The sequence below is a fragment of the Grus americana genome, chromosome 1 (genome assembly GCF_028858705.1).
Source record: "Grus americana isolate bGruAme1 chromosome 1, bGruAme1.mat, whole genome shotgun sequence".
In the NCBI taxonomy this organism is placed as follows: domain Eukaryota; kingdom Metazoa; phylum Chordata; class Aves; order Gruiformes; family Gruidae; genus Grus; species Grus americana.
Window position 1 is genome coordinate 152,556,051 of NC_072852.1, and position 271,925 is coordinate 152,827,975.

General features: G+C 41.7%; 6 protein-coding genes across 23 annotated transcripts; 4 read left to right on the forward strand and 2 right to left on the reverse strand.

The window, feature by feature from the left end:
* The first annotated feature begins 24,700 nt into the window (after positions 1 to 24,700).
* Positions 24,701 to 30,953, forward strand: ATP4B (ATPase H+/K+ transporting subunit beta). Of its 2 annotated transcripts, none has more exons than XM_054805941.1 (7): positions 24,701 to 24,812; positions 26,170 to 26,298; positions 27,336 to 27,449; positions 28,248 to 28,447; positions 29,755 to 29,811; positions 30,335 to 30,427; positions 30,599 to 30,953. In XM_054805941.1, the coding sequence occupies exons 1-7, from the start codon at positions 24,701 to 24,703 to the stop codon at positions 30,758 to 30,760; spliced, it is 867 nt and encodes a 288-aa protein (XP_054661916.1). In that variant the 3' UTR covers positions 30,761 to 30,953. The 2 variants fall into 2 exon arrangements, with proteins under 2 accessions (XP_054661916.1, XP_054661925.1); XM_054805950.1 differs by having other exon boundaries at positions 29,755 to 29,808.
* A 7,817-nt stretch (positions 30,954 to 38,770) lies between these two features.
* Positions 38,771 to 96,017, reverse strand: TFDP1 (transcription factor Dp-1). 4 transcript variants are annotated; one of them, XM_054838898.1, is made up of 12 exons: positions 95,868 to 96,017; positions 94,185 to 94,269; positions 81,165 to 81,231; positions 59,890 to 59,996; positions 54,384 to 54,505; positions 52,903 to 53,068; positions 52,561 to 52,707; positions 46,685 to 46,753; positions 44,661 to 44,812; positions 43,709 to 43,875; positions 43,041 to 43,122; positions 38,771 to 40,107 (listed from the first exon to the last, which is right to left on the reverse strand). In XM_054838898.1, the coding sequence occupies exons 2-12, from the start codon at positions 94,194 to 94,196 to the stop codon at positions 39,960 to 39,962; spliced, it is 1,239 nt and encodes a 412-aa protein (XP_054694873.1). In that variant the 5' UTR covers positions 94,197 to 94,269; positions 95,868 to 96,017; the 3' UTR covers positions 38,771 to 39,959. The 4 variants fall into 4 exon arrangements, with proteins under 4 accessions (XP_054694873.1, XP_054694870.1, XP_054694892.1 ...); XM_054838895.1 differs by lacking the exon at positions 95,868 to 96,017 and adding an exon at positions 95,177 to 95,330; XM_054838917.1 differs by lacking the exon at positions 95,868 to 96,017 and adding an exon at positions 95,177 to 95,321 and having other exon boundaries at positions 52,561 to 52,704.
* A 5,936-nt stretch (positions 96,018 to 101,953) lies between these two features.
* Positions 101,954 to 136,648, reverse strand: TMCO3 (transmembrane and coiled-coil domains 3). 3 transcript variants are annotated; one of them, XM_054801776.1, is made up of 14 exons: positions 136,484 to 136,648; positions 136,063 to 136,152; positions 133,184 to 133,726; positions 128,364 to 128,543; positions 124,458 to 124,649; positions 123,528 to 123,656; positions 121,602 to 121,694; positions 120,229 to 120,415; positions 119,170 to 119,287; positions 118,449 to 118,644; positions 111,959 to 112,109; positions 105,726 to 105,805; positions 105,102 to 105,251; positions 101,954 to 103,491 (listed from the first exon to the last, which is right to left on the reverse strand). In XM_054801776.1, the coding sequence occupies exons 3-14, from the start codon at positions 133,628 to 133,630 to the stop codon at positions 103,378 to 103,380; spliced, it is 2,037 nt and encodes a 678-aa protein (XP_054657751.1). In that variant the 5' UTR covers positions 133,631 to 133,726; positions 136,063 to 136,152; positions 136,484 to 136,648; the 3' UTR covers positions 101,954 to 103,377. The 3 variants fall into 3 exon arrangements, 2 of the variants coding, with proteins under 2 accessions (XP_054657751.1, XP_054657759.1); XR_008573926.1 differs by lacking the exons at positions 101,954 to 103,491; positions 111,959 to 112,109; positions 136,063 to 136,152; positions 136,484 to 136,648 and having other exon boundaries at positions 105,114 to 105,251; positions 133,184 to 134,680; XM_054801784.1 differs by lacking the exons at positions 101,954 to 103,491; positions 105,102 to 105,251; positions 105,726 to 105,805; positions 136,063 to 136,152; positions 136,484 to 136,648 and adding an exon at positions 105,812 to 109,072 and having other exon boundaries at positions 133,184 to 134,680.
* Positions 136,649 to 136,925: 277 nt separating this feature from the next.
* On the forward strand, positions 136,926 to 169,274 carry DCUN1D2 (defective in cullin neddylation 1 domain containing 2). Of its 6 annotated transcripts, none has more exons than XM_054801908.1 (7): positions 136,926 to 137,069; positions 139,721 to 139,937; positions 143,030 to 143,198; positions 145,845 to 145,975; positions 160,677 to 160,759; positions 163,183 to 163,279; positions 164,020 to 169,274. In XM_054801908.1, exons 1-7 carry the CDS (start codon positions 137,067 to 137,069, stop codon positions 164,097 to 164,099), a joined length of 780 nt encoding a protein of 259 aa, XP_054657883.1. In that variant the 5' UTR covers positions 136,926 to 137,066; the 3' UTR covers positions 164,100 to 169,274. The 6 variants fall into 6 exon arrangements, with proteins under 6 accessions (XP_054657883.1, XP_054657907.1, XP_054657899.1 ...); XM_054801932.1 differs by having other exon boundaries at positions 136,948 to 137,069; positions 139,541 to 139,937; XM_054801924.1 differs by having other exon boundaries at positions 137,011 to 137,069; positions 138,530 to 139,937.
* A 2,220-nt stretch (positions 169,275 to 171,494) lies between these two features.
* ADPRHL1 (ADP-ribosylhydrolase like 1) lies at positions 171,495 to 210,711 on the forward strand. 4 transcript variants are annotated; one of them, XM_054801700.1, is made up of 9 exons: positions 171,495 to 172,011; positions 175,782 to 175,946; positions 182,243 to 182,368; positions 185,107 to 185,247; positions 188,624 to 188,751; positions 192,276 to 192,408; positions 193,250 to 193,403; positions 199,356 to 199,557; positions 208,784 to 210,711. In XM_054801700.1, exons 1-9 carry the CDS (start codon positions 171,798 to 171,800, stop codon positions 208,865 to 208,867), a joined length of 1,347 nt encoding a protein of 448 aa, XP_054657675.1. In that variant the 5' UTR covers positions 171,495 to 171,797; the 3' UTR covers positions 208,868 to 210,711. The 4 variants fall into 4 exon arrangements, with proteins under 4 accessions (XP_054657675.1, XP_054657661.1, XP_054657683.1 ...); XM_054801686.1 differs by having other exon boundaries at positions 199,356 to 210,711; XM_054801708.1 differs by lacking the exons at positions 199,356 to 199,557; positions 208,784 to 210,711 and having other exon boundaries at positions 171,497 to 172,011; positions 193,250 to 193,684.
* Positions 210,712 to 230,194: 19,483 nt separating this feature from the next.
* Positions 230,195 to 270,441, forward strand: GRTP1 (growth hormone regulated TBC protein 1). Of its 4 annotated transcripts, XR_008573930.1 has the most exons (9): positions 230,195 to 230,391; positions 232,206 to 232,357; positions 238,591 to 238,749; positions 246,862 to 246,986; positions 250,130 to 250,226; positions 267,345 to 267,517; positions 267,640 to 267,825; positions 269,715 to 269,798; positions 269,924 to 270,019. XR_008573930.1 is itself a non-coding variant. In XM_054801874.1 (8 exons), the coding sequence occupies exons 1-8, from the start codon at positions 230,354 to 230,356 to the stop codon at positions 270,011 to 270,013; spliced, it is 1,020 nt and encodes a 339-aa protein (XP_054657849.1). In that variant the 5' UTR covers positions 230,195 to 230,353; the 3' UTR covers positions 270,014 to 270,441. The 4 variants fall into 4 exon arrangements, 3 of the variants coding, with proteins under 3 accessions (XP_054657849.1, XP_054657862.1, XP_054657871.1); XM_054801874.1 differs by lacking the exon at positions 269,715 to 269,798 and having other exon boundaries at positions 269,924 to 270,441; XM_054801896.1 differs by lacking the exons at positions 230,195 to 230,391; positions 269,715 to 269,798 and adding an exon at positions 231,414 to 231,475 and having other exon boundaries at positions 269,924 to 270,441.
* Positions 270,442 to 271,925: the final 1,484 nt, after the last annotated feature.

The window sequence follows — 271,925 nt, forward strand, 5'->3', positions numbered from 1 at the left end:
AAAATGTTTGGCAGTGGTTGCCGTGGTGGCTGAGAGGCGGTGCTTTCTGTGCTGTCCCCAGAAGGCTCTTTCTTACCCTTTCCACAATGTTCCATACTGCTGCTGGAGGCCAGAGAAAGTCCTCCTCGTTGCTCCTGCTCCTCGCTATACAAGACATGCCATGAAATTCAACCCAGTCTTTGCTACAATGATCTCCTACCTTACAGTTTCAGAAGTTATTTACAATTGATCTGAAAATCTGTGGATGAAGTTCCCAAGAAGGGCATAAGAACATAAAATGTTGATATTTGATACTTCACACCTAGCTCCAGAGAAATTTAATTTTCCCAACTTCCAGCCAGTAAAGTCCCTTAAGTATCAGTAAAAACAGCTTCAATGGAAAATGAACCTTACTTTAGAATATAGAAGTTTTTCCATTAATCATGTCCTTTCTGCAAGGTGACCAATAATGTACGGTCAAACACAGCAGTACCAAAAAGCTCTGCCTTTTTGCTTTCTGCTCTGTGCTAAGGAGATTTGTACAGCTATGTTCTTGCTCTCAGAAGCAGGTCTGATTTTGCTGGAGGGCCCTCCCACTGCAGCTATTACTCCCATGTTCAGTCAATGCCCTGACATGTTTCTCCATCTGCTGCTCTTCACGCTGAATCGTTGCACCCATGATGCTGTTCTGGAAATACAGTACCAGACTACAATCTGTCATCTCATTGTCGTGTTTTAACCCCAGCCGGGCAGCTAAGCCCCACACAGCTGCTCGCTCACACTCCCCAGTGGGATGGGGGAGAGAATCAGAAGGGTAAAGTGAGAAAACTCATGGGCTGAGATAAAGACAGCTTAATAGGTAAAACAAAAGCCGCACACACAAGCAAAGCAAGACAAGGAATTCATTCACCACTTCCCATGGGCAGGCAGGGGTTCAGCCATCTCCAGGAAAGCAGGGCTCCATCACAGGTAACCGTTACTTGAGAAAACAAATGCCATCACTCCGAATGTCCCTTCCTTCCTTCTTCTTCCCCCAACTCTATAGGCTGAGCATGACGCCATAAGGTATGGGATATCCCTTTGGTCAGTTGGGGTCAGCTGTCCCAGCTGTGTCCCCTCCCAACTCCTTGTGCACCCCCAGCCCACTCGCTGGTGGGGTGGTGTGAGGAGCAGTGAAGGCCTTGGCTCTGTGTAAGCACTGCTCAGCAGTAACCAAAACATTCCTGTATCACCAGCACTGTTTTCAGCACAAATCCAAAACACAGCCCCATACCAGCTACTGTGAAGAAAATTAACTCTATCCCAGCCAAAACCAGCACACTTGTCTATTCTCACTGTCTAGAAGGAAGGCATGTATTGAGCAAATTAGGCCTTAATCCTTCAGATCAGTGCAATTGCACATATGCATCCTTAAAATGTGTAGCTTGAAAGGCAACTTCTAACAGCTAGCACACACACTCAGCTTTTCACTGCATATTGTGCATGTAAGAGAAGGGGATCATAGAGTCATAGAATCATAGAAAGGTTTGGGTTGGAAGGGACCTCAAAGATCATCTAGTTCCAACCCCCCTGCCATGGGGCAGGGACACCCTCCACTAGACCAGGTTGCCCAAAGCCCCATCCAGCCTGGCCTTGAACACTTCCAGGGAGGGGGCATCCACAGCTTCTCTGGGAAACCTGTGCCAGTGCCTCACCACCCTCACAGTGAAGAATTCTTTCCTTATACTTAATCTAAATCTACCATCTTTTAGTTTAAAGCCATTACCCCTTGTCCTGTCACTCCATGCCCTTGTAAACAGTCCCTCTCCAGCTTTCCTGTAGGCCCCTTCAGGTACTGGAAGGCTGCTATAAGGTCTCCCCAGAGCCTTCTCGTCTCCAGGCTGAACGATCCCAACTCTCTCAGCTTGTCTTCATAGGAGAGGTGCTCCAGCCCTCTGGACTTGCTCCAACAGCTCCATGTCCTTCTTGTACTGGGCACCCCAGAGCTGGACGCAGTACTCCAGGTGGGTTCTCGTGACAGCAGAGTAGAGGGGCAGGATCACCTCCCTCAACCTGCTGGTCACACCTCTTTTGATGCAGCCCAGGACACGGTTGGCTTTCTGGGCTGCAAGCACACATTGCCACCTCATGTTGAACCTCCCATCAACCAATACCCCCAAGTCCTTCTCCTCAGGGCTGCTTTCAATCCATTCCTCGCCCATCCTGTAGTTGTGCTTGGGATTGCCCCAACCCACGTGCAGGACCTTGCACTTGGCCTTGTTGAACTTCATGCGGTTCACACGGGCCCACCTCTCCAGCCTGTCAAGGTCCCTCTGGATGGCATCCCTTCCCTCCAGTGTGTCGACTGCACCACACAGCTTGGTGTCATCAGCAAACTTGCTGAGGGTGCACTCGATCCCAATGTCCATGTCGCTGACAAAGATGTTAAACAGTGCCCGTCCCAGTACTGACCCCTGAGGAACACCACTTGTCACTGTTCTCCACTTGGACATCGAGCCATTGACCACAACTCTTTGAGTACGACCAGCCAGCCAATTCCTTATCCACCGCGTGGTCCATCCATCGAATCCGTGTCTCTCCAATTTAGAGACAAGGATGTAATGCGGGACAGTGTCAAATGCTTTGCACAAGTCCAGGTAGATGATGTCAGTTGCCCTTCCCTTATCTACCATCACTGTAACCCCATCATAGAAGGCCACCAGATGTGTCAGGCACGATTTGCCCTTACTGAAGCCATGTTGGCTGTCACCAGTCCCCTCCTTATTTTCCATGTGCCTGAGCATAGTTTCCAAGAGAATCTGCTCCATGATCTTGCCAGGCATGGAGGTGAGACTGAGTGGTGTGTTGTTCCTCGGGTCTTCCTTTTTACCCTTTTTAACAGGGGGTTATGTTTCCCTTTTTTTAGTCAGTGGGAACTTCGCCGGACTGCCATGACTTCTCAAATATGATGAATAGTGGCTTAGCAACTTCACCCACCAGTTTCCTCAGGACCTGTGGATGCATCTCATCAGGTCCCATGGACTTGTGCACCTTCAGGTTCAGTAGATGGTCTCAAACCTGAGCTTCTCCTACAGTGGGGCAGTTCTTCATCCTCACAGTCCTTGCCTTTGCCTTCTGTGACTCAGGCAGTGTGGCTAGTGAAGACTGAGGCAAAAAAGTTGTTGAATACCTCAGCCTTCTCCAAATCCTGAGTAACCAGGTCTCCTGTTTGCTTCTGGAGAGGACCCACATTTTTCCTGGTCTTTCTTTTATCACTGATGCACCTATAGAAGCTTCTCTTCTGTATATCAGTGCTGTATAGTGCACTGAGTGCTGGTGATTATTGATTCTCTTGACTGTCTGGCTGAAATTACATCAATTTATAAATATATTTGCAGAAATGCTTAGGAAGGAGCAGACACATGCACATGTATTCCTCATGGACACAAATATGGTGAGAAGTGCTGTCAGCCTATATCCACACTTCCTCTTGGACACCCCCAGCAGTATAGGATTCAAACAACTAGACCTTATGTGTTTCAATAGAATGAGACCACATATGAGTCATTGATGAGAGTATATTTATACACACCACTACCCCATTTCTGTCCAGTGTGTCTTTGAGGAGTGGAAGCTCTGGGTGAGTGTTGGTATCTGCTAACAAGTCCTGCAATAAACTGGTGGACATGTGTCCTGGTTTCGGCTGAGACAGAGTTAATTTTGTTCCTAGCAGCTGGTATAGTGCTGTGTTTTGGATTTAGGATGAGAATAATGTTGATAACACACTGATGTTTTTAATGGTTGCCAAGCAGTGAAGGATTTTTCAGCTTCTCACACTGCCCTGCCAACGAGAAGGCGGGGGGGGGGGGGGGCCGGGGCAGGGCAGGGAGGCAAGAAGGTGGAAGGGGACACAGCCAGGACAGCTGACTCGAATTGGCCAAAGGGACATTCCATACAACGTCATGTTCAGTATATAACTGAGGTGTTGGCCAGGAAGCAGCCCAGCTTGGGAACTAGCTGAGCATCGGCTTCAGGTGGTGAGCAATTGTGCTGTGCATCACTTGGTTTGTATATCTATCATCATCATCATTATCATCATCATCATCATCTTCCTTTTCTATCCTATTAAACTGTCTTCATCTCAACCCATCAACCCATGAGTTTTACCTTTTTTTTTCTCTTTTTGATTCTCTCTCTCATCCCACTGAGGGGGGGAGAGTGAGCAAATGGCTGTGTGTTGTTTTAGCTGCCTGCCGAGTTAAATCATGACAAGACGTAAATAGGAAATCAACTAGGAACACTCTGGACATTTACAAAAATTATTTTAGATTACTTCCTAAATAAGACAGTTTTAGCAAGCCCACACTTTTTCAGGCACTTAGTAGACAGCAAACACTTTTCAGCATATGCTTTGCCAACGAGCATGAGCATTTGCCCCTTACTGAGCACAAGCGCATCCTCTTTGCAGAGCTTTTGGCTGGCAACTTTCGGGGACTACTGCCTATGGAGCACAGGTAATGCACTTTGCCCTGTGATCTGGGCCCCAACAACCCCTCAAGCAGTTACAATAGATGGAAACCCCCAAGACCAGCAACTTTAGTACGATCTGTGACATGCAGACAGCTGCCCTTTCCAGGAACAAGGTCAGATAGCCCCCCTGCCAGAAGCATCACATAGGCAGCAGTACAAGACAGACAAAGCTGGAGGGAGGCAAACAGCAGCAGCAGCAGTGGTGGGAGAGGAAACTGGGTGAGCAGCAGGATCTCAGAGCAGCTGGAAAAGCAGAAGGGAGAAGCAAGGAAGCAGAAGATGAAATGCAGGAGAGAAACAGAGCAGCAGATGAAGGAGGAGGAGGAAGGAGAAAGTGTCAGTATCCTCAACAGGGAGCAAAACTGTGTCCTTTGCTATCCTCAAGGTGCATCAAAAGCTTTCCTTTCTCTTCCAAAGAGAGCTTCATCAGCTTCATCCAGGGCTCAGTGCCAGAGCTCTGGATCCCTGAGGATGCATTCTGGTGTTGGGACATGATGCAGTCAGAAATTATCCACATTTCCCCCAATTTTTGGCCATGCGGGTGCAGGTGCTTGCTGTAACCAAGGTGGCTCTTGCTGCGGGAAGTGCCGCTGTGGCTCTGTACAGCGCCTGAAGGACGAGGTTGGAGAGATAAGGGGATGTGAAGAAATGCTGTGAGAGCCAAAGTACGGGGCCTCAGGGCAGCTGTGGCCCCCACCTCTGCCCCCAAAGCTGCAGCCAGGACCGCAGGCCAGGTTGCTGCTCCAAAATGTCAGTGGAGCACCGTGTCCACCCACTCAGCAATGGCCAGATACTGCCTCCCCGCCTCCGATCCACTAGCAGGAATGCATCTGTGGAAAGGACCCCAGGTTGGAAAAACCTGGTAATTAAGGGCGTTGAGGTAAACTGGGTCATTGGGACACAACAGGGCTTGGAAACGGTCTCAGGTGCAGTAGTGCTGGCTGACTGGAGGGGGGCAGCAAAACATTGGGGAACTCCGGACCCCAGCTCAGCGCAGCCTGTGCCTGGCCCCAGCCGCAGTTCCCAGGAGTAGCCATCAGCCTTCGTACCCACCCAAGTGCCCCCCAGGCCCAGCTCCAGAACCCAGCATGTGTCCACACAGGCCACGAAGTGATAAGAGTCCCTGAGAGCACCTTGGCATCAGATCAGGTCTTGTAACCTCCTGCTGAAAGTCTCCGTATGCTGTTGTTACCCATCCTCAGAGCTGCCCACTAATAGTTCATTTGTCGATAATGGCATTTTGCTATATTGGCACTTAAAGCAACTTTACTGAGTCAAGAAAAAGAAGCTGCTTAGAGGAGCACAGTCACAAAACAAGCAGAAAGCAAAGATCATTGGAGAGCCTTTCTGCCCCACATCCCCACCGAAGAGGGTGCTGCTGTCCTGGGGCCGCAGGAAGGAACAGCCCACTCAGCTCTGTTGTCCTCCCACACTGAATAATGCTATTGTGGTTGCAGCTGAAGAAGGGAGACTTTGGGCTTGGATTCTAGGACATTTTGGTGCTACACACATAACGGAGATCATGATTGCCATATGACCAACTGGAGCAGCCATTCATATGGTCAGGGACTTGGTAGTGAGGGACTAGTGAGGTAGTGAAGTTCCTCCTCTGCCACCTGTGTGACCTTGGGCACAATGCTGAGCCTGTTTTTGCCCTCACTTCCAATGTGAAAATGGCTATCACAACCTACACCATCCATGCTCATAAGAGTATTGCAAGGTGGTAAGATGCCACAGCGGTGGGACCCACATACATAGCTGCAGTGCAGAGTCTTGGCAGTGAGAAATGGGATTTCTTGTGGATCTACAAATCTTTGGAGTCCAGCAGTAGGGCAGCAGTTCAGACCAAACTCATGATGTGGCTCCACAAAGGATGGGTACGAACTTTAAGGGGTTTTCATCTAAATCTATATTTAGCTTGAAGGAGTGTGTCAGCCCCTAGATCTGAATTTTGCAGATTGCTTTTCCTTAGTTAAAAGCATGCACTACTGCATGCCTGAGGGATCTGGCCTGTCCAGGGTCCAGCTGGAGCCTACTGCTTCCCTCCTCTAGTCTCCACACTGCTGTTTTTATGCTCTGTCAAACAGGGAGACAAAAGGAAGGTGTGCGTGGATCCCACCTTGATGTGAATCAGGTTGAGTCTGGGCTTGCTTCCCAGTGTGGGAACTTGGAAACTTCCAAATCTGACTAAGGAAACCTATGAATAAAGCTACTGATCATCCCTCGCATGCCTGCCCAGGCACCACAATAACGTTGGTATTCACTGTGGGGCCACTCTGTGTGCAGACACACAACTCCTGCCCCAGCAAACCCTGAGCGAGCAGAGCGGCAGGGCCAGGATTCAACCGAGATGGCCTCCATCCAGCCTCAGGAATTCAGAAATGATTGCAAATAAGTAATTCTTACTCAGCTTCAGAGAAGCTATATTGTGTGTTGTTTCACCGCTGACTCTGCAGGGAGCCCTGGCTGGTCACCTAGGCACTCCATCCCTGTGCCAGCTGCGAGGCAGCATGAACGCCTTCCCTAGCCATCCACATTTTATGCGCTTGCAGCAACGCACAGGCACCTACGTACCTAAGGTCCAGATCCCCCAAGATATCTAAGTCCCTAAGTTTCACTGAAGCGCTGTGGAGTGTATTCACAGCAAGAGCAGGATACAAAAAAACCCATGACAAAATAACAGCAGAGTCTGTGCGAGACCATTTGGAGGTCTGCTTATCTACTGCATGAGCAAGAAGAGCCAAGGATATCACACAGGAAACTAAGAGAAAGCACTACTAACTACTGCTCGGCAGCCTGACTTCCCCATGAGCCATACCCCGGTCTCTCTTCTCCATCAATCTGCAGTGGAGCACTTGGAGAAATTTTGTAATCCTCTCTGCTGTCCTACAGCAGGCTTATGAAAAAGCACACACACACCCCTCATGTCCTTATTAAGATGTTTCTGCACTTTACTGATTGAAGTAAGGATAATTTTTTATCAAATTTCTGAGTATAAATGGCTACCCTTAGGACGAGCCTTAATAACTTTCTAAACTGAAAGAAATTCTTCAGCTAATTCCCTGGCTTTTTAATTGGAAAGCATCTTGCTGCCTGTCATAGGTATTAGTCATTGTGTCCTCTCTTCTTGCGCCTGTTTCCCCCTGCTTCTGCTGTGCGTCATTCCACTCGCTCTGTTTTTAGCTAAACGCTATTACATGAGACACTTTCCAAGTGATCTATTATTACCAAGCTGCATTTCAAGTGTGAAGTCAGACTTCACTGGTAACAGTTTCACAGCGGTGGATTGCAAACTGGAGTAAGAAGGGCAGGAGGAAAAACATGAATTGTTAAATGCAAATGGGAAAAACAACAACAAAGGACACCATCTGCAGATATGGCAGTGATTTGGGGTGATCAGACCAAAGACCCCGTGCCGTTACTCCTCTGGACAACAACTTATGGAACTGCTGAAATCAGTTATTTAGAAGACATTTCCTACTCAGTTTTCTTCATGCCCCATCTGACTCACTGCCACATTGCAGCCTGAGGTCTTCATCACAGTTTTGTATCTGAAAGATATTTTTTTCATCTGGGTGTGTCCTGGAATAGAAAGTATAAATAGCCATGTAAACAGAATAACCTGAAAAAATGTTATGTCTACCTGCTGAGACTCACTGAGCAAATAAATGTGCTTTTACAATGTCATCAAAAGCCCTGAAATTATCATTCTAAACTTGAAAGATAAATTTATGATTCATTTTCATGTCCAGCTGAAAATCTGGCCAGGGAGGAAAATAAAAATACTAGATAAAAATCTATTTCTGGACATGTGTGTTTCAGGGCTGGAAAAAGCCTGTCTAGAATTAGCAAATGTTTTTTGACAAGAGTCATGAATGTCCCCTGTCTCCGTGTCCCCCTCTGTAAGCACACTAGAAGGGTGCTGGCCCTCCTTTTTGGAATGCTTTAGGGTCCTGAGTAAGTGGATCTCTGCTGCTGTGTATGAAGCAGTGCTGCTACTCGTTAAGAGGACACAGAGCACTAGGGCTAAGGAAGGAAGCTTCATTAACCAAAGAGGTCAAATCATGCTCCACAGGTTTATGAAGGCAATGGGGGGCTTTGTCGTGGGACCAAAAGCAGCCGGCTGACATGGTGTGACCCCACGCTCGTAAGCTCATAGTTTATCTAATGCCTGTGAAATGCAAACACTGCCTCCCTCCCCTAAGCACGTACACATCCTCCCTTCTGGCAGCGCAAGCCGTGGGTACCATGCGAGGGTTCCAGTGTAGGAAGCAAACTGGACCCCCGGGTGCCCTCCTCCGGTCACCAAAATGCCTGATTTGCCGGGGAACCCAGCAGGAGGACCCAGTGCAGGCTCTTTCACCATCGGGTGCTGCCGTGCCACCGGTGCCTGCCGCGCGTTGCCGCAGGTGGGAGCGCAGCCCACGACGCCCAGCTGGAGAGACCCTGCCAGGGCACAGGCAGCACACACCGCAGAGGACACGGGACTTGTGGAAAGATGCTACATGACCCTGGAACATACCAGGCCATCCTGTGACTGTGATTGATCTGCAATTTGCATAAACTACGTAAAAAGATAAATTTGTTCATGTCCTTTATTTAAAAGATGCCAATGAACAATTCTGTGATCTCTTAATTTCCCTCCTATATCCCTCCATTCTAATTTTTTCCCCTGATAGCAGCAGTTTTCTGAGGACTATCATTATACAAGCATCTCTCACTGATTAATGTAGAGATAAGATCTCTTCTCAAACACTGCCCCAATTATCGGCAGTAGATACACTCCTACATAAAGGGAGGTGATTCTGCCCCTCTACTCGGCTCTTGTGAGACCCCACCTGGAGTACTGCGTCCAGCTCTGGGGGCCCCAGTACAAGACAGACATCGAGCTGTTGGAGCGAGTCCAGGGGAGGGCCATGAAGCTGATCAGAGGGCTGGAGCACCTCTCCTATGAGGACAGGCTGAGAGAGTTGGGATTGTTCAGCCTGGAGAAGAGAAGGCTCCAGGGAGATCTAATTGCAGCCTTCCAGTACCTGAAGGGGCCTACAGGAAAGCTGGAGAGGGACTGTTTATCAGGGAGTGCAGTGACAGGACAAGGGGTAATGGGTTTAAGCTGAAGGAGGGTTGACTTACATCAGATATAAGGAAGAAATTCTTCACTGTGAGGGTGGTGAGGCACTGGAACAGGTTGCCCAGAGAATCATAGGGTAGGATCATAGGATCATAGGATATCCTGAGTTGGAAGGGACCCATAAGGACCATCGAGTCCAACTCCTGGCTCCACACAGGACCAGCTGAATCAGAGCATATGACTGAGAGCATTAAATTATCTTTTTTTTACAAGGGGTAATGGGTTTAAGCTGAAGGAGGGTAGATTTAGATTAGATGTTAGAAAGAAATTCTTCACTGTGAGGGTGGTGAGGCACTGGCACAGGTTGCCCAGAGAGGTTGTGGATGCCCCATCCCTGGAAGTGTTCAAGGCCAGGTTGGATGGGGCTTTGGGCAACCTGGTCTAGTGGAGGGTGTCCCTGCCCATGGCAGGGGGGTTGGAACTAGATGATCTTTGAGGTCCCTTCCAACCCAAACCATTCCATGATTCTACGATTCTACGATTCTACGATTCTACGATTCTACGATTCTACGATTCTACGATTCTATTCTATTCTATTCTATTCTATTCTATTCTATTCTATTCTATACTGAACTACCCAGCACTGGTTTCTGAAGGGCCTTACTGAATCTATTGCATATTTCCTTATGAATAGCATAAATAAAAGGCATCAAAACCTCCTTGCTTATTCGGATGATGTTTTGATTTGTTGTTTCTTCAGTAAAAGAAACCCACTGAAATGCGACTCTGGCAGCTGAGAAGCTGGACCTGCCACAGGCTCACCATGGCTCACTTCACCGAATACCCTCTGCAAGAAAAGCCCTGCCCAGCAGGGAGGGAGAATTTTTATTGAAATCTGTATCACAACTCTTAAATAAGGTATTTTGGGTCATTGGGTTAAATTAAAGATCTGTTGTTTTCTGTCTCTTCATTTGATGGTTCAGGTTTACAAGTTTGGCTTTCTGGCAATGCTGTAAAAATCAGGCTCACTGTGTTCCAGGGTGGCCAGCGATCTTTGCCGTGGAGCCTGCCAAGTCTGCCAATCTTAATACTTATTTCTAGGAAGGAATAAATCTAGCTACAGGCACAAGGCAATTGATAAATGCAACAAATACATCTTTGAGCTAGTCTTTTAGTTTAGGAACAGAACAAGTTCTTTATAGCAACTGGGATATATTTTGAGAGCCAGGCCTGGTATTCACAAGTATCTCCACAACTTCTGCTTATACCAATAGTTAATTCCAAATACCGGGACTTTGTAACAGTGCTTTGAGATCACAAGCTTCATTATCCATTATGGATGTTGATCCCAGGCACTCAGATCAATATAAAGATGCACTGATACTTAAATTCTAATGCACAGCCATATTCTGAAATGTTCCCATCTCAGCAGGATGACAGCTAAACATAAAAGTGCCATAAATGCTCCTAACCCATTTTAGTGAAACACTCAGTTTTAGAATAATTTTTCTTAGTCTGGCTTTCCCCTGAAATGTTGACCCCACCAGCATTTGTCTTAATGGTATCTCCATTAGAACTGTTCACCTTATCTTGCTGAAGACAATTTTCTAAGTCTTGTAGCCTAGTAAGCCAAAAGAGGAACTGTTTCATCCGTAGCCATGTGCCTGTTTAATGCCAGGTTGCTAAATATAAGATTGTATCAAAAGACAGTGTAGCTTAGACGAGTGCTTTAATAGTTCCACAAGTAGGCACACAGAGGTAATTTGATACTAAAGTCTGCTTGTGCTCAGCCCTTGTCATCAGATTTCTCTCACCTCATCTTTTCTTGAGGATCCTTCCTTAGCACTTACAGTCACGCTACCAGGAAAAATCTCATTGTCTTTTCCCAGTTACCAACATTTACTGGAACAAAAGAAATATTTCTGCATCTGGATAAAGACTGAATGCATCATTTTTGCCATTTCCTCAAACATTTAGGCATCATTTTAAAATGCCTCTCAGCATGCACAGTTCAGGAGGCAGGCAAACAGTTTTGTAGTGGTTTCCAGAGCCGTGCAATCATGCACAGCTCACTATGGATGACCCTGGGGGCTGTCATCCCCCACACACACACCACATCCTCTTGGGCAGCCCTGGAGGGATGCTGGAGTGGCTGCCTGTGCCAGCACCCTGCTGCTGCTGCTGCTGCTGCTGCTGCTGCGCGTGTGGATGCAGGATGGCAGCAACGCAGCCCCACCATCACCCTACTGCCTCAAGAGGAGGCGAGAGCTACCTCTTTGAGAAACAACCTGGCCTGAGTTTGGGATCCTGTATAGCATAGGACCATTGCATCATGCTTTTCGATAGCTCAGAATACTTTATTCAACACAAACAAGCATCTCGTTATGCAGCAACAGGAGTCACATCAATTAAAAGAGCATCGGTCTGTTGTTATAAGAAGGCCAGGAGGACAGCTGAGCAGCTCCAGAGGGGCGGGGAGTGTAAAAGGACATCTGCATGCTAAAGTGAGCTCATTAACTGCCACCGTGCTTGTACTGGAAGATAATTCTACACTTTCTAGCTGGCCTCATTTCCTTGTATCAGCCTGGAAAAAAAAGCTTTTCTATATAGATATATATATTTTTAGTATACATGCACACATATATATAAGTGTATGCATATATATCTCTCTCTCTCTCTATCATTGGCACCAGTAGGGGAAATAAGGCCTATGGGGATTTAGCTCTTAACAAATATGGTATTACTCAGACTGACAACAAAGGAGGAGTCAGCCATCCATACTTGAGGGAAATTTTCAATGAGTATGAGGGTCATCTGTAAAAGCCTTTTTTCCCAAGGGTATTTTAACACCCGCAGCTTGAGATGCTGCTTTCCACTTGTTATTGGTTCCTCACCCAGCTGAAGCTGACCTTTCCCTGCCCAGTCTGATGCAGAGTTAATGTCCCAAACAGCACACTCAAAGGCTGTGTAAACCCACTGGGTGCAGGCAAACCCCGATGCCTCCAGGCAATTGCAACTGGCAGGTCCTTGCCTCAGTTGCGCTCTTGGTGGCGTTGGGCAGGGCAGGGGCTTTCAGTGCCTGCTGAGGACCTGGCTCTGAAGATGTGATAAAGAAACCAATTATAGAATCATCATAGAACCACAGAATGGTTTGGGTTGGAAGGGACCTCAAAGACCGTCTAGTTCCAACCCCCCTGCCATGGGCAGGGACACCCTCCACTAGACCAGGTTGCCCAAAGCCCCATCCAACCTGGCCTTGAACACGTCCAGGGATGTGGCTGCCACAACCTCTCTGGGCAACTTGTTCCATGATCTTGGCACCTGGCTCTGGCAGGGCCCCGCTATGGGCAGGGGGAATCCAGTTTTGGTTGATGTCCTGGTTTCAACTGAGAGGGTTAATTTTCTTCATAGCAGCTAGTACGGGGCTGTGTTTTGGATTTGTGCTGGAAACAGTGTTGATAATACAGAGATATTTTTGTTATATAGAGATGTTTTTGTTGTTGTTGAGTAGTGCTTACACAGAGCCAAGGTCTTTTCTGCTTCTCACCCCACCCCACCAGCGAGGAGGCTGGGGGTGCACAAGGAGTTGGGAGGGGACACGGCCAGGACAGCCAACCCCAACTGACCAAAGGGATATTCCATACCTTATGGCATCATGCTCAGCATATAAGGTGCTTGGGGAAGAGGAAGGAAGGAGGTGGCAGCATTCAGAGTGATGGCGCTTGTCTTCCCAAGTAACCATTATGGGTGATGGACCCCACGTTATGTCCTTCATCTGCTTTGGCTGGGAGGAAAGGGGAAACTGTACCTTGATTTGCCCATTACCTGGGTGAAGTTCATGTAGCAGTCGGCAGACAGCAGCAGCCCAGTATCATACAAATCCAAGACTAGGTGCAGACCAGAAAAAAAGGCGATTAGGTTAAAGAACAAGTAGATGCACAAGCATTTTCCAGCTGGCCAAGAGCAGAGCAATTCAGCAATGAGCCAAAGCAATCTCTGAAAATCTTGCTGAGGACCAGCCTCCTTCCCAGGAGCCCAAAGACAGGTAAATACACCACCTTCATTTAAAAACAGAGAAAGGAAGGACCTGTGGAAGTCAGTCAGTCCCACTTCAATGCAGAAGAGGCGGCTTAGAAAAGGAATTACACAGTTTATAAATACCACAGGGTGATTTAAGCCATGCTGAAAATGCCAGACCAGTCTCATTTCTTGCTTTGCTTAGGATGGCAGGTGGTAAACTTGGCATATCTTAGTTTAGGTAAGGTTTTTAATTGTTTCACATAGCATTTCTCCAAGCAAACTTTGATAATGTTATCTAGGTGAAATAACCATTAGTGAGTTTACAAGCATTTGAAAACCTGTTCCCAAAGAGGAGTTTCAACAATTATCTGTACTTATCCATGCTTTCCTGTAAACTGGGAGAGTGTTTTTGCATGAAGGAGGTTAATGTGCTACCTGAGTTAGTGATGGATTTATCACATAGTGTTATTAATGATCTAGCAGAAGCTGGGTAAAGAGTGCAGTCATGAATTCAAAGGGTATCACTTGTAGTACAGAGACCTGCTGCATCAGAGCGAGGGAGTGATGCAGCAGCGCGATGACAGGTGTTCTTCAGTGGTGTTATATACAGTTTTCACAATATCTCGTCCCCCGATATCTTGTCCCTAGAATGTAAGCAAATGTTGAGTCTTGGGAAGAAATACTTTGAAGTTTCTTGCCTTTGCTCTGCTGGATGCCAAGTTCATTTCTGAAAACCAGGCACAGGAGTTGAGCTGGGTCTCTTTTAAAAATGAGGTCCAGGATCAGTCCAAACATCTAAACTAAACAAGGTACACTAAAATTAAGACACAGACTCTGCGCTGCTACTTCTTCATCTTGATTAAAAACTAATCTGAAAATCAACACACATCTGCTACTGATGCAAGAGAGATGATCAGCCTGACTGTGGGGGACTTTGACAACAGAAATGGAACAAGAGCACAGGGAGGTCTGGCAGGATTAGAAACTTGGGCAGAAAACAAGATGGATTTCAGTGTGGCAAAGTACAAGATACAAAGCCAGAGGGCAAATATGTGAATGGCTAAAATTTGATTGGAGGAAGGACTGTGAGAAGAAGCAGCACTCAGAAATGTTTGGGGAATTTGCTGAATAGTTAAGTACACGCAAATTTGCAATTTGATAGGGCTATGTAAAAAAAAACCAAAAAAACCCCCAAACAAAAAAACCCCTAAGGCATTTTGAGTGGTTCATGCTGAGACATCATGTTACCAAGCCGAAAAGCATTATTCTCCACTTTGGGCCAGATCCCAAAGTAAATTTAAGCCAATGGGCATGTTGCCATTGATTTTAGTGGGTTTGTGGTTGGTGAGGCCACATTTTGAACAGCATTCAATTTTGGGCACCTTATTACCCCCAAGACATTGACAAACTGGGAGAAGTTCAAAGGAAAAAGGCAGTAACAGAGTGTAGCAGAACCGGCTTAGGAAGTGAGATTGAAGAGTTATTAAATGATTAATAGCATGGGCAGGTAATATCTCAACAGTCTTTGAAGCAGGGAGGCGTAAAGGAAGGAGAGGAAGGTGAAGGGAGGCAATACCTCGCAACGTGGCGGTGCCGCTACAGCCGTGGTGAGGCCAGAGCTGGGAAGAAACCTGGCCTGGCACACATGGACAGGTTTCAGGGCTGAACCCACCGTAACTTCAACGTGATGGCATTTCCCTCCAGCCAAGGGATGCCTCCGGATGCCTCCGCCACCCACAACACCCCCCCCACCCCAGCCACACGCCGCAGTCCCCAAGGGGTGCCTGCTCTGCCCAGGGCTGTGGGGGTGACCCGGTACAGGGTGTGTGGAGTCTGGGCTTCTCTGTTTTACTTGGTTTAGTTGTAGCAGCAGCTTTTCTAGTAGACCAGGTGTCCTTGGCATGTTTGTTTTACTTCTTTTTTATGTGATAGAGCCATAGTTTCCTACATATAGTCCCACCGGCTGTCAACAGCTCATGGAGGGGCAAGTGAGGACACGTGGGCTGGAGCTGGGCAGAAGGAGCTTCAGGACTTGGGATGAGAGCAGAGAAACCAGACCTAACAGGCGTAGTAACTGGTAACAAAATAGACAGTACACACCGTGCATAGCAAATTCGGATGCAACAAGAAGCTGCAGACCAGTGAGGAAAGAACAAGGTGCAAAAGCGTGTTTGCAAACATAAAAATGACCCCATGTGGCTCCTCGTGTGAGGCCAAAGAAGCCGTCAACGCAGACATCACTTTGTTCCTGGCATGGGACTGCAGACGGGACTCACCATAGCCCCCACCAGCAGGACATCACTGACATCAGGACCCCAGGGAGCAGCGGAATGGGGAACATAACATCAGGGAAAGGAGTAGAGGCTACAACGTGCATGTACTGGTCTAGCTGCATCATTATTCTTTCCTGTAACAGTTAGATTTGGAGTAATAATGATTAGACTTCAATTATACTAACAATAAATTCTTGGCTTTACTTGATGAGCATCCCTTTTGTCCATGAACAAGATTTTGAGTGTAACGAGAGCCAGGGTGCAGCTTTGCAGATGGGCGTTTGGCTGGGCGCGTGGCTTATTTCCTTGCAACGCCACATGAAACTCCATGGCCTGTGGTAGTCTGTGCAGATGAAGAGATCCCTTTGGTGAAAGTTGATGAAGCCAGAACTGCTGGAGATGTTTCATGGGATATTTAACGTTCCCAAGGACCCCATTACTCTCCATCATCTGAAAGACACTGCGAGCAACAGTATGTTGCCCGCACAACAGCAGGCGCTGGCGTTCAACCATGTCTGAAAGGAACATCACTGAGTTTTGCTAGGTTTATTTTTGCATTCAGTTTAGCAGCTTTTGGTAGCAATAATTTCCTTTAGAGTCTCAGGAGGCGGAGGGGGTGTGGAGGGAGCTGGCTGGGCTCATGGTGGGGTCAGCAGCCCTTGGACAAACAGGAGCAGGACAGAAAAGCGGAGATCAGCCAAGCTCCTTCTGGAAAACCGGGGTGAGCGGTAGGTCAGCCCTGGAGAGAGGCTGCTTTGCCTTTTCCACAGCCCCGATCATGCTGTGCTGTCATAAGCCCAGCACTGCGTTTTTGCCAACCCCCCTCCTTGCTCTTATCACTTGCCCCGAGGCTGGAAACAGTGGGAACACCAGTTCAGTTCAGCTCCAAGATGTTTTCACTGTTTTCTTCCCCTGAATTGCTCAGGCTGCAGATCTGATGTCTTTATTCTCAGATGCAGAATAACCGTGTTCCCCAGGTCTGAAAACTGCCAGCACATTTTCTCTTGTCAATCTGCGAAACGCAGGAGAGAAGCAAATCAGAGGGATTGCTACTGAAACACACAATCCAGCTAAAAAACAAAACCAAAACAAAATTAAAAAAAAAATTCATAAACAAAATACAATGCTGTACATGAAAAGCATCCCTTCACCATGCTCCACTGTCTGAGGCGCTGGCAATGATTTCTGCTGTGGAGCCTCTGGAAATGTGCAGGCTGGTCCCCGGCACGGCGCTGGCCGTGCTCCAGCAAGGCAGCAGGCAGCAACCTCTCCCACCTGGTATTCCCTCCGCCACAGCCGCCGCGGGAGGGAGGAATCGGTGCCGTTATCATGAGTGAATGAAGTTAATGTTTTATTAACATTGACACCGAGCTGCCATTCGGCACTGGGCAAACCTGCTCAAGCAGGTACGGCTTGTAGGGAGCTCTGGGTAGAGCGAGCCTTGCCTCCGCCGGCATCCGTGTCTGCTCTGGGCAACATCACCAGGGGGTAACACCTCAGCCTGGATCTAGCCTTTGAAACATGGTGCTCTAGAAGAGGCCTTCAAGCTTATAACTCAAGCTTGCTAATTGTGCAAACCACGGGGAGAGGAAGGGGCTTTACCTCCCTCTTTGTATGCACACATTCAGCTGCAGCAGCATGGCTCTCCCAAACACATTTTCCACTACTTTTTTGGAGAGTCTGGGACTCCCTGAGGCCACGCTTTGCTCTGCTCACGCCTGGGTCAGCAAGAAAGGGAAAACGCATAGAGCCTGCCTAGCCCTGCCCGCCATCACCCCGGGCTGGGTGGGAGAGCGTGTCCTGGGCTCCCCTCTAAACTGGTGCTGCCCACACTGGTGGGGGAAGCCAGGCCATGGTCTCACCTCCAGCCTTGTGCCACCCACACACTCCTGCGTGACCTTCCCCCTCGGCCGTCCTTCCCTTCAGCGGCCAGCCCAAGGTCAGCGATGCAGGCATTAAATACCAGCCGAGGAAAGCAAACAGCAGTCCCCGTTCGAGCAGCTCTGGGTACATTTAACGTGACAAAAGACTCCAGGCTGAGGGGCTGGCACAGCAAAGGGACCAGGGCTGGCTGCAACAGCCACGTGGCCGGGGCATCGGGGCAGAGCGCTGGATGCTGACGGGCAGCCCTGCACGGTTGGATGAGGAAAGCGGGCACTGACTGAATCCTGATGGACTATACAGCAAGAAGGCGCTTAGACCAGCAACCCTCCTGTGGGGCCGTGAAGAGTTGTCCACCGGTCGGTAACAAGTGTCCTGACAAATGACTGCCGTGGCCAGGAGCCCTTCAGCAGAGCCCATAGAGTAGCCATCTCTCTGTCCTACCTCGATAAACCTCTTCAGACAGGCCGTGCTCATTTTCACTCACACGCACAAACTTTCCACGAGGATCTATATTTGTCACAGCTGCACATGGGTCGTGCACGTGGCTCAGCCGTCCCATGCAGCCGGCGTGTCATGGGAGCTCTGATTTCAGCTCCGTGCACCAATGCTCCCCCTCCCTCTTCCAGCAGGTTTCTCATGTGCGCTTGTCCCCGGCGTTCGCTGCACCCCCCCCCCCACGCAGGTGTCAGTGCCCTCTGCTCACAGCTTTCCAGCTCCGGCATTTCGTCCACCTGACAAAGCAGGAGACAAGAAAAGAGAGGTTCTGAGGTCCCCTGTGCAATTCAGTGAGTAAATAAAGGTATCAAGGCCTTTTGTCAGCTTGGTGCAGCCAGATATCACTCTGTTCAGAAAAAAAACAGGGGAAAATCTGTCATTACAAATATTTGCTCCTTTCATCCCAAACTTTTCCTCCAGCCTCTAGGGGAAACACCAGGTTCTGAGAATTTGTTTACAGGGACATGGAAAATCCCCAAGTTCCCGATGGGAATTTCTACACTCCGTACTCATGCACATAAGAAGGTGCGGCTCTTGATGGCCCTTCTCTTCTCATGGTCTCTGCTGCTGTGACGCAGAAGAGGGCAGGGGGATGAGCCCATGACAGCGACGTGGCTGTGCCTGGTTCGGGAGCAGGCTGCCCGCATCCGTGGCATGCAGCACGTTGCCCTCGGTCCCCTCCGGGCCCCTTGTGGTGCCTCTTTGGCTCCACCAAAGACATAATCAATATTTTTTCATGCTTTTCCAGGTCTAGGTCTTGGAACAGGGGAGGGCTGTTGCATACTCAGGGATGGGGCTGAGCCACGTGGGTGATTGGGCTTATTGCCGCTTTTCTTCAGCAGTGGTTGCACTCCTGGAGTCTTGTTGTCTGATTCTACCTTTATCATGTGAATTACACACACTGTTGTTTGTTGGGTTTTTTTAAGGCAAGTTATTTCATAGAATCATAGACCCATAGAATGGTTTGGGTGGGAAGGGACCTCAAAGATCACCTAGTTCCAACCCCCCTGCCATGGGCAGGGACACCCTCCACTAGACCAGGTTGCCCAAAGCCCCATCCAGCCTGGCCTTGAACACTTCCATCCACAGCTTCTCTGGACTCTGAGGTTCAGAGCCCTAGAACAATCTGTTACACCAGTTGCCAGGTTCTCTAACCAAGTGATTTCTTTCAGGATATTTTTCTTGTCTAAAAGACAAAATGTAGCAAAATTTTCCCAGAGGTAAATAATTTTCTCCGATTTTCTCAGACCGCCCACCAATAATGTGCAGTGAAAAGACTGCTGTTGCGATGTTTAGAGTTTAAACATGCTGCCCTGGGACGAGGAAATAAACATAGACCTGCAAAATGTGTACTTTTCAATTTCGAAGTCAAGCTGCCACAGAAAGAAGGTATGACTTCCTTCTACCAGGGCACGACTTCCTTCTACCAGGGCACCCCCTGCCTGAAAATAGTTTTGAGTCTTGCCCTCGCCCACAACTCAAGCAGTAAGAGAAGCTTTACAAAAGCAGTGCTACTTTTCAGAAGAATGCTTTAAAACGCATTTAAATTCATGCAAAGTCTGCATCAGAGTCTCCTGATTCAGTGAATCACTGTGGGTACGGAAGAAGAGCTGTCATTGCAAATGACTGTCACGTGCCTGCACGTACAGGAGGCAAGAGGACACGTGCAGGGTCGCCCCGATGGGTTCACCTCCCAGAAGTACCAAACCCACCTGCTGAGGCAGGAGGAGCTGCGAGCGGGGCAAGAAGATGGAGAGGATGGAGAGGGAGGGCAGGAGGGGAAGCGTGGCTCCCGTGGCAGCAGCAATGGGGAGACCGAGAGGCGGTTTGCAGCCTTTAACCAGACCTGACAGCAGGAGACCTTGGAATGTCAAAATATCCAAAGGATAAAAAAAAACCTCCTGAGGTTTTAAAAGGTTCCATTTTGGGTCAGTTCGGCGACAGGCTGGGTTAGCCTCTGCTGTCACGTCGCCTGGGGGTTTAAGCTTGAGCACCTCTTGTGCCCTGGCCAGGGTAAGGGGACAGGATCCCTGGCTGGGCAATGCGGTGTCTGCCGAGGAAACCCCCGTCCGTCCCCCCACGCAGCCCCACTGCTGTGTCGCGGGAGCCCCAGCACAGCCCTGCTCCCAGGGGCTGAGCGGGGGGACTCAGAAATGGGGGGATTGCTACCTCTGGGGGGGTCTCACAGGGCAAGCAGGTGCCAATTAATCTATCCTGAGCCAAAAGCAATTGATTTGTCCTGATTAGACATCAAACTGGAAAAAAAATAAATCTTCTCATTTGGATGAAGCAGCCTGGAATAAAATATTTAATTTTTGTATTCACAATTAGAACTGGCGAAGAAAAAAAAGTAACAACGGCAAAGTCAGCACTTACTGATTGACAAGTATGGCGCTTACAGGACTACAATAACATATGCTGTACTACGCTGAATTTTCTGAGTTCCCTCTCCCAAAGTGGTTGGAAAACGTTCACACAGAGACCTCAGGGGCCACAAAACATGGGTGTAAAACTGATCCTTCTCCACGGTCTGCCCACAGCTCTGCATGGGGAGGAAAGGAGAATGATGACGGCATGGGTTTTGGTGGTGGTGCCTGTGTGATGGCTGCGGTTCGATGGGCTTGATGCAGAGCAGCCACCAAGGGTTTGACAGCTGCTGCCACGTTGAGTTTGTGCGATTGGAGAACTTCTGGGGAGAGGAGCAGAGCTGCTCGGGGCTGTCACAGGGGTTCTCCGTCCTTTCCCACCAGGGCTGTAGACACTGAAGACAGTGCGGGGTACGCTCGTTTTCATTAATTCCAGCAACAAACATAGAAGTGACAAATACAGAAATGCGAAGTGTTGCCATATAACAACACTATTTCAGGTTTTCAGTGTTAGGTGTCCTTTTCTGGTTTGCATCCTGCTAATCAAAAATAGATTGGGATCGTAGAGGCACAGGATGGTCTGTGTGGGAAGGGACCTTTGTCGGTCACCTAGTCCAACCCCCTCCCCAGGCAGGGCCAGCCCCAAGGTCGAGCAGGTTGCACAGGGTTGCACCCCGCTGGGTTTTTAGTGTCTCTGAGGATGGAGACTGCATGGCCTCTCTGCCTTTGCCAACCAGCCCACTCGTCTCACGAGAGAAAAAAAACCAGGCTGGTGGGCACAGAGCATCCTTAGTAAATCCCAGCCACCGTCTTGTCTTTCATGTGCTTGCAAATAGCTTCTAAGAGGAGTTGCATACTTAATCAGTAGTTACTTATATTCTAACTAATCCCATTTCTTTAATTATATTTAGAAATCAGGCAAGTTGAATGCAGTTTTTAAGGAAAATTGTTTCTGCAGTTATCCATCCAGTGGTAAATAGAAAGTGCCTGTTCACAAGCACCGGGTGAGTGCCACAAGCACAAGCAAGTCTTGTCTCCAAGCTCAACGCCGCCTCACAACTCCTGGTGATGTCTTCAAGAAAATGCAGGTTTCTCAGCTCATATCTACTGATGTATCGCTCTCCAAATATCAGCGTCTTTCATTTTTCACTGACAAATGTCTGACACTTTCATTAATAATCTCCAGTACTGGAGGAGAAATCTAAGAGAGAAACCATCTTAATATAACCGCCTGCCGTTACATGACTTTGTTTTTCTTACTTCTGTTTTTTATGTAAACGCATTTCTGTAATTGATTGGTTTTAATATATTTATGTATTTAATTTCTGCATCAGTTGAAATGATGTACATACCTTATTATACAATAAGGATATAATAAAATTACACTAATTCTATTTACGCTTTTATATTAATGTGGTTAATGCATTTATCTAATTTGTATTTTTGGAGTTTCTAGTCAGAACAGATTTTCAGCTGTAATACCGTTCTGCTTTATTCTTACTTTTTTATTGTAGATGCTGCTGTTAACCTGGTGCATTTTCATATTCAGTTTTCACTGAACTTTACTAACTCCAGTTTAGAAATAAGGAAATTCAATTTAAATCACCCACTTTAAAATCATTTAGCTTCCTTACTCTTGCCTAATACAGCCGTCACTGTTGAATCTAGGCTAGCAGATTATGTACGACTGCAGGCCGCATTAAAAGCAGCCAGGCCCTCCTCCTCCAGTTGAAATCTGGCTTTCCTTTCCTTCAACCATCATTTTCCTGCCTGGCCCGTAACACGCAAATCGTGACCGATGTCACCGCTGGGATGAAAGCAGCCGACGGCGACCCTCTGCTGTTGCCCGCACGGTCCCTCCCAGCTGCCTGGTGCCTTTCTCGCCCTCCCACGCGTCGCTCTGCCCACCTGGGTTTTTTTGGTCTCCTCCACTCTACGCAGCCGCAGACAGGCGAGTGCTGCTGCGCTCGGCAGTTTTAGGTTCCCCAGCCAGCAACAGAGGGGAACGAAGGGGATGAACTGTAAGAGAGAAGAGCGCGTGAAGTCCTTGGCCTCAGCTTCGTTAGGGTACAAACTCCTGAGTTTCAGAGGCTCCTCGTCGCCCCCTGTGCAGACACTTCCACCCAGCTGATTCCTACATCATCTTCCTCGTGTGAAAACAGAAGAAACAACATTTTCCTTTTCAATATAATTAGGGATTTAATGTCATTATTAATAATTAATTTGTTGTTTAGATTTAGTTGCCTACTGAAGTCCGTGTACTGTTAAATTGTCGCCTTTCTGCAAGCGGTGCAGACCGTGCTCTTTCTTCATAAAGCTTCTAACTCCACATCCCAACCGAGCCCAGTTGCTCCCCTCCAGCAGACTGACCGCAAGGGCTGCTGTGCAGCACAGAAAGGGTTAAATCCCGCTGGAGACCTGCTACTTCCCTCCCTGCTTTCCCTCGAACTCCTTCACGCCTCTGTTCTCATTTCTGAAACCGCTACATGGGAGCCTCCGCAAGCCTTTTAACCTCTGGGCAGCTCTTTCGTTTCCATCGCCTTCAGGCCACTGCCCAATCTCCTTGTCTTATTTTAATTTTAAAAACAAATCTGCATTTGTCCTGAGTATCAGTCAGCTCCTGGTGTAATGACTGAAAGAACCTTTTGGTTCACCCTCCTCTCCTTTCTATGGGGCGTCCAAATTGGTCAAATGTCTGGAAATCTTATTTTTCCTTTACTTGGCCTGACTCCTATTTCATCACCTGAAAACAAGTCAAATCACCCCAAACTGGTGGCTATTACGCTAAACTATCATGCTGTCTGATCTCAGGCAGAAAAGCAAAATAAATCTCTCTCTGTGTCAGAAACTCAGCATAATTTAGCTGACACAATACCCCTGCCAAATTACTCCAGCAGACGGGCTCAGTTATAGCTGTCTCGATGTCCAAATAATCCAAAGTCTCTTCCTCAACCTTCTCATATGTGCCTCTTGTAAAGACTTGGCCCCCACCATGCGTCCTGTGGAGTGAAAGGCAGGGCACGGCAATAGTTAAATATAGTTCAAGGCGTCTGCCTCCAAACACGCCACAGCATTCGGTTTAGAGCAGATGGAGAAGGCAGTTAAATGCTAAATGGTCTCCGCTCTGCCTCATCGTTCACCGATGTGGCAAAACTTTTATTATACAATATTTTTTCTTTTTTTGCTCTCCACCGTCTTTCTTCCTGGCTTTTCCAGTGGTGTGCTATGAGGGAGGCAGACACAGGCAGCAAACAAGGTGGGGGAAACGCTCTGAAGCTTAATTAGCATCACCAGATCTCACCTAAAACATTCCCCACAGAAAGCAGGAAAATGTTGATCTTCATTTCCCCGGCTGCGCAACATGGCAAACACTCCGGGAAACGGTGCTTTTCCCCCACTCACTCCCGCTGCGACCCCCTGTATCCCAACGGATGCCTGCAGGTTGTAGTGGGAGAATTATATCCACTATTTGCAGGTTACTTGGAATCAAAGGAAAGGAAAGGAAAGGAAAGGAAAGGAAAGGAGAAGAGAAGAGAAGAGAAGAGAAGAGAAGAGAAGAGAAGAGAAGAGAAGAGAAGAGAAGAGAAGAGAAGAGAAGAGAAGAGAAGAGAAAGAAAAGAAAAGAAAAGAAAAGAAAAGAAAAGAAAAGAAAAGAAAAGAAAAGAAAAGAAAAGAAAAGAAAAGAAAAGAAAAGAAAAGAAAAGAAAAGACCTAGAGAGAACCAAGTTCTCCTTCGCTTTATCTGCTCTGATAACAGCTATCGCACCGAGTCTATCGCAAGCCCTACGGGCACTCGCCAAAATGCATAACTCCACCAACCTGCTAAGGTGGTCAAGAGAAAGGAGAAGGGCGTTTGATAGGAACTAACTTTTCTTTGCCAGCCTCAGCACCGAGCACTATCAGCACCCTTTATAAAGAATTGTATCTGCTGCGGGTTGATAATGGTGAGCAGGGGCTTTCATTGGTATAGGAAGTAATCTCGTTGACCTTCAGCGGAGAATAAGGTATAAAAACCAAAGTGATTTTCTTGGGCGACTGTTTGGGCACCGGTTGAATTTCTTAGTTTCTGAGGAGGCCGTGTTTTGGGGAAATTTTGTGAGAAAATGGCAACTTTAAACGAAAAAAAGACCTGCAGCGAGCGGATGGAAAATTTCCGTCGTTTTGTCTGGAATCCAGAAACAAAGCTCTTTATGGGAAGGACCTTAATTAACTGGGGTAGGTTTTCACACACGAGAGTCTTCTCTTCCTTCTGATATACTTAAAAATCTTGGGGGTGGTGGGGCATCCTAACGAATGGGACGTGATGTGGTGGCAGATGTGCTGTAATTGTTGAAGACATCAGTTCTCATAGGTGCTCCTGGGCCCCTTTTAGGGCGGCCCTGTACGCTGAGTCAGTATTAGATCCAAACTTTGATCCAAGTAGTTCCTGCAAATATAAGAAGCCTTTAAACTGATTTTGGACCAAATATATCAAAAGGCCAAAACATTAACACATTAACAATTAACTTATGACTCGCTAAGGGGGGTGGTTACAGTGTGATTCTGACACTGCTGGCTATAGGGGGTTCTGGTATGCGGAGAATTTTGTTTAGTCAGTGGGTTTTGTCCAATTCTCTGGCAACACATTTTGCTTCTCCAAAATTCCTCTCTAAATTATTGTCTGCTCAGTAGATCTTCTTTTTTTATCACCGCGTGCTAATGCAAACTTGTGTCTACGATGACGATGTGTTCGTTCTGGGAAGGGCAGCCCTGGCCATTGCAAGGAACGTCCCTGCTCTTCCCGGTAGCCGCAAGTTTCCGGATGATTTTTTTTTTCTGCCGTGAAGCCTGTGGGTGTAGCTTATTAGCCATTCTTAAAACCATGATTTTACAGAAAATCAAACCGAAATGTGAACCTTTTCACTTTGGAGAGAAGAAGGTGCTATGAGGCGCTGATGATTATAGTGAGCGGTTTCTGACGGCACCCCCAAAATTCTCACCGGCTGCTTGTAGGGCACCGGCCGCCTGTAAGACACATTCTGTGCACGCAGACAGCAACACAGCATCGTTCTACCTCTCACACCAGAATAACATTGTGAGATGACACATTTTGCTGAAGGTGATTTCAGATGTAAAAGGCAGTGAGGCGATAACAGGTCTGAAATCAACACACCTGAAATGCTGGCATCTGTCATCCAAATAACACAGGGAGCAACTTGGTTTTGTCGAAGAAATACCTCGGCTGTGCTGCTTAGTCCGTGTGTAATGACCAGACAAATTGTCTTAATATGTGAAGTGACTTCAAGAAGCCACACAATCTTTTAAGCTTTAAATAATTTGAGCTCAGCACCAACTACTTCAAAAATCCTTGTAAAACTGAACAAATTTACAGCCAAATTTTTCTAGAAGAATATTCTTTCGAGTGTAGAGAAAAAGATCCAAAAAACCCAAGTCCCTTTGCAGGGAAAAACCTCCCTGGGGCCAAGGGCAGAAAGGAGATGGCCGCTGCTGCTGGGACGGTCCTGGCTGCGGAGGGATCAGTGCACTGCCTTGCTCGAAAAATGAGATTTTTGCCCTCATTTTTTTTCCACAGTGTGGATCAGCCTGTACTACCTGGCTTTCTACGTGGTGATGTCGGGGCTGTTCGCGCTCTCCATTTATTCTTTAATGAAGACAGTGAATCCGTACGAGCCGGATTACCAGGACCAGCTGAAATCCCCAGGTACCGCCAGGGCCCCCCTGCTGCTGCCCCGGGGGGAGTTAAACCCCCCCAGACCCCCACAGCAGCTGCGTGGGGCTGGGCTGGGCTGAGAGGCATCAGCACAGCCTCTCACTTTTATATATGTATATATTTTTATATATGAAGATATACCTCCTCTCCCCACAGGCAGGGGTCAGCCCCTGGGGAAACCCTGGTTTTTGCTTCAGCCCCCCCAGCACCCCAGAGGATTTTGGGGTGCCTGGCATGATGGAGAGGTGCTGGGGCGAGCAGCCTGGGGTGGGTATTTCCACGCCGGCCAGCAGCATGGAAAGTCCCTGGGAGAGCAGGAATCCCTCCCCCTGGGATATGTTGTGCCAGCGGCCAAGCAAGTAAAAATAAAACAAAGAGATTTGGGATTAGAAATAAAGATTTGTGGGACACTAAGTGAGACGGGAGGGACAAGACAGCATCAGCGAGAGATGATCAGTACATACTGCTAAAACTTCACCCCCCCCAATGGCTTGTTTTTACAAGCAGTGGGAAAGAAAAAGGGACTTTTTCAAAGCTGTAGTCCTAAAAATTATTCTGTCTGACCATTGCTGAATTTTGAAGTTTTGTTTCCCAATATTCAGTAAGCTTGATGTTTGCTGGCAAAATTATTCCTGTAAAATATTAAGCGTGGCTTTGTCAAAAGCTGTTTCTCACGCTGCAGCACAATCTGTTTCTTTAACCTGACACAACCATTATAACTGTTATTTTTAACAAGTCCTGGGGAAATCCAGTGCAATTGCTGGAATGATTTTGCAAGCTGCTCTGATAACAGCACAAATATACATGAAGAGTTTAGCAGTAGCAGAGGCTTCAGGTTTTTTGGTTGAACAACTCAGAGCTGAGACGGTTTCCATACGTGGTTAAATCCTCCCCAGCAAAGCCTGGGGATCTCCCACACCTACATAATGAATCTTGATGCAACATAATCGCTATTGTCAATTTAAATTAAAAAATCTGTGCCTGGCACCTCTCCTCTGCTTTGCCTTCCCTTTTCTTCCCCCACGAAGGTGTAACATTACGACCCGACGTTTATGGGGATAGAGGACTACAAATTTATTACAACGTATCCGACAACAAAACCTGGGAAGGTTTAGTGACAACTCTTCGGACTTTTCTGACAGGTAAAAATGAGGTTTCCTGCATAATATTGAAGGAACGTGCTGTCGCTTCTCCCTTACTGGGTCCGAGGACCTTAAGTCAGTGTTTCCATTTCTATGTGTCCTTCTGAAATCAGAGATTTTGAGTGGAAAATGCATCTTCTGAAAGGGACGAGCAAATCACCCCATGAATCTATAAATCCAGCACACGTAAATGTGTCTATTAAAGCAGAGCCCTGCTTCAGAGCTTTTAGGGTTTGTTTTTTTTAATACTGAATAGCCTTAATAAAATAGGTTAATAAAAATTTGAAGGAAGAGGGTAAAAAGGGTCTTCAAAACTAGTCTCATCTAAACTAATCTAATACTGTCCGTGACCATAAATTTCAGTGTCATAGTAAGTCTTGTGAAGCTGTTGCATAGTGTCATCGGAGAGTATAGTCCCAGTAGGTTAGGTGCTCCATTTGCCTGTTCATATCCGAATACATTTATATTCCTTGCAAGACTTAATATCATAGTTCTGTGTTTCTCGTACATGTTGAGAAAAATTATATTTGAAATGGACTTTCTATGGAGGTATCAACCCAAATTGCCAGCCTTAACTGAATTTGATCTCATTTTTTGCTTTGCCTGGGTATTCTAAAAAAAAAACCAACCCACCACCAAGCCCACCCAAACAATTTAAGCTTTCCTCGTTCCATCTAATTGCCACTTCACTTGCAGTACAGTTTCCCATGGTGTAACCTCCAGCCTGATATCAGGATGTATAATTTATATCTGAAAAACTTCAGCGGGGAATTTTTCTTTCTTCCTTCACACATCTAGCATATACGCCAGCTGCTCAGCGCCCGAACATCAACTGCACCAGCGACACATACTTCATCCAGGACACCTTTGATGGCCCAAATAAAACAAAACTATCCTGCAAATTTACCTCAGATATGCTTCAAAACTGCTCCGGCATCACAGATCCTACCTTTGGATTTCCAGAAGGAAAACCTTGTTTTATTATAAAAATGAACAGGGTAAGTACAAGCTCAGGGTGCTGAGCAGGAAAGAATTCACCGAGAAACCCCCAGTCGCTGGAGTCTCTGTTGGGCAGCTGCTCTGTCGTCCGCTGCCACGGGCTCTAATCTCTGCTTTCTACTGGGAAGACAAATTCGTGTGCTTTTCCTCAGAGACCTCCAGAGTCACCAGAGAAATAGTGAGACTTGGTCACCACCCCGAAGGACGTAACGTAGGGTAAAGCGATCTCTAAACCGACTCTCTAAAGCTCTGGGGTTTGCTGAGTTTTGTCAGCGTCTCTGTAGCGCTCTTGTCTGACGAACCAGTACGTAGACCAGTTTCTCTTCTGCCACACTGCGATCCTGTGCCTTCAGCTAAGGCGTTAAGATGTGACAGTAACTGAAGTGATTTCAGAGAGGTGATACTTGCACACCTTATTTCTCCAGGCTGCAAAGAAAACCTTTAGCAGAACCTGTAAAAACAAAATTCAAACCTGATGGATACAACTTTTTTTTTTTTTTTTGAGAGGAAAAAGGGCATCTTCCATGCTTCCTTTAATTTTTTCAGGACATAGACAAAGGCATAGGCATTTTATTTTTGTTTTCAGGTAAGATTCTGAGCCTTCTAGTTCAATTTTAGTACAAAGGGAAGAGCTCATATTCTCCACTGGTTCCTGACAAACAAAATCACTTCATTTTTGGTTGGGCTTGCACCCTAGACTTGGGCAATGAACGTTTTTAAGAATCTGTGCAAGGTCCAGCTGTGAGAGGAGAGTTGTGCCCCTGATTTTGGCAGGTGAAACACAGGTTTTTTTCCCCATAAAGTCTTTGCCTCCATCAGCAAGGCTGCACGCCAGCCCCACAGGGGAAAGGTGCACGGGTAGTGCTTGGGGGGCTTCACCTCCTTCCACCTTTGCTGCTACAGAAAGTGACCCCACTATTTTTGTAGGATCAGACAGGTCCAAGAGTTTCTGCCAAAGGTTTTGTACCAAGGCATTTGATGAAAAGCACAGGGATTCAGGTTTTCCTTTATTTTCACGCCACTAGCTGTTTTAAGAGACTCCCGGCTGAGAGCAGGCGGTACAGGCAGGCAAATGAGCCGGGCTTGCCAGGAGGTGCCTGCCTGCTGTGCCCACGCCGGGCAGCACGGAGTCCTGTTTCTTAAATACCCAGCCACGACACCTTTTCACCCAGGTACATGAGATGAGGTGATCCGTTTGCCTCACACGGAAACACATTTAAGCAGCATCTGAAGCTCCGTTCATCATTTGCTTGGTTTTATCTCAAAACAATTCCCAAGATGACCAAATATGTGTTTTCTATTTCAGATTATCAAATTTTTCCCTGGCAACGGCACCGCACCAAGAGTGGACTGCACATATGTAGTAAGTGTATGAGGTCCGAGTCTCAAAAACTTCAAGCGCTGCAGTTCCTCTAGCACGTGACGTGCGGTTACAACCAGAAAGATTACCCTGCAGCTCTGGAAACCAGATCATTCTGGCCAAATACTGGGAATATTCTCAGTTCTGTGCAATTTCTTGCACCAGCAGATATCCTGAGAACAACAAAAAAAAGTTTACTTTCTTTTAAAACCCCTGAAAAAATTACTTTTCAGTGCTGCAGAGAACATTTGCTCCCGCTAGTCAAGCTGACACATCAGAGCAGCTCCTTCAGGCGCTCTGCACGTTCCAGCACGTCCCCATTCACTGAACTCACAACTGCTAGAAAAGAACACTTGCCCATTTTTCTTGGCAATAGTAACAGCAGGAGATTTCCACTTTTATTTGAAAACTAAAAATAAGGCCAGCGCTAACCAGACTGCTGAATTTGAGTTTTAATACAGACCGCACAGCTTTTAGCAGCAGTGAAACACTTGCCAACAGAGCTGCTTTCTTGCTTTACAAACAGGGTGACGAGACTCGCCCGCTGGAGGTGGACTACTACCCCGTGAACGGCACCTTCAACCTGCACTACTTCCCCTACTACGGAAAAAAGTCACAGGTGGGTGGCTGCTCATGTATTTCAATATCATTTTTCTTCTTTATCTTTGTACCAGGTGAAACGGATGGGGCATCTCTGCAATCCTGAGAGAACTGTAGAGAAGGCTAATTTTAAGACTTTATTTTTAAAGGGGTAGTGTAAAATTAAAGTACTTTTCTTCTTCCCTCCTAGCCCAGCTACAGCAATCCTTTGGTAGCTGTGAAATTTCTCAACATTACGAGGAATGTAGAACTTAAAATTGTGTGCAAAATCATTGCAGCTGGAATTACCTTTGATAATGTTCATGATCCGTATGAAGGAAAAGTGGAATTTAAACTGAAAATAGAAGACTGAGCGGCAACGGAGACACTTCTGAAATACACGTGTGAAGAGTGACTTACCTATTATCACATTCATCTGTATTTATTTTCTATGATTTCCATACAAATTTATGCAAATTGCAGCACAAAGAGACATTTTCTACTGACAGATGACCCACACAGCTAAAAATCAAGATACCACTCTCAGTGCGTGAAGGAGAAGAGGACTATCTCGATGTACATAGCTTACTATTCCGAGGTGACTGTATGCTGCTGCTGTCGTGCAAGTCTTTGTAAAAACCAAATTTCCTCCCAACTGTGCAGCTGCGGCTTCAAAGAAAATAAGCATAGGATCAAAATGTCATTTTCAGTCACTTTCCACACGAGAACCAATAATTGATGTATGATACTAAATCTTGGATCTTGAGAAACAGATAGTTAGAAAAAGAAACCAATTTCAAACAATACTTTGAAATACTAGCAAGCAATGTAATTCTCAATCTCTCTTCTGTGAGATGTATAAATTATAAAAGTATATTAAAATTATCTGTATCAGTGTGTCGGGTTTTTGTACTAGTCAGCCAAGTCAGATTTTTTTAGTTGATGAATCACTGACTGCAAAAGAAGTGAACGTGAAATCTGTCCTCTAGCTTACAGACTTTATTGTACCACTTACAACTTCTGTATGTGTATAACTTAATAAAAATGACCAGTAAGACTGTAACATCCAGTTACATTCAGGAGAACTGTGTTCATTTAGCTATTAGTTTTTCGGGTTTTTTCCCCAGTAGAATAGCCCTATATTGCAATGATGAGTTTTGGGTTACTTCGAATGATCTGGAAGATGCTGAAGTAACACTAAATCCTTAAGTGAATTTGAAATTTGAGAAGTTTAACTCTACCACATACAATACAAATAGACAGGATTGCTCTGTCTGTATAGTATGTTTACATTAGATGAAGTCCAGGATGCTTCAGCCAGAGAATAAACATTGCACAGAAAAAAGATATTCAAGAGAAGAAATCATTTTACATCTTCACTGTCTGGACATTTTAGGAAGTGGAAAGAGGTAACAGGTCAACCTCCTTTACTACAGTGACACTCAGCCAGCTTGCAGAAAGAAATCAGTTGGAGGGGAGTATTTCCCCTTCGAAACCACAAATGGAATTTGAGCCTTTCTTAGAAAAACTGGGCATTCTGCATTTCAGAAACAATAAGAAAATGCATCCTCATACAAGAATTTATCCCCCCCCAGCCTTTCCTATTTCAATTTTTACAGTGGGACTTTGCCTCTCTTCTAAGAGACTGAACAAAAATCAATTTTATATCCTTATTGGAACAAAGGTCTCCCCCGGGCATCTTTCCAAAATAATATGGAAAACAATGAAATAATAAAATAGTTTTGATAACAAGATAGTAATTCATGCTCAAAAGTAACTTAAGGTTGTCTATAAACACAACGTTTAAATATTGCCAAGAAAACCAAGAACTCTTCCCTTAGTGTCTCTAACATAGGCAGGTTCTCCGCTTGGCTGTATTTGATTTAGCGTCTATGGTTTGCATGTTTGAATCGGGCAATGCAGTATTACAGGCTCATATTTTAGTCAGCACTATGGCGCAACACAGGAAGATGCTGACATTTCCCACGGGCTGGGTACCTGCACAGCCGCAGCGTAGGATGATGGCCTAGACTGACCTTACAAAAAGACCTTTGATAGGATAAATACCTTGAAAGGAAAGATCGAAGTGTCCCCGTGTTGACCAAAGGATGATGCGCTCTGAGGTTAAAAAAAAGGGTATGCAGGTCCACCACATCTGATTCTTTTAAGTACAAAGATTCACCCTGAATTTAGATTTCTCTGTAACTTTTAGCCATCTGAGATTAATCTCTTTCTTTACTGGAATTACAAATAATAATATTAATACAGAGCAAGGTTTATGGCTAGTGTAGCCAAAGCAGAAAAGCGCTGTGAAAGCTCTGAGTGTATTAACCTGGGTATAGTTAGTATTAGCTTGCCTGGAACCCAAATATAAGCACATTTAAATAGCAGCACCACCAGCATGCAAGTATTTTGTAATACTGTGATGGCACAGCCCAACACGATATACGAGCATTTCATGTCATGAGCGACGTAACCATCATAGCAGCAAAGACAGGCTTGCACAGTTGCACTTTGGAGACATCCAAGCGACAGAAGTTACAAGATAAAAAGCAGAATTAGCAGAGGGGAAGGAAAACAGGCAGGGCATCCTGCCCAAGGCATAAGAGGGGTGACTGGCAAAAGCAAAACCAAGTTAAGGAGCAGCTGAAAGCCCCCTTTAGCTGGTGTGCATGTGTGTGGTGTTAAATGAGTTCAGTAGTTTTGTTTTCAGGTTTAAAACTCCAGTTCCTTGAGAGAGAGACATACACACACATGCAAGAACATATATATAATATACATAAATTCAGTTGCAACATTCGAGACATTTGATTAGACCGAACAATATAACCGGGAAAAAGTTGTCAGGCTACATGGGTTTTTGGTTAGGGAGCTGAAGCAGCATATTTAAGAACTAAATACAAGTAAAACCAAATTCCTGAGTTTAATGAGATGTTGATGAACTCAGACATGTCAGAGAAAGCAGGTAGCCCCCGTCTCTGGAGCAGAGGAGCGGGCAGCAGGCATTTCCAGAGGAGACAACTGGGTGGCTGTCAGCGCCAGACTCTGCCATGGAGAGGTTAGCCAGAAGAGGCGTAGGGAAGGTAATAACATGCCATGAAACTAGTCTCATTGACGCCACGATTTTTTATATCCAATAAATTTTAGTTTCCAGACTTATCCCTTCGAGGTGTTAAATAAAACCCCTGGAGATCAGCGCTGAGAGAACAGAAACATGGCAGTTGCTTTGAGATGTATCTTCCCCTCGGCACCTCCACCTATTCTTATGACTACGTGTACGACTGGTAAAGCCAGCAATTTAAGTGCAAAGTCCTAATGTCTATTATTAAAAACAATGAAGAAAAATTAACAGAGTGCAGAAAAATACTGAACGCAAGCTCCTTGGTGCCTAAAGGATTTTTTGTGCTACGACTGAGACTACAGCAAGTTCAAAACGTTTGCCCTCTACCTTTCAAAATCGCTAAATACTACATATTAATAATTAAGTCTTCGCTTGGTCTCACATGATGTCATTGCTATTGCACTTGGGAATTCCTCTCATCATTTCATATAACTGGTTTTAATCTCTCTTACCTGTGATAAAAGTCAGGCAGTGATTGATTCTGCAGCAAATAAAGCTGTCCAACCATGTGCTGCTTTCCATAACTGGATGTAAAGTAACAGCTGTATCAGTAATACTTGCAGAAAATATTTGATGCTTTGCACGTATACTCCCTTCACAAGCTTCATCTTTCAGATACAAAAGTTCAAGCTCAAACAAGATTATCTTGCTTAACACAATGTAAAAATGCACGTGAAGGAACAGGTGTCCCTTTCCTCAATTTCATTTGAAAAACTCTCTCACTGGGGAGAAATACTTTTCACTTTTGTTCTCTCTCAATTCCTTGATACCAGCGTGAGAACAACAGATGCACAGCACTTCTCGTTAAACGTAGAAACTGGGCTGAGAATTCCCTTTTTAGGCTCCCACTTGCTCTAAAATGAGAAGGAACTGAATTCCGGAAACACTTGGGACAACGTGCTTCATCATTAATGTCTGTACTTATGTGAAGTCCTACTATTACCAATGTGGGAATTCTATCATTTCAATCAAAATACATTCCAGAGGTTTATCAACATCTTTATCAACTGCATAACTAATTTTAATTATTCTGATTTCAAGTCCTTGAATATCATGCCACTTTTCTCTCCTACATAGATAAGCCTTTTAAAATGTTATCTTTTTGTGTGACCTGACATAAATCCAGTACTTCCTCTTCTTTCTTATAAAGCAAAATACGAGTTCCCTTAGATCTCTTACTAAAAGATCTTGACATTAGGTATCAAATATCCAGGGGAAGAGCTTTTTTCTGAGTCTCTCCCCATTTTTCCAACACCCTTTTTAAATGACAGTGCTGCAAATTATTGGCCTGGCTGTATGTATTCAGATGTAAAATCACTTTCCAATCCGTTATTAGTTTTACCTATATATCCAACATCAGAGTAGCTAGCTCCTTAAAACACCACGTACGAGACTCACATGCAGTTCTTGCCCACCTCAACACCCAGATCATTTTTAGCATTTCACCACATTTTCAGCACAATCTTACCTCCTACAAGTGTAGCTGGAATTCTTTGTTCAAATCATGTAGTTTAATGACAACTTTTTTTGGCCATGTCCTGCTTTCCAAGCAACCCCCACTAATCTGTCCTTTTCACTGTTTAGTTCTTTTCTAACCAGTATCACAATTTTTAAAAATTTTATTTTCCTCTGGGTTGGGTTAAAGAAAACATTAAACATAAGTACAATCTTACTTGATGCAGCCGTTCAGTCAGTGATAATGCCACAAGACCTATTTTTGATTCAGTATTTAACAGCGCATAACCCTTTAACATACAATATGATGATATTGTAAAACATGCGTTTAAAAATCAGAACACAATGAAACACAGAAGGCTTGAAGATGCTGAAATACACCCAATCATTTCCCTAATCAGCTAAAAAGTTGCAATCTGCTACCACCCTCATTTGATAAGACCTATTCTGTACTTTATCATTAATTTTATAATTAACTTTCCAGATTTTTAATTGTCTTTTAGCTGTTTCCTTAATCAGTTTTTCTAATAAGAGGTTCAGGGCTGATCTTAAACTGTCTAGACCACATTTAGACGGGACTTCCTCACATCACTTTGAAAACTGGCACTCTAGCATTTATTTTAGTTTACAAGAATTTACTCACAATTTCAAGGTTCATTAAAGATCACCATCAGAAATGCAGAGATCCACTCTCTACCTAGCATAAAGTACCTGGGTTGCCTGTTGTAAGAGTGAAGCTTTAAGTATGTACCATTGCATTTAACAAATTCTCTCAAGTTTACCTAATAAAAGAACAGGAACCTTGCCCAAAGCCTGCAACTCTGCTGTCTTTTAACATGCTACAATGCAGCAGAAACTTTCCATTCCGCTCTGACCAGCCCTCCAGACAGCTTAAGGCTGGCATCACTGCAATATTTACAGTGATGTACCATGATGTGTACACAGTGACATGTTACAAAAGAAGATCAAATCTTTGAGCCTAGGTTTGGATTTCAACCTCTTCAAAACATGCAAAAATTTAACAAGCAAAAGATGTGTTCACAGAACAAAGCAAAGCACTTGTAAAGAGATCATGCTGGTGGGTTTTGATCTCTTCCCTCTGCCCCATCAGGACATTCTGCCTTTATCACAGCGAAACTGTGAATCAATAATCATGATTTCCTCTGGTTAATGTTTCACTGCTTAGTGCTGACACACTTTGAGTATCTCTCTGGGGACAGCAGCTCTCCTACTATGAGAGAGGCAGGCGCAGCTAGGTGACAGCCATCACCATCCCAGATGAGAATTACCAGTGTAGGCAGATGTTGAAAGTAGGAAATGCCTGGTCATGTCTGTTGTTGCCCTTCTTTAGTCTGGTCTCAGCACCACCTGTACGGGCTATCTGGGAAAAATAGTTTATTATACTCTCTTTTCTACTGATGATCATTCCAGTAGTAATACATCAATGTTATTTTTTCCCCTCTTTCATTTTTTTTTTATATTAAAGTAACATCCAATTTTCAGATTTCCCATTAATGTGAAAATTTCACAACCCGTGTATTTGCTGATAAAGAAATGAAGAGATTTATCTTGTGACAGTCACCTCCTTCCATGAACAATTTACTAAATTATCATCTTCAAGGGCTGGTACCCTATCAGCCCCATTTATTTTTTCTTCTCTGCAATAGTTGCCTTTTGTTGAAGGGTTTAAAAAAAAAAAATTCCAAAGTCATAATTGCTTTTCTTTAGTTAAGACAAGCAAATTCCTACAAGACAAGCAAACCAGCTTACTTTTGAAACAAACAACTCAACAAATCCTTCTTAACTTGTTAGACACATCAAAATAGAGAGACAGCCTTTCAAAGCTCAGTATCACTTTAGAAAAACAGTAAAAGATGCACACTGTTCCCAGGGTTTATCTGCAGGACCATTTCAGAGATATACACACACACACACTTTACAACTTTTCCTCTTCTTCAGATCACAAAAAAGTGCTGACAATGAAAGGAGTAACAACACATCTCTTCCCCGTCATTTTTCCCCAAACTGAGCCCTTACTACCATTCTCATTACCTTTACCATCATTTCATCTTTCTTAAACTGAAATCTACTATCTCCTTAGAGTATTTTCTATTTCCACAGATTTACTCAACAATTTCCTGTCCATGATTTCCTCTTCCATCCTGTTTCTGCTTTTGATCTTTCTTTCCACCCATACATGTGGTACCACCCTTTTCAGACATCAGAACCATAAAGTTTTAAGTTATCTCCCACCTTCCAGTTCCTTTCATGCCATGCTTGACATTATCATGTTCTACATATTTTTCTGCTTTTTTTTAAATAAAGTTTCTACTAATAGTCCTCTTGTCTTCTCATTACCTTCTTCCCAACTTAGACCTTCTCTTTTTATGCCCCTCTGTTGAACCTAAGTTTCAATCTGTTCCTTCTCTTTTTTTTCCCTTCCCCTCCTCCTTCTCCTAAAGACTACGGCCAGGTAACTGCCTGAAATCCAGCAAGTAATTAACAAATCAATAGACTTTCTCTTGTTATTGATTGTTGCCTTTACTAGAAAGCTCTCTGGAAACAAAGGTAATATAGATTCATTCCCCCAAAGCACTCCAATGCTGCTTGTTTTAAACTCTCAAATTCCATTTCCGAGATTCATCAGCTATCAAAAGCAAAGTACCCTCTTTTGAAATGTATGTTTTGCCACACCTTCACTCACACCTTGACCTTGTCCGATCTCAGGTCTACTTCACTGTTAAGAACCAGAAGGAAACTGTCAGATGCATTCAGCCTTCCCTACCCAACATCCCTGTATTCACTCTTTGCAGCTAAATCCTGGATCATACACTGGAGATTCAGAACATAAGGGAAAACTGGAATAACCCCCATGGACTGTCAAAAGGTCCTTGATAACTACTGTTGGGCTCTGCAGATAACACTGCTGCTCAACATCAAAGATAATTTGAATCAGCTGTCTCAAATGCGACATTAGCACAGCAAAGAATGACATCTTCAGTGAGAAGTAAAGCGTTCAATTAGCCTGCCCAAAATGGTTTTCCCAGCCCACAAAATTAAGTAATGTGCTTGGTTCACTCGTATTACAAGGTTTGATACAATTAGAAAACATTCAGTGAGTATCAACTGCTCTGTAGTAAGCACCCCCACCCCCTTACCACAAAAGATTTGTCAAGACATAATCTCTCAGAGAAAAAAAACCAAACACGTAACACACTTCATATTTACCACAGGGTTTAAGTGCCTGCAGGAGCCCTTACCACAGACAGAACAGTTATTAGACTGTAAGTTGTCTTTGCAACAACTCCCTGGAGTTTGTGGAAGCAACAAATCCTGACTCTGATTGCAGCCTGCAGAGTGACTGAGCCAGTTCAGTAACCTGCGCCTTCAGGGGAGAGCAGAGGATGTCATCTAACAAAAGGTTTAAGGTGGAAATAGATGAAGACCTGTTTTGAGGACATGGGAATGTATGATGGAAAGCCAGGATTGAGGAATACGGGATGAAAAGTTAGGACAGTAAGCGTGGGATTTTTAACAGAGAAGCTTGATTGAAGTACTAAGATTGGCCTGACATGCTGAGGACCAATGTGACTGAAATAAGACAACGTGAAAGAAGAGAGTATAAAGGGTATTGGTTTTTGCATTGTAAGTTACTGAGAGCTATAAGGACAAATTACTAAATCAAAGCAAAAAATCTGGGCCCTCTATAGTGTAGATGCAGTATCCTGAGACAGTTAATTCCAGGTCTTGTGATGAGAGGAAGTGAAATGTTCTAAAATAAGCCTAAAATTAGAAAAACCACAGAGCTTGTTAAAAATGCCCATGCGCGTTTTATTAATAAAAACTAACAGTGCCAAGGTTAAACAAGTCAAACAATTATAGTCTCTTTATATTCCATAAAATATTACAGAAAAGTTTATTTGTGTTTCAATAAAAAGACTACTGTCTTAGAATAGGCAGCTGACAGTATTTGTGCAGTTAATTGTTTGTGAATAAATTTAAAAAGACTACCACCTGCCCTGAAATTCCTTTTATAAAAATGAACTATTAAAAATGATTGACAAATTTTGAGTTAAAAAACTTAAAACATTCTCTATATTTAATTTCAACTTTATAATAGATTACAGGAAGATGCTTATGAAACAAATACAAACATTTGTTTCAGTACATGTCTTTATATGATAGACTTATAAGTATGTAAACAACTATATAATAAAAAGTTTCCAAAGTCTGCCTGTAAGAAATCAGGCAAATTTTACCATAAGCAATAAATCATTCCAAACCTTCAAGACATTTTATATAGCTGCACCAACTGGCAGTAAACATTTGCCAAAAACTTTGTAATTCATATGTCCCAACATACAGTGAAAAGTATATAAACTTGATGGAATCATAATGTTAGATATAATTTAAGGGAAAATAAGTTCACAACAACATTTCTGGAATTTAACATGTAAAAAAGTAGGACGTATCTTTCTTGTTTGGTTCTTTGGACACTGCGTGATTAACAAAAAACACTACTACATTAGCTCACTATCCCTCAAAAAGTGGCATAATCAAAATACACTCCAAATAAATTGCCATTCAGTGTATTAATTTTCCACAGAAGGACAGCATTTTATTTCTCAATGATGTGTCTACATTTTCTTTAGCAAACTTTGCAAGAACATTTGGGGCAAAATCCATTTTCCTTCAAGTAAAAAAAAAAACCAAACAAAAAACAACCAACAAACCAAAAACCCCTAAAACAAGAGTAAATAAAGGCTCTGCATTAACACACTGGTATCAAAAACACACATCCACACCACATTTAAAAATATCCTACATAAAACAATCCTTGTTTGCTTATCAGAGGTGCAATTTCTAAACTCAGAACTGCTTACCAATATTCTCCTTGAGGGATGGGGCAAAGTAATTTGAGACACTTCTCCCTAGAACAATTTATTCCTGAAGCTTGCTGAATTTTAACAAAAAAATAGTCTACAAGCAAAGGGCATCAGTCGTCATCATCATTTTCATTAAAATCATCATCGTCGTCATCGTCATCCCCAACATAAGAAACTGGTGTTTCAACTCTGGAGCCACTGTACTGAGATCCATTGGAACTTGTAGCCAACATCCCATCTCCACCATTGGAAAAATCACTGGGGGGAAAAAAAAGGAGGCCAGTTGGCATTGCTTAATGATTTTTCCCAGTTTACTGTGCTCTTAAATACAATCATATATCTATTCCATTCCTTTAACAAATCTGCCACTGCTACTTTATAAACTGTCTTTAATATACGCCTAAGTTGTTTCTCAAAAGCAGAAACAGTTGAAGCAATTTTGAAATGATTCTTAGTATGTTTCTTCCTTTAGGTTTAATATAAAGATTAAATCCTTTCACAGGCACCTTGAAGTATGCTTTCCAGGTTTCTTCTAAAGTACATTTAGTGTTAAGGCTACATAGCTATCTAAGCCCTTTAATATTTTTATGTAGCACTGGACACTTGCATCGCAAGTGAATCATGTCTTTCCAAAGCACTAATCTTGATTCAAAGATGTGGAAAATCAAGGAATTAATAGCTTCTCCTTAATTCTCTGTTATTACATGGTAAACTATCACTGCTACATGTGCTGCATTTTAAACTTGAAATTGTTTTCTTCTCATGATGCTTTTCTTTTCTAATTAAACAAAACAAAAAAAACCCCGAACAAAGAAAAATCAAACAATGTCTTCAGCATCTCATATTTGTCCCTCTGTGAGAGTATCCCTACACTGAAAATCTACCTCCTGGATCAGCAGGTAGATTTAGAGAGTATCCACTTTCTTACTTGAATGTGTTCTTTTTCCACCAAAATATTCACGCCCATTGTAGATATGGTCTGAAATGTCTTGTTCCTATCCAGAAGCATTTTCTTTTAATAAAGCCAGAACATTCCCGCTTCCATTATTACTTGCTATTTTGCCAACTTTTTTATTGTTTAGTTTCTCAATAGTTTGATAAACAAACTTGGTCACAAATTCTTGACAAATTTTTTTTCAGAAAAAGTATCTCCAACTTGAAAGATGTTCATCATTAAAAAATTGCTTTCAAAAATGTGTTTGCTAGTCATTTTTTAATCCAGCTGATGCACATCATCAATCATGACACTGTTGTTGTATGGAACGAATTCAACAGTCTATCATCACATAGAATGAAATTACAGGGGCATACTCTAGAAGCTCACAAGGACAACATATCCACTAAGATTCTTTCAAGAGCGTCCGCTGTTCTGTACACCTATTCAAAAGGAAGATACTAAGACATCTGTCTAGCTGTAGTCAGATGGCTTCTAACAGGTTCTCCATAATTATCTGCAGAAGCAGTTTCAAAAACAAAGAAAAAAAAATATTATTGTGTTCCTGTGAACTTTGAAAGTATGAACCCAAAAACTTGTCTCCCCTCTTTTTGATAAAAATAGAACTGGATTTCATAACCTGAGTATCCTAGTAAGACAAAGAAACTGGGATGAAGGCAATGGTAGCAGCATCTTCAGTCTTCTGCAGACTTTCTTTAGAGGAGCTTGCTAAATAAATTTACAGCTTTTATTTGCCTTGGCAGAAATTTTCAGTACCAGAAAAGCTACACATCTTGTAGTTGCCTGTTGCCATGAATATTTATATATGTACTATAATTAAACATACTTTGTCAGTCCCCTTTTCCAACTTCCTAAGAAACACAAGTAGTAGTAGTTCTTGTGCTTCTCACCAAGATAATGAACCACAGTCACCTCTGGTCTTCCACTGGCCTCTGGCTAGTAGCAGCCTATTCAAATGTCAGTCTTAAAAATACATGGGCTCTTTTTCACTAACACCATGCTCATCATCACAGAAGGAACCTTAGTGAAAACAGGCGATTTTATGTACCGTCCAAGTTCTGCTTCTCTAAAGATATTTTGGCAGTATTCTCACCCAAGCTTCAGTTCCCTAGTACAAAACAGGCAGAATTCCCCACAGTTTTTTGGGTAGCGGGAATGGGCTGGAGCATAAACCACGCTCCTCACCATTGACAGTCCCACACATTCCTGAGCTTAACTTTTTCCCTTGCCAGTTAGAATCACAGAATCATAGAATGGTTTGGGTTGGAAGGGACCCTAAAGATCATCTAGTTCCAACCCCCCCTGCTGCGGGCAGGGACACCCTCCACTAGACCACGTTGTCCCCTCCCTGGAAGTGTTCAAGGCCAGGTTGGATGGGGCTTTGGGCAACCTGATCTAGTGGAAGATGTCCCTGCCCACGGCAGGGGGTGTGGACTAGATGATCTTTGAAGATCCATTCCAACCCAAACCATTCTGTGATTCTAAAACTGCCCAGATTGGATTAGTTGCGTGACATGTACAACAGAAATTTAACTGACTTTTCAGATAAGGCTAAGTTTCTGGACATAACAGAAACAACTGGTAAAAAATGAACACTCTGCAGATAATTTGTTCAGCTTATCAGCTTGCTCCATTCAAATATATGTTAACAATGTTAAACATTTCAATGATATTTGACAGATTTTACAACTTAGTAGAGCTCACCGAAGCACATCTCTTTGATTAATGCAACAGCAAAAACCTAGTGAGTAGTGACTACATAAGGAAAAGTGTCTTATATAGCAAGACAAAAATAATAGTTCAGAAATTACATATGTCCATACAAAGTTAAAGAAACATTATGGTTTATCACTCTACCAGCTTCTGATGCTGTTTAAAACCCAAAGACCAAAATCGTTTTTAAAGTAAGACACTTAGGACCAAGGGAGAATCTTGCCCAAATCTTATCTTTTGGGAAGTATCTGTTTTCTTGTCACAAACTCTAAACTAAACAAAAATAATACATTCAAGATTAAGACCAGTCTAATCAATTTCTTTTCCACTATGTAGGAGAAGATTTCTTTAATGACACTGGTAAGAACCACCACTACTCAAGTAAAACCAATGTCTGAGAATAATTTAAACACATATCCATACCACATTTAATCAGAACAGATCATGTTTCATGAAGTATTTAATCTCTGATTAAGTTTCATTGATCACAGATTTTAAAAACTAATTGATAATTTCATCTCACCTGGCTGAAAATCTTGTGCCATTTGATGCAGAACCTGATGAAGATGTGACATATACACTGCTGATTGATCCCTGAGCCATTTCTGTAAAATGAACAACATGTATTTCAAGAATACTTCAAAACACACTCATCTAGTTCGGTGCTTAATGCTAATGCTTAATCCTTTTAAAGTCCAGAAAAGGAGTCCTGAAACCAAAGCAACCATATTGATGTACTATATCCAAAACAGCACAATTAAAAACCAAGAGGCTAGTGCAACAGCAAAATTTCAAAATATTTTGAAGTAAGCAAGTCAGATGTCTTCAGTATTCTTATATAATGAAAATGATAAACCAATATAAAATGAAGGCATGACCATGTTTGCACTTAATACCTTTTGCCTTTGCAGGTAAATCAACTATAAATAGTCCTCTTAAAAAATTACACACTGCAACAATCTACTTATGTGGTATAATGCAAAATGTGGTTCTATGAAGAGCAACAGCCCATTCTCTATGAATCTCTATGTTATTTGCTCCCTAAGTTACACTAAAAAGCATATATATTTGAGAAATTGTTAGAAATCTTCACCACAAACTGGTGGAAATTAACTGATCTTAGATATTTTCATGTTTTTTCCTTGAGTCTTGTATTAAAGAGGAAAACAAACTCTTACTGGAGTAACTCACCTGTCACATATGGTTCCAGAGCTTTAGGAACCAAACTCCTTGCAATTTTTAGGTCCTCTGCTGAACAGCTTCCAGATTCTAGCCCACAAGCCATTCCCATTCGTTTTAGTACTTCTATATCATCATGAATTTCAAAAGTATTGTCAAAATTAAATAGATATTCAAACCTGGAGAGGGAAAATGTCTCCATTAGCTTCAATTACTTTAACTACCTTTCCAGTTTCAGGAATTGCAGCATTTTAAAAACTTAACACATAATGTTAGTGACACATTACATTAAGCAATCAAATTTTTCAAAATTTATGTACTTGATAGCAAGCAACAAAACCTGCAATTATACACACTATATAAATCATTAACAGGTTTAACAGATACAGAGTTTTAATTAAACATTTTGCATGTTTGATATTTTTTTTCTTTAATCCCATTCCTCCATGGCTACTGTGTAATTTTTTAAATGTTTTTAAGCTTTTCTAATAAGTCAATAGTGCAAACAGAAACTTCTGCTACATTCAGCTTTTGTTTAGCAGATGAAAACCCTAGCTTTTTGAACCAAAAGCAGAGAACAGCAGTTCTGAAAGCAAAATCCATTTTTAATTCTGCTGGGTACATTTCATCATGTTAAAGCCAAAGGAAAACACTACTTGGTAAAGTACGATATCAAACTTCAGCAGAGCTGCATTACTTTGCTTCTAACATCTCTAGACAGTAAGTCTTAAAGATGTTATTAAATGTGAACACAATTACTCTGTTTATTAGAAAGCTCTATAAAACTCTGCTTCTATTCAACATGAGTAAGTTTTACCTGTCTGAAGTGCATGTTCTCAATCTACAAAAGGCACAAGTAAATTTATTTGTATTTCATTTTTAACGAATCCAGATGAACACTTTAGGATGGACATAAAAACGCCTATTTGTACCAAAAGCCAGATAGAAAACTTTGTTAACTCACTTGTCATTTGAAATACTGCAGTCAATCACTGTCTTCTTGCTGGTGTTCACAATGATAAATGGCAAATGGATGACAGAATTGGAAGGTGGTGGTCGATTTGCCTGTTGTTCCGCTTGACGATTTCGCTGAACGAGGTTCTTGAAGGCAATTTGCTAGAAAAAGCAATAGTGATATGAAAGTATGAATTAAACCTTCAAGACACTGTTAATGAAAAAATCCCTCAGATAAAGAATTCCAGCAATGGCTGCGGCAAGTAAATGCAGAAAAGGACAGAGAGTGTTCACCACATTCCTGCATATTAAGATGCAAGAGGAGATACAAATGGTAGTATGGAAAATACAACACAGTAAAACTTCACTGAGGAAGAAAAATGCACGTTCTAATAACTACATCAGGACAGATCCTTGACAGAATGAAGAGTTAGCAATGACTGGAAAAATTAATTTTCATATAGCATTCTACTTCCACTCTGTTTACTATTCCCTGCTAGCTACTGCACTCAACAAGAACAGCTGAATGACTAATACCGTATTTTTGCTGAAATTATATGCTAAAAACCAGTGAACATTTGGGATTTGAATGTCTGACATTAAGTTTCAGAATTCCTCAACTAAGATTAGGGACTTTTCTCTCATATCTTACCTTAAAACTGCTTTTCAGAATGGAATGTTCATATTTTAAAGATTACCAATTGTAAGAACTAAAAACTCAAGTTAACTATTAAAACTCAAGTTGTAAATCTTACAGTAGGGCAACAAACTAAGAAGAAGTATTTTTCTGGTCATGGAATCAAATTAAATAAGCAGGAATTAAAAAAATCCAAAGCCAACAGAGGCTGATAAAAATCAGACAGCTGTTGAGATTGCTGTCCCACAGCTGTCTGTACTTTCTTTCTGTGTGCTCTCCCTGAGGTTCTCATTCCCACTGCGTAGGTAATGCAACTACTAAGGGATACATTCGGGTGAACCAGCAGCCCAGTGACTTAAGGGACAGAGTACTGCTTCCCCCAGTATAGCAGGGGAAATCTGGGAAGTTCAGCGACTGTTTCACAGCAGTTAAGCCACTTACATAGCAGGGGCAGCAACGTCCAAGAAAGACAAGACAAAGAGCATTATGAGAGATGACCTCCGTAGTCACATAATTATCTATGGACTCTAACACAGGAAAACATTCTAGATACAAGAACTTAATTGGAACATTCAGAGGGGACAGTATGAATTACAGTTCCTGTCAACATAAATCCTATTTAAACATAGTTGAAACTGCAAAAGAGTTCATCATAACTCATGGAACATTGCTGGCTTCCCCAATAGCAATGGTCCCAGCTAAACTACAGTGCTAAATTAAAACTATACACCTTATCCTGAAATTCACCTCTAGTCTTCTGTCCTGGTTTCAGCAGGGACAGAGTTAACTTTTTTCCTAGCAGCTGGTATAGTGCTGTGTTTTGGATTTAGGATGAGAATAATGTTGATAACACACTGATGTTTTTAGTTGTTGCCAAGCAGTCAAGGACTTTTCAGCTTATCATACTGCCCTGCCAAGGAGAAGGTGGGGGGTGCCCGAGAAACTGGGAGGGGACCCAGCCAGGACAGCTGACCCAAACTGGCAAAAGGGATATTCCATACCATGTGGCATCATGCTCCGTATATAACTGGGGATGACCAGGAGGCAGGGCAGTGTGGGAACTAGCTGAGCATCAACTTCAGATAGTGAGCAACTGTGCTGTGCATTGCTTGTTTTGTATATTCCTTTATCATCATTATTATTATCATCATCTTCCCCTTCTGTCCTAAAAAACTGCCTTTATCTCAACCCATGAGTCCTACTTTATTTTTTCTTTCTGATTCTCTCCTCAATCCCACTGCAATGGGAAGAGCGAGCAAATGGCTGCGTGGTTGTTCTAGCTGCCGGTCAGGTTAAACCACAACATCTTATAAGTTTCCCATCCCTCACTGGGATAAAACAACAGGAATATACGTATAAGTTACCTTGCCCTATAGACAAGAGTACCTTGACTGTACCTGTAGAATGAGTTCTTGTAGTTGAGACTGTTTTTGCTTTATTCTTTCAAGTCTTCTCTGTTTCTCCACCTTAAGACAGAAAAAGGATTGGTTAGTTTGTTGTTTATATCAACATTTTCTCTCCTTAAAATCATTTCAATACCAGAAAACTGGAGCTAGGATGTATCATGTCAATCATTAAGGTTCTGCAGATAATTTAGAGATCTAACTATCAAGACTCACATCAGTAGTACTGACGGAAACTGTAACAAAGAGCAGAATTAGAACACTGGGAAATAAAGTACAATGTATCAGACAGAGGGTAAAAACATCTTTGCAAACAGAAGTTATGCCTCAAAGAATTATCCAAATTCTCTCAAGGAGGCAAAGAACATGTAGACCAGAAGGATCCACTTGATGTCGTCTACTGATATTGGAGGTATAGGAGAAGATCCATCAAAGATGCATAAAGAAATGAAGCTCCTATGGAACCAAAGGTTAAGTCTCTACAGTATTAAATACACACTAAATAATAACATAAAAGATAGGAGACACAATGGTAAGAAATAAACTGCTTTCCCAGTGGAGGAAGCTCACCAGCAGATTACCACAAGGACTAAATTTACAGACTGTTATTCAAATTATAGAGGATCAGAATAAGGGGATGAACAGCAAGGTGACAGAATCTGCTGACAACACCAGGCTACCTGGCACAGTAAAAAAAGAACTCGTCACAAAGCACACTCCAAGTGTCTCGTAGCATGAATTTTGACATCATCAAAATTAATTTTGGTTGAAATAAAATGACATTCAGTAGAGATCTTAAATTACAGTATCTACAAAAACATCAACTCAGTACACCACAGCAGCCAAAAATTTGAATTATCAGGAAAGGAACAGAAAACAAAACAGAAATTATCACTACATCAGTGTATGAACCCAGAATCTTTAAATGTTGAATTCCATAGGTCTAGTGTTAGTATTTCAAACAGACCATACAAAAGAGCAATCAGGATAAGTAATGGTACGGAACAGATTCCATACAAGGGAATAGTAAATAAAATAGGACTCTACAGAAAGAACAATGAAATAATGAGGGAGAACATGGGAGATATCTATAAAACCATGAATAAGATGGAGGAAGTGATAAGGAATGACTAGGTCACCATCACTTCCAATGGGGAAAAAAAAAATCAGAGGATATCAACTAAATATATATAGTATATTCAAAAACAAACAAAAGGTATTTCATAAGAAGCTCCTAATGCACCTGAAACTCACTGCCACAAAAGACTCAGTGTTAAAAGCAAACTTTATACGAAGTCAAAATTTGTGGAAGAAAAATTAATTGAGGGCTATCAAACAGAAGGATACTCTATCTGCCTCAGGTTATGCCTGAACCACATGTTACAGGAGGAAACACCACTAAATATTTTCTCTAATCTTATACTACTTCCAAGGTAACTGCTACTGTTAGGCAAGATACTGGATAGACAGACCACTGGCCCAAACATCAACTTAGGTCCTTAAAACATACAACTAACAAGAAAATGACCGGAGATAAAAATTCACATGAATGCAGTTTTCTGTTCAGTTTTGGTGGAAAAACCCCAGATGTATACACAGTTGAAAAATCTGCAAAAAGGCATGGTATTATATTAAAAAAAAAAAAAAGAAAGTAAGTAGAACCAGGTCTTATAATTTAGCATTAGAAAATAAGACAAATAACCCCCTCCCCCCAAAAAACTTACCACAACTCACTGTGGGATGATAAATATTTAAATCAAACTCAGATTTACTAGATACCCTAGACTTTCTTCATCTAGATAGCAATTACAGTACTAACTGAAAAATCAATTATCAGTATCAAAAATCTCCAAGTCCACCACTAAACCATGTCCCTAAGCACCACATCTACGCGTCTTTTAAATACCTCCGGGGATGGTGACTCAGTCACTTCCCTGGGCAGCCTGTTCCAGTGCTTGACAACCCTTGTCGGTGAAGCCATTTCTCCGAATATCCAATCTAAACCTCCCCTGGCCCAACTTGAGGCCATTTCCTCTTGTCCTAGCACTTGTTACTTGGGAGAAGAGACCAACCCCCACGTGGCTACAGCCTCCTTTCAGGCAGTTGTAGAGAGCAATAAGGTCTCCCCTCAGCCTCCTTTTCCCCAGGCTAAACAACCCCAGTTCCCTCAGCTGCTCCTCACAGGACTTGTGCTCTAGACCCTTCTCCAGCTTTGTTGCCCTTCTCTGGACACGCTCCAGCACCTCAATGTCCTTCTTGTAGTGAGGGGCCCAAAACTGAACATAGTACTCAAGGTGCTGCCTCACTAGTGCCAAGTACAGGGGGATGATCCCTGCTCCTGCTGGCCACACTATTTCTGACACAAGCCAGGATGCTGTTGGCCTTCTTGGCCACCTGGGCACACTGCTGGCTCATATGCAGCTGGCTGTTGACCAACATCCCCAGGTCTTTTTCTGCCAGGCAGCTTTCCAGCCACTCTTCCCCAAGCCTCTAGTGTTGGATGGGGTTGTTGTGACCCAAGTGCAGGACCCAGCACTGAGCCTTGTTGAACCTCATAAAACTGGCTTCGACCCATTGATCCAGCCTGTCCAGATCCCTCTGTAGAGCCTTCCTGCCCTCAAGCAGATCAACACTCCTGCACAATTTAGTGTCATCTGCGAACTTACTGGGGGTGCACTCGATCCCCTTGTCCAGATCATCAATAAAGATTTTAGAGAGAACTGCCCCAGTACTGAGCCCTGGGGAACACCACTTGTGACCAACTGGATTTAACTCCATTCACAACAACTCTTTGGGCGCAGTCATCCAGCCAGTTTTTCTCCCAGCAAAGCATAAGCCCATCCAAGCCATGAGCAGCCAGCCTCTCCAGGAGAATGCTGTGGGAAGTTGTGTCAAAGACTTTACTGAAGTCTAGGTAGACAACATCCACAGCCTTTCCCTCATCCACTAATCAGGTCGCCTTGTCATAGAAGATCAGGTTAGTCAAGCAGAACCTACCTGTCATGAACCCATGATGACTGGGCCTGATCACCTGGTTGTCCTGTATGTGCCACATGATGGCACTCAAGATGATCTGTTCCATGACCTTCCCCGGCACCGAGGTCAGACTGACAGGCCTGTTGTTCCCTGGATCCTCTTTCCAGCCCTTCTTGTAGGTGGATGTCACATTTGCTAAACTCCAGTCAACTGGGACCTCCCCAGTTAGCCAGGACTGCTGATAAATGATGGAAAGTGGCTTGGTAAACACTTCCGCCAGCTCCCCAGCACCCTTGGGTGGATCCCATCTGGCCCCATAGACTTGTGTGTGTCTAAAGTGGTGTAACAGGTTGCTAATCATTTCCCCTCGGATTATGGGGGCTTCATTCTGCTCCCTGTCCCTGTCTTCCAGCGCAGGGGGCTGGGTATGTTGCTGGGTAAATAACTGGTCTTACTGCTAAAGACTGAGGCAAAGAAGGCATTAAGTACCTCAGTCTTTTCCTCATCCTTTTTCACTATGTTTTCTCCTACATCCAATAAAGGATGGAGATTCTCCTTAGCCCTCCTTTTGTTTTTAATGTATTTATAGAAACATTTTTTATTGTCTTTAACAGCAGTAGCCAGATTAAGTCCTAGCTGGGTTTTGTCCCTTCTAATTTTCTCCCTGCATAGCCTAATGACATCTTTGTAGTCCCCCTGAGTTGCCTGCCTCTTCTTCCCAAGGCCATAAACTCTCCTTTTTTTCCCCAAGTTCCAGCCAAAGCTCTCTGTTCAGCCAGGCCAGTCTTCCTCCTCGCCAGCTTGTCTTCAGGCACATGCTCCTGCACCTTTAAGATTTCCTTCTTGAAGAGTGTCTAGCCTTCCTGGACTCCTTTGCCCTTCAGGACTGCCTCCCAAGGGACTCTGTACACCAGTCTCCTAAACAGGCCAAAGTCTCCCCTCTGGAAGTCCAAGGTAGCAGTTCTGCTGATCCCCCTCCTTACTCCTCCAAGAATCAAAAATTCTCATTCCATGATCACTATGCCCAAGATGGCCTCACATCATCACATCACCCACAAGCCCTTCTCTGCTCGCAAGCAACAGGTCCAGCGGTCGCCTTCCCTAGTTGGCTCACTCACCAGCTGTGTCAGGAAGTTACCTTCCACACACTCCAGGAACCTCCTAGACTGCTTCCTCTCTGCTGTACTGTATTTCCAGTAGACATCTATTAAGTTGAAATCCCACACGAGAACAAAGGCTAGCAATCATGAGACTTCTCCCAGCTGCTTATAGAATATTTTTTCTGCCTCCTCATCCTGGTTGGATGGTCTATAATAGACTCCCACCATATCTGCCTTGTTGGCCTTCCCCCTGATTCTTACCATAAACACTCAACCCTATTGTCATCATCATTAAGCTCTAAACAATCAAAACATTTCCTAACATACAGGGCTACCCCACCACCTTTCCTTCCTTGCCTATCCCTTCTGAAGAGCTTGTAGCCATCCAATGCAGCACTCCAGCTGTGCGAGTCATCCCACCATGTTTCCATGATGGCAACTGTATCAGTTTTCCTGCTGCACAATGGCTTCCAGCTCCTCCTGTTTGTTGCCTGTGCTGCATGCGTGGCTGTAGATGCACTTGAGTCGAGCTACTGATCCCGCCATCTTTTTAAGGGGAGAAGCCCTAATTCCTACCTGACCTTCCATGGTTTCTAACCCATCAATAACCTTTGTGTCTTTGCTGTTGCGTGTCTCCATCTCCTACCTTCACTGAGATGCAGACTGAAGGACTTCACTAGCACACATTGGCATGCTGCCCCCAGGCTTATCTTTGGCAAGCCTGCTTTTATCCCCTTCCCCCTTCGAAACTAGTTTAAAGCTCTTCTGATGAGCCCTGCTAATTCCTGTGCAAAAATCCTTTTCCCCCTTTGAGACAGGTATACCCCATCTGTTGCCAGAAGGCCTGGTATCATGTAGACCAACCCATGATCAAAAAAACCCAAAATCCTGCCAGTGACACCAGGCTCGGAGCCAAGTGTTGATATGCTGGCTCTTCCTGTTTCTCCCCTCACAATTCCCTGCAACTAGAGGGATAGAGGAGAACACTACTTGTGCTCCTTTTCCCTTAACCAGTTGTCCCAAGGCCCTAAAGTCTCTCTTGATCGGCCTTGAACTTCTTGCTGCAACTTTATCGCTGCCTACCTGAAAAATCAACAATGGATAATAATTGCATAATAAGATAAATAATCTTATTTATTAAGAATAAATACAAAGTCTCATTCTATTCTGATAAAGTGAATTGACTTCAGCAAACCTCAGTAACTTCATTATCCTGTAAATCTCAGTATACTCAACAAAAAATCCTGCCAGAACGTATGAATGCCTTTCAGTATAAAACATTTTACTTCTTATCCAAGATATGCAGTAAAGAAGTCCAACATGTTCATGTAAGACAAATGTCAGAATTACATATGACCTGCAGCAACAAAGAAGGAGCAACGCTTATATAAACTTGTCTACATGCAACATCTATCATCGCAGATGTACTATTTGGAGAACATCTGGAGAAAACAATCTTCTTGACTCTTAAGCACCACTATTGCAATGTTGGAAATACTCATTAATCTTTCAGTTTGATTAACTTCCACTCAGAATCATTTCACGTATACTGTAAAAGCTGTGACAGAGCTGTATTTTTGACATAGAATTAGAAAAAAATATATTTAAGCAATCTGGAAGTTTAAATGTGTGTTCTGTAAATACAAATAAAATTTTTAAAGAAAGAGTCAAAAGGGACCATACTATTCCACTTTGCTATCCCAGAAATCACATGCACATGTTGGATCAGAACATATTAAAGCTGTAAACATTTACTCAAACACAAATCCATTGTGAATTTCCTAAAACATATACCTCTAAATTCTGACATTCCTGAGCCGAGTTAGTAGGTAGACCAATCCATTTGATTTCTTTCTTCTCTTTAGAGATAATGTTCATGGCCATAAGGACATTTAAGGCATCATAGACACGTCGTCTAATATTCTTCTGGTCATAAGCCTGCTGTAGACATAGTGCATTAATCAAAAACATACCTGTGACAAAAATATTTTAAAATAAGTATATTACAGTAAATGGATAAAGTGGGGTAATGTCTGAACTGTTTCATTTAGCAGTAGGAAAAGAAATACAAAAGTCTCAAAAGAAATTTCTCTTCCCCCATTCAGTTCACATGTAATTGACCTCCCATATACTTACTGATTCATTTGGTGAAATGTGATTATCAGTGGTACTGAATTCTGCAACCAACTCGTCTGCCACCTCATTGTATGAGGTGGTTCCTTTTCTTTGTACCTTCTCACAAACCTTCATAGAGAAATGACGTAAACCCTTGCCATTCTTCTCTCCTTTTTTGTTCCGCTTCCTAAATATACGTATAATATATATTTTAAGAAGATTTGAACTTTGGAATATTTAATGTCTCTTTTTCAAATACAGGCACACTGCTGCAAAAACCAAGCCTTCCCTTTTGTTCTGCTTCTTACCCCTTCCCAACATTTTTTCCTGTAATTTTTCCACCACAATTTACAATAATTAACAATTCTAATGTCTTGATGCTGAAACACAGTACAAATTCATCCTTTTGGCAACTCTGCTATCTCTAGTAGCAGATAGTAAGTTAACAATAGGGATATTCCTTGAAGAAGTCAGTAAATAAAACCTTCTAATCTTCAAGACAAGAAGGGGTAGGGGAATAAATGCTAAACTTTGAAAAGCAAATTACAGCAGATAACGTTTGGGGGGTGTGGTGTGGGTGTTGTTGCTATTTTTTTTCTTTTTTTAATTTAAATAGCTCCTGTAGTTTGACCACAAACAATTAGATTAATTGAATATTGTTCTGCATAAATCAAATAATCACTGAACAGAGAAAGTCTGATACTGGTTGAACTCACTAAACATTACACTATTACTAAAACACAGATTTGAAGTTATACAGTATGTGAAGTTCTTACAAAAGCTTCAAAGTTACAACAGATGCAAGAAGTATAGCAAAATTTTCCACGTGTCTTTTGAATAGAAAGTTCTGTGTAACTTGAGGAAAAATATAAGTATCAACAAAATTAATATCAGCAATGGAACCTCTCAATTCTCTACATCTCATTTCACTGTATAATTCCAAAGTAGAAATCTATTTATGTGCAACAACACACTGATGATAAATTTAGTTTTAAATCAACTACATTTAACAAGAGACCCTTAAAAACAAGCTTGTATGAGAAAAGATACCAAAAGAATGCATTCATTGCATCTAATACTTTTTTTCCAGTAAGAACTACATTCTTATTTCAAATGATACTTCAGGATACATCTGTTCAATCTGAAATGGTTTTTATTTTTTGGAAATACACCAGAAAAATAGAAATGCCAAATTAAAAACTGAACCAAGTCAGATGAATTCCTGTGTGTCCTTTTAGGAGCTAAATTCTCTGAAGGCAAGTAACGTGAAAATAACCATCAGTGTTTACAGAAAATATTCTAGTTGATTTTATGACAAATGAGGGCGCATTCATTCTTGTGTGACTGTTCCTGGTTTTAGTACAGTATACTTTAATGTTGAAGTGTTCTTGATGGAAAGGTAAATAGACTGTCTCTCTTACACTGCTAGCCTGAAGAGTACATATACTATCACGGTGAACACTTAGAACAATTAATCCTTTGCAACTTTTTGTTTTGCTCACCCAGCAGACCATGGCGAAGAATCTGCAGTCTGGTTCTGTGATACAAAATGTGTGTTAGGTGTATGTGGACTTCCTACCAGGATAGTATTTGGCGCTGAAGGTCTCTGAGGTGTACCAATAACCTACAATAAAGATAAAATTATTTGGAAAATGATCATAAATAGTCAAAGATATTCAGATGCTGTCTTATTCAAATTATGCATTATCCAAACATGAATAATGCTTTTCTACCTACTTTATAAGATGCATTAAATTTATACATGCTAGCAAAAAACCCTTCAGACTACATATTATATAGTTAAACCACTCCCTAAGTAATGAGCATTTATGTTTTAGCCTTCTTAAATGAGCTTTTTGTGCTTGCTGGATTCCTTAATACTGTTCTACACTAACAAGCTCAAAGTGCACACACACACACTCCAAAACAGAAAAAAAAAAAAAAAGAAAAAGGGAAAGAAAGGGAAAAAAGGGAAAGAAAGCCCTACCAGACTATGTATAAAGATGTTGCAGTAAATTACAGTAAAAATACAAACATATAAAACAAGAAGATCTGAAAATCAGTACAAACAGAGAGAAAATGCACAGCTGTTGCAAGAAAGGCCAAATTCTCTCCTGCGGTCAGTCTCTATCGCTACAGAGTCACAACCAAATACAAGTATGTTAGAGGTGAGGAAGAGTAAGGGCCAAGTTTCTTCATCACTGCAGTGAGTGAGACCAATTTAGGCAAAACCATTCCATTCCAAACATGTTAGGAGCACGCACTCAGCTGATCACAGTGTTCCAGCTTACAGGTAAGTAGCCCTGAAGATGTGCTAATTTGATCATGAGTAATACATAGATCCATTCATTCATACACAGAGCCATGCTCTCCTGATCTGTGAAACTAGCTGAAGCGGAACTCGCACTTTTGCAGATGATGTTTTTTTATCTCTGAAATGTTATAAATGTAATTTCTAGAGAATATGTATTTAGGAAAACAAAATGATACTGTACAGATTTCTGTTTTGTAGAAAGATATGCCCACTTTTGGGGGCAACATTTATTTCCCAGTGGAAACAGTAGGTTGTATCCCTGACATCAGGTAAGTGAAACAAACATAGAATCATAGAATGGTTTGGGTTGGAAGGGACCTCAAAGATCATCTAGTTCCAACCCCCCCTGCTACGGGCAGGGACACCCTCCACTAGACCACGTTGCCCAAAGCCTCATGCAACCTGGTCTTAAACACTTCCAGGGATGGGGCATCCACAACTTCTCTGGGCAACCTGTTCCAGTGCCTCACCACCCTCACAGTAAAGAATTTCTTACTAACATCTAATCTAAATCTACCCTCCTTCAGCTTAAACCCATCAAACGAACCTAAACTCATTACCACCCACAAGCTTGCTGTATTTTCCTGCAGCCACATTCTGCCTCACCAACAAAACATTAAGTTTCTTCCTCAGGCTAGTTTCAATAGTTTTGTCTCAGTATGAATAAAATAGGAAAACTGAAAAACCAAAATGAAACATTTCATGTGTAAAAATTAAAATGAACCAAAATTTGAATAACCTTTAAATGTAGAATGCAAGAGGCAGTCTAGTGACTATTAGATGTCCATGATTTCAGCTGCCTGGAAGGACAAACAGTTGAGTTTCTTCCCAAATACTGTCTCCTAATATTATGCCACCTGAGTAGTTAACATACAAGTTTGTTACATCCACTTCCAACAGCTGGAAAATCTTAGGTCCTTCTCCCCTTCCCAGTAGCTTGCTTCTGTACTTAAAATGTTTCTAATTCTTATGGAAAAGTCAGCTAATCTCCCTTACTAATTTTCATAACCAAAAATTCTGATTGTGGGAAAACAGAATGAGGGTGGGGATGCTGAACAGGCACAAGACATATGTGAACCAGCTCACTTTCTCCCCATGAAAAAGATACTGGTGTTGACTGGTCTGGTTCACCAAATGTCTCAAAAGACTGCGAAAACCACCCGTGTCCTATTCAAGTAATGTAGACAATACAGAGAACAGAAGAAAGCTGTTAGCCAGTTTTTATTCCCTAGGATGCAGTTACAGAGGACTGGAAGAGATGATTCAACATCTTGCTTGCAGAGGCTAAAATTAGAGGGTCCCACTCTATTCCCTAGCTTCCCAACTCCACAAACAGCCCAACCATCACCCTGGTGCCACATCTAGAATTTGTATGACGGTGCAGTAAGATGAGAGCCAAGCCAGTACAGGAGAGGGGGCGGATTTACAGCTGGAGAAAAACATCTGGCAGCAGCAAGCCCTGGACATCTACTGTGCTCGGCTGTGTTTTGAGACACTCGACAGTACAAAGGAATAAATGGAAGGGTGTACAAATTCACAGGCTCATTTCTAGAGTGGAAAAGTGAAGTCTGTTTAGTACATTCAAAACCTGCTCTGCATTCTCATTCTAACAAAAGTCTGCAAACTAGCCAGAATTAGATGCTTTACTGCATCACTATTCAGGAAGACCCTACAGCCTAGAGTTTCCGAATCTTCTAAGGAATTACAGGCTCCTTAATAGAAATGTTAATGCCCCTAACTTTTACTCACAAGTTCATAAACAAGCATGACTTTCAATGAAAAGAGTATGAATGAAGAGTTAAGCAGTATCGAGCCACTGGAAACATCCTAAAATGAAAGCTTAAAGACAGAATTAGAGTGGATGATTTTACAGAAAAGAGAGGGGATGGTGGAGGGGGGGAAGCAAAAGTAGAAAAAGAAGTGTCTGCTGTTTCTCTGAAGTTTCCTCATTTTAAAAGAGAACGAGATTACAGTTCAGCTCCTTAAGAATGAGTAAGATCAGGACAACAGAGAAAAACAGCAAGACAACCCACAGAGTCCACTTCACTGGAGTCAACAGGAAAACTCATATGTGGACTGTATTAAAAAAAGAAATCAGACTACCTGAACATAGAACAGCAGCTCAGAAAATTAAGTACTTACGTATTAAAAAACTGTTTTTACTACTCAAAGGCTAGAAAGTTGAGCAGGATCACAAGCCAACTCCTCAACTCTGCTCCCAAAGAACATTTTGCTCACTGGCAGAAAATTTATCTGCTTTTAATTTTCAGGGTATTTTTTTTATAGTTCTTGCTATCCTTCAGAATTGTAAAGTCAACAGAAATTTATCCAAAATTTCCCTATCTATATATATATACACAAAATAAAAACTCCATCCCTTCTTTAGTGACATACAACTAAGCATCTAATTTTGTACTGGTAACAGCCAATACAAATATGCTGATATGGGCCCTTTATTTCACAAAAAAATCATTGGTAGAATGTTCAGAATAAGACTTGAAGTGCTGAAAAAATTACCATTACAAACTTGAATTTCCCACAGTAATCATACTAACAAAACCACAATTAAGAGTAGCTTATTTCAGAAACATATTTAGAATCATAGAGTCATTTAGGTTGGAAAACACCTTTAAGATCAAGTCCAACTGTTAACCTAGCACTGCCAAGTCCACCACTAAACCATGTCCCTAAGCACCACATCTACGCGTCTTTTAAACACCTCCGGGGATGGTGACTCAGTCACTTCCCTGGGCAGCCTGTTCCAGTGCTTGACAACCCTTGTCGGTGAAGCCATTTCTCCGAATATCCAATCTAAACCTCCCCTGGCCCAACTTGAGGCCATTTCCTCTTGTCCTAGCACTTGTTACTTGGGAGAAGAGACCAACCCCCACGTGGCTACAGCCTCCTTTCAGGCAGTTGTAGAGAGCAATAAGGTCTCCCCTCAGCCTCCTCTTCTCCAGGCTAAACAACCCCAGCTCCCCCAGCCGCTCCTCACAAGACTTGTGCTCTAGACCCTTCTCCAGCTTTGTTGCCCTTCTCTGGACACGCTCCAGCACCTCAATGTCCTTCTTGTAGTGAGGGGCTCAAAACTGAACACAGCACTCGAGGTGCGGCCTCACCAGTGCCGAGTACAGGGGGACAATCACTTCCCTAGTCCTGCTGGCCACAAGCCAGGATGCTGTTGGCCTTCTTGGCCACCTGGGCACACTGCTGGCTCATATTCAAATAACATTACCACATAAAATTAATCATAGATAATATAGATGAGGATTTGTCAATTTAAACTTGTGATGGAAGACACAACAATGTATTTTGTATGTATATAAACACTGTTCAAAGTTTAAAAAAGCATCAGATAATTTGTAATTTCATTATTATCCCCTAATTTTGGTATTGTAAGAAAAGATTTTGTAGGTTACCTAAAATAACATTTCATTTTCAATGTTAAACTTAAGTATGTACACAGTCTCGCAATAATGCCCAGAAGTGACCACCTCTGTGCCATTATGGCCCATGATCGTTAAAACGTTCTCCTCCTACTGCTGGTTACTGATTTTAGATTAAAAGAATGCCAAACTTGTCTGAATTTCCTTATTTGGAAATTTATTGATAAAACGCTTCCTTCTGAAGGAGGAACTTCATTCAGTTAAACTCATTTTGTTACACTAGCTTCCAAGTGGCTGCTGGAAGTAGTTAATTCACCACCACTGTTGGAAATACAGCACAGTGAATGATCTGCAATTAGACAGACATTTCATTCCTTGATGATCTTCAGTCTGTCTCAGTCTCCTCAAACGATGTGCAGACTTAAACATAGAGATACTGGATCTGCAGTTCAGTTTTGAACATGGGAGGATGTAGGAGTTTGAGGATTTACGTTTTGTTTCCCTCTTCAAACTGACAGTTACAGCAGAGCAGCTATCTGAGCATGGTAACAGCTTCAAAGTATAGTTAATATTGCAGAGAGACTAGACTGTTGCAAGATCTATACAGTTAAAGTAGAACAGTTTATAGATTCAGGTAGCCTCAGTTATAAAACACTCCTTAGAGCCAAGAGTTGGGAAAGGCAGATGGGAAGAAACCCAAACAGAAGACACATGCCATTTCAGATGTTTACGTGTTACAGTTGCTTTCCAGAAGATGAATTGAGACCAACTCTTTTCAGATCACCAAATTTTAATTTTGATCACTATCAAAGTGACTTCTTATAACCTACGTATTATCTATTGCATTATTAGACTCTTTGAAACCTCTGATTTCATTTACCTCCCACGAAGCTCACAGTAAGTGTTTAAGCAAAAGGATATCTAAATTAAGCACTAAGAAAAGTAGCTCTGTTTTAAATTTTGTTCCACCTAACTTTGATCTCAATAAAAATGTGCTAATGGACTTAATTTACATTTCCCTATGCCTGATTTCAAAGCATAATCTGAAAAAGCCATTGTTTTTAAGTGACAAGACTAACAAAAGATAAAGCCACCTGAATATTCAGGTATCTGCACATTGATTTGACAGTCATCTTTGCATTTCTTTAAGCAAAAGAACATTTATTTTAACATAAGTGTATTAAAATTAGACATAAGCTTAGACTATCTGCCCATGATAAGTAATACCTACCATCAAGCTACAAGTCAGATTTACAGTATGTGTAAGCAATAGTATAAGCAATAAAAAAACCCACAAAGTCTCCTTACCACTTGTTGTGCAATGTTGACATTAGACTGTCCGAATGTTTTTGGCAGGAGCTGTTTTCCAAGCGTATTTACTGTAGAAGGATGAACAGCCAATAGAGAAACAACCCCTAAAACAAATACAAGCTTCAGGTCAGCCACATTGTATTATTTTAGCAATTCCAGTTTCATCTATACTACCAATACTTATTAATAGAAACTAGCTCTGAACTGCATAGAGTCAATATACACGTAGCATTTACACATTTGAAGCTCAAAAAGAAATTAAGATTAATGATATGTTCTCTCAAACTTTCTTCTATGTAACCTCACAGGTCAATGATCTAGTATGAACAGGTTTTAATTCCTTGTATTCCAATTTTTCTTTCAAAACAGAGTAATAGAGGTAATGGGCATCTGACAGAAAGCATAATCCCCTCCTCTTCTACCCTTATCCTTTGTGGCTTTTGAAATCTTGTCCCACACCACCTGAAAAATATACCCAACACCCCAGCATATGACACATCCTTCTAAGGCATGCTGTCTACAAAATACAAAATTTGGTTATCACAGGCCTTTCCAAGAGAACACTTCCAACTTTCCTCTAAGTGTCCCCTCTGAGATGAAGGCAGGGAATTAAAGAACAAAAGTCTTCAAGAATCCATATCTGAGCAAAATACATGCAACATAGTAGACCAGCCTTGCAGGGAAAGCTGCTCTCTTCCTGTTCATAAGCCATCCACAATCAACATTGACAGGTAAGCAAGTCTTAAGCCATATAAAACAAAAAATTCAGCTACAAAAATACCAAGCCAGGTATCCTCTAGCAATTTGATGCTCCATGCCATAGTTTAAAAAAAACCCAAAACCACAAAACAAACCAAACAAACAAAGGCAACAAATACTGACTACAGAAAAACAGTAATGGGTCAAACAAGTCTTAAAATACCAGAGACATTTATTTTGCTGAAACATCTGTCATTTGGTTGTCAGGTAAGACGTTAAGCAGTTCTTTCCCTCAGATCACTTTTAAATGGGCCAGTGGGGGCAGAAGGACTCAGCACAACTCCCATTTCTCTTCGTTTTTCCCATTAGCCAATACAGAAGCAATAAGTAAGCATTTTTACAATGGTTGTATCAGGAAGGGCCCTAACGAGTCCTTGATGCTTACCATCCCTCTTATGCATTCAGGTAGTCTACAGAAAGTTGGGGGCAACTCAAATCTCGTTTAAGTCCTTGCTTTCCAAAAGGCTTGTACTTCCTAGCTGCTATTACTACACCATGTCAAATTGACAGCTTCATACAAGAACCTATTCTCAGTCACACAAATTTGAATAGGATGCAGTAGCTTGTCATTCTTTCATTATTAACCAACTTTCCAGTGACCTTTCAGAAAGCCAGCAGCTATCTAATTCGTAACATAAGTCTGTTACACCTTCCTGTTCCTTCAAGTACACCCATCATTATCACAGCCTGTTTTGTGTCTGTCCTTTCTCTCCACAGAATGAAGTAACACGATATAAATTACCCTGGCTATTAGTGCTTGTGTATCTTCTTTGCAGCTTCCTGGAGGTCAATGTCTTTTTTTAAATCTCCTCCTCATTGCTTTAAAAACAACAAAGCAATCTGAAGATTATGTTTCCAGTATAAAGAGTTGTAACTGCTTTCCAAAGTTAAGACACCTCATCTGTTTGATTGCCTTTCCTTACTTTTGACAGTTCTTGTTGCCCATACACTTTCTAGTTCTCCTACCCTTTATTTTTGCAGGGGGCAGGGATGGACACATTATTCATGACAAAGGAATGCCATATGTGTACATATGGCATATGCACATTTTCTATTTTATTCCCTGTCCCTTTCCAAATAATTATCAAAATTCAATTTGTTCGTTCCCACCAAATACTTATACCACATTTTCACATAATCTACAGTGACTTCAAGATCTTTCTTGAGTGCTAATAGCTCACTTGGGGTCCTTACTGTATCTAGTTTGGTTTTCACCAATTATTAACCCATGGGAGGACCCTGCCATTCTATGACACCTTAATTTCTTTAACAGGCTGATTAAAGACCTTGATAATCAAGGAGGTTTTGTTGTTATTTTTAAGAAATCCAAGGGCATCACACTGATTAGATAACCCTTATCCACATGGTTGTTGACTCTTTCAAGGTATGACTTTGAAAAGACGTAACTTCAAAACTTCCCTTTTCCCCTCCCTCTAGAAAAGCTATGTTAACTCCTGCCCATTATCACACTTATTCATATGTCTACTACTTCTCTGTTATGTACTCAACCGATGTGCCTAACAGAAATCAGACTTACTCATCTGCAGTTATCTGAACCCTTCAGAAATTGGTGCAGGGTATGTCGCTTTCTATCCTTCTGGTACTATATGAATTATATGTGCACTGAGTTAGCAGGACAGAAGTACCATTGCTAGGTCCTTTAAGAATTCACAGGTAGATAATTCTCTGTTCACAATGGTATCTAACCATTCACGTTATCCTAATTAATTTTTTATCTTAATTTTTTCCTAAGACAACAACTTCTAGCAATACTTCAGTAGGACAACTTCATGAAGAACAGTATTGCCATGACTCTCCTAATAATTTTGGTCATCTGTCTACTCTTTAGATGCACTCAGAGACCTTGTTCTTCTGGTATGTTTAAAGTAATTCGTTATGCTATTGTGCTGTTTCTTAATAATTTTTACGCAGTCAACAAAGACAAATGCAAAAATCTTGCACTTGTGACAGCGTAACTCCATGCAACAGCAGAGCTCAGGGATCAAGTGGTTAGAAAGCAGACGTGCAGAAAAGGACCTGGGGGTCCAGGTAGACAATAAGCTGAATGTGACCCAGAAATACACCCCTATGCTAATGAAGACTTAACCACATCCTAGGCTGCCTTTGGAACAGTACATCAATAAGGTATTATTCCCTTTTACTCCAACACTCTTTAAGCTGTGCCTGGGTTACTCTGTTCAGTTTTGGGGCTCACAGTGCAAGAGAGGCATTAACAAACAGGAGAGTGTCCAGCAGAAAGACACTAATGTGGCTAGGGTACTGGAGCATATGGTGTACAAGAAGCTGGTGTGTGCAGCCTGTGGAAGAGAAGATTAAGGTGGAGCGAGAGGTATTATTTGTGGGAATCTAATCACTGTCTTCAACTTCATCAAATGGAGAGTTACAGAGATGACAGAAGACACAACAAAAGGAAAAGAGGCAACAGTTGCTGCACAAGTTGCTGCACAGCAAATACCAACCAGACATGAGGAAAAAGAATCACAGTGAGAAAGGTAAAGCACAGCAACAGGTCATTTAGGAGGTTCCCTGGAGATACACAGAAAAATTCAACTACTGAAGGCTCTGTGCTTTGAAACTGGCCCCAGTTTGATTGTAAGGTCAGATTAGATGGCCTCCGGTATCAATATATTATTCATTTAATTCTATGAATGCAAACAGCTATCTTGCAACTAAAACATCTGTGTGAAGGGACGAGTACACACTATACTTCTTTAAAGTTTTTAATTACATTAACATTTCCTGTAGTGCTGTGCCAGAGTTGATTCATGCAACTGAACCAATCTGGATCTATACAGAAACTGCAAAGTACATGTGTTTCTATGGCACAAACTGATTGGCAAGGAAATGCAAATACTACTGGAAGAACAGTAACACACGCTTCATAGTTCAAAGCAAAGTCAAAGTCAACTTATAAAAGATATCATACTAAATAAGAAAGAGCACAATTGCTCAACAATGGAGGGGGAAGAAGGAAAAAAGGGGTTTTTTTTAAAAAAGGGTATTTTAAATTTTTCTCTGCCCAAGTTCATCCTACTATTTTCTCATTTACCTGTTGTGCAAACGTTTCTCATATCCACCATATCCATCAAAGGCTCATAATGCTCTGGTTTCATAGTGGTTTTGTGTGGGGGGGTTTTTTGTTTGTTTGTTAAGTATACAAGCAGAAATATAATTTTATTAACTTAGCTTTGCAAGTGATTGACTGCTTGCTTTCTCAAAGGAATTTTACTAATAATTTGTTAATTACTGTTACAGCAATCACTGCAATCCAAATAATCCTGTACTTTGTGGCCAACATATGGTGTGCATAGCAGCATGTAAAAATTAAATCGCAAGTTTGCAAACAGCTTCCCTGGCACCAACTCTTCTTCCTTTTCAAAACAAACACATTATTAATACTGCTAGTTCCTAACTTTTTTTTTCCCCTCCTTCTTCTGAACACTTCAAAAGCCATGAGAAAAGGCCATGTAAAGCAGAAAAAAACCCCACAGGACATAATTTCTACTTAAATTCTCAGTCTTCCAAGCATCGCTAGTTTGGAAGACTACTCTACTAACTTATAAGCAATCATTAAACCTAAAGGGAAGTAGAACTTCATCAATAAGAAGTTCCAGAATGCCTCCAAACCGAAGATAATGATACAGATGGGACCAAGGAGTAATGCTGTGTAAAACAGGCACAGCACAAGTAGCAGTACCCTTTAACAAAGCCTGTTATTTGTCTACAAACTGTTCCAGATAGGAGCTCTCTTCATACAGAGTACACGGTAAATAACCTTCTTTGGTTACTGATTGCGTTTAGGGGAGAATCTTGAACTGAACCTTCACTTGCATATGAAAACAAACTCAAGAATTTTACCAAAAAAGAAAGATTCTCTTGCAGAATTTTAGCAGTAAGACAGACTGGTAATACAGCCAATTATGAACATTTTAAATAACTTGAGATGCCACAGAAAAAGACACAGTACATCTAAAATTAGAGAAAGGAGCGCCCTCTGCAGACAAAGCAGTAGATCTATCTAAAAGCTGACTGCTCCAGTTCATGAAACCGTAGTGACTTTGACATTTCAGACTAAAGAGGTTGGGCTGAGGTACTCCTTGCCTCAGGAGCAGAAATCCCATGCATTCTAGGTGTTGTACCACTTTCTGATGCAATCTTTGTTTTCTTTACTTGTGTAAGAGAGAGCAACAGAAGTGATGCAACAACAGAAGTAAACAAAAAAACAAGTCAGTTTCCTGATAATGCAGTCTCAAACAAAGTAAGTCTTGTCAGCCTGCCTTCTAGCATAGAAGCAATATTGTACATGGTAGAACTGGATTTGCTAAGAAGGCAATTTTGCAAGCACTTTCTGAATTATTACAACCCAAAAGAAGAACACACAGTATGAGAAGAGAGTGTTTTGTCAGAATGTAAAGTAATTCCTACCATCTCCTGCAACAGTCCCAACCCAACTCCATCTAGCAGACTAGTTTGTAAGTAAATACGTGATCAAATGTTAGGAGTTAAGCAAAGGGTTCTTTTAAGAAAAGTCTAAAGAAAATTAACCTTGCAGATGACAGCTTGTGGTATGCTGCTTATAACCATTCTTATGAACTCTACAAACTTTGTCGTAATTACATAAGCTTTGAAATTGATTTTAACAGAGCAGTTGGAATCTAGCTTAACAACAGCTACACAACTCAAAGGCAGTAATATTATTAAGCCAGTCTCAATACAAGTCAAATATGACTTATGTTCTCAAAAAGGTAACATTAATATCCATAATCTGATAAAAGTCGTAACTAAGAGAGCTTCAGTTGAAGAGACCAATGGGTCTCTTTCGTGAGACCAAAAAAGACCAGTGAGACTTTCCATGAAGATTTTATGAAGTGACACGGACACTAGATTCCACTGTCACTTCTGAGAAGGCCAAGTGCCATCTGTAACATCACATTCCTTATTTCAAGAATTTTTAAAAAAAGTTAATAGGAATGGAATTTATACAAAGCCAGAGTACCTGTACTGCTTAAGATGCAAATGATTGATATAAGATTACATGAAAACTATGATAATTATCTGGAAAATGTTGTAGATTCAATTTTGGCAGTCTTCTGTATGTGGATTTTTTTTTTTTGTAACAAAATAGATAGGAGAAGCAGAGGAGGGAATTCCACATCAACATCACTAGTGAAATTCCATACTGCCACCAGTTTGTAAAGCAAATACAGACAAAGCTAATTCAGCTCCAAACCTGTCCATCAAACCAACTGCTTAGAATAAACAAAACCCTAAGTAACGAAATGCAAACTAGCCTTAAGTGCACAATCTGCCCTTCTCTTTCCAGTGTGTCACCCCCCAACCACAAGCTGGTCTCAGTAGAAAATTGTCGGAACAATTATCAAGTTTGGAATCAAAAAAACGAGCCAGGTCTCTCACAGGAATGTAAAGTCGCTTAAGTCCACCTCATTTTTTGCAAAGATTCTTTTTTCAATTGAAAAGCTCTGGGTTATCAGATGACAGATTTTTCTCAGGGTCTCGGCAAATCGTGGGCCTTATTACAGATAGTGCTACAGTGTTCTAGAAGACCTTACATTAGACTCATTGATCTTTAGTCATGGCCTCTACTTGTCTTCATATCATCTTCACCTAATTCTTATTTGCCACTATCCTACTCAAGAAAGTTGCATTTGGCTAGTTCAGCCATGTAGTTGACAGCTTGGTATGCTGTTAGTAGTACCTTCCTCCTGAGTAAAGTAAGAGCAAAGCATCTGCATCTCCTGTAAACAGAAAGTTTGAAATAATTCAGAACTGGAGGTTTAGAGAAGCTTTCCAACCCTTTTTTTTGGATTTTGTTCAATGCAATACATTTATTTCCAGTACCAAAAAACTATATATGTACAAGATGCAAGAATTAGAAAAAGATGAGCTACTTCTAAAACATCTGTCATTAATCAGAAGTACTGTTCTATCCAGTTTTTTGGGCTGCTGTCAATAAAACTGACAGCAATAGGCCTTAGAACATTTTATTCCGTGAGCTTGAAAGTTTCAGTTGCCCACTTTTACACGGCTTCTCTGCTACCACAGCTAATAGGAAATCAAATGCCAAGTAGATCCCTCAACGACTGTTTACAGTATTTTGTCTGCATTTCGCTTTACAAAATCTACCCTAAATCACTAAGCTTGAACCGCTGCTTTCTTCCAAGTGCAAGAGGAGTCTTGAAAACACAGCTAGGATAAAAACATTAGTTTAAAAGTGCCATTTAAAGTTCCTTTCATCCACTTGTCCTGGTTAAACCCCAGATGGTAACTAAGCACCACGCAACCTATCCTACAAGGGCATAGGGAGGAGAATGGGAAAAAACCCCAAACTCATGGGTTGAGATAAAGACAGTTTAATAGAGTAACAAAGGAAAATGATATTATTATCATTATTACTATTTTTGTTATTATTATTATAATAATAAACAAATGATGCACAAATGCAATTGCTCACCACATGCGGAAGGGGAAAAAAACCAACACCACGCCCAGTCTGTTTCTGAGCAGCAATCCTGCCTCCCAGGAGCTTCCCCAGTTACATACAGTGAATGACATTACATGGTAGGGAATATCCCTTTGGCCAGTCTGGGTCAGCTGTCCTGGCTGTGCTCTCCCAGCTTCTTGTGCACCTGGCACGGTGTGGGAAGCTGAAAAGTCCTTGACTTGGTGTAGACAGTACAACTACCTAGCAACAATTAAAACATGAGTGTGTTATCAACAATATTCTCACACTAAATCCAAAACACAGCACTGTAACGGCTACTAGCCGAAACCAGGAGAGTATCCACCCCTTATTCCATATGTCATGCCCAGGTCCTATACTTCTCAATACATTCCAATTAATCACCACCACTTTTCCTGTCTTTTTGATATGTACACACAGATATCATTCCAGCTCTGGGGGCCCCAGTACAGGAGAGACATGGAGCTGTTGGAGCGAGTCCAGAGGAGGGCCACGAAGCTGATCAGAGGGCTGGAGCACCTCTCCTGTGAGGACAGGCTGAGAGAGTTGGGGTTGTTCAGCCTGGAGAAGAGAAGGCTCCGGGGAGACCTTATAGCAGCCTTCCAGTACCTGAAGGGGCCTACAGGAAAGCTGGAGAGGGACTGTTTATCAGGGAGTGCAGTGACAGGACAAGGGGTAATGGGTTTAAGCTGAAGGAGGGTAGATTTAGATTAGATGTTAAGAAGAAATTCTTTACTGTGAGAGTGGTGAGGTACTGGCACAGGTTCCCCAGAGAGGTTGTGGATGCCCCATCCCTGGAAGTGTTTAAGACCAGGTTGCATGAGGCTTTGGGCAACCTGGTCTAGTGGAGGGTGTCCCTGCCCGTAGCAGGGGGGTTGGAACTAGACGATCTTTAAGGTCCCTTCCAACCCAAACCATTCTATGATTCTATGATTCCCTTAGTCTCTGGGCCATTCCTCTAAAAAGTCCACCAAGTTCATTTAGTCCATGACTCCATCTGTCATAACAGTCTTTCAGGACAGGGGAGATGGTGTGCTATATTCAACTGTTGCATGCTGCATCCAGAGCTTGTAGCTGATGTATCTGGCACAGCCCATGCCCATGGTCTGTGGGTTGAAGATGTCAATTTTGAGGATGTTGCTGGGCACTTGTTGCTGAAGCCAGTTCTGGCTTCATCACCTCTACACCTTGCTCAGTTTCATCAAAGTTCATTCTTCATTAGTCTGGGTGATTCTTACTGTAATACCATTGTTATGGCATACAGCAATCATAGTAGTGACAATATGCCATATTATGTAGCAATTAACCTCATACAATTTAAATCATTGACTATTCTCACCCAAAATCAAATCCCCTTGAGGTACACACTGGACTTCTCCATCCCCCTGCATCACCCACCAAGTGCACCCAGTTCCTTAAGCAAAAGCAATCCCACAGATGGGTTACTCCTCCTGAGGCAGGAGTAACCCAGACTGTCTTCCCCAACATATTCTTTATGTGCACTATGGGAACTTTACACCCTTCTACAGTACGTGGAAGTTTTGATTGGGCAGGACCAGCTCGATTGGTAGACCCTCTACTGTTGACTAACCAGGTGGCCTTTGCTAAATGTGCATCCCAATGTTTGAAGGTCTCACCACCCATTGCTCTCAGCGTAGTCTTTAACAGTCCATTGTATCATTCGATTTTCACAGAGGCTGGTGCATGATAGGGGATGTGATACACCCACTCAATGCCATGCTCTTTGGCACAGCTGTCTATGACATTGTTTCAGAAATTAGTCCCATTGTCTGATTAAAATTCTTTCTGGGGTGCCATGTCACCACAAGACTTGCTTTTCAAGGCCCAGGATAGTGTTCCAGGCAGTGGCATGGGGCACGGGACGTGTTTCCGGCCATCCAGTGGTTGCTTCCACCATTCTAAGTACACAGTGCTTGCCTTGGTGGATGGGTGGGAGTGTCATATAATCGATCTGCTATGCCTCCCCATATTTATATTTCAGCCATTATCCTCCATACCAGAGAGGCTTTAACTGCTTGGCTTGCTTGATTGCAGCCCATGTTTCACATTCATGGATAACCTGTGTGATAGTGTCCACGGTCAAGTCTACCCCTTGATCACGAGCCCATCTATATGTTCCATCTCTTCCTTGATAGCCTGAGGTGTCATGGGCCTAGCGAGCTATAAAGAACTCACACTTATGCTGTCAGTCCAAATCCACCTGAGCCACTTCAATCTGAGCAGCCTTATCCACCTGCAGGTTTGTTTTGATGTTCCTCAGTAGCCCGACTCTTGGGTACGTGAGCATCTACATGATGTACTTTCACATCCAGCTTCTCTAGCTGGGCAGCAATATCTTGCCACGCTGGGGCAGCCCAGATGGGTTTGCCTCTGCGCTGCCAGTTGCTCTGCTTCCACTGCTGTAACCACCCCCAGGGCACTGGCCACCACCCATGAGTCAGTACAGAGGTAGAGCACTGGCCACTTTTCTCTTTCAGCAATGTCTAAAGCCAGCTGGATGGCTTTCACCTCTGCCAACTGACTCGACTCACCTTCCTCTTCAGCAGCTTCTGCAACTTGTCGTGTAGTTCACCTCCAATGCTTCCCCACAATGTGACAGGACTCATCAGTGAACATGGCAGATGGCTTCTCATTTTCTGGCAATTTATTACATGGCAGGGACTCTTCAACACGCATAACCTCCTCCTCTGGCGATATTCCAAAATTCCTGCTGGCCAGTCCATGATCACTTCCAGAATTCCTGGGCAACTGGGGTTTCCTAATTGAGCCCATCAGTGCAACCCACTTACTCCACGCAGCATCAGTTGCATGGTGTGTAGAGACCCTCCCTTTGAACATCCTGGCAGTCAGGGTGCCAGGAGGAGCTGTGCTTCAGTACCAGCCACCTCCAAAGTGGTTCAAACCCCTTCATATACTGTCAATTTTCAGTTGGAGTGTAGCAGGCCTCGGATCCTTCTATCTCTGACTCCAAAATCCCACAGCTCAACCTCGAGTCTGCCCTGGTGCTTTCTGCCACAGACTCCAGGTAGGGCCATTCTCCCTGGCCGCAGTGCAGAGCACATTTTTTACGTCTGGTCCCTCCTGGACTGGCCCAAGGGCTACTGCATGAACTGTTTCTTGTTTCATTTGTTCAAAGGCTTGTTGTTGATCAGGGACCCATTTGAAATTGTTCTTCTTCTGGGTCATTTCATAAAGAGGGCTTGCAATCAGACTGTAATTTGGAAGACGCATTCTCCAGAAACCCACAATGCCTAAGAAAGCCTGTGTTTCCTTTTTGCTCGTTGGTGGAGACATAGCCGCCATTTTGTTGATTGCATCCACTGGGATCTGACAACACCCAACTTGCCAACTGTATGAGGTTCAACAAGGCTCAGTGCTGAGTCCTGCGCTTGGGTCACAACAACCCCATCCAACACTAGAGGCTTGGGGAAGAGTGGCTGGAAAGCTGCCTGGCAGAAAAAGACCTGGGGATGTTGGTCAACAGCCAGCTGCATATGAGCCAGCAGTGTGCCCAGGTGGCCAAGAAGGCCAACAGCATCCTGGCTTGTGTCAGAAATAGTGTGGCCAGCAGGAGCAGGGATCATCCCCCTGTACTTGGCACTAGTGAGGCAGCACCTTGAGTACTATGTTCAGTTTTGGGCCCCTCACTACAAGAAGGACATTGAGGTGCTGGAGCGTGTCCAGAGAAGGGCAACAAAGCTGGAGAAGGGTCTAGAGCACAAGTCTTGTGAGGAGCAGCTGAGGGAACTGGGGTTGTTTAGCCTGGGGAAAAGGAGGCTGAGGGGAGACCTTATTGCTCTCTACAACTGCCTGAAAGGAGGCTGTAGCCACGTGGGGGTTGGTCTCTTCTCCCAAGTAACAAGTGCTAGGACAAGAGGAAATGGCCTCAAGTTGGGCCAGGGGAGGTTTAGATTGGATATTCGGAGAAATGGCTTCACCGACAAGGGTTGTCAAGCACTGGAACAGGCTGCCCAGGGAAGTGACTGAGTCACCATCCCCGGAGGTATTTAAAAGACGCGTAGATGTGGTGCTTAGGGACATGGTTTAGTGGTGGACTTGGCAGTGCTAGGTTAACAGTTGGACTTGATCTTAAGGGTGTTTTCCAACCTAAACAATTCTATGATTCTATGATTTTAATCCCAAAAACTGGATCTCCTCTGCAGGTCCCTTGACCTTACTTTGTCTTATGGCAAAACCAGCTTTCAGAAGGGTTTGGACTATTTTCTTCCCTTTCTCAGAGACTGCTGTGTTGCCCCATACGATGATATTCTCAGTGTATTGCAGGTGCTGCAGAGCTTCACCCTGTTCCAGTGCAGTCTGGATCAGTCCATGGCAAATGGTGGGGCTGTGTTTCCACCCCTGGGGCAGTCAATTCCAGGTGTACTGGACAGTCTTCCAAGCAAAAGCAAACTGTGGCCTGCACTCTGCCACCAAAGGGATGGAGAAAAACACATTCGTGATATCAGCTGTGGCATACCACTTGGCTGCCTTTGACTCCAGTTCATACTGAAGTTTCAGCATGTCTGGCACAGCAGTACTCATGGACAGCGTGACTTCAATCAGACCACGATAGTCTACTGTCAGCCTCCACTCTCCATTACACTTTCACACTGGCCATATGGGTCTGTTAAAGGGTGAGCTGGTTCTGCTGATCACTCCCTGTCTCTCCAGTTGACAAATCAGCTTACGGATGGGAATCAGGGGGTCTTGGCTGGTGCAGTATCGCTGCTGGCACACCACTGTGGTAGCGATTGGCACCTGTTGTTCTCTGACCCTCAGCAACCCCACAACAGAAGGGTCCTCCGAGAGACTGGGCAAAGTAGACAGCTCTTTAATTTCCTCCGACTCCAAGGTAGCTATGCCAAAAGCCCATCGGTACCTTTTTAGGTCCTTGAAATACCCTCTCCTGAGGTAGTCTATGCCAAAGATGCACGGAGCCTTTGGGCCAGTCACAACGGGGTGCTTTTGCCACTCATTCCCCATTGGACTCACTTTGGCTTCCAATACAGTCAACTGTTGGGATCCCCCCATCACTCCAGAAATACAGATGGATTCTGCCCCTTTATAGCTTGATAGCATAGTCCAGTAAACCCGGTTGTCCCTCTCCTCCACCTGGCTGGAGGCAGGGCCCCTCTAGTCCTGGTCATAGTATTCATTACAGATGAATGGATTCATGTGGCACACGTGGGTTCGAATCTCATCCTTGTTACTCACTTATTGTAAATACAAATCAGAAGCTCCTTCCATAAGATCGGAAGTAAGATCAGTCTTCCTACTCTGGGGAACTGCCCACTGGAGACTGGAGCTGGAAGAACTCCCATGAGATTGTTTTTCCTTGCAATTCAGATACCCAAGCCTCTAGGGTCGAGGTCAGTTTTCCATCCCACTTCCTCATGTCCTCTCCGTGGTCACTCAGGTAAAACCACAGGTGCCTCATGGCGCGTACCTTCTATATCCTCTCCCTTCAGCAGAGGAACACTTACTCCTAATAGCTGAGATAGTGGTCCATACAAGCAGGGAACTGGACATATCCTCTTTAAGTTGCCAGACCTCCCAGGGCAGTTTCTCAAACATGTTTTTTGATTTTTTTGGACAGTCTTTCCACAGCTGAGACACAGGCCCATAGGGAGGAAGAGAGATTTTCTTTGTATCACCAGAGTTGGCCAGCCACTTCATTCACTGTTGGTGCCTCTTCATCTTTCCAGGCCAGTACTGCCAATGATTTTGTATACATTGCCTATGCGCTTTGTACAAACCTCCACCACATGGGTCGGGTACACTGGACTTCACCTGGATCTGTGGGTAACTGCATGTTGTCTGTGTCATAATAAACCATATCCCTCACAGCTAATTCCCTCAGGTACTGGATACCTCTCTCCATAGTGGTCCACTTGCCTGGATGACATAAAACATCTTCTTTGAAGGGATACCTTTCCCTCACACCTGACAAGAGTCGCATCCAGAGGCTGAGGGCTTGTGTCCCTTTTCCAATTGCCTTGTCAATGCCCCCTTCCTGGGACAGGGATCCCAGCTGCTTGGCCTCCCTACCCTCTAATTCCAGGCCACTGTCCCCGTCTTGTGGTTTAGTTCCAGCTGGCAGCTAAGCACCATGCAGCCACTCACTCACCCTTCCCCCACCAGGGAAGAAAAAGGTAAAACTCATGGGTTGGGATACGGACAGTTTACTTGAGAGGAAAATAACAACAACAGTACTTAGAATATACAAAGCAGGTGATACACAATGCAACTTGTTCACCTCCCTGGAGCCTGATGCCCAGGCCATCCCCCAGCAGCGACCCCTCCTCCCCCACCGCCCCCCTTTATATACTGAGCATGATGTCATATGGTATGGAATATCCCTTTGGCTAGTTTGGGTCAGCTGTCCTGGCTGTGTCCCCTCACAGCTTCTCGTGAAAATTAACTCTATCCAAGCCAAAAACCAGGACATCCAGCTATCCCAACATCCAAGCAGCCAGGTGACAAGTTGCTCAGCTGAAATCTTTTCGCATATCTCACAGCTCACTCAGGGATATGGAACAGGTGGTTATCTCTGGTTCTGTCTCTTCCTCCTGTTCCTGTGATGGCCCTGTTTCATCATCCTTCACTAAATAAGCTGACTTTGGTGTCCATTTCTTCTTAAGTATAGGGGCGACTGATACTAGTGTGGGTTGGTTCTCTGGTTCAGCTGCAGTGCCATCTGTCACCGGGGTTGATCTCTGATTCTTAAATAGTTGTTTAACCCTAAGCAAGAACTGAACCACATTCAGGAGAACTAGCAATAGAAGCATGCTCATCTGAACATCCCAAGGATATTTAACATTCTCAAGAGCTATTGTAATTAGCCTGGAGAAGAAGGGGAAGGTGAAGGAAGGTGTCTCTCCTACATATTGGCTCACCGAGGAGAAAAAGTAAAAAGTGTAATTACTAATAGCTTCTGACAGATGGCTCCCAAAGTACGGAGATGAAACCATTGCTGTCGCTCCACTGCCACTGAATACAAATACAAAACTGGTCTGACTATCAATGATTTTATCATACCATAAGCCAGTAGTACACCAAACAGCAGAGCTATAACCCTAATGCAACACCCAGAGGTGACAAACCACACATAAACACTGATAATCAGTATATATGGCAAGTAAGGTGTTACATAGCACAACTCTGAGAACAAATAAAACAAGATTGTAACCAGCAACGATTAAACTAATATAATAAATGCTTGTAACAAATTTGTTTTAACATGCTCTGGTCAGATCTGTCATTATCTTAACCCTTCATGCTCCACACTGGGAACCAGAAAAGGACTGTCGTGGTTTAACCCCAGATGGTAACTAAGCACCACGCAGCCACTTGCTCAATCCTCCCCCCCTCAAGGGATGGGGAGGAAAATGGAAAAAACAAACCAACAAAAAAACGCCACAACTCATGGGCTGAGATAAAGACAGTTTAATAGAATAACAAAGGAATAGAATAATAATAGTAGTAATAGTAATAACAACAACAACATTAAAGTATGTATTATATATAACAAGTGATGCACAAATGCAATTGCTCACCACATGCGGAAGGGGAAAAAAACCAACACCACGCCCAGTCTGTTTCTGAGCAGCAATCCTGCCTCCCAGGAGCTTCCCCAGTTACATACAGTGAATGACATTACATGGTAGGGAATATCCCTTTGGCCAGTCTGGGTCAGCTGTCCTGGCTGTGCTCTCCCAGCTTCTTGTGCACCTGGCATGGTGTGGGAAGCTGAAAAGTCCTTGACTTGGTATAGACACTACAACTACCTAGTCACAACTAAAAACATCAGTTATCAACATTATTCTCATCCTAAATCCAAAACACAGCACTACACCGGCTACTAGAAATAAAATTATCTCAGCCAAAACCAGGACACCAGTCCACATCACCTACAAAGAAAATTACTCCTTACCACAAAAGCATCAACTTGACTAGATTATTTAGATTACATATATACAGAATATGTATAAAGGGTGTACTTAGAAGATCTGTGAAAGAAGACAGAGGTGACGATTATATTCTAGGAGCCGATTCCTCAGATGTCACTCCTGTGAAGTTGCAGTTTGTAATGTATGTCTCACAACAGAAAACAACTCTTTTTGAGGTTATCAACCTACCATAAGCTTTGACAACACACAGATGACTATCTCTAAGTTGTGTGCCAAATCAAGTAACAATATCTCTGCTTATTGAACACGTCACACCATCCTCTTAAGACAACATGCTTACACAGCAATTCTAAGCACTTTTACAAAGACATTGATCTTTCCCAGTGTGTAGTACTACTACATGTCTAAGTAATATCTTACATCAACTCAGACTTCTAGGCGATTCTTATCACCCTTAGATATGACTAGTAATACTTTACTCTAGCTATTACAAACCAGTCTTTCCAAGTTTGTGTTGAAATAAACTGTGTGGTCTACCTTTAGACTTTTAAGTCTTTTTAGACTTTTCCAAATACCATTCCTATTTGTAGCAGTTTTATTTCCTGAGCTTGACTGTAGATAATAATAATTGTTTGGAATTACCTCAGCTGCAATAATACACGAGTATTTTATAACCAATGATCAGACATATGTCTGTTTTCTAAAGTATGAATCACTGCCAAAGTTTCTTGTCATATAAATGAAAAGAATCTTGCAGTTAGGCAACGTTGAAATGTAAGAGTCTAAATATACCGTAAAAATTTACGTTTGACTTTTTTTTTCAATTACCAAATCTGAAATGAAAACAAACCTGAAGTTCTTTATGCCCATAAAATGTGAAAACATATTTTAAAGTCTAAGAGTTGAAAGGAGGTAAGGTGATTTTTTACAAGTATTTTCTGGTTACATACCAATAATGCCACCTACTGGCATGACAGAAGATCCAAATTTTCTTTCTCAGTAATTTTAAAACTAATTTAAGAACTTTAATTTCAATACAACATTAAATATCATTTGTTACCTTTTCCCTTGCACTCATCTGAAGCAGGTAATTTCTTTCACTCAAATATCTTTACAAGCAAGGGGCATGATTATAATTGAACAGTGTTCTCTCTAATACTTAAATATCAACCCTAATTTGACTATAACAAGGACCAGAATGTAGCAGTTTTCCTCAAAATGCAACCTCCCTGAACACCAAAATTTCTAAGTCTCTCAAATTCATTGCCAAATAACTTTTAGAAGACACAAACTCGTGAGGAAGTTTTACTGGTTCAGTGCCCATTAAAAATTCTTTCCATCCCTCCAACCCATATGTATTTTCTAACTCTCAAAATTAATTCTCATTATAATTATCAAAGTCCATGTACAGGGTGAATTTTAGCAATTTCAGGAGAATAGAGCTAGACTCTCAAACATATTCCAAAACAAAGTTAGGAATTAAAAAAAATATTTTTTTAATCTCAGAATGGAAACAAACTAACAATTAAAATATCCAAATGAGATTATCCCTGCCTCATAACCAAGGTATGCAAGAGGCAAACAATTACCATCAAGTAAATTTGGAATTTTACTCCACAATTAAGCTGCTCTCTTATTCTGTCTTCAATAAAACAATTTATCCTTTTTATTATTGCCAAAAAAGGAACAGAGCTATAAGTCACAATTTGGGTGCCCTTAGAGCTGTTCTTCACTTAACCTTTGAAATTTTTATAAATATTGCTTCTGATTGTAATTTGAGGGCTTAGTAGGATTAATTTAGGCACAATTTCCACAAAACCCATTCCTGAAATCTAGGGTAACAAGCAATGGAAAGAGCCCTGTGTAATGATGTTCTCAGCAACTGAAACTTTAGGGAAAAAAATACCATTGGGTATTTTGGAATGAGCAAAGGAAACTTACACCTGCTTCCAATGGGATGTAGCATTCCTCCACAATGTCACAACTGAAGCTGACAGTGAATACAACAGCACAGGGCAAGCAGCAGATATCAAACTAAGTAGCTTTATAGAGAGTTCATGAGTGAGAGGACATCTGGATATACAGCTGGCTTTTGCTGTGCACGTTAACTCATTCACAAAGCTACATTTTAAAAGCTCCTGGCGTTGCTCAGGATTTCCTGAAACTAAAACCTCCCCTCTCACACTCTGCACGTTACATCGGTGCTTCTCTCCTGAACAAGTTTATGTAAGAAAACCATCTTCCTGGTTACCAGGTACATCAAACCTTTCACAGTCATATTTGTACCAAAACAAACCATTCTAGACGAAATCTGGGTATTTGTGCCACTTAAACCCTACCAGACCAAACTCAGCAGACCTTGCACTTAACAGGAAAGCTGCACTAGGACGTGAATGCCATACCTCCTGTCCTCCGAGGAGGTCAGAGCTTTTCAATAGCAGCCAAACATACTGAAAACCTGCCTTACCTAAGTTTCCTCATCCAAGGACTGGCAAATACTCAAACAGTAAACAAATTTATCCCACACATATGCATTTCCATCAAGAAACACTAATTAGATAGTACATTTTCTGAAACATTTATCAGATCTGGGAATCAATATGGCCTTAGATCAAAAAGGGGCTAATATAACTGGTATATTGCTCCACTGGGACTTTTCCAAGATTCAACTTTAAGAATTAGCTTTCTAGAGTAATTTCTCAGTGGTGAAGTAACAGAAGTAGGCAGAGAGAAAATCTTCCTCCAGTGAGCAGAGGTGTCATCTTAAAACGCAGGAACACTTGCACCTTGCTTGAGCAGCTCCATGGAACGCTGTTTTTTCAGGGCTAAATGGGTGCTACTCTCCAGTAATGGAAATACACAGGGGTATCAGAGAACACAGGAATTTACACACAACCTCTTCTGCAGGTTGCACAAGCACTGGAAGAAGCACAAGCTTCCAGCTCACTTCTACCACATAGAAATACTGATACCCTCTTATTCCAAACTACAGATGTTTTTGAAGACTTTTTTAGAGTATTTTTGAGAATGATATTTTATGTCCAAGACCAATTTACTCAAAATTACATGCATTATAAACAATTGTTTTGTTTTTTTACTATTTTCTCCTCTTAAAACAAATAAAGTCAGTCTCTGCATTAAAAACAAAAATCCTAATCTGAAGTTCATGGCTGAGACCAGTCTCTTCAAAATTAGACTGAAGCATGTCCTCACTAGTTGAAGTAAAAAAATCTGTCTAGGTTGGTAACCTGTTTCTGACAGTTGGTATTAGTGGACAATCAGGGAATGAATGTAAGGACAAGACTAGGACACAGAGATAATTCCCTAACGTACCCTCTCTCCCCCAGATTCTACAGCTTTAGCACTTTTTGAGCAAGAGGTTGTGCACCATAACTGTTCGGCATATCAAGATGAGCGATATCCCCTTTTCATCACGTATCTAAGAAAAAAAAAAAAAAAAGAAAACCCCCCACTTTTAATGATGATCACTAGAGAAAAATATAAAGATTCTTTCCTGACCTCCTTCAATTCATCCTAAGAAGTATACCAGATACACTTCTGCTGCCCTGTGGAAAGCTTACTCTTAGTTTTTTATCTATCGTTGTGGACTGAATCCTCTTCATTGTGAAATTAAGAGAAATTTTGCACAAACTTAGCAGAACAGGAAAGGATTGGACTTTTAGATAAAATGGCATGTAATGTAGACAGCTACTTTTAGAAAGCACAGTGCTATACACTTTTGTGTATAGACAGTACTTCTGTGTATAGTAGTTACGTTAAAAATTCCAATATTTAAAGACTACACCAAAAAAATCTAAAAATTATTTAAAAGTGGCAACAGAAAATAAGTACTACTATAGTGAATAAATTCTGATACCTATCTGAATACTTTAGTGACAAAATATTTGTTATTTTAATCTCTGATTCAGACTACAGAGCCTGCACAGACAAGGTAGAGGCAAGAAACATAAAATGATCAAGCCAAGAGAAACAGTTGTTTCTTCTCAATATTGAGAATTAGTCGCTGTCCATTAACTTTACAGAACTCCCCAAAAAGCAATGAGGTGCAAAAATTAACTGAGGATAGCTTAGTTTGCTAAGCTTCATGGTAGTATACATTGAGAATAGAGCTAGACTCTCAAACCGGAGGAGCTGCAAGCCTATAATAAACCATTTAATCACTTGAATTTTAAAAATTCTACAAGCAATGAAATGGCCTGTATTTTGCCCACTTTAAGAGCTACGTAATAATGGGAGATTCACATTTCCAATTCTTGCTGTCTAGACTGTACTGTCTGTTTTGACTAGCTCTCCACTGACTGTAATGGGGTCTAGACAGACGCCTACATGGATGTAAAACGTCCCCTCAAGTATCCAACCTGACAAAACCGCCAGATTTACTGCCCACAGGAGGGTAGGGAAAATGATAGCTGCTAAGGATCAGGTACTCTACCTGCACACTTTTTTTGTTCATGGGTGTGAGACTCTGTTTACAAATATACACGTGGACCAGTTAATAAGTGTCAGTTATTCAGCCCTTAGTGACTTCTCCATCAAAAGTAGATCATGGCAGATTAGTCCTACAGCCCCCTTTTGTAAAATGACGAATATTTTGGACAAGGGAATGTCAAAGAGTTAAATTGGTGGTGACAGAAATTAGAAGTTCTGCAAGTTGTGAAAATAAATGCTTAATGGCGGTTTCTTAGTTTATAAAAGACTAGAGCAATAATACCAATGGAGTTCACCTGAACTGGACTACAGGTTAATCAGAGTACTAGCATAATCCAACAATGCATACAGTCAATAGATTTGTCAACAGTAAGGTTTATGAGAGCATCAGACAAGAAGTAGGTGACTGTCCTAATAAATTTCACCCTACTTAGTACAGCCTATCAAAGCACCCCATCTGTCACACACAACAATAAACCAGACTATCATCATTTGGAAGCAACAAAGGAAAATGGCCATTTCACCAAAATCTATCGCGAGATGGCTGTGAACCAAACATGACGTTGCACAGAGAAATTACTGATACCTCCATACAAATATGTCTGATGCTTCACTTGGTGTCACATATACTATTTTGGTCACTTACATTCAAGAAAGTTGATGAAAGCAATCAAACAGGCTCAAAGAATGATGATAAGGAAAATCCAGAGGACAAAGAGCTCATCTGATGAGGAATTTAGGAAACAATCACTAGTTGGCCTGTCAAACTAAAGTCTGTTAAGATACACAATTGTTATTTTATAAAGAGTAGGTAAACACACTGGAGAAAACTATTAAGCTGAAAAATAACACTGCCACCAAAGTGCATAAACTGGCAAGAATACACCTAACTGGAAGTCAGAGAACAGTTCTACAGTCTCACCATGAAAACAGCCTTCCCCCAAGAATACAGGGGACAAAAATCTAATTTTCACATATAGCATAATCAGTTTACGGAAGAGGTTATATGACATAGCTGTCCAGAACCGCAGGTAACTGGAACGCAGTCATGCTTCTGTTTTTTCCCCCCCAACTATGTAAAGTGCAGCATAAAACTCCCCAAATGTTTAGGTACTCTTAATTTTTGAGCTTACATATTGAATTCATGTTTATAGTCTGTGTTTTATTAAATTGCTTGATTACCTTGCACTATTATATTTGCACAGCCATTATGTGCAAATCCAAAACAGTTCTGTTCAAAGTAGTATTTCAGATAGGCTTGCACTAGTGTGAATGCACTATCATAAAAACTGTCATAACCCATTTTAAACTGCTACACTCCTGCATTTTTCCCATTTGCTAAAACACAGTGCCCCAAAAGCTATTTTAGACCACCATGGCATTTATATTTGAGCACAAGCTACACTAATGAGAAGATCACATGTGAGATGACAAACCACCACTGAACTTGACACACAGTTTAAAGACAAGTATAAACCATGGAAAATCTACAGTTTGCTTGCTGATTATATAAGATATAACTTAAGAAAAGCTTTAGAAAAACTATGCTAAGAAAGCAGTTTAAAACCAGTAATAAGCATAACAACTGAAAAACAAGAAATGGAGACTCTTACTAAAAATTGTGTTCTTACCTTTTCCTGGACTTAGGTTTTGGTCTATAAACACCTTAAGCTCTCCATTGGCTTCAATTAGTCCAGCCTGTTAAAGAAAGTAACTTGTATCAAATTTACAAACACAGACAACTTTTTATTGTTAAAGATGGAAGACATCATACCATAAGTCTCTGCTGCTGCCACTCATATTTTGTCACAAATCTGCCACTATGTAATAGCATCATTTGTGATATAGTATTTGCCAAATCTTAAAATCTTGATTTTATAAATAACATTCTTAAAACACAACCACAAAATCCGTTTACCTTGTTATTTTGTGTCCTAACTAAGCTCTTATACCATACATGCACTGTTTTAACAGATAGCTGAACACCCTTCCAATTAGAACCACAGACACCTGTGACTACATCTTTATCTGTGTAGATACAATTTACCTACCACAGAAGTTAACAACATTATAGCAAAAACAGTAGAGGTGGTAGAGAGCACTTTAAGCCATTTTAATCAGAAAAAAGGCACTAAGCAGAAACACCTTGAGCTTTTAATTATTTTTTTTAAAGATCAGAATATAAAGCTCTTAAGTGAACATGATTATATACAAGTTTATAAAGTAATCACCATCCTTTGAGAAAGCTCACACTAGAAGTTATTTTAGAAAAATACTATTAATTTTTTTGACAGAAAACATTCCATGCTGTAATTCCTTGGTATCTCCAGACAAAACACTTTAAAAAAAAAAAAAAAAAAAGAACACAGGACACACAGACTGTTTCCATTTAGAAAGAACAGCAAGAAAGGAATGCTTGTACTTAACCATAATTTAGTATGCGGTGTTACAAAGGCTGAAAAGCCCCCAGCTACATTTTGTGCATCTCTGGTATTTGCAGGCTACTGCCCATCTTCAAGAGACAAGTGGTTTGCTGTCAGTCAGTAGCAAAGCTTTTCCCTACCTGAAGAGCTGTACTTATGATTTGCCAGAAGTTCAGCAAACCAAGTGAGCCACTAGAGGATGCTGTGGTGCTGCTATTATCCAGGTGTATAACACCAATGATTTCTTAAGAAAGACAGGGAACTTTACAAAACGGGAAACTTTCTCTCCTTAGTGAAAGGGGAGCTGGGAAAAGAAGATGATCAAGCATTGGAGACAGGCTGGGAAGTGAGCAGAAGAGAAATTTTGCTAAGGGAAGCATAAAGAGCAGTGGGCTGTAATGACGTGGCAGCAATGAGGACCTGATGGCACAAAGAAAATGTGAGGAGACAGTGGAACTTATGGGTCGAATGAAGAGCCTGTGACAGTTCTGTCCTCTGTTCTCCTAATTTTCCCCAAAACTGATATTTCATTACTTTTTAAGGACACTGCAACAACTTACAGTACACAAACACTGCCTGTTCTCCATCTTGCCCACAGCAGGGATCCAAAGGTCCACTTGAACAAATGACAGTTCAACTGCCCTGTTCCCAGACAGTAGAGCTTTTTATAAGCCTAACTCTTCACCACACTTAATACATAATGTGGGCAACCTGGTCTAGTGGAGGGTGTCCCTGCCCGTAGTAGGGGGGTTGGAAGTAGATGATCTTTAAGGTCCCTACCAACCCAAACCATTCTATGATTCTACAATTCAGAAGCACAACTGAATGTATCAGACAAGGTATACTCATCAATGTGACATCAGTATCACGTACAAAGATGTTCTTAGAGCTACAAAGATGTTACTAGAGCTACACTCTATGGCAATATGACACTCCAGAATGCTGGAACCCAGTATGTTATATGAAGATGAATTTTTTGGTGTTACATTATACTCCCATTCTACCTCAATTTCACAAGAGTGTTAAACCACACAGGAAGTGCAATCTCATTGTCATAATTTCTTTAAATGCAGTACTTCAGTTTCTATTCAAAAGCAGAAAGAGGAGGCTTGTACTTCAGGATTCCTGCAAATTCTCTTTTCTATGAGAATCAAAAAAGATATCAATAAGACATTTAATATATTGGTTTGTGATTCACGGACCACCAAGAAAATGGCCGTTTTAATCTGTAATGTCTTTCATTTCAGAAGCACATGAATTTAATTTTAATTATTCAATCCATTCATCAGTTTAATATGCAAAAGCAAACTTGCATCAAATTCATGTCAGTTAAAGAAATAATCCAAACGCAAATATTTAAGCTGTGATATTCAGCAAATTCAAGTATTAAATGCAAATCATTATTTCAGTAATTAGTAAATTAGGCAATTCAGTGATCAATTACTTATTGGTACCTTCCAATTTTTTTTAAAAAATAGAACGGTCTCCAATATAACCATTTCTATTAGTTCATTTTATCCTTCAGTATCCATCAACCACCATACCATAGTATCAAATAATCTCATAAGCTTCAAGCTTTCTTCTACATAACTAAAACATACAGTGAAAAACATTACCCAAAACAATATGCACCTCCAAAAAACACAATCTAACCTAGCGTTACAAAGGATCATGTTAGTGCTACATATCCTGGACCATGCTTTTGTGTGACTGAAATTACAGAAGTCACCGACAAACTGGAGAACATTTGGGGAAAACACTGCATTTAATCAACAAGAGAACAGTGTTTGGGAAAAATCAGAGAACAGCAATCACAGAACAACAAGAAGAATCCCCTCACAGGCCGCAACACTGATGAAGAGTACAGCTGTTACACTGGTGTAGAAAGGTGGTAGAACTGTCTTACTAAAAGTTCAGCTCTAGCAGTTAAAATGGGTGGTAAATACTCAACTCATTTGTAAGAGTATGAATCACAGAATCACAGAATGGTTTGGGTTGGAAGGGACCTCAAAGATCATCCAGTTCCAACCCCCCTGCCACAGGCAGGGACACCCTCCACTAGACCAGGTAGCCCAAAGCCTCATCCAACCTGCCCTAGGTATGCCTAGGAAAGACTCCAAGAAAACTACTTGGAAAGAATACTACCAAATCCCACAGCAAATAGTATCCCCAGCTGCTATTATTCATAATAAAAACTAATTTCTAGTGAAAATTACTCCAGCCTCAGCATGCTCTTCACGCTTCTGGATACACTATTTAATTCTACGGTTATCAAAATTTATCACTAATTTTGAGTCTCTTCAAAGTCACAGATACAAGCTTTTGGCAAGAGAGAACTGAAAACGCAGAACTTCCATCCCATATAAAATTCTGGTGTCTTTGTTCTAAAATGGAAATACTTGGGGAAAAAAAAAAATCTCAGTGTATTTCAAAGAAACTCCTGCTATTTTTCAAGCCAGGTTATTCTGGAAGAGAGACCAGGATTACTTCTCCATAACCTATCTAGCATAGTGCAGTGCCCAAAAGAAAGAAAGAAAATAGAGGAAAATGTGACCATAGCTCCCATTAGGTATATCATAGTCACACATTCACAGTGAACAAATAAATAAATAAAAACCCCACACCACACCAACACAAAAAAATACACCAGCAAGAAGTACCTGATTTTCCCCAATGGAAAACTAACCTTCTGCCAAGGAGGGTTTACACATCAAAGAAATTCTATTTTCTGATGGGAAAATACACACAGTTTTCAGGCCTTATCAAGCTGCTTTGGGTTTTATCTTTTTTCACCTGAAAATGTAAATTTTATTGCATTCCATGTTTTCTTCTTACCTTCTCATGATTCTGAACTTCAAGATGCGTTAGTTACTTCGATGATAACATCAGGGCTCCTTTAAATAACATCATGCTCTTAATATTGCACTCTGAAAGTTTTGTAAGTGTGTGCAACTTCACAATTTAGCACTGCTTTCCTCTTCAAAGAGACATCTTGACTATGTATACTTCTCTATGGCTACTTAAGGAAACTCCTAGTATCCTGAACAGGCAACAAATACAGATACACCCTTTATCCTTTTCACATTCCAACAAAATCAACAATGATTTTTAAAAATAGCTTTTGACACTCAACATAACGTCTAAACAGTAATAACTTAAGATCTCCTTTCCACGGATCAGAGGAAGAAGGTTAAAGACCACTGGACAAATTAGTAAATCTGGTAATTTTAACTGTGGAAGCTATGCTGGAGTGGAGACCCCAACCATCACCTAGACTTTGTCTCATCACATCATTAAAGAACTCCTAAGGAAAAGAAATCAACTGACAGGCTAAACCTATCAAAAATTCAACTTTAGTTAGCTTTGGCCTGCTATGAGATCATCATAGTCAAAAGGACTGGGAAGTCTATTTTTATTTTGTTTACAAGTAAAAGCTGAAAAGCACAAGTGCCTTCAGCCTGAAAGTCAGTAAACTGGGAAATACCTTGTTGTTGGGACTAAAGTCAATCTGAACCAAAATTTACTAAAAATGCAGAGAATTTCACTTATTAAAAAATCCCTTAGTGCAGACTACCACAGAATAATTTCGTATATTACTAACAAGCTCGTTATGCACTAGAAACTCATCTCCCTCACAACAAGTTATCAGTTCTTCCACAGCTTTCCAGACTTGCAACTCAATTTCTTAATAAAAACTGGCATAAAAATATTCACTAAACTTTTAAACTAAACAGAAAAGATTCAAGTTGAATTTGGACTGAGGGACAAGAAGTTTGACTAAAACGAGACTCAACAAGTACACGTGCTATGTCTATCAGGTTTAACCGGAGAGTAAGGTCCACCCAAGACTCTGAGATAAGTACGTATGGAGAACAGAAGGGTTCTTTTGTGCCATAGAAATATCTCTTGTATCTTGCTTCTAGGTAATGAGCCCATTTTAAGTATACTCCCTGAAAAAAAGCTAAATGAAGAGCAAAAAGAGTAGAGATAAATGGAAACAGAGGTATTTGCCAAAAGGTATTTCTCAGAATAGAAATTTTCAGTTGCTAACAGCAGATTAAGCCCACTAGATTGAGGCACAGGACTGGGTTTGACAACAAAAGAAGAGAAGTGGCTGCCAAATACACAACATTGGTTAAAGCATAGGAGTCAGAATGGGAGAGACAGAAAAACAAGCAGACAATTTGGGGACTGTCTGGGAAAGAGACAGAAAGGGAGTTCGAAAATCAGATGGAAGATGGCAGATTAAGAGTTGAGGTAGAGAAACTGGGACTCAGTGAAAAAGTACAGGCAACAGAACTGATGAGAACCTAAAAGAAAGCTTTAGCAGGACCAGGAGATCAGATCCCGTGAGGAGGAGGGAAGAACATGGGAACTGGGAAGGCAAATACAATTTATTCTAAACTATGACTGAAATGGTAAATAAGCTGGGACTCAGAATGGGAAGTTCAAAATAAATCACGGAAGAAGTGTAAAGACAGAACGAGAAAATGGAGAAATTGGGAAGGAAAAGTATTCCCGTTAAGAGTACATTTCCTTCCAGAGCTTGTCAAAGGAATCAGGAGGATGCCTCTGCTGTCTACAGGTATTTGCAAAGCCTACTAGCAAATGCCCACACATCTTGTGCAAACTGCACCTAACTTGATCCATACAGAATGACAATCCCTAGTTGCTTTACTGCTTAATAGTACGTAATAAATGTAAAGGCCCTATGCCTTGCAATTTTACTATGTGCCACTTCACTGACAATGTATGGGGTTTTTTTGGTCCTTATTTTAACACCAGGAAGGAACAAACAAACACAACAGAAAACTAGCACAGCTACAAAGTGGATAAAAGCTTATAATCAGAAATAACGCTGCTTAAACAACCTTAATTCTTCTTTCACCCCTATCCATACACAAATGTCATTTGTAACAAGATGATAATAGACCATTTTTCCCATTGGACTCATCTCATTCAGGGACCAGAGCAAATACGCTTTGGGAATGAATCACCATGTAAATGCAGGAGGCTACATTTATGGGACATCCAATTCATTTTTCACATAAATTAAAAGGCAATTAAGATATGAAGTAGAGGACTGCAGGAAAGGAAAGTTCTCAAATTTAAAAAATTTTAATTTCATTTTGCAAATGAAGTCAGTGAGAACTATTCCTTACTGTATAAAGCAATATAAAAGAACTTTTTAAGTCAGGCTATAGCAGTCTGATCCAGCAAAATTCTCAGACGTGTTATTTTACTGTGTCTCGGTAGCCTTCTGAAGCAGAGATCATACCACATCCTCAACTCATGGCAGCATCTTCAAGATGAATGTGTCTGTCAACCACTCTGCAATGAGCTATACCACAGAAATGAGCTTTACAAAAAGTAAATTGCATTATCATCACCTTAGCAAGGTATAGTCAAAGCACTAGATATTAAAGAACTGGATCACACAGAATTGTGAAGATAAAAACTAAATACTGGTTAGTAGCTTAGTTAAGCACTGTCGATCTTTGGTCTGAATATAGGCTCCACTGATACTGCACATACATTGGACACTGAGTATATACAGAATGAGACTTGAGGTCTCCTTATTGCTGAATATGTCAAGACCATTAGCCTGCTTGGCTGTTTTTTTCTCAACAGAGCAACACATCTAGACTTCAGCAAAAATCAAATTCTAGAATCACAGATGAAGAATTCATTTTGAAGATGAGTCAAACAGTGGTCCAGTCTAAGCAGCCAGGCACATCGAAAATACCACAGGAGTTAAAATCATTATACTGGGTTGTTTCTTACAATAATTCAATTGCCCAAGTGATACAATTCTTGCAAAATTTAAAGCTAACATCCACAAAACTAAGTGTGAAGCTATAAGGAGGAAGCAAAATTGAATTTGAGATTCCTAGGGTGAACAGGACTGAAGCACTGGTTTGCCACTTCTACCACATAATCAGAAAAAAAAATCGTTTGTGTCCTCCTGGACTAAATACTCATATACAGAGAGGTACCAGCAACAGCCACTTCCACAACTAGCTTCTGGTGCTGTTCTAGATTTGACCTAAATAGACTTTTGTTTTTCCAGCCAAATCAAATCTTTAGAGCAGTTTGTTCAACAGCATCTGAACCACAGCAGAAATCAACAAGTAATGTTAAACAGGAATCACTCCAAAACCATCTGTCTCACCAACCACCTTATCAGTGTATTTTAAGGCTACAGCAGCCCACAACATAATTTTCAAGTAAGCCTGTGCAACCATTAATGCAATACTGAGACGCTTAGGGAATGTAACGTAACACAAGACAAGTAGCCAGCAGCGTTTTTGGGGATATAGACCACTGCCAACCTTTAAAATCAAATTGTCCACTATCTGTCTGAGAACCACTTCCACACAGAGAATGTTTAGGAGAGATTGGCCCATTTTTCCTCCCACTTCTAATTAGCCACAATAAATCTCCATTAAGTGATATCCAGGCAAGCAAATACAAACACTAAAATAAGCGATCCCTAGTGTAACTTAACTTCTAAAAGCTGCATTTTTGTCTAGTGTGTTTAGTTGTCAGCATACAGTATTTACTCAGTAATACTACAAATATATATCTATATAAAGCCACTACCATTAACTGACACATACAATTAATAAAGAAGTTAAACACTTGAAGGCTAAATAAAATGCTTTATTTACACAAATAAACTGGTGAGGTGACAGGCAACTTCTGAGTTGCTATTTTCTGCATAGGGAAAAAAAAACCGGACTCTTATTGTGTATTTGCCATGTAAAAAGGAGAGCTTAAAGATCATTTTCCTTCTGCCTTCTTCTAAAAAAAAAAGATATTTAAAGAATGTTAACAACACTTGAAATCCCAGACTGAGATGCCTTTTTAGAAGGACCTAATTTCATATTATTTGATCTTCAGTTTGCAAACTTCTGAATACCTTAGAACTCACTAAAGGCAAATAGAAATAGATCAAGCTACTGAGAAGTCGCTGAACTAAAATGATATCAAAAAAGGTGCATGAACCACTTGAGATCCACTAAAGACTTCTTTAGTCTGCCTCACTGAAATTCCCAGTACGTAACCAAAAATAAACATAAAAGGAGAAACACATGCTGGTATTTTTAAAAAGTCTGAAAAACGTTTTGAAGACTTTTCAATACTTTTGAAACACTGAAAGTGCATCATGTAAAAAAAGATCCAAAATACACCTTTTTCCTAGATTCATTAGGCTTTTTTTTTTAATCCATCCCAAATGTAACCTTTTCAGACCACAAAGACTTGCTCAAGATTGATGTAGAAGCACCACATGAAAGCTATTAAAGAGTACACCTTTTGTGGTGTTCTGGTAAAATTACTACACAGAAGCACAGATCTACTTCTTTCCCCAAATCTAGCAGACCTATTGACCTGTCCAATAAAGTTGCTGTAAGAAATTAGTTTGCTGTGGGGTTTTCTTTAATAATTCTTTGAGCAAAATAGTTATCAATACTGTGAAATAAATTAATTGGATTAAACTACATACCTGAATGTACTCTGAATACTCAATTAAAATAAACCATCAACATTAATCCCTACATCTTTAGATCTCTTAAACAGTAATGTTGGATCAGGTGTTGAACTTTGTGCAGGCAGAATTTACACGGTGTCCTCAAATTTACACATGTGCACAGGGCTTCTTTTACAAAGTTAGATACATGGGTCATAGCTACTGCTCAATGAGATTAATAAAAGCACCATGCAATACTAAAGAGATACAATATGTTTTATGCAAACTAGAGATCAAGAGAAAAATCCTTCAAAGTAATTCAAGCAAAAGATGACAGTAGAATAAAACATAATTTAAAAAAAAATCTAGCTTTAGAACCAGTGGTTCCAAAGCCAATGGCACTGTCAGCAACCTACGAAACAGTAAAATGCATGAGTTTTCCACATGAACAGCTCTCAAGAAAGATATTTTAGTCTGTGAGAAATTCTGAAGACTAACAGTGGTATGTCAGTTTAAAAAGTTTGTGAAACACCAAATTAGTTTTCAACCACATGTCCTTCATGAACAATTATTATTTTTTTTTAATGACTGGAAACAGTCCATGCAATAATGGTGGACAACTGAAATAATCATAAGCAACTGCTACTATATAGCGTATTTCATTTATGTATTTCATGTATTTCAATATATGTAATTTTCAAGATCAGAAGGAATCTTGCTCATTCCTTTTGTCTAGCCCCTTTCCGCTCAGTACTTGCTCTAACACCATGCATTGGATTATCCCCTCTAATAGACCCAGCTCCTGCAAATGGCTCCTGCTTCTTCTTGTCTATTTAACAGTGGGCCTTAAAGAAAACAGCCACAAGCTTCTCTTTCTTTATGGCTGCCTGAGAGGCCTCAGCAGTTCATTGCAACAGAAGTAACCGAGAAGAGAACCAGGATCATATCACAACTTGGATCTTCAGCTATACTACAGAAACTGTTAATTTAGTGGTGGAAGGTATGTTAACCATTTATACTAAAAAGTATTTATCAACTTAATTTACAGATAATTCTAATATATAATGGAACATAGAAGTGGCCAGCAAGTAGTCCTCAGTCTCATATTGGGAATCAGAAGACAAAAAAAATTGTTACCAAATTTACTTTCTTGCTACAGTAGGTCCTGCTCCTTCCGATGCTGCATCCTGCTTAGTTTTAAGCATGCCAAGGATGGACAAGTTACTATTTCACTTAGGGAACTATGCTTTCGCTTAGGGACCTCAGTGCATATGTTTGGCTCCTCCAGCCCCTGCCTGGAAGGTGCCACATTTGTAAGCAGTGGAAGAGTTTACAGTAGACTCAGCAAAGTCTTAGAGAATGACACTGATATTAACCAGAAAGAGGAATACTGGCTAAGCTGGAGTTTCTGGAGATTCTCTGCATGCGATGACTATCTCTGTCTCAGACCAAGAAACTTCCCATAGAGTGCAAACATACATGTCAAACTGTACTCAGCTCTACTGACCTCAACTTAAGTTGTCATTCAGCCTCCAACAAGCAACAGAATGATCCCACTCACAAGGTACACAAGTCCTTGAGATACTGCAATTGGCATTCTCTTGTCCACACTTCTTTTTCATTGTTTCTTTAAATTACACAAAAAGTGATGTCTTTCTAGTAACTAAGATCTTCTGAATTGAAAGTGATATTCCATGACCAATCTGCCTGATTCTGTTAAAATTGCTTCTCTGCTCCACACAATGCTCACTTACATAAACCCAAAAATGGCTAAGCTTAGTACTATTACCAGATCACACTGGAAAATGAGTTTGTCCCTTTACTCCCCTTTATATTTATTGTATTCCAGATCCCATACCCTTTATATAACAGTTTTCAAAAAACTAAATTGATATATATACCCACAGATACTTCAACCTTCACAAGCTAGTATTTCTCTTTTTCCATTATTATTTTTCAACTTATCCAGCTATAACATTACTTGTGATTATGCTCTTAAACTCCACCTGCAGGCTCCTTATAAAGGTGCTACATATAAATGTATCTTTTTTTCCTCCTCATAGCTTCCTGACCACTGCCAATGAAATGAAAGTATTTTGTAAAAAAAAAAAAAATTTAAAAAATCAATCCTTTGTTGCTTATTTTCTCTTTACTGTACACTCTGAAAAGCATTAGAGAGATACATTTTAAAGTAATACCTAACAGAATTTAGGCTTGGGTCAAACTGTTCATAAGCATTATCTTGCCAGCTTACCTGATCAGTACTTTTGTAATTGTTTAATCCTTTATAAAAACATTTAATTGGGTTTGCTGGTAATCTCCATCATGCTCCCCATTTGTTCAATTATCCAGTAAAATCTCAAACTGCAAACTTTTACAAGTATTTGACTTTTCAAATTATAGTTTTTATAAAGAGGTATCAGAAGAGCTGGAAGTGAGCAAGAAAAGGCAAAGTGCTCTCCTGCGGCAGGTGGGGGGAGGAGGAGTTAAGCAGGAGCGTGTTATCTTGTGGTGCCCTGGCTCCTCCACACCTTCCTCTTCTGCAGGGCTGCCTGCTTCACCCTCAGCAGAAGCAGTGCTGGCCCAACAGCACAGAGTAAGAGCGGGACACACACTGAGCCTGCGCTCCCCGGCTGCTTCACTCTGAAATGTGCTTGGCCATGTAAATGCCACCTGAAGCCCAGACTTGGCACTGTAGCAGCACAGCACTTACCACAGTTTAGCCATCTCACCTCTGATGAGCAAAAGGGAAGGAAGGGGTGGGGGGCATTCATCAACTACGCCATCTTCTTCACCACTACATCGCACAGTCAGTTAATGCGCTTGATAGGTGACACGGCAGAACCACAGGCCATTAACCACAACAGTATTTCCATGTCGGAATGTTTAAATTTACAGCAGTGCAGGCCTTCATAGATTCAGTGCCCAGAAATTTACTGATACTGTCTCTATCATGATTAATTCCATTATTTCATTAGGAAAAGAACTTGGATTTTGGACAAAAAATATGGGAATCATTCTCTTCCCTTCTGAAAATAAAGTGTTATACCAATTAGCACCTCTATTTACTAGCATTAAATCAAACCTAACAGGGCCCTTAATCAGACCTGGAAATTTAAAATTTCCCAGCATTCACTACACGTTTTAGACATCATGTAATGGTGGATATGCAATAGTCTGCAAAAAGGTAAGCAGTTCATCGTTCTCCCCTGAGGCAGGACTAAGTATGTGTAGAGGTTTTTAAGAACAGGTTAGACAATCCTTCAGTTAAGATTTCATACCCTTTCCAGCTACCCTGTTCCGGTGCTCAAGTACACTTAAAATTTTACCTAAAACGTGACCTAGATTTTCATTTTTCCAAATTCAGCTTATTAATTCTTGTAATAAAGCTACCAAAAACAATTTCTTTTCCTATCTGTAGCATCACCTTCCATTTCTGAAGTTTACTATCATGTGTTATTCCTCCCTTAACTACTCCCTTTTCCAAAATAAGCTGTATCTTTCAAAAATGAAGTTCTTAAGAGTTTTATTCTCATTCTGCTCCCCTAGACCTTATAAGATATTCATCTGTATTTCCAGGTGCTAGCACTTCGTCACTTAGTTGTTCTCTCTCCCAAAGGTTATATTAAACAAATGTACTTTAGTATCTCGACTACTTTGAACTGTTTCAATTTCAACTCCTAGTCTAACATTCCTCTTTCATTTTCTTCCCGCTTATATGGCCTTTCATTCCCTGAACTCTGCTATCTTTAATGTACTTGGCCACCCTTATCTCTTCCAGGCAAGCTTTGAGTGACTATGTATTTCTGGTTGCTTCTCTGCACATTAAGATGTTTTTCAGTTGCTTCTAAACAACTAAAATTCTCCACAAGATTAATTTGTTAAACCAATCTCTATTTCATGGAAATTCTCACTATTTGAAAGCTCCAACAGACCACATTAGATTGTAACCTGCTGTTTAAGAATTTGAATTGTATCACTTTTCCTTAGCTTGTATGCTGTTGTTTTTTGGGGTTTTTTCTGAAGGGCACATACATTCAAATTTTCAAACAGAGTAGTATCTCATCTTATTTTCAGTAAGGGAACGTGAAAGCCTAATCATATTGGGTATTACAAATGAATTGCATCTTAAATGCAGAACCTGTTTAAATTTTGTTTTTTAGGAATACTGGAATTGGTAAAGAGTAAACATGATTCGAGAACCTTAACATCCATAGTAATAGAAGCCTATGATGAAAGTCCCCAAAGCCTGTTTTTACGGACACTAACTGGCATCTTTCAGTAGACAGAGACAAAACAATGAATAAATATGGAGACTGAACCGTCTTCACTCCCTTGAATATATGATGCCTCCTTGAACACGAGAAAGGCAATGCTAGTTGACAAGAGTAGTCAACGACAACTCCGTCATCTGAACAGTACTTGCTGGGTTTTTTTTTTAAATCCAATTCAAAACCAAGCTGGTTTAGTGTTCAGTGTGAATACACATAATGCCAATGGCCCAAGTGCTTTTATAAGCATAGTGAATTCTTAAGATTAATTACTCTGAAAAAATGGCTGCAGATCTAAAGCTGGTTTATGCTGTTACATCCACAGGAAAACATAACCTAGGCTTGATGTACAATGTAGATAAAGTACATTTCATATATTCATTAATGCCAGCTATTATAAAGCATGACCTGGTTTGCTTTTGTTAACAAAGCCAAGAATATTCTATGAGCAATGCTTCCACATATGAGGTACTACAAGATACTTACATCTTTTGCCATGTTACCAAAGACTAGAAATCAGTCCTCTTAAAATCTTGACAGCTGCAGGACACGGAGACAATGATGCTATTTTCTAGAAAGCAAGTAAATACAACATCAGCTATAAAAATGAAAGGAGGGAAAGTTTTTACAATTGAAATTACTGAATACCACCAAATACAATTTACTTTTTTAAAAAAACGTTTTTAAGAGGAAAAAGTTTTCTGTCATCACCAATTCATCCCCTAAGGGCCGCCCCCCCACCCCAACCCCACGCTCACGTGTGGGAAATGCTCCCTTTTCCGACAGCCGGGGTGAGCTCTCCCCTAGCAGGAGTGCCCTTCCCCCAGCACGTACCCTATCCCAGCGGGGCAGCAGGCAGCCCACGCTGGGCCGGTCCCTGTCCAGCTGCGCCCCTTGCAACACCGCAGAGCAGGGCGCGGGCAGAAGCGGCGGGGGAAGCGATCACTCCCTCGGCCTCCTCCTCCCTACCCCCATTTCCAGCAGCAGGCACAAGTAGGCCTCAGGGGCCAGCTCCCCCCGCCCCGGGCCTTGCAACCCCCCCCATTCCTCCTCCTCCTCGCAGGCGGACGGGCCCCGGCTGCACCAAGAGGCAGAGACTGGCAGCCGCCACCGCGCCTCGGGCACCCAGCGCCTGCCCGCCCGCCTCCCCCACCGCGCCCCCCGACCAGGGCCTCACCGCCCGGGCAAAGCCCTAAGCCCCGCGCCGCCTCCCCTCGGCAGCGAGGGGCCGCGCTAATCGCCTCACAGGCGGCGGGGGCACGAGGAAGGGGGGACGCGCCCGCGCGCCAGGCGGCACCGCCGGCGGCACGAGGGGGGGGGAGGGGGCGGCGGCGGGTGTGTGTGGGGGTCCACCCCGTCCCCAGCCTCCTCGCCCCGCCGGCGGCGGCAGCAGCACCCCGCGGGCCCCCCCATCCCATCCCATCTCGCCGCCGCTCCCCATCCTCCTCCCGCTGCAGGCCGACCCGGGCTGCCCGCACCTGAGCGGCCGAAGGCAGAGAGAGCCGGCTCCATCCCCCGCCGCCGCCCCCAGACAGGGACCCGGAGCGCGGAGCGGGAGCACCCCCCGCCCGCCGCCGCGCTGCTGCGGAGGCGCCCAACTGCACATGTGCGGCGGCGCGCGCGGGCCTGGCGAGCCCGGCGGGAGGGGGCAGGGGAGGAGGGAGCCGGCGCGGGGGGAGGCGGCGGGAGACCAACGGCCCTCAACGGCAGCTCGGGCGGGGTAGAGGGAGGGGAGGGGAGGGGGCCGGCAGGGACCGCCCCACTCCCCGCGCTCCGGGGCGGGGGGTGCGGGGGGGAACAGAGGAAAGGGGGGGGGGGGTGTCTCGCCCGGCGGGCTGTCACTTCCCAGCCCGCCTCTGTCCCCGCCGGTCGCCAGCCTGGCGGGCTCCCGGCCAGCCGCCCCCACCGGCCGGCCAGCGTGCCTCGCCCGCCCGCGGCCCCGCACACCTGCCCGCCGCCGTTGCCCCGGCCCGCGCCCCAACCGCCGAGGGGCTGCCCGCAGGTTGGGGGGGGGGGGGAGAGAGAAGGGGGCGGCGGGGGAGGGCGGGGGGGCGCGAGCGCAGCGGCCCCTCCCCGGGCCCCGCGAGCACGACCCCGCAGCTCTTTCCTCTCTTTTTTTTTTTTTTTTCCCCCCCGTTGGCAGGGGGGGGAAAAAAAATTGAAACTTACACTTTTGTGCGTCCCACCGGCGTGACGCTGCGCGCTGACGTCACGGGGGTGTAGCGTGCCTTGCACGGGCACACGCGGAGCGGCTAAGCCAACCGCCCGCCGCTCCATGGGCGGAGGGAGCATGCGCGGGATTTTCGCGCCTTCCGACTCCCCGCCCTGCGGCGCTCGCAGCGAGCGCGCGGGAAGCATCGGCGCGAGATTGCTCTTCGGCCCCGACCGCCGCCGCCGAGCACGTGGTCGCCGCCGCGCGCGCGTGCGCGAGCAGCCTCCCGCGCCGTGCCGCGAAGGGGCGGGAAGGCGCCGGGCTCCTCCGCGTCCTTATCGCTGCGGGACACGGCCCGCGCCTTGGCACCGCCGCCGCCGGGAGGGCCGGGCCAGGCAGGGCCGGGCCGCCTCGCTCAGGCTCCGCTGGCCAGCCCGCCTCACGGGCGAGGAGCGAGCCCGGGCCGTTACCGCCCTTGGTGCTGAGCGAGTTTCTGGGGGGCATGGGTGCTGTCTGTGAGAAGCGGGAGCCGGCGGGGCAGGGCGCTGTGGTGCGGTTAGTTGCGGCAACATCCTGCCGGTGCTTCCTCATACACGTTTTGTCTGGCCGTTACTTGAGCAAGTTCCCTTACGGCGGTCCGTGCTAAAGTTAGGATTTTATACTGCTCCAAGTGAAGGTTTTCCGTTAGGTTGCTGCTCTCAAGCTTGAATTAGGCCAGAGCTACACCAAAAACTGGAGCACTCACGGGTTCTGATGCCTGCAGACTGTGAAACCTCTGCATGCCCCATACGCTAGATGTGTGCAGCCACAGAAGTGGTGTATGTTAGCTGGGGTTGCGTGATGTAATTTATACAAGAATTATGTAATTCTTGGCAAAAACCTTTCAGCATGCATAGCGGGGGCTAGAAAGGCATAGCTATAATGGTGGCAACTGCAGCAAAATCAAAGCTTTAAACCTCAAAAGCTGCATTTCTTCTGGGAGTGGATATAAGACTAATTGATGGGAAGCTGCAAATGCTTTGTGCAATACTGAGCCTTTGTGGTACAAGGCTGTTTGTAACATGAAGAGGGGAGCAGGAAGTCGAAGGTTGGTTCTTTCTCTAAAACCATGCTGCTTCCTGATCATACCTGGGGGGAAAGACAACTAGTTGGGAACAGGAGACGTGACCAGCAGAACCACTATACAGAAATAGAGCAGAACGGTCTAGCACAGATGCTGGAGAAGACCATAGAATGGTTTGGGTTGGAAGGGACCTCAAAGACCATCCAGTTCCAACAGGGACACCCTCCACTAGACCAGGTTGCCCAAAGCCCCATCCAGCCTGGCCTTGAACACTTCCAGGGAGGGGGCATCCACAGCTTCTCTGGGCAACCTGTGCCAGTGCCTCATCACCCTCACAGGGAAGAATTTCCTCCTAACATCTAACCTAAATCGACCCTCCTTCAGCTTAAACCCATTACCCCTTGTCATGTCACTACACTCCCTGATAAACAGTCCCTCTCCAGCTTTCATCAACTGGTAACATTTCATTAGTTGACTAGACTCATATTTAGTTACTTTTTATACCTTATTGATTTTTAAATTTTTTTTATGACACTGGGGCGGTTGTGTTTTATAATAACGAGGAAACACTAGCTACCTTCATTTTCTTGATAAATAGCAATCTTTGAAGTTTTTCATTCACGTTAACCCCCTATTTGCTGCTCTGGGGTTCCATGGCTGCTCATGCAGTAGCCTGCTCTGACAACAACCATTTCTTCATTCTTCTTGACTAAACTTGATGGTAGTGGACATCAAAGAAAGAAGATGATACTGAAAATATGTTTATAACTTTCCAGAAAGAGGCAAGAGCTTCCACACACAAAACCCATGAAGCACCCCAAGCCAGCTGCAGAAAAAATGCTTCCTAAAAGACATCCTCCAGTTGATGGTGCTGCTCACTGTCATATATACTGTGCCTGTGGATTTAAACTGTTTCTATATCTCAGGTCCCTGCCTTCACCCCCACCCCCCCTTTTTACATTAATTCTTGAAGTAAAAACTGCTCCACTATCCCAACTGCCACGAGCTCCTGCAGTCTCCAGGAATGCACCCTCAACAGGGCACATCTGTCCCAAGGTGAAGAAGGGACTACAAAAAGAGCAAACATGCTTTTAAAAAGGTAGAATTACATGACTGCGCTAAGAGGCAAAGCATTTGCTCTGTTGTTTGTTTGGGTTTTGGTTTTTTTTTTCAAAATGGTCCTAGGACCATTTTGAAAAAGTCTCAAGTTGAAGAGAAACCTTCTACCTTCTCCAATACAAAGCAAAATTGACAGAAACTTATGAATAAAAAAAATACAAAAATAACTCATTAGCAACAGCGACATGTAGGGACTAAGATAACTACACTGGCTTTCAGAACGGAGGAGGAGCCACAATCAGAGGACAGACTACGAACCTCACACCACGACCTGCTTTTGCAAACTGCACAGCTTCTCTGCAGACATCAGAATTGATGCTTTCTTGACCCTAGTCAGTAAAGAAACAGTGACTGAAGATCACCTTTTCTAATTACTCCAATTCTTCTGTTTACACTTGTCACGTACTCTTGCTGTGTTGCTGGTGCTTCCCCGTAAGCCTCTCATTGCCCCAAGCTTCTGCGAGACAACTGAACAAGCAGATGCAAGAGGGGCTGTACTGGTTTGCTAGCATTTATTTTGCCATATTACAAACTGCCCAAGCATACCCACTCCCAGGTGGTTTTTAGGTTTTTTTCCTTTAGCAGAGGGTTATTCACAACTAATTTGAACTATTTGTACCCCTGGAAAAATCTTCAGCATTTCTCTAATCTCTGAGTTCACCTTTGGAGCTTTTAGGACTTTGTGTTTGTAGTGGTGAAAGGCTATTCCAGTTCCTGACTCTTCCGTGTGGCCTGCCTCCCCCTTTTAAGTGTGCTTGAAAAGGAGAACGGATCACAACTTTAAACAGCATCAGCGCGACAGAACTCTGTGACAGAGAAGGAAACTGTTTCAAGAAGTCATCTGGTCTCTAGACAGAAACCCATCACAGACGCCAGAGGAGATGCATGTGGACACATATAGACCTGCCTGCTTCAGAACTAGAAGCCATGCCATCTTAAGAGAGGGACCTGTGAGAGCTCCTCGCTTAAAGACAGACGTAATACCAGCTGACAAGCTTGTCAGCATCTGGCCTCCTTGGGAGGCAGCATCTCCCAATTCTAAAATTTCGCTCTATTTTAGGAAATAAAGAATACAGCTTGGTACCATAACCTTAAAAGTGTTGCCATTCCCTGATCTAGATTCTGTCCCCCAAGGCAGGATCAGTTGTCCCTAAGCCACTCCGCTCACACCATTGTCCAGTTTGTGGGAGAACCAAAGCAGCACAGCTCCTGGGCTACCAAGTGAAGCTGGTAGAGGCATGCCTTTCTCTTCTGCCTTTTTATTTCCTTTAGGGTGGGGTGGGCCACACATCTCCCAGCCCTTAGGACATCCTGCTGCTCTTCCTCCTCGCTTTGCTAGTTTTGCTGGCTCCCTCATCGTCAGGCCATCTCAATCGTGGACGTCTGGTACTTGCTGCTCCTTATAAGCTGTTGCTGTTTCCCACAAAGATGTTAACACTGTTAGCGTGGCTGGCCTCCCCATCACTCGGGGGTCCGGTTTCCTCCGCCTTTGGTGTTGCCTGCATGCTGGAGCGCTGCCAGGATCGCTTATGGAGCGGAACTACAGATTCCTTCCCGAGGCAAACCCCAGGAGTGCTTTTGTGGTCAGATTGTTCCTGGGTTCACTCCAACAGGCAGCAAGACCATGCAAGATTTCTCACACCCTCCATCAAGCATCATCATACAGCGCTATCCCGTCAGCCAGGCATCTTCACACGCGCCTCTGCCCACAAAGCGGTGTAATACAAGTAAAGTACAAGATATTGTGAGGATGCTTTCTCCTCGTATTTAAGGACTACAGGAAATATGAATTATTACAGCTTTTAAAAAGCTATGTAGCCCCACGGACTAGACCACGATGACACCATTCCTTGAGCCGTTCTAGAGCTATGTCAGTCAGAGTTGCAGGAACCTACCTCACAGCTCTCCCTAGAGATCCTCCTACTGAGGAACTGAAGCACAGTGTGCTCTATATGGAACGAGCCATAAGTAGGGTGGTGGTGGGTCCATGGATACCAGTCTGACCCTGGGAACAGGGAAATTACTCACAATCGTAGCCCACAGTACCAGCCTTTAAACTGTTTTGGGTCCTTCATCCTCGTAGGGAACAGTGACCAGGGTAACAATTAAGGGGTAACATGCAAGAACTCCAATTTTCAGAGAGAAAGCCGTACAAAACAAGCAACCAGTTACACCCACCTCTGAAACAAAGCAACAACAAAAAAAATCCAACCCAAAACAGGTATGCTGAATGAGTTGCTACTCAAGCATAGAGCAGACCCTTCCTTTCCACTCCCTTAAGCTCAGCTTCATCACAAAAATATCCTCTCATCACTTAGGAAGTTTCCACCCTGCACCAGCTTTTCTGTATTCAAATGATGCTGATGATTAGATAAATGAATGAGATAGAACCACTATCCAACAAGCTGAAAAAAAAATTTCCAGAAAAGACCACCTGTTCTTCAACAAATCAGTATAGGCTTTTGGATCTCTGCTCTGATTTTATCTGCTTCACTCAGAAGGAGAATATTCTGGAGTATGTGCATAAGCTGCAATTATACCTAAGTGGGCCAATTGTGAAATATTCTTCCCATTTTCCATACAGGCATGACTGATCTTTCAGGGCTAAGGTCTGTTGTTTCTATCCTAAGATTGTACCGTGAGACTACCACATTTAGACATGGAATTATGTATGGAGCCATTATTTGCATTTCAGGAAACATTTACAATATCTCAATATACCTCCAGATTTCTATGAGACAGACAATCTCAAACATCTGATTGTAAACAAACTTATCATATGTCCAATAAGATTAGTAATTTGAACTTACATCTAATATTCAAGCAGGCAATCCACGTCTATGTCGACAGAGACACAGAACATCGATAGTCAGATGAGGCTCCTATTTCTCTTTCCCTAGTTCTCCAAACGCCCAGCCAAGTCATAACTGAATAAAAAATTATTTGGGAAAGAAGTGACAGAGATGAGGCAGCCAGTAAGGTATCTAGATACTTGCTTTGGATTTTGGACATGGTACTAAAAGGACTCTTCACCCAACTCCTTTAAAAGGTCATCAGGAAAATATTTTCTTTCTTTCAAGACACACAAGCCATCAATATTTCCTACTCTCTTAACTGGAATTTTCCAGAGAACTACAACTAGCCACAGCAATTTATTTAGACAAAAGGTTTACTCATCACAGCTCTAATACTTTGTCTAATAGTTTGAAAAGACATAATGGAAACCATACAGAGGTCTCTACCATGGTCTTTCATGGGTCCTTTTTTTCCCCCTGAAACATAGGTGGTAAACTACATGTCAAATAAGCAGCTTTCAAAACCAAAATGAAGTATTCAGCAGAGAAGCTTATATTTCAAGCAGAAACTACGCACTAGGTCAGTGGATAGAGTAAGATTTCTCTCCCTAGTATAATTACAAAACAAAGTTAAATTATTTTAGTGAGGCACCTGAGAAAGAGTAAAAGGTTCAAGCTAGTAGATTGTTAAGCGATATCATAAAACTTCTGAATTACTTCTATAATTTGAATACAAAATATTGAAGTACAGCAACAAATGGGTTTCAAATGTCTTTTCTGTTACAGACTCACTTTATGATCAAACTATTTTATTTATAGGGCAGCTTTTTCCTCTGTATTTGCCACTGTTCCTCAATAACTTTTGAAACCATTCAAGGAGAAGTGGAATCACCATGCGTTCCTGCAACTTTTATGAAGCATCAGTGCCTGGAGAGAAAGCCCCAAATCCAGTGAGCTAGAACTCAAATATGATGAACCCTACCCTGTCCTAACACTACATACACACTCCAGATTAGCCCAAGCTGCATACTGACAAGCCCAGCTGATGTCAGAGAAAACGTGGGAGGAAACTGAGGCTACTGTAGAGAAAAGAGGTATAAAGCACACAAATCCATCCAGAGGTTGGTTTTGCTACTTGGAGGACAGCTTTCATTTTAATTGGCAATTTAAACCTACGTAACATGCATTTTTCTAATCATTCTGTGGGTATCAAAGTTATTTCAGATGACAGTGTAATACTGGCCTAAAGTGTTAATATATCTTTAATAGTATTGTTTTTAGCAGATAAACCTCAAGATGATTTTTAAATTGTCAGTCTAGATTACAGTCTATGAGTAAGCTTCCTCTATGACACTTAAAGAATGGATTTTTACAAGGCTCACCCTGCTACATACAACATTTTAAAGAACAAAACACTTAACATTTAAGATCACATTCAAAATACTGGATTATTGTTTTGGTTTGGTTTTTTTTTTTTTTAAATAACATGATATTTTAAAGAGACTAACAATTTATTCAATGTAAATGCAAAGTATAAAGTCGTGGAGTTCCAAATACATATCCAGTCTGCCATTTCTAGTTTTGTGCAAATCAATTTACTTAAAATAATTTCAAGTCTAGCATAGTGTCAATAACATCTGACCTCCAAAGTTACAGAGCTGATGTTTTACACATCTGCTTGAAATTAGACTTCCCAGTTTTACTAGATTTATTTTTGATTTAGAACAAAGAAAAAAAAACAAACTGTAAACAATTGTTGGAACAATTAGCAACAAGAATGGGTGACAAGTGTCAATCTTCAAATAGAACTTAAGTTACGCCCTTTCCTACCATCAAGTTTTAGTCAAATATGTATATAAATACAAGAACTAACAGAAATAAAAGTTACCACTATAAGAAAATACATTATATGCTGTAATTTGGAATAAAATATCATACAGTATTGGTTGCATCATTTGGAATACGTATTTGACTGTTTAAAACATTGTGATGCTAAACTGTTAAACCTTTTCTTTGCGTAGAGGACTGCACTTCTACTCACCATTAGAAATGTGGTTTGTGATTAATTTTATATAGTATATTAAACTCCTAAATGTGAAAATGACTCAAGTCATTTAGTAAAAGAAGATACCATAGGCACCATAATATTTTTTTTCTTTTTCAACAAAATCTGGTGATGAACCAGCAGTAACAAAATAGGATGAAAATTAAAAGGCACATTCAGGCAAAAAATAATCAACAGAGTTTGCATGATGCTATATGTAAAAAAAATAATTTATGCTCTGAATAATTGATTGGATCAGGAACAAAAATCCTAGCAGATTCTAATCTGTCAGAGAGCAAGTAAGTTTTGTAAGAGGTGTGCAATTCAAATTAGATAATTATTTTCTAATGTTGAATTTTGTTGTGTTTGTTAGTATAAGGCTTATAACCAAGTGCACGTTAAGAGGACTGACTACTCAAAACCTCTTGTTTTCTGAGTGCATAGAAATCGAATGAGCAATGAAGATATTCCTTGCAAGAAGATGTTTTCTTGTACATGTGCAAGTCTTAAGTGCTTGAGCGTCTTTCAGGTCTCGGAACACATTTCATAATCGCAGCTCTCCACAGGGCAGGGGCAAGTAAAAGGCTTAGAGTAGTCACACTCAGAATGAGAAGATAGACCTGAAAATGGGAAATAAAAGCCATTACTTCTCTTAGTTATATGGTAAACTAAGAAGTGACTAGAAGTTGAGGAGATCAGACTTTTCTGGACAATATTTTCAGGGCGACTTTACCTGTCTTCCCAACCAACTATGCATATTGTCACAATAGCAAACAAGTGCATGCACAAATCATCTAATTACCTGTTTACCTGGTTTGAAGATACAAGTACAAAACCAAAATTATGAGCTTACAGAAAAACAATTATTTACATGTATAGTTAAGAGATCAGATTTGAAAGCTCAACGTTTGCTAAAAGGTTAAAGGCCAAGTACTACTTTATTTAAAAAAAAAAAAACAACCCAAAATTATTCTGGCTTAATGATACAGTGTCAAAGTGCACTACTATTTTACACACTAAAAAAAGCAAACAAAAATCCCCTTATGTTGTACTGCACATCTTCTGAAATAAGACCTTAACTACATATTCTGAAGGAGTCTTATAAAACAGCAGTGAGAGGTAGTTTTGAAGTCTCAAACAGAAGACTGACTTTTGGAAATTTCAGAGCCGTATAAACCTATGCGGTAGGAAGTCACGTGAGAGCTGCCACAGGAAAAAAAAAATGAAAGCCTAAAGGCTTCCAAGCGCAGTGGGTGGGACCCTAAACAGGTTCTGTGATCACATATGGATCTCGAAACTCTATACAAACATACAATATTTATAACTCCTAATTATATACAGGAATGAATATGAAAATGAATCACCTTTACCTATACAAGTGAACAGCACTGTGTAAGGTTTTCACGTGTGCTTTCGAATTAGTTCCAGTGTTATCCAGCCCATGTGCTCACACAGTGAAAAACTTGGAGCACCAGCAGAATATTTTTGTGAGCAGAGATACAGAGGAGAAAGCAGCTAGCACTAGAAAGTGAGGTCAGTTGTATCCCTATAGCCATACTTTACTTAAAGTAATTTCTCAAAGCAGACTTCATCTTGGAAAAAAAAAAACCCAAACCATTCTGATAGTTTCAATATCAAACAGTTTAAGGTTTCTTTCCTAGATTTTTTTCTCTATTGAAAAAGCTGGCTGTTTCTTCTGCAGAGGATTTAAAATTAATAAGCTTTGCAGGTAAAGATTACACGTTTGCTTGCTTGTTTAAATATTAAGGCAATTTCCACTTAGTTCACCATATCTGCTCTCTGGTTCTTATTTACTGGTATTTCCTTAGTCAAACCTATACTCTCAGTTACCTCTTTCTACAGCTGTATCAGGATTATAAAAGCAAAGGCTTCTCAGTCTTACTGACCTGGGTTCTATATACAACTCACTGCTCAGTTAATAAGGAAGTTGCAAGTGAGAGCAGTTAAGGCAAAACATCTATAATTAAGCTATTTAAAAGTAAAACCTGCTATTTAAAATACTAAAGTACAATATGAAACAAGTAAAAAACAGAACTAAGAACCCTGTCAGGGACATTCACGTCTCCATTTGTATGGGTTGATTCTGTTAACAGTTGAGAGATGCCACAAAATTGGAGTGTATTGATTTTTCAAATACACTGTAATACAAAACCCCAGTAAGTTATTCAGGTGCAAAACAATTGAAGTTAATAACTATAGAACAGCTTACCTCCCGAGATATGATCCCTGCTCTGCGTGCTCTACTTCCCAGAACAAAAGAGAATTCACTGACTTGTGCCAGTCCTGCTGAGACAATCCACTTGATATACTGGCTGGTCTTTGGAAGAATCAGAGAAAGCACAAGCACTGCCAAGACAAACTTTAAAAATGTTTTGGGTTTTTTGGGGAGCTGTTGTGCGTTTGTTTTGATATTAAAAAAGTGCAATAGATGAGATAGTACAATATTTGTAAGATACATAGCATCAAATACAATAATTCTGGACATAAACTAAATGTGTCTTCTGTATTAATGTCAAGAGACAAGTGTACACAGTACAGTAAAAAGTAGTATCTTGTTTCCTATAATAAAAACAACTTTGCTGCAAATCCCAAGCTAAATAGACGTTTCTCCATGCGTAACTTATTTTTAACATTAAATAAAATCTTTTTAACATCCCAAGAATGTTGTATCAAAATGTGTCCTAGTCAGTAAGATTTCTCCAAATACACTTTTACAGTAAAGATGTAATATTCTCTATTTTATAGGATGTTCAGTTCTTGCACAGAATTTTCGTTAGGGCATGCAGCACAAAGATTATTTAGACTATTAAAAGATAAGAGAAAAAGAAAATACCTTCATTATGACCACGGATAATGTAAGGAATAATAAGACTGTGAGTTCATATATTACAAATGTGGGGAAAACATGAAGTCCTAGGAGGAAAGAAAACAGTATTTCAAAGTTTAAAGCCAATACCTTGCTATGACAATTTTCTAAGTTAACAATAGATTTAATTGCAAGACCGTATTCTCAAAAAACAAACACAAAAAAGCCCTAGCATACCTATGAACAGTATACCTACTTAATCACTAAAGCACTTCCTGCATTATCCAACCTTTTTTTCCTTCGGATGGGTTTAGCACAAACAGTATTCCCAATTGAGTTAAATTGTATCTGACCGATGCAGGAGCACTTCCAGTTATAAAGTTTTCTCTCTTGCACACCAGTCAGCAATCCAGAATCTAAACTGAAACACACCTCTAATGAAAGCTATAAAAATACTGCAGGAAAACAATTCCATTGTTCTGCACAGTGATTGTAACATATACTGCTAGCCGTTTAACATTTTTGTATGACATGGTAATGGACTATCACTGTGGGAGAACACGATATTCAGTATTTGCACAGATTGTAGAAACAGAAAATGTAACTGTTTTGATCCTGTGACGCTCACATGCAAAGTCTGAAAGTGTTTCCTGAACTGGAAAAGTCACTTAGACTGGAATCAGGTGAAGTTATAAACCCCTAAGCATGGTCTAACAATCAAGGAATCATATAAAACCCTATTGCTATGATGTTGGGGTTTTTTGGGGAGGAGGTTGCCTTTTTTGTCTGTGTCATTTTTATTTGGTAATTATAAAAATGAGAAAAGAAGAACCATAAAAAGCATAGCAATTTAAAGCTAAGTCCTGCTAATATTGAACAGAAGAAAAAGTAGCATTTGTTGGAGAAGTCCTGGAGTCACTGAGGAAGAATCTTACTCACAGCCGACTAGGTCCATTTTTTCCTCCTAAGGGTATGAGGAACTCGTGCAGGGAAACATAACTCTGTATCTTTAGAAGCTCATTCCTTTTTCATAAAAGCTCTTAAAAAGAGGAACCAAAATAGTGGTGGTGTTCCTGATAAATCCATAATAGTTGGCAGTTCTCCAACCCAGTTATTTCTGGTGAAGGACAACAGTTTAGCTTTCCAGCACGAGGCACATAAATTGATGCTGTAACTTCTCATTTTAACGCAAGACAAGTTTTCGCTAATTTTCCCTGCCCCATAAAGCTGTAGAGCCAGCAGCACTGTGGAGAACTAAGAGTCATCTATTCCTGACTGCACAAGAGGAGTTACTGTAAGTAACTTTGTGATGTTTTGTCCATATGCACATTCCATTGCGGATGAAAATGTACTTCAAATAAATCAGATTTTTGTACAAGTACTACCCAGTCAGCAGGCACACACCCTGTTTCATTTCTTAATTCCCTTCCAACTACTGAAGCACAAATGCAAAAGACTGTCAGAATAAGGGGAGAGATTGCAGAACGAGGGACGAACATCACACCAAAAAAAAGAAATCCTAATGCGTGCATGCATGCACATGGAGGGTCAAGTAGCTTCTGTTTTTTTGCTGTTTATCACATGCACATTTCTCATTCACTTTTAGGCCTGTCTCAGAACCATACACATGAAAAGCAACTCAAGAAATGCAGCCTGTAACAACGTCGTGTTTGACAAGATGGCCAGCTCTGCCACATCCGGAATTGAAGATTTCCAAGGGAGACTATAAATACAGCCTAGTGCTCTCATCACTACTAGTTGATCTACCTTCTCAGTTCTGGAGCAGACAGGCAGCCTGAAGTTCATTTGGAACAGCCTCCCAATGCGGAGATTATTACTATATTTGAAAGAGCTGAGGCACAAACTATCACAGATTTCTATACTAATCCTGTGATGGAATTGTCTGCAAGGTGAAGCAAGCCTAAACCTGTTACATACACTATTCCGAGCAAACAAACATCCCAGCACGCGGATGTGTTTTGGGGGAAATAAATCCCACCATAGTGGATTTTTCATGGTCATGACAGACCTTTGCCCCAGCCCTAGATGAAAACTTAGGATAAGGCCACAAGTTACATCATACTGCTACACAAGCATGTGAAGCCTTCCCGACAACATGAACGCCATCAAAGATTAACTTCATGGACAGAAGGTGCAAGAATATGGGCATTTATTTCAATGGTTTTAATCGGATTTTGTGACTAAGCTCAGGAGTCACTATGGACGGAAGAAAGGCTTCAATCAAATAATTCAAGAACTTCAGCACCGTCATCAGGTAGCGTGTGGCATGCTGGCCTGTCACCAATAGCTAGGATATCACTTAGGTACACTTTCACAGAGCTGAGCACAAGCCACCAGACTTCAATTCTAAGCAGGGTTCTGGAATAGCTGGCATGGAGGCCTTAGGGCAAGGGTGACCTTGCATCAATGTCAAGCCAAAAAGCAGAGTTCACTCGTATAAGTTGGTATGTGTTCTTCTACGGATGATTACAGGCAAGATTTTGCACATTCTTTTCATAAGTACTTTTTTCTTAACAGGTAAACTCCCCCTCCCCACTGATTAGACAGATTCCACCAGTCTGCTGCATGGCTGCTAAACAGCACGCAAAGATTCAAATACAGTCACGGCCACATGCTGGAAGATCCAACATCAAGAAAAGGAATCTTTGAGATCCTTGACGGCAAACAAGATTACAGAAACTAGAACTGTTGGTCAAACTGAAGCCAGTAGAATTAATTCTAATGCATCCTCAAGACAGGACATCACTCAGAAAAATCACATCAGTGATGCACTGGGATGCTGTATCTACTAAGAGTCTTAATGAACCTAAGATCACAGCTAGCAAATGCAATAAACGCCACAACCGTGGTTAAATTAAGTAGCAGAGGGCAAAACCATTTTCCTGCAAAGGGGAAAGTCCTCTGGATTCTAACGTCAGTTCTGAGAGCTTGAAACCTCCAAGTTACCTTGTGTTCCATGCAGGACAACAAAGCAGTAGAGCTGTATGGATAAGGGCAAGGTGATGTTGTCACCTAATGAATTCCAGTTGGGATCTTCCTTTGATTTCTCTCAAATTCAACAGAAATTTCGAGAGGCTCATTGTTCTGGATGGTGATACTGCTGACAGTGTCAGCATCGCCCATCTTCTGAAGAAAAAGACCACACTGATAAAGAGTTTTCAGCATCTTGCATTCAAGGTCTAACACTGACCACAAAATTTACCCAGAAGGGAATCACAGAGCCTGACCAGTGAGTACATCTGTACAGCACATTGAGGACACAGAGCTTTGTCAGTCAGAGGAAGTAATGTGCCTCCTCACCAGTGGCAGATATGGTCCTGATGCCCAATTTCAAACTCCATATGCCCTGTAGACTGACAAAAAATGGGATATTGGAGCCCTTAAAAAAAAAAAGCCAAAAAGCAATCAAAACAAAATCAAATGATGGAGAGGTGGAAAGGATCCAAGTACTAGGTACCAAAACAGAAATGAGAAAGTTAGTTCTCAAAATGTGGCTGTAAGGGATTGATCCAGATGTGCTCTCAAAAATCTTAGTGAGGACAAACAAGGAACTTTCTAACCTCAGCAGATAGCATAGAAAACCAGAAGACTTGAAAAACACACACAGGCCTAAATGAATGTACAGATGGAGAGTAACTCAAAGTACAGCTGTTAATGCCTAACTGCAAAGGTGTATTATTCCCACGAATGCATCCATGCGTGAATTTGAAAGCAGTAGCACTACACAGGTCAAGCTAAGGGCAGGACCACTGTTGTAGACAGTACACGAATAAGTACTATTCAGCTCAGCTTTTAGGCCCTAGAAGGATTTCTGTAGTGAGAACAGAAAAGCAGGCATTTAAGACAAGCAAAATAGGAACTAACTTTTCCAAATGACATATTTACAGTCACTTTTCAATTAAGTAAATTTTTTCTATTTATTCCTTTATTTGAAAAGAAACACAAATTATATTACTGCAGTACCACCCCACTTCAGGATCTCCAGTGTTTCTGCTCTCTGTACTAGGGTGCTCACTACATATAGCAATAAGCCTTCTCTTCAGGCAGGGGGGAGAATCCTTCCCTATAGCCTTTAGAGATTTACTATGTGAAAATATGTATATATTTATAGATAGATCATTTGCACGTGTAGATATATGTAAGTAGAGAGCAAGCAAGAAGTCTTTTCTTACTAGATTTCTTTTTTAGAAGTTTAAGGAATACTTTTTATCTTACTCAGGTTTTCTTTGCAAGATCAAATGACTCCTTTTTAAAACCCACCTCCTTGCCACCCCACAGAACTTCCTATTAACCACAAAATTTGAAAGTAATTGAAAGTAAAGGGGGAAGGATGGGATAATGTTTATTTGAGGGGGAGGGGGTTTTTGTAAGGAGGTTTTTTTTGTTTGTTGTGTGGGTTTTTTACAAGCAAGCGTTGTCACATTTTGTCAGAGGCCTGTAACAACTTATTTTTCTGATTTTTAGCTAACTTTCTTCTGAGGCAGGAATAACACCCATTTTCTGTAAAACTATACAAACTTGTTAGACAATTTTCTTTTCTTTCCCTTCTTGCAATTATAATGGCGGCAACAGTTTAAAATATTTGTTTTAAATTCTATAACAAAACTACCAAAATATTTTCCTTACAGTGTAACATAGACTATATGGAGTGCTGCCCACATGCCAACTGAGGTCTTGCTATTTTCTTGTACTGTACCAAAGTTTTATCTGTAGTCTCAATTTATGCAGTCGCAAAAGTGTAAGACAGTATGTTGTTCAGTCCCTTGTAAAATTAACTTTGGCTTATAATTCCTTGTCATGCTTTGTAACCCTGATAACACTATCCACTCCATCACCATCTTTACTAAAACACATATACAACTTGTGAGCATTTAGCAATTACTCATCCAACCTAGTCAGTTCTACAGGCCCAAGAGTTTTACCATAGCTCACCACTTTCCTCCCTTTATTAAAAAAATAAGTTATTCAAACAAACATGTCTATTACTAAGCAATCTGATTGATCAGCACAAGTTACTATCGTGGGCTGGGTAAAACAAAAATCAAGACTGGCAAGCATAACTATTTCCTTTTTATTTTGACAACCTCCAAAAACAGTTTCTGTTACGAAACAATGGGTATCAAACATGTATGTAAGGAAAGGCATTAAATATTATGCTGATAGGACTTCACTATTATTTGAATATATGGAGGTAAAAAGAACAATAGAAAACTTAAATAAAACCAGAAAAAAAACCCAAGGGTGGTCTTGGGGAAAAAAAACCCCAACAAACCACCAACAAAACACCAACAACAAACCAAACCCCAAGAATTTCTGAGTAAGCATGGGTTGAAGGAGGTTGGATTTGTGCAATGAGCCACATTCAAACCCCCTATTTTAGACCTTGCAATGCCCCCAAATAGGATATGCAATCTCCTATACAATCCATAGGGAGGGGCAGGTGCTTTCACAGGGCCTGTCTCCTCATTAGCTGCACTTAAGCACTTCAGGAACGCGTTTCTGTATTGGGGCACGCGGGGACAGCTAGAGAGAAAATGAAGCAGTTCAAAACGAAGCTACCGACTGACTATAATCTCAGAGTTAACTTGCTCTGGATAACAAGGATGATGAGTTACTCTCCTGGTCTTAGGCACCAATGCTGCATTTCAGTTGGCTTTCAGGTAGTCTCTGACATACATCCTGTTAAATTATTTTTTTTTCCCTGTGTTGAGAACACACAGATCACATTTTCCTAACTAAAGAAACAATATGTTATAAAAAAAAGATCTGTTGCCATTATCATATTCTGCTTCTAGAGAAAACCAGGCCATAAGGACCTTAAATCTACTTTATCAACTGACTCAAAATAGTAATACAATTTTAGTATAAAGTACAAATATATCCACTATGAAGACAGAAGAACATTTAAAAAAAGCAAAGAACCCAAACAAAAAAATCTTTCTACCTTAAAATTTCTAGTTACATGTTTTAAATAGCCCAGACAAATTCAGAATTAACAATGAAAAACTGACATTAATAAGAATTGAGAGTATAACATGGAAATTGCTTATGAAAATGAATGTTACATTTAAAAATATTAGCAAAGTCAAACCACTATTGTCGTCAGTTAGCATTTTAACAAAATAAAAAAAAAATCAAATCTATCTTCCCCCCTCCCCATTGTAGACACTTTTTTTTTTCCTCCTCCCCCACATTTGTAGGTTAACACTATTTTTTAAGTAAGTTTTCTTAGAAGTTACCTATGGATGCAAAGAAAATGATGGCAAGAAAGTCACGTATTGGTTCAATACAGGACATAATCTCCTCAGTAACCATGTGACCCTGAGAAGAGATCAGAGCTCCGGCTAAGAAGCATCCCAGCTCCATTGAAACATCCAACAGCTCTGTGATCTGTCAAGGAATAACAGAAAAGTCTATTGCTGTTCTCTAGCCCTGAGTGACTTTATATGCCATTTCACAGTGAAATAATAAAACTGTACAGTATACTGAATGCAGTAAATTACTACATCTTCATGCAAGTTCAACCACAAATAGAATTCAGCGTATTTATTTCAGTGTTCTGCAGTATTGTATTTATACAAAATACTCACAAAACCAGTTTCCCCTCCATGTCACCTCTCTCCCCACAAAAGCAAAAATAAATGTCTTAATCTACATTGCTTTGTGTCACTCCTAAGGATAGCATCTGATTTCACAAAAACGAGAAAGTCTATAACAGTTTTGGAGTCAGGATTGCATAATACATCGAGGCTATGAAATAAAGCAGTAAGAACTGCATGTTTTCCAGCTGTCAAACAAGGGGACAAAAATAAAAATGAAAGCTTGTAATTTGGGAGAATAGTCTCAATTTAGCACAAGTCCCAGGCATAAATTACATTTTATTATTGTAAATCGGACTTAAATGTGCCTGTCTGCTTTACCGAACAGGGATGCATATAAGCATGTGAAGTAAACTGCTAAAATGAAGCACGGTATCTGTTTGAAAGAATTCAGACTGCTCTTCATTCTTTTTTATTGTTTGAATACGGTACTAGAAGGAAAAGATGGAACACTTGGAAAGAGACTAAACTAAAAACAAAGAAACTGCTTAAGGCAACACTTGGAACATTAAAAAAAAAAAAAACAAAAACCAAGCAGTGTTTTTAGTCCGTGTAAAGTATATTTGAAGAGAATTACTTTAAAACCATGCTGCTGCAGATGACCATCTTACTGAGAAAGGGCAATGCTATTAATATTAATGGCACATTTAAATCTGAAGACTTATTTCCATACTAATTTAGATTAAGCATCAATACACTATAGTACATTTATGGACAACATTCATCATATCTTGATCGGTGTTGGACTGTAAGGTATGAAGTTAAAACTCAAGTGACTTGAAATTAATGGAGGAGAGCAAAAGACACAATAAACAAGTCTCCAAGCTATGCATAAAATGGCACCTAAAAATAAACTCCAAACTTTTGTGCATTGAAGTATTAACGTCTGAATGCTCATCACATATCTCCATTTGTGCTAACAGTCTGTAATTTATTGCAAGACATTTAAGAAAATGAATTGGTTCTGTCAACTAATGCAAATAGTTGCTGATCAGGCAAAACCAACAAAATAACACTATAATGTTACTCTCATTTAAAAAAAAAAAAGTACTTTCAGTACTTTTCACCACAATTTGAAATTGTAAGAGGGAAGAAGAGAATATATATAAAAAAGGCTTTAAAATCACCAAAAGATGAAGACAACAAAGGAAACAGTTATGAACAGGAAACATTTAAATTCTTCTCAATCATACGTTAGTAGTTTTAAAAGTCACAACCTCTTGAGTATGATTAAGATCCAATATAGCCTCTTCAAATAAAGTTGGAATTATTTTTACTATTCAGCTATAATCACACACCCCCATTTAAGTGTTATCAGCTATAACAGAGCTCCAGATCAAAACTTTTATAGCTAATATTTTAAGTATTCCCATGTACATGGTTACGTTACCATGTCAGAAGGGACATCTCTTTAGCATATCTTGTATCAGAATTGCACGATACTGTGTTCTTAGGAGAATCACTATTGAAGCAAGGAGCAATTGAAGCGTAAAAGAAACATGCTTGTTCAGAAAGCATCAGATACAACTGGAGCAAACTATATGTCTGTCTGGTTTTGCTCTCACCACATAAAAACTGAACTCCATTCCTTTGCTCTACGGCAAGCTAAGTATGAGCTCAAGGGCCTGGCAGATAAAAAGGCAAATGTTGCTATTTCTTGTCTACTGTCTTGGTACTACACAACTTCAGGTCTACAAAAATCTATAGGTCACTCTACACACAGAAAAACATCAAGTGGATGAGAGGGCAAGAAAGGAACCAAAAAATACATTATTTTCTTAACCCCATCCCTCTCCTCCAGTCTGTTCTTCAGATTTATATCTAGATTTATACAGACACTCCTTTTACTATTCCCATCCAGGTCTCTGGTTGTCCAATAATATTACCAATAAGTTGATACATTTCCTCACCTAAATCTGTAGCATCAGGGTTTATTATATATGATGTGTAGGCATGTGCGTGCACACACACACTGAAGAGGGTTTGTTTTCCTGGCAGAAAGGCATTCTCAGCAAAATTTCTTATATAAGAAAAACTTGGAAAGTATTTTGCATTTAATATTCTCTCTCTGCTGGCATCATTTTTAATGTTGTGCCTTTACCAAACAGGGCTCTCTAATTAGTAGAGCTAATAATCCCTGGGCTCTACACTGTCCTTTTCTCAACTCCTACATTACAGAAAGTTTTTTCAGTCAAAATTAAAGTTTTGTCAATTTGCATGTTTTTCCCAATACAATTTAGCTTTCAGTTGTTTTACAAGGTCCCATTTTACTCTAATTCAGAAAGGATTTCTTTGATTTTACTAGAATATTGGATTTTTATGTTCAAATGTTCTACCATAGTAAAAAAATAAAGAAATAAACATTAGTGCTATAACATGTTCCAGTTGAATTTCAACCATTTGTTCAGCAGTTGTTTTGCCTGTATTCTCTAATAATGTGTATCTTACTGATACTCTTTAATCATCATAGAAACCTAATGAATATGGTAAGCCAGTAAAATTAAAGAAATCCCTAATGAAAATAAATGTATTAGAATGTCAGGTTTCATAACTTAAATCTGCCCAAAAGTAAAGAGCTGAATTCTAAGCTTGCACTGTAAGGAAGTAAAGCCTTAATGGAAATAGAAACAATTTTTAATGAGCCTTGTAAAAGCTCCATCTCAACTGTATTTTATTAAATAATTAACTAGAGTATTTAAGATTAAAGTTCTTCCTTAATCTGCTCCTTTTAATTGATAGGAAAGGGTTCATGAGCAGGTTATGAGCCACTGAGAAGTACTCCAGGCAAACAAGGTATGACATTCCTAATATGCTGCAGGAAAAAGTATGTACATTTTCATATATAAAGTACTGCAATAACATAGCTATATTTTCTTTTCATCTTTTTGGTATATAAAGCAAGCTAGCAATTTCCCCTCCGTTTGCTGCCATCATCCCAGGTCAACCATAATGCAGTCAAACTGGAAGCTGCTCCCCCTCATGCATAAGCACAGTCCTATAAACATGTAAATGTAACTGCTATCCTTGTCAGGTCAGGTGGGTTTTGTTTTTTGTTTTTTTTTTCCCCAGTTCCTTAATAACATTCAGCAACTTAGTTTTAAAACATAGTAAGACTGACCACTGCTGTCCTGCAGATAGTTAATACAGCAATTCGTTATCAGGACAGTGTTTAAAACAATTTCGCTTATACCTACAGAACGTGAAAAAGCCACACTACACCAGTGAAGACTCTGGCTGACTTATAACGTGTTCTTCAGGGCATTGGTGTATATCTCTCGACCTACCTGTACCAGTTTGGCTATTGATCCTAAATGGTCATGTTTAAAACCATAAGCTAGATTTGCTCTTTATGTTGCAATTCAGGAGAACAGTTTCCTCAATTAAAAAAAAAACAAAACAAAACCAACCAACAAAACAAAACAACCCCCCAAAAAACCCAGTATCTGCATAACTCAAAGCTTGAAAAGGAGTTGCTGAAAGTGTAATAATGCTCTTCTGAACCTTTGTTACTGATGACAATGTACGTGATTGAAAGATGCACGACCGTGTCTCGAAGTCAGCTAGACTTTTATAGGACTGGCACTTGACACCACCTCCCCTGCCCCCAAGTCTGCCTAATTAGCTGAGAGGAAAAGGGAGGGGGAATTTCGGTTATTTCTGAGAATATCTGGGAACAGAAAGAGGTATCTTAAGCTCCAAATCTTGGTAAAATATCTCATTTTCAAGATTTATTGCATCTCTTTTACTCTAATTTAGTTTATCAAGAAGTGATGTATTTATTAGCTGTTTTGGATTTAATGAGTTGCAATGTTATCCAAGTGAGCCACACAGTTCAGAAATGCTCAAAAGTCACTTCCATACAGGAAGTTCCTCAACTGACGGGATAATCCCTTACATCAAAATTGCTTACTCACTTCTGTCCTATCCTCCCTCATTTTCCCAGACAGAATTTGCCCTTATTGGTAGAGAAATGGCAATTCTTCTTTAATTAGTCCTCTAAGGTTTTCAAACACAAGTAAAATAAATTAAGTTTCTATATAATGTGCATTACGCATGCTAGAGTTACAGATGAACCCCAATACAAGAGAAACTGAGGTGGACCCCAGAAATCCAGTCAACACTGAAGCACGTAACAAGTAACTGCATGAATGAAGCAGGAACATGGTATCATTCCTGCCCCATGTCATATATTGGAAAGGATGTGGCCTGCAGAGTTAACTCACAAGCTAGAGAGAGGGTTAAAATATTTTGTTTAAAAAGGTCTCTCGAGTTTTCTAAATGGAGCCACAGAGTCATCTTTGGTTAAGGCCACTAAAATATTTACTCTCTTATTCCTCCCTCTACAAATTCAAAAGCTTTTTTAGAATTATGCTAGTATGGAAAAAAATCTGTGTTTGCAGGTAATTATACAAACTCCATCAATATTTAGGCTTGGTTTTCAAAGGAGAAAGATCTTTGCAGGAACCATGACAGTTTGTTTTCCTACCTGGCACCCAAAAACCTTAATTTATCCTTTCCACACACATGCAACATTTTTTCAAATTAGAATGCCATCCTCCATCCCATGTTTTTATTCCTGACATAGTAAGGCATCTATACCAACTACGATTTGTTTTCCAGAAGATTGGTTTGTTGAACTGTTTAATTGGACAATCAAATACTTCTTTGCTTTGGTTTGGTTTTTTTCATTATTGGTTTTTTTAAGCCTTTGTGCTCAAAGCACAACTTGTAGTATTACTATAATGAATGTATCTGTGTCAGTGAATATCAAGCATCTCAACTGGTTTACTGAGGTTACATGCAGTATCCTTTGTACTGTTCCCTTTGATACATTATTTATCAACTTTAAAAGGAAAATTGCTTTCACTTAAAGTACACAAAATATTTGCTCCTTCACAAACACTTCCCATGCTGAAGAAGCATTCTGTTTTGCTGTATGAATCCAACACACTTAAACACATTCTCCCTCAGGTTTGTACACACACACATATTATGTAAAGTCACGTAGACAAACTCGTACATTTGTAAGGGATTTGGGCACAATATGCCAAATTCAGTCAGATCAATCTATGTAGGCCATGTTTTTAATGAAAGTAAGACTGCTTTAGATACCATAATATTTTATGCAGTTTTTATGGTTTGGTAGTTGTTATTTTTTTATTGAAGTTGTTCTACAAATGTTACCTCTGCTTGTTAGAAACTAAAAAGGAGAAACTACTTTTGTTCCTTCTCTTATTAGATGTTGCTCCTGTTTGGAATATGAATAGCTGTTTAGAGGGATGGCATTTTTAACCTATACAATAGAAATCTGCAAATGGTAAAGCTATGCTCTCACTAACTTCTTTCTTGACCTTCTTCCTGAAGGAAGTCAGCTTCCTCTGTTGAACCTCTAATAGTTAAGCAAATAGCCCTAGAAGAAAAAAGGCGCATGCACAGGATGCATGGGATAACTTTTCTCATAAAGTCTCAGAGGACATAACAATCAACACATCCAGGATAATGGAGTTTCAAACCCACAACATTATCAGTGACTGTCACATTCTGTTCTCCAGCAGAATAGTTTTTCAGAGGGCTGAAACATGAGATAGAAACAAATAGAAAGAAGATTCAGAGGAAAGTGAACCAAAGCCAAAAGGTATATTGAAACCTATGAACCTTAAGGCATTTCTCTACTTTCTCAACCTCACCCCAAGCTGTTTATCTCCCACAGAAAAAGAAAAGTACTTTATAATAAAAACCATGTTGAGAATTCACTATTGAAAAGAAACTTGTGAGCAAATGTCACAATCAGCCGTTATATTAGCAGTATCTCAAAACCCATCCTAAATTATTTTCAAATGCATGAAGTAGCCCAAAATTAAAACTGGAATCACGATTCTTTAACTGGCTGTATTAAAAGCAACCAGCAGAAGTTTAGCTGATCAACATTCAAATTGTATGTCTTCTTATTCATCTATGCTGTAATGCATTAATCATCTGTGTATTTGGGGTTTGTTTTAAAACATTTTAAAACTAAATAATTAACTAGACGTGCATGGATATAAAATAATAGTAAGTGCGATGGCTTTTGTGATACTGATGCAGTGAATTACCACACGTATCAAAATGTTTCATTAATTTAAAAGATTACCGTTAACATAAGGAAGATGAATGCAGTTATTCCTAGAATGAGGATTTCTTTATTCCCTTTGCTTTCTGCATGCAACTTGCGATAATATGGTCCTATGAGATAAGTCTTTGTAACAAGACATACAAGAAAAACAGCAGCCAGAGAAAAGAGAATTTGGCCAATCAGTATCAGTATTCTCAGTATTTCCTTGAAAATGCTGGAAGAGAAGAACAAACAAAACATTTCTTTCAAGTGCTCTCATGCCTCCCAACCAGTTCCCCTTAAGTGAAAAGATCTAATTCCACAGATGTTCAAAACTGAGTAGCTGCAGTAAGATATTTAGATACATTAGTAAACAAGATAAATACTACTTCTGCCGAGTGCCTAGCAATCTTTTACAGCCTAGAATTTACTTCCATGTTGATTCAAAAAGATTTTTGTTAGCTAATCCTCAAGGTAAGCCAAGCGGCTCAATAATACTATCGCATAGCCTTCAACAAAAATACATCTTGAAGGAATAAAGTAACTGAAGAAATGCACATGTTTTTTACAATAACAAACTTCTCACTACAAATTTTAAGTACTGGACAGGACTAAGGCAGCTAGAGCAGAAAGAATATCCTCATAAGTACAAATTTTCACAGAACTGACACTAACGGTAGCGCTCTCATATTCATATTTGCAATCTACGTACTAATTGGAAGGGGGTGAGGGGAAGATACATACAATATTTTTTTTTTACCTGGAATGTGTGCTCACTCCTGCTTGAATAAGTGTAGGCATGACAGCTATAAACAAACCAAGCTGCACATCCTGCATCACCAACATGCCAAGTAGTACGCTACTGTAGTCAATATCCCCTGTACACCAACAAAGCAGTCATGGAAACATTCATCAGAATCTATGAATGCTTGCAGTGCTGAGAAATCTAGAAATTGATTAATCAAATGGAGGCTAAATACAGTTCTCAATGGGGTGAGGTCATTGAAAGCATTCTGGGGGGTTTTTTGCCCCACCAGTAAGTCAATTAAAATATATATAAAGATTTATTAAAAATATAAATATTCATATGAAGCTTTCATTACACAATAAAGATATAGACTTTGCTTAGCAGTTAAGCACTAGTTATGCTTTTAATGGAACTCCTCTACTGAAAACATACAGTCTTTAGAATAACAGACATATGTAAGAGCCAGCATGTGTAATATACAGTCTTAATTTAGACATTAGAACATGAATATTCTAGGGAGTGGGGAGAACTTTAATGCATTATGTATGAGGGAGGTTTAAGTAGAAGAAAGCAGAATGGCAAAACTTTTGAAAGGCAACATTTAGAAGTCTTTGAGAAGCTAGCAATATGGCACTTGAGGTACTTATCTGAAGAGCTGTTACCTATGAAAGACTACCTGAGCTGGTCTTAGTCTGCTGAAGAAGGATGTGAATTATTTAAGTTAGCCTTTCTGCCCTGATGACAGACTGGTAGTAACAGTCTAACCTGGTAACCTCTTAAAAAAAGCACAAGGATTCCAGACCCTCAGTGAAGTCAGTTTTTAACATGGAGAGTGCTGATTGGGCAACATCGTCTTTCTCCAAACGGGACTGGCTATGTAAATAGCAGGTACACCTCATAATAAGAATATACACAACACTGGCCAGCATTAAAGGAGGATGATCACAGACTTATCAGTGGGTTTTGTTTTGTTTCATTTTTTAACTAGTTTCTCTCATAATATTACAAAGTCAACTTCTTTCAAATTTTATTGCAGATACTACAGTAGTACATATTTAAAATCATACTTACCTTCTTTATCTCCTCGAACACTACCTGCAAGAAATCTTGACACCAGTGGTGTGCTTGATAAAGATAAACAAGTGGAAATGAAGACACTTTGCGTTGGTCTAATTTGGAGCAAGTGTCCCCATAGTAAACCAAAGGCAATCATCAGAACCGTCATGTAGCAGGGTCCCTGCAGAGATATTTTCCATACCTTGAGAAGAAAACAAGTTCTTATGATAAAGTCTGATGACACTTTTCTCACTAATAAGTTCCAATGATTTTCAGCGTAAATAAGCAGTTAAAGATGCATGTTTTGGGGCTGCAGCGCTGGGCCACAGAAGTAACGGGCTGTCATCTTATACATACTAAAACTCTGAAGTTATTATGCCTAGTAGATAATATCCTATGACAGAAGGCTCATTTACCAAGAATTAGGTAAATTTCCCAGAGCTCACAGACAAATTAAGGGCCAAGGGGCTGTATGGGTTGAAATATATTAAAATCATCAAGTGGAAGATGAGTTAATTGATGTGATTCCAGGGTGGGGAAAAAATGGGACTGGCAAAGACCATCACCAATACCAGAACCCCGCTCCACACTAACATGCACACAATTCTGAAGTAACAATTTACATACTATGGTTTAGGAACCCTTAAATTACTGATTTTTATCTTTGACTTTAGATGGACTAGAAATAGCAGATTAAGCTGAATGCTCATGAATTTTAACACATTTCAATTGAAGTCTTACAAACTCACAACCATCAGTTAAGGAACAAATCACACAATGCAACCCTTTACATACACACAGTCCTTACATATTTTGCAGCAGTATTTTCCACTATTAAAATTCTAGCTGGTTTAGGAGATAACTTTTTTTTTCCTAATTAAGACCAAAAGAAACTTGCACCTTTTTGCTGAATCCTGATGGCCACAGCATGCAATATTCCAGATTGTGCTAACATACTTGCAGAATCAGTTTATTAGCCAGTACAGCATGTATCATCAATTCAGTATGCAGTACTTAAACTGATTTTTTTTTTTTATAACAGTACTGGCAAACATCACTGGACACTCCGTAACAGCAACTGCATGTTACTGCACGTTAAAATAAAGCAGAGATGGATTGCCATAAATTGTGTGAGATTTTTCTAGTAATCAAACTGTTTTACTAAAACGAAGAGTAATAGCAAAGGTTTTTTTGGAGACATCGAATAAATAATGCATTCTGTTCTTTTCAAAGTTAAAAAGAAGAAGCAAATGTAATATTTGTCTTTTCAAAAATGTACAAAAGTTACACCAGCATATTATAGGGAAAATGTAGAAGTCTGAAATAGAACTGATAACTTGAACATTACCAAGTAAATCTTGTAACGTAGAGGTATTATACAAAAATACCTTTCTTAATCTTTCAGGAGAAAATTCCAGACCAACTAGAAAGAGAGTGAAGAATACACCAAACTCTCCTAATGTCTCCACCTGTACAATAGACTTTAAAAAAAAATAAAAATCAGTGCATAGAAGTCTAATTTTAATACAAATTATAAGTCCACTTACAAAACAAATTGTTTCTCATTATGTTTCCATAGGTAGACAACTTGCTGGTCATATGACATCAGAAGTTGCCTCAGCATCTTTAGGGTTCAAACATTTTCCCCATTCACCTGGCTGCTACTAGATAGTTTGGTTGGATAGTGCTGGTCACCCAAAATGCACGTGTGCGTTGATCTAGGTAAGCTTGCTTGCTTATTTGTTGAAAATAAATAGGTTACATTCTATGCATATGCCATTAAACCCCCAAGGCTTGCATTCCAGAAGTTACTTCTGGATAGGTATTTTATTGGCCTATTGGTATAATCATTCTGCTAGACTGTAGTTGCTGTTCTGCTCTCCATCCTATAGACTCCACGGATCCATCTCTCAGACCAGTGCAACTACCAGCCTTTCCACTTCAGAAAGAAGGGTGTGACAACAGGAAAAGCAGTTGTCTTCCTTGTCACAACAGAAAAACGTAATATTTCTTTTCTGTGTATTACAGTCTAGAGAGGACAGAGTCTATCATCAATCATAGAGAAGTGAAGATGGAAACTATCTGCCTACCTCCTCAGTTTCTGCAACATTCAACTTTTTATGAAATACAGAAGCGACAAAAGAAGAGAGCACATACAAGAGACCCAGGCAACATGAACATTATCCAGATGAATAACAATCACAACTCCACAAGAAACAGGCAGCTCACTAAAAAAAAAAAAAACCAAACCTGTCCTAAAGAAACCTCCCTCATCTCTCTTCTGACCATGTCATCTTCCTCAGTACAGGTCTCTGAAAATTCACTGTTGAGTCTCCTTCTAATGCCAAGCTTACAAACTTGTTTCTCAGTTTAAGTGGTTAAGCTTTCCAGACCTTCTCAACCCAGAAGTTACGTACAACACAAAGGTATTATTTAATCTCAATTTTAGAATATGAAATTTTCAAAGTGTAGCATTTGTAGCCTTGTCTTCCAACACAAGATTGACAAAATCCTACAATTTCTACTCATTTCTACTTACTTTGAGCCCAAAAGTAATTTTCAACAAAAGTCCACACAAGAGCTGATGTTGCAAAGACAGTAAGTTCCAAGCAGTTACATGGATATCAGCGTAATAGCACACGTAACTTAATTGGACATTACCATGCAACACGCATTTTGCCTGCTAGCTCAACAATCTATTAATGCACACTAGACCACTAATCAAAATGTGTGCAATGTCTAGCACCCACAGCCCACGGTTTCACATTGAGCTAGTAATCAGGGTACACGTGATGGAGCTAAAAAGGTTCAAGAGACTTCAGGAATGTGGGCAGGGGACTGGAAAAGAACAAGGGCGACTGGGATGGATGAAAGAGCTACAGAGGTGCAAAATAACTCTCTAGGAAGCCAAGCTATGCTACTCAGAGAACTGCTTGTTTTAAACACTGCCTCCACTGCCAACACTGACTTTTTGCAAGTTTCTGAATATTTTATGTCATATAAATAATTTGGCTCTCAAACATGACGCTTTATGATTAAAGACAAAACGAAAAGGAAAACCAAACAAAACCCACACACACAACACACAACCTTCATCTTTCAACAATTGCTTATGTCATGATTATATAGGGAAAAATATTGAAAACAAAGTGATCCAAAGACATACAATTTTAAGGCGTCACTTTGCAAAGGTCCAAGTTTGGAGATTTTTATGTTTTTTAATACATTTGAGGTTGACAATACCATATTCTTTTAAAACTACTTCTAAAGATTTCAAAAAATGAAAGCAGTCAAGCAGCAACCTGCATGCTTACCTTGATACTATTCAGTCCTGATGGTCCTAAGAGTACTCCACAGATGATATACCCAAACATGGTCGGCAATCCTATTGTTGTGCACAGCCAGCCGCATGGCAAAGACAACATTCCTATTGTCACAATATCCTAAATATATAAGATTTACAAATGCGTTAACAGAAAGGACACACAAATTTGTGAGGAAATTAAAGACTATTATCTTTCAAAAGACAAATAGCATGGTAAAATTAAATGTAGACTTGTGCCTGTGAAAAGAAAACACAACTTCAGTAAACTAACCTGAACACTTTGTTGTAGGCGCAAGCAATGCGGTTTTGCAGATGAAGCAGATGAGGTACTGACCTTAAGTAACTAGTAGCTTTGGGGACTTTTGATCAATTTATGAAATGTATTTTACATACGTTATAGGAAGTAGACAGTTTCCTGTGGAATTGTGGGAGGAATTACACTTTGCATTAAAACAAAACGGTGAAATTGATTTGGGGTTTAGTTTGTTTGGTTTTTAATCCCAATCCAGTTATTCTTCATGTCACATCTATGTATTTTCCAGCATTCCTTTTTTGATCACAAGACATGAACAGATAAATTCTCTCTAATGACAATACGCAAGTGGCTTATCAGGCACAGCAGTAGCTCACTTTAACGCTGAGCAGTCTGAGACAAAGGATGCTGCTCCAAAGATGCAACAAGTTAAATCAAATAAAACCAGAGAGGATTGACACAGCATCGCAATTGGTCTTGTGAAGACTATACTAGCAGTAGGGAACACATTGGCCAGATCACCAGTAGGTGGGGAAATCATGAATGCTAGGCTATCTTTAGAGGGACAAATGCTGAAACTATTCAATCCAATCAAGCAGTACTGGCACGCAGGCTAGTGGGAGTAAATCTTACCAAAACAAATGACAAGAATGTCTCTAAAATTACCTTTATGAAATGATGATCAGCACGAGGAATGGTTGAATCTCTGGGCTTGGTAAGGATATACTGATTGTTCTGGGAATCAATGAGCATACTAAGACCTAAGTCATCTTCTACTTCTCTTTTTGAAGCATTTCTTTTGGAGTTGGCTTCATCTTCTTCCACCCTTAAAACTGCTTCAAAGTTTACACCTCTTACCTGTAAGAAAAAGAAAGCGAATAACAACAACAACAACTGGGGTCAAAGAAATATACAGGAAAGAGGAAAGACTATTAGCTGTGTTTGAAGTTGCTCCAGAATTTGTTGACACTGACTAAATATACTGCAGTTTCTCTTAGATAAGCCTTTCAGTCTCTTTATCAAAATTTGATGTCAATAACTGAAAAGGCTATAATTTGGTTTACATTTTAAAAATGAAGGGGTTTCCAGACCTCTTTAGCCAAGTTGCCCAACAAAAAAACAAATAGAGACAAGGTTTCAAAGCTGTAAAATTCCAATTCATTATTTGCAATTGCATCTAATCTGATTTTATTTTTTTATGTATATATACAAAGCTTTATTACATTTAGAATACAAAAGGCTGGATTGAAATGTAACATTTTATATCTTGGAACAAAACCAATTGGAGATTACAAAGTGATATTCAGTTCACAAAAATCTGAAATAACTGCATTCCAAGTCAAAAAAAAGTCACCGTCCTGTAAATATGAAAGCGATGGGAGAAGAACCATTTCTACCTAGCTCTGTCTTCAGTGCCTGTAATTACAAAGTGAAAGACACCAGGATGATTTCATTATTTGCTGTATTTTAAATAATGTAGATTTTGCCAATATTTAGAAACAGTTGTTACTTCTTTTTGAGTCCAGTAAAGAGAACAGGCTGTTGTCATTCCAATGACTGACTACAAAAGATTCAACTTTTCTAGACTGCCGTACTATGCCCAAACAACTCCCCAATTTAATGAAATGTATTCACATAAGCCAACTGTAAACCAGAGTCCTATTTTTCTTTGCTGATTCCCCAGCACATTTCCCCAAACTGTTCAGAAAAACATTAAATATTGAAAATGCAATATTTAACCCACAATTTTTATCCTTTCCTTCTACTCCTTACATTTGTGTGTATAATTAAATAAAAACTTCTATCGTGAGAATGACCTCTTCCCCCATTTTTGTACATCATGGAATATGATGGCCTCTGAATAATTGGAAATCACTAAGAATTGGATAGAGGGGGGAAAAAAGGAATTTGAAACAAATTATGAAGTTTGTAGAATTATTTAGAAGCATAAAATAGCTGCTTCAAACATCAGCATTTTTAGCTGTTGGAGTGAGAGGCTGATGACCATCTTCTTTTCATGCATTATGAAAGTTGTCTTTGCACCTTTTTTTGCCCCAAACCTGTCTTTTTATACATATTTTGCCTTACTTCCCTAAGCTTCCCACTTACCAGGCTATTTTGTATTCCAGAATGAGGCGTCCATTACCAAGTCTAAGAGACCAAACCATGTTTTCAGCTGACGGGAGAAAGCAGGAGCAGCTGCATGCCACGTACATGCAAACTATTCTCACAGTATTGGAGCAAGAAGAAAGGATTCCATACAGTCAGCAAACATGAAGAACTGTTTCTAGTCAGAAATCACAATAAGTGCCTGAGCTTACTGTTCTTTTGTCATCTTTGCTCCTGACCCGCTCTTCCACACCCTTGTTGCTACTCCAGGGATAACAGTGAGCTCTGTGCTCTATTTTGGTAAATGTTGGCTCTGAAATTTACTATTTACACTGACTTTCACACTGGAATTATTTCACTGTTCCATGCAGTGTCCTCATCTTGCAGATGACTATTACTTTCCCTAAAAACCAAAACAATAATAAGCCAACATCTGTTCTAGTATCTTCTTGGGAATTTAATGTTATGACAGCAGTGATAGTGTTCACTAAGCAAGATTATCTTATAAAATACATCAGCAGTGAAGAATCTACTTTGAAGCTTTGGAACTCCAAATTCATATAGAGTTTGTTATATGTTCCTTTGTACTTGGTAGCTTGTGTGTCTGGAACCTAACCAAACTTCTCTGCATCAAAATTAAAAATGTATCATGTATCAAAGATCACATAAAAATCAATGCAATTGGATAAATACAATCCTCATCTAGTGGAATGCACAGTCTAGGTCAGAAACAATATTAGGAAAAAAGGGAAGATGTTTCTAAGATTAAGATAATTATGAAAAAACATCTGTGTTTTCTGTATAATATATTAAAAAAATGATACATTGTGTGGATATTATGGTGCATTTTTACAAAAGAAAAGGGAACTGACAAAAGACAGACTATGCTAGAAGAGCAAGAGTAGATGGCACAGGTTCAGATGAGCTTTAAATACTAATAAATTTTAGGACATGATGAGAGAAAACAGTTATTTTCAGGATTTTATTTCCTAAAAGAGCAATTCCTGAAAATGGGTTGTACATAACAGAATACAGTGCATAAATACTCATCTTGCATTAAGTGGGTTAGCTCAGTTGGTTTTTTGGTTTTGTTTTGTTTGTTTTTACCTACTACAATTCTCTATTTCATTATATTTTAATAGAAGCTTTTCTATCTTTATCACATTACTGATGATTCTATTACAGCTTCTTTGTTCTGATATTCCAGTGTTCCAGCTTCAGAGAAAACATGCTAGATGTTACTTGTAAAGGATGGAGAAGTAAATAGCCCTCCAGGTTGCATTTCATGATTACTTTTCTTTTGTGAGGAGAGATTCAAGCAGAAAACCAAAGAGATACAGTGGGGAAAAAGGAGGCATTGGCATTTTGCTAATTGACAGGTGTAGCAGAAGAAATCTCATTCCTTGTCTCTTTAAAACGTGCCGTTATACCCCAGCGGAACAGAAGAGGGCACTCCAGCTAGCTCGTCCCTTTCTGCTGTTGGTCCTACTCGGCAGGATTCCCACTAGGTACAATTGCTGCGATCTGCTGTATCCAAAATAAAAAGCTGCTTTCGCTTTCTCACAATAGAGTACAATTACACACAAATGTCCTGGCTCTCTCCTACAGAGCAACTGTTTGTCCTCCTCAGCAGAATTCAAGAGCTATGTTTGCCTCAGAAGTCAACCTGCAAATCAACAAAAACTTTTCAAGAGCAAAAGCCAAATAAAATTGGAACCCGTGTTTATGCGAACAAGACCAATTATAGAGAGTCAGTCTCCAAGGATGGCACAATGGGACACTGGAATAAACTGACGTACTCCAGTTTCAAATACACACAGCCTTACCTGAGAGATACTGTCCATCATACAACATAGAAACAATGAACAGTGCTAACAGGTCAAGGTAGGAAAAGCAGAGTAAGTCAGAAGTGGAAGAAAGCAACACCACAAGCACATTTCGAGTCCTTACCTTGAACAGTGTATCTTTTCCCCAACTGTGAAAACTAACTGCAAGGATTCTTCTTCTCTCATAACTTTCTCAACAAAATGAAAAAGTGGAGACTATGCTTAACATGGTAACTCCATATCCTGCAAAGTCCAAATACTACAGTCCCCACCACCACCACTGAGATGTCATAACTCTCATGGGCTCTATCAGCAAGATGGACTATGCTTGTCACTGTCAAAGTGGCAGCTGCAGGGAGGACTTTCAAATCAAAAACACAAAAATCAGTAGCAAAAAGGAGTAATTATTCCCGTTTGCTCACTCCTAACAAGCAATCATTCTACCATTAAATACTGTTTTTTGATGAAACGGAAGCAAAAACAAATGTAGAGCCAAATGTTTTTTGGTTTTTGTTTTTAAACTAGTGACTAAAATCCTAACAAATATTTAACACAAGAGAAACACCCATACAGTACAAATATCAACTCAAAAGTAAATGCACACCACTGAAAAGACTGAGTCTAAAACATCACTTACAGATTTGTTGTCATCAAAGGCATGCTCTTCTATTTCCTCTTCCAATCTATCAGCTGCCTTCCTGACATCTTCTAGAATTTCATCAAGCATTGACAGGCTTTTGTTTTGATGCTGCATGCTCTTAAGGGCTTCAACCTGATGTTTTTCTGCTGCTAAGAGTTCAACGTATTCCATTTCTTCCTGTTGAATTTTACAACACACAGATAAAGCACTGGCCAGCCCTTCGAGCAGGAAAACATTTGACATAAATGTATGCTTATTTTGACACAAACCATCTTACGAGTGGAATTGCAAAAGCAATATAGACTTAATAATGGTATTTGAAGATTGCTTTCTCTTGTGCCAATTTTCATTGGGGGAAATGGGCAAGAAAACTAATAAGCAACCAAACAAAATATCCACCAATTGCCTTTTCTATTCCATTAAACAGTAGAGCTGCCCCAAGGTTATGATCCAGAAAATACAGGAAAGGAATTACTTTGAGGAACTCTAGGAAACATTTCAGAGCTAAGCAAAGTTTAGAGCTCAGTGCTTTAGCAGGGAAGCATAATAAACTTGGAAGTGTAGCTTTACTAGCTACAACAACCAAATTGGAAGGAAAACAATGAATCTTAATTTTATAAGCCGTTTTATAAACATGGGAAGAGGTCTGTGTGTGGTTTTCAAAAACTACAACTGTGGAAACAGCTACAAAAAAAATAAAAGCAGTTGGGAGAGTACAGATGAACAGTCAAGCACTCTAGCCGAGGTTCTTGTTTATGTTTCCCAAGAAGCATTTTTCCTACCAGAAGTAAAATACTTGACTTTGTCCATCTTTTCAGTTTGGGCCTCTTATGAACTTGCACTAATGACTTCTGAAATCCATTTCTAGGCTCAGAAGTAGGAAAAGAAAAAAAATGCTGATGTGGTTTGATATGGTGTAAAAATATTTCAGTAGCTTTCCTGATAAAGTTCTGATGTTTCATTTATCTTTGGATATTTCAGGTTCAAAAAAGAGAACTACAAAAGTTTTATCAAGATTGGACTTACCGCTGCCCCTTCTACATGGTTACCAAGATAATAACCAAACATAATATTTTGTGTAGTGGCAGATTATAATTTGAGTGTTTTTGGAAAAAAGATGCTTCACTTCACATGCCTGCATTCTTTTAAAGATGCACTGGTTGAGAGAGAGAACACCTAAGAATGAAGAAACATATGCAATGGCAGGCTGCTTCCTTTCACTTAGATGCAGGATGCTGAGAATATTTAGAAGAGAGACACTACATCTGTTCTTTAAGAGAGCCAACATTATTACCAAGGGAAAAAAACAGACCAGGCAAAAAATACAAGCAATACAGGTCAGACTGAATTCCCAGAAAACACAAGTTTCTGTCTCCATTTTAGATGCCCTGCCATACCCAGTCGGAAATCAGACAAAACACACAACCTAAGGGAGACCTGTATTCTATCTGCATACCCCCCACAAATATCTTAGATAACCTGGGCATCTAAAATGGTCCTAAAGTCCTATGTTTAAATAACTGCAGTGTCCCCTCCTTCACACACATTTGTGGATGGATATTTTCCCCCTTGAAACCTGCAAGAACATGCACATAATGTAATCAATTCCTTGATGCCAAAACAAGAGTATGTTCAGTACAGCCTGTAACTGTAGCTTAACCCTTTTAAAAACCTCAGAGTCAGATGAATACCTCTGGTTGCGATGAAACCACAGAATTGCTGGCTCTTCTCTGTTGGTGTTTAGAAATACCATAGTTACACCGGCATGATGAAAATTACCCGGTTCCCAAAATAACTGGAGTTGGGAAAAATGTAACTACTAATGTGTTTGTCCCAATCTCATCTGCTTTAGTTCTTATGCAACGGATAAGCAGGAAACACAGTCACTCTCATACAACCTCAAGGAAAAACATTTCCGATCTGTTGTTCTGTGCTAGCAGACATTGCTTGAAAAAAATGTAAAAAACAGCCCCCATATGAGCTGCAGATTCTTTCCTCAGTCAGCAACAACTTAGAACATGAGATGGAATTGATAAGGGTTAGATTCTTTACCCTCAAAAATGGAATGGGTTTTGGGTGGAAGGAGCTCATCAGTCCTTTCTGTCAGCTGAGACAAACTGGCTGAACAGAGTTAAACTGCTGAAAAGTAAATAAGGCTCTAATTTGCAAGAAGTTAACTTTCTCTGAAAAGCAAGGTAGAAGAGCTTTGAAAAACCTGAGTTTAAGTCCTTAATTAATTCCTTTAATTAACAAAGAGTTTTGTAGTCTATTAAAGTGGCATCTCTGTTTTCACGTACAGACCAGTGTCACGGCAGTAGAGCGGGACAATCACAGAGAATGGTGTCCACGAAAGAGACAAATTATCTCAGCCTGCCTCATGTGAAGCAGAAGCGCATCACAGTACTAACAGTGTTCTGCAACTCATGCTGGGAATGGAGACATCTGATCAGGTACATACCAAACAGTCTTTTAAGCAAGGTAATACAGATAAGGATTGTGCATTAAACAGGAGACTGGAACACCTAGAAACACATGAGCTAAATGAAGTAAGATTAAGTAAGACTTTGGGGAAATGCTGGTTAAGAATGCAGGGTTGCTGTCGCTCTCTACTGCTTGCTAAGGGATGAAAAAAGCACATTCAGAAGAGGATGCATCTTTGCACTACTTGAGAGTTGTTTTTTGCATCAATGTCTGAGTAGTAGGCACCAAGAAATTAGAAGCTGATAAAAAGTGGGTAAGATTTTGTTGCTTTTTCCCGAACCTCCACACAGGTTCCTGGAGAAAAGGAAGGCAGAACCTATCTTCAGCGCTTCTTCCTTCCTCCTCCCCCCACCATGAATGACTCCGCTATATCTTTTCCCAGCAGCAGAACCAGCAAGAAATGCAACAGACATGCATACATATCCCAACACTAAAGACTTCCAAATACTTCAAATCAATAGAAATAAAATGAAGGACAGAGTCCAACACCCTCTACAATAATTTGTATTTTCCATTCAATCACTGTCTAAAAAATGAAAAGGATGTCTTGTGAGTACACCAACAAAGTAATTGTTACAGTAAAATGAAACTGGAACAAAATTGGATCTAATGTGTGTCTTCTGAAGTAAGAACAAGAACAAAAAAATTTTCGTCTTTTTGGCATTCATCTCCTCACTATCCTTTGTTTCACTTTATATAACAATTGTAAGGTTAGAACAACAACTATTCTGTTTACCTAATCATGTGCATGACATAAGAAGGAAGGATGGAGAAGATTGCTCGTCCAAGTAAATATCTTGATAGATAATACAAAAAAAAGCCTACACAATCCACCTTTGTATAAGTAAAGTTTTGACAGGATGCACATCTAAAACACATCATTATAGATGCAGATATCCTTTTATAAGGAAAATGAAGCAGTACCATTCTTAGGTTCAAGGATAGATTACTTCAGTATTTTACAGTAATGTTGCCAAGAATTAGGTAAATGAGAAAGAAGATTCTGGACAGTTTCACTGCTGCTATTTCAAGAGCTCTGAGGGAAAAAAAAAAGAAAAAAGATGAAAAATCAAGTAATTTTCATGACAGTTGCTACCATTTCTATGCAGCAGAGGCTGGCACTACCATTAAGTGCCAGTATCAAAGTCACATTGAGCACTTCATTGGCACACACCTAGATCCAAGCTACTCCCTATCCAAATTTGTCATAATTGTCTTTGTTGTCACCGCACAGACCACTCCAGTCTCCCAGGTCTGCATCCTAACTGCTACTTCCACCAGCCTTTCTTGCCACAATTCACCACACACCTTTCTTGCACACAATCTCTTGCCGCCTTCACCTGTTAAGATCTGCACATCTCTCACACAAATGCCCTTTAGATATTCTCCCAGCTCAGATGCTATATCCAAATTACTTTTTTTTTCCCCTTCTCTTGTTTCCTTGCACAAGGGCAGCCTCTTCTTTCAGAAAGCAGAGAACAAAGATAATTCTTAATACTCCTCCAGTGGTTGAGGGGTAGAGCAAGGAAGAGAGCAATTTAAATACCAAATCAGTTACATGACATTTTCTCTCAATGGGAGACTTTCAGTACACAGTCTGAGCACTTTCAAGTCCAGTAGACAGCGGCAGATTGTGCACACCCTAACAGGTCTGCATTGACATGGGAACTCAAATCTTCCATGGCGTATTTGTGCTCAACTGTTACTCATCTGTGCTTTTCTTGGTAAAGTTATCTCAGCCAGCTCTTTCTTGGAAGCACTGTTGTTCAAACCTATGCTGTTGTTCAAACTTAGGCTAGGAGTGCTACACTGAGATTAAAAATCTAGTCATCTCATATTTTGCATGTCCATTTTACCCACATCTATATGAATATGGAAATAAAAGGCAAGAAGTCATTCTGTTTAAATTGTAGATTTTGGTTGAGTAATTATCATTTAAAGTGGAAAAAACAGTTAGCATTTGGCAATTTATGGCATTATTTCCCCTCTGATAATCCCACTGGTTTATCTAGTGCAACTGTGCAACGTGCACTGACTCACTTCTTGTATTCCTATCACTTTAACATAATATTTGCCATAGGTCTTATGATTAGGCTTAGCTTTGTTTTGAAATAAGAACTATTGACTGTCAGTAAGTTCTAAGCTCTACACTGGAACTACTTCTAATTGTACTAATGAGAACAAATACTCCATTCAAAATCCATTTTAAATGGTAAAACATTGCAAGTTTTATGTAGATCCACTTTTTTATTAAAACAGATTGAAACCATGCCATAATAAAATTAAAATCGCAAGAATAATATTAAAACTCTACTAATAAAGATAGGGGAACTAACCTTAATTGCAGCTTCTCTCAAGGCTTCCAGCCTTTGTCTACTGCTTTCTTTCATATTTACAACATCTTTGTAATCACCCTGTAGAGCTCTCTGGAGGCCATGGATTGCTTGAAAGACTGAGTTTTCACTTTCATTTAGCTCCTTTTGGAAAATTTCAAAGGTATGCACCTGAAAAAGTTTCTCTTCATCTGACAGTCCCACATCCTTCTCAACTGCTCTTATAGCATTTTTTAGTTTGTTGAGAACAACATTCTTTTGGCGAAGAAGACCAGACAGTTTTCTGCAGCTCTCCAACATCCACTGCTTTCTCTGAGTGATAACAGCTCCTTTCCCACGGTGCAGCTTTATGGCATGCTTTACTACATCTTCATGTTCTGCAGGATTTGCTAACCGGCCACAAGGCAGTGATACCAACGTCCATAGGTAAATAAATCCAGTCACCTTCATTTTTCGCTTTTTATTGCTGTTGGGAGAAACTGATAATCCACAACTGCTCAAAGCTTTCTGCTACATGGTTTCCACATCTCCAGTATGCATACTATGCTGCAAGATAGTACAGTACCAATCAGTTATCAAACATGATAATGTTGGGCCATTCCATCAAACAAATGTAGAAAACAAACCTAAGACTGCATCCTACATTATGTTAACAGAATGTATATGGTCTCCTTCAGCCAACTGTTATCAAAACCAAGAAACAGCCCAAGGTTATTGATAGATTTTTCTTCTCCCCTGGAGTATTTTCTATACATCATCTTGTTTTAAAAACACTGAATGGAAAATCTAGTCATATCACATGGTAGTCATCTGGGCTGCTTCTTAGAAGAGAGAAAAGCCGTTAAAAATATTAAGCTGCGATGCCATGGGCTGTACTTCAACCTAGTACCAGAATTCATTCTTCTTATCTATCAGTAAAGCGCTTGTATTGTTTCAAACTTTTCCTAAAAAAATTATCATAATCATGTTATTTATACAGCCTCAGAAGCATTAACACACTCAACTATACAAAATATAATGAAAAAAAGCTTAACTGAAACAGATTACATTATAAATCACACTTGTGAAAGAAACATTTATACAGTAAAGAAGTAACAGCAAAACTTCCTGGACTTCTGAGCAGTATTAGTTTGGATCAAAGATACTCACCCGAAAGGCTGCATGGCCTTGAGGTATTTTACTTCAAAGCTAATTACCGATCCTCATGATTTTAAAATAGGGTTATAAGAACACTAAAAGTAAAATCAATTCATTCATGAGTCCCTTTCCCAGAAGCTACTCGAAGATCTATATTTAAACTGCTGTATTTGCTTTTAAGACCAAGCAGGGTAGAATTTCAAAACTATGAACCAATTTCCTTCCCCCAGATCCTACAGGAAAATACTGACATTATTGTAAAATAATAAAGTTACATTTTCTTAATAAAAACCCCCACCAAACCCACAAAAACCCCCCACACACCACAAAGCTATAGATAACAATGCATAAATGTATGTACAAAACATACATTCATCACCGAAGCATGGCACTCCAAAAATGCACAGCACACACTACATGTTAGTAGATCATCAATAGAGCAGATATTTGCCTAAAACTTTAGCTGCAATCTTTACCTCTGGGCCAACGGACTTAATCAGGAACCAACATATGGACATAATCATCTGGAAGCACTCTGGCTAAGAGAGAATCTTCCTTCCCCATAATGCAGCAGCAGCCGCAACCACAAATATCCAAGCCAGCCATCGTCAATATATAGACCGGGAAGGGAAGATGGCAAGCACAGCCATGCACTACCTTCATTTTTAAAATGCACTCCAATTTCTGTTTCAGAGAACTGAGAAAATCTGTTTGTAGGTTGGTTGATTTCTTTTCAATGCATGAAATGCGAGCCAAAGTATTTAGCTATCATTAGTTGACTATAGGCTAGGGTTTAACAACATGAAGCGCTAAAACATTTAAAATTAAGACCCAAAAGTGCAATTGAAGTAGCAAAAGCATGTCTACATCACACTAATTTCAATAAAATAATAAAGTAGAAATATTTCAGAACTTTGATAAAGCTATGGGGTTTACTGTTTATATGAGATCAGGAAAAAAACAGCAATCCCCGCCACCTGGCAAAATTCTAGAGTGATATTTAAGGAAATATTTCTTCATGTATACCAAGTAATACTCTTTGTGTTTAACGTGTTTGGGGGAGAGACTTTGCTGAATATATTACAACCTATTCCTGCAAGAAAGAGGGAGAAGAAAACGCCTAGTGTATATTCAAGCTTCCGTTTGCAGGGAGGTGAGTAAACCACTCTATTGCATGTCTTATGTGGTACGTCAAACCACATAACTAAATTCTGAGCAGAGATTTATACTAGTAAGTTTGCCCATTGTCGCACTGTGTAAACTTACCACTGCAGTTCAGACACAGTATAGTTTCAGTGTTTTTTACTTGGCTAACAAAAACTATTTAGAAAAGTGGCACCTGCAGCAGTGCTCAAAAGCTCTTAAGGGAATGATGACCCCACATATAAAAATACATTATGTGCATCAGAGCACAAATGAAGAGGAAAAAAATCCCACACTCCTCTCCATGCACCAGTATTTACCAAATTAGAGGGAACTCCTGTCGTTTGGAGTCCCTTTTAAGCACAGTTTGTTATCTGATGGATTGCAGCTCATCTTCCCGGTTTTTCCTTCCCGAACACGATACCGTAGTACCGGATTACATCAAGCTGATCGCTTGCCTCCCATGCAAACCCGGATCCTCTCTTCCAAAACGCTTGCGGATCCTTCCACAAGCGCCTTCTCAGGATCCGCAGGGCAGCCGAGGCGGGGGAGCCGGCCTCTGCCGTGACTCCCCGGGCGCCTCTGCCCCGGCACGCACCCACCTGAGGGCGATGGCCGCCGGAGGGCAGCTCCCTGCGCCGACGCCTCTCTTCGCGGGCCGGCTTCCGGGCGGCGCCTGCCGGTACCTCTCCCTGGGGAAGGGGGGGGAAAGGGGGAGAGCAGAGAAAGATCAGGAGAGCGCGGGTGCGACCAGTTCCTTTCCCGCCTCCTCATGGCGGCGGAGGGAGGGAGAAAGGCAGGCGGCCGCCCCGCAGCCCGCCCGGCGCTCCCGGCAGCGGCACTCAACTTTCCGGCCCCGCGGCAATAGGATCAAACCCGCCGCCGCTTTCTCGCAGCCCCCACCTTGCCCCCCCCGCCGACAACCGCCCAGCGCCCACCCCAGTGCTGGTCTGGCCGCCGAGGGGAAGGAGACGGAGACAGCGGCCGGCCCCGGGCGCTGCTTCCTCCCTCCGCCTCGCTCACCTGCGGCAGGGAGGGAGGGGGACCGGCAGCGGCCAGGGGAGAGCGGGAAGGACGGGAATCGCAACACGGCGAGGACGGGGGGGGTAAGGGGGCGGCGGCCGCTGACGGAAGGCTCCGAGGAGCTCCGTCCTTGCCAACGGCCGCCCCCCTCACCCTGCGCCGGTTACCGAGCGCCGGTGCGGCACCTTTAAGCGCAGAGTCAGACGGGATCTGTAGTCCCGGCGCCTCCTCGCGGCGTGTGGTTGGGAAACGTAACAGCGGGTTCCCCCCAAACACACACACACACACACACGTTCCCCGCCATTCCGGCCGCTCTCCGGCGCGGTGCACGCCGGGAGGCGTAGTCACCGCTCCGCCGCGCCCCATCCCCGCGGACGTCGCCTCTCTCCGCGGGCAGCGGGGCGCAACGGGGCGGGGGGGGGAAGGGCACCGCGGCTGCACCGGCGCTGCGGGCGCGCACCTCGGCCCCGCGCCCCGCCTTTGCGCCTGGTCCCTCGAGCGCGGCCGGCGATAGGCGGGACGGTGCGCGCCTGCGCGAGAGGCGGCGCCGGGCGGTGAAGTTGGTCAAAGCGCCGGTGATAAAATGGTAGGTTGTTGGAGCGGGGGGGGGGAGAGGGGGCAGAGAAATTGGGGGAGGGGGGAAGCAAACCCCAAGCAGCCCCCAGCCACCCGGGCCAGCGAGCCGAGCGCACCCGCACACAGCCCGCAGTTTCCTGCTGCTCCCCTCCCTTAGCGCCGGGTCCCGCTCCCCTGCCCAGGGAGGGGACGGCGTTAGGCGGGAGGGGACGGGGGGGCGGCGGCGGCGCGGGCCGGGGGCGAGGGGACACACACCCCGTACGGAGTCGGCCTCCTGCCTCTGCTGGCGCCGGGAGCGGGGAAGGTCACTGGGGGCGGGGGGGGAGGGGAGGGGGCGGGGCGGGCAGCGCCGCGGGTATTTCGAGCGCCGTCCCCGGCAGCCGGCGCGGCGCGTACCTTTCCCTTTTTTGGGCTTCGGGCTTGCGGGGCAGGTTGCCGGAGTCCCGTGTCCCTTGCTCCCGCCGCCGCTCCGCCTTCCGGCACCGGGCGGGTCCCTCCCGCCGGCTTCCCCCCCCCCCCCCCGCAGCTTCTCGCCCCGGGACGCGGCAGGTGCAGCGGCGGCAGCCGGAGGCGGCGCTGGGAAAGGTGCGGTACAAATTGCCTTCCCGGGGCGGAGGGTGAGGGAAGGGGAGCGGGGGAAGGCGGCCGGGGCCGGCGGGACGAGCGGCGGGGTGGCGCCGGGAGCGGTCGGAGCTGTCGCGGCAAGGGTCGCACGGTGCCTCCGCCGCAGCCGGCGCGTTTTCAGCTTCAGCGCTTCCTTGGGGTTTGCAGCGTGGTTTGGGAAAACTGCCGGTTTGGGAGGGCTTCCAAGACGTGACTTAATCGTGTCTTGATGCCAGGTACACCCCCTTGTTTGGGTTCCGTTAGTGAGAAGTCACGCTAGAAACACGGCTTCCAAACCTTTCCCCCCTGCCCTGTAGAGGCTGTATAGGTGCCCCTGTCTTCCACACAGGGCGTTAAACACAAGTGGATGGTAGAAACTATACGGCGTGGCAGTGTAGTAGATTGGATAGTTAAACGTGTTTCTTATCTCTGATTTCTTCAAATAACTTGGCGTTTCATTTTGAACCTAGAACGTATCCCTAAACGTCTGGCGTAAGTAGGCTTGTAAGAGGGCGTGGGTTTTACTTTGGAATTGTTGTCAGAGACCTCTGTTTTGAAGTGATCATCACTAAGTTTGTTGCTTAAAAGAAGTTTATGTCACTGGGGAAGACCTTGGTGCAGAGAGACTCTCATAGTTAGACCTTAATGAAAATGGGGGAGAGGGGGTTTACACAGAGCTTGCAGTCAAAAGATTGTTTATTTTCTTACCAAAATATGTTGTAGTTATTTTTGCAGCTCTTTTCCCACTTTACATGTGTATTCTTGTATAAAAAGAAACTTTCATGTTTCTTCTTATGTAAAACTGGAAAATCTTGCAAGAAAGACCAAAGTTCTTATCTTGTTTACATGATGTGTTTCTTGTCTCAGGACCGTCTGTAGCCAAGATGTCACCATCCATATGTGTACAAGAGATAACAAGTAGACTGAAAGATGGTCCTACGCTTCCTGATTCAGAATTCAGTTTTTCCCCCCTGATATTTTAAGAGACCATCAAATTTTCTGTTATGCCTGATGATTTAAGCAGTAGTGACGAACTTAGACAAATTTCTCAGCTTAATTGTTGGCCCAGAACGTGTGTTAAGTATCATTTAACAAAATTGGAAAGTATCAGAATATAATAAAAACCGGTTTGATTTAAGCTATCTCCTTCTTCTTCCAATTTCATGTAAAGAATAATGTCGAACTATGTTAACAGCAATTTTTTTTCCTATAAAATCCTTATTCCCACCTCTTGGGTTTTCCAGAAGGTTAGGGATGTTGTGTAGATATGGGTGCTGCAATTAGCTGCCATTAAGAGAAACATCTCATTGACTCCTGTATACCACTATAATAAGCAGTTTTGTTGTTTAACGTATTAATAGTATAGACATATTTTTCAGAGGTAATTAAACTTTTAGAACACATTTACAGCAACTTTATAGTCTCACTGTAACAATCAGCAAATCTCTGACGTGTCTGCTTTATATGTTTTCTTTTTGTCTTATGTCTTCTGTTGGCAATGGTTTCTAACATAAAAATGCGAGAAATGCTTCTACCTTTTTCAGCTGATCACTTAAAATGATTAAACTTTGCATCGTTCATTGTTGCTAGGAAAATGTTAGGAAAACTGTTGAGCTGTTTTTCTCTGTGTATGGAGTACTTATACAGAATCTGAGAATCTATAAGTTGTGCCTTTGTAATTTCTGGTTTGTATAACCGCTAGGCATATTTTTCAGAAGATAACCATATTGTTGCATGACGAAACTTGTGTTTACTGCTGTTGCAGAACAGAAAAACTTATGCATATGTGAGCAATAAAGCAGAAATACAAATTTATTACTGCTAGAATACATGCTGCTAAAAATGTGTATATATAGATGCTGTCATTTCAATTTTCAGAAGAAAATGCTGTCTTTTTAACTGCAGAAGAACAAGGCTTTGTCTTCCTGTAATTCTGAAGTGAAAGTTGTCATCAACAAGAAAGCTAAAACCTTTTAAAGATAGGTATTAGTAGTAAAATGCTGAAACAAACTTCTGGATTAGCTTCATTGGCTTTCCTGCTTCTTTTGCATCCCAAAGCATAAGCTTAAATCGTCTCAGAAGGACAAGGTCCGCCAGTTTATGGCATTTACCCAGGCTGGTGAAAGGACTGCTATATACTGCTTAATGCAGAATGAATGGAAACTAGAAGTGGCAACAGACAACTACTTCCAGAACCCAGACTTGTACTACAAAGAATCCATGAAAAATTCAGTAGACAGGAAGAAATTAGAACAATTGTATAATCGATACAAAGGTAAGGCTTGCTTTTTTTGTTGTCATGGGTTTTGGGAGGGGTTTTCTAATTATTTTGTTTGGGTGGTATTTCTGCTTTTCTCTCTGCTGTTCTTAAGGACTTCTAAGGAAAGATTCCTAGCTTTTGCATCTCATTCTGTGTTTGCAGTAGTGAGATAAGAATGAAAAAGGTTTTAAATGGTCTTAATGTTCAGTACGCAACTTCTGTAGATATTCCTCTAGAGTTTACAGTAAATTCACAATAGAAAATTAAACCTATCATGAGGAAATAGTGTCAGTTACATACGGTGGAGAGTAGAGCTTATTAGGCAACTTACTTGATTTGTTGCCAGTGACTGCTATTATATAGATGTACAATGTGCTTTGTGTGTCAAAATAATATATGTGATCCTGATGCTAGCATTTGGGGGAGTTAAATACTACTATCTTTGAAAAAAATTCAAACAAAATTATTGAAATAAAAAACTGTTTCAGATAACTTTACAGCTAGGAGTCTGACAAAACAGTCAAATTAGAAAACTCAAAAACTAGTAATGGAAACTCCATCCTTAATTTATTCTTTCTACTGGCATATTACAGCAAAAATGCTGTGCATGTTGAGAGATACTTGGAGGAAGAAAACACAGGGAAGTGGATTAAAGGCAGAGTTGTTTTTTTCCCTTTATTTTTATTTTACAGCATTGTTAAAAAAAACAGAAAAAATAAAAGGAATAGTCATGTAAATATAAGAATGTATGTGATCCAGGTAACAGTGCTTTCTGAAATGTGGCCCTCTGACATGAATGCGGTGAAGAATGCACACATATTAGAGCAGAGCAGGCTGGAATCATTACCTATTGCTGCTGAGATCCATGCATCTTGTGTTTCAAAAAATGAGCTTGATTTTTATATACTTTTCTAATTGTAATATATAGGATGCTTTGTGTATACTTTATCCTGTTAGGATATTGTTCCCACCTTTTTTGTTACTTTTTATATAATTGTTCTATTTTAAGAATAGACTCTCTTCAATCTTTCATTATTATGTGGTAATTAATTGTATACGGACAAAGAGTCAGCAACGCTATAGCATTTCCTTTGTGAAAAAAATTAACTAGAGAACCACTTCTTTATTTGTTTTATATACATATATACACACACACCTAAATCATTTGCTTGATCCTTGCACGTCAATCTTAGAGATTGCTGGATCAAAAATATATACAATTCATAAATGCTACTTAAAATATCTAAAATGAAAAAAAAATCACAAATGTTATTTGTTACTCATAATTTTCTAGTGGTGGCAAACTGCACCACTTGGCTTCTGTGAATGAAATTCTAGTCAGTTTTATGTCCGTGTTTTGGTTAGCAGCGCACCTTTACAGTTCTAGCACTTCAACACTTCAGTTGTAAACTTGAACAAAACCTTCACCAGATTTGAGAGAAAGCAATCAAAGTTTTGGTTAAGCACCTTTCCTTTTTTTCCACATGTAGCTTAAACCTGAGTCATTGGCCTCGCAACGAGAAATTCCTTTGTCCTACAGCACCTATAGAATACTACATACGTTGCACTATATTTGAAGTCTGAGATGAGAAGTCTTTCATTTTCTGTCCTGTCTTGTGTGAGTCCTCTTATCTGTTTATCCAGCAACTCTATCAAAACAACAATTTCATTTTTGCTCCTAGTTACCTGGATGGCATGAAACACGATAAGGATGAAAGAATCCTTGTTGAAATCCATTAGAATTTTTCCACTGATTTCAACACTAGTGCACGTTTTGCCTTCAGTTCTTCAGTTACTCCCCAAATGTACAAGAAACACATTTTACATGTCTTGGAACTAGATCTGGCATATAGTAGAATAGATGTGTTTACTTGTTTTTTCTGCTCGAAGATCCCTGAATTATATCATGGGTGTAGTTCTTTGTTTAATGGGTATAAATCTTTGTTTGCTAAATTAACTTCCTCTCTACGTTTTAGCATTTCTTTCACTGTAGTATTGGCTGGAAAAGTGGAAGAAATCTTAGCTTAACATCCACCACCACCAAAAAAACCAAGAAAGCTTTCTTTAACTATTTTTATCAATTCATTGGATAAGGACTTTCAAAAATAGCATGATTGAAAATCTTACCAGTTTAAGGCATTAATCTTTAATTTACTCGAGGGATACTTTTCTACATAGCCCAACTTGCAATACTGAAATGGCTTCCTATCAAAAGCTGGGAAAGAGTTTTGTAGTTTGTAAACTGTCAAGCTTTGAAAACTAAAGGCATGGTTGGTTTTTTTTTTTGGTGGTGCTTTCCCCCTCCATTTATTTAAGTTTCAATGCAGGGGGGTCGTTTGTTTGTTTGGTGGTTTTTTTGAGAGAAAATTTTGTTACAGTTACGGAATTGTTACAATTACATCTACCTAGGTGTAGTTACTAAGTGTGGTTGGGACATTCAAAAAGGTAGTAAACTTAGGAAAGACTATGTTTCAGTAGTACTAAGTTGTATTGTTTAGCTTAAGACCCTGTTGTGCTAAGGCATTGTTTGTGCATTGTTTTGGTGATTTCCCTGACTTTGAGTTAAAAACCAAAAATGTTTGAGGTAATTGTGGTTTTTAAACAGTTATAGGGGATTCTCGTACGTCTCTATCGAGAAAAAAAATCTGTGGGCTCACTTGGTAGGTATATTTTTGTTGGTTTTGGTTTTTCATGGTTTGTTTTTGTTTTCTTTTAAAGTTTAATACATGCTAACCAATAAATACATTGCACACTTTCATGTACATGTTTACCAGTCTTACTGTTTTTTGATATAGTCAGGCATCTCCTCAGTTCATTCGGATCTTTCATAGAGCATTGTGGAGAGAAGACAAAACTATTTTGTTAATGTTAACTGATGAATTTAGGAAAAAGTTGCAAAGCAGTTCCTAGGGAAGTTTGCAGAATACTTAATCTGTTCACAGATACTCTTTGAGGTACTTCTAAAAGTAACTAGATTTCAAGTGAAGACATCGGTGAAGCTTATGAAAAACAAAGGCCTGTGTTATGCGGCATATCAAAGCTGTGCAGATGTTGGGGGTTTTTTTTGTAAATAATTACAGTTGTCCTCTTTGTATTTTGAACTGCAGACCCACAAGATGAAAATAAAATTGGCATTGACGGGATTCAACAGTTCTGTGATGATTTAAGCCTGGACCCTGCCAGTATCAGTGTTCTGGTTGTAGCGTGGAAGTTCAGGGCAGCTACTCAATGTGAATTCAGTAAAAAGGAATTTGTGGATGGCATGACAGAGTTGGGGTAAGTATCTGTTTCTGCGTAGTTCCTACTGTAAGGACTGAGCTCAGTTTCTGTTTAAAACATTTTTAATTGAATTATGTGTGAAGCTTCAAAAAATCTGGTAAGGCCGGTGCCAAGCTTAACAGGCGTTAAATGCCTGTAGTGTCCCATCTTCCTTAAACTGATGCTCTACTGCAAAGCCTTACCAATGACCGCAGCAAGGGTGAGGCAAAATATTTCCTACCTGTATGGCAAGGAAGACAGATATGCTGATCTTTTCATGCAATTCCTATAAACATAGGCATGGTTGTGTTAAGGTTTTGAGTTGGACCACGTGCTGTTAAAAGCTGAAAGTTACTGGAGAAGTATGAAGGAAAAAAAGTTGTTAGTGTTAAAGCAGAAAAGAACCTTCGATTCTTTCCCTTTACCTTATCACCACCAAATGCAACTTTTTTTCTTGTTACCAGTCTTACAAACAAGTTTTATTGCCTTGTGTACTAGATACTTCATATTTGTACAGAATATCTATAAGAAATTGAAATAAAAATGAGGATATTGGTAGTAGAAAAGGTTGTTTAGTCTGACTGTGATGTAACTGATAAATTATTTTTTTTTCTTCCTGGATTATGGAGCTGTTCTGGATAACAGACTTCAAGGTTAAACCATATTGCCTCTGTTTAGCAATGAAGTCAAGCATTTATCACCATAAAATAATATTTTGTGTATTACTTTTCCTTGGAAGAGACGCAGTATTTCTAATATATAGAGGTGTCAAAATGATATTTTTTTAAACAGATTGCATTAGATAGGTGGAGAATTATAGTTTGTTACTTGTGCATATTTTTTTGTAACTAAGTAATTTAATTTGATCTTAGAATGGCACCTTATCAATACCTTTCTACAATAGACCAACTTCTAGCAAATGTGGTGATTGTTTCTTGAGATGGGGTCCTAGCAGTCTGTTGTTACTGACCTCATCGGTTATTGACTTCTTTCTAAGCTTTCCTTTTTAGGTAAGGGTATTCAGAAACTGTGATGAAATAACTTTTGATACCACCTGCAGTCCACTGCTTTATTTTGTTCCTTTGGGTAGAGACTATAAGAATAAATATGATTTTCTAGCCATGGACAGCAATTATGTGCTCATGCCGTTATATCAAATAATGCTGGCAGCCTTTAATGTCACTGATTAAAAAGGTTTTGCTAGGCCACTTGTGGCTTCTGGCTTGGATTCTGTTTTGTAACTTTATTGTCACATTGCTCCTATGTCCTCATGACTGTCTCTGATACAGTTCCACAGAGGTCTGAGATGTTTATCTCTTTCTGCTCAACACACATGATAGCGTTCTTGGGTGCATAATCTCATCACACCTGCTTGCCACTGGTGTGCTGCACATTAAGAATTTGGAATGATTTTGTTACATACTGGAGGTGCAGTGTCTGTGGCTTTTAGCGTTGAACATAGGTGAAGATTTGAATGAAAAGAAATTCCCTGAGTCTTAATTCCTATAGCATCTTTAGGATACCTATGGGAAGGTATGATATTTGTCCCTATTGTTAACTGGATCAAGTCCCCGTGAAACTGAAGTTCTCAGTTGAAGACTGTTGGCAGAATTCTTTATCTTTTCTCCACCGGGTACTGCTGGAGGCCAGAAAGGTACTTATTTTTATCTGTACCATGCAAGACAGTTAAAACTGCAGCTGCATTTTATGGACTTTGCTGTAGTTATCCATCCTTTAATAAAATTATTCTTGAGTCTTTAGAATAAATACAAACATTTAGCTACTGAGAACTTTCAAATGCAAGATGGTAGTTATGATAGCTGCTTCTTTGAAACCTATTTCCTTCTCTTTGAGTTTCTAGGTACAATTCAAAATACTGGTAATATCCTATAAACCTTGAATATTCATTTGATTCCTTGTTGTGGGGAAAACTCTTTTTCTTTTAAAATTGCATCTTGTCAGTTCAGGTGCTTTCACTGAAAACACTCCACTTTTACGTTATTAAGGGATATGTTTCTGTTAGAATATCAGTAACTTGATTCTATCTTAGTTTACCTGTGCCATGCTGTTGAAAGGTTTGTTAGCCTTCAAGCTGTTGTTGAAGGCTTATCTTTTTCCTAGATTTTATCCACAAGTGCTCTATGGTGGGGAGAGCATGACTGCAAATAATAGTTCATTTTGTTGGAAAGTCCTCTAATGTTAACATTAACTGTAAATGTAGTATGCTCTTAATTTAGATAGGCATTACTTATCCCCCACTCTATCTAGATTAAAGCAAAAATGTATACTCTTGTGTTACAACAGCTATAAAAGGGGAAGTGATAGCAGGTTTCAGTGAGGTTTATGTGTTCTTTAAAAGAATAACATCTATTGCTTGAGTTCATAAACTCATGAAGAGACCAAGCAAAGAAGTTAAATCACTGCATCTTGTTTGGGTTGTGTATTTAATGGATCTCTATATATAATGTTCCACTTAAAATCATTTAGTAAAGGTATATGAATGTTTTTATTTTAAAAAATGCTATTTTGATATATACTGGGTTTTATCTTAACTACTGTTTTGTTTTGCTCTGAAACTTAAACCTCAATAAGTATAAAAACAAGAAGAAAAAAAGATAAAAGAAATCTTAAATATTTACAAACAATATAACCTCTTTTGAACAGGTGTGACACCACAGAAAAATTAAAAGCTTTATTGCCAAGACTGGAACAAGAGCTAAAGGATCCAACAAAGTTCAAAGATTTTTATCAGTTTACTTTTAACTTTGCTAAAAACCCTGGACAAAAAGGTCTAGGTAAGTAGAAAAAAAACAAGAAAATATCTACAGACAGTAAAGTTAATTCCAAATACTTCCAATAATACAGTTTTCTCATTGATGATTGTAATACTAAATTCATTGTTGATTTCTTTCACTGACTTCTACTCTTTCCCATCTTCTTTCTGTTAATCTATTCTTTAATGTCCCCTTGGTACAGATAATTTAATGATGTTTTCTGCTAGTATTGACGTTCTCTCTCCTCTTGCCGAAGGAAGTTCCTGCAGTTCTTAGAGACCTGTCATCATTGTTTTTAAAAAAAGCTGAGCTAGTATGCTCCTTGTGTTTTCAGTTTTGTTCAGAACAGAACTGAAACGAGATGTCCATATTGGCTTAACAAGAGGGAGAAAACTCTGGGCAAAAGTTATTGTCGTTCAAAGAATTTTTAGTTTTAGCTCACAGTTTTTATGTGAAGTTTAAAAAAAAGAATATCATGGAGTTGATTCAAAGCTAGTGAATAGAAATAGGCATACAGTTTATAAAGGATTAAATTCTCTATAAAGTTTGAAATTTGTCCCAATCCATGCTTTGTATTGCTGGAGTAAAATGGATACGTTACTTAAATTCCAGTGCTTTATTCTCTTCAAATAAAAAATATCTATAGTTTATGAGTAGATGAAAAAGAATTGTAACATGAAATCTGATATCCTTTCAAATTTATGTCCACTTTCAAAAGAGACTGTGTAGGAAGGAATTTAACTGTTTTGTGTGTAGAATAGCACTGTACCGTCATCACTGTTCTTTCTGTGCCGTGGGTAAGAGGAACTGGTTGGTTGGGGTTTTTTTTTAGCATAGCCACTTTAACTCTGTGTCTATGTTACTTGGCAAACACGTTAATACTTTTTCTCAAAAATTGTTGGAGGAGGAATAAGATGGAGGAGCAGAATATTGATTTAGAACTTCTCAACCAGACACGTCTGTTCCATAGTCTTTCTTGGTAATTACTTTGAATAATATCTCTTGTCTTTCCTAGTGTCTTTTTTCCCTTTTTTTTTTTAAAAAAAAAAACTGTGGGCAACTTTTAGCCAGTTTCCATTCTTCTTTATTTTTTTTGCAGCAATCTCATTTTTCATTACATGTGTCACTCTTTCATGGGTCTCATATCACCTTTCCAGACACAAAATAGTCTTGTGGTGTTTCTGTGAGGCTGGTTGGAAGTCAAATCCCTTAGCTAGCTGTTCATTTTCTTACCTCTCTTCATTAAAAAGCCTAGTACTTTCAGATTGCGGAAAAGGTCAGTCAGTCAGTTACAGCTGAGGTTGGAATTTGTGAGATACCTAAAGAAATATTACAGATGGCTTCCTGTTTTAATTGGCTCAGTCCCAACACGATACTCATGTACTTGGGAAATATGTCTCAAAAGCTTTTCACCTAAGCCTGTACAAAGAGGGAAGGAGGGAAGGCAGCCCAACCCAGATTATGGAACTGAATGTTCTGTTTATTTGACATGAGGAGGAAAAAGGAAACTTACTCACTTTCCATTACTTATGTTTATTTGGTATGGAAGCCTTTTCATTTTGTCTATCTTCTCTGTAGTGTAAGAATGGTACTTTTTGGCAATAGAACACCTAAGTGCCTTATTGCACTAAGAATTGAAGTATTAGCAGGAGAAGGTAAAAAGTACAAAAATAAAAGTTAAGCTTAAAATAAACTGTAGAAAGAATTGTCTGGAACTCTTACTGATTTCAGTTTTCAGGAATTTTAATAATTCTGGTAATACTGTTTCTTATTTTCAAGTAGTGCTTTGTTCTTACATGGCAGTATTTTGCTGATGTTTTTCATCAGACTTTTTCTGGTTTTGCTAAAATGATTCTAGATATTAAATAAATATAAGCAGATGCCACTGCTTTTATTTCAGTGGAAATACACCACATTTCTGTCTGGTGTAAACTTGGATCACTATAGCTTGAGTAGAAAAAGGGTGGTGAACAAGCATATTGACTAATACTATATTTTTGGGTGATTGAGGTCAGTGATAGCTTATCGAAATAAAAATTAACACCGTGTAGGTTTGGAGTTGGAATCTTTTCAGGGAATGCTGTTATATTCAGTAGAGCAGAGAGATGGAGGGGAAAAAAACAAGTTTACAGGTTGATGTTTACAATGTATTGCCTCCTGCTCCCCTTATTCTAAGAGTTATGTTTGTTCTCTTTCAGCAAGGAAGTGTACAGCAAGTAAAAAAATTCAGTCAGTTATCTTACAGGAGTGTCTGTATGAGCTAAGAGTTCTAGTTGCTTCAGCTACATTTAATCTAGGCTTAGGTGCTTCTTTATTTTACATCCTCTTCTCTGTATACACTATGTGTTTTCTCCTAGAATGAGAAATTGTCTGTCTTCCTCTCTCCACAGCTAATGCAGAGGTGTCTGGTGTTTGTGTCCCAATGACAATGTGCCCTGTTGTCAAGGAGATGCGGGACTTTATCGCATCCATGTCCAGTGTCTGTTTCTCTCCCATTAAGTTTGGACCCTTGGCTTAAGATGCTTTTGTGAATTCAGTCCAGATAGTTAAACAGAATATACCATTAGATTTGTTACCAAATGAGCTGATATAAATCTCTGTCTAGGTCATCTACAGGTGTTGACCTCCCCTTCCTCCCCACGTGCACGTTAGATGACATGCAGCGCTACCTAAGTATAGGATGCTGCTAAGCTACTGCCCTAGCTGCTTGCTTCTGGTGACGTGACGTGCTCCCACGATAGTGCTTGCCTACTCATTCCCATACTTTCACATTTGAATTATGACTTGGAAGACTAAGAGGTCAGTAAGTTTATGGAAAGTAGGGATAAAAGTGAATGGTTTTAATTAATGAAATTGAAATAATCACAGGAATTATTTTCTGACTTTCAAGTACAAAATATTTTAATGTGATTTCTTTCTGGGGTGTGAAGTATCCAGTGCTTCCTCTTATTATACTCAGAGCTGAAATCACCAAGTCTGGTAGCTGTTGCACTCATCATTTAGGGGGGTGATCTGTAGGCTAAAAGAATATTGCGTGATTCTTAGGTATACACATGACCTATGAATATGCCTATTTGAAAATAAGCAAATTTGACATAGTGCCAGTGACAAATGGGAAATTCTTATTCTTAGGATATTGTTAATAAAAACTTTTTATAAAAGAAGACATAATTAAAATGGTCCTTCTGTTGGATCCTTCAGGCTAAGTGCTAACTCATCTTTTTTAAACAGAAATAACATGAGACTAGAGCTCACCAGAAGAATGTCTGTGATAGGCAAAGATGACTCATTTATGCCATTATTTTTCATGTTTATTATCTTAACATATTGAAACAATAAGAAATTACTGAAGTACCTCTAAAATGTCCAAACACTGATGTTTTGGTTATGATCCGTGTTCATTGTTCTATCAGTATTTCAGTATGGTTTTGATTACTTTTTTTAATGTATTTCTGCTGTTTTAAGAAGTGATAAGCAGCAGTTATTACTTCTCTTATTTTTTGCTCCATTTCCCCTGAAGAACATCAGGAAATACAGTGATGCACAGGTTCCTTTTTATATGCCAGGTGGTCTTTCAATTTAAAAGATAGAGAAATGCCTATATAGCGTATTCCCTTGTGCCAGACAGGATTGACATCTACCAAAACCATTCCTTGCAGATGTTTTTCTAACCAAGTGTTCAGTGGTATGCTAGCAATATATACTAACCTGCTCCTGGAAAAACTCAAAGGGAAGAAGTAAGTTTACCAAATATGGAAAAAGGGAGTGGTCACTTGGGAGGAATATAGGGGTGTAGTTAGAGACTGTAGGAATGCAACAAGGAAGGCTAAGGCCCACTTGGAATTAAAACTGGCAGGGGATGTCAAGGACAGCAAGAAGGGCTTGTTCAAGTACATCAGCAGCAAAAGGAAGACTAGGGAAAATGTGGGCCCACTGCTGAATGAGGTGGGTGCCCTGGTGACAGAGGATACAGAGAAGGCAGAGTCACTGAATGCCGCCTTTGCTTCAGTCTGTACTGCTAAGGCTGGCCCTCAGGAAGGGCCATCATCATATTGATGAATATGTTGAGCAAGACCAGACCCAGCACTGACCCCTGGGGCACCCTGCCAGCTACAGGCCTCCAACTGGACTCTGCGCCGCTTATCACAACCCTCTGGGCCCTGCCATGCAGCCAGTTCTCAGCCCACCTCGCTGTCCACTCATCCAACCCACACGTCCTAAGCTTGCCTGTGAGGATGTTATGGGAGATGGTGTCAGAAGCCTTGCTGAAGTCAAGGGAGACAACATCCACTGCTCCTTCTTCATCCACCCAGCTGGTCAAGCCATCATGGAAGGCTATCAGATTGGTCAGGCATGATTTCCCCTTGGTGAATCCACATTGACCACTCCCAATAACCTTCTTCTCTTCCACATGCTTATTGATAACCCCCAGAATGAGTTGTTCCATCATCTTTCCTGGGATGGAGGTGAGGCTGACTAGTCTGTAGTTTTCTGGGTCCTCCTCCTTGCCCTTTTTGAAGACCGGAATGACACTGGCTTTCCTCCAGTCCTCAGGCACCTCTCCTGATCTCCGTGACCTTTCAAAGTTGATTGAGAGCAGCCTAGCAATAACATCTGCCAGCTCCCTGAGCACTTGTGGGTGCATCCCATCAGGGTCCATGGATTTGTGGATGTCAGGTTTGCCTAGAAGTTTTTTAACCCAATCCTCCTTGACCAAAGGAAAGTCCTCCTTTTGCAAGGCTTTCTCTCCTACTTCCAGGTAGGAGACGATACTAAGCTGGGAGGAGTGGCCGACACAGTGGAAGGCTGCCCTGGCATTCAGTGATATCTTGACAGACTAGACAGTTGGGCAAAGAGGAACCAAATGAAATTCAAGAAGGGCAAGTGTAGGGTCCTGCACCTAGGGAGGAATAACCCCAAGCACCAGTGCAGGTTAGGGGTTGACCTGCTGGGAAGCAGCGCTGCGGAGAAGGACCTGGGAGTCCTGGTGGACAACAGGCTCTCCATGAGCCAGCAGCGTGCCCTCATGGCCGAGAAGGCCAATGGTATCCTGGGGTGCATTCAGAAGAACGTGGCCAGCAGGTCGAGGGAGGTTATCCTCCCCCTCTGCTCTGCCCTGGTGAGGCCACATCTGGAGTCCTGTGTCCAGTTCTGGGCTCCCCAGTTCAAGAAAGATGGAACTAGAGAGAGTTCCCTGGGGAGTTCTGCTGGACTAGAGAAAGTCCAGCAGAGGGTTACAAAGATGATGAGGGGACTGGAGCATCTCTCGCATGAGGAAAGGCTGAGAGAGCTGGGTCTGCTTAGTCTGGAGAAGACTGAGAGGGGATCTGATCAATGCTTATAAATATCTAAAGGATGGGGCCAGACTCTTCTCAGTGGTGCCCAGTGACAGGACAAGGGGCAATGGGCACAAACTGGAACACAGGAAGTTCCATCTGAACATGAGAAAAAGCTCTGAGGATGACCGAGCACTGGAACAGGCTGCCCAGGGAGGCTGTGGAGTCTCCTTCCCTGGAGATATTCAGAACCCACCAGGATGCGATCCTGCGCAACCTGCTCTGGGTGATCCTGCTCTAGCAGGGAGGTTGGACTCAATCTCCAGAGGTCCCTTCCAACCCCTGCCACTCTATGAATCTGTGAACCTGCCTTTTCAGTTTCAGTAGTTATCAGCAAGATTTGAGATGTGATTGGCAGGGGTCATCTGGCTGAAAAGTTTGGGAGTCAGTGCCTTCACATAATATAATCTTAAATTTCTGATGGCGTGTCTCATACATCTATGTCCTGCTTGCTCAAACCTATTGTTAGATTTTTTCTTTCTCCTCTTTTTCTAGCACATAACTTAAATCTCTGTTCCTGAATTCTTCAGTTCAATACTTACCCATCCAGAGTAAATAAGTAGAATACAAGTTTCCTTAGAGTTAGTAACAACTTTTTACATATTTGGCAACAATGTACGTACCTTCCCTTAGTCTCTAGACTGAGTAAAACTGACTACCCTGACAAATTTTATCTTCCAACTCTCTGATATTGGGATCGTATCTTCCAACTCTCTTTTCCTTTGCAATCCAATTGATAGAACTTTCTCTTGTCTTGTAGTGCCTGAACAAGCTAGATATTTTCCATGTGCCTTAGATATTTTGTTCCTTGTCGTACATCCCATTGTTAAGTTTGCTTATATTTATAACACTATACTGTCTGCGGTTTGTGATCTGTTATATTATTGGGTTTCTGCAGAACTGCAATGCATCCATTTGTTTCTGATCTTATTTCTGCAGTCAATTATTCCCACTAGCTACATGACTTTGCACTTCTCTTTAATGAAATCTTTCTTATTTACTTCCAAGTGGTTTTTCAATTTGTCCAAATAGTTTTGAATTCTAATCCTGTCTTCTACCATGCTACACTCTTGTATAAGTTTTGTATAAGGCTTTGTGCAAGTTGCAAATTTAATAAAAGTTTTCTTTGTTGTATCATCTGAGTTACTTAAGTATTGGACAGTGTTAGGTATAGGACTGAACCCCATGGACAAGTTACTTTCTCCCAGTTTGGCAGAGAACCACTGAGGTTCTTCTAGAATGTCCATTGACCTCTATGAACTCTCAAAGATGGTAGGTAGCAGTTTGAAGTTGCTTCAGCATACTGAGATGAATTTCACCATGTCTAGCTTCACTTTAGGCACCAGTGCTTTCAGACTGAATTTCTAAATGTTGTTTCTGAGATTACTGTCAGTTTTCATTGAACCTTTTTGCCTGGAGCATATCTTGGAAGAAAAAAAAAAATCTCTATGTATCCCAAACATTTCTCTTTTGGGAGATGCCAGCAGGATGCATAACATCTTTCATGGCAGCAGCTGCCATTTATAAGGGAGGGAGTGGGATAGCACAGAAGCCCTTCTTAGAAGCTTTTTTGGTGAGAGAAGAATTTTGGTGATACTCAACAGTCATCTTTACAATGCAGTGGATTGTGCTCCAGGAAACCGATCTGGGGGCAGGTGTGTGTGCACAGTTTCCTGTTCTATGTATTTTTAGAACAGCCTGTCTTCCATTGCTCTTTAATTTCTTTTTATTCTACAGTTCCTCTCAAAACCAATGCAAGAAATTCTGCCTTTATGTAATTAGATGGGAAGAATCCTCTCCCATAAATTGAGTTACATCTATTCTGTCATGCCCCAAAAGAGGCACAGAGTTTGGTACACCAATATTCATTCCTAGAAATAGGACTGCCTTTTACAGGAGTCTCTTTTTCCAGTGATGATACTAGGGAATTTTTATTTCTCTTTATATCTGTAGGACTTCTGTCTCTGTGGTCTCATCCAACTTGAATGTTTCCATTTATTTTTATTAGCTTAATATTGTCAAGTAGTAAGCTTCAGTCTGGACCCATACTGTTTAAAGGAGTAAAAGTATTACCAGTCCCCCTAGGTGACAGTTCATTTAAGTAGTGAGATGCAGGAGGCAAAAGCATATCATGTAAGATCTACCATGATTTTATTTAAGCAGAAAATGATGTTCTGATCAATGCTGTTCAGGACCCAATGCTCAAGTGTCTTTCAAATATGTCTGAATAGATTTGATTAATATCTAAGAAACAGATGGATGCTTATGACTGTTAAGACTATTGCTTTCTGAGTGGTGGACAGAATTCAGGCAAAAAAGATAGCAAGGGTTCAACACAGCAGTGCCATCTTAATGGCTATGTATTGAACCTGGCATGTTTAATATTTAGATATATTAAACTTCATCTGAGTGGTTTGTATATATTCTGAAATAATGTAAAAGGTGCAGTTCATTAATGTCTGGTTCACCAGGAGACTTTTGCAAAGAATTATTATGGATAATTGTGATCCTGTCTGTTTAATCTGCTCTCTCATGTTCTCACTACTATATTTAGTACAGTAAATCTTAAAGTTTTGCATGGTGCAGATTTGGAGAGATTTATCTCACCTTCTACTCCCAAGTTTTAGCTTTTTCTACTGCAGCCCGAGTGAAATTTTGCATCCTAGCTCTTGGTTGACAAGTGTACTAAAGAATAGGATGATAGATCTTTTGCCATGTTGTATACAGAGCAGTTCAGATTTCTGAGGGCACTGTTCAAGCTCAAAACAAGGCTTTAGCTCCGTCTTCCTGTCTTTTTTGTCTTTTTTCTTTTTTTTTTTTTTTTTTTGAACCTGATACTTACTGTGAGTTTCTTAACGGATCTCCCTTTGAGCCCCAGCAAGACACGTTCAGGAGGTTTCTCATGCTCAGGAGTTTACTACAGTTTGTTTCAGCACAGAGGAGGAACTTAATACATTCTTTCATGGTCTTCAACTTTCAACACGGAAACAAAAAGCAGATTTCGTCCTTCATCACTCCTTTGTGGTCCCTTCGCCTGCTTGCTGGCTCAAAAGGTTGTGCTTCCTTCTCTCTGCCAGTTTCCTGGGATCAAGCAAGAGATGATACATGAGGAGGTCATTCAGAATTGAATCAAATATTACCTCAAGACCAGAAGAATGACTATCTTTGCATCCGGTATGTGGACTTCAAGGAGGTTGCATCTTCTATGAGCAGATGAGTATAATGTGCTCTTTTTAATTGAAGCGACATCAACTTTGGCTTTCATCATAGCAGTGTTTCAAGATTCTTTGAAGAGATGCTTAGACATTAGGGAAGGATATATTTTTCTTTTTTTTTTCCTACTTCCCCCCCCCCCACTAGTTAGCAAGATTTCCTCTGTTTGCAATGAAGAATTAGATTGATCCGTTTGTAGGATGTTTGTAGGAGTGAGTGGATGGACGAAGCTGAGGGAGTTTGATGAATGAATTTCATGTTTACTTTGGAAGAGATCTGTGAATGCTGTATTTCAGGTGTTTCAATGGCCTTGGTCTAGTGTATAGTCCTTGCTTTATTTTTGTTCACATTTTTCTTTCTGAAAATGCCAGCAATTTAAGAGAAGCTTAGTACAGAACAGGGTGCTCTGATGAAAAAAGGCTAATAGTAGCAGCAAAGGTGTGGCATAACTGGCAGTTCTAGTTACGCCTCGTTGATCCTTTTACTCATGTTTGCTCTTATTTGGGAAATGTATATCCAGTCAACTTTAAGTCATCTGTTGTAGTTTCTGTATTGTATGTGGAGAGATTTGCAGAGACGGAAGGATTTTGAAAGTGGCTACAATCAGGTTCATTAGGCTGGACTCAAATTGATGTTTAGATAGCTACCTTCTTCTAAGCCTAGCTCACATTCGGAAGCAGTTTATCTGATTTTGTGCAGTTGATGCTCAAGAAAATAAAGGTGAAAGGTTCTGCGTGGAATGAGCCCGTTTCAGCGTGGCAGGTGCTGAGACAGTTAATAAGCACAGTCAGACCCTGCCTGATTCCTGCAGGGAATTTCTTCTGAAATCCGCATGCTGTGTTTCACCTCTCTTCCCTGCCCTCCACAGAGACTTAACTCTGACGCTCTGCATTATACATCCCCTAACGTAGAGCACTGGGAAGCTCTTTGCTTACGGCTTCGAAGGGATCAATGGATCCAACTCAGCTGGATCCTGAGTTTAGCCACTTCCAGTATTTGTATCATAACCCTTATTTGGTTTTCCCCTTCTCTCTTCCTTCTGTGGGGGAGCTCCTAATTGCAGACAAGGGCTATTTTTCTCTAAACTTTTTGCAGTTTGGTGAAGCGTTTTTAGGTTGAATCCAGATGGTGTTTTCTTGTTATTTTGCTATGTGGACTTTGTTTGTAGAAGACGACAATGTTCTGATTAGGAAAGAAACTAATTATTGTATCCATGTTCTTAGTAATTTGGAAGCCGAAGATGACTGTTAAAGTCATTAACAGATGAGGAAACAAGGAATCAAGTAACTCACTGAATCTTGCAAATATTCATTTGATGTTTGTTGGTCAGGTAGTGTGACAGTCCAATTGTTGAGAGAGATTGGCACCAGTTTCCACTGTGCCAGTTTCTATCTGCACCAGTTTTGGCACGGTGTCCAGGAGTATTATTGAAACAAAATAATTTTGTGCAATGTAGTTTTTGGTTTAGCTTTACAGAGGTATCATCACAGAAAGAAGACAAGAGGAAAGAGATGAAAGAATATCAACCAAATGATACTTTAGGGCAAATGATGTGACTGAAGAAAACATCTAAAGCTCAGTCTCTTACAGAGGCTAACTATATTTTTACAAGGTGATTGAATGGTAAAATAGATTTCTGTGTCTTGCACCTGTCCAGATTAATTTTTTTATGCAGTGTTGGGAAGAGGAGATTTTGTTGGCTACTCTTTTGTTTTCAAAGCTATAGAGTAAATTTTGGTTAAAGCACTGGGGAGAGGAAGCCTCAAACAAAGGGGCTCTTGGCTCTGAAATTTTAATTTCCAAAACCTTTTTTTTTGTTTTTCATCTTTATTAACTGGTCTTAACCTTTTCCTTCTACAAGCTTTATTACATTCTTTACTAATTTGTTGGTTTGTGTCTGTAGATGGACTGGGTAAGGCTGATGCATCCTCCTATTTTGGAAAAAAAAAATGCTGCCTGTGTAGTTTGAGAGAGTACTCCTTGAATAAAACTTACTGGGCAGCTTGTTAAAAGCGTCCATGCTCACCAAAGTCTCTCATAGAGGTGATGTATAAAGTAGCAAAGCTTTACAATATTGGTAAGAAAATTAAACATCAGTAAAGGAAGAAAAAGGCAATACTGGGACAATCAGTTAATCTCAAATGATGAAATTAAAATAAATTATTTGTTTCTAAGCTCTAAAACGTGATAGACTCTACCACCATAATGTACAGAACCTAGTTAATATCCTGACTAATGCTTATGAGGCCAACAGTGGCTAACATTAAAGTATTCTTATAAACAACTTAAAGATTTTAAAACGTCATTAGGAGGCCAATGTAATACCTTTAGCCTTTTTTTCTTTTAAGTCGTATCAGTAATTTAGGTGAATTAGTTTTAATATTCTGACAGCTTCAAACATGACTGCATGAAGAGCCCTGTTGGTAGGGCAGTCTGGGAGCTGGAAAGCAGGACTGGCAGAGGGTGACAAGCGAGTGCTGCAGTCCCGGAGTGCTGTTTCGGCACAGCAGGTCTAAATGAACTTCATTTCATGTTCCTGATAAACCCTGCTCTCCGGCCAATTCCTTGCTATCTGCTGATTTATCTTTCTGTTTTCTCACTTCCTTGATTACTTGTGTGCAATGACTTCATTGCCCTTGTCCAAAATCATAGCAAATGGATGAGGAACTTAATTTGATTTTTTTAATTCGTGCAAGAATGTAATAATTTATTTTTTTGTTAACAAGCATTTGATCAAATCTTGAAAGTAATAATACTGATAATGTATTTCTCCTTCTGCATTAATTGTGCTAACTTGTTATCATTTCAAGCTTTCTGTTCCATCAGGGTAGAAGAGGCTGAAGGTTTTTTAAAAACAATTTTACAATGAGGCTTTTATGGTTCAGAATAGATCATACTGCATGCAAAATGCTTTACTTGTGATTCTGAAAAGCTGATTGTTTATAATAATTCAAAAGTGTAAAGACCTCCTTTTAAAACATATTAAGACATGTTTACTATAATAAATGTTATTTGGCAAAATAATGTTTAAAATAATTAAAACATTATTTTACTAACCTTTTCCTCCTTCTTGAACTTGTTTTACTTAGATATTGTATATATTTTAAATTTTTTCTATTAATTTTAGTTTTAATAATTTTGTAATGGTAATTGGTGCCACTTTTAGGTGATTCAGTTCTTAGGGTTTTACTACAGAAAGCTTTATAGATGCTGTATGTAGCCACACCTAGACGAGATATCCAGAAAGCCGAATATCTCAATATTGAAGTTTTGTTTCTGTGTATGCAAAAACTTCGGGCTATAAAGCCATTATACTGAAGGGGCTGCATGATGTACAACACTTGCTAGATACTGACACTGAAAATATTTTGGGGCGAAGGGAAAGCTCAAACTGTTGTATAATGTGCAGTATATGATGTAGTATTTTTATGATGTTCTTTAAACATTAACCGTTTAGCAATTTTATGTTTTGGTTATGAACATGGATGTTTGCAATGAAGTCTCTTATAAACTGGTCCTTCCTTAGGTGTTAGTTTCCAGAGATTCGTGCATCTGTCTTTCCCTTTCCATTTATAAAACTTGCACTATTAGTCTGTAATGTGGGAAGCATATTTTTGACTACAAAACCAGCATATTTTTATAATTGTTGTTTGATTTTATGTTATTTGTAATGATGACTTCATATCTATGCAGCATTGAAATAGGTATTCCTAAGACTGCCTAAGAAATCCGTGCCTTGCAAAAGAATCTTCCCATGGAGACGCAGAACTTCCATGACATAAGGCTTTTTTTTTTCCTTATACCTTTTAGTGCTATACTAATTGTAGCAGATTCACAAACTCCACGGCATTACTGTTTATTGATACTACTATCAGCATCCTAATGTAGAAATGGAACCCTGTGTGACTGTCTTCCCTTTACAGCAGAAAAATCCCCTTTTCTGTCCTCCAGTGCTGAGTTTTTCAACCTGCATAGGGATATGCCTTCAAGCAAAAGTGTAGCCATAATGCCTGAGAATGCAGCACACCTGAAAGCATAATTTTTTCAAATACTTTAAGATTCCATAAACTGGAACCACTACAAAAAGTGATAGTCCCATCTAGTGATTTTGTTCAAATATCTCTCGTGTTAGTTGGTGGGTTTATGTGATTGTAGTGAACCAGATGAGGAAGATTTACCTTTTTTTATCTTTTTTTTTTTCCCTTGAGCTAATTTTAACTAAGATCGGGACTTCCCTCCATGTGCTTAATAAGAGAGCAGCTCCAGCGTGGACCGGTTTCAGCTACTATAGAGTGGCGTCCTGAGCACGATGTGCTTTTATTGTACATTATAGCAAATCATTCCTGTATCTTTGTGGAGGAGAATCAATTTGCATACACATGTATCTCTCAAGTATCAACTTAAGATAGTATTTCACATGCATTGTGTTAAATACAATTTTGCAATAATCAAGTTCACCTTAACATAACATTAAATTTGACATATACACAAATAAACCAAGAGGCCAAGTGTGGCCTCTTCTTTCCCTTTTAACTTTTTTGTGGCACCTTTAGCCATCTTTGTTTCCTTGCCTGTACTGTACCTTCTTCCTTTTTCCAAGGAATATTTCATCAGTAGTATAAAAACTCTTCTGCTATTAAAGTGTCTTTCTTCAATGTGCATTTTGCTTAATGTTGTCACGTGATAGATTTGCAAGATAAACTTGGAAAGGTTGAGTCTTCATAATGAAGCCTGAGTGAATGGGATCAAAGCCAGTCACTTCACAGTGAAGTTTAGAAACCCTTAAGATTATTCAGGTTTCTCTCTTCCCATTTATTTTGTTTTCCATTTGGGATAACAGATATGAATGAATAATCTGCATATCTAAATAGCAAGTAAATGCTATTAGTTATTCTCTTCTACTTATTTTCTGTGAAAAGTGAGCATGGTGACAGACGGGAAGGACTGAAAGAAGTTTATTAGGGCACAAAGCAAGTTCTGTACTGAAAAGCACTCTGATCATAGCAGAACACATACTGGCAGCCCTGTGTCTATATAGCTAGGTATAGGTGTACTGCATTTCTCTACATCTTAACTATTGCACTTCGTTTGGGCCCCTGCCCTCTGTGATACAGACTCTAGGGAACTGGCTGTGTTAAAATCTGGAACGTGTCTTTCAGACTTGAAACTTGATTTCAGGTGTCAGAGTGTCCTTTGCTTTGTAATGTGATATGTATAATTTCAAATACATGCTCCTTTCTTGTAGGTGGAGGTCTAGCTTCCATTTTACCTGCTATGACAATATTTTCTATTAAGTTTCATATCTTGTTTATACTTAGTTTATGCTGAAAGCACAATTCTTTATGTGGTTTAAGAAAGGCTGTGCTTTATTTTGTGGTTGCACAGCAGTATGTATCCATTTAGTGCTGTTACCTGTGGGACCAAGCACAGAAGCCGTTAAGTATTGTGAGTTGCTGAGAATGAAAACAGGCCTTCAAGAAAACATCCTTTCTACTCCTATGCTGCATCAAATATTGCTCCTACTTTTCCACTTGAACTGCCGTGTGGCAGTGCTGCATCCTCCTGTTGGCACGTGTGAGCTGAGCTCTGCTCTCAGATCAATGGTCATGGTGCGGAATAAGGGATGCTTTCTTGGACTTCTGCTTTCAGTATTGGGTGTAGGTGTTTGTTGAATGATTCCAGAATAAGAGAATTATTGCTCTAAGGGGTGCTGTAGTATTATCATGCCCCAGACAGATCTTTTTTTTTTTTTATCCCCTCATATCCTTAAATTCCCCTTAATATCAAGTGTGTCTAAAATGCAGTAAATTAAGAGGAATTGGCACCTGCAGACTTAAACGTTTGTGTTTCTATCAATATTTGTTATGTTTGTGAGTATGTCTTTTTATTTGTCTCTGTAGTCTGAAAGTAGCTTTCATCTGGCACTGCTGGATGGTGACAAAGATTTTAGTCTTTATGACTGTGGTGTTCAATATGCAGTTTGTACCATTACTGCTTGTCTTCTGCCTTTTGGGTCAGTGAGAGTAGAAAACAGTTCCTTATTTTTGTAGTGATTTTAAAAGAATGTTACTCATTTGTGTCATAATACTGGATGTAGCATTAATTGTTTAACTGTAAGAGTTTTATTACATATAATGTGCTGTAATATTTACGTGTTGCTTTGTCTCTTGCAGATCTAGAAATGGCAATTGCATATTGGAATTTAGTCTTGTCAGGAAGGTTTAAATTTCTAGATCTTTGGAATAAATTTTTGTTGGTAAGTACGTCCTGCATTCCTACCTGTCTTCATCCACAGTAGTCTAGCTTGTAGGCTGTGTGCTTACAATAAAGAAAAGGACAGCATGTCTGTAATACTTGCTTCAAACTTTACCATTTTTGAAAAGTGATATAAAATAGTCTTAAATCAAGCCAAATTAAATCTTCTGTGTATGATTTTCCAATGGAAAAGAATGCAAAAAGATGTAGCAAAGCAATAGAGCAGTCTGCTTGCTTGATCCTGTATCCTCCTACTTATGAAAGCTTCTGCATGAAATGAAGCCATGATCGTAGATTGAACCTATGTTGTCTTTGTTCTCAAGCCAGCTGTGATTATTGTCAACCATGTATTTTACCATGCTCTGCCTGTTGTGGTATTAATGTATAAAGTCAGTCTTTTTTAAATGTCAGTTCTGTTATGACTGACTTAACCTGAGAGACTTTTTTTTTTAAGTGAAAGTTCTTGTCTGAGTAATTATTTTGACTCATTTTTTTAGATAATAGTTGTGAACTGATCTTGACAGTTTTCTATTACCAGTGCAATTCTGTGGGCAGTGGAGTAAAGATGCATAAATTAAACTTTAGAAATTGCAAAATATTCTTATTAAAGACCTGATTCATTCATCCATGTTTCTACATTTGCATTTCTATGTACTTCCAGAAAAAACCCTTATATAATGTTACATAATGTATAATTTATCTTGGGTTTTTTTTCCAATTTATCTTTTTATCTGTAGTTTAGGTAAATTAAGAAGTCTTCTTGCATTTTATGTCATAATCACCAATGCTTAATAGGGAAAGTGTAACTTTTTGCAATATTTTCTGAAGTTTCTTTCTGAATTTTTGGACAGTATATTTATTTTATTTACTGAATAATGTACCAGTTTCATCAAGAGAACTTGTGAAAACATTTCACGTTTTAACTGCCTTAATACACTTAACACATCCAAATTCAAATCTATAGATGTAACATTTTTTTTCCCCTACTTGGCTATGTGATCAAGTTTATTACAACAGACAGTTCTGCAGATCTCTACTTCAAGCAATAATCTAGATGATCTGGTATAAAGTGTCTTCCTTTGCTTACATATATCTAACCTGAATGTTTACTTCAGAAGAAATGTTTAGATTTTAAAAAAGAAAAAATCAACTTAAGAAGGAATCAAGTTAGGACTCTTTAAGATGCGGTGGGTTGTTTGTGTTTCATTTGTTTTAAGGAAGCTTTTCCAGAAGGTATGTTTGCTTGTCATATTTTTTGCAGTCAAGACATGACACTTGGCTTGAGTGAGTGAACATTTGCTGTTGTGTTGGACATCAACCTCATTTTGATCATAGTTCCACATTTTTTAAATGCCTTTTGTTCTTCTCAATACTTCAGAGTGATACTGCTTAAAAAAACCCCAACCAACCAAAGAAAAACCACCCCACAACACAAAACCAAAAACACAAACACAGAAAAACCCACAACCCTTCACCAAGCAAGACTTTTCATTCACTTGCAACTTTTTGCTGCAAATCAGAACTAGGTGTTGAAATTTAATTGCCTATGAAATTATCTTCAGGTAATATGACAGTATCAACAGATGAAGGGAGATGCGAATGGTCAGGCTTGATCCTACAGCTCACAACTGCTTAGTAGTTGAGTTTCCCCACACCCTCTCTCTTCTTGGGAGTGCTAACTTTAAAAGCTGAGAGAATGCTGTCTAGGACTGAAGATTTTTGGAGTGCTGCTCAAACTGGCCAGGATGGCAACTAGTACCTGTGGATAGGGTGATGCAGAAAGAATATACTTGAAATCAGACAAGGAGGTGGTAGTGGAGAATGGGACAGGCTGGGGAAAAAGGGCACTGGACAGAAGTGGAGCAAATGCAGGCAGTGCCTTACGGTGAAGGAGAGAATAGCTGAAGAGAGGCTGAGATGATGGATCCGGAAGGCAGTCTGGGAGTAAGTGGAAAGAGCGCAGGTGTGACTATAGCCAGGTGGAAAGTGAGACTGGGTAAGTGTAACTGAAAAGACATAAGAAAAAAAAGGACTCAAGTTGAAATGGCAGAATGCTACCCCATGGCCGCACAGTTTCAGAACGGATGGATGGATGCCATTAAGTAGAAGTATAAAGTGCATTTGGTTTATTCTTTTCCGTAACAAGTTAGGGACACATACCGTAAAAGCAGAACGGAAGAAATAACTTATCTCACACTTTTTTGCTTTCTTTAGTTGCAGTCTATTGTGTAGCTTTCTTTGGAAGCTCTAAACTTTATTTAAAGAAGAAAAAAAAAAAAAGAGAAGAAGAAACACTTGTAAAATGTGTATTTCTGTGTATGTCAATGCAAAATACTACTGTGGAATTTGAAAATAGTTTGGATTGACTACTGTGGAATTTGAAAATAGTTTGGATTGAACAGTATCGTTTTTCCTCCTTTATAGGAACATCATAAAAGATCAATTCCAAAAGATACTTGGAATCTTTTGTTAGATTTTGGAAATATGATTGCAGATGATATGTCCAACTATGATGAAGAAGGTAAGCAGTACTTGAATATCTTCAAAAATTGGTACAGCAGAATTTAAAAAATGTTGTAAACGAATGACAGCACATGCTGCTACCTTCTTCTTAATTTGTTTACCCTTAGAGATTTAACTGCAAATATAGTGTCATACTTGTTGCCAAAACAGTAATGATAAGAAAGTTAACTCGTTTGCTGTAATATGTAAATGGAAGTGAAGATACTGTCATACCATGATACAGCACGTGCTATTTGAACCTGTTATACTACAAGAGTCTCAGTGAAACTGTGGGGATTTGTATAAAAGTGCTGCTAACTGCAAGGATGTACATAATTTTCTACTTGCAAGAATGTCTACACGAGCAATTTTTTTACTAACCTAAAAGCAATTTAGACTCTGTCACTAATTCTGCAAACCCTCTTTTGGAATGACTGTGTACAGAAATATTTCCTAAGTTGTGAACAGCTCTAATAGAAATGCCATGGTTTTGCTACCGACTAATGTTTATAAATATCGTAGTGTGGATTATGCTTTAAATACTTTTTGTTCGTACTAAGAACTATTGCTCCAAGAAGAGACTCAAATGTTTAATTTATTAGTTACGTGCTTTTTCCAAGTGTTTATCATGTCATGCATGTTAAAGCTAGACTAGGCCAGAAATGTCAAAGTAAGCTTCAATCCTTTGTATTTAGAGACTACACCAATTTATTGCTGATAATGATACATTCATTTCTGAATTGCTTGACTTCTCTTTAGGAGCATGGCCTGTTCTTATAGATGATTTTGTGGAATACGCACGACCAGTAGTCACAGGAGGAAAACGTAAAACTTCCTAACCCCAGACTTGTCAATATGGACTAAACGTGCGCTCTGAACTGCATTAGGTAATGAAGATTTGGTGACTGATAACTGTGCACGTTGTTGCTGGTTTCAGTGGTTGTGATGAGATTCTGCAGACAAAACCGAAATTCTTCCTTTCTGTCCAAAGAAAATGATGGCTGACTTGTGGACACTTGAAGAACAAACTCAGAAGATAGTCCAGGCTGTTTGTAGGCTATTGGCTTCAATTATTGTACTGGTTGTATCATATAGGATGTAGATTTTTGCATGATTTTATACTTTGGAGAAGTTTAACTAGAGGCCATTTTATTAAAGTTTTGACAGCACAGCATGCCATTCAGTTCATGATCCGAAGTGAACACCAGCAGTTACATAAATAAAACTGTATTATATTGTACTTATATTAAAAGCAGTATTTGTGGTATATAAATTAAATCCCTAAATAAAACTTATTGCAGTATGTTGTATTTTTATAAAAGCTAGTTAAAAGTTCCGTGGATCTGTCCTGATATGGAATTGTAGCAAAACAAAAAACACTTATGCTTTTTTATTTTTACTTGTTGCTAAAATTTTCAATTTATATTTTTAAGTCCTAGATATATAGATTGATTGCATCCAGCCTTTTGTTTTCTCCCAGTGAGATTAACTTCCTCATTATTCTTCTTGAAGTGCTTGGCCATGTAACAGTAGTGTTGCTGAGGAAGGGCTGCTGCTCTATGCTGTGTTGCAACTCCAGCTTTTTTTTTAATTAACCATTTTAAAGTAGACATTAAATAACCAAAGATGCTTTTACAATTCATGTTTGAAGACTGACTGAATTATGCTACTCAATTATGTGTTTTACTGACTTTATTTTAAATAATGAACTGGTGGAATGTAAATTTTCTTTGTAGCTTGAAACATATCAAAAAAGCTAGCTAAATGCAACATGGATATAAATGCAATTCCTGGCCTGTCTCACAGAAAATGAATGTGAATAAGCCCAGAGACTTCACTAATTGGCTTCCACTTTAGAGAAATAGTGAGGGGTAAGAAGATTTTATATTGATGATGATAAGTATTCATGCCTCTGGATGTATTGTGCATTCAGTAACATTTATTTAAGGGAAAAAAGAGTAAATTAATGCAGTATCATTGATCTCAAAGCTAGTGGAATTGGACCAGTTTTCACCAAATCTGGATTTGGTTTAGTCATTTGCTTCTCCCCCTTCACTGGCCATTGATTATAAAGTGTGCAAGGGTCCGTCTCCTCTTTCTCAACAGTGTCTTCCAATGCCTAAGCACAAAAAAAGTTTTACTAGAAACTATCCAACACGTCTTCACATAGGGCTCTCTTAAACGCTACCTCATCAAAATTAGTTTGTCATAGCCACTGTAAAAGTTTGTTGAAGAGTACAGCTATGATTAATATATTTTCTGTAATTAGAGCTAAATATCTGCAAGAATTTTGGAGAAAATAGTGCATTAAGCTATGTAACATATCTCTTTGGATCACATGAGATAATGTAAGTATTGCATGACAGCATACTATTTTGTTTTGTAGTTGTGAGGGTATAAAAGCTTACAATATTCTCTTAAACTCTAATATTTAGAGTTCTGTACAAGCAGGCAGCTTTCACTTACGTCAGTGCAGCCTAGAAGAGCAAATGTACGTGCTGCGTACAGAGAGACTACCTTCATTCTTCCACTCAAGAGGATTTTAGTTGTGCATGATGTCTTAAAAAACAGGATTAGGACAAATTTGAACAAATTAGCAAATTTTCTGTTAATAAGAATATAGCAGGTGAGTTACAAATGCCCCATGGGTGATTTATTAGGAGTAGTTTGGTTTACCCTACGCAGTGTTTGTAAATGTCAGATCTTGCACGGCAGCCACTAGATGTCAGGGTCTCAGCCTTCAGCTGCCTCTCTCTTCTGCGTAGTGTTAGGGAGTAATGTTAAGCCAAATCATTACATTGTCACTACATCTTTTTAGAAAAGCATTTGTGTACATAAGTCCAGGTATTCCACAGAAGTGAACAGAGATGTAATAAACAGCCTTATGCTCTTTTTAATGCATTTGATTTAGCTACTCTTCCTTCCCCAAACTAGTTATCTATATAGAATATATAGATAGATATGTCTATATGAAGTCCTGTAGGCTTTGGGGAATGCATAACATCTCATAAAACCAAGTGCATTTATCCAGCCAAAAGCAGTGGAATGCTTGTTATTCACACAATTGCCACTTAAAATATATAGCTATCATATAACTGACCAGAAGTAGTTTAATCTGTTGGTATGTGATGTAATTGAATACTTCCATGGCGCTAAAGCTTGTGGATCATTTGTTTGTGCTGAGAACTCCCTCAAATCAACCTGATGACCCTTTTATCTTTTAAAATAAATAGAGTCTAAAAAAAATGCACGTGGGTTGAGGGTTTTTGCCTTGTTAGTCTGAGGAAGAAGGAAGGTGCTTAGCGCAGTATTAAATTCCTGTAAATACACACTTATGCACTTACTCTTAAGCCTCATTCCTGTGAAGATCCTTCATGGAAGACACCTCCAACAGAGGAAGACTAGGCAAAATACTGTCAAGATAAGAGTTGCTTCTTATCAGCCAGCTTCCTAGATGTAGTATGCTTTTTCTTCTTCTTTTGCTCTTCCTTGTCTTCTACCCATTCGATGCAATGTATGCATTTTACATTCCCCTAAGTCATAGTATATAGTAACATCTTCACACTTGAATGATCATAACAATAAATGCAAATAAACTGCTTTCACATGATAACTTCCTCGTGTATTTTAATAATTTGCTAGTCAACAGTTCCACTTTGCAGGGCGCTCTTGACTTGCTTTTTTAGGTGAACCGGTACAGTGGTAACACCTAGGCTGGTCAATTTATAATCATACACGGTACAGATGTCTTCAAGTTGTTCAGTGCATACAGTATTAGTTCCTAGATATGCTGTATGTATTTTTAAACTTAGTGCCAAGTTGTTTGGTTTTACATCCTAGAGTGTTTGAAACCGAGCCATAGGATTTATGCTTGCCAATTCTAAATTTAAATGTAATTTATCATGTATGTCATGCCAAGGAGAGCAAACCTGCAGGCATCTGCTCATTCAATGCACCTGAGAGATTTGCTGCTAAGTAAGCTGTACGTGTGTAAATTTTGTGGCAATGGAAAAAGGAATAAATGGTCTGTAAACATAAAGGATTGAAGTCGGTTATGTGAGATGTCTGTATGGTCTTTGTCCACTTTCTGCTTTGGAAGCCTTGGAGAGGCCAGGGGGGTTTGTTGGTTTTGGGTCAATTTATTAGGTTCTTGCATTATTATCGCATCAGTCAGAAGAGGGCAAGGATGTAACTCATGAATTTTTGAGCACTTATAATAAATGTCTGTTTCGCTCATCTGTGCCACCTTGAAGCTTTTAAGAAGCTCTCTGTGTTTAGCTGCAGTGCTGCATCCACTACACGTACCTGCTAGCCACCAAACTCTGCAATTCATGTCCTTAGTTTGTACTGGCAAGGAGAGGTGTAATTGCAGGGAAAGTCTTGCTCAGTCCTAAGCTCTGAGCTCTGTAGGAGAAGCAGCACGCTCAGAAGTCTCTGCAAAGCCCTTCGGAGGTATGTATTCAACTGTCCTTAATTCTCTTCTGGAAGTTTAAATCCAAATAAATGAGTTGTCCTCTGTACTCTCCCAGCTGGCATCGCTCTCCAGGGGTTTCACCAACCACTGGCCGCTTTGGTATCACACGAGTCCGTCTTCCTTCTCCTGTAAGAGCGAAACTGCTGATGCTGGTACTTGAACCATGGCAAGCGCTTTTCCTTTCCAGTGCCAGCACCAGTAGCTTCCCTCAGCTGATACCACCCAGCATCCGGCACACCAAAAGGCACAGCCCTTCTGAAAGGGAAAAAGTGTGATGTTTTACAACCCTGAGAACTTTTTTTAAAAAAAATAATTCAACAAAACATGTTTTCTGACCTTTGCGTTATGTACAGTGTGCTGGGTAGGACTAGGTGAGGGTGAGACACCTCTAAAATGGGCTTTTTTTGTTATCAACTGTTGACAGAAGGGTCTGCAACTGCAGCTGCCTCTACAACCACAGGCAGAAAATTCTGTATTTCAGACAAGTGGGTACAATGTTCACCTCTTAATGAGAAAGGCCTGGGGAAGCTTAAGGGCATTGATATTCTGATTGAGTATAATTATTGGGATACTCCCTCTTGTTGGTGCATATACTTGACAAATTCCCATGGGTGTTTTCTTGTGCCTCTTTCACAAGCAGTGAAATACTCTGTTGTTAGGCAAACCCTATAGGCTTCACGTCATGACATAGGCTTTCTGCCAAGAGCGTAAAGAATGCTGCGGCAGTGTTAAAGGCATATTTTTCCTTTAAGGCAGTAGCATAAAGCTGTATGAAAATGTTTCATCCCCACTATTAAAGAATTGAGTAAAACCAGTCTATTTTTTTCCTGGATCTCAATGGATGTGTTCTATAATCGTTCCTAAAGGAATGAGCCTGTTGCCACAGTGAAACCCTTCACTTCAGTAGTTGCAAAGATGCCGCTCTGACAGAAGTCTGACACCTTCCTGATTTCAACCCTTGTTTTCCAGGATATGGCTCTGCATCCTTGGCATGGGTGAACTTGGAATCAAGAGCATTTCTCTACTGACTCTGTTGGAATGGCAGAAGCATCGCTCGCTCACGGGTGAAGTGCTTGGGGTGTAGTCTTCCTCTTTTACTAAAAACGCTGAAGGGCTTGTGGTGACAGAGCAGTCTCAGCCCGTTTGCTGGTTCATTTATTGATAAAAGGCAACAGTGCCTGTATAGCCCAGGAGGCCTCTCCGGGGTGGTGGGGATCATTGATTTGCCTCCCCTTGGGTGGAGGAGGCAGGTGGAGCCCCATTTGCTGAAGGCATGCTCTCATGTTCTCACCTAAGGTTTCAAATGCAGTGGAGCTGAAACAACAGCGTGTTGCCATCAACACAAAGTCTTTTCTCCGTCCTGCCTTCCCGTTGCTTTTTGCCTGGATTCTCCCCATCTGAAAACAGTCACGTACGCTAATGAGAGGATGCCAGACCTGCTTTTTTATCTGATTTAACATTTACCACACATTTTTTGCCAGGTCTACTTGGTTTTGGGTTTTTTTCCTATTGTGAATATGTATGATAAGTGAACACTTACCCATATTAATGGAGTTACTGTATTTTGGCTGTGTTTAAGATATGCAAGTATGATATATTACAAATAATTGTCTCTTTTGGGGGAGTAGAGGAAGGTATCAGTGTGCCTAACCTAGCTCTGCCCAGAAAGCTCATAGTAGCTGAAATTACCACATAAAAAGGAGATCATGTGCAATTAACAAATTAAATAAAAGTTAAATTCTTTGTTGCATGTTTGGTTCTGCAGACTTGAAAAATAGAACTTCTCTGAAATTTTCTCTGGGATTTCATTATAGCCTTATTTCTGAAGTCAAAGATTTTATTCCTAATTTGGGCTGCGTTGCGAGCGGCCAAGTGTGAATGCAACAGGGTGAAGTCCACCCTGCAAAAGGGCAGCGCAACTGCCAGCCACCTTCAGAAGGAAGAGATAAATGGGAAACTAAGAATAGCTTTGCCCATTCTCAGGAAGGAACCTTTCATCTGATGAGGCCCTTACTAGCTCTCCGCGGTGCCTCAGCAGGTGATTTCTCCTGCCCTTGGTTTGCAAGTTCAACTTCCCATGTGCTTCCAAATTGTAACGCTCTGCGGGAATAGAGAATGCTGCAGGAGGGTGCATGGACCTGTAACGGAGACACCAACATCAGCGTGCCTGGTGTGTTTTTAAGCTGCCTTGACCTTAGTTTTCCCTTTTGATTGTTCACGTTCAGACACGCAGAACCTGAGGTAACGCCGACAGTGCAGGGGTGACACTAAGATTACCTCTACGTTGCTTAAACGCCCCGCTTGCGGGAGGTGGTGCCTGTTCCCACAGCCACGCAGGGCAGAGGGGCTGGCACCCTCTCTGCTCATGGCGGGCCATCTCTGGAGCAGGCTGGCCACGGCCCCACTGCATCTCCCCTGGTCCCTATATAGTGCCCCCGGTATCCTAAGCCATAATTGCCCTTTTTTTTTTTTTTTTTTGTGCTTTTTCAGTTCAGAGTTGTTCCTTCCTAGCAATGAAGACACACTCTCAGTGTCCTCTTCTTAATACTCGGCACTTCTGTTACCCAAGTCCTAATCTTTAAAAGAGCGGTGTACTAATGGAGGCTACTTGCACCACCTTGGCACCTTACTCCTCACAGTGTAGAACAGAGATGGCGATGCTTATCTGTGTTCTGCAACTGCATTAAGGTTTCCTGTGAAGTACAGTGATATTTCTACACACGTCAGTAACTCAGTCCGTGATTAGCTGCTTATCTCTCTGGGTGACAGGAGGACGCTGCTGGCCTTTTCCATCTGAATAGCAATCAGTACTGCTTTCTGAAAAAGATCAAAGAAAAACAAAGACCTTTCCCCAGCTATCCTTCATCAAAATTACAGTCGAGCCAATCAAAGCTTTCTTTTTATCTACCTAAGTTTATATTTACATTTGTATTTCTATCTGTAAAGTAGTAGTAATTTGTGTCTTTAGGACAGCACGGATGATGACTCGGAACCATGATGTGAGTCAGTCTCAGCAGACCCCTTTAAGGAAGATGTTGAGCCTACAGAGAGACGTGTTTGTGGGCAAAATACATTTAAAAAGCTGCAAGACTAGAGAGCCCCTTCACGCACTGCATGGCAGAAACACAGAAAAAAACTGCAGTAACAGAATGAAGCACATAATTTCACAAGTATCAAGTTTGAAAGGATGGTATTAATAAAGCACAGTTCTTATTAAATGAGATTTCTTCATGTGTGAACTTTCTTGGACTCAGAGGATGTCATTTAAATGCATCTTTCAAAATAGTTTCCTGCCAGAGTCCAAATGTGGGCTGCACCTGAGCTCGGCTTTAGGAAAAAGTCAGTCTTTGCCAGGGAGTAAGAGGCGTGGGATTAAAGTTGGTATTTTGCTCAGTGTTTATCCAGGGGTGCAGTGAATTAGCAAAACATTCTTGTAGTAGGTGGAACAGAGCAAGAAAGCTGTTGACAAAATATCGCCATAGGGCATAATTAGAAATGGGAGAGGTTGTCTGCGTTTGACTAGCTTTCTTACTGCCTAACCCTTATTCTAGTGGTTACAGAGTTTGGAAACTCCTTTTATCGCAGGCTTTCCTTCTGGCTGGTCCCTGAAAGGGAGGCTGACTCCAGCATATCAGAAAAGGGCAGGAAAATACATTAATTTACAAGTTATTAAATAAATAAACACCCCTGGGGAGGCATCTGTTTTTCTGGGTGTAGAGTTACTTACGCTGGGTAGGGCTAAGGATTTCCTGGCTTGCTTTACGCTGGGTTGCAGAAACGAGCCTTTTGCACTTCGCTTTGCGGGTCTGCCCTTGCAATTTCATTGAACAAAGCCCCTGCAAAATCCCTGGGTTATGAAATATTTCCTCTCCATCAGGTCCTGGACAAGAGATGGCATCTGCGGAGCCAGAAAAGGAAGTCCTTGCCTTATAGAGAGCGCTCTCGGTGTGACACAATGGCTGATATAAAGTGTCGGGAGAGCTGAGCCGAAGGCAAAGGAACAAAGGAAGATCAAGATTCGGTGGCTGTCTCGGACAAAAGGAAAGCGGAAAGTGTCTCGGGGATGGATAAATTTAAGGCTGCGCTTGTGCTGGCTGGGGTAGGGGATGCTCTTGGTTATCGCAATTTCTCCCGAGAAAACAATGCCTTAGGTGCAAAAATCCAGCAGGAGCTGAAGGAAATCGGAGGGCTTGAGAACCTGGTGCTCTCCCCCGACAAGTGGCCAGTAAGTGACAACACGCTCATGCACATGGCTACAGCAGAGGCTGTCATCACAGGTAGGTACGACGGGACTAGCGAACGCAGTCTGGAAAGGAACAAAGCTGTTGGGATGCTGCATTTCTTAAAATAAGCTTAAAGTGCTGAGGAAGACATGAGAAAACGTGTCAGAATGCTGCTTATGTGAATGATAATGTGCATTAGCTTGTCTCCTCCATGAGCATAATCTTGCGACCATCACACCAGCTGGGGAGTTTTGATTTCTCGAGTGTGGAGGGGCTCTCCCTATATTTTCCCTAGGTTTATACAGTTGGTTAAAGCTTAAGGATGCATGTCCAGCATAACAAAAATAATTGCTAAAAGTAGATTATCTGTACACTGGAATACATATAGCCACTAGAAATTCTTCTGTAAAAGATAAGAGCTCTTCTGAGTGCATGTTTGTGTCCACTGCTCCAGGCTGGGGTAGAGTCACCTTAATACCTCTTTCAGGCTAAAATCACTGGCGCTGTCTCCTCTTTGCTGCCCCTCGCACAAAGTGTTGCACCTTGCAAGGCCAGAAAAGGAACAATTTGCTTTATAAGGAGAGCTCCATGTCTTTAGTCCAAAATATATTCTAACATACTATGTTTATAATAAAGTTTATCAGGATAGTGGGAGCTATTAATATATGTCTTCTAAAATCAAAATAGTTTGAGAGAGAGCATTCGTTTTTTCTTAAGGTAGGAATAGTCTTCTGTAATCTGCGATGATACTTATGTCGACACCCTACCCATTGAACTAGAGCTTTCTGAGACTGTCAAGATCATCGTCGAAAGTACACCAGAAGACAGTGACCATTCAGTGACATTTTGCCTCTTTGGAACAAACCAAATCTTTTGTAAAAATATTCCTGATTTTTCTCAACACGCGTAATGCTTGATGAGTAGCAGTAGCAGAAGCTCGCAATGTAGCCAAGTATCCTTCACGTCAATGAAATTTCACTTGTGCTTCTGTTTCACCGCTTTATCTGCCTGCTTCCAATCTGCTCTAAATTTAGTACGTAGAGATCAGTTGAAGAGTGTGTTGGACACTTCATGCTTGGCTATTAGCTAACCAATGGTTTAAGGGGTAGCTAATACACTAAAGATAAGGGCAAGATGTCAGCCTATCAAGAAAAAAGATGACTAACATATTTCTGAATATAGGTTATGATTAAATACGTATCATATGTTCCTTGCTTACTGAACTCTTTAAAACCGTATCTTCTGGGCAGTCAAGCCAGTTAGACTAGCAACAAAATAATAAATCTTATTTCTTAAATATAGCAGGAGTACTGTGGCTCTAAAGAAAAAAAGTCTCAGCTGTGTTTGTCCTGCACTCTCATTTCTTTGACCTGATCAGACAAGCTTTTTAAAAAGGTGCTTTTATGGGCTGGTGAGAAAGCAACAAGCTGGTTTGGGGAATTTTAGTAAGAAATCTTCATTTCATAGTAACGCTGGTGAACAGGGCAAATCGCATCCTTCTCTCTGCTTCCCACAAGGGAAACAGAACTGCTCCTGCCTGCAGCAGTGACTCCTCCTGGCAAGGGGAACGCAAAAAAGCCACTGAGCTTGCTCATGGCCCAGCCAGTGTGCCAAATCACCCAAGTCAACTGAGTAAAGCTAAAGAAGGTGAAAAAGTCCATGAGGCTGAAGGTGGCTGCCACCGGCCCTGGGGACCTGCCTTCCGTGTGCAGCAGGGAGCCCTTGCTGCCATGGGGCTGAGATTTTAAAAAATATATTGGGTGTCTGGAACATTACCAGCCAAAAAAAAAAAAAAAAGAGGGTGAATAAGGAATAAAAATATTCCTGTCCCTCACTGCCGTGCTCCCTGCACGTTCCACTCGCCTGGCTGGCTGGCTGCCGGCCGCAGGCAGCATCCCCTGGGTGCATCCAGGTACACGCAGGATGCTTGCAGGCTGGGTCGGACATGCCCAGGGCTTGGGCTCACCGTGAAGTCCCGTGGCTGGGGCACTGCCCTCGGGGGAGCTCCCAGCCTGAGGCTGCGGCAGCAGCCAAGCGTGAGGTGGAGGTTTGTGTTAAGAACGAAGGCGGTTCTCACCCGGGGACGTGATTTTGGCCAGGGCTTTGCCAGCTGCGTGGAGGACATCCCAGGAGGGCCACAGCCAGAAGCAGCGGGGGTTGCGGGCACTGCTGCAGACTGAGCTGGCGCTCCCCAAATCCACCATGTGCGCAGATGGAAAGGTTGATCCCACCGTGAAGGATAAACAGAACGTCTGCTTCCAGTAGGAATCTGTCCCATAAGGGACAAACGAAAACAGCATCATCGAAAGCAGGGGAACTACCCGTGCAATGAGGAAAGCCTTTTCCTCTCTGACTTAAACACAGGTTTTAAAAAAAATAAGGGTTCATTCCTAAAGAAGAAACCCATCCTATCGACTTGACAGCTGAGACAGCAGCCTGGCTCCAGGAGTGGGAACCGTGGTGGGTTTGGGCATCCCAGAGCTGCTGGACCACAGGGACTCCGGCTCTGGGGACAAGGCCTCCGCAGAAGCTGCTGGGAGGTAAATCCCGCTCCTGGTTCCCATCTGGATAAGCTGACACCTGATTCCTAAATCTGGAAAGAGTCTGCAGCTAGAAAGTATCTTGTTCCTCTGGGATTGTATGTGGGATGGCCAGTGTAACTGGCCTTTATGTGAAAGGAGGGGAATCTTGGTTTTACCCTGCATCTTCTTTATTCGCCTGTCTGCCTGACTGGTACTTCTGAGTGGCTCTGGCTTATGGGGCTCCAAACTTTCTCTTAAATTAAACCTCTCCCGTGGATTTCAAGAAATCACCGATTGTTGGCAAAACAAAGATATTTTTAGAAGAACTTCCCCTGCTGTGTCGTTTGATCTGTGCGTCAAACCAAGTATTAAGTGGAGTTTCTCTAAGTACATAGAAAAGATATAAGTGGACAAATCCTGATGGCCTCCTTGGTTCCCACTGATTACAAAACCGTAATAGATGCCAGTGGAAGCTTTTCCTCAGCAAGAACCCAAGGCAGGGCTCTTCAAGCCCAACAGCGTACAACAGCAGCTGAGAGAAGCAGCTATATTGCAGAAACAATTTATGTTTAACGGGGGAAAGGTTCCTCCTTAGGCAAGACTGTAGGCCTTTAATAAAATTAATTAATAAATAGATATTGCTAGTGAACTTATTCCAGAAAGAAATGTATCTGTTCTGGTTACTCTACTGACATAAGATATTGGGATCCCTGCATGAAAGACCTACAAATTTTAGCCAAAATAAATATAAAACACAGATTAAAAATTAAGGTCACTAATTTGCTTTTGTGTTTAATCATACATACCTCTTTAAAAATAACTCAGTGGTAATTTTTTTTTAAAAAAAAAAGGCTTTCATTTTTAAATTAGATTCATGTTTGCAAATGAAGGCAAAGGCACGGGCTGAGCCAGGCACAGCTGGCTTCACGCGCACACCCCGTCCCCCGGCAGCAACACACGCAGTTAGACACCTCTGCAAATACTTCACACCACAGAGCCTAAATAAAGCCCCTGAGCAGCTACTGTTGACGAACAGAATGCCTTCATCTTTCCCATCAAAGGATTAAAAGTGGAAAGGAAAGCAGGAAAAGATGAGAACAGAGAGATGAGGCTGCTCTCTCTCCAGCCCGCTCTCATGGTGTGTGAAAACGTGTTGACAGTGGCACCAGAAACACGACTCGGTGTAATGGAAGTGGAAATGGGAACATTTCTTAAATGCATAGTGAGCTCGCGTCTTTGTTTTTAGTGCTCTCTTGCTCTTCTGCCTTCACACAGCAACCTTCTCTTCCCTCCTCTGAGCAGATTACTGGTGTTTAGAAGACCTGTACCGGGAGCTGGTAAAACGCTACGTGGATGCTATCGACAAGCTCTCGGGGAGGCGGCCAGACCCCGCCACCATTGAAGGCTGTAGAGAATTAAAACCAGACAACTACCTTCTTGCTTGGCACACACCGTTCAATGAAAAGGGTACGGTACCGCTTTCAATTTATAGAACCTGGCTTGAATAATGCATGCTTTCAGCCTTTGTGGCTATATGGAAATTGTTTCCTTTTTCCCCCTGACATCAAAGGCTACTACCCCTGAAACGTTTCTATGTTTGCCTGAGGATAGCAAGAGATCTGCCAGGAATTCCTTCTGCAGGGCACTATGTCCTCTCGTAAATGAACCCTTCCCTCTTTAACATCTATTTAAAGAGACTTTGTTCTTGGCTCTGTGCCTCAGGGTCCAGATCTTTGTCCTTGAGTTTAATGGTTATTTTAAGAAAATTTTTCTGCCATTTTTCATTTAAATGTTTGTAGGCTTGGATTTTTCACTGATGGCAGATCTGAAACAAAAAGCTGCGCCTGTAAATTGCTCTAAGCACCGATGTGTTCACTGGAGCGAAAGCAGAGACTTTTCTCCAGGCAGATGCCCTGCTAACAACTATGACTGTTTTGCTGATAATCCCTAATATTCCTAAACCCTGTTTCCCTACCCACAACACTCTCTTTCTTTCTCTCTCTTTGCGATCATTTCATTTTATGATGAATTGAATTTCTATTTCAAGCTAAATAACATGCATGCAGCTATGTGCACACACATACGCACACACCCATACGGTGCAATTAATCTTGAAAGCCTGTAGAGACACCACGTCACCAGAGGATGTAGACCTAGACAGCCACAAGAAGATGGCAGCTCACACAGACATTGTGTTGTGTCGGTGTGATGCTCTACCACTGCAGTACGTACCGGCACTGCTCAACAGCATTGCACATTGATGCAACATCGTGGCAAAGACCCGGTGGCACAATGCCATGGCTATTTCTGGGTCTCTGCAGTCAGTTTTCTCTGACACAAAATGCATCCCTCGCTCAGCCCCCGCTCCTCACAACAGCTGCTGGGAGGGAAAAGGATCCCCTCCCCGTGTATTCTGCCCACCCTGCTATTAGCCGGGCAGATCTGAGAAAGTGCCCTCTTGGCAGTTGTCATATGTTTTCTGGTTAACAGTGAGTAAAACTTGGTCAAAATACTTGTGGGAGCTGCTGCTGGCCCTAAGCAGCTCTCAACACCTCCAGCAGTGGAGCATGGCTGCTCCGTGGCCCGTTGCTGTGTTGGAGCCATATCTCTTCTTTTAGCCTTCCTCCTCCCCAGCTTTCCATGACAAATTATTTGCTTTTGGGACACTCTGGACTAGAAGGATCTAAAATGAATTCCTGCATTGAGACCTGGCATCTAAAGCCCACCTTCACCATCTGATCTGACAAATATCATCCTGAACATCTCAAGAAGCCTTTTTTTCACCCTGAGAGCAAAAGAACCAGTGACCTGAGGTGGACATGTTCAGCATACCATAGGACCTGACACTGCTATGGACATAATTAACTTTTTAATTGAATTTTCACAAATTTCTTCTTGAGGCAAAAACATTCCACAGGCATTGAATGCCTTGCAGTTGGATGATATCTTGGATGGGCTGGAACCAAAATGTTGATTTCCTGTGGTCATTCTATCTTATCTCACTTCTAGCAAGAATTCCTGTGCCAGCCTTCATGGACCAGTGAAATCGTAGCTTAGGTAATTTTGCATTGCTTATATGACACTCCTCTGCTCGAATTCTTGTGGTTGTAGTCAGCACACTGAGTTCCTAAGTCGAACTACCCTGTGTGTCTCATTGCCACTTCAAGTCATTCTGATTGCCACACTCATTGCAGAGGTACCCGGATTATGTCAAAGGCTGGTGAGACTCCTGTGACGCCCAGAAGACCTGCCCAAGGCTGCCTACACTTTCCATTTTAACAGCTTGTTTCCAGTTTATGACATTGATAAGCTCAAGGAGAAAATTTTCACCATTGAGTGTTTGCCTCTGTTTGTCTGTCAGCATTTGTTTAAAGTTTTAATGCAGGTGAGCCTGCTGTCTCTGAAACATGGTAAAAACGTTTTGTTCCATTGCCAAAACCTCAAATTGTTCAGAAGAGAATCGCTGAAAGCTGGAATCAAAATCTGAGTAAGGTGGTAGCCCTTGAGCCAGAGATGTGCCTTCGGAGCCACTGCGACAGGGCAGTCAAATGGCAGCTGGGTTCTACCTGCATCGTGTGTATTTCAGGCTGAGGCTGCAGCATCCAAGCAGGTCTTTATTTGCAGCCACTGGACCAGCTGCTGGGCTTCCTAGTAGCACTTGAGAACGGTGCCTTTTTGCTGGTGGCATTGGTAGAGGAGCATGAGTTAAACGTAGAAAGCTGGGAAGCAAAAATGAAGAGCAGGATAAGCTGCAGACGGACAGGAGATAAAGGTGCCAAGATCTAAGTTCTCATGCAGAACGGTCTGTAGTCACAAAAGACACATCCTCGTCAGGGCTTAGCAGCCGTTAAGCTGATCTCTGTTATTCCACCGATGCAGAGTGAAGAAAAGCACACTGAGGTATTACATACTAAAAGAGAATAACATAGTGCATGAATGAAAATTATGTAATAAGAAAGTGTCAACACAACTTTTGTAACAAGAAGTCACACCTCAGAATTCTATTGGAAAGCTCATGAAGTAGCCAGGAAATAGGAGGAAAAAGGAGACACTGTGAAGGTGGTCTGTTAGGATTTCCAAAAGACTCTCAACAAGGTCGCTCACCAAAGGCACTAAGTGATGAGGCACTAAGTTGCTGCAGGATGTCGGAAAGGTTCTCCTGAGGATAGACAACTGTTTAAAAGACAGTAAATGAAGAACATGAGATTGCAGTCTGTTTTCTCCATAGAGAAGGAGGTACCTGTGTTGGACCTCCGTTGTTCAATACGTCAACAAACTATCCAGAAATGCAAATGCAGAGTGGGTCAGCAAAGTCAAAGATAATATGAAGCAGAGTTGTGGAAGATGCTTGCAATGATGAGTAACTGTGTGGCACAGCAGCAGAACCAAATGCAATGCAGATATCTGAAAAGTCATACACGGGGGGGGGGGCAGAAATCCATATTTTGTATACATCGTTGCAGTTGCTGATTCAGTTACCATTCAGCGAAGGGATTGTGGAGCCATAGTGGTCCTACAAGAACATCGCTTCAGTGCTCAGTAAGAGCCAGAAAGCAAATAGACTATTAGAAATGTCTGGGAAAGAAACAGACAACAAAACATGTTTGCACCACTGTATAAATCCATAGCTGCTGTTTCTTGATTACTGTATATAATCTGGTCCCTCCCTTCCTGCAAAAGGATGTAAGAGAACTAGAAAGGACATGAGGAAGGATGGTTAGATCAGTAAAAAACTGCTTCCATAGGCTGTGATGTCTGAGATAGTACCATACAGAGCTGTAAAGTCACAGATAACTTGGAGAACACAAACAGGGACAGAGAAAATTCACGGCCTCCTCCAGCACAGGAACTAGGGACTTCAAATGGAACTGGCAGGTCATGAGTTCAAAGCAAGCAAAAGGAAGGACTTCTCCACGCAACACCTCATTAATCTGCACAACTATTTTCCAATGCTGATTTGCAGATGCTACAGTTCATGTGAGTTCAAAAAAGAGCTGGGCAAATTCACCCAAAGGAAATCCTTCTAGAGTTATTAAGCAGAAAGATGAATAGCCAGCTGCTTCCTGGATCAGGGAGACAAATTATCAGCAGCTTAGTACAAAGGGGTAGCATCACCGTATTTTTCTTTTACTCTTTCAAAGTATCCTCTGGCCACTGTCAGACACGATAAGTTAGGTCAACCTTTGGTCTGATCGTGGAGGACAGTTCTCGTGTTCTTATACATGCGTCTCACCCCTTGCTTGGTTTAGTCTTGCTGTCCCTTACTTCATTGATTCCACTGGTAGATACTGAGACCTGGAAGCTAACAGCAGCTAATCACCTCAAGCCCTGTCTAGGCTTAATGTTACTCCATGCGATGGAATTTTTTTGTTACCAAGTTTGCTTGTCTATTTCTGCAGAAGGTTTAAATATAACTTCCTAAACTGGAGGAATACAATAAAGTTGCAAAGACAAGCACCTTCAGACCAGCAGTCAGATTACTGTAGTGCATCCTCCACTTTGGATATACTACAAGATGTTATTTAATTAGCAGCTCTGTGTAGCGCTACACCCTTCCGTCTTGGATAACCAGCATGGATTGTGTCCTTTGGAGGAACCAGGAGGGCATAGTGAAGAAGACTCCCATCTGCTCTAGAGCAGCAGATGGCTTAATGAAGAGTTTGGTCTTGCAAGCAGGAGAAGATATGTTCTCCCAGTTAAGCTAACTGGATGCCTCTGGAAGGCTGGATTTCCTTCCTGACTCTTCCTTGTGGTTTCTATGTCATTTGTGGGATAGGCAATCAGGTTTATCTGCCCCTGGTTCCTTAGCAACCAGGCACTACAGCTGCCTGTAAGGTACAGGAGCAAACACACCATTTGCAGGACGAGTCCAGCCTTTTCATCAGGAGCAGTGGCCAAAGGTATCCTGGAGAGGTGTCTCTCACTGTTATCAGGGAAGCTAGCAAGGAGGAAGCAAGCTCTGAGCTTGTGGGGAATAAAATGGTATTTTGCAAAGCCTTTCATGTCACATTTATCATGTTTGGACTTTTTCAGACTGCCCTCGGTGGTTAAACCCACTGGAAGAGTTATTGCATGCAAAATGTGCACGTTGGACTCTGAGGAGGAAGGGAAGAAATATCTTCAGCTAAGCTAATTAGATCACCTAACCAGGGTGTTCACTCAGGATAGCTGCTCTCTAGGGAGAAGAAAAGCTAAAAGCTCTTCTCTCGAGAGAGAAATTCAGATTGGTCTGTATTGCACCTGGAGATGCCAATGGGTGGCTTATGTCAGTGTTACATTTTGGCTCAGGCAAGTACTTTTGAAGCAAATTTTCCTGCCACCCCCACTACCACACTTTGTTCACACACATGGTCTTAGGACACCTGAGCTGGAGCTGCTTGGGCTGACACTAAATGGCAAGCGGTGCTCCAGGAGAGCCCCTGGTACCCTGCACCCACAGCGGGCACAGCCCAGGGGAGCATCTGAGGGCTCCTCTGAAGGTAGGTGACTAAAAGCCCTGACCCCCTCTCTTTGGCATCGGCTGCTTCAATTCACTCTTCATCATGAATTGCTCCTACTATGCCATCGCACTGGCTAATGGAGATACAGCCTTTTTCCATGCTGCCTGTCTGGGAAAGGTGGGGAGACTGTGCTCTTACTGCAAGTTCCACAGATGCTAAAATTAGGTGGCAGAAAAATGCCCCTTATCTTCCAGGAACCAAGTACAGAAATGCTGATTGCTCTCAACTATACTCAAGGTCATTGGGAAGTGTGACCGAGCAAAGACAGTGCTGAAAAATGCCAAGTACTTTGAAAAATCGAACCCTATCCATCTCAGGGTGGGTGCCTGCAATGAGTTAATGCTTTTTTGGGCATTGGCTCAGCAGCTGCAAAGAGGAGATAATCACCTCACGTGCCTTGTGAAGATAAGCTCATTAAAACTTCTGTGGGATCCTGATATTACTGTGATAAGTACTGCAGAGAAACTCATTAGTAAATTTAACTCTCCATTCAATGAAGTGTTTAAAAGCTGAACACCTGGGATCATGCACACAATGATGAGGATTAAAAGAAATACTAAATAAGCTATTCAATAAATAAACTCTGTGCTGCACGAGGCAGAAATTCCCAAGACCAAGCTCAGTGAGTGCAGGCTGTACACAAGCACAAATTTCAGGTCGCATGGGAAACCTCATTTCTGATGTTGCCTGACTTTGGAGGAGGCTACTAACTCTGTAACCTTTAGTTTCTTTTTGGACACGTTTTTGTATGGAGCAAAAACTATTTTGTGAACTACCTGTGGGGCTCTCTAGGATGAAACATGCATTAAAATTGTAATTGTTATACTTACATGTTTTAATTGTGTGCTTTCAGCATGAAGACTACTAAAATAAGGACGTAGTAAAAGTGTATCTTTCTCCAACTTCTGTTTCTAGTGCTGGCATCTGAAGCAAAACAACAAAAAAGAGTAAAGATGGCATGAGAGTTTGAATCAAACAAGTGCTGTGAACAAGAGAGCACACTGCTTTCTGAACCTGCTATGCTCTTCGTAGCACTTGAGAATATTGGAATCTATCTGTAAAACCAGAATGACTGTGTAGAAGCAAAATTCCTTGCAAGAAACTTTCAAAACTTGTAATTCGCTTTGCATGCTAATTTCCCGTTCCCTGAGGAGTTCCCACACATGAGTTGAATTAATAAAATGTGTTTGTTTCACATTTTATCAACATATTTGTGTATCATTAATCTCCTTTTAAATGCTTGGCATTTTTTTTTTACTTTAGGTTCTGGATTTGGAGCATCCACAAAAGCCATGTGTTTAGGGATGCGATACTGGAAGCCGGAAAGGCTGGACTCTCTTATTGAAGTGAGCATTGAATGCGGACGAATGACTCATAACCATCCTACAGGTAACGTCCGCTGACATATTGGTGTGCCGAGGTCCCTAAGGCTGCTTTTCACTTCTGCAGGGACTAACACAGCTCCTGTGGATTCACCTGGTTAAACTGCTTCTGCTTTGCAGACTCCAAGGCCTTGGTTTGAATTTTGCTTGGATAATATATGCATGTATGTATTACTTATGTAAGTTTACATATTTGCATATTTAAAGCCAGGTTGGATGGGGCTTTGGGCAACCTGGTCTAGTGGAGGGTGTCCCTGCCCATGGCAGGGGGGTTGAAACTAGATGGTCTTTGAGGTCCCTTCCAACCCAAACCATTCTGTGATTCTGTGATTCTATGATTTGCTTGTGTATTATACAAGGCATAGGAATTTTCCCTCCTAAAATCCCAATAACTAACCACAACCCATCTTGTCCAAAGCCTATTCATGTCACTTGCCCTGATCAAATTTTAGGAGTCATGTGCATCTAGATGACTCACTGTTATCATGCTAGTTTATGGTTCAGGGGATAATAACATTTTTCTCTTGACAAGTTTTGTCATATCAAATCACTGTCGGTAAAGGTAGAAAGCCAAAAGAATCTAACTCCACATATTTTAGGACACAATCTGAAACATTCTTTAAACAAAACATAAATAAGGAGATTTAATGTTTTGAATATTCAGGTCTGTCATTCTGATAAGTTTATGCTATGTAAGTGTGTATTCATTCTGTCTGCTTTAAACAGCAATAATTAAAACCATAATGAATGGTGACATGTTCAACATGCTCTGTGCTTTGAAGCAGTCAGAAAAATTATCAGGATGGCATAAAATTAGAGGAAAAGTATTCAAAGGCAGGCAGAAAATATCATTTAGCCAATATATAAAGTCCATGGTGCATTAGCAGCAGTAAGGCTGCTTGCAGTTCTGCATCTCCCGCCTCAGAAACGACTTACTAGAGGCAGAAAACGGCAGCAAGGAGCATCTAAGCCATCAAACGCCTTCCATACCAGGAGAAATTATACCCAGGAGTTTTCAGCTGGGAAAAGAGACAAGTGGCACGGTGGGGAGGCAGGGAGGAGAGGGGTGGAAGGGCCACCATGGACCTCACTGCCGTCCTGAAAGGTGCCAGGGAAACGTCAGCTGTGATTCTTGTAACTCAGAGACACGGAAAACCCAATTGATATGTCAGTCAGGACTGAAACAAACAGACAAAGGAAATACTTCCCCGTGTCGTGCATAGTTAAGCTGCAGACCTCGCTGCTACAGGCAGCTGCAAAGTCCACAGATACGCCTGGGTTCAAAAGGGATCAGGCAAGCAGATGAGAAGGGCTGTCGCTGTTAAAAGCAATCAAGCTCTGTAATTAAAATTGCCCCTAAGCTAGTCCAGAAGCTCTGGGGAGCGGAGAAGCCAAACCAATTATGCTCAGTCTGTACTGGCATTAGTTACAGAGCCAGAAACCTCGGCTGGGGTTTGCTTTCTTCCCCGGTGAGGGGCAGGGGGGTATGTGAGGGCTGCTGGGAACAGGGCAACAGCAGCAGGGGAAGGGGGCTACGTGGGGAACGGGCAGAAAGAGACTGACAGCCCCCCAAAAACCTTCTGGGTGCATCCCAGCTTCTATCACTCTCTTCACCACCCCCTGCTAGCCCTTTGCTTCACCCTCTAAACTCTCTGCTGCCACCCTCATGCTGAATGTGACACTCAAGGATCTTTATGGCAGCTGGGTTAGATGCTGTCCATCCTTTGAGCTGGCTCCACCTGTTTTTTTATTCTTTCTGAAAGTCTCTGTTGGATGTTGGGTTAGATGTGCCTTTGGCCTGACCCAATATTGCAGGTCTTATGGCAGAGAGAATGAGTAATTGTCTCATCTGGTCTTGTAACCTCCTAAAATAATTTGGTTTTACCTTCAGCAAAAGTCCATGCTTACCTTTATGCACGAGTGAACACTTTTGGACACATGCACCAAGAGAAGCACACACATCAATACTTTGCTCACCTGGGGCTTATTTAAACGACTGAGTCATTTTCTTAACCTTCTTTTGCATGTTGCACTGGGTTGGTTTTGTTGCCTTTGACAGAATGCCAAGAGCACAAGCAAATATGAGAAACAAGCCCCTCTGTTTCTGACGTCATGGAAGTGTTGAGTGCCCATTAACGAAAGTTCATCTTAAGTATATTCATAGCCAAAGAGGAAGACCTAGCTGGGCAGGCAGACAGCATATCTTATTTGGATGATTGGTTCTTTCCTCTAAGGGAACATGGACTTATTTCCTTAGAGGAAAGAATCAATTGTCCCAGTAAGACATGGACTTGACTCCTTAGAGGAAAATGAGCCCGAAATAGTGTTAGATGTAACAACCACAGCCCTTGAGCCAGATGACTCTAAGCAAGGTGATATAGCTTGTAATTGAATCACTTTGCGCAAGTCATTTATTTCATGTGACTTCAATTAGAAGATTTTCAGTATCACATTAGTGGATGATGTTTATTTTTGACCCCTACCTCAATTACTGTCATGTTACACCACTGAGAACAGAAGCTCCCTTCCATGTAAAATAAGGTGTAAACCAATGGGCACCATGCATTAGCCAAGAATCTCAACATGCCATGAGCCAGCCTGCAAACAGGTGGAGATAGGTGATGTGCATTTGTTAATCTACCTGACAGCCATGAGGCATTCCGCTAATGATTTTACAAAGGACATAACAAGGATGGTAAGAGCACAGACTGCACATCAGTAATCATTGTTATCTATGAATTCCAGGCTTTCTAGGGTCCCTATGCACAGCTCTCTTTGTGGCGTATGCAATACAAGGGAAACCCCTTGCGCAGTGGGGAAGAGAGATGATGAAGGTTGTGCCGATGGCTGAAGAATACTGCAAGAAGACCATTCGCCACATGGCAGGTAAAATGTCTGAATCAAAAGAGTTGTTTTCTTAAGACTATGTTCAGTTAGAAAGACACTGAAGAAATGTCACTCCCCAGTCTCTCTGGTTTTGCTGCTTTCCCCCCTCTCCCATTTCCACAGGCTGTCCTCCTGCTTTCTCTGCTCAGACTATAAGCTCTTCAGAGGTGGTGCTGCCTTCTGCTACCATCCGTTAGGTACCTGGTATATCGGTGGCAAAAATACGAAGAGAAATAGCAATGAGAATGCCCTACTGCACAGCTTTATTTTTAGGAAGTCTTCAAAGATTGCTGGGCAGGGGGGAGGGAGGAAATTATATTTAGCAGGTTATTAGGCAAACTGACTGCTGAGATATGAATTATTTGCCTCCCTTCCATCAATTAGCACAGTCCAATATTTTCCATAAGAAAACCCACTGACATTCCTCATTTTGCCAGGAAAAGTTCACCTGCAGATGCCTCCTGACCGAGAGTTAGTTTTTAGCCACAAACTCAGATTTGACTTGTTGTTTTTCCGAACAAATATTTAAGATACAACCTGTTGCATCCCTGTTTTAAAACAACTGAGTGTAACACAACTACTGAACTTGATATTGCTACTTTATAAATGTTTGTGATCTTCAGGACAAAGGTATTTTAGTCCCCTTTTGCCAGGGACTGAGGCATTTGTGACGGTGAGACCTGCCGTGGACAGGCAAGTGTCATTACATTGAAACATTGAGGAAAGAGATTTTTTTGTTCATCTCAAAGGACGGCTGTTGAGAAAGATTGAAATCTTTACTCAAGAGCACTCAGCAATTAAGATCTATCTGGGAAGGAACGCTGCCGCTTTAAAATCTGAAAGGAGCACCAGGGAGCCTTTCTGAAAGACCCCGCATTTTCGTCTGCGCCTCATTGCACACCAGGATTTTTTTAGCCGAGACCTATGAGGAGCAGGTGCAGGATTAGTGTGAGTGAGCTCCTCTCTGAATGGCTTTGCAGCAGGTCCCTGTCACTCCACCCCAGCAGGACCCCTCGGCGTGGAGGTATGCGTGTTGGACTCCTGAAGCACGCTCTCCAGCTAGTGCCCGTATTGTTGAGCTTCGTCCTATTTTGGTAGCAGGAAAAGTCTCCTACGTTAAAGTTAAGCTCCTTGGCTGGTGAGATGCACGGCAAAGAAATCCTGCCAGAGTCCTCCAGTTTTAGAAAACTCTTTTTTAGCTGCGTTATTCCCTGTGGATAACAAACACAGTAGTCAGTCACTCAGGGCTCAACTCAGCACCCCTCTCCGATTTTCGGTTGCAATTCCTTGTCGAATAGTCCCATGGACCTCAATGTAACTGTTGTCTCCGGCTGGGCTCAAGGGATGGGGCAAAGCCTTGCTTAGGGCTGGCAGCATGAGACTTCTGACCATGCTACAGGTCATCCATGCAACCAAAATCTCCCGCAACTGCTGGAACCCTTTGTTTCTGAGCCTGTGCCTTGCAATAATCACACTGTCTTGCTTGTTGAGGTTCTGCATAGAGAACATGCATGTTCTGTGGTCATGGGGGAAACAGGAAAAAAAACCCCAAACACAAAGAAAGAAACCTGCATTTCTAAAAGCAGTCTTGTACCCAGCAGATGGAGTGGGTGTTGGTAGTTTACTTCAACCAGCAACATTTTCTTTGTGTGACTATTTCTTTTCCTCAGGATGCTTTCCTTGGTCTAAGAGCTATGAATGCCCTTTCACTCTGTTTTTCTAAACATTCCCCCCTTTTTTTTTAGGGTTCTAGTGAATGACTTCCTTGTAATCAGGCAAAACTGGGGCGTGGACTCAGGAAAAGGGCAGCTGGGCATTCCCAGGCGTAAAGGGCACATGGTTGAAGGCTCATCCCTGTCTGGGGCTGGGGAACTGGCAACCTTGTGAAAGTATCAGGTCCTACAAGGCAGCCTGGAATTTTTTACATGGAGTTGAACCACTTTAAAAATCTTAATTGCCAAGGAGGGTCACCTATATGGTGATTATTTCAGGCAAAGAAGCAAAATCAGATTACATCCTTCACAGAAACGGTTTGGCTGCGTGCACGCTCCTCAGCCACTCACAGCACACAACTGAGCGACCAAGCAGGACAGAGACAGGGAAAAAACAGCAATGCTTAATTTTATTTTAAACCATATGCCAATAGTCCCATACCGAATTGCTAGTTTTCCTTGGCATACTTAGAGGTCTTTACCATTTCATCGATTTCTAATTCCTTCCCCATCAGCTTTCCAGGCAGGGTTACATGCAGGCCTCAATTCTGCCTGTGTGCTTAACAGCTCCGTGTGACTTACGGGCCTTTCTAAGCCTTTATAAAAATCACAGAATCATAGAATCACAGAACGGTTTGGGTTGGAAGCGACCTTTAAAGATCATCCAGTTCCAACCCCCCTGCCATGGGCAGGGACACCCTCCACTAGACCAGGCTGCCCAAAGCCCCATCCAGCCTGGCCTTGAACGCTTCCAGGGAGGGGGCCTCCACAGCTTCTCTGGGCAACCTGTGCCAGTGCCTCACCACCCTCACAGTGAAGAATTTCTTCCTAACATCTAACCTAAATCTACCCTATTTTAGCTTAAACCCATTATCCCTTGTAAAAAAAAGAAAGGTTGAACCACAGCATTGGCTTGAAAATAAACTGAATTTAATAAGATTATTCCATGTGCAAAGTTCAACATGATTAGGGATGCTCTTCCTAAAGTGATAGAAAAAGGAGAAAGACCTGTGGTTATTAAAAAAGGCATATTTGTATTAGCACAGGTAGCATCTGTGTGTGCTACTTACCCCTTTTACATTTCATATGTATTATAAGCAAATGGAAATCTTGGTCTTTCCTATCTGCCTTTTCCTGAAAAAGCACACAGAAATACTGTGAGAACAGAACAGAAATACTGGAGAAATTATGTGAATAAAAACTGGTAAATGAGGTAGGAGGCAACCTGTAATTAGGACATGCAAGCATTTTTAGATATTCTTTAATCAGAGTGAAGGAATGGAACAATCTTCATAGGATTTATTTTTGTTTGTTTGTTTTTGTTGTTGTTGTTGTTGACTCTTATCTTTTCCTTGGAGTATTCCTCAGTAACTTGTCTAAAAATCTCATCTCGATGTATCTTAATGTAATTTTAATATACTGTAAAAATAGCACAAGATCCTGAAAATATTTTCTTCTTTCTTTCACATCTTTTCTTTCCAGTTAGATGTCCCGCTTCATATTAAAATGCATACTTAGTACATATGCCTGTTTAATGTATGTTACTATAAAATACCCAGTTTTTCAGGTCAGTCAATACTGTCATTTTCTTTAAAATTTATTTAAGTAGAACTGAAAATATTGCTGAGATGAAGTGCTACATCATTAATTTCTTTTGCATTCAGAATATCAGGAGCACTGGTTTTACTTTGAAGCCAAGTGGCAGTTTTATTTGGAGGAGAGAGAAATCAATGAGGAAAATCAGAATAAACCTGTCTTTCCGGACAACTATGACGCAGAGGAGAGAGAAAAGGTAACTGCAAATTCAGAAAGCGCTCGGAAAGGCTCTGAACCGAGAGGCATATTTTCAAAGAGACACACTAGTATTTTTCAACTGTTTCCAGTGCCAGAGCAGTCAGGAAGTCTTTAGTTTTTTCTAAAATTTCAAGAAAGAAAAAACAACTCCCGTTCTTGGCTTGGGCATGTGCTAGCGTAAAAAAGCAGTTGCCACCGGTCCTGGGGTTGCTGCAACGGGATGAAACAATGCAGAGAGGCAGACCTAATGGTCAGATGCGTTGATGCCCAGAGCAGGTACAAAACATAAGCCACAGCTATTTGAGGGTTGGAAAAGGCAAACGTCTCACCAGGGGCTCTCATTAAAGCCTAATGAACCTCTGGTCCGAGTCCCACAGAACCCTCCCTGGGTACTAGGAGCCGGACTTGGTTAAGGTCCTCTGAACAGAAGACAGCCATCCTAAGCAATTCTCTGCCAACGCAGGCTGTGCCCAGGCTAGTTTTAAGTGTCTCAAGAGATGGTGTTTCACCACGTCGCATGGGATACTATTTTATAGCGTACATGATCTTTCCTTTGCCTCATGACTGCTGGTTATATCTTCTTAACTCAAGAGAAGTAATGTGTCTTCTTCCCTGGTGTTTACAGCTTTCTGATATGTGCTGGCACCTCTCAAAGCTCTCCACTTAGCAGCTAAGCAATAAGTACGTGGTTCTTGTCACCTTTTCCCATAAATCAGTCCTTTTTTTCCAGACTATTAAAGCACAGTTCTATTCTGAGAAGTCACTTTGTATATTTTTAGGTGCTCATCTATGCAGTGAAAGGTGCCAGTGGAAGATAGATTGACTGTGGATAATAAGAAATTGCTCACTCTAAACATAAAGAATAGGTCTCCTTCCAGTTTTATTTTATTAATTCAGTGCCACGATCTTGTTACTAGTTTTTTGTTCCTTTCAGTTCTGCTGGACTCTTAGGAGAGCTTTAGGAGAGATCAAACTCAACAGTATTTCCCCATGATCATTTCAAGGAAGAACTGCACAAATTGCTAACGCAGAAACAAAATTTACCTTCATTGCGCGAGACCAACTAGTTTGGCCTATTGGGTTATTGATTTTGATGCATAAAAAAGGAAAATGTTGCTTGATCCTCAAACTCCACCATCAGCCAGAGATCACAGCCTGACAGAAGTTGAGAGACTTAATTTGCTTATAAGCCCAGTGTGCTTATAGCTATGGAAAGAATAAATGAGGAGAAGGTAACCATCCTGCCTGCCTTTTTCCCAGGAGTGCTTTTCTTTGCACTCCCTCCAGACTAACTGGCCACTTGTGTCTGGAGGTATAGCTGATTGCCTTCCTACAGGCAATTAATAAAGCACCAATATCTGGCACCACTCTTGCCAACAGGCGTACACACATTCCTGCTCGACCAGGCACACCTTTCTGCAGGCACATACCAGCTGCAGGAGACATGAAAGTGAAGCCCTCAAATGCGGCTGGGATTGATCTGAGTATGTTGCAAAGGCAATTTCCCTCTGTAAAAGAAATGACACCTCGAAATGCTAAGCAGCAAAGACCACATTCTTTATAAGCAGGAATACAACTTAAATTTGGAGATAACTAGAAATGTGGAGATAAAAGACGAATTACGCCTTCTTGAATGTATAAATGCAAGATGGGCCAATGTAGGATAATCATTTTTTAATGATACATGTTTGGAACATGTTAGATACACAGTGAATAGACAGAAACTGCACCGCACTTGGGATCCGCCTTGCTTCTGCAAACAAATCACTCGCCCTGCTCGCTTTCCCGTGCTGGACACGGTGTGCGACAAAAGGAGAGAGGAACCAAACCAAAGTCATTCAGGCCAATTTGACTCTGAGGATCTCATCCCCTTAAGATGGAGCTGCTTAAACCAGCGCTGAGAAAAGACCCAGAAAGGGTAACAAGATGGATGAAAAGGGAGTGCTAGCCAGCAGCGGGTCAGCTCCTGGAGGGTGAGGAAGCCAGAGGCAGCTGTAATTACTGACCACAGGGGTTTATAGCGAGGAGGGGATGTGTGAATTACCTCGAGGGCTTGGCAGCAGTTCAGTGTCTTCAGCGTCTGGTGCGTGTTGACACCCCAGCCATGCACTCAGTGCTGCGGCTCCTCGCCCGCCCGCCCTAGGGAAGCCGGGCTGGTGCCACGTGGCAGGGCTGCAGGAAGGTGCAGGAGTTGAAAGCAGGTTGCACTTTTGAAAAGTTAGAGAAATGCCTCTTTGGTGCAGTTAAGTCCCCCCAGGCTTGGTCCCGAGGACAGCAATCCCTAGCGTAAAGTTGTTTCAGGAAGGTAAGATGACATCAGACATGCGCAGAGCACCAGAGATCTTAAGGGCTAAATGGAGCGACACTTGAGACGCCTGCCTGCACACCCAGAATAGCACCTCCACGCTTAGTCCTCTTGCCTTCGGTAGTATTACACGTGTGTCAGTACCACTCCACCAGCAACCAAACGGCAGCAATAAGGCTGGAAAGTTTGCATGTGTCCGAGGACAGCATAAAGACATAAATATGTTCTCTAGATTGGAAAAAAAAAAAAAGGAAAGCAGCAGACTGAAGCTGTAGTCCAACTCTGCCTTGTTTGATGTATATGCAGATAAACCATAACCAAGTGTTCAATGGCTGAGGTGAAAGTGAATAGACAGAAATGCAAACCCTTCATACGTGTTGCAGAAGCCGAGAGCCAGACAAGCAGTAACAATTCAACTTACCATAATGTAACTTAAACTTCAGGAAATAAAACTGCCCATTTCCTTTAAAGGAAGGGGGTTTTTTTTACTATAAATCTAACAGTGTTGTGTTCATTGGGGGATTTGGGGCAAGAAATGTGAGTTGTGAAGGTACCTCCTCTACAGAAAATGCGGTTTTCTTTTGCAAACCTAGCTGTGGGGTTTGGGGTTTTTTTCTTCTTTCTTCTCCTGGGGAAGAAATGTTTCTTACATTTGCAAATTATTTTCCCTCTTGTTCAATAAATGCTTGTGGAAGAGGGGAGAAACGGTTTGGCAAGAAAAAGTCAGAGAAGGGGGCTTGAATTAACATAGTCTGAAACTGAGCCCCTAAAGAAATTACTGAATCAGAACTTTTTCCCCCACCATGTAAAACTTGACTAATTGAAACATTTACAAATGTGTGACAAGAGGAGTTGAGAATATTTCCAAGAGGCAGGAAGAGGACTGATAAAGAAAGTCCTCAGCAACCCTAATTTCTTAAATAATGAGGAATTTCTGGGATGTGAACTGGAAATCTATCTTGATCTACTTTTTGGCATTACTGGCTGGGGTGCAGGCTAATACCTGCACCTCGGGCATCACCCAGGCTGTGGCAGCTGCTGCTGTGCTGGCTCATCCCGTGCTGCAGGCAGCGGTGCGGGCAACGCAGCTGTCTACTTCCCTTTCCCTGCAAGAGAAGCTATTACCTCCTAGCAGGGGAGAAGCCACCCCGGCGCAGCCACGGGCCCCGTGTCCCCATTTCCAGTGCCCTACCCTGACGCCGCCATCTCTCCCGCAGACATACAGGAGGTGGAGCTCGGAAGGCAGGGGTGGGAGACGAGGCCATGACGCCCCCATGATCGCCTACGACGCCCTGATGGGCTGCGGCGGGGACTGGACGGAGCTCTGCAACCGCTCCATGTTCCACGGAGGTGAGGGCCCCCCCGCGGTTCCCACTCCCGCTCCCACGCCGAGGAGAGGACAGAGCCCTCCTGGCTGGCGGCTGCCACTGCTGGCCAATCTGCCATGCCGCCCGTTATTTCTGCGCCCCTGGTTTTACACACTAAACCCCCTTCTTGCAGCGGTGGCTGCCACGCAAGCTGTTTATGGTGCTTTTCAAATGTTGCACCATCTAAGTCTCACAGTTTTGAGAAATGCATGAGAAATAAATCCAATATGACTTAGTAAAGGGCTGGTATCTTCCCCCACCAAAATGCTAGCGCCTTTGGCAATGCAACCTTTTAACTGCACATGGTGAAATCAAGAGAGCTCACGGCCCCTCGCTGCAGAGCCCGGCAGGCACAAACCCACGGGCATTACACAGAGAATCAGTGCTAGTCGCCATGGCTAGATGTTTTAAAGCAGCGTGCAGTGCCATGCTGTGCTGTGAGGAAGGAAGGTATGCTCTCCAGTCCAGGACAGTTGCTGTGTAGCAGGGACCCCTGCAATTACCCTTCCCTCCATTTTTCCTAGCAATGGCTAGCTGCTTGCAAGAGCCGTTGTGTTGGAGTGTATCTTCCCCAAACCAAATAAGCTCCTAGCCCAGGAGCGCACGCCTCTGTGGCATCACCGCGTGCATGCCTTGGCGTCGCTCCCTTCCCCAGACACCCCGGGGCTAGGACACGGAGCAGTGCAATCCTTGAGGACTGACCCAACATGGCCTCACCATGCTCCATCAGCAGCGTAATATTCCTCCCCCTGTGCAGCGTGGGTTTTGGTTGCATATGCAAAGGTGACTCTAAGACACCGTTGCAATTGTGCTTAAACCTGCAGGAGAAAGTGCGGCTACTGGGTCTATCGCCGGCTGCCTCTACGGCTTGGTTTATGGCCTGAGCAAGGTCCCCAAAGGCTTGTACCAGGACCTGGAACAAAGGGAGAGGCTCGAGTACTTGGGCGAGAATCTTTACCGACTATCCATGGAGGAAAAGTAAAGCGATTTCTGCCATTTTCTCTTTCTATAAAGACTATATCGAGCCCTGTAGATAACTGACTGATGTTCATAGCCAAGGAATTATCCGAGAGTTAGTCTGAAAGGCTGTATGTAGATCGTGTGCAAGCGAAGATAAGTGAATTATTCAAGACTGATTAGATATTTATGGTCTTTGTGTTTTTTTTACAGATGTAGGGATTTCTGAGTATAAAGAGTGCTGCTTAAACCAGTGAGATAATCTCAAATGGAAAAAAATAAATAAAATGTCTTTTGACTGATTTCAGTCTAACTTGCTATAATACCACTTCCTAAACAGCTGTGACCAGTAATTACACATACAAAATTAATTTTCAGAACTAATGCTTTCTTGCAAAACTAATGGTAGTACCCACTTATGGGGATATTGTCTGTATATTTGACAATCCTTTCACCACTGTGTTCCTCCTTGTTCTCAAATCTCATGTGTCTGTGACACTTGTAAACCTAATGTCTCACGGATTAGCTTTTAATGAACCACTGATCCCCACATCAGCACTGTGGTGCAAGGTATTGTTACATTAGAAGCTTCCAGAAAAGGAAAAGCCAACACTAAAAATACCACCGAGGAACAGCAAAGCGTCAGTGTGTCTAAAATTTCTGAATAAGGCTTTTATTCTTCTTCAGTCTTCAGAACAAAAGTTTTTTTAAAATATAACTGGCTGAAATATTTGTAAATAAATTAATCTTGCACTATTTTCTAAGCATCATTCTTTATTTTTAGATTGAGCAGATTATATGTTGCTGTATCAGTATCAGAATTTTTGGCTGAGGTCTTCAAGCAGTTGTAATAGGTCAACAGTCAGGCTGTGATATGTTTCACAAGTCTGAGTGCCACAAAAACCCCAGAAAGAAAACAGTTACAACTGCTTTACCTTTTTCCTCTTTCCTTTTTCCCTTTTCCTTTTTTCCTTTTCCCTTTTTGCCTTTTTCCCTTTTCCCCTTCCCCCTTTCCCCCTTTTTCCCTCTCCTCTCCTCTCCTTTTTTCTTTTTCTTTTCTCTTCTTTTCTTTTTTCTTTTTCTTTTTCTTTTTCTTTTTCTTTTTCTTTTTCTTTTTCTTTTTCTTTTTCTTTTTCTTTTTCTTTTTCTTTTTCTTTTTCTTTTTCTTCCTTTTTCCTTTTTTCCCCTTTCCTTTTCCCTTTTCTTTTTCCTTTTCCTGTTATCCTGTTTTTCCTTTTATTTTTTTTTAATTTTAAAATTATTTTTATTTTCCAAGAAAAACCAACAAACTGTGATTCATTTAGAAGTTGCATACAGCAGACAAAGTAAACAGCAGACCTTGGTGAAGGACATTCTGATGCACTTGCAGCAGCATGGGCACAAATCTGGAATCCTCAATGAAATGACACAGAAGTAGTGAGTGCAGAATTTGTCCCCGGTGTTTAACCTTATGTTTTACCTCAGAAGTTCAGAAACTGATGTAGCACTTTTTAATCTCCACCGTGAGTGATTGCCTACATGGTGTTGGTTTCTCCTATCTTTCTCCAGCTGCTGAACTGCGTTTTAAACAGATAGCTAAAAATACATAAGTACTTTCCTACCCCTTTTTCCATGTAAGCAATTGCTGGAATCGTCACTGGGATGTTATGCGGCAGAAAGAGGAGCAGGTGATCCCTGTCGTTATGAATAGCAGCCTGCATGACAATATCCGTATGAAAAGGTTTTCCGTACTCTGAGCTACTTCACACACTGTTGTTTTAGCATGTTTTGGCAGCTTCGCAAGGTGCTTTGTTGTTTGCTTTGGAGATACCTTAAACCAAAAGGAGTGTTTGTGTCAGTAGCTTTTGATTTAAGAGAATATCAAGACTTTCTAAAAACATTCCTTCTAGTTTAGGATTCCTCTAGCATGCCTGTAATAAATTCAGCAATAGAGAAGAGAGAAGAACATAACCTGCATAAGGTAGGATTTTCTCTAGTACTTTGGGTTTTCTTCTTCCTTTAGAAAAAATAATCACAAAAAAAATGAAGAACATTCATAACTGTTCCCACTTTACCTTCCATCCAGGCTGGGGAGGACCAAGTTTTGTTTCAGAGATAAATAAGAGAATCTCATTTAAAAGGTGCTTCCCAAAGACTGAACCTATAAAGCAAAGCACCATTTCTGCATCTGTTGAGGCGAGTGGCACGTTGGCCATCATTTCACTGAAAACACTAAAAAGGCCTGTGCCGTAGAAGTAGCAGGCAGAACTGCTCCAGGTTGCCTTCCTTATCTGCGGGCAGCTCGTTGAAGCAAACACCATGCAGGGCTGGGCAGCGATGGGGATGCTCGGGGACGAGGGGGCCTACAGGCTGCAGCACCTCACACGCTCCAGCTCATGGCCATTTCCCCAGAGCCAAGTGACAGTGAGTCAGAGCAATCCATCAATCTCTGACAGCTTCTGCAAATCACACAGTGTTTTCCAATTTTTTTCCTGTCTTTTGATGAAGTCTGCATAGTGCTGCCTCCTCCTGCCCATGCCCTGTCCTGAGTGCTACCCCCGCAGCAGCTAGACCTTCGGGTTGCCGGGCTGTGCAAAATGGTGGTCAGATATTTAACATGTAATTCAGGGGTCAAGAGACAGGGTCTTCTCTTCTCCACACCAGAGACAGTAAACCAGAAACTCCTTCAGCCATATGCTTTTAGCAAACACCACGAGATGCCACCACCCCCAGCTACCCAGCAGCCTCCAGAGCCCTAACAGAGTGGAAAGGCAGGAGTGGTTGGTGCAGGAAGGTACGGGCAGGGCTGGGGGAGAGCACCGGCTCCTCTTTCTCTGCCGCGGCACGTCGACTCTGCTCCGCTCCACGACACGGCAGTGTCCGCTGCAGAGGTTTCCCTGGGATGGGACGGCCAGCGGGATAGGGTTGCACCACCATCTGTTAGCATATCAGGCTGTTGCCACTCTGATGCTGCCATGATAAGTAGCACCGAAGAACCTATAAATAAATAACTAAGCTGCCTGTCTTATGCATCTTAATTATTCGTGGGCCAAGAAGACAGGAAGCTTTTGAAGGTGGCCTTGTCTCCTCTGGAGGTCCAAGCGGTCTGTCCTCCAGACACTGAAAACCATGCAGCAGTGCTTCCAGAAACCAGCAGCATGATGAGGTAGCACCACACACATTAAAACAAGCAAAACCCAGCGTCTCCAGGGAAGGAGAGGGGCAAGGAGGCTGAGGTCTGTATTAGGCCATTTCACAGCATCAGGGAGGAGCTCAGATATCTGCCTTGTCATCCGGGGTAACTCACTCTGCTGGGAGGTGACTCCTGCTGGCTTGGGTTCCCCCTGAGCACTGGAGGTACCTGCCCTGTTCCTCCTGGCCATAGGTGGGATGACAGTTGACAATCTGTAATTGAAATAGAGGTGACTATATTTCATTGATAGGTCACATATAGTTTAAGAACAGTAGGATGCAACTTGGGAAAAAGTGGTGAAGAAAAACAAGGGATGATGTCTTGGCCTGTTGAAAACGGTGGTCGTGCTCCCAAACCTGAGAAAGCCTCCGACTTTGCCCTCCTTCCCCAATGGGGAAGCATGCTGTTTTCCAAAGACTGGGACAACGCAGCCTCATCACTACCCCCATTTTCTGTGGTGGTCTCAGAATTTAGTGTCATTGTACTACAGCCCTTGCACAGAATGCATTTCAGATTTACACGGTCATAAGGCTGGTTTGCAGGTGAGGTCATCTTGGAAGAACTGCAGATGCCCTGAATAGGTGCCACAGATGTTTGCTCTGCTGCTGCTGCTTCCAGCAGATCAACAACACTCAACCCATGCAACATGTCCTGGGACTTAAGACAATGCAATATTCCCATAAATGCTACCTTTCAGACAGCATCCTATAAGAATGCTCTAACATTTTACCAACAGCATAAAAGGAAAACAGAACAGAGCTCACCAGTAATACATTTCAATGAAGCTGTTTGAATTTTGTAGCTCATAAGTGATTAATTACTGTGAATATTCCTTTCAGAGAGGGTCTGATCTTCCCTTCACAATCAATAGTAGTTTGGTTATGCTGACCTCACTGAAAGCAGGACTAGTCCATATTTTACTGTGGCCATTTATTGTATCCAAACTAGTCCAGAAGGGAGAGATAAGCAGGGCGTCTGGTTCCACTGCTGTTCTGAAAGATCTGAGATGACCCTAAATCACTCTGGTTGATGGCCCCACGTGTGTTTCTGAATACACCAGGCACTTCTCTGGGAAGAGAGTAGCTGTCTTCTGCCATGGGAAGCTTTCAATATATCAGCAGACTGGCTATAGGAGGGAGAGTGAACCAGGATATTTCTAGCCTCAGTTACACCCTGAATTCTGTAAAATTCCCATAGTTGTGACAAACGGGGATCTTTTAGTGTAACGCGAGAGCCTTGCTTCCTTGGCTGTGGTGAAATCAGTAAGAGAAAGGGTAGATGTTACCACATTGTGCCCGTGGGAGCATGCACCTGTGCTATGCTGAAATGTGGTTTTCCCCAATCAAAACCTACAAAGTATTGTTTGTCACATTAGACATGGGCCAGTTGTCACGCTTTTTTCTTTTATTGGACTTTAAAAATATCTACAAAGTCATTATAAATAGAGCTTCTTCCATTCAAGATGGCAACTTCATCCCACTGCTGAGGGATGTAATTTTCAATATGTGCACTTGAAATGCAGCCAAGTGGAATCCAAATGTCACTACCCGACTGGACGAGGACCAGCCCCCCCACTTTGCAAACAGTCCCTGTAATTTCACAGTGGGGGTCTGGGTTCAATTTCTTTCAGAGTCCATGGGGTACCAGCTGCTGGGGCACAGCTGGGCCTTCCCTAGCCTTTCAAGGCTAGGAGTCCCTGAAGGATGAGCCTCTTTGCAGCCTTTCTTAAGTTTCCAAATGTGGGCTTAATTTAAAGAATTTTTTATTCCACTTCTGCTCATAAAAAGTAATCCCCTCCCAGCATGCAGGCTGCATTCTGTGCATGAAGCTATTTCACTCCACAGTGAAGTAACCTTCCAGCTTTTCAGGGTGTCAGAAAGCCGACACCTCTTGGGTTTTTTCCCTCCTAGCCCCATCTATTGTTATTGACTTCACGCTCCAGCTTTTGTGCTGAGTTCAGTATTTTATTTAGTAACTGATCCACACCAATTAAAGCATTGCCTAAATCCCCAGCTGTCCAAGGGCCTGATTCTTCAAACTCAAGTGTAGGTCCAACATGCCAGCCTTCTTGCTCCAGATTAAAGGGGGTTGTAGTCATGGGACATTGCCAGGGTTGTTGTGATGGTGCTATGCTTCACAAAGCAGATTTGAGAGCATAGTCCTGATGTGGGATTTGAATGCTAGCAAAAAGCAAATCATGAAAATCCTATGGGTTTTTTTAATTCTGGAGAGGTACCTACTGACTTCTAACCTGTACCAATAGCAAAAACTATCAGTGGCACATTTGTGCTCTTCAGCCTTGATATTTTGTTTTAATGGTTTGAGTCTGTTTTCATAATCCAGAGGCAGAACACGTTTTCCTGCTAAATGCGTTCTCATCGTGTTTATCTTTGCCTACCCTTTACCTAGCAGGAGAGGAAAACACCTTCGATGTTGCCCTCGCATTAGGACACGGTAACACTAAATGAGTGAGGAATGGCACAGAAGAGATGCAGTCACCCTGTCTAGCATTGCTTGCTCCCCTAAGTGCTTCCACTGACCACAAAACACAGAAGAAAGAGTCAACGGTGCTGTGTGGGACCGTGTGAAGCCCTGCACGCACCCACTACACCATGCCTCACGGAGCTTGTAAAGCACTTTGCATGCTTTTTAACAGGCCACTAACGACAACTCTCTTGAGAAGTTCTAAATTAAAGTATTTTTTTCCATTTTATGTGCAGCAGCATGCCCTTAAAGCAAAATAAGGAGGTAGCGGCAATGTTGATGACTTGAAAAGAACATTCGTGTTTTTTCTTGCGCAGCACCGAAAGCACACGCTTTTGCGGAGATGATAAGATGCTGGTAGACCCTTTGGTGCTGAAGAAGAAGCTCAATAGGATGGCAACAGAGCAAGGGGCCTTTGCTGTTCTCAGCAGCCTGCTGCTCTATGTCACCGAGCTCACAGCCGGCGATCCACAGCTCAGCAACAAGAGGACAAAATGGGCAGAAGGTAAAGAAAACAAGGTGAGTTATAACCAGCTATGTCCAGATCCAAACAGGGGCCATCATCCGACTAGATTTCAGCTCTTGCGGTCCAGGTTTCTAAACAACAATCGCGAGCCGTACACCAAGAAAAGAAGAGAAGTCGGCAAACTGGTCATTAAAGAGAAGCTGTGGGTGAGCAGGGCTGGTAACAAGCTGGACAGAAGCAGAGACAGGAAAGGAGATGGAAAAGCAGCGGAGGAGGATGCAGACACAGCGCCTACTGAGAGACCCAAATGGAGCAGCATGACTGGGAAAAACACAGTGAAGAACATCCTGAAGAAATTTTTAGCTGCTGAAGAAAAAGAAGCCAAGGAGAAGTCCCCCAGCTGGAAAAAGAAGGGGCCAAACAGTGGTTTGCCAAAAATAGTCAACAAGAGTTCAGTCTTTTCCAAACTGAAGGAGAAGTTTGAACAAAGCGCTCTCTGCTCAGCCACAGAAGTGAAAGCATCACTCTTGCGCAAAGGTGAGAAAAAGACTAAAAACTTCCCGAGCAGAAAAACTATTCGTAAGCCAGAGGTCAGAGTACTGCGCACGGCAGCAATGACAGCCACAGGTATAAACAGTCCAGAGTCCCAATATTTAGTGTGCTCAACAGTCCCAGTGCCCAGACTCAGCATCGCTACTGAAATTAACCATCCTTGGAGCTGGTCAAAAAATAATGCCGCGAAGCAGCCTTTTGGTCATGACACACCACTGAAGGAAAAGGAGGGGTCCAACAGAGAACTTGGTGAAAACGAAACACCAGCAAATGCAGCACAGGACAGGGAGGACAAAGAAGAGTTACCAGTGACACCCAAGGCCATGTCTGATGCAAAGGATCATGCTGAGGCTAAAATAGATTCCACAAAGCTAGGACCGGACTTTAACCCTAATCTAGATAGCTCTTCTACTACCTGTAAAAACAAAGCTCTAGCAGACTGCATTCGTCCCTTTTCTGAACGTAGTCTAGATTGCAACAGGAATAACATGCCGGCTGGGCCTGATACATCTTCACTATTGGGGATTACCAATGCTTCTAATTCACCTTACTCTAGCACAGCTGAAGGATCCCATGAACAAAGTCCTCAGGATACTAAACCAGGTGAGATTCCTGAAATAACGATGTATGTATACAGTTCAGAGGAAGCCGACACAGACCTCATACTGCCAGAAAAGGTTCCCTTCTTTGCAGGCCAAAAATCTTTTCCAGAGCTGAAAGCACTGGAAAACTTTCTGCCATTTCACTCTCCGGGAGTTCAAGCATGTTGTAAAATTGAGCCTCCAATGAAGGATCGACAGGTAACTCTCCTAACACCAGCTTCTGGCAAAAGACCACTCATAGTCCAAAAAGAGGCACAGGATTTAAGAGGCAGATGTTCTGAGGAAGCCAAAGAAGTAGTGAAATATCACGGTGAAGTCAAAATATTCTCCAATTCTAGCAAAAACGATAGTGATGCCCCAACTAAAAAGGAAGAGGAGAATAAAACACCCAATAGCCAAATGCAAAATGAATCCAAAACCAAGCAGCCACAGTCTCCTCAAATGCCCAGCCCACAAAATAATTTTGGTAAATCCGGTGCTGACATACTAAATCCAGATGTAAATCCAACCAAACCCACACTCTCCTCATGTGAGAGCCAGGAGCAGAAGCCTGGTGCTGCAGAAGAAGAGCACATCTCTTCTCATTTGGAAAAGACACAAAGCCCTTTGCTTGGTGACCTTGTGAAGCACAGCTTCTACATCACAGAAGAAGATTTTGGGAAGGACAAATTATCTTCATCAAATGAAATGATGAATCATGCAAACAATCGAGCCCTGGGGAGGAGTACCATGACTGACCTGGAGACCTGTCACAATCAATTCAAATCTTTCATTAGGCGTGAAGAGGCAACTGCAGATGAGATGCCCTGGCCTGACTCTGAGGCATGGCAATCACCCTCATCAACCCCTTTACCAACACCAATGAGTGGGATTGCAGGGCAAAGAATACATCACACTCTTAAAAATCCCCCAGCCCTTCCACCTATTGATCTGGTGAGACAGGGAGCCGGTGATGTGGGAGATGAGCATGCCAGCCATGGCCATGAGAAGCATCCACCACTCTCTTCAGATGGGTTAACAAACCATGGGAATGATACGATGGTGGAGAAGAAAACTGCATGTGATTTTAAGAACCAAGTGCTGCCCCCAAATCATGCAACAGAAAATGAAACCTCTACAGCTGAAGACACAAATACATGTCAGAGATTTGAGAACTGTCTTTCACTTTCAACCAAGAAGGCAGGAAAACATGAAAATAAAACCATGCTAACAAGAAAACCCCTATTACCCTTGGAGAAGGACCAAATGCCAACTTCTGATTATACCACGAAGCAAAGAAGTGATATGCTGGAAGAGAACCCATTTCCTTCGTCAACTGAATTGGTCTCAGACCAAAAGAAGTATGCAAAAGATAGAAATAAGGTCTCCAAAGATACAAAGGATAAGCTTTTGTCATCAGATGACAACGTGAAGCATGAGAGCGATAAGATGGAGACAGAGGAGAGAGAGGAGAGAAATCTCTTGCATAAATCTGAGGAGGAACAAGTGTTCACACCAAGTGATACAGTGGATCATGATAATAACTCTTCAAATGAGAAGAATGCTCATAGACCTCAAACATCCCAGTTGCCTTCATCAGACCGTGATACCAATATTCAAGGAGTAAAAAATACTGGGCAGAGTTTGAAGTATCGAACACCTTCAAAAGATTTTGTGAAACATGATGATGATATGACAGTGGAAGAAAACATCTGCTGTGATAATGGGAAACACCACTTGTCCTCATCAAATGAGCCAATGAAACATGCAAATAACCGTGCAGGGGAAAAAAAAATCAAGTCAAACTTCAAGAAGTATTCAATGCCATCAAGAAATACCTCAAGGCAAGACAGTAAAACCACTGATGAGGAGAAAACCCCTCATAACTTGAAAAATGAACCAGTGCAGCATAAAAAGAGTTGTGAAAGAGAGAGGAATAGTTTGTGTGATCCTAAAAATAAAATACCATTATCAAATCCATTGGTGAAGCAAGACAAGAAATCATCCCCTCCAGAGACACAGAAACAGATGTCACCAGGTGACTTTGTAGAGCCTGAAACTAAGCCAGCCGAAAAAAAGACTAAATATACCTCTGAGAAGCCCCAGACACCCTCTTCAAATAAAGTGCTGAAGCCTCAAGAAAGAAGCTTTTCAGGAGAGAGGAAGCAAAAGACACCAGCAGTGGAGGACACCAGGTCACCTGAAACAAAGACTGTAAAAGAAGATAATGAGCACCAGCGTTCTGGGAAGTACCAGCTACCTCCTTCAAAAAAACCAGCAAAGCAAGAGGAAAACACTCCAGGAGGAGAAAAGCAGCAAACAAGATGTGATGATTTTACCATGGCTGATATGAATGCTGCAAAAGAGAAGAACAAACTTCCCAGTTTCAGGAAGTACCGATCAGTATCATCAGAAACATTGGTTAAGCCTCAAGAAAAAAATACTCCAGAACAAAAGCAACAAAAATCAGCTTCTACAGGTATTAAGAAGCCTGGTACTAATGCTGTAAAAGAAAAAGATGGAGATCTAAACTCTGAGAAGTCACTCTTTTCAAAGAAAGTGATGAAGTCCCAAGAAAAAAATTCTTCGGGAGACAAAAAGCAAAAGACACCAGCAGCAGAGGACATCAGGTCACCTGAAGCAAAGGCTGTAAAAAAGGACAATAAACACGACCATTCTGGGAACGGTCAGTTACCTCCTTCAAGTAAATCAGCAAAGTCTGACAAAAATACTCCAGAAGGAGAAAACCAACAAACTGTGTCTGAAAGTTTTACAAAGCCTGATGCCAGTGCTGTAAAAGATAAAAGCAATGATCCAGGTTCTGGGATGTACCAGTCCCCACCTTCAAATTCACTGGCGAAGCCTCAAGAAGAGAAAGTTACAGCCAAAAAGAAGCAATCAACACCACCACCTGATGAAAAAACAATGTATAAAACTGGTAGTCCAGAAAAGAAGAGTGGACCTGAGAGAAGAGAGAAATACCGGCTGTGGTCTCCAGCCAAGCACAGCAATGATGGCTCAGAACAGGAAGGCCCTGTGGGCGACTTCAAGAGCTATCAAGCTCCATTGCCAAGTGATGGCATAAAATGTACCAGCAATACTGTTCCAAAAGAGGCGAGTTTATCTAATACAGAGAAGTCCCCCAAATCATCTCCATTTCATGATGCATCAAAATATGAGAAAAATCCTGCTGAAAATAGGAACAAACAGCCTGGATTTAAGAAGTACCAGGTGCTCTCATCAAAGAATTTGGTGAGGCATGAGAAAGACGTTGCTGAAAGGGAGGGGAGCTGGCAGGCAGCTGGTAAAACAAGTGAGCAAAAAGCAGAACTGGAGGACTGTTCTAAAGCAGCGTCATTCTCAAAATACACAGTGGAAAGCTACAGTGAAAGACCCTTAGATTCATCCTTCAAACCATTGATCATTAGAGTAACTGACACATTTAAACATCACAGCTAAAAAATACGGCTACAGCTCAGGCAAGAACTTACAACTAATCATGCCACCGATTCTCTCGATCTTTCTTTTTTCCTTTACTCTCCAGGGCATTATATTATCATTTTTTAATCACAAGGACATTGATGTGCATGTATCTGAGCTGGGCTTTTTTCCTTTCTTAAACATTAGCCTGAAGACACGAATTAAATTAATCACTGCAAGTGAATTAGCTAATCACTGAATTAATCATCAGTTTATAAATTAAATATGAGAAGGACTTTGAGATCAGCGTGAATTCAGCCCTGCTCCACACTCTCCTTGCTAACTAATGGGTTTTGTTTGTAACAAAGACGACTGTTCAGGGTGACCTCTATTTGTATTTACTTATTCTAATGAAAGTCCACTAGTACTTCTTCCAGGAATGGTGGTAGGCAGTGTCAGCTTTAATGCCAAAAAGCGCTTGTTCTAAGCTCTGCCTTTTCACAGATTAATGGGAGCTGTTGATCTATTGCTGCACTGAGTGACGCTGGTTAGCAGAAGTAGTGGGGGAAGTAGGGGAATGCTTCATTTATCTGCAGAAAAATCCTCAAAGAATGTTGATGGTACAAGAGGATTTACCGCGAATTCAAATGTTCAGCCTCATTAATATTAATATTAATATTGAAAAAATAGTGATTTAACCTCCTCTGAAGCTATTTGCACTTTGGCCATACACTGAATGCATTATTGTTGTAAAGATACACCATTTCAAGGAGTTCTTAATGACTGCAGATGAACGTGCAGAAAAAGCTCAGAAAAGCTCAACACTGAAAGGTCCTGAGGACCTCTCCCAAGGGCAATGTAAGCCAGAGAGACTCAACACCTTGCCAGCGCAATTCAGCTCTTCCTGGGACATCTGTCCCACTTCGAATCCTGGGGTGCACAGACATGAGCCAGGTGCCGTAGCTCACATTAAAAGTCTTAGGAAGTGTTTATTTTACAACACAACGTGAAACGGGGCAGTAAGCAGTGTCACTGAATCCTACTAATGGGGTATGACTTTTTGTGTTTACAGTAATAGCAGCTTCTGCACAAAGTTTGCATGCGATGAACGTTGTTCTGGAGAAGTAAGGGCAGGGCTGCTCCCTTGGGTGTCGTAGCAAAGCCGTGACAGACACAGAAATGTTACAGCACCACTCTCCCATATGCCAGTTTGGCTTAGCGTTGCAAACATGCGTTCAGGTTAAAACTTACTGTGGAGGAACTCTAAAGGCATATCTTAAAGACCCACCTTCAGAAAGTTGCAGACCTATTCAGAAAGAGAGAGGGTTTACGAAAGCGACGTCCTGCTCCCCCATGGCAGTGGCTTCCCTTCAATTTTTAAGACGCTCTCCACGACAGCACTCTGTACAGCCGAGGGCTGGCCGCTCCTCCAGCCCAGGTTGGCAGAGCACCCCGGCCCACTGCCAGCAAGGGAACGAGGACAAGAGCAGACTGGCAGCGAGCTGACAACAAACCGGTTTGCCAGCACAATGCACACGAGTCACATACGTGACAACAGGGCTGGCCCGGCTGGGGACGCTGCCGGGAGGAAGAGGGGACGTGAACGTTGTGTCCCCTGACTGCTGAAGAGGCTTAGACTTTGATTTCTTTTCCTTCACGACATGCCAAGAATTAGGCTTTCTGGCATCCGGAGGCTCACAAAATGAAAATCACATGTGTATATCACACCAGTCCTCAAAACAGAGGCTGTACGGAATTTATTGGTGGTACAAGACTGCCCTTCTGCGCAGAGGTGTGTTTCCCCCACCGAGCTTTTATAAGCTGGCAACCATAAAGGCCACTTTGTACTAACCTAAACCGTAATTTATTTTTTATTGTCCATGATTTCATTTCCCGTTTGAGAAAACTCCTTACAACACAGAGCATTTGCACCAGACTGGAATAGTAAATTCGCTATTAGCTAGCTTCTCCTGCCAGCACAGGAGAAGCCGTTTTAATTATTCTTTTTCTAATCTTTTAAAAGAAATTTACGGGGGGTGTGTGGTGTGCTCCTTTTTCACACCTGGAAAGATCACTACCCTGCAACAAATTAAAGGACTTCTGTCTGCCAGAAAGTTAACCAAATGTTAAGCAGGTACTCCCCAGGAGATCTAGTCAGTGGGCACCAGGAGGCCCTCAACTCTTCCAAATGACACGTGCAATATCTGTTTTTCTCAACAGAGGTACAGCACTAGGAGGTTAAGACGCAGCACTCTGTGTTCAGGACAAGTCAGGCAGGGTCATCTTGTGGGGGTTAACTTTCAGGTTGCTGTATGCCTTAATCTCTGCCGGTAAGACATAAATCACCCATCCAAGTCAATTGACCGTTCCTCCCTGAAGTGCACTTAAAACATGACAGAGATTTGCACTAAATGCATCCTTAAGGGGAATGCCTCACTTAAGGAAATCACTTCTTTTCAGGAGTTAACATAATCCTCCAGGAAAGGAGAGAACAAGGCCATACGAATTCCAGTGGCAATGGCTAGAAGAGCAGTAGAAGTGTGTCTTGTGGTCAACAGCCCAGACCAAGCTGCTCCAGACTACACTGGCAGGAAATTTAGCATTGGTGATAAGCAAAGAAATACCAGAAATGGGTATTTCAGAAAGAATAGGAGTTCAAGGAGGGGTACGTTCATCTATGTCAACTGTGCCAGAAGGTGTGCAAATGGTGAGGCTTGAACCTGGTGAGACTCTCGCCCAAGGGAGACACACAACAGAAAATAAGGTTTCATTCCCAGTCTCCAGGAGTCCTTCCCGGCCTCCTTTGCCCCTGGAGGAGAAGACCCGTGCCTCTGTTCTCCTTTAAGCACATCTCCCACCTCATCACAGGAGAGGCAGCAAAGGGAACCCTCCTGGGATGCTATTTCATTTTGTCTGACCAGGTAGCAGATATTTTTGATGCTTCTGTAGGCACATCTCTTGGCTGTCATAGTTTTGTACGACGGGTATAATTCTGTATGGTTCTGTCCCTCCACCATACTACAGCCCTCTGCTTTCCTAAAACGCATGTCGCAAGGCAAGCATCTCTCAAGGTACCTGAAGGCATTAGATCCTTAGCCCTCACTAAATGTAGCAGCAATTTTTTTTTGCCAGTTTTAGTAATGCTTTCTTAAAGCCCTGGCTTAGCTATAGATACAGACAGACAATCAAAACCAGACCAGGCACAGGGAAAATAAAGAAAAAACAAAGCCCAGGTAGAAAAGGTTTTACAAGGTTACTCCTCTGTGGTGACATAGTTTGAAATTCCAGATTCTTATAGAATTAGCCTCTCATAGAGATTTTTTTTTTTTAAGGGTACTGGGCAAAATGATAGAAAATGTCATTTCCCCCGGCTTAGCCTGTTGCTTTGGATTCTCCAAAGTGTAGCTTTCCAGGAGTTTTTCAAAGCCTGAATAAAGGAGATGTTCAAGGGGAGTCCCAACTCCAAGCTGGACCTGGGGCATCTGAAATGTCCCATCTGAAGAAGCAGGTCTGAGGAGGATTCAGTGGTTAATGGTGGGGTAAAGGCTGGGGCAAGCAGAGAAGCCAGGCAGGCTCCCAGTAGCAACCATCAGTAAAGTCTTTCAGACTTTTTATGTCCTCTCTAATTAGGCCATAGTAAAATCTCCCCTAGGACTTCACATCGGCAGGACACCTCTCAGATGGGCTTAGTAAGATGGGATTCACAAATGGATTGGTTTGGGGTGATTTGGGTAGCCAAGCATGGACCTGAACAAACTGCACACCAGTGTGGTAGTACCGTCCCCTTCCCACAGCTAAACATGTGGCCGTCGTCTCCAGCAGCCCCATTCATCCTCCCGCATTTCTGACTGAAGGACAAACCTCTGCCTTTGGTCTCCAAACTCAGCACTAGGTCAACTTCCCTCTGGAGGTGCCTCGCTCTCCTTCCATCTCCTACAGCAACGCAGCCCTCGACCGAGGCGCCTGAAGCCGAGTGGGACAAACCCGGCCTCAGAGTCCCAGCTTTGTAGAGTTCGCGACTTTCTCCGAGAGTTTCATGAAGCGAATGTGATGCCCCTATTTCTGGGGCTTCAGGCACCTAGAGAGCTCAAAGGGACCAGGGAAAGGGCCGAGAGCTCCCTCTGCCCCCCCCAGCTCAGAAAGGGACGCTAAGCCATGCTGGATGAGCGTTGTCTCCATGAAACCATAACGAGGAGCTCCCGCTTGCTGATTTTTTTTTTTTTTTTTTGAAAGAGGGCCTATAAAGCATAGCTATGCTCAGCAAAAAGAGCCCAAGCCCTGAGAAGGTTTAGCCAGTGGAAGAACACAGGCCAGTGCTGTACCACGAGACATGATGGGTCCACATCAAAATTAGGAAATGTGTCACTGCTTTTCTCTAGACTTCAAAACCAGGAAGAAACAGTTGTCCCAGTAGTGCTGATTCTAAATTGTTCAAATGCAACAAAAAATTAATGAATGCACACTTCTGGCTCTGAACTGTGAAATAACTTAGTAATTTATCAGCATCTTCTAGAGTTGTTTCTCGGACAACCTTTAACACATCGCGCATGACAAAAAAGAGACCAAGACCTAAAGTTGTACGATTTGTCTCAGGTTTTCCCTGTTGTACTTTTTTGGATGTCAATTGAGTTTGTAATAGAAGAAAGCCCTAAAGACAACAGAAAAGACCTCATATTAAAATGCAACTTTTTTCCCCTCATTTTAGCTTTTTTTTTTTCATTTCCAGCTGCAGCCAGCAGATCCCAGCACACAGGGATTATTCAGCACTTCAGTAAAGCATCCCTCCCAGCCCAGAGATGCCACAGATTAAATCTCTGGGCTGCTGACAGTAGAAACACTCCATCTAATGGCTAAATTTGTAAAGCAGGTTGCAAGCAAGCAGTGATGAACACAGAGTAGAAGTGGGAATAGTGCTGTGAAAAGTAGGGAAATTTAGGGAACTGTTGTGGTTTAACCCAGCAGGTAGAAACCAGAAGAACCATTTCTTCTCTTATTCCTGTGCCGATAAGGACTGGACACCATTCAAGAGGAGTTTGTGTGACCAGGATAACCTTGCAAATAAGGATCCTTATGGATTTGGGGATGGAGGGGTCGCTCTGGAACACTAAAGGAAATATCCGTTACCTGAGAAATAAGCACAGGGGTACTATCAGCAGAAACAATTTTAACTACTCTACTCGCTCTGTGGTTTCCAAAAATGCATCATTTATTTCTCTTTTTCATTTCCATGAGCATGTCTCTCTTATCGAAGGAAGCATTTTTCACTCCTTGACAAGAACTTTCAACATAGGAAAAAAAAAGTCTTGCTGGGTGTCTGCTTTCCTGCCAAGACTTTTGTACACTGAATAGCCAAAGAATCGGCAGGTCAGTATTTTACCTCTTACAACCTGAATGACCTGAAATGGTTTTGGGAATTGCTACACACCTCATGTTACTGTACTTGGTTTGTCCTTAACATGCCTTCAGTTGTTTGTACTCTACTGAGCTGCAGGTGCAACAACTTTGTAAGATGGTGGAATTTTCACTTGGCAAGCAAACGCTACAGCAGGTTTTCAATGACACATGTCATGCAACAGCAGAAACGTACTGCCAGAGGGAAAATTTCCTTAGAAAATAAAGCCATAGAAAACTATGATGCACTGAACTGGTTATACTCAAAAGGCCGTCAAATAGCTGTTAGGGCCTATATTTTAAAAAATGGCTAGTGACTCCAAATATCCATCATGGGACACTTTATCAAAAGATCCGATTTTCTGGGGAAGTTTTCAGCACTTGCTCTCTGAAAATCAAGTTTCTTTCATAAGATGCCTCATGCTAGGCAACAAAAGCCCCTTCTAAAAAAATTGACCTATATTTCTGAAATACAGGAGAGTTTCACAGGTACCTACTTGCCCCCGCATCTACAAAAAAAGGCTGTGAACAAAAGAATTGCTGTGCAGGAACTGGCCAGCTCACCACAGCCCTGTGGGTGAATGCAGCCAGCGCAGGTTGCTTTCACCGCAAGAAATTGCACCCACTTTCTGCATGGCCTGTACCACGGCAAGCGCTGAGCCAGTCACCCTTGCCCTTGCAGGGAGGTGAGAGAGTTTTTGTATGGTTGAGATGCAGCCTAAAAAGAAGGTTCTTCCCATCACTGTGCTCCCCAAGGCTTCTGGAAGGAGGCAAAGAAAGCAAGTTCTTGGACACTGCAGAGCCAGTCCATCCTTCCCAAGAAACAACTGAGTTCAGTCGAGTTACACCATCAGAGTAAAATGCCTGTGTCCCTTGGGATTCATACCAATACAACGGACTACCCAAAGGCAGCTCTGGATTGCTAGCCCCAGTTACTGACATCTTTCATTCTTCTGAAGCATGGGAACAGTGCAGGCAGCAGTGATGCAAGTGTCCCAACAAGGTCCCACCAAATGTATCTCAGCTCTAACTATCTCCAGGCTTCTGGAAACTTATTGCAGAAGAACAGAAATCTCAAAAAGACATCTTCTTTATTAACTCATTTAAATTATACCCATCATGTAACAAGAAAGTCTGTACCATTGTTGTACCACACAGATTTCTTAATAAAACTGTTTTCCTTCTTAGATGGGTAACTTATTTGTATCACTGAGTCTTACTTGTGTGTCGAGAAGATGAAAATAATAAAAGCATACAAAATAACAATCTTGTAATCATTCTGTCATTATCAAGGAAGAAGCATGAGAAACAAAGACAAATAGAGCCTGTAAGTATCTCATCAGTATGCAAACTGTTTTCCTTACGCCCAAGAGAGCTGACACATGCTGAGTTTCCTGGGACAGATGGGAATAGGTAGAAAATGCAGGGCATTAATTATGCAAATGTCATGGCTTCGAAAAGATCATAACAAACTGTATTTTCTGCATCTCGCTCCTGGCTGCCATGTCCCTGCTGGCTCCTCAGACCCACGCAAAGAGGGGGCTGTGTGCCAGGGAGGTGACTCCAGCCACCGAAATAGGAGCAGTGATGGGCTAAGGAGCAAGTTGGTGGGACCAACCTCCTCCTCCCACGCTGTCCATAGAGTGGGGGTGGCCGGCCAGGGCTGCGTGACCTGACTTGACTTACTATCTTGCTTTTGCTTGGTGGTGGGAGTGATTAAATGCACCCCTGAAAAAAACCTGGTCCCACCGTGGGGCTGGATCAGGTTTGGCTATCCATGATTCAAGGCTGGTAGGACAAGCCAATATCCTGGTGGCTGCATTAGTGCTTTAGAACTCCAGAAAGGCCTCAGGCATCTGCTCCTTCATATATAACCTTCAAGCAAAACAGCATTATTGTTGAGCTTGCTGGATACTGTCCCCTCCAGAACATGAGACTTGGGTAAAACTGAACCTTTAAACGTGGAAATACAGTTACACACAGAGCAGTTCTGGGTGACTTGCAAGCTCTCCAGCTCTGCCTGCTGCTTGGCTGGAGCGGTTGGGCAAACCAGAGGCTAGTCTGTGAGGAGCAAATCCTGGGAAGATCTCTGGCCCTTGCCTGAGCTGAGCCTTTCCTCTGTTCCTGCAAATGCCAGAGAAGGGAAGAGAGGGATCTTGCTGAGGGTTCACCCTGCCTCATCTGAAGATGTTTTGGAGGAGTCAAGTTCAGTTCTGTTCCTCCCCATCACAAACTGTCTGTGCAATTAGAATCACAGAATCACAGAATCATAGAATGGTTTGGGTTGGAAGGGACCTTAAAGATCATCTAGTTCCAACCCCCCTGCCATGGGCAGGGACACCCTCCACTAGACCAGGTTGCGCAAAGCCCCATCCAACCTGGCCTTGAACACTTCCAGGGAGGGGGCATCCACAACCTCTCTGGGCAACCTGTTCCAGTACCTCACCACTCTCACAGTAAAGAATTTCTTTCTAACATCTAAATCGACCCTCCTTCAGCTTAAACCCATTACCCCTTGTCCTGTCACTACACTCCCTGATAAACAGTCTCTCTCCAGCTTTCCTGTAGGCCCCCTTCAGGTACTGGAAGGCTGCAATCAGATCTCCCCAGAGCCTTCTTTTCTCCAGGCTGAGCAACCCCAACTCTCTCAGCCTGTCCTCACAGGAGAGGTGCTCCAGCCCTCTGATCAGCTTCATGGCCCTCCTCTGGACTCGCTCCAACAGCTCCATGTCTCTCCTGTACTGTGGACCCCAGAGCTGAATGCAGTACTCCAGGTGGGGTCTCACAAGAGCCAAGTAGAGGGGCAGGATCACCTCCCTCAACCTGCTGGTCACACCTCTTTTGATGCAGCCCAGGACACGGTTGGCTTTCTGGGCTGCAAGCACACATTGCTGGGTCATGTTGAGCTTCTCATCAATCAATACCCCCAAGTCCTTCTCCTCGGGGCTGCTTTCAATCCATTCCTCGCCCAGCCTATAGTCGTGCTTGGGATTGCCCTAACCCACATGCAGGACCTTGCACTCGGCCTTGTTGAACTTCATGCGGTTCACACAGGCCCACCTCTCCAGCCTGTCAAGGTCCCTCTGGATGGCATCCCTTCCCTCCAGCGTGTCGACTGCACCACACAGCTTGGTGTCGTTGGCAAACTTGCTGAGGGTGCACTCGATCCCAATGTCCATGTCGCTGACAAAGATGTTAAACAGTGCCCGTCCCAGTACTGACCCCTGAGGAACACCACTCGTCACTGATCTCCACTTGGACATTGAGCCATTGACCACAACTCTTTGAGTGCAACCATCCAGCCAATTCCTTATCCACTGAGTGGTCCATCCATTGAATCCATGTCTCTCCAGTTTAGACACAAGGATGTCATGCGGGACAGTGTCAAATGCCTTGCACAAGTCCAGGTAGATGATGTCAGCTGCCCTTCCCTTATCCACCGACACTGTAACCCCATCATAAAAGGCCACCAAGTCTGTCAGGCACGATTTGCCCCTAGTGAAGCCATGTTGGCTGTCACCAATCACTTCCTTATTTTCCATGTGCCTGAGCATAGTCTCCAGGAGGGTCTGCTCCCTAATCTTGCCAGGCATGGAGGTGAGACTGACCGGCCTGTAGTTCCCTAGGTCTTCCTTTTTACCCTTCTTAAAAATGGGGGTTATGTTTCCCCTCTTCCAGTCAGTGGGAACTTCGCTGGACTGCCAGGACTTCTCAAATATGACGGAGAGTGGCCTGGCCACTTAATCTGTCAGTTCCCTCAAGACCCGCAGATGCAACTCACCAGGTCCCATGGACTTGTGCACCTTCAGGTTCCTCAGATATTCTCAAACCTGATCTTCTCCTAGAGTGGGCGGTTCTGCATTCTCCCAGTCCCTGCCTTCTGTGACCTGGGCACTGTGGCTCAAGCATTTGCCAGTGAAGACTGAGGCAAAGAAGTCATTGAGTACCTCAGCCTTCTCCATATCCTGGGTAACCAGGTCACCCGTTTCATTCCGGAGGGGACCCACATTTTCCCTTGTCCTCCTTTTCTCACTAACATACCTATAGAAGCTTTTCTTGTTGTCCTTGACATCCCTGGCCAGACTAATTTCTGTCAGGGCTTTGGCTTTCCTAACCTGATCCCTGGCTTCTCAGTTTCTCTGTATTCCTCCCAGGCTACCTGCCCTTGCTTCCACCCTCTGTAGGCTTCCTTTTTTTTGTTTGACTTTGCCCAGGAGTTCCTTGTTCATCCACATTGTTCCTTGTTCATTGTCAGCACTTAATCCGTCTCTGCATCCCCCCTGCAAAACAGAGGACATCATAATCTGCAGGCAGCGGGGAGCTCGGGTGCCAGCTGTGGCCAGGGTCCGGCAAGCACCCAGCCTGGACCCACCACCTGGATGCAAGCAGCATAGGGAAACCAGGACAGAGAGGCTGCCCGGCCACATTCGCCATTGTCCTGTGCATCTGACTACTCTTCCAAAATCACCACCACTGATCCTCACCTCCCCTTCATCTCTTTCAGTGTTAATTGTCCAGAGGACGTGTATGTGAGATGGCCACTGAGCAGGAGAAGAGGGGTGGAGAGTGGGCAGAGCTGCGATGGGAGACAACCCATGTAAGCAGGTTATCAGGGTGATCCCGTACACAGGCAACGCTTTTTCAGCTGCATATTTAATCAAGCTGCAGCTCCTCTGTCATTACTCAAACTTATGCTAGCAGTTGCCTGGGGACTTCTAATGTTGCTCTGGCGTTTCTCTTCACTGGCTTGTAAAACCCATGTTTGAAAAAGGCACAAAGGGTGCGTGTAAAGTGCGTGGTTGTGCGATTCCTGGCAGGAGCGAGAATGAGGCTGAATGTCACTAAGAATTAGAAGAAACAGACTTGTACAAGTACCACATGGAAGCAAGCACTTAAGCACAAGCTGTTTCTAAGAAAATATAATGAAAATACAAGTAAGTCTTTATTTCCCATCCCAATACAGTAAGTCTTTCTGACATTAAAAAAAATCAGCTTTTTTCTAAGCCTTGCTTCTCCATCTATGTAATGGGAATGAATGATTTTTCCCCTCACCGTGGTGCCTGGTTTTGTATACATAAGTTCTTTGGGCCGTGGCAATCTGCAACAAGCGTGCATATGCAGATGTACCACCTATCTGACTGCAACCAAGAGCTCACTGAGGTTTCCAGGCAATGTGAAAACTCAGACTGAAGATGACATTTATTATTTTTTATTAACTTCGGTCTCTTATTTTCAGAATTCACCTGGAAGCCACAAAAATGTGGCACAGGCACAGTCTCTGGGTGCTCCCTTTCAAACAAGCTAACACTGAGGCTTAGTTTTGTACAGAAAAATTGGTTCAATGACTTTTTAAAATATCTTTTTAAAATAAGTGGCCACTGCTCCCCAATGTACACCACTAGCACCCAACTCTAAGCAAACAAAAATGCAAAATCAGGTCTTTCTTTATGCTTTCTCCTTTAGAAACTGAGGTTTAAATGAAAAAAACCAACTGTTGGCAAATCTCAGGGGCTAAACTATGATGAGATAAGCTTCCACTTCCTAGGGGCTGAAGAACAGTTCAGCTTCATTTCTGAAGGCCGTGAGATCACGACCGCCTCTGTGAATATCGTTAAAATTGCTCTTTGAGTGCCCTGTGACTAATGAAGGATTGTAAGAGCATATTAAGTGAACCAGCAGTGACAGGACCCCAAAGCTTTGACAGGTTCTCCAGGCAGCCCCTTGCCTGGTGGCTGCCCTCCTTGTAACCCTATGGCAGCGGAGCCGGTGCCTCTGCAGCAGAATGTCCAGGTGGGACAAGACCATGACCAAACCTCTGATAAGATCCAGAGGAAGCCATGGAAAACCGGCTTAGGTCTCGCTTACAGTTGCTAGGACCAGTGGGGCCAAATGCGTGGTGAATTATGGGCAGGAGGCATAGCAGTAACAAGGCACTGCTGTTTCTCATTAGCGTGCTGCATGATGGAATTTAGGACGTGGCTTACAGGGCTGGCAAAGGCAGGGCTGCAGATTCTCTGGTTCACTGTAAGACAGCCATGAAACAAGGTAACTTTTCTCCTTAAAATTGATTTAAAATAGAAAAATGCACCCCAATAATGTTCCTCCAGCCTGACAAAGAAAGCTCAAACTTCCTGAAACACAGTCTTTTGCTATCTTTCAAAAATAAAACATTTTCTCATGGAAAAAATAGGCTTAAGAAACAGTACGTTCCAATCAAAACCACGTTTCCTGGGGAAACTGGTGCTGATTTCTGGTAGCAGGGGGAGGGTGTTACAGCCTGGGCTGGGAAGGCGAAGGGGGCAGGAGCCCTGCAGCCTGCTGTCTCCTTGCAGCTGAGACCAGGCATGAGGAGACAGCTAGCAAGGGTAGAAGCAGCCTGCTGCAGAAGAACTGGAAGTCTATTTTATTTTTACATTTTTTAAACAATCCACTGGGATAGGATTAAGCTCCGGAGACAGACGCTCTAAACTACTTTGGGATAACACCAAAAGGGCAGTTGCCTTTTGCTAACTGGTGCATAAAAGAAGAGGAAATCCTAAGCCCACCATACGCAAGGTGTCCCTGAGCTTGTGGGGCTGTTTTGTTCCCCGGTCCTCGTGAATGGCCTTGCTGGCCTGCAGATGGCGAGTTTGCCATTTGGAGATGGGGAAAAGCCCTGCCTCCTAAGGAAAGCTGAAAACCAAATACGGTGTGAAGACGATAGCTAAGAGTTAACTCTTTATCCTCCCTAACACCTCTTCCATGATGCTTAATTTTGTGTGCATGACCAGCTGTTTACTAGGAATGAGGATATTGCCCTGAAGATGGCAATATCAGTACTTTGGCCGAACATTAAAAGTTATTATTTGCAACTGAAACAGGGAACTTCACCACCCGCTTCAGAAGCGGCCACAGTCCACAGCACAAAATCATTACGATTGCTCTTCCAGGAGGTGAAGTAAAGGTGTATGATGATCATGCTGTCATTTTCTCATCCCCCCTGTGGTCTTTAGTCATACACTGACATGAATTAAGAGATACCCATATTGACTGACTCCAAAGGTCCCACAGCAAGGACCAAGACTAAGGCTCAAGCAATGACTTGCAGAGTCTCTGATCTCTGTGCCGCCATGAGCCAAATTCTCCGAGGAGTAAAAAAATGTTGAGTTTGGGCACCACTGGATCATCACATACTTTTAGGAAAATATGTTTTCCATATCTGTTTTTCAAAATGCATATCTGTGTGTTAAATTCATCTGGACTCCTTCACCAATTCACAAAAGCAAAAATATGAATATTTCACAAAAGTAAAAATATGACATTGAAAAGAGTACTTTTAATAGATACAAGAATACATGTTTTTCCCTGACCTTCCACATGGAAACTCTGCTAAGCTCATCCTGTGACCCACGCATTTCCTCTTGCTGGCTTCCCTCTCTTCCTTTCCACTTTCCTACCTTTCCCCTTACATTTCTGTCCTGTCCAAGGGCTACAAAATGAGGCTGGAATGTGAATCATGTATTTCCAAGAAACATAGAGAACTTGTTCTGTGGGTCAAATTTTCCATTTACTTTTCAATAAAAATTTCTGAGCCCTCCTGAGAGCTGCATGAGTAGGAATGTCTTTCTAACATGCAGCTGCTCATTAATTCCTGGGAAAACCCCTAAAACAAACAGAGTTTTCAGTAATGTAGTAATCTTTCATTCAGAAGCTTCACTGTGATTTTGTTAAAGAAAGCACTCACAGCCATTAAAAAAAAAAAAATCAGTGTGCTATTTTGATCAGCTACACAAATGCACACACATAATGCATTCTGGCTGCAAATTTCAAATTTGGTGACAATTTGGTGCCTAAATAACTAAAACATGGGGGGGGGGGGGGGGGTGCGTGTGTATTTTTTCCACCCCTCCTGCTCTCCAGTGCAGTACCCACTCCTCCCTGGATAGCTTAGGATTTTCCCTCTGCCGTCACCCTCGCTATAGGAGGAGCCCTGGGGAGAGAAAGGCAGGGTCCTCTGCATCTTGGAGCCCCCAGCAGCACAAGGGAGAGGCAGCTGTTGCTGCTTCCAGTATTGCCACAAAGCAGGTAGCAGCACCCCCTCCAACATTTCCAGCGTTGCAAGAGGGTGCTATCTCAGCTATCGGGCCATAAATGCACTGCAAACAAGCCAGGTCTGTTATATTTGCACCAGGGCTGAGCTCTGCCAACATGTTCATCCCTACAAGCCGCAAGACCAGATAGTCTGCGAGACCTCGTGTAAAGGTGTGTGATTCGAGACCAGCCCCTCCTTGCTCTGCCATTGCCACCACCGTCCCCCACTCGCCCACAGGGAATGGGTGGGTTTTGCAAGACACATACACGAGTGAGTGTATTTGCCCACGGATTATCCTCTGCACACCCAACACCAGCGCTGCAGGGCTGCTGCCGTGACTGGAGCTGCGTGGGTGCTGCTGCAGGGATGCTCTCTGAGCTGGCAAGCAGCTGTAGAGTGCAGAAAAGGGTGGAAGTTTCCTACAGTACCAGGAAAGGAGAAAGGTACAGCAAAGGCTGAGTAGTAATAAAGAGGAAAACTCGATTTATGCTCAGAAGATCATGTTGCTGGCAAAGAGCAGCATTTAGTGCCTCCATCCTTCCTGCTGCCCACAGTCTGTACTTCATTTTTAGGACTTAATAGCTTGTCTTTGACCCCACAGCGGTTTGCGGGCCCTATGGGCAGAGGAGGGGAAGAGCTAAGGGGAGCAGAGACCACACCTCACCAGCGTATTTCACAAGAGTGGGGGCATTCCCTTTGCATGCACAGCGGTTTTTGGCTGAAAAAACCCAGCATTTTTGGCTGACTAAACCTTCTTGCCTTGCTGCAAGACTCTCTGTGCCATTACCTCTGCCTTTCCCAGTGTAGATAGGGCTTCCAGGCTCAGCTGAGAGTGAAGTTGCTATAGGGTTTTAGGAGTACTGGAGCACTGGGGTTTTAAAGCCCCATTACCACTTGGCACAGGGCGTCCTTTTATGTCTTACAAGATGGAAATATTTTGACTGCTGCCCCAGATTACTGCTGACAAAAAAACCCCCAGGGTCACTTAGGTGACATGGTGGCATAGGCCTAAGAGAAAGACTGCATGCCTGGCAAACCCTCTCCAGCGAGAGCACCAGCTCCCTCCAACCCACAAAAATCATTTTGGACGGCCCCCACCCGGATGTCTGCACAGTTCTGCCACTTCAGGGCAAAGGGTTTTGATGTCATGTCTGCAGTGGGCTCAGTAGCTGCGCTGAGCACAAACCAACAGCCAAGTGGCTCTGCCTAGCCAGAGCATTTTGTAGGATATGGTTCTTTCTTTCCATTTTCCAGACTTGAAAAGGCCTGGAGGTTCTTCTGCTGAGATCAATAATCAAATCCTCAATGACTTGCTTCAAGGCCATTTTGACATTCCCCGATTGTGTCTGCACAGTGATGTCTGTGGCTGTTTTTCTGCTGCAGGTGTAGATAAAAGTGCTCTCTCTGACCCCCCACCGCTTGCCATTCAACTCGCATTCCCCAGCCGCCACTGCTAGTCGGAAGCTTTTTTATCACTTATGAATATTACCATTCGGCACTGCGGGTAGATCTGTGAGCGAACAGCTTGCTAAGAGTAAATGGCGATAAGAAAGCCACCCTTGGCAAAGGCAGAAGGAATATTGCCCTGTGACAGCTCCCTTATTCTGGGCCAGCTCGGGACATCCCTCTGACAGCCAAATGTGGGGTTATATGGCAAAGGTGTTTGCGTGTCCCCTGACAGGGATTACAGGAGTCTTGCTGTCTGCTGTTCTCAGGATTAAGTAATCAGGGAGACAAGTTTCTCAGGAGGGGTTGTCTTACTTCCCAAAATGTTAGAAGCACCACAGAACAGCAATAAAAAGAAAGCAATAGGAAAACACGGTAACCCTCCATAACACAAGCCCCCCCCCAAGTTTTGTAGACAAGCCATTCACTACATTAAATAGTGAGAACCTAAGGCCGTAAAATTATGGAGGTAAAAGGTATCTGATCAGAATTCAGGTAATTAAACTGCTTTCACTCCACGCTTTAAAGCACAAACTCACCACCCAGGACTGCCTTTGAATATTCCAGTAGGGAATACTCATGGGGAAGTAGTGCTCTGACTGGTATCTTTGTGATATACCATCTTACCCCACTTTATCATATTTAAACATTAATAATTGTCATTTCTCACCCATTCTGGGCAGTCAAATCTCGTTCTCAGTTGAACTGGCCCAGCCTCATGGCCCCTGAGCAACCCTTCCCCGTGCACTCCACACACGCTTGCTTTTGGGTTGGCTCCACATCACTCATTTATCTCAGGCTAATTTTGTCCGTGGATTCCTCTCAGGCCGTTCTTTTTAAGTCCCTTGTTCCACACAGTTTTATTTAAAAAAATGGTAACCCAAACGGAAGGAGAGGTAAAAGAGAAGCATAATTCAATCTGATGGAAATAAATAAAAATAATTAATTACTTAATGCCTACTTGGCAAACACATGGTTTAGCTAAACCCTGAGAGCTGCACACCATGTCACTGGCTCTAGGAATGTGGTTGTCTCTGCTGGCAGTCATTAGTGTTGTTGGTATGTACAACAGGTCCTCTAAAAATAGCCATGTTCAAATTAGAGCTGCAAAAACCCTGATGCGGTGATTCTCTGTGGTGTCCTGCCTCATCTCTTCTCACACTCATCAAAGACGGATTTTGCCTTACCTTCTTCTAAACTATTTTTATTCATCTTTAATAGTACAGACCATCAATTTGATTGCTTTATTGAGGTACACGTGCTCAGGGAGGAGATCCCAGATGCCTTTGGTCAGCACAGGTTTTTAGTTTAATTAAAGGTAAGTGCTAAAACAGAAGTGGCATGATATGCATCTCGCATGTCCTTATGATCAACATGTCAGCATTCACAGCTTTGCTCTTTGCAATCATCTCCTGCAAATTCCTCAAATATTATTTGATGTTACTCCAATGGTTTTCAAAAGCGTTTAGCAAAAAATATTAAATGCAGTCCAGACCTAACACCTGAAGCTCTGTGGGTCTGGGTAGGGCAAGTCGCAAAAACCAGTGCACAGGAGGATGTATTTACAAAAGATACTGAAGGGTGCTCAAGTGGAAAAATAGACCATTGTGTGTTGGGTTTGCGTGGCAAGGTTTTGGTAGTGGGGGGGGCTACAGGGGTGGCTTCTGTGAGAAGCTGCTAGAAGCTCCCCCTGTGTCTGACAGAGCCAATGCCAGCCGGCTCCAAGATGGATCCGTCGCTGGCCAAGGCCAAGCCAATCAGCGCCTCTGTGATAACATATTTAAGAAGGAAAAAACCAGTTAGGGAGAGCTTTTGCAGCCGGAGAGAGGAGTGAGAAGATGTAAGAAACTCTGCAGACACCCAGGTCACTGCAGAAGGAGGGGGAGGAGGAGCTCCAGGCACCGGAGCAGAGATCCCCCTGCAGCCCATGGTGAAGACCATGGTGAAGCAGGCTGTGCCCCTGCAGCCCATGGAGGAAGGATGAGGGGGTGTAGGGATTCCACCTGCAGCCCGTGGAGGACCCCATGCCAGAGCAGGTGGAGGCACCTGAAGGAGGCTGTGACCCTGTGGGAAGCCCGCGCTGGAGCAAGCTCCTGGCAGGACCTGTGGCCCCGTGGAGAGAGGAGCCCACGCTGGAGCAGGTTTGCTGGCAGGACTTGTGACCCTGTGGGGACCCCACGCTGGAGCAGTCTGCTCCTGAAGGTCTGCACCCTGTGGGAGAGACCCACGTTGGAGAAGTTTGTGAAGGATTGTCTCCCATGAGAGGGACTCCATGCTGGAGCAGGGGAACGATGAGAGGAGTCCTCCCCCTGAGGATGAAGAAGCAGCAGAAACACCGTGTGATGAACTGACCGTAACCCCCATTCCCCGTCCCCCTGTGCCGCTGAGGGGGGCGGAGGTTGAAGCTGGGAGTGAAGTTGAGCCCGGGAAGATGGGAGGGGTGGAGGGAGGTGTTTTAAGATTTGATTTTATTTCTCATTCCTCTACTCTGTTTTGCCTAGTAATAAATTAGATGAATTCCCTCTCTAACTTCAGTCTGTTGCTCATGACGACAATTAGTGAGTGATCTCTCCCTGTCCTTATCTCGACCTACAAGCATTTCGTTGTACTTTTTCTCCCCTGTCTAGTGAAGGAGGGGAGTGAGAGAGCGGCTCTGGTGGGCACCTGGCCCCCAGCCAGGGTCAACCCACCACACATTGAAAAGCTAAATCCAGCCATTGATTCTTAAGTAAGTGTTACCTAATCGTTATTTCTTCCCAGAAAACAGACCATCAGAGCTGTCTCTTGTTTCATAACAAGTGTCCCCTTTGTGAGGACCCTTGACAGCAACTCTGAGGTTTTTAAGTACTGTTTATTACAACCACATAAACTCAAGTGCAAGGATCAGTGTTAGCTTTCTCCCCTTGGAATAGGAATGGTATTGCCAGAGACATACTATCATTGCCGTGGGAAATACGCCACCTTGCTAATCTGGCATTTGTTTCATAGTAGAAACTACACTGTGAACACTAACCACACCTTGTAGTAACCACACATCAGTACTCCAAAATGCAGCCACTGCAATCAAAAGAGCCACCAGTGTTTTTCCACACAGAGTAGAATAGAATCACAGAATCATTTAGGTTGGAAAACACCCTTAAGATCATCGTCACACCATAAAACTAGCACTGCCAAGCCCACCACTAAACCATGTCCCTAAGCACCACATCTACACGTCTTTTAAATACCTCCAGAGATGGTGACTCGACCACTTCCCTGGGCAGCCTGTTCCAATGCTTGACAACCCTTTCGGTGAAGAAATTCTTGTAATATCCAATCTAAACCTCCCCTGGCACAACCTGAGGCCATCTCCTCTTGTCCTATGGCTTGTTGCTTGGGAGAAGGGACCAACACACACCTGGCTACAACCTCCTTTCAGGCAGTTGTAGAGAGCAATAAGGTCTCACCTGGCTACAACCTTTTGTCAGGCAGTTGTAGAGAGCAATAAGGTCTCCCCTCAGCCTCCTTTTCTCCAGGCTAAACAACCCCAGTTCCCTCAGCCGCTCCTCAGTCATGCTGTCAAATACTGATGGTGCACTTTGAAATGCTGAGTCCTCCATAGAAGAGGGCTTCCAAGAATCCTCTTTGTGGAAACGCTCTTTTTTTTTGTTCTTTTCTGAAGCACTGAGTGGGTCTGAGGAAGTTCTCAGGCAGTTATCCATCTTCCTGGTATCTAACTAATTCTCAGCTTGCATATAGGTGCTAGACTTGCAACTTTGCTGTGACCCATATTGGGTTCTGTGATGTGCAGGAGAAATACTCCACAGTGTTGTGCGCAATATCCAATGCACCAGCATTTTCTCTGCTGGATGGAAGGCTGAATGTGCTTTCTCTCTACTTGCAGCTCCTTCATGTTTGCTTTACCAGGCTACTCAAATGTGAAGTAAAATTGTGGCTGTACCCTCACATTTAAGACCTGGCCTGCTTTAACGTATAGCCCCCAGCCTCTATTTTTTGTAACACAAGCAAAGAAATGCCATATGAGAGAAAGAACAGCCATGTGTAATATATTTCCTGAGAGCCAGCTAGTTCCTTCAGGCAGGGACTGGACATTTCTGGCTAGAAGGAGTGCTAGAGCTTCTCAGCGGCATTCTTGCCATCTCAGCAACCCCATGTTGAGCCTTGGGGGCTCCAAGCCTTGGGTTGGCTTCAGAGCTGGGCACTGGAGCTAGAGAGAGAATTCACCTTTTTTTTTTTTTGCTTAGGTGAAGTCCTGAGTGAGAGTTTTTCACACTGGAGGAGAATAATCTCTTCTCCTTGAGTGATTCATGTGGTCTCTGGTCCTGCACTGCCACGGCTATTTGAGCCCGGAGACTGGGACAGGCTAAAACAAAGAACTGAAAATGATTGAGAGGTTTGGTGAACACTCAGCCCCATCCCCCCCACCCTGATGACTTCTGTGGGATTGAATCTGAGCTTTGCTGACAGTTGTTTCATTTACACAAACTAACCGGTTGCACACATATAAAGAACCATTAAATACTCAAAGTCTGTAATTCTCAGGAAATTTTACACAGCCCATTTATGCTGCCATGGAAATAGAAAAAAGCTGTGTCTGAGAGGTATTTCCAGAACAGTGTAGTTAGGAGAATTGCAGCTGGGATTACTTACGGAGTCATTCTTTGGAATGCTAAATGGTTTCATCACCTATAGATATCATGGGCTAAATTGTAACTGAGCGGGGCAGAGCAGTAGGGCCCCTACAAAGCACATCCACAGCAAACAAAACTGTAATGGTCTAATGTCAATTCTAGGTATTACTTATGTATTTTGGTGGGTTGATTTGCATCTACATACGGATTGTGACTATGGTCAATTTTCCATCAACAATTTTCCATCAACATCTAATAGGAAGATGCTTGTGCTTTTGGATGTGAAAAAATGACTTTGCGTAGACCAGGAGAGATAATTATCATAAAGCTGACTTGACTGTGTTCAGAAGTTTATCAATTGCTCATGGAGGACTGGTGGTGACGAGATGTCATGTAAAAGGAAATTATTATAAAAATAATATTATCAGAGTTTCTGAGAAGAAAATTCTTGAAAAATATGTTGTTGAGAAATATGAAAATACAGAAATACAAGGTACCTGTTGCAATGACTGCTATGGCTGACTGGATAATAACAGCAAATTAAGTTGTGTAATTTTTGTAAGTTCACACATAGCTAAAATAAAATTTCTTGGTCAAGAAAAAAATCTGATGTACTGTTGACATGTGAGCTACACTTTGAATGGAAAAAAGAGTCAAACAGCTGACTGAGGACATTATTTTTGTAGCCACTTATGCAGCAAACCATGGAAATACCAACATGTCGCTGATAGTTTTCAGTGCTACATGTCTCCTCAATTTGATTATTTTAAGACAGGAAAGAACCACATCTGAAATACCTGAAATATAAAAAGGAAATTTAAATTAAATAATTTCAATTTTGACAATGTATCAGCTAGTGATAACATTAGTGTTTGGGGGACATTTATCTGCAAATTAACACAAAACGAGAACTGAATTTTTCCTCCAGTATTACTCATGTGATATAATCTGTAACCTGACAAAATAAGCCAGAGAGAAGTCATAGTTTGATCCTAGATACTGCAATCAAAGTTTCTTACCTTTCAAAGGCATTTAAAAATAACACCATGCTTCAGCCAACACCTTGATTACATGTAAATACTGACACATACCTGTACAGATGGTTGTTGCTATAACCCTGCAGTTCAAAGAAGCTTCAGCTGCTCTTGCTGTCAAACCCAAGTCTGAGTTTTCACAAATCTTCTTATTTTTCTTTCAGCCTGTGACTTTGAAAAATGTGTAAGAAATAAACATGCAGAAAGCTGCCGTGAAGAACAACCTCCTTGGGAGCATGTTAACTTTGCAGAGTTCAACACTCCAAAGCTGGGAACTTAAAGAAAGGGAATTTGCTGATCTGACCTAAACTTGGTGCCCTTGTACCTATGTATTATGAAATAGTATTTAATTACAGAAACTTAAGATTATCTGTGCTCCTGGAAAACTCCTGCCTTATTCCACATAAGGAATGGATGTCTCTTCCTGAATGGATAGCTATACCATCTCCTTTTTACACCAAACTGTGTCATTACTTTAAGGATTTTTTTTCTTAATGTGTGATTTTTAGAGAAACTTTTAAGTGCATACAGACAATTAAGTGAAACAGGTAATGTTATTCACAGCTAACACTGTATTTACATGCAATTATTGTATTTACCCATAATGATAACTCTGCCTGCTCCTTATGGAATAGGACACGGCTTGAGATGATTGAAATGAGAGTCCTTGCAGGAGTAACTGAGGCAACTGAAAGCCAGGAGAAGATTTGCCTTTACATTTCCCAACTAGGGCCAGATGTAAAATCATAGTAGACAGCCAGAGAACATCCAGGTTAAACCCCATTCCTAATCAGTAGATCTAGGAGCTGATGGATTTGCTAGGCATGATACCTTCACAAATAGAGACAAGAAAGAAAAAGGGCATGGGAGAAGGAAGGAGGAGTTAATATTCTCCGATCTTGTCTGTCATCTCTTCCTGTGAAATTTCAAAGTTCAGTTAGCCTTGTACTCATGCAGCCAGGAAAATAAACATCATCAGCATGGCTTTAAAGTGTTTTCAGCATATCCCTCATGATCATTCAAGTAGATAAGGAAAAACAAAACAAAACAAAAAACCCCCAAAACCAAAGCCATTTGGAAAATACTTCATTTTGTCAGTTGAAATAATAAACATGTTTTACAAAGTTGCATCCTGACCTCAGCTAGATTCACTGAGTAATTAGCCACTACGAACCTCTCTTTCAGTTTACTTAATTCCACACCTTTAGGTTACTGGTCTGTGATAGCTACTGACCTTTTTCTAAGGACATCCTCGTCTTAGGAACCTTTCCTGCTAATAATGTTCGAATATTTTTTCCATATCACTTCTGACATATAATTTTGCCATGTTTTTCATGCTGAGGGCACTACCATATCCTTTCTCTTTCCTGTTGTTTCAAGCATTGTCACTTACAGCCTTGAGCTTTCTTTTCTGATGCAGCTGGAGTATGGCAGCTGAGTGCAAAAACCTTTCTGCAGAGATTTCCATGGGTAATGTTGTTTCTCCAGGCAGCTGCAGTGGTATGCAGCAAGCTTTAGAGCTCCTTTTTATAGTTCCACATATCAGTATGCTGTGATTCCTGGGGCCACAGTCATACTGAGAGTAATCAAAGTACTGGCACTTCCCAGACTACACGTGGGTTTGTAACTTGTCCTACCAGCTAGTAACCTTCACAGACGTGAAGCTGTGAAGCCTTCGGGGAATAGAGGAAATGAATTTTTTTAAAATATGTTTCTGTCCTTGCTATGTAGTCTGTTCTAAAGTTCAGCGATTGCTGTTGGAACCATTCACGTGAAGAAGTTTAATCAGGCCTGCAGACTACAATTATGTAAGCATGACACAATTTTCTGGGACAAAAATATGGAGCACATTCAGCATTTCATTGCCCATCAGGAGCCTCAATCCATACGTAGGCTGAAGGTCAACTAAACTTGGTAGGTAGCTGGTTGTAACAGGAACCAAAAGCATCTGGATGTGATGGTGGCACTCCTTCACCTCGTTAGCTGGATGAGTTGTCTAGTCCTGGAGCACATTGTGCCTAGGTTAGAACATACATTTGCAGTAATTTACAGATATATGTGTGTGTGTGTGTGTTTACTTCTTACCAAATATTTCTATACTGCCAAATCTGCTTAATCTAAACAGTTTTCCCCAAGTATGGAGTAGGAGATTTTTTTCTGGTCATGGGAAAGTAGCTCAAGCCAAATGGATGCAGAGTAGAGTTCCAACAAAGCAGGGAGTGATTTACTAAATACAGACTAAATACAGTGATTTATTAAATACAGACACAAAGATGAGTGGCTGTGTGACAAACCACACAAGCTAGGGAAGCCACGTACGCTGTGGGGATTTCATCGCTTACTTGGGATACTACAACACCCAGTCACTAGCAAGAGTTATCTTTTTATCTCTTCTCCAATGCTGCTGCATGCACATTTTTTAAACAGGGGCTACTAACCGTTTTGTGAGCAGTTAGGGTTTTTTTAAAACTTATTGTCTGGATCTGGAAAAGCAGAGCTGCTAGCTTTGCTGGGAATGGTGTTTCTCACAGGTGATTCTCAATAAACAGACTCACTCGTGCTGTCTTAAAAGTAGTAGGCACGCTATATCCACACGCACCTTCTATATCCACACAGACCTTATCCCTTTTGTGGCTCTATTGCACTTTGCTTCCCCCTAACAATTTCTTTTCATTGACCTCGCTGCAGCCAGTGAAAAGAACCTCAAGCAAGAAAGCGGACACATTTATGATACACAAAATAATAAAGATATTTCTTGTATTCTTGGACAGATAAAGAATCCTTATGGCCCCCACAGGCAGCTGAGGAAATACTTTCAGGCACAAATATTATCAAAGGGTTTCTCCTGATGCTCCTTCCCCAGTTCTGGCCTACAAGGAACAACAAGCGTGGGGGTGGTATGTGAGGAGTTGGACCATGTTTCAGCGCTGTTGATACACCAAGCACACGTGGCGTAGTGCACATTTCAGAGCTCTAGGAAGCATAAAGGCACCCCAGCTTAGTTCCTGATAAGGCTGAAAATTTTGCTGGTATTGTTATTCAACATCAACTGCTCTGCAAACACAAGTAGGGAAGCCTTCCTCAGTAAAATAGAGGGTATAAGACAAGCAGAGCTTTGAATATCTCGGCCTGTGAAACACTTGACTGCTGTCTTCATCTGCCTTTGCAGGGAACACATCTAAATGCCTACCCTTAAAGGGAAGTCACTATTTTAAGGACTTACTCTGGCAGCAGCATGATGGGAATTTCTAGCAAACATGTTCACCATAATGTAAAAATTTCAAGGATAAAGTTCAGATGCAAAAGGGGAAAAAAAAAAGTTACATAAGGTACATTTCCTTTGTGCCAGGTGGTAGGCAGGAAGGCTGTAAGCTTCATCAGTCTGAACGTCACATAACTCTGCCCTCCTGCACACTGCCATTGCCACCAAGTCCTTCAGAAATAAAGGATCAAAAGGAAATAGTATCCTTTTCTGCTGATCACCACACCAAGCACATGGACTTTTCAGATTTGAGGGTTTATGAATTAGTTTCTTTGAATGCCTTTAAAATCAGCATGATATATAATGTACCCAGAAGAGAGCAGCATTAATGCCCTGTGAAGGATAAACTGGGTATTATCTATTTCCAAACTGTAGGCTGGTTCATCTTATCAGTTGCAAGATGGGGATGCAATTATTGTTACAAATTAGCATTGAAATTTAGGAATTATTTCTCAAAATCGATTAACATTCTAAGTAGCTTCCTTAACAGGAGTTACGTCAAATTTCTTAATAGGAGCCTTTGTGTGAAACAGGCATAAATCTGAGTGAACCACAAAGTTGTTATACTTGTATTAGAGCAACAGAAACTGCATATAACATTTAAGGCTTGCTGACAGTAAAAATGCACCGTGGTATACACAAGGCTACCCTTGATGCACTGCAGATGTATGCTTAATTAATCACAGAAACAATCTGCTGTTTGCAGGGAACTTTTTACAGATCCATTTTAAAAGAAACATGCACAAAAGAGCCTGGCCTTGTCAGGTGAAGTATAACCCTCTCACCAAACAAGGCTGCGGCTTCAGGATTTTGGGGGAGAAGGGTGTATTCTGCCTAACTGAGGCTTCCTTCTTCTCTTCTGTGGGACAGCATTGCCTCCTTCTATTCACAGCTCTGCCAAGGATTTTCCGTGCGACTTTGACCGAGTCACTGGGGCAGAGCTGTTTGCAGAGCGTGCCTCTGCCTACGCTCCGCCAAGGCAACGCTGGCGGGATGTCAAAGCACAGGCTTGGCACAGGCACCGGCTGGCTCTCCCCAGGCTGGTTTGTAATCAGGTTCCAGTCCTGCCAGTACCCGAGCGTGTTCGTGACGCCGCACAGTAATTTGAGCAGGACCACCCTCCTGCAAGAGAAGCCCTACGCTTGCTGTAGCACAGAATTTTCCCACCAAAAAAAAAAAAAAAAATTTTTTTTTACTGAACAGTCATGAACTTTTACAACCCTGTGATGGCAGTTAAACCAAGTACAAATCTCTGTATTTTTTCCCTGCTGTTGGAGCCAAACTACTTCCACATTTCTGTGTGATTGCCTTTGATCCTGCAGAGAGGAGGTAGCTTTCTTGAGGAGCATGCTGGGAGGGAACAACTGTTGATCTCCCTTGTGAAATCCCATCTGTTGTCTTCAGCAACTCTTACTCCCTGGCTGAACGAGATAATGTTTCTCCAGCAGTAGCTGTAATTTTCTAAGCACTTTGCTGGGTGCAAAGTCAGAACTTGATTCAAAAAGGACAAGCAAGGATATATTTTCCCTCTCTCCCTTCTGTTAAGCAGTATGTTACTTTGCTGGCAGTCCGGTAGGGCAGAGCCCGTGTGGGTTTCGGGGTTTGTTGGTCATCTCTGAAGATGAAGAGCCATGTGCTAATGTTAGAGGTGGGTTCTGGAAACGGGGAAGTCTTTTTGGGTATTATTTTGGGTATTATTACTCTTATGTTTTTGACACCCTGCCATTTATTAAATCATATTTAAATGACTTAGTTTATGGTGGAAACTAAGCCAGCACAAGCTAAAGTTGGTAATATTTCAATGTCAAAAAGCATTGACTTTAATGAATTATTTGGGAAAATTAAATGGAAGAGCATGAGGATTTGGGGGAAAAAAGCCCAAACCGACCAAGTGAACTTAAATACTAATACAACCACCTCTCCTCCTTGGTTATGGGGAAAATTCCTTAGGTTTGAAGGGCCATACCTGAGGCCACTCTCACCCTACGTTAGTGAGACATTTCCCCCGCACTAAAATACTTGCATTTTTCCCAAGACGTGACAGAACTGTGAAATACACAAATCTAAAGCAGTATCAGAACGGATCAACATCTGTCTGCCGCCGAGGTGCCCGGGCCTCCCCCCGAGACCCCCTCGCCCGGCGACGCGCAGTGGAACGGAGCGGGGGCCGCGCAGGTTAAGCAGAGCCGCGGGAGGGGGCTGTGTGGTGTGTGTGAGACCGCCCCGCCGCCGCCCGGCCCCGCGGCCGGGGAGCTGCCCTGCCCGGCGCCCGGCCCTCGGCCCCTGGCATGGGAGGCGGGACCCGGCGGCCGCCTCCGCCCCTCGGAGGGCGGCAGGAGAGGTGAACTTGGGAACCGCTCCGTATGGGGCCGCGACGCTGCTCGGCCTGAGGAGATTCTCGCTCATCCCGCGGCCGAGGCGCCGCGCTCCCCGCCGGGGGGAGGCCGAGCGCGGACGGCCGATGGAGAGGAGAGAAGACGGGCGGGACTGGGCGTACAGGTAGGGCTTCGCTTCCCCCGCCCCGGGCCCGCGTGGCCGTCCCCCTGCCGGGACCCACTGCAGTCGCTTACCCGCTTCCACCTCGGCTCTCCCGGGGCGGTAGGGTCGCGTTTAAAAATGCCGCTTTTACAACTGTCCTGCGAATCTGCAGCATTCTGAGGGGGGCGAGCGAGGCGGGAGCAGGAGCGGTGAGTCCTAGCGTGTTTGGATTTTTCGGTAGTCCCTTACCCCTGCCGGTTGTCGTGCCGAGAAACGCGAAGGGCTGGGGCAGAGAGGAGCCGTGCTGGAGGGTGAATTTGGAACCGGTTAACCCGGGGAGAGCGATACGTTCCTCCCAGAGCGCCTGGGTTATGAGGGGGCGGCCGCAGGTAACGGCCGGGGACGGCAGGAGGCCGGCGGGAAATGGCCGAGGGGGCTGCGGGGGGGAGAGGCCCCCTCCCTGGCGGAAAGCCCCGGCACAGACCGGCAAACGGTGCGGCTGTTAACGCGAGGGCACCTAGGAGTAAGGATAACCTTCACTGCCTGGAGGCAGGTGAGGGAAGGTAACTTCCTTAAAACCGAACTTCCTGACTCGTTATTTTCCCTTTCTACCTCAGGAATGGAGTTGAGCGTGAAATTAATCTGTACTTGCAGCCTGGATAGTCGCAGTCATAAATATAAGATGTGTTTTTTTGTGGAGGTGTTAGGATTTTTGTGCATTCTCACATTGTGTGTCTTCAGAGAAACCTGTATCGGGGGGTTCAGTGTTTTTTACACCTGTGTGTTTTGTGTCAAATTTGAGGAGTACATGAATACAAAGGTGACTCTTCTACCTACCAGTTAGGTAATACCTATTTGAGGTCTGAACATTAAAATGTTCCTCTTCTGATTCATGCTTTACTACCCGTGACAATCCCGTGAGCCGGAGTTTACCCAAGGCTGTGCCGGTGTCGCTCCATGGGCAGACTCCTTCTCCATGAAAGAAATGGGCTGTGGTTTTGGAAGTTAAGCCTCGATGTCTGTCTTGCAAACTTTTCTGTGTGGACAGACCCCTCTGCCTGTTTAACTCCTACAAAGCCCGTGCTCTGTACGCAGGTGATAAATGGTGGGTATAAAGCGTCCTGGGAAGTTGCCATAAATCTCAATTAGCAAGGTGAAAATCTCAATTAGCAAGGTGACTTGATAGGTCAGGTGAAACCAGAATCAGACTTGCAGTTCTGAAACTCCATCAGTGCCATGCTGACTGAGATAATGTGATGTAAGACTGAAAAATTATTAAAGATAATAAAATAAGCAATTTTGGTGCTGCATATGAAGAAGGTAGATTGACACAGACATTTGTGGTTTTTTCCAAGCCATATACTTTCATGAAGATAATTTAAGAAATTACTCCTTTTAAAAATAATCTTTGTAAGTTGTCACACTTGTACTTTTTGTTGTCATTTTTCTGTTGAAAGTGAGTTCAGGCCATTTTTGAGCTGTTGTGCTATACCTTCATATTTTTCAACTGTTTGTCTGTATTGTGGAGAAAAATACCTGTGTGGTTATAATTTGGGTCAATTTTGCACAATCTGAAAACTCCTTACTTCCAAAAGTAGTGAAATCTGTAAAACCGACTGAAGAGTGCATGTTTAAATTCATTTACTTAAACAGCTTTGATATGCTAAATCGAGTGTAACAGTTTGTGTAAAGTAGGTTTTTGTTGGGAGGAGTGAGTTTTGAGCTTCTTTTAGAAATAGCAACTGGAAGTTATTTACAGCATACTTGCATATTTTTTTTTTTCAGCTGTAGGCATGTAGAAACATTTGTACAAGAATTCTTTTTTTATTTTGTAGGGTTGATCCATATGGGTTTGAAAGGCCAGACGACTTTGATTATGCATCCTATGAAGCATTCTTTTCCAGATATCTAGTGGTACTCACTAGAAGAGCAATAAAATGGTCCAAGCTCTTAAAGGGGAATAACAATATACAGAAGAGTATAAAAGGTGAGCTGTATATCTATTTATAGGTAAGAGTGTATTATGTTGGAACCAATATAAATCATACTAAATTGGTTTGTGGTTTTGAATGTTAAATACTATTTTTGTCTTCAGATGAAAAACAGTAGTATAAACAGTAAAAATGCATAAGCAAGTATGCTGCTCTTAGGGGGATCGTGGATTTGAGTTAAAGCTTACAAAGGGGTAATCCTTCTTTGGCATGTGCTATAATACCTTATTACATCTGTAACCCAGAGATTATGGCCACTGGCACTTCAAGATGCTGTTTTACAGCTGTTTGTTGTATTGTACTCTGCTCTGTGCCCTCTTTAAAAAGACGTGAGGTCATAGAGAAGACACTGTCTTGAACCCCAGGGATCAAGATGTTAGGGGTCTCAGTTGCTGACTCTTGACAGTTTTTTAGATTGCTGAGATTTTCTAGCTCTCCTTATCTTCCTTTTGCAAAATGATGTCCACTTCACAGGTAAAAAGGTGTGTACTGAGAACTGATGCTAAATGCCTTATGAAGTGAAGAAAGTAAAGTTAATGCAGGAGCTAATGCAACATGAGATAAAATGCCAGTGGAACTGTTAATGGCCAGGTCAAAAAGCAAGAAAACCTCTAGTGATGTTTTATCTTGCAGGAGAGACAGGGAGAAATAAATGGAGGGAGTCAGAAAGTGACAGGGAATCCTGTGAGACTAAAGGGGGTGTGTGTGTTTCCTCCTCGTTCTCTGGATTATTTTTTCGTATAAGCAGCTAAATTTTCCCTTTGTTCTTAATGATGCTATTCAGCTTGCTTTCTCTTGGGAGTCTATTTGAGTTGGGCACAGTTCTCGAAGTGTGTTAAAGAAAAGTGGGTAAAACTAAGCAAAAGTTTATCAGGCACTGACTGTAACATAGCTGAATATTTAGAGCTGTACTTCAGGTGCAGACTTTGACTGCTAATTCTGGTGGTTTTGTTGTTTGGGGTGGGTTTTTTTTCCTTGGCACCAAGAATGGGATGGCAACCAGTGAGACATTTTAAGTGTAACAGTGTGTTTAGTGTATGGATGTCCGTTTTATGCCTGAGGAATTCTAGAAAATGTAGGTTCGAGCTATAGCTGCTAACCAGAAAGTAGCTACTTCTACTCTCTTCTTTTTCTTCCAAAGGTAAAGAAGCTTTTGTTTAGGGTGTCAAGTTTGAATATAGTTATAACCGTGTGGTATTTTGAATTAGTGAGGATTTTGAGATTCTGCAGGATTTAGTCTTCTAGTTGTTGTGGAAAAATAATCTCAGGTTTTGATTCATCTCCTTCTCTTAAAATGTGTGAACTTTGACAGTGGCAGCCTGTAGGAATTTCTGTCAGTTTGTTACATTTCTCTTCCTTTGCGTTCCCTGTTCCAGCATTGTAGACACAGAATGCTACTGTGATACAAACAGTGTGAATGCCTTTGGTCTTTTTTGGAGCCAAAACTTTTGACCAAATCTCTCAACTTGTCCACCAGGCTTCGGTACTGATGGTCATGCTGCCCCACTAGCCACATAACAGCAGTAATAATTAATGTGGTTTTAATTGTTTCTAGTGGACTACTGTTTATGAAAAATGACATACCATAAATCCACTGAGTGGACACAGGCAATGGCTCTTGACTGTAGCGAGCCCTTGTGGGCTGGTACATCATCTTTGACTTTACTAACTTTTCCTAAAGGTACTTGGATTTGTAGACTATGCATTCTCATGTATATGTGTAATTATAAGGAGAGTGACTGGAATAAATGATGTTGAGGAAAGATAGTCTGACTGTAAATTCAAAGTTGTTACAATAAGCCTCCGTCATTATCCTCAACTTATACCTCAGGAGAGCAACAGTTTAACCTGTACAGTTACTGATTTTTGAATACTTCCCTTCTTATATCAGTATTAAGATTGAAGTATGTGGCATAACCACCTAGTATTATGTAAGCAGTTGTTTTGGTGCGTGCTTTATACTGCAAGATGATCCAGTGGTGATTTCCTTGCAAGCAGTCAGAGCAAAAGCTCTGCCTGGTGATACACTGAATTTCCCTCCTCCAGGACCTGATTTCGTTGCTCTGAAGCTTTGCTCAGGAGCTGTTCATTCCGATTAACTTCCCCTCTGCTGCAAGTTGGCCATAAGCTAGAACTGAGAAGACCATTTGATTTGCCACTTTCCCCCTCCCCAGAGGCAATAGCTGTATCTGTGAATCCATATCCTTATTTTGAGTTCTACTGGGGCCTTTTCAAAACGCATCCTGCTGTGAGTAGATGTGGGAGAGGCATTGTATGTGTGATATGTCAGTCATTCCACACCCATTTGTCTTTGCACATAGAGAAGCTCATAATTCCTGTCTGGGTGAACAGGAGGAAGTGATGACTTGTGTTAATTTTCCAGTTTGGAAATGTGGCATGTTCACATGCTACTGTGTTTGTCTCACATCCAGGGTGGTGTGTATGTATATAATTCTGTGCTACTGTAAAGAAAAATAGACTACATTTTAACAACAGTAATTAAGCAGTGTATCCTGTTGTTCTGGATTACAGCCTTCTGGCAGGGCGGGTCATGGGAATTTTGGCTGACGGTTCATTTTGCTCATTCTCCAGTCTCTTCTTTTTTGTGATTTTTGTGGTATTTTGTTTCTCCCTGTACCCTTGTTATCTTCACTGTCTCCTCTGCACATGTGAATTTTCAGTTAGTGTTCAGTCACTTGCCTCCTCTCGCTCTCTGCCACTACTGAGATCCCCTTAATTTTTGCTTTTCTCCATTCAGTTGCTATCTTTATGGGATCAAAAGACAGTTTTCTGCTGTGGCTTGTTTACAGGGTGGGCAACAGACTGACGTAATTGCCCGAAGTAGCTTAATTCTGACCAAAAGCGTGCTACATAAAAGAATTTGGCTGTAAGTGGATTAATGAAAACTGACCAGTAGCAGAAGGTGCTTTCTAGTCTTTGAGGCTGATAAAATACAGTGAAAGGTGAAAGTAATGGGACTAAACAGTGGCTGTAGCAGGACCGCTTCTGTTTCAGCCCAGGGGTTGGAGGAAGGAAGAATCATCTTAGTTTTCATGTTTGACTGTAACTTGAACATTTACAGTACAGATCTGCTTTGTTTCTTCTGTGATGTATTCATAAAATAAAACTTTCAATTCCTTGTTGTATGCTGGTTTTAGCTCTTTTGTAGAACTTTTACTCTAGGGTCCACGTTAGTTTCCTCAGCATTCAACAGTAATTGTTAATAACTGAAAAAGTAACTGGAAAGTGCAGATGCTTCTCAAAATCACACTCTTGTAATATTTTAGACAAGATAATTTTTGTTTTTAAATGGGGTTTTACTACATAAACTTAGCCTATGATGTAGAATGAAACAATGTTAATGTGGGGAAAAGGTAAATAGAACTTTATCTAGAAGTAAAAACCTGCAAAATTTTCATATTCTACCATTAAACAGGGACAGGCAGGTTTAAGGTGGTTTATTTATTTTTTAAGTCTTCTTACTATAAGTAATGCACACTATTGGAAAACGTTATTTTCTGTATATTTTTCTCTTGAGGTGACTTTAGTATTTATCAGCACTTCTAGACTACTACCCTATCATGCAGCTGGTTTTGTTTTGGTTTTTTTCTTTCTTGTAACAAGAAAAACGTATTAATAAAGTGTGACTCTAAACCTGCAGAAACTGGCACTAGGTGTCAGAAGTAAGGGAACTATTAAGACTGCTTTTGTTTGCTTAAAAAGTGATGTTTCATATTTTATTAATGAACAGAGGCAAAAATTTCATACAACGAAATATCTTTCCTACACATGTTTTAAAGCTTTGACTGCTTTGTGTACACTGTGGTTGTCCTGGGAGCAATTCTGCATGCGGATACTCAGGGCTTGGTGGTATTCAGCAGTGCTACTTTTGAGATCAAGCCCTTGGTTTACAATCGGAGTCAGATGTGTGATTGGAGACACATGTACAATCCAGCTTCATCTGTGAAAGCTTCTTAAATGTTACAGTGGGGGGATATTCTGCAGTGTGGACTGTTGTGGTCTTTTTAGTTCCTGAGGATAATGTGGAAGATGGCCTACAGAAAACAAAATAAATGCATATTTGTATAAAACAGTACAATTTTATGTATAGAATATGACATATAAAAATAATATATGTATATATAAAACAAATTAAATTGCAACTGTCCTTCTTTTCAAAACTACTTTGCTGCTTCTGTATGCCATTTTGCAGATCCTGGCAAGTATGGTAATGATGTGAGGAAGAAAAGCACCATGTAAAGGGCTTTTCCACTCCTCAGGGAGTGGGGGAGCTGGGGTAGGTAGTCACTTGGGGCGATAGAAGTCTCTGGCTGTCTATTACCATGAGAACAATGACACTGAGGAATAACGAGTGTATGCTATGCTGCAGGGCTGCTTTCCCCTTATGCCAATGTCAAAGGCTTATCCCTGCTTCTCTTGAATTTAATGTGTATTGTTGGATGTGGATGTTGGCTATGCTTTCAGAACTGACAGTTGTTCCAGAAAAAAATACCATTGGAATTATATGTTAGAATATGATAATCCAGTAATTTAGCCAGTAAGTTTGCTTCTAGAGACATTCGCAGGCTCATTTGAACATCTCTTCTTGTTGACCTAAATGGGACTGGTTCCTCATACTCATTCCTGCATTTGCTATGTCCATCTCGAGGATTTCTTGAGCATTAGAGGTTGGTTTTGGGTTTTTTCTTCTTGTAAAAAAGACGAAGTGGGGATTATTAAACAACTGTGGAAACAAGTAAATTATTTCCAGTCTGTCTAAAAGAAGGTTGTAGTTCAAGTTACTTTATAGCTGGAACAGTAGAGACTGTAAGGCATATTATACATTCTCATCAAAAAGCTAAACAAAAACTGTACCCTGAAGGCCAGATGTGTATTGCAAATGTCAAGGATAGGAATGTTTCTTTGAGAGGAAGTACCAGACTTTAGGTGGGTGAAATGCCCATTAGAGATGCACAGATCTCCCTGTTGATGCTGGGAAACCAGCTTTGGCTCCTGAAGGATAGGCAGCTGCAATTAGGTGGAATGCATTTAGAAGGCGGCTGGCTGGGTGGCTGTAAAACCTTGTTTCACTCAGCTGTTTTTTAAGGCCTTTAATTCAGGCAGCACATATCTTGAGTTACGGGTCTTTGTGACTGGATAAAACCAGGTTAGGAAATGATATTGTGTGTGTATGTGGGAGGAATAAAAATCTTCACTCTCATTTGAGTCCCATAGAATTTAGGGACGATAAGATGATACTCTAATTGATAGGATCTCATCCACTTAGTAAGAAACGTCTGATTCCTTTTTCAGTTTATTCTCCTTGGAAAAACCAGAAGGATTTCAAACATTTGGCTGTCTTTTTGGGTCAGAAGGGATAATGCTGATTCAAGATTCTGTATCAGTGAGCCGCATTGCCTCCTTATTAATATTTTTCATACCGTTCCCAGGAGGAAGCTGCTTTGGCTGTCATTAGCCTGATGCTTCTTCCTGCAATCTTGCATCCTAATTATGTACACTGAATCATTTGCTTAAAAAAACAAAACCCAAAACCTAAGCACACCCTGGTGATTAATATGATGCAGGAGATAAGAGCTACTTTAGAATTGAAAAGACTTCCCCAGTTATTCTAGGAAAAATCATCTGCTGCTCGCTCACATCTCAGCTCTTATTTAGACAGCAGCCACATATCTCATATTTCATTTCTGCTATGATTTCAGTGGTTAGGTGCTAAGCTGAAATCCTAGGGTTATGTTAACATAGCCATTTATGCTAAAGCATAACCAAGCAAATGGAAAGGGCTATCATGTCAGAGGCCATTAGTAATGTAGGGAAAGAAAAAGTCAGTGCTTGTCTGAATGAAAAAGGACAAAGATCAAGGGGAAACTTTGCTGTTCATATCTCCATCCAGAAAGGCAGGAAGAAGATGAAAGGATTCAAAATCCTAAGGGGGGAATAGAGGAGGGAGGAAAGTCTGGATCTGGAGATCTGTGTGGGGAGTCTGAGTGGCAAGAACTTAGGAGTGAATCTAAAATATACTATGTAGCTGAGAAGGAAATGCTTATCCTAAATGGTAGCACAGGAGAGAAAGCACAATAATCCTAATCAAGAGTTTTCCTATGACGACTTAACTTTCTGTTGCTCGTTTCCAAAAGAAAAATACCACTTTTTTTTATTATTTAAAAAAACCCCACAACCAACAACAAACACTAAACTTCTTGTTTTGCAGTGAAGAGATATATCAGGAAAGGCATCCCCAATGAACACCGTGCATTGATCTGGATGATTGTGAGTGGGGCCCAAACCAACATGGAACAAAACCCTGGATATTACCACAGACTGCTTGAAGAAGAGAAGAATGACAAGCTGGTTGAAGCAATCAAAACAGGTTATTGTCTTGATAACACTGTTTATCTGTGTTTATCTGTCCTATGTCCTTAAATGTTAGAGATCAAGTTATGTCATGGAAAACTTACATTTCTTTAGTAGCGATTTAAGTGCTGAATTAACATGTAAATTAGATTAGCCATAAGCTCTTTACCAGCACAGATCTTCCCAGGTTCATCATGTGGTCAAAAGCCTTAAGGAAGATTAGAAATTATTTGGGAAGGAACAACAAACAAACCAGAAAACATTATTATGTTGTCTCCTAAGTGACTGAAGCATTATAACTTTGTGCCATGAGACCTACCTTTGGGTCTGTTTCTCCCTACTTCTGTCCCAATAGGACACTGGAAGAGCAGCAGGGATGCTTGAAGACGTGGCACAGTATTGTATGAGGCAGATGAAGTATGGTAGGATTTCAGCTTGAGGAAAAAGCTGCTCATAGAGCTACATGAATTATAAATGATGTAGAGAGGGTGAATGGGGAACAATTATTTGTTTCTTGTAACATAAGAACCAATGACACTGAATTAAATTTGCCATGCTGCAGGTTTAGAAGAGCGTATCGCTGAATTGTGGCACTTGTTACTGGAGGGTGCTGCTGAGGCCAGAAGTATGAACTGATTTAAAAAGGAATTTGACAAGCTTGAGGGGTGGGGAAATTCACCTGATGCATTAAATCCTAAACACTAAATGTAAATACCTGAAAGGAGGGAAGCGTAGGAGGAGAAATACCGCTCCTCTACTAATCCAGTTTCATATGCACTGTCTGTGAACGCTGATCAGTGACCAATATTGGTGACAGGGTATTAGGGCAACCAGACCTTAGACTGGCCCTGTGGGTCTTTAAAAGAGGCAGTAGGAGAGGGCAGGCAAGTAGAAGTTTGATGTAACTGCTGTTTGTCCTGAAACTTTTCATCCTGCTGCAGCAGAGCTTCTGTAGAGAAGCTGATACTGGCTAAACTGCCCAATTAATGAGTCAAGAGTAGGGCAGTGCTCTGGACAAGCACAATGCTGAGGTTGTTTCGTTAGAACAGCAGGTGCAGTTGTTGTCTTTTTCATCTTGAAGAACCCAGATAGTTCAAGTTGGGGCTTTATGGACTTGTATTTGCATTGGATAATCATCTGAATGCTCAGTTTCCCCTCTGCCTCTCCCCCTAACAGCAGCACTGTGGACTTTTGGGACTACACGCCTTAGTAAGGCATTTTGGAGCATAAACTTTCATGTTCCTACGAATATGAAGACTAGCCAGAAATCTTCAGGCTCATATCCTGCTCAGAACGAGAAACAGTAAAGCTCTAACTTTATGGATGCAGAGGGAGCTACTGAGGTGCCTTTCCAAAGCCAGACTTGCTAAGGGCCCTGTAGAAGGAGCAACCTGTATCCAGTCTGGGTGCAATTGCTGCGAGAGGGAGTTGCAAACAATTTCTTTTCCAGTACTAGACAATGACATGAAGGGTCATATCATGACAGTAGGTGGCTTTTCACACAGGTTATATCATGAAATAAAAATATTTCTGTGGGGAAGGAAAAATAATGGAAGAAGATAAAGATCTACTTGTGAATTATGGAGAAAATAAAGTTTTGGAAGAGCTACTGCAGAAGAGAAAACTAACAAGGAGCAAGTGAGGGAAGGGATAAAGGAAAATGGATTGGAGGAAAAAAATAAAGAAGGCTTTGAAATCCAGAGTGATAGATTTCCCTTCAGAAAGGAAGAAACAAGGAGAACATAGGAGGGATGGAGGGAGCAAAGTACTTAAGGTGAATGAAAACTTTGTGTTTAATAAACTTAGTGCTCCTGTTGACTGTGCAAATTTTATAGTGGGCTTTAGCTGAGGACTGTTTCAGTGTGAATCATTGTCTGACATTCAGTTTGTTTCTGCTTGTGTTGTTTTCCCATCACTGTAGTTGGTTTTAACAGTACACTAAAGAAAGATGTGGAATCTTGCTGCTGTTCACTTTTCATGTCTTCAGTTTCCAAAATTTTCAGGCAGTTGTGCTGCATTTAGTCCTGCATCCAGCTATAAAGTAATAGCCCAGGATGATGCTGCATCTTAAAGAGAGCAGCAACCACACTTTCTTTTTTTTCAGGGAGAGAGGCAGGAGGACAAGGCCAACCAAAGACTGTATTTCAAATTAAGTTTAAAACATGTGTAAGAGCCAATGTGTTCTGTTTGTTTTACATGCCCGGAAGCTCCAAACAATTTTCGTGTATGTTTGGAACTTATTTTCAATATGAGAATGTCTTTAATGGGATATAATCAGGTTAAAAAGTGCAGGTAGACTGTGTAGAGAAATGGTCTAATATTTAAAAAAAAATCTGGTTAGTAATAGCAATAAAAGTCTTTCAGCTAAATAAATCTAAACTGTCATTTCACCATTCTTGCCCTTTAACTTGCTGATTCTTAACTGGTGAGCTGGCTTTATTGCTAATTTTGTTTTATATGACACTTGCTTTGAACTTTGAACATCCCTTTTTCTTTTCTTTTTTTTTTTTTTTTAAGAGAGAAATGTAAGAAAGAGCAGACATTGCTCTAAACATGAAAGTAAGAGCTTAAAGAATACAGGTCTCTAAATTTTGATGGAAATTTTCATGGCTTAGTTTACATACACATTTAGAAGGACGTGCCTTCCTACTGAGCTTTGTTGTTCATGCCCTATTATAGTAAAGTTTAGTAGGACAAATGATGTTGGCAGGATAAAATGTGGCTGTCCTCCTAATGCAAAGGCTATGTGCTAGTTGAGGTATCTGGAGTGCAAGTTGATGTAGCTTCCTTGCAGTAAGCCTCCCTTAGGCTGGGCCATTGAATTTCAGAGTAAGTATGTCTGTGTCTGCAAGTCCTCTTGTGTGCACATGCAGCTAATATCCATGTTTCCACTTTTCATTTCATGAGGAAGAGTTGTAGGTGGTGTGAAACCCAGGATCTGATATTTATCAGGCAGCCCCCTGAGGTTGTGCTACACCTCGTGACTGCTGACTGCGTGGATTGGATAATAGTTGTAGGGTCTTAGTTTAGTTTATGATGGGTTCAGAAAAGTAATTCAAACAATAGTTGTTGCCACTTCACTGGAGACAGTGAATATTTTACTATCAAAGCACTAACAGGCTTCTCTGAATGGAGTTAAACTATTAGTGAAGGTTGGGAATTTTCATGTGGGTTTAGGGCATTTAACCGTGGAAGAGCAAGGGGAGCAGCAGTGTCAGCTCTTCTCACTCTCTGTAAGAGAAGCCATATCAGGTCATATCCAAATGGCTTCCTCATCTGATCTTCTATCAGAACAGCTAAAGGAAGAACTGGAGGAGTAAAGTGTGTAGTGATACTTCCTCAGAATGTTTTTTCCTAGTCTCCAGTTATCTGTGGTTTGGGGAGTTCCTGAGTCGTATGCCGCGTGTTTGTAGTTAGTAACACTGGATGGGGAAAAAAATCACAAAAACCCTCTGGGTTCTCCTTTTTTATGTCCTTTACCTTGCTTGTGATTTTGCAGATTTGTGTTGTCTCACTCATAAGCATCTCCCTCCAAATTAAGCAGCTCTGATCCACCTTGTTTTATACTATGTATGGTAGCCATTTCATACATGTGATCTTCCTTGTTTCCATTCTCTTCTGCAATTTCTCCAATTCTGATATCACCTTTTGGAGATGAAGGGGGATGGAATTTTTGCAGGTCCCAGATGTATATCATGGCATTGTTATTTTGTAGGAAATCCTAACCCTGTTTTTTTGATTGCTGCAAGCTATTGAACTGTTACTTGGTGGTGCTGGTGGGGGGTATCAGGCTCAGTTTTTCTAGTTTTAGTTGATAGCAAACTTGACCTTAACTTAAAAAAACAAACCAAAAACCTCCAAACCTCCAAAACAATTTCTAGTTCCAGGTGTTGCAGGGAAAAGGTTGAAGATGAGTCTTAAAAATCCAGTTATAATGAATTTTATATACCCTTTAAGTATATTATTTTTACATTATTATGGTTGTAACTGATGACCTAACCACATTATTCTCGAGGTTTGCAGTGGAGTTTTTGAATGCTTGTAGTTGGCATTTGAGGTGAATTTTTGTTCTGCTCTTTACTAAGTAAAAAATAAAAAATTACCTGCCTGGAAGCTATTCAGAGCAGATGCAAGTTACATGTGTAGCAGTAGCAAAGAAGTGACTGCAAGTGGAATAGAGAATGTTAGCTATAAAAATACTTGTGTAATTTACTGGACATTGTGTCTGGAAGTGGGAAGCACCTGGATATGAAGGTAGCAACAGAAAGGATGGAGTAGCAAGGTTGCCTTGTAGGTGCCTGACTTTTGAAGTACCCTAAAACATGAAAAGCACGAGACTGGTACAAAAGCATTAGTTTTCTGGACTGCACATTTAAATCTATTTGCTCCAGAAATAGCATCAGCAATTGTGATTCCAGGTACCAAAATAGATGTCTGTTTTATAAACTGAGGCTAGCATGGCTTTCTGCCTGTATTTGTATTACTGAATGAGAGGTAGAAATACTGCAGAAACAAGCTAATAGCCTTCTCATGGTTGCTGCACAGAGATAAATCAACAGAAAAGGAAAGCTATTGTTTTTTGTTTCACAGTAGCATAACATGGCCACCTCACAGCACCGACACATCATCTAAAAAAAATAATATTGAGATTTAATCTGAATTTACTGCAAAGGAGTGGCTAGTCTTTTCTTTATGGCCTTCTTCCTGGTCCTGTGCTCCTATACCTAGTTTGGTTATAGCCAGCAGATCTGCACACAACCACCAGATGGTCTTTGTTTCGGAGTTTATCTAGCAGTATAAAGTTCTAATGTTCATTTCCCTGCTTGAAAACAATTCTGATGTAGTCCAGTTTGAGGAAAAAAACACTGAGGCTGTGTTCCTTTGGATGCTAATGTCTGTCAAGACTGAAGTAGGTTAATGGGTAGCAGGTCAGAGGGTGGGCTGCGTGGAGGGGGAGATGGTGTTTGGACATCCCCTCTGGGATAAGTGTAGTGAAGTGGGGGTAAGTGCTCGAGTCAAATGAACAGCTCTCACCCGCCCCTGCCGTTTGCCTCAAGTCACGTCTGGCAGTCATCTTGCAGTATGGTAAAACATATCAATTTGTGTGCACTTGGGGAGTGGGCTGACTTCCCTCACCTTACAGTCAGAGGAGCCTCAGAGCTGGAGGAAGAGGGAGAGCACGCGAATGGAGCAGAACGGGGAGGATGGAGAGGAAGCGGGACACCCTGCTCTTGGTGTGCTCAAGATAATAATCTGGCATAAGGAGTCCTGTGAGGCCATGCACCATATTTTTTATTAAGGGTGAAGACTTCTAGTTCTTGTATCATTTTTGTCTTGTTTTATAACCACCACCCCTGCCTCCAACTAAAATACTGTTACTAAATATCACAGAATCACAGAAGGGGAGGGGTTGGAAGGGACCTCTAGAGATCATTTAGTCCAACCCCCCTGCTAAAGAAGGATCACCCAGAGCAGGTTGCACAAGATCGCGTCTAGGCGGGTTTTGAATATCTCCGGGGAAAGAGACTCCACAACCTCTCTGGGCAGCCTGTTCCAGTGCTCGGTCATCCTCAGAGTAAAGAAGCTTTTCCTCATGTTGAGATGCAACTTCCTGTGTTCCAGTTTGTGCTTGTTGCCCCTTGTCCTGGGCACCACTGAGAAGAGGCTAGCCCCTCCCTCTAGCCATCCACCCTTTAGGTATTTATAAGTGTTGATCAGATCCCCTCTCAGTCTTCTCTTCTCCAGGCTAAACAGACCCAGAGCTCTCAGCCTTTCCTCATACGAGAGATGCTCCAGTCCCCTCAACACCTTTGTAGCCCTCCGCTGGACTCTCTCCAGTAGTTCCTTGTCTTTCTTGAACTGGGGAGCCCAGAACTGGACACAGGACTCCAGATGTGGCCTCGCCAGGGCAGAGCAGAGGGGGAGGATAACCTCCCTCGACCTGCTGGCCACGTTCTTCTGAATGCACCCCAGGATACCATTGGCCTTCTTGTCCGTGAGGGCACACTGCTGGCTCATGGAGAGCTTGCTGTCCACCAGGACTCCCAGGTCCTTCTCCGCAGCGTTGCTTCCCAGCGGGTCAACCCCTAACCTGCACTGGTGCTTGGGGTTATTCCTCCCTAGGTGCAGGACCCTACACTTGCCCTTCTTGGATTTCATATGATTCCTTTTTGCCCAACTCTCTAGCCTGCCCAGATCTTGCTGAATGGCAGTGCAGCCTTCCACTGTGTCGGCCACTCCTCCCAGTTTAGTGTCATCAGCAAACTTGCTGGGGGTACGCTCTGTCCCCTCATCCAGGTCATTGATGAATATGTTGAACAAGACCGGACCCAGCACTGATCCCTGGGGCACCCTGCCAGCTACAGGCCTCCAATTAGACTCTGCGCCGCTTAACCCTGAAAAGAAAAGTTTAAAATCCTTCATAAAATTAGGGAAGACTTCCCCCAGTCCTTGGGGGAAAAACATTCCCTGCAATTAGAAATCAAATCGGAGCTGATTCTTTCAACTGCAAGCCTTCCTCAGGTTGTGAAATTAAAGATGAGTTTAGTTTTAGCAGTGTCTGCTCTGTATGTGATGGACTTTTCCTACTCCCCCCTCATCTATATTCTAAATAGATGATGGGAGGGAAGAACCATAACTGAAATATCAGCATTACTCTTTTCTCTAACATCCAGCATATACTTTAATAAACAACAAATTCTAATTGTGCAAATGCTGTACTGCTCTTCCTACCAAGAAGAAACAAAACAAATTTTTTTATCCTTTAATTGTCTGGCTGTTGCTCAAGTCCTTTTAAAAATTGTCTTTTTCCTTGTGTTTTTCTTTTCAGTCACATGAGAGGTGAAGTGAAATATTTTCCTGCCCTCCCATTTCTGTAAATGATTTGTTCACTTTTTAAAAAGGAAGATTTAGTATGATAACTTTTTAATGCTTGTGTCGTCCATGACACTAATTGAGATTTTGAGGGGCTTTCTTCCTTTGGTTGCTTACAGCTCAACTTTGTGTCAAAGCTGTAACAGATTATGTCCTAAGAGATATCACTTCTTAAATCTGTACAGTAGTGCTGTTACTGATTTTTAATTTTTTTTAACTTTAACCCAGTTTTTTGTTAGTGTTAAATATAACCAAAACAACCATTCATATTTTATTAATAAGTCTTGGGTTTTGAAAATCTTTAAAGTTACTTTTGAATAGGATTTTTCTTCCCAGCTTCAACTTGTAAAAATCGCATGCACAAGTCTGGACTAGTGACCTTGGGTTCCCTCTTTACAGAATGCAGCAGGCCAAAAATTAACTCTGCCTGTTTCTTTCCAACAATTAAAGGGAGTTTTGGGTGACTAGCTCAAACTTGTGTGTCTAATTTTTAGACCTTTGTAAGGAGAGATGAGTCCTACTTTTCATGTTTGGTCTGGAAGAAGTGAATGTTTTGAAATGTCAGCAATTGCATAGTCCTTACTTGGTTTAGAATTGAGCTTGAAGCATGTGGGATGTGCTCTGCTGCTTGGATATTGAAAATCACTCTCCTTCTCAGTGATCTTGCACCAATGAAGAAACAACTTTTCTTACGGTCACATCATGGAGAAACTTAAAAAACTTAGCTCAATTTTAGTGGAAGTCACCAGCTGCAGGAATAGGACTTTTTTTTTGTTTGGGACTGTTTGGTAGAAGTTCATTGAATAAGTGAATTGAAAGTTCATTTGATTTTTTTTTATGAGAATAGGCTTTCCTAGAGCCACAGCTCACTTCGTTCCACTTGATTAGATAAATTTGGGGTGTGGTGTTTCTGTCAGTCTAAATGTCTGGTTTGCTTTCCTTTCAGCCTTTGCAGTCAGAGAGAATCCAGTCTGCAGGAGAATTTCTTTAGTCCTGCTTGAAATTGATTTCTGTACACCAATAGGATTAATCTTTCTAGTAATAGATTATAATAGATTATCCTTGAATGCAGATGGCCTTTTAGCAAAAATGGAGGTAAAGCTGTTTCCCAGCTTTAAATTCATCCACCAAAACTACAGTTTTAGTGAGCCATAATGAAGTTTCAGTTGTACTTCAGAAAAGCAGTAAAAGTTTGTTTGGATAGTGAAGGAGGGAACAGCTCTTAACTGTGGTCTTTTCTTCCCCTTTTGTCTAGACATGAACAGAACATTTCCAGATAATATAAAATTCCGCAAAACTGCTGATCCTTGTTTGCAGCATGCACTCTACAACGTACTGGTAGCATACGGGCATCATAATAAAGCAGTAGGATATTGTCAGGTATGTAATTACTTGTATTTAAACAATGCTGCATTTCACCAATGGCAATTGTTCTTGTCCATTTTAATGTGCGTTTTTAGAAGCAGATCCACAAACTTTCTGTTTTTAAAATGGCCTTGGGGAGGGAAAAAATGAATTGCTTCAGGCAAGTTCAAATGCTCTTGTGAGTTTCTCCATGGCCTTTTTTGTAGCTTGCTTGATCATGTTTGGATCCATTGGTTAGCTGCAAAATAAAGGTTTTATCACACATGGTTGTATCAAGATTAGTTGCTTTGGAGAGGAAGAGAAAGCGAGCTTGCCTTTCCCTCTTCCTCCCTCCTGCCATCTTTCCCAACACAGTCCTCAGTATGTACAAGGAATACTGAAATCCCAATTTCCTTTGTTTTCACTGTCACATTTTTCAAACTACAGGAAGATCAGTGCGCGATATCACATAGTTGGGTGGGTGGTAGCATTTATTTGGTGCCATCTCCCAGTATGGAGAGGCAAGTAGGAAGAAAATTTGTTTGAAATTCAACCTGATACTGCTTAGATAACAGCTCAAAAAAGCTCCTGTCCTCACTGCCAAGTACTGTAAAGTTTCCTGTGGGGCACAAAGAAGATAAAAGTTAACTCATAACAGCCAGGAACAAAGAGCCCATCATTAAGGATCATACAGAAGGAGAAACTGTCATGAGCAAAATGTGTTTTCAGTTCACTTAAGTCCTCCTCTCTCCTCTCTTTCCTCACCAAGGATACATGTGCTAACGTAGAGGGACTTAAACCTAGACTGAAGTCACTAAAACACATTCTTTTTGTGCATCCCAACCAGTTTTTCTACAGAAATTATTTGCAAAATGGGAGTAAAGGATGAATTACTTTTATTAATTTTCAGTACTATATTTATTAAAATAGAATGTTTAATATTTTGAGAATAACAGAAGGGGTAGAATTGTGAATACTCTCTTTTGCAAGTGTTAGGGTCATATATAGAGGTAGTTATACCCACAAACATGTACAACTTCTAAACCATGCTGGTTTCTACCCAAAATAGATGTCTCATTGTTACTAAAAAGTTTTGGTACACTAACTATTTAATCGATGGGCTGATGTTTTAATTTTAACTTGGCATTATGAACACTGGAGATGAAAGAAGACAACTTAAAAAGCCTTAGGTGATCCCTTTTCACCTTTGGTCTCCTAACAGAATGAATGTTATTTATTCTGTCTAAATAATTAGAACATAAACCAAAGGCCAGCATCTGCTTTCCAAGGCATGTCATAAATCAAGCAAAGTTTCAGGAAATCACCTTTTCTGCTAGAGAAACAGCAGACTTCATCAAGATAGATATAGCGATACCCACTGGGTGATAGGAGAGATCTTGTAAACACTAGAAAATTCAGAGTGAAAAATGGAATTTTAAAAGTGTTTTGCAGAGCTTTTACTGACTGAAGGCTCTTCAGGGGATGTTTACATAATGATGGTGCATTTGTGGTACTTACTGCCATGTGAGTCTCCCACCTTGGGAGTACGTTAGGCTTTGCATCGCCATGCTGTGACAGTGGTACAGCATTGCCTGCCCTCGTATGACCAGGGAAATTCAGTGTCCCGTGAGCATATGCTCCAGAGCAGCTTTTTGTGCATGTTATGTTAAATGCCAAACAGTTGTTTGTCACTGCAGATGCAATTAGTAAGCTAACTGTCAGCATGGAAACAAATAGTTGCCTTCCCAACTAGAAGGCCAAGTACCATGTAAGGCCATGCAAGGTCCATCCAAGCCATTTGTGTAACAACTGCTGTAGTGACTCAAAGCTTGAAAATGAAACGCTGGTTTGTCCTATATTTCCATGTTCTGGGAGTGTTGCGAGGCCTTCTAAGATGGGACAGGTGAGTCAAATCTGTTGAATGCAAGAAATGAGATCTCCTGCAGCACTGCAGGATACCCAGAGTGGTGCTGCCTGTGGCAATAGACGTGCTGGAGAAGTCCAGCTCAGAGGGAGAGAACAGGGAGAAGGCCAGAGAAAGAGATGAAACTGAAGAAGGCAATGTAACCAACACCAGCCTTCATAGCATGTAAATATTTAAAGATAATTTTCTGCTAGTCTAGGAAGACTTTGGGGGGGGGGGCGTTGCACCTCAGAGGTAACTTTTGTTTCTTGTAGCACTGATGTGCTGTGTTATTACAGTTGTCAGCTTGTTTCCAATGGAAAAGACATACTTAAAATGCTTCAGAAAGTGGACTACGGTGCATGTAAATCAGTAATATTGGCATAGCTTAGCAGTGTTATTGAGGATACAAGAAAAAAGTGCCTGAGACAGAGGCAGTGTGTTTACAGGAATACCAGTTTGTGACCCATGTGTTCTGTATGTCACTTCTCCAGTCAGAGACCATCAGTAACAGTTAGAAAAATTGCACAGGTGGAATTTGGTCAGTCATGACTTGACTACTTTTCACAAATTTTCTGGTAGCTCTTTCAATCCCCCCCACCCCCTGGTGTTTATCTTCTGTTTACACGTTGAAGGGCAGGAGCTATAGTGGCCAGTCATTGACAAGCACGTGGAGTACTAGAGGTATTATGGAAGCAAATGATTTGTACGTAGTCATTTGATGAGTTAAGCAGCAACAGCTTGTAAAAGTGCTGGAGCTGCAACTTTTTACTAAAGAGTGTTTGGGTTAGGTATTCTCCTTCTGCAGCTGCACCTGTAGTCTACCTGCAGCTGTGTTGTGTTTGTACTGCACATCTAAGGCAGCTGTGGTTTGGTAGTCTGGTCAAAGCAGTCTTCAGTTACATTGGGACAGGGCTTTGGGATAAAAAAAAAAAAAAGAAAATTGAAGGTAAATTATAGACTCCTAATCTTTTTCTTCTAATTTTCCTCTCCTTGATCTTAGTTAATAATTCTTGTTAGCTATCATCTTGCAGGTTTAACAGCTTACTCCTAATCTTTTTCTTCTAATTTTCCTCTCCTTGATCTTTGTTAATAATTCTTCTTAGCTGTCGTCATGCAGGTTTAACAGCTTACTCAACCGGTGGCTTGCATTACTAGTTTTTACTTAATATGTCCACTTTGTAGAACTGTAGTAATTTAGCCCTTAATCAAAAGAAATAAACTAGAAACTCTTAAGATAAGTGTATGCATCTTAAAACACTTCTCTCTATTTCAGGGCATGAACTTCATAGCTGGATACCTGATTCTTATTACAAAGAATGAAGAGGAGTCTTTCTGGTTGCTAGATGCTCTTATTGGAAGAATATTGCCTGGTATGCTAAAAACATGTATAGTTGTATTCATATATTGGAGCTTGGCTTTTATTTTATCTTTGGATTCCTCTCCATTTCTAGAGGTTTTAGATGTTAAAATGGACTTGCACATACTAGAGACTTTCTAGGGTCCTGGAAACACAGGACAAAGATAGAGCACACAGGCAAAACTTGTCTGGTTTATAGTCAGATTTTAGTCTTGATGTGGTGGTTTATGTGTATGTTAATCTGCAGTCTTACTTCCCACTCCCTACTTAGACCTGTTAGGTAGATGTGTTCTTATATCAGTACGGTGCTGGGGAACAGGACTTATGAAGGTGTCTGGAATTTGGCAGTTCTGGTTGCAGGAATATGATGAGAGTTATAGATGAAGCCGCGATCGCAAAGCGAAGACAGGAGATGTGTGCACAGTTTGAGCACTGAGCTTAAGGTAGGAATTCCTAGTGCCTTGGCAAGAGGCAGCATGAGCTTTCTTCAGAGGTATTTGGCAAGGTGGTTGTAGTTTCTTCTAGACGTGGTAGTTTCTGCTGTCCCCCTCTTCTGAGCGGGGATACCTTGGGGACTTCATGTGTCGTGATTTTGCAACAAAGCAAACAAATGCCAAAATCCCTGTCTGTGTCTGTATGGGAAGTTCTCGTCAGAGTTCTGTTATAATCAATGGTGATCTAGCTAGGCTGGTCAAAAGGGTCTAGAGCGAAATTCTGCACACCCTAAGCTATAGACAATATCTACATCTGGTGAGTTCAGTAGCTCTCCAGGTTCCCTTGCCTGGATCTGTGGGTTTGCAGGAGGTGTTTACACAATGAATTTTGCGCCATGTATAAGCTGAATCTCACTGCATGTGTGAAGGAGTTTAAAACCAGAAGCAGGTGTCAGGCACAGCTATGCTTTATACTCCTATGAAGTACAATTGGGAATGTTCTTTCTTGCGATTTAATTATAGAGGAAGAATGGTTTCACTGTGAATTCCCATTAGTATTGCACAGGACTGACTACAGCTACACCCTTAATGTAAAGCCATATTCCATAAAAATGGAAGACTATTTTTTCTATAAGGAGGCTTTGAAATTCCCTGTTGGACCAGTTTTGCTTTTGAACAGATCTTTATCCCAAATGGTTGGAGGCTGAATTCAATATTACAGTGCCAAATAAGTGCTGGTCAAGGACATCAAAGTTGATACTTTCATTTGTTTCAATTTTTTGTTTGTTTGTTTAATCTTAAACAAGAACAGAAAAGTATATAATTTTTGGTTCCTTTTTGAACAGAGGGGAAGGACTTTGAGAAAGAAGGAAAAAGGTTGAGGAAGTCTTTTAATGCTTTTGAGTGACTGTAAGAAATTTTCTTTTATGCTGAATACACCGTGTAGGAACCCAGGTTTTCCTTGCATATGAGCAGAGTGGTTGGACTTTGTTTGCAGATTGAAAGAACCAGGCAGGGAGTGCTATGACTTGTTGAATCAATCTGCAAATATTTGAGGTTTTGCAGCCTGAAGTTTACTTTTAAGCTATAAAAATAGTCTAAAGAAATCAACTGTCTGTTGCTTTTGTTCAGCCTTGAGAGCTATAAGCTGCGCAAACAGGTAGGAGACTTGAGGGCTGCTGTCTGCCACGTGGCCTGCCACTGGGTGACATGGCTGGATGTCTTTCCATTGACATCACTGTGTGAGAGAGAAGGCCCTCAGTAAAAGGCAAAGTTTCATTGAAAAGTGATGTGTGGCAACTTTTGCTGTTAATCTTTTTGACAGTCTTATATGTTTTTATTTGGGGCAAGGGAGTAGATTCAGAATTTTTATTCATTGTTTTTGGTAGGGAACGTACTTCACTTTGTCATAAACCCCTTAGTTGTTCTTGCATATCCTTCCTCTACACCTTGCTGATACGTAAATGACTTAAGTTGCTCTTATTTATCCCTCTTAGTTGTTGAATTTATCTTACTCCAGTAGCATTGGTGATGAGAAGAAACTCATAACATGAAAGGCAATTACTGTGTATAAAGGAGATGTACATTTACTTAAGGTATATTTATAGATTAATGTTTACTACCCTGTAACAAGAGTCTTGTTACGGACTTTGGCCTGGGTTCAGCACATCCAATACAAGCATACCTCTGAGGTGCTGAAGTTAGAAACATGCATGCTTACATTTCTTTGATAGTCAGTGGGGAAGGGGATATCTGATCAGAATTGCTGATCTGAGTGTGCCTCTTTCCCCTCCACAGTCAGTTTTACAAGAGCTTGAGGTGTTCCTTCCAGCTTGGGTGCCTCAACAAGAGCCCAAGTTAGGTAGTATGAATCTTTTCTGTAGTAAAAATATTTATATTGAGTAATACAAAGCTTTATTTCAGAAAACTTGTTGCCAATGCTATATTTTTCCAAAAAAATTTCTTTATTTTTTTCCCTTTTATTCCCAGTACCCTCCTATACTATGCTTGAATTGTACATTTGTAAAATTCAAAGCATGACTGATAAAATAATTGGCATAATTTCAGCGAAATATTTTGTGTGTATATGTGAGAGAGAATCAGACAGGCAGACAGTATCCATAAAGAAACTTGCATAGGTAAGTAAGTACTGCCCTTCTGTTAACAGTGCAAGGTACAGCACATTTTGGTTTAAAGTCCTGTAATTATTTGTTGGGGAAGCAGAGAAACATTCTCCAGACTTTCAGAAGGAAAAGCAATCATTTTTTGTTGGATCCCAACAGTTTGATTAGCCAACATTTTTCCTTTAGTTTTCTTGCTGATGCTCTTTTCTCAATCTGTTTGCATTATAATCTACATGTTTTCCCCTTTCATTGCAACAAATATGCCTCCAGGTCATGTCCTCGAGTGTGTCATGTCACTGCCAGTTAAATTGGTGGTGATTTATGACAATACAGAAATCCCTTCTCTGCCCTCTGCAGTGTCCCTGTGAAAGCTTCCTCCCCCCTGCCCACACACACTTAATTAGATTAAACAGTTGCTCTGGTACCGTGGTGTTGACAGCATTTTTTTGGTCAGCAGATGAACCAAGCCAGCCACAGATCAATGTCATTGATTGAAAAATGCAGAATGTGATAGATGGGAGCATTAGTGGCAGCTTTCAGGGGAAGTGACAGAGAAAGGCTTGCTAAGCTATGGCTCACCTCCCCACTTGTTTTTTAGGTCTGGGTGGAGGTATGTACCATAGGATATGATGGTGTGACTGCTCCACCCACTGACAGGAGGGGGACAGCTTGGGAATGGGACCCCATCAGTAGACGTTTTCTGCCTGAATTGTTCCGTTACACCCAAACAGAGTTAGCACAGCTGGAAGAGAGCGCCAGCAAAAATTACCATTTGGTTTGTTGGTCCGGGGAGCGGTGTGCGTGCTGTTCATCTGGCTGAACCTAGCACTGCTGGGTACAGCTGGGTGAGGCCAGAAGGGTCCTGCTTCTGCTGAAGGCAAGCCCGTAGTCTACTGACTGTTGCGTCTGTCAGCTGCTCAACCAGGGATTGGGAGGGGTTAGGGGCATGTCTCATTTAAACACAGCAAGGGGAAAGAGAATTATTTGTTTAACTGAAGTCTTGGGTGTTACAAATATCTTTTATTCCCAGGTTCATTCAAAACAGATGGCTGGAGCAGACAGTATTGCCCACAAGAAGCAGTATGGATTCAATTCAAACTCAGAGTGGATGTGTCTGCAATTTCTATTCAGCATAGCTCTAGTGTTTCTGTTCTGTTCATAGCTCTGGTTCTTGTTGGGAAATTTTTTTGTTCTGTTAAAGAAATATTGGAAAGGTTGCTTTAGAAAGTATTAGGTAGGTGGGAACTTTTAACTGTGGTACTTTGGTATGTAATTTAAGAAGCATAATTGTCATGTTTACGTATTTGTGGTTAAATGGTGAGTTTAAGAGAAGAAAAAAAGCAACAATTTGAACTCGGTTTAGCATGACAATTATGCTTATATATAGCAGAACAATTTTAATTTTTTTTTCCACTTCAGTGGTTTTCAGTCTGAAAGCAGCAGTGTTTATCAAGCTATATTCTAATTAGTCTACTGGGCTATTATACTGGAGTTATTTAGTCTTACTGTGTGGTGGGTTGACCCTGGCTGGGGGCCAGGTGCCCACCAGAGCTGCTCTGTCACTCCCCTCCTTCACTAGACAGGGGAGAAAAAGTACAACAAAAAGCTTATGGGTCGAGATAAGGACAGGGAGAGATCACTCACTAATTATCGTCACGAGCAAAACAGACTGAACTGAGAGAGGGAATTCATCTAATTTATTACCAAGCAAAACAGAGTAGAGGAATGAGAAATAAAATCAACTCTTAAAACACCTCCCCCCACCCCTCCCATCTTCCCGGGCTCAACTTCACTCCCAGCTTCAACCTCCGCCCCCTCAGTGGCACAGGGGGACGGGGAATGGGGGTTACGGTCAGTTCATCACACGGTGTTTCTGCCGCTTCTTCATCCTCAGGGGGAGGACTCCTCTCATCGTTCCCCTGCTCCAGCATGGAGTCCCTCTCATGGGAGACAGCTCTTCATGAACTTCTCCAACGTGAGTCTCTCCCACAGGGTGCAGACCTTCAGGAGCAGACTGCTCCAGCGTGGGGTCCCCCACGGGGTCACAAGTCCTGCCAGCAAACCTGCTCCAGCGTGGGCTCCTCTCTCCATGGGTCCACAGGTCCTGCCAGGAGCCTGCTCCAGCGTGGGCTTCCCACAGGGTCACAGCCTCCTTCAGGTGCCTCCACCTGCTCTGGCATGGGGTCCTCCACAGGCTGCAGGTGGAATCTCTACACCCCCTCATCCTTCCTCCATGGGCTGCAGGGGGACAGCCTGCCTCACCATGGTCTTCACCATGGGCTGCAGGGGGATCTCTGCTCCAGCGCCTGGAGCACCTCCTGCCCCTCCTTCTGCAGTGACCTGGGTGTCTGCAGTTTCTTACATCTTCTCACTTCTCTCTCCAGCTGCAAAAGCTCTCTCTCTAACTGTTTTTTTTTTTTCCTTCTTAAATATGTTATCACAGAGGTTCTGATGGGCTTGGCCTTGGCCAGCGGTGGGTCTGTCTTGGAGCTGGCTGGCACTGGCTCTGTTAGACACAGGGGAAGCTTCTAGCAGCTTCTCACAGAAGCCACCCCTGTAGACTTCCCCCACCCCCTGCTACCAAAACCTTGCCACACAAACCCAACACAACTGAAAACCATTTGTAGAATGACTCCTCCAATGGTTGGGACGCCTTATGATTTCTGCACTAGCCTGTCATGGCCAAGTTTATATCCTTTTATTCTTGTGCCAGTGCTGACTTTTGAGGGTAAAAAAAACCCCAAACCTCTGTCTTCTGCTTACCTTCCATGTATTTGTAGGCTACAGTCAATTCATTTTACAGTTCTTTTGTATTACTAAGCTGCTTCAGTCAAACTCTTCTCTTGCATGAAACTCTTCTCTGTTCCCTTTTTAGCCTAATAATTTTTTTATGTGCTTGTTCCAGTTTGAATTGATTTATTTTTTATTTTTATTTTCTTTAAACTTGATCACAATGGTACCCTTTTTTCAATGGGAAACTTGCTAGTGCCTTGTGCAGTGGCATTATTTCCTCTCTCTTCACAACTCAGTGTTTTATTTGAGAGAAACTGTAGGATCTCCCTTGCCTTTTTTTCCTTCTGGCACTCTGGTTTTGATTTGTGATCTCAGTAATAATGCATGTGCTATTGCTCCTCTCTCGTTGTCAACAGATGTTTTTTTCCACAGCTTATAAGATTTCAGAATACCTCTTTGCTGAACTTTATTTGCACATATTTGTCCTTGTTATTTTAAATATCATCATGTCTCTCTTACTCCAATCTCTTCACTATGTTACTTTGCTGTGCCTTGTGTATTGACATGGGACAGTATCTCTCGCTTTGTTAACAAAAACCATCTTTTTCTTTTTCTCCAGTGTTTTTAATATAAATCTTACATTAGGTGTAGCCTACGAGCATTCTTCAAGGATCAATCTAAGAATCTTCCTTCAGCCTGGTACTTTTTAGCCTTTTGGTTTTTATAATTTTTTTACCCACATGTACTGCCTGGTTGTTTATCAATAATTAAAAATAAGAACACAGTTTTGAATGATGAAATAGTCACACAAGTATTAGGCTACACTGAACTAACCGGCATTATCTGCAAGGACACAATGCAAGATACCACTTTGCTGGGTAGCTTAGCCACTGCCAGTTAAGGCAGCCAGTTAAGGCAGATGTCTGCTTGTTGAGATAACAGATAATCTAACACGTTCCTAAGGTTCTCAGTTCTATCAGCCATAGACTTGCAGGTACTGTTGCCTAAGAGATGAGGCATAGTAAGACACATGAATATTTGAACTGAATAATAACATAGTTAAGTATCAAATACTTGTATATCTTTCGTTGGGTGATTCATGTTATAACATTCTTTAAAGTCCTGTCATAGACTTCGAGGTTTGAAGGGAAGGGCCACTTGAGAAATGCAGAATGCTGTACTACCTTTACAGTATTTCTATTTAGACTGCTTGCTTTTAGTTGTGGTTAAGCATGTATTTATTTCATTCTTGTTTCTGAATTTATTTTAATACAATGATTGGGTATTGCCAGGGAACCTCTGAATGCAGAACTGGCTAGGCAGCTGGGTCTTAAAAGCCCTGCTTCTCCAAAAGGAAGTGGAACTTGGTTTCACATGAAGCATTTTATTCAGCTGTGCAGATAAAAGACACTTGCTAGAACTGAATAGTAGTAATGTTGAGCTGAATTTGCAGCCTGTGAAGGAGACTGTTGTGATGAAAAGCATGTTCTTTCACAGAGAAGACTTGAGCGCCACAGTCATGTGCCTTCGGTGTGGAAAGCTCCTTCAAGGTTATGCATAACATGCATGAGCTCATGTTTGCAAAGTAGTTTTTGATAACCAAGCTTTTTTATAGCACCATCAACCCAGAATGTTTCAGCAGATCAATCAGTTCTGGGCTGTTTGCCTATCTTCCTCCTCTGGCAGCAACCAGCTGCAGGGCTGTAAGCTGGCAGACTTCTTGCTCATCCTTAGAGAGTTCCTCTGTGATTGCATGTGAAGTCATAGCAGTGCACACCTCTGAAGTATGACATCACGTCTACCACTAAGAGAGAGGAGTATTTGACTGGTAGGCTGAATAATTAGTTTTTAAATACGGGATTCTGCCATGTTTTACTGCTAACCAGCAGCCATGATGAAAGCATTCTCTGAATATTAGAGGTCAGTCATATTTACCTAGGAATTAAGCATGCAGTGTCCTGTTAAGCTGCAGGTGGAATGTAGGAGTCATCAGGTGCCTGTATTTAGAAACCGTGATAAGCCTGAAATGTTTATTACTTACAAATTTGAACTGCTGGGGATTTGGGAGACTCAAGCAAGGAGGAAATGAGTAACTGATGTTTGTCTTCTTTAAAATGATATATATTTATACTTTGAGAATAATTTATTTCCTGTATGTATTGTATGCCACCTCTCCCTGCTCCCCCCCTGCTCCCCCCCAAACCTCATCAATAAGAGAACAATCTCAATGTTTGCTAGATGTCCTTTAGGTAGCTGGGTAGAAATCTCACAGTTTTGTCTAAAACAGAAGTTTCCTGTATATGACAAGAATATACACGTTGTCAGTCTTTTATGAGGAAACATGCTAAGTTTCAGCTATGAAGCAAAAGAACCCATAGTGTTTAAAAATGCTGAAGAATATTGTATTCCTTGATATGGTTGTATTTACACTGGAAGCATGACCTAAATGCCTTATTCCACCCAAAAAAGTCAAGTATGCGTCTTTCCTTCTGGCAAGCAAGCCTTGTATTAATACAATTTCATTATGTTGGACTTGAGGTATCTTCAGTGGGCCTTCTGTGGTGGTACTCTAGATGGGACTGCAGCCTTCGCTTATCTGTGCAGGCAGTGGTATTTGCCTGTTTATCTCCCCAGTAAATCAGTTTCGTTCCTTTCAAAAGCCACCAGCAAAATAAACTTTTCAAATGAAATCTTAGTTCAGTTAGGACTGATCAAAGGTAGACTTCCCTGGCTGCGTACAAAGGAGGAGGGTAGGTAGAGTGATAGAAACACAGAAGTGTGGGTTTGGGGGAAGAGGTCCTCTTTTTTTTTTTTTTTTTTTTTAATGTGTAAAAACCAGTTAGTGGCCAAGCCTTAGCATGCAGTAAAAGGCTTACTTAGTTTGTGCTGTATATTTTATAGGAATAGCCACGTTGAAGGGATGTTTTATTTTTTCTAGTTTTAGCTAATGGCTCTGGTTGTGAAAGCACTAATGTGCATGTGAGGTATTGAAACTATAGTTTTGACAGAGCTATCCCCATGTTAAAGGCATTGTGCTTTTTTAACTGCGGAATTAGAAGCTGCAGAGGCGCAAAGCCAAAGCGAGTAGCTTATTTCCTTCCTCATAGCATATATTATTGGGGTTTTTGACCTTCTAATGGTCAGCCAGGGCTCTGCATGTTCAATTACAATTCTAATAAAGCAGCCTTTCTGAATGTGTCACTTTGAGAGCAAGAAGAATAATGTAATTGCTGACAAATGTATAATGGGGTTGTAGGTCAAATGCTCAATGCAGATCCTAATATACAGTTTTGTATTTAACTTGTAAATCCCCATAAGATGTATTCATATGCCTGAAGTAATCCATATGTTAAATACCAAGACTCATAAAACTGGAAATGTAACTGGGTTTGCTGTACAAGCAAAAGCCAGCTGAGGAAGCAGTAGTATTTCCTCCCATTCCCTGTGCAGCAGACTCGTTTGGCTAGAGCTTATCTTTGTGAAAGGTCCCAAACTTGGTCTGAAAGAAGGACCCTGCTACCACTCCTAGTAGTGTATTCAAACTATAAATCACTCTTATTAAAAATGTTTGCTATACTTTTTATTGGAATTTGCCTTGTCCTAACTTGTAGCTATTGCTTCCTTTTAAGACTTTCTCATACTATATTGAAAAGCCCATAATGCCTAGGGTATTTCCTCTATGAAGTGGTGAAGTTTGCCTTTCGTTTTTCTTACATAAATTCTACAAATAGAGAAGGTCCTTACAGAGCTCAATTTTTTTAAGTAGTGTTTATAACCTCTTCTTTCATGTCCTTTCCAGTTTTTTCAACTTCTTGCCTTAAATGTGAATATCAGAGCTGGATGCAGTTTTCTAACCTCAGTTTTGCAAATGTCATATATGGAGATGACGTGCTCTCTCCTTCAGTAGTCAATATATCCAAGGATTACTTTGACTTTTCCTGAGCTAAGACGTGCTTACTCTGGATTTGTTTTATTTGCAACTTAAGATACTGCAAAATTGTTTATTTTAAATTGTTCAACTGTATTGTCAAGGGTTTTTTTTTTAATATGGCATAGTATGAAGAAGCACTGACAGCAGGCTTTGATATTCTTTCAGAATATAGCATAATGCATATATACAGCATAGGTGGCTACATAAAGAATGTGTTTGTGGAAGCAGATGTGCTTTGGGAGTAAATGAAATTATATGAAGAAAAGCATGTGCAGTGCACAGCAGTAACTTTTGTCTACGTAAATGTACAAGAAGTGACTCTGTTTAGTTTCAGAGAGATGCTTGGGAAATACAGCCTTGGTGGTTTCACGTGTTTTATATTCAGAAGACTTGAATGCTGTACTAAGCTTTCAATTTGTGGCTAGTGGAGAAGTCTCATTTGTTCCTCTTATAGTTTTAAAACCTGTTGCTTCAAGATTAAAATTAATTCTCGTTAGCTTCTTCAAGCTTGAAGTAAGAGGCTTGTGGCTTTCATTCCCCTTCTCTTCAGACTGAAGGGTTGGATTGGTTTCCCTCTCCAAATATCCAGCTAGAGCTGTATGTGTCTGTCCAGCTTGCTATTGTAAGCTTCCTGCTTCTGTCCCAGTCTTTGAAGTAATGTGCTCAGTAGTTCCCATGGCGTGACTGTAGCATTCTTGTAAAGATCTGAAGAAAATGTAATGTTGGGGTTCTCCTTAAGAGTGAGAGAATATAAATGCTTTGTTTTGTGCTGAGGTGTTAAGAATAATCTTGTCAGTGTGGTGAACTGATAAAATAGCTATTCTTCCTAATCTCATAGAGGAATTAAAAAAAGCAACAGATCCAGGAATCCTTATTCAGCTGAAGTCATCAGCCATTAAAATTCACTGTACAATTGTAAACTCACTTCAACAACAAAGTTTGTTTCCTCTACAGGCATGATAAGCAGTTGTAGTAATCTTCAATGCTTGTTTGTGAATTTCCTCTCCATTTGAGGAAATTGGTGTTTAAGTTTGTCAAAGTGTTTTGTGAATTAAAAACCTCGGCCCTTGAGACCATCATCAACCCAGTAACCTGCAGCCTTCTCCAAAGCATACAACTCTGTAGAGGGGTGCGATGCATAGGGTGTAATGACTGGAGTCAGGCCAGGCCATTTGGAAACAGCCGAGTGGTGAATAACTCATGTCTGATCGCGTCTGTCAACTCACTGATACTATGAAAAAACCCACTATCCACAAAAGAAGTGATTCCAATGGTAGTGGATATGAAGAGGGGTGAGAGGGAAGAAAGGAGAATTGGCCAACAGCATTTTGCTCAGAGTTATATCTAATCTGTACGAGAGTGCTTTGGTAGCTGTTACTTTAATCTAGACTAGTTCTTAATGATGCAAGTGTCTCTACTGAGCAGCACATAACAGAGAATTAGTATTAAAAAAAAAAAACCAACACAAACCCAAACCAAAAAACTAGCCAGTTTCATTCTCCATAACTAGAAAGTCTGAGAGTTGCATTTGTGCTTTCTAACATGCTGCTAACTTCAATTTGTTTCTCTGAGAGGTTACACATGGAGTCTTGGTTTCTTTGCATTTCATCTCTGCCTTCTGTAATGTCTGGAAGGATATCATCTTTGCCTTTCTTTCCATTGTCTTCATAATTAACAAGCATCCTTCTTGAGTTTCTAAATGGTAGCTACTACATCCGCTCATAATCCCACTGTGCTGTGTGAAATGCAAATAGGGAACCAAAGGGCTCTTTCTGCTCCACAGGATCCATTTTCCAAGTTTGGGATCAGAAGCTAAAGATGAATACAGGCAGGTGGGATTATGTAGAAATGATCAAACACTGCCTTTCTGTGCTTGCTGAAAAGGTGTTAATTGTGAATGATGTGGCTACTGCTGATTCTGGTGTGAGTTCTGTACCTCAGGACATAAGTTCTGGTTCAGTTTTGTCTGATGAAGGAAAAATAAAATATGGCTTGAGCCTGTTTTGGGTTTGTTTGTTTGTTGGATTTTTTTCAGTTCCCTGGAGGATTAGGAACTTATGTTTTAAAAATAACATAGTTAAGAGTTCAGCTTGTATTTAACCACTTATCTGCAGGATATCGCTTTGGCCAGGACATATGCAGGGGGTCACTTTGGCCTGATATTGAAAAAAGAATTGGCAGTACTCTTGGTTTTCCTCTTTTTCCTGTTGTGACTTTCTGATTTCCTCCCAAACTTAGGTTGTTCAACTTTTTATGCCAGGCTCATGATGTAGATTCTTAGAAGACCTATTGCACCGTTTTGGACTATCCCATGGTAGAAATAAAATAGCAGAGCATTGCCCTGCCTTCTTGGACAAAGCAGGCTGAGAGTCGCCAACAGGGAGAATGAATGAGTCAGTAAATTGTGTAGGAATAGCATAAATGGCATTTAGATGCTCTAAAAGTGAGAAGGGACTGCTATCGTAATCTAGTTTGACCTCTCTGTGACTGAAGTGATGAAACTCATTCCACGTATGTTGCATGAAGTTCATAAAAGTCAGCTATGATAGCATATCTTTTTGGAAGGGAAAACTTTGCACTGCCGAAGTTATTTAAAATAACCCCTGTGTTCAGTAACATGCAAACAATGAAGTTTTTGTAGTGAAGGATTACTGGAAAAGATTTTTTTCCCACAAAGGCATGTGGTGGAATCTTTTTCTCTTTTGACTTAAAATGTAGAGCTGAGTGCTTTTCATGAAGTTGGCCACTTCTGTTCATGCCAACCTCTGCTTTTGCCTGCCAGCATTGAGGCCTGCTATATTTGTCTCTTCTGGATTCCACTGAAGTCCAGTAGCAAATAGTAATGTGCATCTGCAGCAAGAAGACAGTTTTGAATGTTGCATATTGGTATAAAAATTAACCATTTTTGCTTGTTTGGGGGAGGAGAGAGAATGTTAATACCCCCACCCCGCCATGGCTCTCATGGTCTTTATAAACATACTCTTGTGAATAAAATGTTTTACATAACTTTTCTCACAGTCATAAGCAAAATCACCTAATTTTTAATTTTTTGGTTTGGTTAAATAAATGGTATCACCAAGACAGATCACTCAGTTTGTCCCAGGCTGGGGTTAATATAGGCTCTTGAAATAAGAATTAGAAATGCTGGAAGACAAGCAGCAGAGCTGAGGTCTTGTCTTGGGTATTTCTATAACAGTAAGAATTCATATCATCTCAGTTCTGGTAGGAGTAGTTATATTTAACCTGACATATGCATAACAGACTTAAAGGATTCTTTTTTAACTTCTGCAGCTTTGACTTGTAGAGGTAATTTAAGGCTATAAGAGTACTGCTTCTTAAACTTTTATTTTTGGAACATCTTAATCTATTTGTAATGGAGAACAAGGTCATACAGTCCCTACAAGCTTTATCCTTATTTTCTGCAAATCTCATTACTGCTCTGGAGCACAAGCAGGCAGTTATGTCTCGGTCCTGGACATCCTGGTAGGATTCAGAGAGGTGCTAATGATTGTGATAGTGAGGCAGCGAGGTGTAGTTCAAGGAACATCTCTGCCAGACGCTGAGCTAGAATGGGTTTGAAGCAAAGTGACAGCACGCTGCAGCCAGTGCAGTGTTAGTAACAAAAAGCCCTTTAAACAAGGAAAAAAGTCCTTCATCTAGTCACCTGTGTTGTACAGTAGCAATGAAATACCTGGCAGTTGGTGAAGCTGGCTTTTCCTTTTTCCTGCTCAGCTCCCAGAGGAAGAGAAGCTGACGATCCCGGCAGAGCCATGGGGCTGCACTGCTGTTCAGGGTCAGGACTGTGATGAGGAAGGGGCACTCCACGTGGGGTCCTGCCTGCGTGACCCTCTGCTACCCTCTCGGGCACTCCTAAACTTAGCGAGGTATTCAAAATCCATGGGCAGGCACCAGGAACAACAGACTGGGCAAGGCAGGTGCATGTGGGTAAGCAACAGACAAAACTGAGAGGAAAGTAAGGAAAGCCTAGGACTAGTTTACTAAAGAGCTTGGAAATGTGGAGTTTCATATTGGGAAACTTAATTTTCATCTAGATAATTTTCTGGGATTTAATAATTTAATAATAGAATATAATAATAATTTATAATACCGTATTTCATTTGTTGCCTTCCAGAAGAAGATGCGATGAAAATTAATGTAGTGTGTGATCACCTAAAATGTTAACATTGTCACTTCTGTTTGACAATTTGAGGAATAAAAGGAAGCATTCTGGCTATGTTTTTTCAGGGGGATGATATATTGTCAGAGGTCATTGCTATACACCAACCTAGATCAATAGATAGACAATCCAATTAGCCTACATTTTATTTTTTTTTTTTTTTATTTTAATTAGTAGTGGCAGATTGGGAGCAGTTACTCAGTCTGTTCTGGGTCATCAGCTGCTCAGTATTTTGCCAGATTATTGAGAAGAAAAAATAATGAATATGCTAATTAAATGTGGATCATGAAAATCTAGAAACTTCAAATAATTTGTAAGACAAGATATGGAAGGAACATAAAGCATTAGTGTATTTTGATGGTAGATGAGTAAAAATAATTTGCTCCACAGTATCTTGTGAAAAAACAGCTTTGTGGTATGTGGGGGAGTTAGACTTGTGTAGACTTGTTGATAAGGATATCTTGACTTTAGGGAGAATTTCTGGGCAGAGCAGCCAATTATAAAAGATCAGGAAAACAGGGCACACAATGAAATGTTTGCAGTGAGGGAGAGCTGCAGGATTTTTGCTGAGGGGACATTTCCAGAAGGCTGAGGGTCTGGGCATCCCTCACAAATAAATAAGAACAGAATGGAGGACCCACGTAGGTTAAATGTTACCCACGTAGGTTAAATGTTACCAAGCACTCAGGCACTGAACCAAGACACAAAATCATTTTCACTAGTGAGACCAGACACGGACCATGAAAAGCGGCTCGAGCAGGATGCTGGATCCTCTTCTGACTCAGCCTGTGTAGTTCCAGCGAACCCTGCGTAGCCCTGAGGGCTTGGTGCGGGTGCTGCTGGCTGTGCTCTGGGGCACCTGTGTCTGGGGGCCGGGCACCTGTCCGGGGTTACCACTGCCCTCGGAAGAGCGATGTTAGATCTGTGCTATCCCCTGGGCTACTGCAACGCTGTTAGGTTCCTTGGGAAGAATCTGTGGGTGAGTTTTGCGCAGACACAGGGTCCTGCAGGAATGTTTCTGGAGGATTGGAAATGCGGCTTTCCGAATTTGAGAAGGTAATTTTATATACATACATTTATGTATAAAAGTGTATGTATATATATAGTAAAAATATATATTATAATTACATGTTAATTATGTGTAATTATAATTAATACCTACAGTAACTCTAACGTATAATAATTACATATAAAATGCCTTGGATGCAGATTTTTTTAATGTAACTTCTTTCTGTTGTGAACTGGCAGCTAATATCCTGGAAACGACCTGCTGCTCGGTTATTGGTATTTGCATAAAATCGTTAATCGCTCCTCCCGCTTGTTTTGCAGTGGCAGCGCTGGGCTGAACGTTGCAGTGCTGCGTTCCAGGGCATATGGGAGCCGTTCCTGCTCCACGAGGAACAGCAGGAGGTTGCCTCAGATGAATGAATAGTCCCTTTTTCCTTTCTGTCCAGCAGTATAATCTAACAAACTTGAACAAAATTTTAATTTACGCCAAGGCTTCCCGGCTGATTGCTGCTTCAGTAATTCAAGGAGTGACGTATCCAAGTTGCCTGGCTGTTAACTTTTTACTTGCCAGCTCTGGGTGTCCGGTTGCGTTCTCACTGAGATCCTGACATTTACTTTGCTGTACAAATTAAAAATAGCAGCTGCTGTTGATTTCAGCATATCGGATGATTGCAGCAGAGCAGAGAGTGTGTGGGCTGCTGTCCTTCCTCCTGAGGACACTCACCGGTGGTAACTTGAAGAAGTTTTAAGTACTCGCGTGTCTCAGGAGCACAAAAAAAGAAAAAAAAATGGTTTGTGGATGTACGAGAGGAGGAGGAAGGGTAGGAAAGAGAAGGCTTGTTCTGTTACATGAAATGTGAGTCTTTGTTCTTCTCTGACATGAAAGCATTTTAAAAAAGGATTACTCGGCCAGTTAACGTTACTTTACCAGCATCCCCATTGACAAATGAGCACAACACTAACACAAAATATGTATATAGAGAGAGGGTTTTGTGTTGGCTTTGAGGTCATGGGGTGATTCTGTTTGTTTTTCTATGCTTTTTCATGGGATTACTTGTCCTTTAGTTCTTGGAGCTTTCCCTACAAGCAGTTGATAAGACAAATGGTTAAAGGAATGTATATAGTGGTAGTGACTCTTGGGTCTGTAGAGGAGTTTTACCTATTATTCTTCAATGGGAACAAAGAAAATAAGGATCCCAGGCAAAAAGCAAGATTCCTAAAGATCGAATGCAATGTTTGTTAGGTCCATAAACACTCCTGTATGCGTTCTGCAGGTTGGACAGGACAAATGTAGAGCAAATACCCTCCTAGGGTGGGAAGTCCGGTCAAGAAAACCACTGATGCAGAAGAGAGTGGAATATTAAACTGCTTCTGTGATTTCATTAGAGAAATTAAAGTGGTTATAAACATACTGCATAATTTGGACATGTTAAACTGATTTGTGGCACTAGGAGGTTTTATTAAAATTATTTCAGACAAATGGACTTTGCTCTGATTCCTTTGCCTTCCTGTGAACCATCAGTCTCTGCTGTGTCTGGGAACTTTGGCAGAAACCAGCTAAGTTAGAGAAACCTGAATTGCAGCTTTCTAGAATCAGTGAAGGAAAGAAACACATAGAAAGGGGCTTGTGTTACCAGTTATTTCTTTTAGTTAATAACATAGATCTTGTCAGCATAGCACCAGTGAACCATCAAGGCTTGCTTTGCAGAGCTGAGGCCATCAAGTCCAACTTAAACATTTCTGTCAACATCTAAACCCAAAATATGACTTTCTTAAACATCTGTGTAATTCTTGTCCCTTGCTGGGCCGTTTGAACTCTTGTGAAATAAATAATCTTTTTCTTCCCTTAAGTATATCCAGAACTACTTGTTTATAGAACTGAGGTGGCTTGTTATTCAGCCTGTACCTTGGTAATGAAAATGCTTACCCTGTCAACCAGGCTGCAGAGTAACAGTTGTAGTGTGCTCCATTTTTCTTAATTTTGGATGTAACGGTTTAATGCAGTCATCAGCAGTGTAGGAGATGTACGTCTAATTTCAACCCCTGTCTCACAGGTAAATTAAGTAGGAAGAGATTTTGCCTGAGGGACCTGTCATTCACGTCCTTTTGGGGTTATTCTATGAAAAGTGGGATTTCCTTGGTTCAGATAAGACAGAAAAACTCTTAATGGCTAGGTCATACCCAAAGACAAGCGGTACTGGCCTCCAGAACCCCCTGCACAGCTGACACTCTCAGAAATTCACATTTCCAGTTTGTGACTGGACCCAGTCTAAAGGCTAAGGGTGGGGGGTTTTTTGTTACCTGTCTAGGTATTGTGTGGACTGGGAGGTGTGCAGCACCCCCACCCCCCCCAGGAAGGAGTTAGTGGTTATGTTGAACTGTTTAAATGTTAGTAAGACTCTGGTAGTTTAAGCTAGTGGTTAAAAACTACCAGGATTATCGTTCCTTGGGAAGGGAGAATGAATTGCCAAAAAAACATCACAGAGAAAGAATATGCTTTTGGTAGGCATGAATGAAGTGTTTATGTAGAGGGTCCAGCCTTAGCTGAGAAAGAAGTGCTGTATGACCACGCTACAGCCATCATTGTTGCATGGTTTAATTTACTTCAACGTGGGAGTCATAGGCTCAACATGCCTTTATATGCTCAGCTGCACAGGACATTCTCTTCAATTTTGTGGAAAAATCATGTCAACAGTTTCCTGAATTTTTGTTTCTTCTCTCCAAGATTATTACAGTCCTGCAATGTTGGGCCTGAAAACTGATCAGGAAGTCCTGGGAGAACTTGTGAAAATGAAAGTTCCAGCTGTGGCAGAGCTGATGGAAAGACACGGAGTCATGTGGACTCTAGTGGTATCACGATGGTTTATATGCTTGTTCATTGACATTCTTCCAGTTGAGGTAATTGGTAACAAAGTTCTCTTAATATACACTCATAATCATTATTTTATTTGTAGTGCTTTAGTAACAACTACCTGCTGGAAATCAAGAAGCTGTAATCTGAATTCTCTCCTTTCCTGCAGACTGTGCTCCGAATATGGGATTGTTTGTTCTATGAAGGGTCAAAGATCATCTTTCGTGTGGCCTTAACATTAATTAAGCAACACCAAGCTTTTATTTTGGAAGCCACAAATTTCCCTGACATTTGTGATAAATTTAAGCAGATCACCAAAGGAACGTTTGTAACTGAGTGTCACAGCTTCATGCAGGTAAGTTCTCTGCAGCTTGTAGTTGTTACACATTAAAAAATGGACTTTTGCTCAGTCAAAAAAGATGGATCCAGGTAGCAGAAATGTATCTGTAGGAATTGCCAAAAGGATGAAGAATGGTTTTATAGAAGAAATGGAACCTTTTAAAGAAGTTTGGGGTTTTTTTTAAGAAGTCTTACCTAAACCCATATATAGTAAACCATTCACATTATCTGTTGTACTGGGGAAAAAAAACTGGTAGAAAGGGCAAAAAGAGTAAAGGCAGGAAGTCTGATGAGAAAATAACTTTAGTGCATTCTTTCAAACGAACTATGGATTGTGTTCCTGTGCTTTTCAGATTAATTGTAATAGAATATTGTAGAATAGACACACAGTTAATTTTAAACTTGCACTGATAAATCTTCATAGTGCCAGAATGTAAAGCATTCTGTTTAGAAAAAGGTAGCACCAAGTTCTTATTTCCAGACAAAAAAAAAAAAAGTCAAATGCTCAAGTCTTATGATAATCTGCAAACTGAGAGTTATTCTTGTAAATTATTGATAGATTGGATGCCAGATCCATATAGAACATTAGATTCAGAGCTTAACTCAGAAGACCGAAATGTAAAAGATTAGTTGAAAAAAAACAAACAACAAAAAAACCAGGAGCACATCTGTCATAAATCACTTGGCTAACTCTATCATTGTTTGCAAAGTGTGCACAGAACTACAACCCAGTAGGTGACCTTTACCCCCAAAAGAGTTTCATGCTCATGTCAGAGCTCTGTGCATAGGTCTGTCATAATAAGATGTTATTCATGTTACATTTCACTTTTGCTCATATAGAACAAAAATAAGCTTAACTTACTAGTGTTTGTGAGCCTTTTAAATAAAAGAGCAAAAGAAAAATCACAGGTACAGCTTAATGTAGAAGGGAGATGTTTGAGGGGTTCCCATCCCATAAAGGGTTTAGAATAACAGTTTTGTTACATGCTAACTGCTACTACAAACACTTGTCCTTGAAGGACTTCCCCCCCTGCCCCCTTCCATTACATTACACTCCACAGCAGCTGTTTTTAGAGAATCAACTAGCTTTTTCTTGCAGTTACCTTGAATAAAACAATTTAACTGTGTTGGTTACTGTAGTGAGGGGGCTTTCAAAGCAATTAATTTAGGTTAGGTTCTTGGGTAACTTTGAAATGTGTATGTTTGGGTTTGCCTTCCCCCCCCAGCAGTACAGATACTGGTGCCAGTAGAGGTGATGGCAGTTGAGTATTTTACACCTCCCTCCCCCTAAACAAAAACTTAGTGTTTAGTTTAATGCAATACAGACTTCTTTACCAGAATGCTGTTCAGAACTGGCTCATTTATAATCTCAGCTCCAGAGTTGTCAGTTGCCACTACAGAGAACTGAGGAGCCCACACATCTTGACTGTAGATTAAAGTGTATAAACTTGCAGCTTGCTTCATAGTCTTATTCTATCAGCAGCTTTAGGTGAAGTAGTGGAAACCAATGTATTGTTCTTGAGCAACAAGTCAGAGCAAAGAAAGTATTACAGATGTGTGACAGCATTTGAAATGTTCCAGTCCTTACATCCATATATGTTACTACCCTGGGAAGCCTGGTGGAAAAAAAGGGCAAAGGCAGTATAGCAAGGGATTAAGGCTGATTTTTTTGCAATAGAAACATACTGTTGTATGTATGTATGTATGTATGTGTTCCAGAGCCTGAACAACCTATGCCAGCACCACATTAAGCAATACACTGCTGCTTTGCAGCATTACCCAGGATGGCTTAATATGTTCTAAGTATGCCTGCCATCCACCACCACAAATGTCTTCTAAAATAATTTTAACTGGACACTTATATTCAAACTAGCTTTTGTATTGTTGCTTTTGTGTCACTTACAGCACTTGTTATGAGCTGCAGGTTTACCACATCTTTCCAGCAGAGTAGATGAAGATGCTGCCCTGTTACAAGGAGGCCAAAGAGCAGTAAGCATTTTCACTGTATGGATATCAAAGCAGGGATGTCACACTTAGGGGAGAATGACATGAGAATTCCAGCACACCGTCCAAAGCCAGCATTTTAACTAAGAATTTTCTCCTTTTGCCCCCAGAAAATATTCACAGACCCTGGAAGCTTGTCCATGGCAACAATCAACAAACTCCGAGAGACTTGCAGAGAAAAGTTGCTTTCTCAGGGATAACTCACCAGATTTAACCAGGTGGTCAGATACTACAGCAACTGACACATTCCTCTACTTGCACTGACTAAAAAGCACACTTTAAGCTTTCCATGAGTTAACTGACACGACCAATTTTTCCTGCCTTTCAAGTAAGTGTTGTTAACACTTTGTACTGTATGTCAGACTTCATAACTGGAGGTGGTGGTTCTGTTGTTGGTTTGTTGTTTGTTTGGGGTTTTTTTTAAGGATTAAAGTGTTTTCAGAGTAGAATGTGATCAGTGTCAGGATACTCCTTTTAAAAAAAAAAAAAAAGTCACTGTCCTTGTCTTTTCAGGGCATTTTGTAATGTTAAAAGAAAACAGGTGTATAAAATTACATATCCTTCCTACTGTATTAACTGTGACACTACTATAATTTTTACAAAATAAATTAATTTAATTTGTCAGAAATTTCTTGGTGTGAAGAGAGTAAAATATCTGATCTCTTTCCTGGCTGCCACAAACATCTTCCTTTTTCCTTGGTGCTGTCACTTATGGAACTCAATAAATATGGCAAAGTGCAGGGCAAGGCACCAATTAGGAAGGTGATCTTTATCTTCAGTAGCAGTTACTCTATGCAGTGTGTAACAGCTCTTCAGGTAAAGGCAGCAGGGACCATGCACAAGTCCAGGCTACAGAAAGCAGCAGCAAAAATTCCTCTATAACCACTCTTAATATTTTATATGCTTATTCAGTGTTTTCTAGCTCTAGCACAGTAGGTAGTAAGTAATTTGATTCAAATCTGGAAGTAGCATTTCTCACTTTGTTGTAAGGGATGCTGAAAGTCAATGCTGTACTTCTACTTTGTGCTGGTGGACTGAGGTTCACTGCAGGTGCTATATATCTTCAAATATTTGTGTCCCTAAACATTTTGGGAGAAAAACACTTGTGAAGATCCCCACAAACAGACTTCTTCCTTGATAGGGTGAGACAGTGGGCAGTTCCAAAGCCGTACCTTAATATCCTACCCCTTAATGCAAGTCTAAATACCCTACCCCTGGGCAGAAACAAGGGAAGCAGCCGGCACTTCCAGCCCTGCTGCACCGGGTGCCCAGGACTAGCGTTCTTGTCCTCACAGAGCCCTCTCCTGGCCACATCCTCTCCCTCTCCTTCCTGCTGGGGAAGGGAGGGAAGGCTGGAGAGGCCATCAATTTTCTCCCCATTGAACCAACTAATGTGGAAAGCCTCACCTTTTAACACCATACTCCTTTTCAGACTCTGTTCCAAGCCATCTTCCTTCCTTGGCAAGGAAGGCTTATTTATTATTTTTTTTCCCCCTGCAGATTGAGTTTCTTTCAACTTTTCAGAAGTAAATGAGTGCTTTTCTAGACAAGTAAAGACAGCTGCTCAGCAGTATGATTCCAAGCTGTCCTATCCTTTCTGGTACCAGACACACACCTTTGTCCTTGCATACTGAATCACAGGGACATTAGTAGTACCATGCTTCTAGTACATCAGCAGGTATTAGGAAATACTAATTTATTCCCCACTGGCAAAATCCACAATTTCCAGGTACCTTCAAGGCAGCAGGGCAGATGGTCCAAAAAATACCAGCCTTTCTGCCATGTGTTCAGTTCTCCCTGTCAGAAGAATAAGTGTTCTGTGCAATGTTTCAGTGGGCCTCGGTTCCTGCCCTGTGTAGCTAGTACTGTTAACCCCAAAACATTACTGCAGGAGGGAGTCAGGAAAGCTTTAAATGCAAAGTTTCATTTCCAAGCACATTACAACACACAGACCTCAGCAGACATGCATTTCCTACTCTGTGGTAAGAATCCAACTTCAAAATAAAACATAAAATGTCATTTACCAAGTATTTTAGCAGCACTTTCAGAAAGCAACGCTTAGCAGGGCAAACCAATATACTGACATTTCTCAGCAAGCAGCAATTTAACTGA

Excerpts from the sequence above, each read along its gene's own strand:
- ATP4B (XM_054805941.1), top strand. The coding sequence starts at position 24,701 with ATGGCAACTTTAAACGAAAAAAAGACCTGCAGCGAGCGGATGGAAAAT. Across the intron at positions 28,448-29,754 it reads TTATTATAAAAATGAACAGG|ATTATCAAATTTTTCCCTGG; the intron begins GTAAGTACAAGC and ends TTTCTATTTCAG. Across the intron at positions 29,812-30,334 it reads GAGTGGACTGCACATATGTA|GGTGACGAGACTCGCCCGCT; the intron begins GTAAGTGTATGA and ends CTTTACAAACAG.
- TFDP1 (XM_054838898.1), bottom strand. Across the intron at positions 53,069-54,383 it reads TCTTCGCCATGGTCTGCTGG|GAAGCGGAACAAAAAAGGAG; the intron begins GTGAGCAAAACA and ends ACGTATATTTAG. Across the intron at positions 46,754-52,560 it reads AGGAATGTCAGAATTTAGAG|GTGGAGAAACAGAGAAGACT; the intron begins GTATATGTTTTA and ends TTCTGTCTTAAG.
- TMCO3 (XM_054801776.1), bottom strand. The coding sequence starts at position 133,630 with ATGAAGGTGACTGGATTTATTTACCTATGGACGTTGGTATCACTGCCT. Across the intron at positions 124,650-128,363 it reads CCTTTGATGACAACAAATCT|GTAAGAGGTGTAAACTTTGA; the intron begins GTAAGTGATGTT and ends TTTTTCTTACAG. Across the intron at positions 121,695-123,527 it reads CAGGACTGAATAGTATCAAG|TCTATTGTACAGGTGGAGAC; the intron begins GTAAGCATGCAG and ends TTTTTTTTAAAG.
- DCUN1D2 (XM_054801908.1), top strand. Across the intron at positions 143,199-145,844 it reads GATGGCATGACAGAGTTGGG|GTGTGACACCACAGAAAAAT; the intron begins GTAAGTATCTGT and ends TCTTTTGAACAG. Across the intron at positions 145,976-160,676 it reads CCCTGGACAAAAAGGTCTAG|ATCTAGAAATGGCAATTGCA; the intron begins GTAAGTAGAAAA and ends TGTCTCTTGCAG.
- ADPRHL1 (XM_054801686.1), top strand. The coding sequence starts at position 171,798 with ATGGATAAATTTAAGGCTGCGCTTGTGCTGGCTGGGGTAGGGGATGCT. Across the intron at positions 172,012-175,781 it reads AGCAGAGGCTGTCATCACAG|ATTACTGGTGTTTAGAAGAC; the intron begins GTAGGTACGACG and ends TCCTCTGAGCAG. Across the intron at positions 192,409-193,249 it reads CCGCTCCATGTTCCACGGAG|GAGAAAGTGCGGCTACTGGG; the intron begins GTGAGGGCCCCC and ends TTAAACCTGCAG.
- GRTP1 (XM_054801874.1), top strand. The coding sequence starts at position 230,354 with ATGGAGAGGAGAGAAGACGGGCGGGACTGGGCGTACAG. Across the intron at positions 230,392-232,205 it reads GGGCGGGACTGGGCGTACAG|GGTTGATCCATATGGGTTTG; the intron begins GTAGGGCTTCGC and ends TTTATTTTGTAG. Across the intron at positions 246,987-250,129 it reads AAGCAGTAGGATATTGTCAG|GGCATGAACTTCATAGCTGG; the intron begins GTATGTAATTAC and ends TCTCTATTTCAG.